The sequence below is a fragment of the Amphiprion ocellaris genome, chromosome 15, assembly GCF_022539595.1.
Source record: "Amphiprion ocellaris isolate individual 3 ecotype Okinawa chromosome 15, ASM2253959v1, whole genome shotgun sequence".
NCBI classification, from domain to species: Eukaryota; Metazoa; Chordata; class Actinopteri; family Pomacentridae; genus Amphiprion; species Amphiprion ocellaris.
Window position 1 is genome coordinate 25,336,416 of NC_072780.1, and position 243,793 is coordinate 25,580,208.

The window sequence follows — 243,793 nt, forward strand, 5'->3', positions numbered from 1 at the left end:
TTTATTTCAGATGTACAGGTATATTAAAAGTTATTTATTAATAAATGTTGTCAAAATGTTTCTGAACCGTATGTATTTGATTTGACGGTCAGTTATTGATTACATGCAGACACTAATAAAACTACCAGGTTACATCAACTTATATCACACTAATTCAAGTTAGACATTAAGATTTTCTGGACCTTTGCTTTAATACATTTTCTCTGGCTAGACCTCTTTGAATTGTAGTTGAATATCCCTGCGCTAAACAGCATGCTGGCCCTCTTTTTGAATACAGGAAACCCCCAAAGACGGAACAGTCCATCAACTTACAGTAATAGGCAGACTCTGCATGGAAGAGTTTTTTTTCACCGAAGCACAGGTGTTTAATAAACATATTAAGTGCATATATATTCCCTTCTTTCTTGAATCTGTTTCCTCATGCAAAATGAAATGCAATTAATATAGATTAAAAACGAGTGATATTTAATCGAGATTAATCGGAATTAACCCACACCAACCCTGTGATTAATCTGATTACAAATTTTAATCGTTTGACAGCACTAATATATATATATATATATATATATATATATATATATATATATATATATATATATATATATATATATATATATATATACATACATACATACATACATACATACATACATACATACATACATACATACATATATATATATATATATATATATATATATATACGGAGCAAAAATATAAATGCAACATTTTTGTTTTTGCACCCATTTTTCATGAGCTGAACTCAAAGATCTAAGACTTTTTCTATGTACACAAAAGATCTTTTTCTCTCAAATGTTGTTGACAAATTTGTCTAAATCTGTGTTAGTGAGCATTTCTTCTTTGCTGAGATAATCCATCCACCTCACAAAAGTGGCATATCAAGATGCTGATTAGACAGCATGATTTCTGCATAGGTGTGCCTTAGGCTGGCCACAGTATGTATGCATGTTTAAATGTGTTTGTGATAAAAAAAAAAAAACTCTTGCTCTTGAATCTAAGTGAAAATTTCTCGTCATAAGAATTCTTGTTTGTAAGTTCTGAAACGATCTGAAAATAATAGACATTCTGAGTTCAATCAATTAGAAATGAAAAAAAGCTTATATATTTAGATGAAGTAAACTAGAAAAAAATATTGATTTGACAAAATTAATTTATGATGTTTTACAGTGTATGAAATTGTATGGCTTGGAAATTCATTATTAATAATATAAAAACACAGGTTTTATAGTTGTTTTAGTGATTTAGCTAACATGTGTAAAAGCACCAAGATGGGACATTTATTAACTGATAAATACTTTTATTTGAATCTATTCTTCTGTGACCTTTAGACAAGATAGCATGCTTGCAGGCAAATGTTTCAGCCGTAATGCAGTGGTGAATATGTAGTAGCCTTCTGTAGCAGTGACAGCAACAGTGGAGCATTAGTATTAATAGCTGTATTATTATCCACGGTATAAGTGGGGAGTTACAGTGTCATTTGGGTCAAATTCTGTTTCAGAGGATTTTCCACTCTGACAGGAATAAAATCAGTACAGTGTGCACAGAGACACAGCTTTGTTAGCTCAGCAGATCAGGGCCACTGTGTCAATGAGCACACACAGCTCATGTAAACCAGTCAATGGATCAGTGAAGGTTACAGTGTCATGTATTTGATAGCTGGCATATCCCAGATTATATGGTTGTACAAAGAGACAGTTTTGTGTAGCTTTTCATTACTTGTACTGTAGTTAAATTTAACACCTTGTGCAAGGTTTTGACACAAAAATGCCCCATTGCTTCTTCTGAACAACCTTGATATGAGAAAACAAAAGTTTATGTTGTATTTCAAAGCAACTGATAGTAACTTATATGTGTTTTAGTGTAGCAGGGGAACAGCTACCTTGAAGACACTTTGAAGTATAATATGGTAGAAATGAAACCTCATTTGTATTTCACTCAGGTGCTGAAAGCACTGCTCTACAATTGTCTCCTGTTTCAGTCAATGTCTGCCAGCATACTGCAGCTGATTCAAAGCAGGGATTGGCTGTTTTATTCCTGGATGGAGGCAAACACAAATGAAATGCAATATGACACTTGGTGTTTATCAGTTAAAACACTCTGGAATCCTTTAATCACAGTGTGTGTTGTGTGGAAATGGAAGTGGGATTATGTGTGGTGTGTTTCATGTATGCAGCATGCATATGCATGCTACTATGTTATGCAAAGATACACAAGCTTAGACTATAATAATGACCCCACCCCCTGCTATATAGTACTGTATGACCTTATAGAGAGGAGTGCTTGAATTTCTATCAAAAAATGCATTCAAACATTTAATTCATCACAAAGCAGCATCTTTATCTGCCTCCTTTATGAACCAAATAATTAGAACCTATGTGGTTTAACGCAAGAGCTCTGGGATAAACCTTCATGAAAATTTAACTGTATTAGTATTATGTTCACTTTTGCGGTTGTATCATAGATGATTCTAAAAGATTATGTTTGTGGTTTAGGGTTAGGGTTAGAACAGAAGTTGAACAGAAGAATGCCATGACATTCCTAACCACTGTCCTAACTAACATCAGTTAAGCAGCCTGAGACGTGAGACTGAGAGCATGTTGCAGATATCTGATATATACATTATCACATGTGAAGTATTAATTCATTTGATTATTTTTTCAGATTCTAAAGTCTACAAAAGTTATTTATTAATAATTGTTGTCAAAATGTTTTTGAACTGTACTAAATACATTTGAGTTGACGGTCAGTTATTGATTACATGCAGACACTAATAAAACTACTAGGTTACATCAACACACATATATATATATATATATATATATATATATATATATATATATATATATATATATATATATATATATATATATATATATATATATATATATATATATATATATACGGAGCAAAAATATAAATGCAACATTTTTGTTTTTGCACCCATTTTTCATGAGCTGAAAAAGATCTAAGACTTTTTCTATGTACACAAAAGGTCTTTCTCTCTCAAATGTTGTTCACAAATTTGTCTAAATCTGTGTTAGTGAGCATTTCTTCTTTGCTGAGATAATCCATCCACCTCACAAAAGTGGCATATCAAGATGCTGATTAGACAGCATGATTTCTGCATAGGTGTGCCACAGTAAAAGGCCATTCTAAAATGTGAAGTTTTACTGTATTGAGGGGGTCTGGGAGGGTGGGTCAGAAAACCAGTCAGTATCTGGTGTGACCACCATTTGCCTCATGCAATGCAACACATCTCCTTTGTATAGAGTTGATTAGGTTGCTGATTGTGGCCTGTGGAATGTTGGTCCACTCCTCTTCAATGGCTGTGCGAAGTCGCTGGATATTGGCAGGAACTGGAATACTTTGTCGTATACTCCGATCCAGAGCATCCCAAACATGCTCAATACATGTGACATGTCCGGTGAGTATGCTCGTCATGCAAGAACTGGGATGTTTTCGGCTTCCAGGAATTATGTACAGATCCTTGGGGCTGTGCATTATCATGCTGCAACATGAGATGATGGTCGTGGATGAATGGTACAACAATGGGCCTCAGGATCTAGTCACGGTATCTCTGTGTATTCAAAATGCCATCAATAAAATGCATCTGTGTTTGTTGTCCATAACATATGCATGCCCATACCACAACACCACCGCCACCATGGGCCACTCGATTCACAACACTGATATCAGCAAACCACTCATTCACACGACACCATACATACTGTCTGCTATTTGCCTTGTACAGTGAAAATCGGGATTCATCAATGAAGAAAACGGCCCTCCAAAGTGCCAGATGCCATCGAATGTGAACATTTGCCCACTCAAGTAGATTACGATGACGAGCTGCAGTCAGGCCAAGACCCCGATTAGCACGACAAACATGCAGATGAGCTTCCCTGAGACGGTTTCTGACAGTTTGTGCAGAAATTCTTTGGTTATGCAAACCGATTGTTGCAGCAGCTGTCCGGGTGGCTGGTCTCAGACAATCTTGGAGGTGAAGGTGCTGGATGTGGAGGTCCTGGGCTGGTGTGGTTACACGTGGTCTGCAGCTGTAAAGCTGGTTGGCTGTACTGCCAAATTCTCTGAACACCTTTGGAAATGGCTTACGGTAGAGAAATGAACATTCAGTTCACAGGCAACAGCTCTGGTGGACATTCCTGTAGTCAGCATGCCAATCGCACGCTCCCACAAAACTTGCGACATCTGTGGCATTGTCCTGTGTGATAAAACTGAATATTTTTCACATGGTCACCATGTGTTACTGTCTTAGGGAGGCGCTGTCACCCCTGGTCTATGTCTGCCAGCCAGCCTGTGGTGCATGTTTTTCAATAGAAGTCTATATGCTGACATGTGGGGGATGGGATTCCAAACACACACACATTCACTCAGTATGAATACATATGCATGTAAATTCAACAGTGCATACATTGTTTTCTGTAAATAACAGCAGACTGTTAGAGCCTCTTGAGTAACCAGGATTGAAGTTTCACTTGCAGAGTTTAATGCCTCATTTAAAGCTGCATTATTTGTTATTTTATATCAAAACATTATAAAATCACATTGCTTAACAGTGATTGATAAAACCATTAAGGTCAAACAACTAAGAGCATCCTACATCCTGCATCCTGTACAGTGGCAAGCATGACTAACTGATGGAAATAGTGCGATTAAAATGTTCTCCTAAATTTTCCATGTAAGCCACTAAATTATAGAGCAGTAGAGCCTATATTTTGAGGGTACAGAATGTATTGAAGAGAATCCCTGAAAAAGAATAACATCAACTTTATACATTGATTTGGAAAACTGTCAGATAATAAAATATAAATAATGAATTCATTTATGTTCCCTACACTTCTGCTTTCCATTGAACTGTTCCATTTAACTGCAACATGTCTTTCTACCTCTTTTTTTACTACAACTAAACAAAAATAGTGGCAACCCAACTCAACAAATACATGACAGTCCCATCTAAAATTCATGAGCATGGATACACTGATACTGGTGAGATATATGAAAGGGAATTTAAAAGCCAATATGAAAGAGAATGGGAAAGGCACTCAGGGAAATAAGCGAGTGACCCCCTGCTTCTGCACCATCTCGTCCTGCTCAGGCTAAACACAGCAGATGGGTTACAGTGGTACCTAAGGGACGACTTTACTGAGGTGAGGATGGAGGGAGTAAAGCAATGGGGGAGTTGATAGATGGTTGTGAAGGTGTTGATTAGCCCACAATAGAGACATTGAAACTCGGCACCTTGCCAATGATATATTTGGCTACATCACATATATTATTGCACAAGATGTTATCTATGTTTAGTTGTTCTTCACCAACCAGCCATCACACACAAAAGCTTTCACAAAGGTTCCCATCTCCACTGCTGTCAGTAAGAACACAGATTTTGATTAAATCTTACACTCTTGATCTTTACAGGCATCGTAAGATCACAGTCATCATTGTGACTTTGTTTGAACAGGATCAGCAGAAGAAATAATACTGTGTCATAGCAGAGATATATGCGATATAACTCTCCATAAGAAGGGATGTGGATTTCCAGAACACTTCAAATGCATTTCCTAGCCAAATATGCTGTCTAATATCAACTCCTGCACCTTGTGAATGTCTTCAGATAAGTCATGGTCACTACTGCATATTAATACATTCAAATTATCACAAGGTTTAATTGAAAAATTGATGTGCACAGCTGTGTATAGCCTAATGAATGTGCAGAATTATCAGGGAAGAGTGCAGAACAGCAGCAATGCAGATGGGTGTGCTATGAAGGGATCAGGAGATGATACTCAACTATGCTAACAGGCACTCTAGCAAAAGGGATAATTAATCTCAAAGTGATTTTTCTTTGTTGAATAAAAGTTCGACACATAAAATATAAAGATGTCAGGTTGAATTTTTGTATCTGAATATTTCCAGTAATGTGTGTACCAACATTTGCTTTACTGATTGACTGAAAAAGACAAAATGGTCCCTAGGGCTTTTCAGATTTTTGCCAGTAGCCTTTTTCATGTTTTTCAGTGATACTATTTTCAAATGGGTTTCCTCATATTTCATTCACAACCTTCTGTTCTTTGAATTATACAACATGAACCAAAGATTTAGTATGAGCCTTTTTATGGGGTCAGCTTCAACAACTTCATCTAAACCACCAACATACTAATATGCTCAGGTGTGTTTGACCTGTAATTAACATTTCTATAACAAACGTGGAAATTGATTGTTTTTAAAACATCTACTTAAAAAGCTTACACTTGGTTCAGGTATTTAAGCAAGCTGCAGAAGTATATCTAACCTCAACTTTAGTAAAGTTATTGAAAAAATTGTTCTCAGTTATTAACCATTCACGCAGAAAGTGTTGCTAACTCTCTAGGTCTCTAAGTCTTGCTTGACTGTGGCTTGACATCCTTTGTCTAGGCCTAAATAATGGTTCCTAATTCTAGTCCTTTCACATCAGCTGTGAAATCCTCTGCCCAGAGATCAGACAGGGAGACTCAGTATCCTCTTTTTAAAACTCACTTTTAATATCTTGTGTTTTTTAAAAACTGATAATAATGTTATAAGTATTTTAATTTTTTTTAATTTGCTACATCAGTGTAGTTTTGACCTGTTGGATATGAAATGTAATTACTTCATAATTTTATTGTATTAGGTACTTGTGTGAAATTGGTGTATGAATTCTTGAGTTATGGTTAAAAAACTGTTTTGTGAGGTCACTGTGAACTTTGACCACTAAAATCTAACAGTTCATCATGAAGTCCAAAGAAACATTTCTGCCAAGTTTGAAGATACAGCATTTGAGAGATGGATGGATGGATGGATGGATGGATGGATGGATGGATGGATGGATGGATGGATGGATGGATGGATGGATGGATGGAAAACCAGAAAAAATATTGCCATCGGCATAAAAAACAGGACACCTTTCCCCAGAGTGCAGGTCTACTTGTGATTCAAAGAGTGTCAAAACGCACAATAGGAGGTAGAGCCTTCAGCTATTGAGCCCCCCTCTCTTGGCATAATGTTACCATCTCTATTGGAGAAGCAGACAAACTTCACATTTTTTTAGTCTAGACTAAAAGCGTTCCTCCTTAGTGCATCCTTTAGTGAGGAATAATGCACCAAACCCTGCACTTATAGCAGTATACTACCCATACAACTCCCCCTTCTCTCTATATGTCAAGAAGGATCTCTTTGTTATAAGATCAATGTTTAGAAAATCAGTGAGTGCATCATTCATTAAAAATGCTTGCGAAATTGTTTACTTGTGTATGACTTGTTCTGTTTACTAACCTGCCTCTGTGCTCTCCCATATGGTAGAACGCTTCCTGCAAATGCTGATGACTTTTCCTGATGAAGCAACTACACTGTATACCCACTAAGCTCCTTAGTAATCTAGTACTCTTTATTTTATTCACTGTCTGTCTTGCATGTATCAGACACTGTTGTATGTAGCAAACAGTCTAGTATGTATGATGTATATATGCTGCATGTAAGCTAATGTGCTTTATCCCAATGTGTGTATCATCTGCTTTCTTCTGATTTCCTCTTCTCTTTTCTTTATTTTTCTTCTTATTGCGGTAGTGCAGGAGAAGTCATTTCAAACGTAACTGCAAAATGTCAGCCAGGATTTCCGTATAAGATCAATATTATTGAAAATAAATCCACATAAAACTCATATTCATTGATTTCTGGTACCTAATTACATAGTGCAATGTCCATTTTTGCTGAGTTAACCTGTGATATTTCACATTCTGCATCACCTGTCAAATGGCTTTTTACAGTTACATTCAGTCATCCTCTCCCATGAACACGAGCCGCAATGATCAGAAGCAGTGTACGAATCTGTTTTCATAAAAATGTAGTGTAAGTGGAAGCTTCAGAGGAGATTTGCTGGTGTACTGATTGTCATTTCCACCCTGACATTTCATCATCTGTCATCTGGAAGCCGTAGCAGAGGTATTTTTCACCTGAGACAAACAACAGACCCTGAGCACACATGTCCTTTAAGGCTCTGCAAACACACTTTGGTATTTTACACATCCATCCAGACTGCCAGTTGTTTACTGAAATGATTCCTCATGGACAGCACCAAGCACTGACTGACCCTGCAGCAGTTTCCCTTCAGGCAACAAGCTCTGCAGAGCCAAATTACAATATATTAAACCCCTCCCACATTCCCCTGTGGTAATATGGCACCAGAAAGAGCGAGCATGTGTTCAGCCACCCAGAGAAAATATGTCTGTATGGGATAAATTCACATCTTAACAACTATGTACAAGAACTATGTTCGCTTTTATTGTAAAAAGAAAAAGAAAGTAAAAAGAAATAAGTGAGAGACTGACGTGGATAGTGTGGAGAAATGTTTAAGGGATTTCCTGAGGGATCTTGAAGTTCCTGTCACAGATCTACTGTACATTGTTTAACTGTAGTCATAAACAAACCTTGGAAACTCTGCAGTTGTCATATGATGTCGATTCTGTAGAATTTTTTTTTTTTTTTAATTTTCAATTACTTTTCAACACTGAAAGGTCAACAATACATTTTATAGATGATATGATGCATTTAAAATAAAAAGAAATGTAAGATATAAAAGATCTTCTATACGATGTTAGATATGTAAAATATGACTTCCTGTTCAATTTAAAAAATATTAGTGAAAAGTATTCGTTCTTTGAATACTAAATGTTATCTTAATCAATATGCATATTGTACTAACTGTTGTTTTAGTTCATTTGTCTTATTAGAATGAAATTGAGATTGATTGAGATTTGAACTGCTTGGGCAGTTGTTTGAATTTGCAGAATTGTTTTACCTTAACTTAAATGGTCAGTTTTGAAACTTCAGTCTTCTGTTTTCTTTGGAAACTTATTTGTAAATCTCTGAATTTAAACATCCATTTAAAATTATGTGGCCAGTTGTCTAGTTTGAGGCATAATTCGTCAAACTTTGATAAGAGATATAGTTCTTTATTTAACATGGAAGACTTGCAGCTGCAGCTGCCTCTGTTGGTGTCACACTATACTACAGTCAAACTAAAACAACAGTTTAACTTTGTTAGATTCCAGATGTAGCAGGGTGTGGATGAATTCACTATTTACTGTTATCATGACTATCATCTTTTACATTATTGTAATTTAAAGTGTTAGGAGGAAAATGATAAGAATGATTGCAGACATATAGCAATGATTGTTTTCTTCAAACTACACAAAAGGAGAACTCACACAAAATACATGATGGGAAGTCTGCCACTATTGTTGCTATTGTTGTTGTTTACCTGAAATCTTTATTTAATAAGCTAAGCCATAACTAAGATTAGATAATCATATCTAACATCCATCCATTATCTATACATTGCTTTATCCTCTGTAGAGTTGTGGGGGACTGGAGTCTATCCCAAGTGACTTACAGTGAAGGCAGGGTACACCAATCTATCACAGAGAGGGCCACCCAGACAGACAGACAACCAAGCACATTCACATTAACAGCTATAGACTATTTAGAACCACTAATTAATCTCAGCATGTCTTTGGAATGTGGGACGAAGCCGGAGGAACACATACGCTGATATATCTGAACCATTTCTGTTCTGCAGACATGAGTTGATAATTTTGATGATTATGATTTTCATGCAATTTACTGTAAACACTGTCTATTCAAATGTATCAACATGTATTTGTCTGTAATGATCAATAACCTAAATGATGGAAATGGACACTATAAAGCAGTCCTGAGCCGTAAGTCATACAGTAGACAGCTCTTGGTGCTGAAGTCAAGTCACACAAACCACATGACTATGTAAATAATAATTTGATCTCTGTTATTTTTAATCATATTTATTACCAAGACACTATCGCATTACATCACACCATTACACATCATTATGGCACCAGATTTTCCTCCTAAAATTCCACCCGTTTAAGTTGGACTTAAACTTGCCCTAGTCTGACCCTAACTCTAATCAAAAAAAGGACTTTTATATTCATTGACAAGTGGATTAATGGAATATTTTTTTCCAAAAATAATTGAAAAGGAGCAGAATTCTATAGGCTCTACATTTCTTAGCAAACAGTAGTGGGGGACAGATTTCCTGAATCATCTTGTTACATCATGATATTGGATGCAATGCCACAGAGGAGATAATTTTAAAAACCAACCAGAGTTCCTATATACAGTCACAGGTTCTCATTTGTATTGTACCAGGCTGTTTAAAAATAACTGGAATTCTGTTTCTGGTTTTGTCCTGAACCCCCAGTGTTTTCATTTCTTATCTGCTGCTGACATACAGAATATAAAAATGACAACTCTGGGCTCCATGAGTACATCAGTCTTATGGAAGGCACCATTGGCAGCCAATAGCTGGCATTAATATTTAATGTTAAAGTATTATTTCATTGCACTGGCTGGGGAGTGATTGCTTTGCCCTGCAGTGATATTCACCTGGCAGGGCTTAATGGGAAGATGGGAACTCCCACAGGTGCTGTGTAAAAGGCAAAGAATGGAGGAGTGCTGTCTTAATCCATACTGAACCTGCTACTCTAAAATCACATACGCTCTGCTTACTAATCAGTGGTTAACACAAAGAAAATGTACACCTACAGCACATATCTGAAGAATTACTCATGGCATGATTCAGTGACTCCTTCAGTGCAATCACATGGATCGCCTGCTAAGTCAATCATTTTTCACAGCAAGAGTTTTGCTGCTCTTTAATTTTTGTGAGATATGTGTTATCAACAATTTTTTCTTCAGCAGAAAGTAAAATGTCTCATTTAAATGCTAATATTATTTTATTTGTTACATCTGTATGTATATGTTTTGTCTGCACAGCTTGAGGGCTGCAAATCCACAACATTATTTGCATGAGGAGGATCTACTGTGTACATTAATATGAATGCATGGGTCACAATGTATTAAAACCTTCAGCACTGTGTGGAGCTTAAGTTGAACATGCATGAAAATAATAAATCATGGTACAACGCAATAGTCGAGTGGTGAGAGTGTACACCACAGGTGTGTAAATACTGTCAGCAGTGAGTTCCTGGTTTGACAGGCTTTGGTCTATTTGCTAATTGCTGTGTTTGAATAAAAAGAAAACTGTTTGTTTTCGGCCTTTTTTGCTTGTTTTTTGAGAGTAAATTGACCAGAAACTCACCAGAAAAGCTAAGTCGCTTCCAGGCAGTCACAATATTGTATGCTACAATAGAACACTGTTGTTAATACTTTATCTAGAAACATTTAAAAGGCAAAACTACTTGAGTCTGTAATCTGATGATTTCATGTAGAGACATAATGATGAGATGATGTCATAATAGAAAAAATAAATAATTGAAAATTCTGCAAATTTGCCCACATTGGATTTTGTTTAGTTGCTTTTTGCTTGTCTTTTTTTATTATTTTATCAGCTGCCCTGAGAGCCCAACGCACTGCTGCTTGAACACAAGCAAATACACAAAGCACAAGCAATTACAAAAACATATTCATCAAAGTGGCAATAAGAGTCGCACATTTAGAAAACCAAATACTGCAAATTGAGTAAGTTTAGGAGAAGCAACCAAATACAGAAACTGAGGTGAATGTTAAAACAAGCAACAACAAAAATTACACAAGTCCCAGACAATAATTTTATATTGTCTCTATAAAGATTTTTTAAAAAACAACTCTGTAATGTCACATTATAGATTTTTCAGTTTTGAAGCTCAGTTTGACAGCTCTGAGCTAATCCAAAAATGAGCAAAGAGAGTGGCTGCTGTGCGAAAAAGTCTACATGCTGTAACAAGAAAAAACCTACGCTGTAATTTCAGTTGGGCCTAAAGATTTGGGGATGGTAAATGAATGCAGTAACTGATTACAACAATTATTCTTGCACAGTCCTCCATTTTGGAAACTGAAATAAAGAACAACTGCTAACTGGCTAGTAATGGTATACATTCCTGAGTGGTTGGGATATAAATGTGACTGGAGGAAATCCAGCATTTAGCTGCTGTAGTCACACAGCAGGTTCTACCCATGATTAGTATTCAGAGTGACTGCACATTCATTTCACCACCACAACTGCTTCTCCATTTTCAGCGCTGAAATTAATTATGTTGGTGGCATAAAATTACGCACAATGCCTATAAGTGCTCCTGGTGGAGTGGGAGCAGAGAGAGAGTCTTGTGACATTCATCAGAACAGGAGATGAAGGAGACACGCTTTACATTAGTCCTGTGGCAAAATATGCACAGTATACAGATGGTGGACAAATGCAGCTCAATATGAGTCACCCTGTGCAGCAGGGAACTAAACTGTGTCTTTCTTCCTTTTAAAAAGTTTAAGTCGTAAGACAGAGCACATCTAACAAAGAATATATTTCATTGTAATAAAACTGAATCACTGATACAGTCACAGTGACATGTATAACATACTTTGGATGAAATAACAGATGCCCATGTCACTTCTTATTTTACTGGAGTAGGTAGTGGCGGAGAGAACCCAAAGAATCCAGTTAAATTAACTCTTTAACTCTTACAATATTTTCTCACAGACGGATGTCAGTCCTGTACTGAAATCCTTTATGCTGCTTTTGTTGATGACAGAAAAGACACACTTACTGTTCTGGTATGTTTCAAAAATGCATTTTTAATGTCTGACATTTCAGATATTTAAGAAAAATAGTAGAAACTAACAGTAAAGAGTGAAGTTAATATTTTTTTTAAACAAGACAATAAAAAAAGAACAGAGAAGAAACAATCACAGTAATCTCTCTAACAGAGAGAGGTTTGTCAGGCAATAATATTATCATTATGGATGGCCTCTGTCCAGTAATAACTGCATCAAAGCAGTGCTTTGGATATCAGCAGTGTTATTCTCTTCTATCAGTGTAATTTAAACACACCACAGTTACCATTAAAATAAGCCAGTATTATGTAAGTGGCTTGTAAGGAAACAACATTCCCAGCTCTGCTGCTGTTTGTGATTTAACTAAATCTAATGCAATATTCATTGGACCTCAAGGCAAAACACAGTCTACCTTCACATGAACAAATTAAACAACTCAAACGAGTTATTTAAGTTAGTTCCCCTTTATAATACCTGATTACTATGTAAAAGCATAAGATAAGTGCAACAAGACTAGCTGATGTGTTTTAATCATTTTAAGAAGCACTTTACTTCGTCTGCTTAAACTCCATTATGGAAACAGTATCTAATGTCTGAGCAGCATGATGTGGCATAGTGTCTCTAGAACTTCTGTTCGTGTTGGACAATTTGGACACACGATTTTCATTCAGTTCACATATCGTAGTTCAACAAATAAAAACTGAAAATGTAGAACCAAAAGTCACCAAAAGTCAGTGACTGAAGAGAAAGTGAATGGAAAATGTTTATTGTGTTAAGCGATTCCCATTCATGTTACATGATAAATATGTAATAAGGCCTCGAAGGGACACATTGTATCCTGGATTAATGTATTTGCAGCTATTATGATAATACTGCCACTAAAAATTGCTAACTAGATTTAACTGATGATGTGCAATTACTGTGCCTTTCCCTACATGTATTTGTATTCTGACACAATATCAACAAAAACTGCGAGACATTAAACAAAAGGAGAAAACAGAACATGTAGAATGCTTTCCCCTGAAGACTCATTGTATAAATGTCCTAGAGGCATTGAGGGATAAGTTAGCCGCAAGCTTTTGGAACAGCAGTGCAGGGAAAACACAAAAAATTTCCAAAGATTTATTTTGAATTGTAGCAAAATCTGATGGTAGGTTTATAGTTCTCAGATGAATGCTTCTTGAAACATTTTGCCAAGTTTCCCAGTAACAGCATTAATTTGTGCATGCAAAGTAATACTGTTACAATGGAAAATGTGAACTTGATTTTGTTTGAGCGGCTTGTCTCAAGCCTGTGTCCTCTGTGCCCTCTCTGACTCCATGCAGTCCTGGAGCTACTCACCTTACAGCTCTTTTCCAAAGTAACTCAAACTCTCTGAATAATGACCTAAGTCCATATGCCAGGGTGAGTCCACAGAAATCAGTCAAAAGGTGGGTCTTGGTACATGTGGGTGGCTCCTTTCAACCCACAGGGAGACTTTATCAACATGGCAAATGGAATCACTGATAAGACCAAGCTGCACAGAGCAGATCTGTGCCAAAGCACCCTGTGTGGTTTAAAGTGCCTGAGGCCAGCTCACTGCAGAGAACAATGAAAGGAAGAGATCAAGGTGTTACCACGACACAACACTGCCTGAAAGGAGTGAAAAGCTAACATCAGAGAGTCTGTTGATGTTGTGAAGGACTGCTCAGTAATTAGGTTGAACTGCCAAATATTTGCAGTGAAATCATGTTCAAGTTAGTTATTTTCTTTCTATGAAGTGGTTATTTAATTGCTTACCACCCAACAACAGAAAATTCTTCGGCTGTATTTACAGTGCATCAATATTCAAACACTGTAAACCATTTTAAGACAACAATAGCACAGCAATGGAAATACTAGCTCAGTAGCAGGAGCAAAATGTCCTTATTTTGTATAATGTACAGTAGAAACAGTATTTTTCTTGTCTGTTGTCTATAGAGATAAATACTTGTTGATGTTATGATCCCTGCTCCTGCCCCTGTTCTTCTCTGTCCTTCTCCCTTCTTTCTCCCTGCTTTTTCCTGTCTGTCGTCTTTCCCTATTCTCACTCTCTCTGGTCTCTGTCCTGGTCTTGTACCTCTGGCTCCCTCTGTCTGCATCTGCTCTCTGTCTTTCTGCCTGTCTCACTCTCACTCTCACTCACCTGCCTGCACTCTGTTACCTGCTGATTACTGCAATGAGTATCAGCTGCAGTAATCAACTCACTCAGGACACCTGCCACTACCACACCTTCAGCTATATAAACCTTGTTCCTTCACTCACTCTCTGCTGGATCATAGATTGTCACATTCCTGCTTTCCTTCTGATTCTGGTCCCCACAGCTGTGCCCTTCTGGATTCCCTGCAATGATCCACACATGGACTCTGTTCTTTTCTCCGGGTTCTCGCCAGCCACATTTTGTCTTCAGCCTGTTGTTCCTGTCTCATCTCCGTCTGCCCTTGGATTCCTTAAGTCTGTCTTCCTCATTCATATCAGTTTCCGATCCCCGTGAGTACCCCTTCTGGTAGTTTAGTTAATTCTAGGTTAGTTTGTAGGTTTTCCCCCTTTTTTATTTGAGAGTTTTTGTCATGAGTTTGGTTTTGATTTTCCCACTTTTTCCAGTTTCCCTTTTTTGTGTTGTAACTCTTGTTCTGTTTAAATAAAGCCCTTCCCAATATTCCGCCTGTCTCCCCGTTTCTGTGTCTGGGTTCTCTGACCTCCCCACGTAACAGTTGAACCATGACGTGATGTTCACTTTTAAAGTCCAGACAAAATGCTTGCAGGCTTTCTATCTTTTTTTTTTTTTTTTTTTTTTTTTTTTAGCAAATGACGAGGGTCAATGTTAGGAGTTTCATCGAACGTTTGGCATTTTTTGTAAATTTCCACCTCAAAGAGCTCCACAACCATAAGGCCCAAATGAAAACCCATTTTGGTTGCTATTAGACCATAAATATCATCAGCTGGTGGCCTTCTCGGCTCTCTAGTAGGTTCAGTAACCGCTTATCACCGCATTTATTGGTGCTGTTATCACCTCATTCAATGGGAATGGTGTCATGTGTTTCCACTAAACAAAAGTCCACATTAAGGTGCTGGTGGCATAAGACCAGGATTATACTCTGTGCACAGACAGCTGCAAACACCATAGATGCTCAGTTGTTGTGATTATCGTCCACTTGAAAAACATCAGATTCCATACATACTCGGTAGGTTGTATCTGTGTATTCCATGTATGCACACTACTGCCAAGCATGCACACTATTGACTTGAGCACACAGGAACACACTTTCTGAGCTGCATATGCAGGTCTGCAGAGGTCCACACAGACTGTCGTGGACTTGGAGAAATGACAATATTTCCATCACATGAACCCTCAAATACTCACAGATGTATCAGTGACGCTGGCTGTACTCACTAGACTTTCACCAAGTGACATGTCTGAGACTTTTTTGTTTGAGTTTAATTTTTACTTTTTTCACTCACCGTTTAGTTGATTATTCACTTGCTGTTTAGTTTATGCACCAAAACCACTTAGGTTTGCTTATATGCCAAAATTACTTGGTTAAATTCAGGGAAAAAAATCTAGGTTGTCCTGTAGTCTTCCACAATATGAATTTGCTGGCCATGGAAGTCAAATTTCCCCCTGCAACGGGCTTCCCGGACGATAAGCTCCTTCGTCTGGTACCGATGCAGGCAGAGAAGGACTGGCCACGGACGCTGCCCTGGACCCGGCTTTGGAGTCAGCGTGCGGTGCGCTCTGTCAATCTCAGGAGGGCTTGAAAAAATGTCATTCCCGAGTACATTCTGGAGCAGCTGAGAGAAAAACTCTGTTGGACTACCGCTTTCAGTGGACTCGGCCAGGCCGATGATGCGCAAGTTTGAACGTCTGCTTCTATTCTCCAAGTCGGTGACTTTAGCCTTGAGCTTGGTGTTTTCCTCACGGAGAGTGGAGCAGACCACTTCGAGATCCAAGACCCGCTGGTTAAGATCATCTGCAGCTAGCTCAAGGGAGGAAATTCGTTGGTCGTGGTCATCTACGAGAAGTTTTGTCTGCTCCAGTTTGGCCTCAATCCCAGCGAGTGATGATTTAAACTCAGCAGACAACTCTTCACGGTGCTTTTGGAGTAGGTCGGATATAGCTTCGATAGTCAAGCTAAGGCTAGCAGTAGCATTAGCAATGGTGTCTTCTTTTTCAGCAACTTTCGTAGGAGGCATTTTGGTAGATGTTTTGTATGTCCCTGGCTTCAGACAAAGATAATAAAACTTTTTATGTAAATGGCAGACAAAAAAAAAAATGTAGTTTATGTGGGTTTTTTGGTAAGAAAAGTCCAAAGTCTGCCAGAGCTTGCTCCACACACAGCTACGCCATTAAGACCCGACCAGAAGTCCCCCAAAATCCCATTGTTTAGGTTTTAGATGGATGGATGACTCCACCAGAGATGTTCCATTCTCATATTCATACAAGCATAAGGTATGCAGATTTTGGAAACTTAATAACAGCTAATTCATCAAGATTGAAGAGGATTTATCATTTTGTTAAAGGAGAAATTATTTGGTTAATTTTGACATAACACTCGAAGCAAGATAGGTTCATTAATTGTTCTGTTCAGCATGTTCCAGCTGCTGTAATGAGTGGATGGAGTTTTCATGTTTGTAGTGGAAATGAGTTCAGTAGCTGTCTGATTTACCAATACATCTCACTCTCAGAGAGAAAGCAAATAATTCTATACAGACTGAATAATGTCTTATTGAAACTTTTTCGGCAGGGCCATTTACAGCTCTTTAAATCCCATTTACGATGAAATGTAATGTCAGTTTGACTGTTCCATGCTCTGTTTTTAAGATGAATCCAGTCTCTGGATTTACAGTACAACAAACATCTTAACACAATTACAGCAAATAAAGAGCAGCCTCTTCGTGTAATTAACTTGCTGCAGCGTGCCATTAGCTAAGACAGTCTCTTCATTTCTTCCTCTGGTTCTCCCACTCCTCTGCTTGACTCAGTCTTGTTAAGAAAAGCTCTGAGCATCAGCAGAAATCCGGTGGTGGAGAGCTGTCAGGGTCAGCCTCTCTGGGACACTCACATCCCTGAATATTCAGCTCTTTTTTTACTGCGGTGAAGGAAGAGGCACTGCAGCATTTATGCTACATCCCCAGTGACTAGAGAAAAAGGGGAAGGAAGAGTGGTTAGGATGGGAGGGCTTTTTTTGGTCAGTGGCTACTTTTGACCTTTCCTCTGCTAATAAAGTTCCAGATTTAAATTCAGAATCCTGCTGATTTACTGACAGTTAAGGCAGAACTGGCAGCAACTGCTCCACATGACTGAAGAGAAGCAATTTGCCAAACACACACACACGCACGCACGCACGCACGCACGCACGCACGCACGCACGCACGCACGCACGCACGCACGCACGCACGCACGCACGCACGCACGCACGCACACACACTTCAGAGTGTCTGAGGAGCCTACAGGGGTAGGTAAACAAAGATTTGATCTCAAATCTAAAAATCTTCAAGAACATGATTAAAGAAAGAGCCTGACCTTTTGGAAGAAATATGCTTGCATGTCAAAGGTGAATATCAACACGTAAAAAAAGAGCAGATATTTGATTTTTGAAGCTGATATTACAGTATTACTTCATTATGGTAATTCTGTCACATTTAGTACTATTTCTATGAATATGTATTAATTAAACCCTAACTGTCAACACAAATGGTATACCTGAAGCACAATTTTCTGTGCTTCTGTATAAACTCTACAGTCTAGATTCAGTGTAGTAGTTCATCTTCCTGCTCTCTTATACTGCGGGTATTTAATAAACTTAAGGGAAAGACTCCTACAAACAGGTGGAAGCCACAGTCTAAGCTTCAGCTCCTGTTAATGTTTTGTCAAAACCCTGATTACATGGGTGAGTCTCATTAATCTGACTTCATAGTCTCTGTCTTAATTGCAGTAAAGTCTCATTTTCAGCTTGTAACAGATGTGAAACAAGAAAAGCACTCAGAGAACGCAGTACTCCGCCAAGTCTGCTCAGTTGTATCATTTCCGACAGCTGAAATTTGAAAAAAATTGTGGCAGATATCACAGCACCATAGAATGTAGCCATTTAATATAGATGTAACCACAAACAAAATGACCTTGTGCTGAGCACAGGCATGTGTTATGCATGTGTACATTATGTACGGATACCAAATTGTGTGATCTGAATATGTAGCGGGCGGCGGGAATTGATGGGACTCGGAAACACTCACACAATTTAATCCTTGTATCATATCTGATGGATAAATCCCGATAAGTCCACAGCAGGTGATTTGTAGTAGGATTGCAATCATGTGATTATCAGCAGGCGGCTGACGGTTCACTGACGGTTCACTTGTAGCCAGTTCACTTGTAGTCATAGTTACAGTAATGCTGTGCCGCTATCTAGCAATGACACAGAAATGTTAAACAAATCTGTGGATCCAGACTATAAGCCTCATCACTGCCAAAACCTAATCAGTTGGTCCTTGTGTCATTTCTGACCTTCCCTGAAAATTTCATCCAAATCCGTTTGTCTGTTTTTGAGTAATGTTGCTAACAGACAAACAGATGGACAAACGTACACCGATGGTCACACAACTCCGCGTTCCTTGGCGGAGTAATTAGAGAGCATGGTCAATGAGAATTTCTTGTGTGTGTGCGATTATCACGGCCACTGCAGGTGATCAGCATGAATGAGATGAGTTGCAGCAGCAGCACACCTGCAGCTCATCTCATCATGATCCACTATAAAGACCGGCGCTGCACTGAAGGCAGCGTCGGATCATACTGCCTCTGTCACTTTAGACGTCAGTGCCACTCTGAGCCACTGGAGCAACCTGCTTCCCCCCCAGCCATCCTCCGGAACGAGAACGTGGACTCCCTACCTTCCTCCAGAGTGAGGAACTGGACCCTTTCACCCCCGGACTGCCCCAATCGACCGGCCCGCTCCCCAAGGAGGACCTGGCATCATTCCTGGCCACTGCAGCCGCACTCCACCAGTTGCAGAGCACTGGCGCACGCCTTCCCCCTGACTGCCACCCCCAGGAGCCTGCCTTCCCCCCTATCTCTCCGGTTGTGAGTTTCTGGCAATAGTTGGCATTATTGTTACTTTGTGTTAGGTGAATAAAAACCTGTTTAATTTTGACCTGCCTGCTCTGCGTGCCTCTCACTTTGGGTTCGCTACTCCCCCCGCACCGTAACCATGATTTTGGACACAAATTGTAAAATATGGAAAAAATCTTACCTATATTGCCTCACACCACACAATATATATATATATACAAATACATATATATATATGTATATATATATATATATATATATATATATATATATATATATATATATAAAAAGTATGTCAGCAGCATACAGTTTATGGTCTCCAGCTGTGAAGAAGATACATAGGAGTGACTTCAGTGCAGTCTATGGTATATTATATTATGGTATATTATATATTATATACGCACAAGGAGGTTTGGTGAACAGTGAAGGAAGACGAGACCACATTGTGCTTGTTGGGAGGAAAGTTTTCTTTTAAAAATCTTCGCAATGTCAGCTTGGATAAAAGCGTGGTTGTTTGCAAATTGTGCAACAAAGAGTTTTCAGATCACTGCATCACTTCAAGCCGACGGTATCACCTCGATGTAAAACATGTTGCCGTTAGCACCAGAGCTAACGTACGCTATGACAGCCCTGCTAATGGCTAACAGCTAATGGTGTAGCCATCCCATAATAGACCACTTTAGAAGACACTGAAAGTGCTTTAGTTTACAAAAAGTCATAAAATGTTGAATATAATGGCTATAATTGCATTTTGAGTTTGCAGTAATCTGTGAATGTAGCAGACAGATGCAGATGCAGAATGCAGATAAATAGAAATGAAGCAAACATTTTTGTGGTTTAAGTTATTACACTGCCAAAGAGGCAGAGCCTCGGTAGAGTAATACGTTAAACCACAAAAATGCCTGTCTTTTAATAACTTAATTATAAACTTTTAGTATATGAAAAAAAATTGTTTATAAATAAAAATTTATATTCATAAAAAAAGAACCATCAAAATGACACCATTTATCAGACCCAGAAACTATGAAAACAGAAAGAATCTCTGGATTTTCAACTTGTTGAATGTCCTTGACCTACTTGTGCTTTTGTTATGTGCCACACAATGGGAAAACCAAACTAAATCCAGGCTTTAAATCATCCAAATCACTTATATATATATATATATATATATATATATATATATATATATATATATATATATATATATATATATATATATGTTCCATTTTAAAATTGTATAAATTTCATAAATTTGAAATTATAAACACATATATGTCTATTCATTGATTCAACTGTGAACCAAAATTTATTTGAATTGAAAATAATTAGTTATTGTGTCAAATTTTGCTATCTGACAACAATGCGATTAATTGTGATTAATTAATTCCAAAGCCTGTAATTAATTAGATTCGGATCGATACCAAATCTTGCAGGATCACACACCACTAGAAGCCAGTTGTTTTTCAAAAGATAATTCTTTCAGTGAAGTTACAATAGTGGCACTCATTCAACTTGTCAGAGCAATGTGGAGGGCTGAGGGAAGCCTAATCTTTTCCTGATGGCCAGGTTTAGTTAAGATCTCGAAGCTACACCATCAGTTCTTCAATGAATCTTTTTTTTTAGTGTAGGGACATTTAATCTGCCTCTATCCTACAGTAGTCCAAACAGTAAACCTCCAGATTGTTCACGTGCAATTAATCTCTCTATTATTTATAGAGTATCCTTTTAAATAGAACTGAAGATAGATAAAAAGGCCAGGGGTTTTTCTCACACTCTAAACTCACAAATGGACTTTGCAGTAAAATAAATTCCACAGTCAGTGCCATTGTTTACATAAAAGAACCCAGTCATTTAGTTATAAGGATAATGAATAACGCTCAACCAAACTAGAGAATGATACATTTTCTTAAGGAAACATAAATGTGATTGCAACACACAAAAAAAAAACTAAAAAAAAGTTGGTGTGCCATTACATGTTAGTAACAGCTTCTGAAGATGAAGCCAAGGACAAGGCAATGTAGTTGAAAATACTGAAAGAAGCAAAAGTGTAGGTTGAAACAGAAAAGAACAAAAAGAAGTATTTGACAGTGTGACAGTCACATTATTAGATGTCAACTTTATGCCAATCTGCTCATTAGATTCTAATATGATGTGTCTAAAGGCAGAAATCCTTGAATGAATGGATAGTAATCACATGAATCATTAGGGACATCTCCAAAAGCATTACAACTCATCTTTTGTGGACCATAAATAGCTACAGCAGATTTGAACACCATCATAAAGACTTTACACAATATCAGGGAAAAGGTCAAGTAGTAACAAGGCTGGAAGTATTCATATCCTTAGGAATATGCATATTTTTACCAAAAACCTATGATGCAAGATATTTGATGCAGGGAGATGTCATTAACAGTAGAATATCTAACGAAAAATATTTCTGTCCATATCTGCATTGTTGGCAGAACAAATTAGAGTTATTTAACTCTATAAATGCCTTTTAGTCTTCCTCCCAATGGAGATGGGTTCTTTAGCTCATTGCTGAGGGCATCAGAATCATCAGTGTGGTGTATTATATTTCTCTTTCACTTTCTGTGTGTCTCTCAGTGGTTGTGTATCTTGTTTGTCTAGTTGCACAGTTCTGACAGAGGTGAGTCTCTGCTTGTGTCAGCTCTTTAGCTATTTATAACACATTACAAAGTGCCTAAAGTAACCCTGTGCACCATATCTGTATGTGTGTGTCATTAGGGTTCTGCCAGCACATCCTTTTTCCGTAGGGATGCTGCTCTGGAGTATCACTGGTCTGCTGGCCCTCTATTGTATGACTCCATCATTAAACCCATTATTTCATGTGACTGAGCCCCATTATCACTAAGGCTCTGTGGATTTCCCTTATTAACCCAGATGTAATTATGATGCTTGACATTCTCCACACGAGAAGCAACACATTTAAGAGTGAAATCTCAAACTGTCTAAGAGAAAAGGTTGGTCAGTGCATCTTCTCCCATTTCCAACCCTTTAGGTGCGTGGCCTCATACACTAGCAGAAACTATCTAACCCTGGAGACCAGGATTGTATCATCTACCAACAGACAACATCTATGATTACCATCATTCTCTGCAGCCATTTAAAAACTGGATGAAAACAGCTGAATTACCTCTTAGACACACTGTAAAATTACTATAAGTATCTTAAGTCTAAACATACTGGAATCAGTCTGTAAAATAACAACCTGTCTACGTGAATGCCCTGTCAAGTTGCTTAAATTATTAAATTACAGAATGAGTGATGTCACTATCATTATACTGTATACAGCATGGGAACACATGGGTCAATATAAACATTAGAATTTAAATTGTTTGTTTCATGTCTGTGTTTTGTAAGCCTTTGAGATCATATATCAAGTGAGGGTCAGCTCAATGTGAATGCTAATAGAAAATACCATGGAGAAGAAGAAGCAGGTTGATGAAAAGCTCTTTATGCTTCTTAGGCCAATCCTGTGGCATGGTTCCCAGTGCTAACTAAGGAACACGAGGAGCAGGAGTTCATCAAAGTGGAATAAGGATTTATCTGAGGGCAAAAACACATCACTGTAATGTTGTTTTATCGACAAAAACCCTAAGATGCCTCATGAAAGCATTAACTGATTTGTTGCTATCAGCAGGGCCTCGGGGTGCTGAAGTTGACTAATCTATCATTCAGTATTTTGGTTCAAAGAAAGATAAACATTATTCAAATTACCAAAAATTCACAAGAGAATGCTTCATCTTTTAAAGATTTCATGGATATTATGATAATTTCTTTACCTCCAGTTTAAGTCAGTACAGACCTTTTCAGGGTATATCAACAATCAATGGCAACATTCTGACTAAATCTGCACTGGATATTCTTGGCTGAAAATAAGAGTATTTTTTGATGTGTTTGATGTCTTTTAGCAAAGAAGCCAAAATTTACACATTCATACTAGAAATATCAAAACACATTACACTCACGTGTCCTAGTGAATGATCTATGTTCAGGATTGATTAAGATCTATGATTAATTCTGCCAGGTAAAGCTCATGACTGACCTTTACAGTAAAGCTCCAAAATATGATTTACTTTTGAGTTTTTTGTTGGTCATGCATAACCCCTTCATATTGTGAATGTGAACAACACTGCTGCTTCAAGGGGCCATCATTCACTCATTAGACAGGTATCCATTGTGAACAAATGGAGAGTCAATCCTTCATATCTGTCTACCCATTTATCAGTCAAACTCATATGTTGTTTTGTCTGGGCTGGCCTTTTGTCATTTAACAGACAAGGTGGTGGTCATGCAGTAGAGTTGTACCTGGATCGAACAAACCCCACTCCTGTGCAATTACTCAGTCTCCATGTGTCTCCTGCCTGTAGGTGGGATACTGACAGCAACACTCCTCCCTCATCGACAGCCCTCTCACTGCGAGTAATGATGTGTGGTACACTCATGCACACACTCAGCACAAAGCCCATCCTTTTGTGTGTGTGTGTGTGTGTGTGTGTGTGTGTGTGTGTGTGTGTGTGTGTGTGTGTGTGTGTGTGTGTGTGTGAGAGAGAGAGAGAGAGCGAGAGAGAGAGAGAGAAATAAAAGAAAAGGCAGAAAACAGCAAGGAGGTGGGTGCAGGACGAATTGCATTGTCGCTTGGTTTTTATGAGGGTGTTAAGATTCTGAACTGCATGATTATAAATTCTTTTTCATTTGTCAAGTAAGAAAAAGGAGAAATGAGAATACGTTAGAGACACAAGACAGCTGAGATAGCGTTAAAGACACAGTGCCAAGTTTGGCATTGTGGTGTGTGTGTGTGTGTGTGCATCTGTGTTTGTGCACACATACACACATCCTTCCTCCACCTGGAGCAGCCTGCCAGACAGGACTACACAGCTGGATGCAGGTGCTTCAAACCCGCACAGAACAATGGCTGCAATTTGGCACTTGATGAAGCCCCGGGGAAAGAGAAATAATTTCACCTGCCTTGAAAGTGCCCTTCCAGTTTTTTTCTGCAAAGACAATCTGCACTCAGGTGTATGTTCAAAACAACAAATGCCTTTTAGTCACTTGTGAACATCCATGTGTTTTCATTGAAATGGGTGTTCAACCTCAGCAGTGCACGAAAAAAGAGAAACGAGTCTGTTCTCCCTGAAGCTGCACTCTGCCACATGCGTTAAGAGTTCCATCAATATAATCAGACATTTTAGAAAAGGACTTGTTTGAATTATTGTGTAATTTCCCCCCAAAAAAGTTTTTTTTCATGAACATTTGTTTACAAGTCTCACAGAAAGAGAAAACAGATTCTAGCCACATGAAATAACATCCTGTATATTCACACATGCACACCAGCTACCCCGAAAATATACAATGTTTTGTTGAAGAGAATTAAGTGTCCATTCTGTAAAAAAGAGTCATGCCTGAAAAGTTAATGTGTACCATTTTTACCCAACAGCCTCATACTGACTGGTAAACCAAACACAGCCACACTGCTATTTCTGCCCAGTCTCCCAAATATTAATTTCCGAAATTACTAAACTCTGTCCTCATTTGCCTTTCAGGGAAACATTTTTTATGCCAGATTATGTTTGTTTATAATGTATTACAAATGTGTTTTAAAAGAAAAATAATTAAAACAAATATCTTAATGAAGAATAATTGTCCCACACAGCACTTATGGGTGAAAATCCTGTTGCTGACTTGTGCCTCTATCCTCTCCTCCTACCTCATTTTGTGGGCTTCGGGGCTCTTTCAAAGAAGTAAGAAAATATATTCGTTTCAAAACATAATTATGTTTCAAAACATAAATAAAAACGCAGTTAAGCTGTATAGGCAGAGGTGGGTAGAGTAGCCAAAAATTGTACTCAAGTAATAGTAACGTTACTTCAAAATAATATCACTCAAGTAGAAGTAAAAAGTAGTCATCCAAAAAATTACTCAAGTAAGAGTAAAAAAGTATTTGGTGAAAAGACTACTCAAGTACTGAGTAACTGTTTGATTGTAATGTCCTTTTTTTTTTTTTTTAAGAAATGATGTGATCAGACAGACAAAAATATAAAATGTGCAAATATTGGTATTTCTAAATAATAAAGCTGAAGATATCCATGCTAATGCTATGCTAATGTTGTTGGACTCCGAAGCAAAATCAAATTTCTCGAAAATGCCCCCGAAACTATTTCTATGTCAGAGTAAATAAAATTATACCACTGGGCTACTGGATGGCAATCTGGATGAAACTGATTATTACTTATAATTATTATCATTATTACTTATTGTTATTATTATTTTGGTAGTAGTAGAAGTATTTGCTGATGTTTGAATAAGGTTGGTCATGGTTCTCTTTCTGCTCCTGACTGAGCAACAACTTTCATATAACTTGAGTCTGGGTTCATGTTGATCAGCAGCTCTAATGAAATACATCCTTGGCATCTTGACATTAAAAAATATGAGTACTGTATCATGTTTAAAGATCTGATTCAGTCGATTTGCACTTCACCTACACCATATTAAAATGGCCAGTGTAAATAGCAGAATTAAACACTTGGCACTTGATCTGGAGAGGCTGCTATATTTCACCCTCCACCCCCACCCCCTTTTTACTGTTGATACTCTCACGAGATCCCTCTCAGCAGCTGAGGTTAAAGGTCACTTTAAGGGAAGGAGAGGGTGGAGGTGGCAGTGTGTGCTAGATGGGATTCAATGGGGACACTGGAGGAAGAACAAAGAGCGGGCCCCATGTGACTCGAGGTGAAGCCTCGTCTGTCTTTGTGTGCCACATGGACACAAGCATCTGCAGCAGAGAGTCTGAACAAGGTCGCACGCTGCATGAGGACAATGCAGAGACACTATGTTGTTTGCTGTGTGTGTGTGTGTGTGTGTGTGTGTGTGTGTGTGTGTGTGTGTGTGTGTGTGTGTGTGTGTGTGTGTGTGTGTGTGTGTGTGTGTGTGTGTGTGTGTGATTTATACAGCCCTAAATAGCCCCCATTCACTGGCTCTTTCTGAAGCTGACTTGGTACGGACAGGGGAACTGCCCCCAAATTACTATCAGTCATTGCTCTAGTTTGTTCAGCTCTACATAGGCCTTATGCAAGACACAATGAAATCAAACATTTTCTAGTCAAATTTACAAAAATAAGATCTAAGTTAAAATAAATCACAATATTCTTTGAATGCTTCATTCAGTTAGTCTTCAGTATAGCTGACATGTAGGTGAAACCCCAGAAAAGAACATGCAAATGCCACTCGGGTAGGAACATGACTGTTACGGTCCCAGCCTGGCCCCCTGTCTGCCACCTTCTTGACCCTCTTCTTCTCTCTCTCTCCCTCTTTTTCTTCTCCTCGCTTCTCTCTTCCTCTCTTTCCCTCCTCTCGCTCATTTCTACCTGCTTGCCTCCTCCTCGGCCTTCGTATTTCCCCCCTCTGCTCTACGCAACTGGTCGCACTGCTGATTCCAGCGCTGCAGATACAGCTGTGCAGGAAGCACAGCTGCACCATATCAACAATCAGCTCCACTTAAAACCTAGCTCATCCCACCAGTCTCTGCCGGGTCATAGCCTAAGCTTCAACAACACAGTCAGTGGTTCTCTTGCAGCATTCTGTTGCTGGTGCTTTTAGGCTCATAATAACTCTCTGTGCTATTCTGCCTGCAGTTCCCGCCGGTCCATCCACTCTCTACATGGGTCTGTCTGCTGAGTCGCCGCTGCTGGCTCCTCGGATCTCTGAGTGAGGTACTCCGCTCCTTGCCTTCTGCGGCTGGCATGGATTCAGCTGTTGCCCTGGACCGCTGTGATTCGCAGACCTATCTGTTCCACACTGGTGAACCGCTCCGCAGTTGGACCCTGGTCACACTCTAAGTCACACTGTAAGTTCGCCGGTTTCGGTTCTGAGTTGTTTTCGATTCGGTTGCTATCCTTTTAGTTATTGTCGGTTCATAGTTTTAAGTTTGTTTAATCCTGTTATATCCTCGGTTATTTACCTGGACTTAGGGTTATCTATTGTCCCTAGTCGGCTTCGGTTTGTTTGTATTTACTTATTCTATGTAAATAAATCTCCTTTGTTGAACCTGACCTGCCTGTGTCTGTACTGTGTGCCTGCACTCTGTGTTCCAACTCCCCCCGGCGTAACAATGACTCTAAAGGTGCGTGTCCACTAGATGCGATTTTCCTGCATGGCAACGCACCGCATCTGAAAATCACACGCATGGCGGGCGGTCACTAGGGGCCACAACATTGTCACATGACAGCGCTCGATCAACAGTGGGCCACTACGTGGTCACATGACCGAGCTTTCAGCTTGACGGTCTGGCAGGCATGTCGGATAAACACAGTGGCATGGCTGCAAACTTTGTCTTTTATTTCGAAAACACTTCAGCGAAGCGTATTTCTGAAAGCATTTGAGGTGAGAAATAACCTTTGCAGCAGCTGAATCTGTCCTCGTTTTAGGTCACCGATGGCTAGTTTAGATGTTTGAGGACAGTTTCACAATGCGTGGAATCTCCGCAAGCCGCATCGAATTTGCATAAAGTAGAAGTCGAGTCTACTTTATGCAAATGAGCTGCGGCCGACTCTGGGTAAACACACCGGATGTGGCATGCTGGTCCGGTTGCGGTGCATTTCCAGCTTACCCGGAGCAGTGACCTAAAACAAGGACAGATTCAGCTGCTGCACAGGTTATTTCTCACCTCAAATGCTTACAGAAATATTTTTCGTTTAAGTGTTTTTGAAATAAAAGAGAAAGTTTGCGGCCGAGCCGCTATGTTTATCCAACTCGCCTGCCAGACTGTCAAACTGAAAGCTCGGTCACGTGACCACGTAGTGGTCAGCTGTTGCTCGAGCGCTGTCATGTGACAATGTTGTGGTCCGCTAGTGACTGCCCGTCGTCCGTACAATTTTCAGATAAGGTGCGTTGCCGTGCAGGAAAATCGCATCTAGTGGACACGCACCTTAATTCCCAACCTTCTGTCTGTGGCTTTTGTATTCCAAACACTGAGACAATACAGTTATCGCCCAAAAAACAATACACTATGCCAGATTACAAATTGTCACAAAAGTCCATACATATGCAGGCAGTGTATAGGACTAGTGTGGACATGCGTGACTCATCTGCTTGTTTCACGGGGTATTATCAGTATTGCTTTGCATCTGCATTGGTCGTGGTCCATGGGGAATGATTAAATTGATTAAACACTAATATTTCCATAGTACATTTAGTCAGATTGTAGTCTGTCCCCCAGCACTTTGGCACATATTGCTGGGAAAAGCAGTCTCCTGAGATCACATCCCCTCCACATTACTCCTTTGGCTAACTTCAGGCACCCATCTGCACCAGTGGTGTCTATGTAACCAATTTGTCACTGCATGAATATTACACACCCTTAAAATCCCTTTTTATTCAAAAATCTCAAAAGACAGCCTTCTGTATTGCTGTGTCAGGCATCTGGGAAATGGTCATGGGCTCCAAATGTCACCTCAAGGTCAAGATTACAACAACTTGCAAAAATGAATCATTTTTATTCTTCTCGACACTGCTGCCACAGTCCTGTCAGTGAGCCAGACTACCATCAGGGAGCCAAGTACTGACACACTTAGGCCAAGAGGAGACACGGACATAAGCATGCCTATATCGTATCTAGGTTAACTTTGTCTGGCCAATCTGCTCTGGTTTCCTACCCTTAATCTCCTCCCCTGCTTAAACACGGTGGGAGGTACTGTGCATAATAGGATTCCCATTCCTTTGCACGTGGTGTGAACAATGAAGCTTGCAAACAACAACAAACGTAAAGAGAGGGTGCAACAACATAGAGTGTGACCTATTTGTGCATGTGTGTATGTGTGCCTGTGTGTGTGTATATATACATACATACATACATATACATATATATTAAGGGTGTAACGGTACACAAAAATCACGGTTTGGTACGTACATCGGTACGGAAGTCATGGTTCGGTACGGTACGGTTCGGTTCTCAGTTAAGGGGAAAAATGAAGAAAAAAAACCTGCTGATATAAGAGCTGGTATGACTTTTTGGCTGAAGTGTGGACGAGAAGAAACCTCATAACGGGGCTCTATCATCTAAAATAGGAAATATATTTTAATGTAATTGCTTTTTTAAAAAACAATACTATTTAGTTAGGCTCTTATTTAGCAGCATAAATATACTAGTAGGTTAAAAAAAACACAATATAGTCATTTATCTATACCAAAGAGCAAAGCAATAATGTAAAGTTAATGTAAGCTTACCTTCATCATAAGTTTAAAACCTTGGTTCTCAACAACAGAGTATGGCCGTAGAACTGCTGCTATGAAAACACCAATGGACTTCGTTATTGCTTTTGCCCATTCTGAATTGCTAGCCAGAGTTTGATGAAATGATGTCGGGAGGGAGCATCGTTTGCACAGTTCACAGTTTTTTCCTAGCAGCGGGGATAGTTACGCTTGGATGGTGCCTTTTCAAATGTGTGTGTAAGTTTGACGTGTTGTCGGATGTGTAGTTGAGGACCGCTTCACAGTGTCAACATACGGCTTTTGTCTTGTCCACTTATTTTTCTCCCTTTTGGTACTTCACTGGGAAACCGAAGTGATCCCAAACGGGTGATTTTATATTCTATATTCTATTCTATTCTATTCTATTCTATTTTTCATGATGCTGGAGCGTCATCCAGCTCTGGCTTCTTTTCGTTGTTGCTAGTATTAGCCATCCCATTCTCGAGCCATACAGACGTTTATAATGAAGGGCTGGCAGGAGAATAAATGATCCGTCACATCCTGTGGTTCACTGGAAACTCTTACTTGGTTTTAGTTCTGAAATACTGCGCGACTGTGAGACAGAGAAGGTCCACCGCAACTGTGGGCACTATGAAGTTTTAGGTTTTGCAATTAAAACAATTCTGTACATTGGCCATTCTTAATAGTCTTAAAATTTTCGTACCACGGTACACCTCTGTATCGAACCGAAAGGCCTTTACAGTACGGTTTGGTACAAATACATGTATTGTTGCACCCCTAATATATATATATATATATATATATATATATATATATATATATATATATATATATATACACACACACACACATACCCACATGTATACATACATATATTGTGCAAAGAAAAGTCACTGATTTTATTTTCTTTAAATTTCATTATATTTCAATATATTTTCAAATCAGCTTCAAACAAATAGAATTTTTGATATTTGACATTTGGACATGGTATTAGTGAAAACAATGCTCAAGCCAAAAGCCCTTGATTGGCTCTGCACTGACCCAGCAGTCATGTCTGCATGCATTCTCTGCAGTCTGTGGCATTATGCTATTGTATAAGGATTTGGACCCTATTAACTTAGCTAACATTCTCAATGATTCCCACATCATATCACTACTGTTCCATGCTATTTAAGTGACACTGGCAGCTAATCACTCTAGCTAGCCTTATCTATGTTTGTTTTATGAAGGATGACGTACTGATGGAAAATGAAGACTGTCAAACAAGCAGTGTGATGACCCCCAGGCTCAATGTGCAACATTCATAGCATTGACCCTCACAGATGAGTCAAGGCAACAGGGAACATCATCAGTCCAGCATAAACTTATACAGCAATCTCTTAAAACTGAATAAAGTAATATAGCATGCTCGTGTGATGATAGTATTCATCCACACCAATATCAAACACGTTATTCATCCACATCAATATCAAATACGTTATGCCACTGAGAGTGATTCACAAGATACTGATAAATTATTTTTCGAAAGAAATATAATTTTTTTGCAAAATATGACCACTGACATCACAACAGAGAAATTTAAAAATAAATTAATAAGTGAATAAACTTCTTTCTGGTAATTCCCATTTTGATTAGTTCAAAACAAACACCTCTGTATGCTACTCATTTTAATTTCCCTTGGATTCCATGAGAATAATTACAATCTTGCAGCATCCCAGGGGTTTGCAGCATCCCAGCAAAACCAGTACATTGATCCAACGAAACACAGAGATGAGACAGTATAGACAGAAAACATTGATCTCCAGCTGCCCCCAAAGGGCACTTCTGTCCCGATGGGTCGAGGGAGCTCCGTCCCCCTACTACTGCTGCCATCACTCCTCCTCTATCATCCTTCTCTCTTTCTCCCTTTCCTTCACTCTGCTCGCTGGACCATGCATCAGTATTGTGTCCTTTGACCACGTGCTGCTCTCTCACAGTGAATGAGCCTCGGCTGGTGAAAGGCACCTCCCAAAACAACAGCAGTAGGAAGCCTAGCATTGTACTGCGCAGCTGCCTCCACTGTAAACCTACTGTTCTCACAGCACCCTGCTTTAACATCACAAATTCACCTCTAGGCTGCTTGTTCACAAACACCTCCATCAGCACTAAAATACTACAGACTGTTTGGGCTGGCTCCTTTGTAGCATGCTTCTATTTCCCCCAATCAGAAAAGAGACACATGCAGCTATAGTGCACACACTATTTCTAATCAATTGCACACATGTCAAACTGGGAAAAATGAGTCCAATGGTAACGTAAGGAGCCAAGGAGTACCAGCCACCTCAGCTCAGACTGGGGAAGCACAGAAGACGGCCAACACTGTCCACACCTCCAACCCCCACCTCAAGCCAAAGAGACATTGACTTCAGGGACTGCAGGAAATATGTTAACACACTATACTGTAGCAAGATGGCTACAGCACATCAACCTCTGCCATATGCAAGAAAAAGGGGCCAAGAAAGAAACTTTTGCTTTGAATAAAGACTCTTAATTTGCAGAATGATATGATGGAATCAGGAAAAATGACTGATACATCAAATGCAAATTAATGTATAAACAAAAAGGACACTTTGAGCAAGCTCACCAGCTTTCCTACACCTTGTTTTGTACATAAACATTAACATATTAATATTTCATCAAGAGTGGAAGTATAGTAGTGGATGGGACATCCAGCAACTCCCCATCCCCAGGACCAAGAGGCAGTGAGAAAGAAGAGCGATGGACCATACCTGTTTGCCAGATGTAGAGGGGTCTAGTTTCCACTGCAGTTTGTGCATCCAATTCCCAGATGGAGAAAAAGAGCAGCGCTAACCTCCATAGAGAAGGGACCGGTGTCCCTTTCAAGATCCCCAGCGTCCCCACAGCTCTGCTGGCCATCCCCATGGCCACCATATGGTAAGTACTGTAGTTCCCAATGAAGTCAAAGAGGAAAATACAAGCCTGGCCACGAGGTAGAGAGCTAGACTGAAGTGTGTTTTATGCTTCTGCTTTGTCCACACCAGTGCGTCCAAGAAGTAATCCCGAGCAAGCAAGGCTGAGGTCCCCTCCTGTCCTCTTCCTTCGTGTTTCTCTTTCCCCCTGGCTTCTTAATGGGGGAGAATGAGCTCTTCAGTAATAAAACAGGGGAACAATAGATCCCCAAGCCCAGCCTGCTGCTGTTGCTGCTGTACACCGGGTTGATGCAGCGCCCCTCTCTCTCTCTCTCTCTCTCTCTCTCTCTCTCTCTCTCTCTCTCTCTCTCTCTCTCTCTCTCTCTCTCTCTCTCTCTCTCTCTCTCTCTCTCTCTCTCTCTCTCTCTCTCTCTCTCTCTCTCTGTCTGTCTGTCTCTCTCTCTCTCTCTGTCTGTCTGTCTCTCTCTCTCTCTGTCTGTCTCTCTCTCTCTCTCTCTCTCTCTCTCTCTCTCTCTCTCTCTCTCTCTCTCTCTCTCTCTTCCTTACACACACATGCACACACCCTCCCTCCCCCTCACTCATCCCTCATCCGTTTTTGAAAGGACTCAGTGAAGCTGTTCGACACTGATCGAAGTAGGCAGCTGGATCAAGCGGGTGGAGATGTGGCTGTTGCTGAGATAAACAATACAATTTAAAAAAATACAAAAACTACTTGAAAATGTAAATCCTACAAAGATAAATATGACATAGGAGAGTGTTTTTGTGTGGTCAAACAGTGATTCAGATCTTTAGTGTGTCCTGGACAACAAAACAGGGATTCATCAAGCTTCCTCTTGTTTATATTGCATAAATTATTTTTGCAGAATTGCATCATGGGGCAGATTTTCATGCATGCAGATGCTATTATATATGCATCTAAAAGAACTATGTATTCATTTCCCTTTTCACTATTACTTACAAACTGTAGAACAGTTCTAAACTCTTAGTAGTAAACATTAAAGCATGATTTTGCCAGAAACTCTGAGCCTAGCTCCACCCACTGTATAATTCTGAAAAGTTGTGTAGAGTAGGGTACAGGTTCAGCCAACTTACCATACTGCAGATTGGTATGATAATGGTGAACTATTTCTAACACTCAAGGGTAGGGCTTAGGAGAGGTGGTCCGCCTACCTCTGATTGGAGAGCATTGATATTCTTTTTTTATAGATATAAGCTGATGCATAATGGAAATAAGTCCTAAACTGTGGATTCGATGTCAGAACCTTGCAAGTTTAAGATGACCAGTCCAAAGAGCATTTCACAAAATCAATTTGGCACTGGTAGTGTACTATAATGCGAAGGAATAAAAGTTCAGTTCAATTCACAACATATGTTATCTCACAGCATTTAATATAATACTGTACAGACCTTAGAGATTTTAAACAGAGAGCAGAGAACCCAACAATCCAAAGTTGCTTTTGGAGTTCTTATGAGCAAGCAGTCAGCGATGGTGGGAAGGAACCAAAAATTTTAGACAGGGGGGGAAAAAAAACTCCAGAAGAACCAGGCTCAGGGAAGGTAGCCATCTGCTTTGACCGGTTGGGGTGAGAGTGGGGATTAAGGCGGTGAGGGATAGCTGGAAGGGTTGAGGTGGGGATAGCAGATGAAGAACAGACAAACAATGCAAACAGAAGAATGAACATTTTGTAGGTTGGTGAGACCAGCAATTGCAGATCAGAGATGTGTTGCTCCAGGTCCAAAGACACCTGCAGAGAGAACAAACTCAGAACTTCAGGAAGACACAAAGTTAGTGCTATGTAATGGTGACATATGATTGTATGGTAAAAAGACTAACTAAAGGCTCTGTCTCACATTCTGCTTTTGGAAACTCTGGAATGTAACATGGTACAATAAGGTCTTTAAGATAAGATGGAGCTTAGTAGTAGTAACTGTAACTGATTAGTAACTGAAATGTGCTACATTGCTGCATTATAGACAAATGTAATATTATTACAGTAATGTTACTTTGCAGTGCATCATCCAAACAAAGGAAATATCAGTCGCATTTCATCACAGTATGGTCATTTCCTTTGAATGGTAATGGTAAGCAAAATGGCTGGAACCGTTTCAAACTGAAGTTGTAAGCAATCAGGCATTCGAGGAGATCAGTTATGTAAAAAATAATAATCCTGTACCTTTTTTTCCAGTAATGTCATATTTTTGTAACTTTGCATTTTGTTTTAATCAAGTTCTCTTGAGTTGGGATAAGTGTTTCAAATTAGCTTATGCTATAAATTCTGTAGCCTGTGATTTCAACGCATGTTATCGACCAACAGCAAAGGCTTTCTAGTGCAAAATGTGTAATTTTTAAGTGTTTGCATCCATGATTATATAACAGCAGTGTTTCCTCTAGGATTTTTTTCAGCAGCAGCGGCAGGTTCTCTGGGGAGCCATGACCCGTAAACAAATGACACTTGACTGCAGATTTTACTTGTACAACCTATTTATTGAATGGTCAGTTGAAAATGTTTTTTAAAGGCTGAAAGTTAAAAAAAAAAGAAAAAAGAAAATAATATTTGAACAAGCTCATCTGAAAACACAGTCAGCAGTTACATCATGGTATATTGATATTAGCTTAATGTTATCAATTAATTTACTCACGTTAGTGACACTGGGTTGGCACCGGATCCAATTAACTGAAGCCACCGATATGTTATGTAACATTAGCTGGCCATCAATATTTTGTGAATGTTTATTTAACTTGGAAAGTCTATTATGAGTTATCTTAAGCTAATAACTTTTCTCCGGTAAGTCGCTGCCCCATCTTCCAAGATGACACTCCTCTGACTCTCTGACCTGGTGTCTCCACCTCGTTGCTTGATGTGATGTCACTTTCAAGGCCGCGCTCTCGCGACATCAACGTCGTATTAACCCAAAGTATCAAAGAGTAGATACTGAGCAAGATAGTTATCTGTAGTTTACCTTACTACTCGCGAGTACCCGACACAGTACAAGACTCTGCTGTGAAGGTGGAGACATGTGGCGGTGGCGTATATGTGACAATAACAAAAAAAAAAAGACAGCAAAGAAATTTGAAGGAGCGGCGGCTAGGATTTAGCAGTGGTGGGCCACCACTGCAAATGTATGTAGAGGAAACACTGAACAGATCTGAATAGAGAAGGTAATAAAAATATTTCTATTATACATCGGTTTGTCAAATTCAAAGTTTTTTATTTTCATTTTCACTGTGCATTTTCATACACAAGAGAATGAAATTTCATTTCTCGATCAGTGACTGCAGTGCAATAGAAACATCAATAAATAGCATACGTTGTATTAAAAAAGTTATCCACTTTATTTACAGAAATACACGTTTTCAGGAGCAGTCTGGTAATTCAATGAACAAGTGAGAAAACAGGATACGTTACTGAATTTCCTCAGTTTGACCTTGCATGATATTCAAACCCAAGACTCACCAGACTTTAATTCATGAGCAGTGACCACTGCACTTAGTGAAAGTAGATCACAAATTTGATCAGCAGCAGGTGGGTCACTAAATTAAATGATGAGTGTCAGTCATGAGGTCTTCACAAGGCAAGGCAAGCTAATTATTCTTACAAGTGCCATAACATACACAGAAATCAAATGTGAGCAATATGCCTTTTTTATGTTTTTATTTTGTGGTGTTTTTAATTAACTGTTGTTGCAATACTACTGTAGTGTGACTTCCATTGAGTGCCACGGGCAATATCTTGTAAACTATCTAGTATGTACATGATATTTAATATGTGGCCATTTTGACCATGGATGAGACTAACCTAGCACTACCCACCTAATTGCAGAGACTGAAGAAACAGACAAAATTGACAGAAAATTCTGAGCAAATAAGCAAAAGTCTTGTTTAACATTGCAGCATGTGAAGCTGTGAGGTGGTAAGTTGCCCTAGAAAGGTACCTCAGTGATAATAATCTATCTTTATATGCTGATAAGTGCAAAAATCTCTATGATGAAGCTTTTGAGGCATTCTGAATTTATACTGAATTTAAATGTACTATATCAAAAAAGGTATCCATTTGCTATACATTCATGATATGGAGTCATAGAGCCCTTGGCTTAGTTTACATTGCCCCACGTCTTTGCATAGACTGCCTAGAACCCTGTGCAGTAACAATCACCTTTATATACCATAAAATGGTTATGACAAATGTGCTTCTATAAAAACTGGTGATCACAGAGGATAGGGGTACACAAATGATGTTCGCCAGCTCAGTCCTCTGTTTGTCAGTGTGCTCTGAATTTCTTCACTTCTAAATGTGTTTTAGTAAGTCTCCAAATTTAAGTTAATAGTCAGTCAATGAAGGCTTGCTTTAACAATCAAGAAGAGCATACTTGGCTGTTCCTACAGACTTTAAAATGTACAGTTAAGGAAGAATTCTGCTTCTGAAAATAAGCCCCCTGCTCTTTGATTGTCTACCTGCTAGCAGAGCCATCTAACTAGCCTCAACCTGGGCTTCCACCTGTTACAGTCTGGACTCCGGCTAGCTCTATCCCAGCCTGACCTACGTCTGCCAAAGCCTTGCATCTGTTAGCTTTAGCCTGGCCTTCCACCTGCTACAGCCTGGACCTGTGCTAGTTTCAGCCTGGCCTGGCCTCCTATCTGCTATAGCATGGACATCTGCTAGTTTTAGCCTGGCCTGATCTTCCACCTGCCACAGCCTAGACCTCTTCAGCCTGGCCTGGCCTTTTTATTTGCTATAGCCTGGCCCTGCTTAGCCTGGTCTGGATTTTCACCTGCCACAGCCTGGGACTCTGCTGGCCTCCAAGCCTGGCCGTCCACCTCCTACAGCCTGGACCTCTGCTAGCTTCAGCCTTGCCTGCCCTGGCATCCCACCTACTACAGATTGGACCTCTGGTAAAGATTGTGCTTCTTCTCATTTGTTACAGGGGGAGCTGGAGAACCCAAGTGCAGACACAGAGAAAACTGGCAGACAAGTGAATAAATGAAAGAGTTTTATTTAACCAGATAACTAACGCAATACATAAATGGAGAACTGAACTAGGGGGACAGAACAAAACCAAACTACTCTAAACTCCACAAACCAACAATATGAATACAAAAACAGAAGTCTACAAAACTAAACTGAACCAACAAAACCAAGCTCAGGAGGGGTATTCACAAGATGAGGGAAACTGAACACAGAGGGGGGAAACAGGCTGAGGGAATCCAGGGGCAGACAGAGATGAGACAGGACAAACAGGCTGGAGACAGAAGTAAAGCAGGCGAGAATCAGGGAGATGATCAGAGTCCATGTGGGGTAATCCAGGGGGGGAAACAAAGTCCAAAAGTGGGGAAGCAGAGTCTCAGTGAAGAATATGAGTCTTTATGATCCGGCAGAGAGTATGTGAATGAACAAGGCTTAAATAGTGAGCAGGTAATATTGTGGGCAGGTGAGCTGATTACTGCAATGCGTGTCACCTGCAGTAATCAGCTGAGTGCAGGCAGGTGAAGCAGGAAGAGCAAGAGGGCAAGTGACAGGGAGCAAGAGACAGGAGGGAGAGATAACAGACAGACAGAGGGAGCCAAAGAGAGACAGATCAAAAGAGACAGACAGATACAGAGAGAACAGGAGGAAGAAGGAGAGACCAGGAGGGAGAATGGAGAGAAACAAGAGCTGGAGCAGGGATCATGACATTACCTTGCTTTTATTTTTATCTGCCTTGAATTCTGGGTCCCTCACTATCTCAAGATCACTCACCTCTCATGATACAAGATCCATGCCTTCTATTTGCTATGGCAATATATTAGACTTTAGTTTGGCACCCAAACCTTATCTTTCTCGATTACAATGACTGTTGGCCTCCCCACTTGTTGTGTATCATGTCCTTCATCCCATTGTTCCCTTACATGCTACTGCAGCAACTCATTGACTCTTTAATTTTGATAAAGCCCTCTGTGAATCATACACAAGTACAATATTTTGTCACTGTTTTCCGACAAATGTTAATAATCCTCATTTATATCTGGCAATGTTCATCCACACCCATCAGTTGCCGCTTGCTATAGACCACCGTCTGCCCCAGTTTGTGCACTAACATCTTCAGTGAATTTCTGGCTCCTCACACGTCTTCTCAATTTGTTTTTATGGGTGGTTTAAAATGGAATATGTCCAACCCACCTGATTTAGTTTCACAGCAATTTGATGCACTAAATCTGTTTCAAATTATATCTGAGCCTACCAGATGTAAACTAAAATCTCCCTCAGCTGCCACATTGATAGACCTTATCCTGACCAACACGCCATCCAAAAACAATCTGGAGTCTTCTATCAAGACCTGAGTGATTATTATGCTACAGCATGCACTCACTGTCGTCTCTCAGTCCAATGGTTTCCTTTGATCATGGAAAAAATGCTCACTGAAGAAGTTTGACAATCAGGCCTTTCTACATGAAGTGGCAGCTGTGAACTGTGCCAGAATTATATTAATTCACTCTACTGATGATGCTTGGTTTTATTTTAAAGATTCATTCAAGATTATCATTAACAAACACGCCCCCATGAAAAGATTCATGACCAAGAATCGCCACAGCCCCTGGTTTTTCCCTGACCTGGCTTATTTGATCCATCATAAAAAGGTCTTATGGAGGAGAGCCACGTCCTACCATTCTCCTGTCAACTGGCTTGCCTTTAGGCAATGCAGGAATAAAACCACGCAGGCAACCAGGTCAGCCAAAATCAACCACTTCAAGGAGAAATTCTCAAGTTGTGTCTCCGACCCCAAGAAATTCTGGAAAACAATCAAATCTCTGGGAAACAAACCTACTGTTACGACAGGTACAGAGGCTCAGGTGCCAGAAATGAGATTACAGACAGGAGAGCGGTTTAAATATGCTTTTATTTACAACACAAGGAAAAATACAAAGAACTACAATTGCATACCGGAAATATGAAAACCGGAAACGGATGTAGAACTAACCGCCAGAGACGGGGCAGAACTAGATACCCTCCAGAGGGTAGGCTGACTGACTACACAAAACTTGAAACACAAAGGTAAGTAAACCCACGTTTGGTACTACCAAGGCAGGAGTACGAATTAAATAACAACCAGAACAGGATATTAACAGAATTCTCGGCTACAGCAATCCTGAAATTGGAAAACCCTAAGACTAGACTAACACTAAGATGAGGCTAGGAATTGTTTAAAACTGAACCCCAAGGGTACAAAATTAAACCAGAAGATATAAGCAGAATACTGCACGAAAATCCAATTGGAATAAACACGTGGACTGGTCTAATAATAAAGTCTGGTATTGCTTGGGGTTGGAGACTTAACTGACTGTGCCAGGGAGAGAAATCCAGATTTTGGGCCAGGTTCTGGTACCAGTCTAGGGAGGACGAGTTGCTCCAAGGTGTTCTGGTAGCCAGTGGTGGTATAGTAGGCATACAGGGTGAACAGACTGGACAGCTGGCGTCCAAGGTGATGTGAATGGCATCCAAGGTGGCGTCGCTCGTGTTCACAATGGCGTGGCTGGCAGCAGGTGTGCTCTTCAGGTGAATGGAGAATATCCAGGGAATCGAAGAACCACAAGAAGTCAAGGGAATCTGGAAGGGTGAGGAATCTTGCCACAGGCAGGTGGTGTGAGCAGAAGAACCAGGTGACACAAGCACCAAGCAGACTTGATGTACCTTTCTCCACCCACCATTGTGACTTTTACAAACTGGTGGGTTGGCCCTCCCTTCACACTAGGTGATTCATGCTGGCTTTTACTCATCTACAAGACCCTATCAGGGAAGACACCTCAATACCTCTCCAACTTCCCACACTCATCCCCAGAACAACTACCACCTGAGATCCAGTGATCTCATAACACTCTCTATCCCCACGGTTTGCACTGTTTTAGGCCAGAAATTATTTCGCTTTGCTGCAGCAATCGAATGGAATTCCCTCCAAAAATCTCTTAAACTCCCAGCTCTTCCATCGCTTTAGATGTTTAAGCAGAAGCTGCAGCAGATCCTAGTTGACCATTGCACATGCTGGCTGTTTCTCACTGAATTGCTAGCATTAATCTCGTTGATTTTTAATCTCTGTTCAAACACTTGGGTGTTCTTCTTGAATATGTATTGTTTGTTTGTTATTTCTTCCTACTGGGGCCTCTTTTGCCAGGTCATAATTGTAAATGAGAATTTGTTTTCAAGGGATACTACCTGGTAAAATAAAGAAGGAAAAATAATAATAAATAGAACACCGGTCTTCTCATCATAACTTCACAGCAAAACATATCATGGCAGATTCATTAGATTTATTTTGCACAAGAAAGAGGAAGTTTTGTTCAAGAGTACCACAAATGTTTTTTCTTTGGGGTTGGCATGAGTTTGGGCCGCCACATAAGAACCATGGTAACCTAGCCAAAACAAAGCAGTTGTGAGCAGAGGAGTCTAAGGGCTCAGGTGGACAGTTCAACAGCAAGGAGAAAAAGGGAACTGAGGATCTCCGGCAAAGGTGGAACCCCGTTGGAGGCTGGGCAGCAGGCCAGCAGTGAAGACAGGCCCTCTGAGGTTGGCAGACTTAACACTGGGGTTCAGGGCTGGGTGCTGGAAAAGCAGAAAGCTGGGAACCCAAGCAGTTGGGCACCTGCTGAAGGTAGACAGATGTTCTTCAACCTGATGGTCAAAGGTGATGACTGTCTTTGAATCCAGCAGCAGAAAACCTTCATTCCTGTGCTCATTTCAGGATTAAGACAACCAGGCAAAATGCGACTAGATGTAGTAGGACATCCTGGTATTTATTATGAATTGGGACACAGTGAAACTTTTTCTAGCATACTATATAGTATGGTAGTATAAGTGTTCAATTGACAGGATATCCTGTACATCACTGACAAGTGGTCCCATATATCATTAAGAAATGTCAAGGAGAATGGAGGTAGAATGAGAAGAGAGGGGGTTTAGAGTAAGAGTGAGTCTGAAGGACAGCTTATCAGGGCTGTAAGGGGCTTGAATCTGACCCCGATTAGTGGGAATCTGCTTGGTGGGATTACAGTCACTGCTGCATTTAAGACAACAGATCCTGGCAATGAGAACGAGTGAGAGAGCAAATACTAGTGGAAGAGCTTGTAATAAAATAATACATGATATTATATTGCTGTATGCCATGGTTAAGTATAGTACAGTATACTTTGGCAGTGTTTAGTATTGTATGTTATAATTTAGCATAGCATAGCATTTTGTAATGTAATATAATCTTACTAGATAAGTTGAGACTAAAATCAATATAGTACACACTCAAAGTATATCATAGCATTTTACAGTATACTCCTGTATAGTATAGTATAGTATAGTATGACACGGTCCAGTATACTGTAGTATAGCATTGTACTGTAGACACAAGTATAGTTTAATATGATAAGTATAATGAGTATAATGCAATATAGTATGTTATGCTACAATAAAGTGTACTATAGTAAAGTATAGTATACTGCATGGTATGGTATAGCCTACGATAGTACAGTCTGCTCTGTTATAGTTTGGCATAGAACAGGTGTGTACTACACTGCTACTCTCTGTAGGTTGCTGATGTTTATTTACAGCTCACCAAATTTATGTTACGTGAAGAAAAATGAGCATTTTTTCTAAGATAAAAATTAAATGTATCCCCTATAGAAAAACAGAGCTGTATGGGTGACAATGTCACTGCTCATGGTGGGGGTGAACCCAAAGTGAGAACACACAGAGCAGGGGGAGGCAGATTACGATTATACAGGCTTTATTTCAACCAAAAAATTAATACCGGTAAGGCTGAGGGGGGAGTGGAACTCAAATCATTCTCGGAGTCTAACTACACTACAACCTCTGGCAAAAATTACGGAATCACCAGTCTTGGAGGATGTTCATTCAGTTGTTTAATGTTGTAGAAAAAAAGCAGATCACAGACATGCCGCAAAACTAAAGTCATTTAAAATGGCAACTTTCTGGATTTAAGAAACACCAAAAGAAATCAAGAAAAAAAATTGTAATGGTCAGTAACAATTGCTTTTTTAGATATTAGCAGAGGGGAAAATTACGGAATCACTCAATTCTGAGGAAAACATTATGGAATCATGAAAAACAAACAAAAAACACTACAATACACCACTAGTTCATTTTGCATCACCTCTGGCTTTTATAACAGCTTGCATTCTCTGAGGTATGGACTTAACGAGTGACAAACAGTTTTCTTCATCAGTCTGGCTCCAACTTTCTCTGATTGCTGTTGCCAGATCAGCTTTGCAGGTTGGAGCCTTGTCATGGACAATTTTCTTCAATTTCCATCACAGATTTTCAATTGTATTGAGATCCAGACTATCTGCAGGCCATTAAATTGACCTTATGTGTCTGTGTTCAAGGAAAGTTTTCACAGTTTTTGCTCTATGGCAAGATGCATTATCGTCTTACGAAATTATGTCATCATTCTCAAACATCCTTTAAATTGATGGAATAAGAAAAGTGTCCAAAATGTCAACATAAACTTGTGCATTTCTTGAAGATGTAATGGCAGCCATCTCCCCAAAGCCTTTACCTGACATGCAGCCCCATATCATCAATGACTGTGGAAATGTTTTCTTCAGGCAGTCGTCATAAATCTCATTGGAATGGCACTGAACAATAGTTCCAGCATTATCACCTTGCACAATGCTGATTCGCGATTCATCACTGAATACGACTTTCATCCAGTCATCCACAGTCCATGATTGCTTTTCTTTTGCCCATTGTAACCATGTTTTTTTCTGTTTAGGTTTTAGTGATGGCTTTTGTTTACCTTTTCTGTATGTAAATCCCATTTCCTTTAGGCGGTTTCTTACAGTTCGGTCACAGATGTTGACTCCAGTTTCCGCCCATTTGTTCCTCATTTTTTTTTGCTGTGCATTTTCTGTTTTCAAGACATATTGCTTTAAGCTTTCTGTCTTGATGCTTTGATGTCTTCCTTGGTCTACCAGTATGCTTGCCTTTTACAACCTTCCCATGTTGTTTGTACTTGGTCCAGATTTTAGACACAGCTGACTGTGAACAACCAAGATCTTTTGCAACATTCCATGATGATTTACCTTCTTTAAGAAGCTTGATAATCCTCTCCTTTGTTTCAATTGACATCTCTCATGTTGGAGCCATGATTCATGTCAATCCAATTGGTGCAAGAGCTCTCCAAGATGTGAGCACTCCTTTTTAACTGCAGACTAATGAGCAGACTTAATCTGATGCAGGTGTTAGTTTAGGAAATGGAAATTTACAGGAATGCAGCCAGGTCCTCCTCAGAGAGTGGGGGTCCAGATACCTGGCTAGTGGCCAGGTTGCACAGCACCGTCAAAGCCATCCAGGGCCTCTTCCAGAGGTGGAACCGTAATTCTAGCAACTGGCTGGATCCAGAAAACGAGGACAGAACTGGTCAGTCCAGCCAGCAGAAAGCAGTCACTGAAGTTCTGGGATCTCACAGTAAGTGGAATATGCAGCCAGGCTTTATAGCGGTGTTGATTGGTGGAGATGTCCTGCAGGTGGGCTGCTCCAGCAGCTGCCCCAGATGAGTGCTGATTCCCAGCTTCTCGGAGCGCAGCGAGAGGGAGGGGCAGTGCCAAACAGGGACCCTGACAGACAACCTGTCAAAAAAGAATATACTATTGGATATATTTTTAATTATTATTATTTCATATTAAAACACAAGATAAGATGAGACCAAAATGAATATAATTTATATTCGTAGATTAGCATATTATAGTGCAGTAACCCTGGTGCTGTGTTAGTTTAGTGTGGTGTAATATACAACAATCAGCCACAACATTAAAACCACCCATCTAATATTGTGCAAGTCCTCCAGAGATTAATTTTCTTATTTGTCTGATTTAAAATTGCATTGCTCCTCCAGTGACTTTCTGTTTCTGTAACCTGATATTATCTGAGCCATCCTCCCAGACCAGGGGCCTCATTTATAAAACATTGCGTAGGATCCACACTAAAAGTTTGACTAAGTTGAAAATCTGAAATAGGTGTATGCCAAAAAATATTCTGATTTATAAAACTGTGCCTATGCACGGCTGCACGCAATTTGCCATTTATGAATCACACTCCAGCTGGAAGATTGCGCAGATGGATACACCTCACATCACGCCCACGACACACCCACATTTTATCATGAATGGTCAATGCAAAGTAACTCATGAATGTATTTGCATATAAATAAGCTGCTGATCCACGGCATTTTACGCTCAATCATGGTAGAAAAAAGAAAACAACATTTTTCTGAGACCAAGAATGAGGTGCTTGTGGATGAGGTGGAGGCCAGGGAGAGTATTTTGTTTGGTGGTCATAGTAGTGGCGTCACTAACAAAAGAAAAGGCACTGAGTGGCAGCATGTTGTCACCTCTGTCAACAGTGTGAGTGCCACAGAGAGAACTGTGGCAGAGGTGAAAAAGAAGTGGTCTGATTTGAAGGTGGAGGCCAAGAAGAGAGTGGCATGCCATCGCCAAAGTGTGTCTGCTACAGGTGGAGGTAGGGGCAAACCCGAGCCCACACCTCTGGACAGCAGGATAGCGTCCATCCTCGAGACGGCCAGCGTGTGTGGAATCGTGTCAGAGAAGGACGGAGAAACTGATTTGGCAGAGCTCACAGAAGAGACCAGTAAAGTACAGTTTTATCTGTTTATTAAGTGTATTAAATATTTAAATGAACTAGTAAAAAGGCAGTGGACTTTTGCTTTTTGTCCTCAGTCACTCTAGAGTTGGAAACGCTGGCTGACGAGGAGGTTCCGACCACAGCGTGTCCTGTCACCGTGGATGAAGGCCTGGCTGTCCCCAATACAAGTACATCCTGAGACCATGGCACACCCAGAAGTGGTCGGATTCTGACAGACAGAGTCCTACAATCACAAAGGGACACCATCGGTGCCATAAATGAAGTGCGGGATGAGCTCCAGCAAATACGCACAGTAATCAACAACATGTGTGAGGTCCTGTCTGACACTGCCGCCTCTATTAAAGATCTCGTTAAAAAATGAAACTTACGTTCGGTCTTATTGTAAACGCTGCATAACACCCTCACGGACCCTTGCTCCGTTTTGGAACTCCTCATGTTGGGTAGGTGGTTGTGGGTTGGGGTCCTCATGGTGTGGGAGAGGGAGGCCAGGTGGGAGGGGAATGGCATTCCTCAGATCGACATGGTGTAGAACTCCACAAGCCCTAAAGATTTTACACACCTTCTTAGGGTGATATAGCAGTCTGCCCCCCGAGGCATCCAAAACCCTCCACCGACCTTTGAGGAGGCCGATGGCTCGCTCCACAATCGAGCACGCACGAGAGTGTGCCACATTAAAACGTTCCTCCTCTGCGCTCTGCGGGTTAGTGAAAGGGGTGAGAAGCCAGTGTCTGAGAGAGCAGCCACTGTCACCTGCAAGGTATAACAAAAGAATAAATAAGAATAAATAAATACTCAGCTTTAATGGGTAGAATCGCTACAATGGTGTTCATGTAGCTACTTACCCAGGAGCCTGCCATCCCGCGCAGCGCCGGCCTGCAATCTTTTCCCTACACTGCTGTGCATCAGGATGAATGAGTCATGTGTTGACCCAGGCCACCGTGCCACTAAATTTGTCATGATCATGTCCGATGTACAAATTATTTGTACATTTAATGTATATTTTTTTCGGTTCACATAGACAAATTCATTTTAACTCGGAGCCCTTATAGCAACATGAGTGCCTTCAATTGCGCCGATTACATATGGGAAACCGGACATTGCTGCATATTGCCGTTTAATGTTGGCTTGTTCACCCACAGTGTAAGTAAACCTGATGTATCGACTGATCATGTTTATAATGCCATCCAAAACAGCTGGCATCATTGTTGCACTGAGGGATGGTTGTGATATCCCAGACCTGAAGGACATCATTTAACTGTATATCAGACCCAAAGGGGATTTAGACAAAAACTGTAACCTTATATATTCCTTATATAAAACACATACCTGTCGGCCAATTCCCGCTGGAAGGAGCCAGTCACCAGAAACCCCGGAGTGGTCAGCACCTGTGTCTGTACCGGGATGGCCTACCATTTATGCGATCTTCCAGCAATGCCAGCGCATCCATTGTGCCACATTACGCACGGCTGTCACCGGCTATTTATCTGCTTGGTCAGCAATTGGACTGATTGTTACATGCCTTGTCCCAATTAGTAATCAATCAGTGCCATCCACCGCTGTATATCATTTGAAGATGGAAGTTTGATATATGAACATAGTTCTGCAAATACAGTTGTAGGCCAAATGGCGCACTATAGGAACATCTATAACAATGGGAGTTTATGATTATCCGGCTCTACAAGTCTAATATGTGATGACAATAAAGGTTTTGAGATCAATCTGGCTTCAATTCACCACCTCACCGTCTGGCACTGCCGTTCCCTCTGTCTCCAAAATGTCCGTAAGCAAGCATCAATGTTGGCGCACTGGTGCACATATTCTCACGCCAAGTTTATTTTAATAAATCACAACCTACCGTTGGAAGTGGTGTACATAACTTTCTAGCCCTGTTTTGTGCGTAAGCAAGCTTTATAAATAAGGCCCCAGATCAATAAAACCGCAAGTCTTCTATCATTCTTTCATTGACTCTCCTCGCTCTCTGACCTCTTGACAGCGGTTCATTCCTCCATATATTCTGCTCCAAGCAGATGCACCAAACTCCTCTCCAAAGGAGTGATGCAATAGATCCCTCATCAGCTATTAGGCACTGCTAAGCGAGTGCTCAGCTGGTGCCCGGGCTACCACACAAAGTCTGGCAGCTAGCTCTATAAGCAGCAAGAGCAACAAATCAAGTTTCTGCTGAGCTGCTGACTCTGTGGGGAGAACAAAAGAATGACTAATTTCCTCTGACCTGTACAATCAAATCACAAAGACTTTATTCAACATTGGAATCACAACTTTTTTCTGACCAGGCTTACCAGCAACAAAACAAACAAAGCAGCACACCAAGTACCCTCTTCCTTTCATGGGTTGTTTAAACTGGGCAGACACAGCCAATAAAGTCACAGTGTATGTGCCTAACCACTAGACTGCTTACGTTTTTATTAATGTGCATGAACCATTTTAATTTAATTTACCAAGCCCTATTGTCACGATATATTATCATGGTTAGGTTAGGTTGTTGGCTTTACCACATCACTAAATCTAGGTAATTATGCTTCATACAGAAACAGAGTCTTGCATGTAAACAACCATTCTCTTTCTAACCTGGCACCATATTTTTGCACAGATCGCATATGCATGATTTAAACTGGCCTGAGATATACACTGCCTGGCCAAAAAAAAAGTTGCCAAGTGGATTTAACTGAGCAAATAGGTAAGAGCCTTCCTTTGGAAAATTACTGCAGTGACAAATACATTTCAGCAGGCAACAACTTATTTAACACTAGCTGATGCCGTGAGGAACTTCTCATTTCTTAAACAACTATGCCGGAAGACATATCCTGTGGTTGTGGAAAAGATGTTAATCTGTCTCAGAAGGGTCAAATTATTGGTCTTGCATCAAGCAAAGAAAACAACTCAGGAGATTTCTGAAACTACTAAAATCAGGTTAAGAATCATCCAACGCATTATGATAACCTGGAAGGATAGCAGTGAACCATCATCTTCAAGGAACAAATGTGGTAAGTCATGTGGTCTGATGAGTCCAGTTTTACCCTGTTCCAAAGGGTGCATCAGGGTAAGAAGAGAGATGGATGAAGTGATGCACTCATCATGCCTCGTGTCTACAAGCCTGTTGTATTTCATAAACAGTTAACGTTTTGAATTTGCTGATGCACCTTTAGGTTCTAGTCATGTTTTAGTGTTATATAACAATAACTACCAGCCCTTCCTTTGGAAAAAGACAAGATGTATGTATGTATGTATCCTTGTTCTTGCAGGTCAGCACTACAAATCAAGTCACCGCAAGTCAGTTGGCTCCAGGTGTCAACATTGAAACGGTAAACTATCCATAATGTTGGCATTGGACTAAAAGCATTTTATTCTCTTATCAGACTTGGTATACATCAGCAAGTGAATATGAAATATTTTGTTTCTTAAACTGACAAGCAAATGTTACACTGATCTGTTGCCAACAGTGTGTACGACATCACCTGGTGTGCACAACAGTATCCTCCTTAGACAAGTACTTGCAGTGTCTGGGACCTGTATCCTCCTTCAAATGGCTTGGCTATAAATGCAAAGGTGAGATATTTAATGAACTGATGGACAGGCACTAAGTAAATGCATATCTTGAGTTTTAATGTACAGTCATAAACAAAAGTTTACATACACAAGGTCGTGTATATCATGGTAGTCTTGGCAGGAGCACTGAGTGGCACCAATTGTCATGCTCTTTTCAAGTTGCCGCTGTTTTATTTATCCTAGATTGCTGCTGTGTTCTGATAGGAGAACAACTTAACACACTGTGATCCATAATGTTGAAATTAAATTCATATTCAAAATCCATTACAGTTTGTTCACAGGTCTGGCATAAATCCTGTATCGGTCAAATTCCAAATGAGCCAAACCTTTCACAAGTGAGTGTCCTCTTAATGTTTCTTGAACCTTTACACTGTCTAGAGTCTCCATCAGTGCATATAATAAATACCTTTCTCATCATTTCAGGAGCAACAGTCTGCTGAATGTTCTGGGGCTCAATTGTCATCAGATCAGTATATCAAGAGACTACGTTTAGAACAGGAGCCACAATCAGATGATGATGAACACTTTTCTGATGAGGATTACATACCAGACACAACAGATGAAGAAGATGAAGATTTAGATGCAAGGATGCCCTTTATGTCTCATCAGTTGAAAGCCCAACAGCCAGCAATATTCAGTGCTACAACATCAAATGTGGGAGACACAAGCATCCCAGTTGTACCTAGTACATCAAAATGTTGGCCACCTCATGAGGATCATATGAGTTCCAGTGCTGTTGAAACGTCAGATTCAGCAAATGGTGTCAAACAGTCATCAAAGGATAAACCAGAGGGTGAAGAAGAGCTTCAGAGACCAGAATCAGCGCTTCTGACTATGAGCTCTAAAAATTATTGTTATGTCTGTGGTAAACCACAAAGCAAAATTTCACGCCACTTGAAAACACATACGACACATGCTGAAATAGTTCATGCATTCTCCCTCCCTGAGCACTCCAAAGAGCGTAAAATATTATTGGAAAAAATGAGAAATAAGGGAAATTTTCAACATAACACTGCAGTTTTACAAGATGGGACAGGGCCACTGAAAGTGAAAAGAAAACCAAAAGTTTCAGATGTGACAGGAAAGTTCATTCACTGTATGTATTGCCAAGGATTGTTTATTCGTAAGGAACTGTGGAGACTTGTCCGCAGATGCTCCTGCAAGCCAGAAACTGAAGACTTGGATAAAGAACCTGGTAGAACCAGAATACTGGGTTTAGCTGCAGCTCAAGAGTGCATCCTGTCAACAGATCTCAAGTGGAGTGTGGAAGCTCCTTAGTGTCATGAAACAGGATGAGGTAGCCTCAGTTGTGCGAAATGACCTCTCTATTATTCAGTTTGCCCAATCACTCTACAACAGACATGGACAAGACCCCACAAAGTATGAATACATGCGACAGAAGCTCCGTGAAGTGGGGCGTCTGATGTTGTCTGCGGACAGAATTTTCAATACATAACCTGGAGGAGGCTGTCAAACCTGCTAACTTCCAGAGAGTTGTGCAAGCAGTGAAGAAAGTTTCAGGTTTTGATGAAGAAAATCTATCTTTCCAAACACCAAGCCTTGCGCTGAAATTGGGACACACACTACGCAAAATTTGTGACATCATCCACTGCCGGGCCCTCATGGCTGAAGATGAAGAATTGATCAAGTCCACTGAAACATTCAAGAAATTGCACACCTCCAAATGGTCAGAGTTAGTGTCTCACAGGGCCCTGAGTACACTGAGTGATGCAAAGTATAACAAACCATCTACATTACCCTTCACTCAAGATGTTCAGATTCTTCACAAGTATCTGGAGAAAACTGCAGAAAGAGCTGTCTGCGACTTGAATGAGGAGACCACCACCCAGAATTATGCTCAGCTTGCAAAAGTTACTCTGGCACAAATTATTGTGTTCAATCGTAGACGAGCTGGGGAGGTTTCAAAAATGCGCCTCAAAAGTTTTCAGGAGGGAGACACCACAAAGCTTCATGAAGATGTTGCCATGGGGTTGTCAAAGATTGAACAAAAGCTCTGCAACTATTTCAGAAGAATTGAAATCATGGGGAAAAGAGGCAGAAAGGTTGCAGTTCTGCTCACACCAAGTGTGGTGGATGCTCTGTTGCTACTGACCAGTAAAAGAACCGAATGTGGCGTTAGTGCCACAAATGTCTTCCTGTTTGCAAGACCCAAGTCAATGACCTACTACAGAGGACAGGACTGTTTGTGTATTCATGCAAACCAATGTGGAGCAAAGCACCCTGAGCACCTCAGGTCCACACAACTCAGGAAACATGTTGCCACACTTTCACAAGTCCTCAATCTAAAAAACAAGGAACTTGATCAAGTTGCAGACTTTCTGGGTCATGACATCCGTGTTCACAGAGATTTCTACCGATTACCAGTTCCCACCACACAGCTGGCCAAAGTTTCCAAACTGCTTCTCTCAATGGAAAAAGGACGTCTTTCTGGTCTGCAAGGGAAATCCCTGGATGAGATTGAACTTGAAGGTTTGTACAGAAATTAGCATTTGTAGATATTAATCTAATATTATTTGAGGGTTTTGTTTCTTTTTCTGTATGCTAAGTCAAGCATTGGGACTTTGATAAATGTTCTCAGCACAGATTACATTTTATGTACAGTATAAGGAGAGGGGTACTGTTCAAAAACATTCAATTTGAAGACCACAGTAGGCCAGGTGATAGACTTTCCGATGGCATGGTTTTGTAACAGTTTTGTATCACTGTGTTGTGTGATCATTTTTCAAAATTATAATGTACCAAGTCCATATTTATAAACAATTTCAAACATGAATGAGCCACTAAAACCAGAATTTTTGCTTTTTGTGCACAAGAAATCCATTGTGCACAATATAATGACGCTGACAGGCTTCCAGTAATCTTCCCATCCAGTAGGCTTCTTGAGTTTATGGCAAACTAAAGAAATTGCAGAATTAAATTATGATACAAGTCAATGCCTAAAATATACTTTCCAAATGAATTTCTGTATTTAATGTTGAGTTACTCATATGAACTTTACTAATACCTGTTCTCAGATGAAATTGCGTTAAGTGATGCTGGGGCCCAGGATAGTGAGAGCGAGTCAGATGACGGCACAGCATTCACATCAGAGTGTGGAAATAGTGAGCCTGTGGACGCTGCATCAGTCTCTGCATTAGCAGAGGAGGCTCATGACACTGAAGGTTTTGGTAAGTTACCTCACCACATAGTTACAGTTGTGAGCATAAGTGTACATGCACTAAAGACCATGTATATCAATGAAGTCTTGAGTTTCCAGTAACTCCCATCACTCTAAATATTCTATGATGAAATCATTGAAACGTGTCATCACAAAAAACTATCATGCACTTTGTTCTTTCATAGATTTATTGTAGATCTTTTGGAATTCAGACAATATCTGCTGGGTCATAAATACACATACAGCAATGCCAATATTTCATTTAAAGTCTCTTGGACATTTTCATCTCAACTAGGAGATTTTTGGTAGCTGTCTACAAACTTCTGGTTGTATCTTTGACTACTCCTCATGACAGAATTGGTACTGTTAAACAAAAATATTTTTCTATTATTTTTTTTCAAATTAATTGATTTGATTTAAGTCAGGACTTTGGGAAGACAGTTCTAAAATCCTAATTGCACCCTGATTGAACCATTTCTTTACTACTTTTGACGTGTTTGGGATCATTGTCTTGTTGAAATATCTAACTGAGTCAAGATCAACATTCTGGCTAATGATTTTAGGTTTTCCTGGAGAATGTGGAGTTCACCCTTTTACATAATTCCATTTACAGTCAAGCACCAGTTCCACTGGCAGCAAAACAGCCCTAGGGCATAATACAACCATCATCATGGTTGACGATAAGTTTGGTGTTCTTAGGTTTAAAGGCTTCACCTTTTTTCCTTATAATATATTTAGGGTCATTGTAGCCAAACAGCACAATTTTTCTTTCATCTGACCACAGAACTTTCTTCCCGAAGGCCTTTTGTTTCTCCATGTGATCAGCAGCAAATTTCAGTCAAGCCTTAAGATTCAGCTTCTCGAGGAAGAGTTTTTCCTTGCATGGCTACCTCTCATCTCATGGCAATTGTAATCACTCACAAGAAATTCAGAGGGGATGCAACTAGAAACATTTTGATTAACACAGCTTTTTACATCATCAAAACTGATAGGTCAAGTTGCTGTATGTATATTTTTGACCCAGCAGATTTTGTCATATTTCGAGAAGACCTTTAATATGTAAGAACCAGAAAGCACAATTGCTTTTTGTCACCAAGATACATGGGTTTCAATCATTTTATTTGAGAAAATTTAGAGTTGTAGGAGTCACTGGAAACTCAAGACTGACATGATATGCATGGACTTTAGAAGTGCTTGAAAACTATAGTTCACGAATGTATGTCTCTTGTACTTTTTTCAACTTCTGTCATATTATGCTTAACAGGACTGGCATCATCGGTGTCATCCACGGTGGATGAGACCACCCTATCCCCTGAAGGTATGGCAAGTATTTAAGCAACATGTTAAGTATGACGCAATGGATAAAAAAATATAGAGCTAGTAAGAGACTGAGCAACAGACATTACCAGATGTAGCCATGAGGCAAGGAAATGACTAAACTAAAACAGTGGGTAATTAACTGCTTTTTAGAATGTCCAGTGTCCACAGATATGAAGTCCATTTTGAGAGAGTTTTGGAGCTAAAACTTTGAAAGTATAGTCTCGTTTTGTCTTGAATCTGGAGCAAGGAAGAACTAACAAAATGTTATTATGCAAGGTATTGATATTTTAGTGTGTCATTTTCCAGGGTTTTGATACTTTTCAACTTTAATTTTCCCTAGTATAGGTTGGAATGTCAGCAGTCATAGTCTTCCTTCCAGCACCCTAGAGCAGTGTGATACCCCTGATAACTGAACATTATTATTCAGTCTGCCTTTTTGAAAATGGGAGCCTAGGCCACTTACCTTCTTCTTCACAGTGGTCCCTCACTATATCGCGGTTCACTTCTCGCGGTCTCACTATATCGCGGATCTTTGTCTTGGGTTTGGTTTCGCAGATATTTCATTATATTGCCGATTTTTGAAGTACAGATATTTTTTCTGTTGTTACTGTTACAAGTTGCATTAGAAAGCTGCACTAGACAACACATACCCACTCTTTAGGCATGTTATAACTGCTAAAGGCTTTTATTTTGACACAGATTATGGTATAAATTGGAAGGAAGTCATCAAACACACTACACTTCACACTCACGGTCCTAACAGCATAACACTTAATCAAACTAACGAGGCTGACTAAACCACAAAAACACAATAAAACATAAATACTAATAACACTGGAACACTAACATAAACCACAATAATGACATTTAAACCCCCAACACCCCAAACTCCCATGGTGCGTAGCAGCACAACAGTTCAGTCACAGCGACCAGTGTACAGCGCTGGGCTCTGATTGGCTCAGCGACCGTAGTCAGTCTCCTCCGTCTCCCCTGAGTATAGTGCATATGGTATAGCGGCATTCAGTATCTGGCCTTGTCCATCTCACACAGACGTCCGATTGCTGCATAGTGTTGCTCTGCGGTGATGTGAGGTGTGTGGGGAGGATTTATAAAGCCTTAAAATATATATCAACAAGAAAAACACTCAGAGAGCGCAATACTCCGCCAAGACTGTTCATTCTCTGACCTTGCGCTGAACACAGACGTGTGTTATGTATGTGTGCATGAATCGTCTGACCTAAATATGTAGTGGGACATATGTGATGGGACTCAGAAACACCCCCACAATTTAATCAATCAATCAATTGTTCCTTGTGTCACTTCTGCCCAGAGTCGACAGAGAAGAAGAGAGTAAGAGATATCAGTTTGATTCATTACATATTAGTTTTGATTCATTGTGCATTTTATATAAAATGTGGTTAGAATAGTATTGCTGGTTGCTATGACATTATTTCTCTGTTACATTAGTAAATGTATTGATTTCCTGTACTGATTGTGTTCACAGCTGCTGGATGCCAGGAAGATGTTCCTTGCTCCAGATGAAGAGGATGGAAGGGCATCGCAATTGACATGATGTCAGAGGAGGATGGCAGCATTGACAGGGTATGTGGATGGATAGTGCAGCCTCCATCCTTCCGCAGCCAGGAGCTTGCCAACTTGTGTGCTGCCCTACAAGCAAGGCTTGAGACTGATATAAGGTACACAGCTGCACATCACAGGCGTTTTCACAGTGGACAGCCGTCTGACAGAATGAAGCCACATAAGTATGACACAGCAGCAGCAGCAAAGAGACATTTTAAGCCAGAGCTGATGCCTGAGACCAGCTCAGAGTGAGAGATCAACTTGCCCACTTTTCAGTTTTGTTTATATATATATATATATATATATATATATATATTTTAGTGGTGGGCAACGATTGAAATATGTAATCACGATTAATCGCATAACTGTTGCTGCGATTAATCGTGATAACACAGTGTTATGCGTACAATTAAATAATCACTTTAAAGTAGTGTATTCTGCACTTTTATTTTTTAAAGTGCTGCTATATAAACAAAAAATAGAGTAACATTTGGTTTGCAAACACTTTAAACAAATAAAGTGCTTTTTAACAGCAGTATTACCTTCACACAGCAGCAGTTAAAACATTTCTTGTAAATCTCAACTTAAACATTAATGTAATCAAATCAGGCGGTCAGTCTAGTAACCCCGCAGCAGTCCTACTGCCTGATTAGAGGAGACCCACATCACTCTGTGGCCAGACGGCAGATGAAACACGCATGAGCAAAGCCGCTGCAGATCCATCCTGGCTTACAAAGCGGGATATAAATTAAAATGTTTCTTCACTCTCATACTAAAATAAATCACTGCATGTAGCCTCTAGTTCAAAAACATATTTTGGGTGTTTTATACTCACTTTTTGTCTCTCCCACAACGTTATTCCTCTCTCTTACAACGTTGATAACAATTTCATGCAAATGTGAAAATATGGAAATTAGGCGATGGCATCATTAAGTGACTTCTAGCGACTTTTAGGACAGCCAATAGCTACTTTCCTTACTGAGGAGTTGGCAACACTGCAGCGCTGCGAAAGACATCAGAAACGAGGTGAACGAGCTGGAACCAGAGCGAGGCTAACCAAGACTCCGCATAAACCAGTGGTTCCAAGCGTCTTTCTCGCATCATCCACTCCCTGGTTAACAGAATGGACGAGATGAAACTCTGAGACATTAACAACCAGATAGACAGCCGTATCGTAGTGATAACAGAGATCTGGATGCACAAAAATATCCCATATCCCAGACCTAGCCGTGGAACTAGCAGGACGAAACAATCTTTCGGGCAGACCGCACATTGGACAAGAGGAGAGGAGGAGGTGTGTGCGTCTATATCAACAACAGTTGGTGCACGGACTCTGCCATTATTGAGAAAGCACTGCTGTCCAGAACTGGAGTTTCTAATATTGAAGTTCAGATCTTTTTATTAGCCTAGGGACATAACCCAAGTGTTTGTAACTGCTGTGTATATTCACTCACAAGCTAATGCTAACGTAGCTATGAGCAGGCTACATGACAGCATCACCAGGCAACAGAATAAACACCCAGAAGGCTTCTTCATCGTGGCTGGAGACTTTAATCACACCAAATTAAAGACTGTTCTCCCCAGATTCTACAAGAATGTTGACATTCAAACAAGGAAGGGCATAACACTAACCAGGTCTACAGCAACATCACTGGAGCCTACAGCTCCACTGCATCTGAAAGGAAAACAACTGCAGTGGGTCATCAAGATGGTTCAGTGGATCATCGTCTCCTCATTTTCATGCCTAGAGGAGATCTATTCCAGCCATCTCCTCCGACGGGCCACAAAGATCCGGAATGACCCTGCCCACCCAGGACACTCTCTATTCACAAGCCTTCCCTCTGGCAGACTCAGAATCATGACAGCCCGCACCAATAGACCCCGCCCCCCCAGAAGCACACACACACCCACCTAGCTGCTACAAGAGATGTTGCCAAACGGAATTTCATTGTACCCTTGCAATACCAATAAAGCTTCTTAGCTTATCTTAGCCATCTACAGCCAGACAGATGCAAACCTGCGCTCACTTAACAAGCAGGGAGTAGGATCCACATTGTACATTTCTAGGTGGATTAGACAGAGGACAGGTGTGAAAAGGGAATAAGGGGTTAGGAGTGTATGCTGTTAAAAAAAAGGAGTGTATGCTGTTGATGGGGGCTGCAGGGCCAAGCACATCCCATTTAAATATGAAAATGTTAAACTGGATTGAGAAACAAGATGGCAATGAGGGAGAACATAGAACTACACAGGTCATAATATAATTTAATGTTCACAGTTGTTTAATTGAATTATCAAGAATCCATTATCCAGTCCCTCCAGGATTTTGCGGGTGTTTTTCGAGATTGTTGCAGCCGAAAATGCCTGAATTCGCAACAGCTTTTCTAAAAAAATTGCGATGTAAGTTGTGATGTTTTAAGCTTATTTGTTGCGATGAAATTGCGGGAGACAGTGATAGTTGCTAAAAAGTCAAATTTTTTTCAGCTTTTAGAACATGTTTCAGCATTGTAATTGACAATATTTATTCCAAAATTAATTCTTTAACACTCCAACCCATTTACACAAGCTGGCATACTATGGTGGGAAATTAGCAGCAGCCAGATAGTGGTTTAACATGAAGTGGTTGGTAGATTTAAGGCACAAAATGATCATTTACTATAGAATGAATAGCATTTGGACATACCTGTCAGTGGCTTCAAAAGTTAATTTCACTTCCTGGCACACACGTATTCACACACAAGCGCTCACGGCTTGTCATGTCAATTAACAAGAAAAGCATTCAGAGAGCAGTCCTCCACCAAGACCGTTCATTAACTTCTCTTCATTTTTTCAGTGCTCCAACAGATCTGGATGTGCAAAAGTTTCCATCATGGTGATCTGTCTCGTCTGTGGTCCACTTGTTTCAGCTGTTCTCCTGATATGTTTTGTGGTAGAAAAGTATTTATCAATCGATGATTTTTTTTTTTTTTGTATTCCACCACAATATTGCACGGGAGTAAAATAGTTTACTTCCACTTTGGTGAAGAACATCAGGGAATTACTTGTTTTTCACGGCCTGTAGCAGCAATTTTTGTTGGTAAATGAGAGACATTAGAATGGGACATGTCTGCATCTCCAAACCAGAAACAAGGAAGTGAATTCGATGACATACGTGCATTACGTTTGCACTGCGGACTGCTATGACTGGTGGAACTCACGGGAGGTGGGCCAAAATTGCGGAAAAGTTGTGGTGATTGGACAAAATTGCAAGGTCACGCAGAATTCGCGGAGATTGGTAGAATTTGCGTGAATTTGCGCGATCGCAACATCGCAAATTCCTGGAGGGACTGTAAACAACATTAGTAACAATGTTTTAAGGGATAAATGACATCAGATATATTATAATGTAAAATATTAGGTGACATTTGTTCTATGAAAAGGTTACTTTGTGACAAATCAAGATAAGAAGCTGTCATCAGCACACAACAAGCATTGTGTAAAACAGAACAGCTCATTTGTGTACTGAGAAGAAATGTACCTTCATAACAGGGACTGTTTTAGTTAAAGAACAGAGCCATCTCAGCTTCTTTTCTGAAGTCAAGCAGAGTAATGAAACACTATGAGCAGCAGCACTGGTGTTGAAATTTGTGTGTGAGAGGGTGTTGCGTCATGAGCTTGTTTCAACCCCTTCCTTATTCAGGAACAAAGACACTCCACAGTAATCCAAGCAGATCATATCAGTGAAAACAAATCATCCCTGAAATGAGTTCAACCAGGGGGAGGCCATGACTGTCACCGGCCTTTAACCTCATCCCCAGCTCTCCATTGTCTTCCGCTTCATTGATCAGAGCCGGTAACCAGACTGGGGGAGCAAAGTGGGGGGAGTGCAATTTTTAGCCCCCAAAAGCCCCACTCCAGGCTGTCTACTGCTGCACCCTTAAAAGAGGATTTAACTGGGTTAGTATAATCAACATAAAAGCAGCCTCTTGGGAATCATGCAACTAAACACTAAGCCACAGTGTTAATAGCCAGGCCTATCCATCTGCCTGTTTTCTTGCCATTACTCATCCAGCTACAGAACAGAGTTTTCTAAAGGATTCACTGATTTGGATTTTTCAAGGAGTGATTAAATATAGTATCTTATTAACATGGCTGTACAGTGGCTTCGTGGTTAGCACTGTAGCCTTACAGCTAGAAGATCCCCAGTTCGCGTAACGGCCTAGAATTTTCTTCATGGAGTTTGCATGTTTTCCCTGTGCATGTGTATGTGTTTACTCCTGGTACTCAGACTTCCTCCCACAGTCCAAAAACATGCTGACATTAATTGGTGACTCTGAATTGTTTGTAGGTGTAAATGTGAGTGTGCTTGTTTGTCTTTCAGTGTGTGATAGACTGGCAACCTGTCCAGGGTGTCCCCTGCCTTTGCCCTAAGACAACTGGGATAGGCTCCAGACTCCTCCTCAACCCTAATAAGTATTAAGCGATGTATAGATAATGGATGGATCTTATTAATATGCAAACAATTACATTTTTAATGGTTAAACCTATGTTTTCTGGGTCAGAGTCACATGATCACCTACAGTCAAGCCCAGAACTATTCATACCCCGAGCAAATTTTGACTTAGTTGCTTTTATTCAGCTAGCAAAGTTTTTTTTATTAGAATTGACACAGGTGTTTCCCCCCACAAGATAATAAGATGATGTACAAGAGGCATCATTGTGGAAAAAAATATTTCTCAGTTACTTAGTTCCTTTTATTTACATTTAAATGTAACCAAGTTAAAACTTGCTAGGGATATGAATAATTTCAGGCTTGACTGTATACCCATCTGGCATGTCCTCTGCTGTGGCCAATTGCTGTGCAGTTTAAACTGCAGCCATTATCAGTGTCGCAGGATACAACTGACGTTTTCCAGCCCCCAAACTGTTGAAAACTTGTCAAAATGTACACACATGCACCAAATGCCAAATCCTCAAATCAGTGATTTACTACAGCATCTTTACAATGATCTACATCCAGCAAAATGCATTGTTGATCAGAAGAGAAACCTGTTGAGGCATCATTTCTCCACTCAAGTGAATCTGGTGAGCCTGGAAAGAATTCCTTACTGAAGTCTTGCACTACAGACTTGATGGACACAACAGAAGCAGGACACAGGGGCTCCAGTTTCCACAGCAAATTCATGTATGCAGGCAGACATTTGTTTGTTAAGACCACATGCTTCTTCTCAGGGTGCAGAGTGGACTGATTGCATCCAAGTTCTGATTGACTGTGATCCCCAAGTTATCATCCACAGGAAAGAACAACACAACTCAGCAACAAAATTAAAACCACTTGCCTAATATTGCATATGCCACACTTGACCAAAACAGCTCTGATCCACTGGGGCATCGACACAGGCGTTCTGGGTGTCCTGTGGTGTCTGAAACTGAGACACCGGAAAAACTATTTGGGTCCTGTAGTTTGCAGGGTGGGGCTTTGGTGTATTGGGCTTGTTCCAGCTCATCTCGCAGATACTGGATCAACACCATGGGTTGATGGCGTGCCTAGATTGTGACAGTGTTTAGTTGGGTGGTACATATCACGATGATATCCACATGAATGGCATGATCCAAATACAAGATGATCAATGATACTCAATTCACCTGTCAGTAGTTTGACATTGTGACAGATCAGAGCATATACTGGAGGAGTTTAAAAGGATTTTAAGACCACTTGCTTGATTATGTCTTACTGTTTCATAGACAAGCCAGATGTGGTTCTGAAAAACTGAAGTATTACGCATGGTATCGTACTGAAAGTCCTTTCTGAGAGTTTTTTATGTTCAATGTAACAGATAATGAAACATTTAATGTATATTACTTATAAATGTATATGCACATCTATACCATAACAAAATAGATCATCAATTAAAGAACAGAGCTGGTTAAGTACGGCTATGGAGCTGGAGGAAAATTTACGAAAAATACTAATTTCTTTTTAGCAACTGTATTAAAACAAAACACTTCATGTGAAATCAGGGAAAACAGAAAAATAACTGAATGAAAAAATTACAAAAGATAAAGCCTTACAAAGTATTTAGATTATAAAAGTGAATAAATTTCAACAATTCAAGTTCACAAACATAATCACATTGTTCAAAATGCAAAGTCTCTTTAAAGTTTCCTCAGTGTCAATGAAAAAAACAATTATTGAGGTAAAAAAAGAAGGTCTATATGGTATATTCCTATCACAGCAGCAGTAATGCAAGCAGGCTTGACGTCTGCACCGAACCAGGCTTGAGAACTGCACACCACCAGGCTTTTCAGGGTTTTCTAGCTCACCATTCGATGATTTCAATCCAACAAAGAAACCCGACCTGTTCAGGTAAAGAAGTGAAGAAAAATAGGTAACTGAAATATAGTTTTAATTTGTAAATCAGGCATTCCCACTTCCAGCGGCAGTGTTTTATTTTGCATGATTCACCATCCATACAGCAGCTTCAACACATAAGCCATGCTGAGTAGCACATCATGAGTGGCAAGCTCGCACTTTTGTTAGGGTCTGTATGTCAGTCCAGATTCCAATCTTTTCCAGGTTGTTCAAAATGATGTAATTGTTTGCTGATGGTTTCAGTTTGTCTGTGTGGTCTGTCAAGGCTTCGCACGACTATATGCATGTATGCCGGCATTCATTCAGCTGCACAGGTGTAGGGTGGGGCCAAGGTGTGCTTCCACTGGCTCATTAGCTTGGACTGACAGCTTAGCTGTCCAAAATGAATAAATAAATAAATAAAAACCCAGCGCAGATTTTGGCCAACAAAAACTCTTGCAGAGTGACCCATTTTACCTGGGTTACATAGCATAAAGACAAAATGAAGGTAATGACTGCTGGTCTTCTCTTTGTACATTTCATTCAGAAGCCTTGCTGTATAGTGGTGTTCAGAGCTTGCTTCCAGACTGAAATGCAAAGTGTGCATCTTCTTCGTCAATGATTCTTTGATTGCAATATGCTTTCAACAACTAGTAGCCGAGACTTAGAAAAAGCAATTTCAATAGATATTCTCTGATGTTACTGTTTCAAAAAGAGATCAGTTGTCACTCTGATGCTTAGAAGAAGGTATAAAGGGTTAAACCAGTTGTACGTCTCCCTGATCAGAAATTCAACACAAGAAAAGCACTCAAAGAGCATAGTATTCTGCCAAGGCTGTTCAGTATCATTTCCGATGGCTGAAATTTTGAAAAAAGCCATGACAGAAATCACAGCACCATAGAATGGTACCATTTAATACAGATGTACCCACAAACAAAATTACCTTGCGCTGAGCACAGGCTTGTGTTATGCATTTGTACGTTACGTACAGACACCAAATTGCGTGACCTAAATGAAACACCACTACAATTTAATCAGTTGTTCCTTGTATCATTTCCGAAGGATAAATCCCAATAAGTCCACAGCGGTGGATTCGTAGTGGGATCACAATCATGTGATCGTCAGCAGGCAGCTAACGTAGTGTTCACTTGTTGTCATAGTTACAGTGATGCCATGCTGCTATCTTGCAATACAGAAATCTTTAACAAATCCATGGATCCAGACGTGTCACTGAAATCTAATCAGTTGGTCCTTGTATCATTTCTGACCTTCCCTGAAAATTTAATCCAAATCTGTTATTCCATTTTCTACTAATGTTGCAAAAATAAAATAAACAGACACAGACAAACAGAGGGACAAAGGAGCGCCAATCATCACATAACTTCACCAGGGTTCCGCTTCCTTGGTGGAGTAATTAATGCTGCATTGTGTTTTGAACTAGAATGTCCAGGGAATGACATAGCTATATGATTAACTGTAAATTAGGCTACTTCTATTTGAGGAGCTTAAACATAGAATGTTTCCCTACCATGATGCTTGCTCCATGTGTTGTCATGCCTGCCACATTTGCTGTAGCCAATACATCAGTGTGTAGAAAGCCAATATAATACGGGATTAACAAAGTATATATATATATATATATATATATATATATATATATATATATATATATATATATATATATATATATATATATATATATATATATATATATATAAAAACATGGACAAAATTGTTGGTACCCCTCGGTTAACAAAAGAAAGACCCACAATGGTCACAGAAATATTTTGAATCTGACAAAAGGAATAATAAATAAAAATTCTATGAAAATTAACCAATTAAAATCAGACATTGCTTTTGAACTGTGGTTCAACAGAATTATTTTAAAAAAATAAACTCATGAAACAGGCCTGGACAAAAATGATGGTACCCTTAACTTAATATTTTGTTGCACAACCTTTTGAGGCAATCACTGCAATCAGTTTCTGTAACTGTCAGTGAGACTTCTGTACCTCTCAGCAGGTATTCTGGTCCACTCATCATGAGCAGACTGCTCCAGTTGTCTCAGGTTTGAAGGTTCCTTCTCCAGACGGCATGTTTCAGCTCCTTCCACAGATGTTCAATAGGATTTAGATCAGGGCTCATAGAAGGCCACTTCAGAATAGTCCAGTGTTTTCCTCTTAGCCATTCTTGGCTGTTTCTAGCTGTGTGTTCTGGGTCATTATCCTGTTGCAAGACCCATGACCTGCGACTGAGACCAAACTTTCTGACACTGGGCAGCACATTTCTCTCTTGAATACCTTGATAGTCATGAGATTTCATTGTACCCTGCACAGATTCAAGACACCCTGTACCAGATGCAGCAAAGCAGCCCCAGAACATAACAGAACCTCCTCCATGTTTCACAGAAGGGACAGTGTTCTTTTCTTGATATGCTTCATTTTTGCGTCTGTGAACATAGAGCTGATGTGCCAGAAAGTTCCAGTTTTCTCTCGTCTGTCCATAGGACATTCTCCCAGAAGCTTTGTGGCTTGTCAACATGCAGTTTGGCAAATTCCAGTCTGGCTTTTTTATGATTTGTTTTCAACAATGGTGTCCTCCTTGGTCGTCTCTCATGAAGTCCACTATGGCTCAAAAGACGACGGATGGTGTGATCTGACACTGATGTAACTTGACCTTGGAGTTCACCTTTAATGTCTTTAGAGGTTGTTCTGGGCTCTTTTGTTTCCATTCGTATTATCCATCTCCTCCATTTGTCATCAATTTTCCTCCTGCGACCACATCCAGGGAGGTTGGCTACAGTCCCATGGATCTTAAATTTCTGAATAATATGTGCAACTGTAGTCACAGGAACATCAAGCTGCTTGGAGATGGTCTTATAGCCTTTACCTTTAACATGCTGGTCTATAATTTTCTTTCTAATCTCCTGAGACAACTCTCTCCTTGGCTTCCTCTGGTCCATGTTTAGTGTGGTACACACCATGTCACCAAACAGCATAGTGACTACTGTAACCCTATAAATAGGCCAACTGACTGATTACAAGTTTGTAGACACATGTGATGCTAATTAGAGGACACACCTTGATTGAACATGTCCCTCTGGTCACATTATTTTCAGTCTTTTCTAGAGGGGCGCAAGGGGTACCATCATTTTTGTCTAGGCCTGTTTCATGAGTTTATTTTTTAAAATAATTCTGTTGAACCACGGTTCAAAAGCAATGTCTGATTTTCATTGGTTAATTTTCATAGAATTTTTGTGTTATTACTTTTGTAAGATTCAAATTATTTCTGTGACCATTGTGGGTTTTTCTTTCTATCTATCTATCTATCTATCTATCTATCTACTCAAGTTACCCATTGGATGAAACGAGACATGGCAACAAAAATAACCCTGCATCATGATTGATTGATAGATCTGTTGCTATTGGTCAACCCATGGGCCATTAAATATGTTTAAAAAAAATGTTTCAAAACAAATAACAAATCCATCTTTTAAAAAAAAAAATAAAAAGGGGGGGGGGGGGGGGGCAAATTGGTCCATCACTCCGAGTTGGCCAGTAACTTAGGCATCAGCTCGAGCTTAAAATGTCTCTTTGCTGCCCCTGGCTCATATTTAATTGGCGGCTCATATTTAATTGGCGTTGTTCAATCTCATGGTTGTCCATTTTGAAAACGCCTGTGATGTGAAGCTGTGAACTTCGCATCAGCCTCAAGCCTTGCCTGTAGGGCAGCACAAAGGTTGGCTCGCTCTTGGCTGCAGAAGGATGGAGGCCACACTATCTCCCCACACACCCCGCCAATGGTGCCATCCTCCTCATCTGACGTCATGTCAGTAATGATGTCCCTCCATAAGCCCATTCCATCGGGAGAAGGTACTGCCTTCCTTGGATCCAGTAGCTGTGAACACAATCAGTACAGGAAATCAATATCACTTAATCTATACATTTCCTAATGTAACAGAAAAATAATGTCATAGCGACCAGCAATAGTATTCTAACCACATCTTATATAAAACACACAATGTAGTGAATCAAATTAATATCTCTTACGCTCTTTTTCTCTTGCGACTCCGGACAGAAGACTTCATGGCTTCCGCCTGATATGCCATACCTTGTTGGCTGTCGGGAAGTTCTCAAATTATGTTTTACGGGTGGCTGAAAAATAGTTAAATGAAGGTGTTATTAGCTTTTATTATTATTATTGTTCCCTGCTATTTTCAGATACTGTTAGCTTTTGTTGCTGTCGACAAAGTCAGAAAATTTAGAACAATTTTAAACAGGATACTTGCATAGAAGGATTTCTGTCTTCACAAATTCCAAATCTGTACTTGCAACCAGACTTTTTACTAAATATGCAGTGACCGCCTCATTACAAGGCGAGCCCAGTCTGTGAAAATAAATCAAAACATTAATTTACTACTTACAGCTGACACAATTTGAATAAACAGTCTCACCCTTGTTCCGGTTCATGATGTTTCCTTTGGAGTTATGAAGTCTACAAACCGCTTCCTAAAAGTACAAAAAGGCAAAAAAGTCACGTGTGAACAAAATTGGAGAAATACATGATATCACTGCTTAATGTTACCAATTCAGAGCATTGTGCTAAAACTCACTAAAAATATCCTACAAATGGGATGTATTATTACCGCAATTTGGGACTGTGCTCTCGTCTTTTCCACTGAATTCCATCCCCGCTGGTGAAGCTGTTTAATTTGGCTTCCATGGCGGCCATCCTCTCCTGCAATTTATGCTCCCTCACCTCCAACACCATTCCCGCTTCTGCTCCAGCTGTGCTGTCTGGCCAGACAGCCCGCTGATTATGCTCAACTATTTCTTCTCAATCTCTGTTGCGGGACTTTCTGGAACCAGTTGGTCATGTCCAGGCTGTCCCAGCTGAGGAGTTTGAGGTGAGTTGGACTGGAGATACTGCACAGCCACTGTAGAAACTCACGTAACAAAGATGGCTTGCTTGTCCGTTTGTGTATCGCGCGGTTCTCGCATGACTTTGCATGTGATTGGATGAGCCTTCTAATGCAATGACATCAGTGACGCAGCATTTCTGAAAGTCACAGGCTGACTTCTCCAGGTCAACAGATTTTCTCTATGCCTACAGATGAACTTCACCGAGCAAAAGAAGAAAATGCTTCACCCCTTACAGTGGTGCCACTGTCTCCATTCCAGCATATTATCTTGTATGAGCTTGATGCACACTACTATCAAAAGTCTGGACAAACCTTCTCATTCAGTTATTTTTTAAAAAATATTTTCTACATTGTAAATAAATATTGAAGACATCAAAACTATGAAAGAATTCATATGGAATTATGTGTAAATATTCAGTATTAATTTACAATACTGAATATAGAAAATAATACAAATAAATAAAAAGCATTGAATGAGAAGGTGTGTCCAAACTTTTGACTGGTAGTGTGTATGCAATGTTGACAATGTATCATCAGATGTAACCTGAAAACTGTGTAACTGCAGTTGATCATTTTGCCATTTCATGCAAACTTGTAACATATTTGAATAACGGATCTAGACCAGAAAGGTCAGCATATGTATTTGCTGCGTGGTGTGTTTTAAGGAATCCATCCTTGAACCTCTGACAGAACCACGTCCAGCCATTTTAAAGCAGTTCATAGCTATTAATGCCATGTCAAAGAGTACTATATTTAGACATGTAATTGCAGGAGCTTCCTGGCTTCATCCCCATCCAGACAGACATTTTTATGGAAAGCCAGTAGAAGTTTGAAACTTGAAGGGAACAGACACCTCATATCCATCATCATTTCTCCTTGTTGAGGGCTTTGCTGTTTGTACTGTAATCACATCCACTGTACAGTAAAGCAACATAAGAGAAAAGGTGACTGTAGTCATGCTGCTCTGCATGGTGTTTGAGATTTAGGGTATTGACAGTGTTGAAAGGGCCTGTGATGTGGAGGGTGGAATACCAGTGGCACAGAGGGCTGCAGGGCTACCAGGGGTGCGAAGAATGCTCCAGGGGTACCAGGGGCATGGAGAATGCTCCAGGGGTACGAATCGTGAGTTTGGATTGCTGGCTCTGCATGGCTGGTGATGAGGGGGTCAGGGTTGGAGTCAAGGTTAGCCCCCGGAGGGTGGGGGGGGGGGCTTAATTGTGGGTGAGCAGGCTGCAAGGGAGAGCCGGGTTGAGCCACGGGCCCGGCTCGGCCCGGCTCAGCCCAGCCCTGCATGCCTCCTGCCATTGCGGGAGCTCCAGCCGTGAGCGCTGTTTTCCGTGCCGCCGAGAGCCGGGCCAGCCCTGGCAAGGGTGACGCTGAAGCGTTGTACCTTTTATTTGTCTGTGCATCAAAGGGTTAAACTGTATTTTAGACATCAAGTCATGGATGACAGCAAACTTCCTACACCTCAACCAGGACAAAACTGAGGTTTTAGTCAGTTACAGGTCCTGAAGGCCAGAGAGAGAAACTTTTATCTAAACTACAAGATTTTAAACCAGCAAAATTTGTAAAAACCCTGGGCGTGATTTTCGACTCTGAGCTGAATTTTATGCCACATATTAAGAATATAACAAAAATAGGTTTTTACCATCTGAAGAACATAGCCAGAGTCCGCCCGTTTCTCTCTCAGGCCAGCACAAAGGTGCTAATGCATGCTTTTATCTCTTTTGACTATTGTAATGCCCTGCTCTCTGGTTTTCCCAAAAAGAGTATTTTAAATCTCCAGTTATTACAAAACTCAGCCGCACACGTGCTGATGAGGACCAGAGGGCGGGAACACATTACACCAGTTTTAAAGTCGCTGCATTGGCTCCCCGTCTGCTTCAGGATCGATTTTAAGGTTCTTTTATTAGTTTTTTTTAAGTTTTTTTTAACTCCAGTGTTTCCTCAGGGGGGTCGTCCACACTGGGTGCTGTATCCGGTCTGCTGCTGGGGGTGCTGTCCATGAGTCCCTTCGGCCTGGCTGGTTGGGGGGCTCCCCACCTCGGTGCGGGGGTCCCCCTGTCTGTCACGGTCGGTGGGTCTGGGTGCCAGCGCCCCCAGTGGTCATGGCCTGCAACTCCTCCCAGTGTGGACTGCCCCAATGGAGGCGTTTTCCACAATCGTGAGTGCCATGCCATGTCTCCCTACAATCAGTGGTGAGTGTGTGTGTGTGTGTGTGTGTGTGCGTGTGCGTGCGTACGTGCTTGTGCAGTTGTGTGCATATATGTATATATGGAGGGAGGGAGGGATGGGTTTTCTTGTTTTTAATGTTTTTAAATGTTGTACAGCACTTTGTGTTGCATTTTTTTGTATGAAAAGTGCTCTATAAATAAAGTTTGATGATTGATGGATTGATTGAATTATTAGAACATGGCATCTTTTCAATGTGGATAATCTAAATGTATTTCTCCTGAACCAAGATAAAATAACAAAATATCCAGCAGGCCTTTGTCCCAATGTAAAACCTCCAGTTAGAAAACATTCATACTTGGCAAAAAAATTAACACAAAATACATCTTTCACAGACAAAGCAGAGTGTCACTTGATTGTTCTCAGTGCTGGTGCACGTATATAATGAGTTAGAGTTTTTCCATTTTGGGAAATAGGCCTCTTTACTTTCTTTCTGAGAGGGGTGAAAGAAGACAGTACAGAGCTGGGCTTAGGACATAATTAACTCTGCTTAACAAAAACTTTTTTTTTTTTTTTTCTGGCTCATGAGCCAACTGTGTGCACAGCCTCTTACAGATGTTCCTGTTCATTTTCTAACTTACTTGAACCTTAATCTGTACCACAGCTGTTTGGATTATGGTTGGTCACTGAATGAAGCTGTGTCAGTGCTGCACAATATGGGGCATTAGCATTACAGGTCTCATTCATTGAACACAGATGGAAGATGTAGTTTGATGCTGAAACAACTTCTACATACAACAGTTATGTGCAACACCCTGAAGTCTTGTAATGTCGGTCAGGTTGTGTTTTTTTTCCCACCAAGACCATAACGTGTGCTCATCGAATATACAAACGCAACATAGGTAACAATATATTTACAAATGTATGTGGAAAATGAAACCCTATTTGCAAATGCTTTAAAGGAACTGTAAGTGTCTAGTAGACACACAGACAACATTGATACCCTTCCTCTCATGCTCAGAAGTATATATACTACAATCTTTACTGTTTAATCTGAGCTTGGTGGCCTCCTGCTATATGCTCTACAGTGAGGTCCAAAAGTCTGAGACCAGTCGTGAAAAATTTTCTGTTTTGCATTTGTCATCTTTCATTACAAATTATATCATCAGTCTAACAATTTCAGTTAAAAGTATTCGATCTGCATGGACTCCACAAGTTCCAACCTGATAAGCTATATTATCACAGCATGATATGACAATGCTGGAGAGAGCTTCTTGGGATGTCAGGAAAATTTGTCTTTCTCAGTCTTCAAGTGCTCTGTAAATGTTCAGTGGGTCTGAGGTCAGGTGACAGTGGAGAAAAGTTCTTGACAGTCAGAACTACTTGGTCTTCTTTGGTCTTTAAGTCAAAGCTCTGAGGTATGTTTGGGCTCATCCTACTGCAATCTGAATCCTTCCTAACAAAGATGCAAACCAAGGGGTGAGAGTGAAGAATCAAGTGCTACTTCTTCTTCGTCAGAGTGGAGTTAATTCATTGCAAGTGTCCAACTCTCTCTTTCAAGAATAAGGTCAAAATAATCTGAGTATTGTGACAGTAAAGCCGTAATTTTCATGAATGTTACTGCAGCCTCAACTGTCTCACTACTTCTTTGTTTTGTATCTACAGGCTCTGTCATCACCATTGATCTGTCTGCTTTTTGGCTCAATTTACCTTAAGAAAACCAAATCCTGCTCTGCTTTAAAACATGTCCACTTATGGAAATGACTGTTTTTATTTCATTTCATCATCCTAAAATCTTTGATTGTAAAGGTCTTACCAAATTCAGTCATTTTTACATTAAAATGTATATAATATTACAAATTTCTTTGTTTTTATGTATTTTTTCCCAAAACATTATGATCTTCTTTTTTGTAAATTACAAACTTTTTTCTTGAAATCAAAATCATAGGCTTTGTCCTAAAACTTCCACTTTGTTTGCCTGCTTTTTTCTTAAATTATGCCAACATAATTCTCACAGTCTTTGTAATCTCCTAAGCCTGACTGTTGGAAGGTAGTCACTGAAACAACAATGTTGTAATTTTTGCATTGTTCACTGTAGCCTGATGGCGAGGCTTTTGACTGTTAGTCTGTTTACTGCTTGGCTTGTGTTGTTAGACAGTTGCTGCCTTGATGCCTACACTCACCCTCTGTATGGCCCACAGAAATGAGAATGGTCTGCTCCCCTGTCTCAGTTGCAAAAGAAAAACATTGCTGACCCACATTCTAGGAATATCACCCTTTAGTACAGAACCTGAATAATAGATACTTTGTCACCAACACAGTGGGACAATGTGTATCCTATACACAACTAGATTAAGAGTCTGTTCCTATAGAAAATAGAATAGCTTCACGATGACACCAGACCAGATCAGAGATGAAACTGAAATTCGTATCAGCGCTTTTATCTTGTATCATCTTTTTAACACTTTTTTCCCTTTCTCTTAACGCCTCTATTCCCATGCCAGCCATCATCCATTATGTTCCTGGATCCTGCTGCTCTGCCTCTGCAGACTGCAGTGGTGATTTGAGCTTTTGTTAGAAGGGTGACATTTCCAATACAACAGCCAAGCAAACTGGGGACATCAATTACCTGTGTTTGCAGCATGCAGAAACAAGTGGCTCCTATTAACCCCGCTGTGTTCTCACAGCTGCCTCAGTGCCCTCCCATTTCCTAACATTTTGACTGATATTGAGTGGTGATTCTACTAAAGCTGCACACCTGACAGGAATCATACAATCTGGAAATAGCTGATTTCACTGTATTACGTGCTTCGTATCCTGATGAAGAAAGAGGCTGGCTGAAACCTGTAGCACAAAATAATATACAGACACAAAAATTAGTCCTATGTGTACATTCCTTCTCAGCAAATGTCCAGACCAGCTATCGTGTTTTGAAAGTTTTGGTGTCAGACTATCAAAATTAAAGTGTGACTGTTTAACTGTGCTTTTTGCAATTTGCAGGTGGCTATGATCTGTGAAACAGAATGCTGGCACAATTTGTGATCTGTAAGTAAGCAGTGCATGCTTTCATGAAACACACCACAGTCAGCTGTAACACACTAAAAATTGCAACATTTGCAAATATCGATATCCAAATAGTGCATAACATTTACAGACATAGTCTGTGCTGCTTTCTTTCTAATGACTGTCATCCAAAATGCATCCAAACTACAGTAAAATCATGAAACAGATCCGCACAGTTTCTCAAAGGGTTTAGATTGTGAGAATGGATTACAGCTCATCAAAATCCTGCAGTGGAAATGAGGCCGTTCATGGGAATGAAGTTCAAAATTACCTTGACTAGAACTTTCAGCCAAAATACTTAATTCTTGTGATTTAGAATTTAGGAAGTGTTGATAGCATGAAATCTCTATGACTCTCTGACAGTACAGAATTCATACAGTGCATATAATGAAACAGTTGTAACTTTTATCCTTCACATGAACAACTGAGAATTTTTTCCCTTTACACATCATCTAAGGCAGATTGTTTGGTTGTTGTTATGGACCTGGGCCTCTGCGCTCCTCCTCCACTACTATGATTTGTATTGTGAACAGCTGCTTATTGTACATATCCATGGTTTCGCCCTTTTTTTTTGTATCTGTTACCGCTGACTTTCTCTCAGTTTTGTTACTACCTTTAAAAATAAATCTTGCCTATCATTCTGGAATTCGGCATTGTTTCGCGTTCTTTTTGTTATGGTCCGGTTTCCCTAGACACCCGGGTCATAACAGTTGTCCCATTTTGGAACTGACCTTCCATTCACTACAAATACCCTCATGCAGTCTCTGGTGTTTTTTTTCTTTTCATGACCTGGATTTTCATGTTACTGTAAAGTGGAGTAGTATTAGGAACTCAGAGATTCCACTGACCCATTTATTTATAGATGAGCCTTTACATTATAGTTAGACATGCAATGAAAGAGCAGTTGTGTTTCCTATATTTATATCAATGTGACTATTTTGTAAAGAAGACATAAAAGTGAATTAACACTGTAAGTGCCCCCTCCATTTTTCGTCAGCAGATTTGCTGTGAGTTTGCACAAACATCATTTGGAGAAATTGGATTGAATGAGGCTAAAAATATAGTGTAATCTCACCTCCCCAAACGGACATATTGTGACACTGATATTGACTCTATGCTGAGCTCATTTCACTTAATCCACCAGAGTAACTTGCACTGCGTATTCATTCCAGCTCCATTCTGACACACAAGCATGCTCCCAGTAGTGAGGCTGGAAATGTGAGACAAGTCAGTGTTGACCGCAGCAGTCCTTGGTTTGACTTTGAATTGGTATCGATTGTTTGAAGATGCACAAAAATATCAATTCCATTGAATGACAAGTAAATATGGTGAACAGTTCTTTTTTCAGTGTGAATGTTTTCACCAGGCAGGCAGCTGTCATGCCCAGGGCTAGAACCCATGAAAACCCATATATTGTGCGCTTTCCCAGTTCAGTAACTCTGTGATGCAGAATCATTCAGCACCAAGCATGTGATTGGTGTTAAGCAGCATGACAGGGAGAGGGAAGGATTGCACCAGACCTAGAGGTTCTTGTCTCTAGGAAGGAATGCCGTTGTAGAGCTCTCATTGGTAGAACCCGGAGATCCTGGGGGGTCGCGGGGAGTGCAGCAGGGGGTTTGGGTGTTGGGGGATGGGGAAAGGAAGGGTAGGAGAAGCATGAGGCAAAGATGAAAAACAACCCTGCATGGTTCCCTCAACCTCGTTCCAGCTAATATCCCATCAGCTGCCACTTCTTTAAAGTTCCGTCACTGAGGTCTCCACAGATTCAGTCTCATTACTACACTACTGCAAAGTACATTAAATCCTCATCTCAAAGCGCGCACTTTGTAAATATTCCCACAGTCAAGAGAGTATTCCTTGCTACAACCACATTTCATCAATTTCCCAGATGAAAATATAAATTTGTGCCTACAACCTCCACTAGACTGTAAAAGCTTGCCCTGATATGGATCTCTGAAGACTGAAAAATTATAACATTTTCAGAGAAAAGCTTTTATTTTTCAATAACATTTATTATAATATTTCATTTGATACATTGGATGCTTCAGATGCATTTGCAGTGTTAAGTGTTCATGTGGAAAGGTACTTAGAAAACCCCCTGTTAAGCCGGTACAGAGACTAAGCGCAGGTCAATAAGAACACGACAGCCAGAGTACAGTTAATGGGTTTTATTATAATTCACAACTAAACCCAAAAATTCCCCCTAAATTCAGAATACTAATTACCATGAAGCAGAACCAAACATGAACCAAAGAACTGCTGAGAGCAGCTGCAGAATACTATAAACCAACTGGGTCACAAAATTAGCAAGACGGGGCTAACTTGAACCTAGTACGACCAGGGCGGGAGAGTTAACAGGGGATAACGGGAATCTAAATGCCAGAATGGCAAAACAACAAAACGGAAAACTCATGACACTAAACTCAACACTAGGCGACTGAACGGGGAACTTAACTGGTAGAGAGTTCTGGTGGTAACAAGGGAAGGCGAGGTGAGCAGAGGTGAAGTGTGGATGGCGTGATGGAGAAGATGAGACGGATGCTGTGGCTGGAGGAAGCATGGTGTGGGTCTTTCGGGTGATCCAGACGATGAACGGGGAAGACAGAGGATTTTCAGGGACAGGTTCTTGCAAACCAGGCAGGGATCCAGAACTGTGACACAAAAACACGATTAGAGCAAGAGTTTTTCCAAGAGCCGGATGCAAACAATAATCACCACTGACTTGACTGTTTAATGGTCCAGCAAAGAGTGGTGACTGCATCTCTCTTTTATGTGGATGAAGCGTAGTTGCTGCAGATCATCCCCACCTGGCAGTAATCAGTCCTGGATTATCAATAGACACCACCTGTCTTGTGCCACCACACACCACGTACACACCCACCTACAGGAAGAGAGAAAGAGAGAGAGAGAGACAGAGCCTGCCATTATTTAGCATCAGAAGTGGAGGGCATAACACCCCCCATCAAAATCAAAGACTTTATGCTTATTAAAGAATCACAATATGACAACAATAATACACATTAATCCAATATAAAACAATGAGATCAAAATAATCAAAACCTGTTTTAAAGCTCTACGTTGGAAGCCATACAGTTCACGTCACACAACATATAGTTTGATTATCGAATTTACAAGACTGAAAAAAATGGAATCAACATATAGAACATTTTTCTTAATGGTGGCTTTACATGCCAGATATTTATCTCATAATATTTTTAGAATATCTACAAATTAGATGTTTGTTACACTAATCTGTATGTAACCTCTAGAGATAGGTTTCACCATGCTGAATGTATCTTCCAACAACTAACTTACTTCCTCTGTATACTGTTTTTGATCCATGCTGCATTTATTTTATTGAGCATGTATGTTTTATTATATTCACAGTCTCTCTTGTCTCCTCTCGACTCTGTGTAAACACATCCTGCAGTTCAGTCAAAAAGTCATAGTTTTTTTTGTCATGTGACTCTTGGTCACAGCTGAGTCAATCGTGGCTTCTCACTTGTGCTAAGGAACAGAAATCTTTGCTTTGCCATGATCATGATTTTAAGGTTAGATCTGATTACATTTTTGAGCAAAATGGCCTGTCAGAAATAATTACCTCAAGGACCAGTGGAGCATGAGAAATCTGATGAGTCTTTTTGTGTTTACAGTTTCTCTTTCTTCTAAATGGTGTTATTTTGATGGAGAGCCCTCACCAACTTCTAACCTCTGAACATAACTAATTAAATTTGATGGAATGGAGGGAGCGGACATTGAAGAGATTTATTTTAATAAATGTTTACTTGTATAGGGACAAGTATGCAGTATCAACTGAAGCTACATACCACAATATTTATGGCCTAAGTTTATTTCCTGGATGGTACTAACACACACGAAATTCAACAACATATTTTGCACATGACAAAACACAGAGCTCACCAAGAAAACCCAAACAGATAAAAACAAGACACAATGTACAAATCATTATCTATGATACAATAAGAACTCAAGTCTGATACATTTTATTTTACGGATGGGGCCTTATAGTTTATGGCAGAAAATGTTTTTACAAACTTGGGAAGGTTATCTTTATCCTTGGTAGGTTATCTTTATCTTTTATTCTAAACAAACTTAAATGGTCTAATGGACTTCCTGATGTGCCCTGGGACAGATCAATGCCTTCACCATTCACTCAGGTGGTAGCATACCCAATTAGTGAGCAGTAATAGTGAACATAGAGAAACAAATGTACCACTATACAGCCATTCACTAAATGTCTGTATGAAGCAAAACTCTGTCGTGTTAGTGCTCAATTCACTTGTACTTCTCTATCTTTGTGAACTGTCCAAAAATACAATCAAATCCTAAAACTGTGAATTCCAGAGAGCTGACGGCTGACTCACAGACCTGCCCAGCTTTGCCTTACCACATCAGCATCTTTCTAAATTCCACAGGGGATCCCAGATTGTATGTAGGCAGTGTGCGTTAAGTTGCAAACCATCATGCTAATGGTACTGGGTAGAACTGAATTAGTGTCCCAGAGGACAGGCGGCATGCACTGGGCCCAGATGAAAGGTCTCTTCACCCACACTGCTGTGACAGGCCTATTTCTGCAGTCACAAATCAATCAATCAAATCCCAGCATGTGGAAGATGAGATAAGGGAAATAAATTGGCATATGCTGCCTCATATGCTTTCAGTGACACTGGAATAAATACTGGCAACAAGCTCCCTTTATTATTAGAGGCTATTTTCACAAGTCAATTTTCAGTGAATGAAGCATTACCATACAGCATTACCTAGGAACCTAACAGAGAAGCATGGCTGCCAGTTTTCATTTCTGACAACTAATCCAAACCCCAACCCTACAGCTCTAACCCTAATGATGTTGTACAAGGAGGCTTATGACCAGCACAGGGTAAAGGAAAACCATTCTCTAAAACTGAAACCTGTGAAGGACTTACTGATGAAGGATGTACAGTGTCTACAAGAAAGTATGCGCCCCTTCTTTGAATTTTCCTCCTTTTATTGCTTTTCAACACTGAATCATGCCACTATATATTACCATTACCGCAATTTACAAAAACAACAGGGTCGCAGGGAGGTGTGTGTGTGTGTGTGTGTGTGTGTGTGTGTGTGTGTGTGGGGGGGGGGGGGGGGGGGGGGGGGGGGGGGGGGGACATTCACCTTGTTATCTTTAAACCATTTCTGTGCATCAGGTTGTTGCCTTCCAGGGCTTACTGAGAGGCATCCTCACGTCATGATGCTGCTGCCACCACCATATAACATCGCTTCGTGGTGGAGATGTTGTGTTTGTGATGATGTGCAGTGTTTGTGGTCTGCCAAAAATTGTGTCTAGTTTTGGTGTTTTTTTTAACCAAAGAACTTTCTTCCTGTTGATGTCAGTCTGCCACATGTTTTCTGGTGAACTGTAGTTAAGTTTTATTATGAACTTTTGTCAACAGTGACTTTCATGCCACTCTCCCATGAAACTTTGACTAGTGAAAAACATGCAACAGTCTCTTCAACCTCATTCACTGAAAATAGTGACTCCTTCAGAGGAGTCATAGGTGTCTTGGTGGCCTCATCCACCAGTTCTTGTCTTGCACTTTACACATGTGCCATATTGCTTAAATTATTGATTGATTTCACTGTACTCCAAGGATATTCAGTTACTTGGAGATTTTGTTGCATCCATTTCTGACTTATAATTTTCAATATCATTTTCAAAGAGTTGCTTGGAGTGTTGTTCTGTCTTCATGGCACAGTTACAGGCATGAGTACTGATTCACCAATGACTGGGCCTTCCAGACACAGGTGGCTTTATTAGGTTAGTTGAGATACATTCGTTGCACTCAGCTGACCTCCATTTCACAAACTTTGTGACTTCTTGCACAAACTGGCTGCATCTATATTGAAATAAGTAAGTCAATTTAAAGGAGGTAAATACTTATACAAGTATTTTACAGCTTTAATTAATCTAAAGCCTCTGGCTGTGATCAGTGACAATCCCTTCCCTCCTCCGGTCCAGGTTTTTTCCTTCTCTTAGGTGTGTTTTGACACAGAGGCTGAGCAGCAGGTGCAGGTGCTTAGCAATCAGCAGAGGCAGAGCGCAGGCAGGTGTCCCTTACCATCATCTCCACTCACATCTCCATAAAACCAGATACCACTGTTCACTTGGAACGGGACAATGAACCTTCACTCGTTAGTACTGCGCACTATTCAGTCCTTGCCCGTTGTTTTGTGACTTTCAGTAATCCTGTGCTTCTTTGTTTAGTTCTTTCACCCACCTGTGCCTCCTGGATCTGCTGTTGCTCAGTTCCATCCGTTGGAGAGAACCTCACCTGTTGGATTCCCTGGGTTTCACGCTTCAGCCAGTCAGCTTTCCATTCTCGTCCTCTAAAGCAAGCACCTGCTGCCAGCCTCCCACACCAGGAGCCCTGTATGCTCCTGGTGTGGGAGGTTGTCTAACCCTCCCAGTATGACGCCTGCCACTCCACCGCAGTCCCACACTCTCCACCTGCTGGGTCGTCTCTTTACTGGGAACAGTGGAGCCTGTCCTCATCACAAACTCTGTTCCTCTACCCAGTCAGCTATTTCCCTAATACCGAGCTCAACCAGAGAATAGTTATTTATGATGAACTAATGTTCCTTCATCATTTATTTTTATTTTCTGTATAGTTGTTAATTCTAGCTGAGGTTAATTTATGGGTTTACATCTATAGCTGTTGCTGTGTGCATTATTGGGTTTTGGGGATTCCGTTAGGATTATTGATAGTCAGGGTTTTGCTTAATTTGGGGTTTTTGTTGTATTCCTCACTTGGTGGTACCAAGCCGGGGTTTACATTCTTTATTTCTTTAGTGTAGTTAGTCTTCCCGTCCTTTAGAAGGATCTCATTCCATCCACCTTTGGCGGTAGAGTAGTTCTGGATTTTGTATAGCTCCGGTTTCCTGTAGTAGTTCTGTACAGTTAATTTGGGGTTTTCATAGAGTTCGGGTTTCCTGTTGTAGTTTGTATAGTTGGTTCCGGGTTTAGTTTAGTTCCGGTTTCCTGTTGTAATTCTGTATTACATTCTGCACTCTGTAAATAACAGCATTCTAAAAATTCTGCACCTGAGCCTCTGACACCCACCGTAACACCTATCATGAAAACCAATAAAATACTTGGCTTTCGCCAGCATTTACCAGCATGCAAATGATCACATCATCAAACTGCATCCTGAAGCATGTAAAAAAAAAAAAAAAAAACATGCTGGATTTATGGCGTGCAGCGCGTTTGGCTCAGAAAGAAAAAAGATATGAGTACATTGCCAGTCGAAGTCGTCTACCAATGGAATGAGGGGAACTCAACTTTTGCCCTCAACCAAAGTCACTGGGAGCAACAGCCACCACTGAGGTGCCGGCGTCAGACTGACTGGGTTTGTGATTTAAAAACACGCGTGTGCATGTTCATTGCAGAACACAGCTTGTCTTTCACCAGATCTCAGCCACTTGTTAATCTGTGCTGGAGATAAAAATGCTTTGTCAAAACTGTCCGTGTTAGATCAGCATGCTGGTTCCATAAATACACATGGCATAGCACCAGCATTTACGAAATGAGCACTTTAATGTTGTTGTTATTTGAACTTAACTATAGTTTGCTGTTATAAACTATATTCATAAATAAATAGTGCAGAATAAATAGTGCACATATTGTTAAAAAGTGAATCAATGTCCTTCTCCATGTCTTTTACTGATTGGTTGTTAACCCCTTTGATGCACAGACAAATAAAAGGTACAACGCTTCAGCGTCACCCGTGCCAGGGCTGGCCCGGCTCTCGGCGGCATGGAAAACACCGCTCACGGCTGGAGCTCCCGCAACGGCAGGAGCCATGTAGGGCCGGTCTGAGCTGGGCCGAGCCGGGCCCGTGGCTCGACCCGGCTCTCCGTTGCAGCCTGCTCACCCTACTACAGTTGGACATATTAATCAGAAACTTAAGATCCATGGGACTGTAGCTAACCTCCCTGGATGTGGTCACAGGAGGAAAACTGATGACAAATCGAAGCGATGGATAATACAAATGGTAACAAAAGAACCCAGAACAACCTCTAAAGACATTAAAGGTGAACTCCAAGGTCAAGGTACATCAGTGTCAGATCGCACCATCCGTCTTTGTTTGAGCCAAAGTGGACTTCATGGGAGACGACCAAGGAGGACACCATTGTTGAAAACAAATCATAAAAAGCCAGACTGGAATTTGCCAAACTGCATGTTGACAAGCCACAAAGCTTCCGGGAGAATGTTCTATGGACAGAGGAGACAAAACTGGAACTTTTTGGTAAGGCACATCAGCTCTGTGTTCACAGACACAAAAATGAAGCATATCAAGAAAAGAACACTGTCCCTACTGTGAAACATGGAGGAGGTTCTGTTATGTTCTGGGGCTGCTTTGCTGCATCTGGCACAGGGTGTCTTGAATCTGTGCAGGGTACAATGAAATCTCATGACTATCAAGTCATTGGTGAGCAGATAGGAGCAATTAGTCATCTGCCGTTTCCTCCTGCATAAAAGCAGACGCTCTCCTCTCAGTCAATGTCGGACCGTTGAACCAGTCACATCAGTATTCGGTAACCTGTTCACGTCTGGCTCTCTTTCCACTACCTCTACTCGTCAAACTTTCTTGTGTTTCAGTTTGGGCTCCCACCTGCTTGTACCAACCTGGATCCACATTCTGCAATCCCACCATCTCCAAATCGTGTGGAACTCTGGCACCTCTGCTCACCAGCAACACCATCAGGTTGGACAGCTTCCCCTCTGGAGCCCCCTTGACCACAGCACCTGCCCGTCCACCGGACCACCTTCCCTTCCATCAGACCATTAACCCTTCCGCCGGACACTGTGTCCCTCCACCAGACCACCAAGCACACGCCATCCCTCCAGCCACCACGACCTCCCTGCCCCGTCTCACTGGTATCCTCTCAGTTGAGTCCCCACTTGATTGTTGAGCCAGTTCTTGTTATAGTTACCAATAATTCTATTCAATTCTAGCAAAGCCGAATTGTTAGTTTTCTTGTTTAAGGTAACTTTGTGTTTTGTATAGCGTTTGCTTCCTGCCTAGGTCTTACCTTACATAGGCTGTTTGTAAATTCAGTCGGTTTTTGAATTGACTTTTGTATTTCTAGTCCGTCCTCCCGCTAGTGGGAGCTCTTGTCTGTTCTGTTACCTTCTTGACCTGTAGTTCCGCCATCCATGTTTGTAGTTCTGTTTTTTGAGAAAACCATAATAAATATTGTTCTTTCTGCCTATGCTTTGTGTTGTGCCTCTTTACCTCGCTTTTGAGCCTCTGACCGGGGGGTTCGTAACAACCAGGGGTCATCCTAATTGCAGCACATCACTGAAGTTAAACAATACTTGGACAGCTTTCATTGTCATTTATAAGTATTCGACATTCTCAGGTCTATTTGTAAGGCCAACCAGACAATGCAGTGTGCACAAAGCATAATTTAAACTGCAATGACAGGTGAGAGACACATCAATGCATAACAGAATATGTCAATAATAATGTTGGACGCTTTCATTTAGAGCCCTATAATTTAAATTTATTTTAGTGTACATTGCACTTATGCTTTCCACTCACCTCAGTAAAACTGTTTATTCAGTTACAAAGAAATCATATACACTGCACTAATGGTGTTAAAGCAGGGGGTGTTAACAGCAACCAGAGCTCATTCTTTCCCCAGGGGTCCTTGAGGGTATCTTGCCTAGCATCTTTGTAAACAATGGATTTTTTTTTTCAAAGAGAAGCTTGGCCACACAATGTGAGTATGTATGAACCAACAGCTGGGTCCAGCAGATTTTGAGAGGTACCGTAAGTTAGAAGCACATCGAAACACATCAAACAGCTGCTGTCACCCAAAAACCATGGACCTCAAACACGAAGGTGTGTTAATGCAGTCACTATGAATACTGTAGTTTAAAAAAAAGACTATTTAATTGTCAGTACATCATTGTCTGGTTGTGTCCTGAGTAAACTGTGTGCTGGATTTGGCATCTCCTCCTTGTGTTTGTTCAGGTTTCTGTCACTTCTGTTAGACCGCACAGTCCAACAACCTTCAACACGGTTAAATATGTCTTTGAGTCACCCAATGCATGCTGCAAGCTTCTATAGCAGGCTAACTGCAGGTTTGGATGGTGCAGTAGAAGCAGGAAGCAGGAAGAGGCACATTGTAGGTGGTTGGTAATATTTCTTCTGTGCTCGGATAATCTATGCAAATTCATGGATAAAAACATCCATGTGCATACACGTTAAACTCATGAGCACACACACACACACACACACACACACACACACACACACACACACAAAGAAATGTATCCTTTGTGCTTGTTAGTGAAGGTGAAGGAATATGTGCTGTCACAGCACTTTATGTACCAATCAGTGTGCAGCAGAGACAACACTTGCAAAGCTGCTGCTTTAGACAGACACAATCACTGCCGATTTGTGTGGAAATGACAAGGACAGCAATTTTTGCATTGGGACTAATCAAAGGCTAATCACAGCAGTGGCTGATTTGGGCCGTGCTCATCAGAGATACTCAGAGAACAAAAATAGTCAGTCTGCAGTGAGGGGGTCATACATGAACCTTCGAAAATTGTAATTATTAATAACCACTTATAACTGCACTGATGACAATGTTTTATTTTTGTCAATGGCAGTTATTTTTTGGTTCCAGCTTTATTGAGAAGATTTGCAGCTTGTTAGTTTACATCACTGTAATCACTGCAACTAATGTGCTTTTTACATTTTTTTTGAAAATTCTAATAGCTAAAAACAATTATAAACAAATTGTCTCATAGTATTCATTATGCAAAAGTCATCCACACTGCTTAAAATTTTAATTCTAATAAAGAGAAAGTTTGATTTTTACCTGAAAACAATGTTGGCTGTAGGTCACTATCTTTTTACCAAATTAAGTGATCCAATGGTGAGCCTATAGCCCCCTAAAGAAAATACTGCAGGATCAGACTGGAAATGAGCAGCTTCTAAGATTGCCAACCATAGAATTAACTGGGGGTTAGCCAATTGGAGACCATCAAGCTGACTGCTAGCAGTTTCAGTAGTGAACTGGCGGCTGGGTGGCTTTAGACCTACGACTAGCACAAAAGAGCAGGCCTGAGGCTAGCTGACTAAATGGCAGTCTATGAGCTAGCTAACTAAGTAAATGAAGCTGCAGGAGACAAGCAGACTGGTAGCTATTAGGGTGGCCTCTGATAGTATTGGGGTATGGATGGGTACAAGCACACGGTAAAACTGGCTGCAGTTGATGTAAGCCCAGCCTAACCATGGTTCTGAGTGGATACTGAGGTTTGGCCTGCTAACTGGGAGTCTAGGGGTGAGGTTTGCACTGATAGATGGGAGCCTGGGGCTGAAGCTAACCTGGGCAGGGCAGAAGCAAATGTAGACGAGAGCCAGGCAGGAAAGGATCTACGAAACCAAGGTAGATCAGTGAGGGGGACGGACAAGGCAGGAGGTCTACGAACTGGAAGTAAATCATCTGTAAAACTGCAGGTACAGGGAAACAGAGATCAATCAAAACAGAGTTACTGACTGAACAGCAAATTAACAGGTAATGGCTGGAGGCATGTCTTACTGCTTGACCACAGTCTACATGCTGGCAGAGTGGAGTTGGTATAGCTAAGCATTTAAGCTTAGGCTTGGCGAAAATCATCAAGCCTGCATCAGGCTGCTTGGTGAAGCTCTTCTGGGGGTCAAGCCTTTTCTGAGGACCCACACAGTGGCCCACATTGCAGCTGAAATTCCATCACTGATAGCAGAGTGGGGTCTAGATTAGATGCATTGTGACTGATTCAGCGGGCAATATGAGTGCTACAGAAAATAACCTGAATTTGAGGCAATCCAAATGCGTTGCACATTGTTTGAACCTGGTTGTAAAGAACTCCATTGAAGCTGCTCCTGGCCTGGATGAAATTAGAGCACTGAGCTGGAGGATAGTCAGTTACTTTAAAACAAGCACAACAGCAAAAGCAAGGCTGAGCCACATGCAGCTGCAACTGGGCCGCAATGTGAAGAAACTCAAACTGGAAGTGCACACACGCTGGAATAGCACCCTCGAAATGCTTCAGCGCCTCTATGAGGAGAGAGATGCAGTGGCATTAGCTCTGTCATCACTCAACACAGACCTGACTCATCTGACCAACCAGCAGCATGAAGTCACAGGGGAATGCATCAAGTATGTAATAGAAAACCAAAGAAAAAATTATGGTAGAATCCAAATTGTCTACTTGGTTTATTGCATAGTCATTGCAGAAGAGTTTACTGACTCAGAGCAACATACTAGACTGAACAATGAAATCAACTTCACCACACAGTCTATGCATTCAGATAATATGGACTTTCCTGTCATTTCAGCTGCTGGCCGCATTCCAGGTGGCGACTGTAGAGCTGTCAGAGGAGACAAGAGTGTCAGGATCAAAAGTCATCCCCCTCTACCGTGTTTTGAGACACACGACTGAACAACTGTATTCCCAACTCACCACCCCCATGGCACAATACCTGGCAGAGAACCTTGTCAGGTGCTTAGCTGACCGACTTCAAGACAGAGAAAAAAACAGTTCACTGGCTGTTGTGACACTCGTGGCTCCGCGGTTCAAAACTTTTGGCTTTACCAATCAGAGAGTGGCAGCCAGTGTGAAAGAACGTTTAATAACCGAATACACAACAATTATTAACATAAAGAATGCCAAGCAGCAGCAGCAGCCATTTACATCGCAAGCCCACCAGCAGCACCTTCCACAGGTATTTATTTTTTCTTCTATTATGAATAAGGGATGACTAATGACATTTGTGGTGATGATGATCTTAAATATTTTTCAGTTCAACTGTGGAGCCTATTGAACAAAGACGCAAATAGAGCCTGGCAAATGCAAAGCACCACAGCCAGTGCAATTGTCGAAGTGAACCGCTACCCGGCTAATCCTCCCGTAGAAAGAGCGGCAGACCCACTGGCTTACTGGGCCACACACAAAAATGCATACCCAAACTTGTATAATGTAGCCAAACATTTCCTGTGTACCCCAGCTTTATTGGTGCCGTGTGAACGGGTTTTTTCTAAGGCTGGGGAGATAGTGAGTAAAAGAAGAAACTGCTTGAGTCCCAAAACGGTTGACAAATTATTATTTCTCAATAAAAACTCATAACTAATTACATAAGCACACCCACTACCCTGTTTCCAAGCCACCCATTGCATTGTTTTCAATCACACCCACTACCCTGTTTTCAATCACACCCACTGCTCTGTTTTCAATCACATCCACTGCTCTGTTTTCAATCACACCCTCTTTACTGACCTCTTTACTAATGAACCCCAAGATGTGCTTTGCCAAAATCAATAATAAAATCCTTATTTGCACAAGCCCTATGTGAAAATGACATCGCTCTGTATTTATAGAGCATATCTCATGAATGTAGCAGCACCACTTAAATGCTTCATAACACAGAATATAAGTGAAGAGTATATAGGGTTACAAACAGACATGGCAAATAAGAAACATGCTCTTCAATAGTTATTGTCATTATTATTACTGTTATTATTATTGTATCCACTAGAACCCATACAATCATCTAGTGTAGTCAAACGAATGTGTGCATGGCGAATCAAATCCAAAACAATCTATGAACCAATTACCACGTCTCGATTGCATTTCATTTTATTGACCACTAGATGTCCTACTCGAGCACTGTGTGTCATTGAAGCCTCGAGTAATGAACCATATTTTGAATGAAGTGTCGAAGCTTCAACAAAGCCTCGATCAGCCATCACTAACTGTATGTAGCAGTCAAGTGGTGAAGAGGCTGCATGAGTGATTATGCTTAACCAGCGGTAGCGTAGATACAAACATTAAGCAACAAAAACAGTGCTGCTCAATTGACCACTTGATAGTAAGGGTGACTCTTCTGGGCGACAGCTGATCTTCAGCAGCTGACAACTGCATGCATTAAAGGTCGCAACTCAGCTTTATTTGATAAGGGATGACTGTCATGTGGCACACAGCAGGATGAAATATGACAGCTTTCCACTGAGGATGAAAACACAATATGTCAACTTCTGCTCTGACTGGACAAATACTGGAAACCAGTATGCACTGAAAAGATGGACTCAAGCAAATACTACACAGATTTATAGAGGATCCATTGACTTTTATACCACCTTCTCAATTTTCATTCAAAGGTATATATTACATTATTTATTAATGACAAATAATGTCCAATTGTTAAAATGATTAAATGTGTTAAATCTGCAGGACAGATTGATCCAGGTTGGCGATAGACGTAAACAGCATAATTTACACTCACAAGCACTCCCCATGCTCGTAAAGGGCCCTCTCAAAACAGCCTCAGCTCTTACACAAGATACTGAAAACCCTTACGATTCTGCAACATTTACACATGACAGCGTCACACAATTTCTGCACAAGTGTTAGCTGCACATTCATGCTGCTACAGCTCAAAGACTGTTCTACTGGATTTAGATCTGGTGACTTGGGAGGTCGCTAAAGTTCACAAAACTCAGTGTCATGTTCATGAGACCGTCAACGTACAGAGGAAATTTTGTTACTGATTGTATCTATAAAGTTGTTCAACACTCACAATAATCTATCTGAAGAATAGTCCTTTTACAGTTGTTGATTTAGTCCCTCTTTCAAATATACAGCTTAGAGGAAGACTAATAAGTCTCCAGCCTTGCTAGTAGCTCCACAAAGCTAAGTCTGTCGTGTTTTAAGCTAAATTCATTTGAGGGGGTGAAGTTTTATGTTGACTTATTCATTAGACGTTAATTTGTTTAGTGGTGCAAATGCTGATAAAATTTTCCAAATTTCGCTATGAGAATGGGCTCACAAAGTGCATGCATTAGCAGCTTTCTCAGTTGAACCCATAGAGAGCGTCTTTTATATATGTTCTGTCTTCATCAGAGACAACATGACTTAAAACCTGCAATAGCTTAAACAGTAATTGCAGATAGGTGTGCTGAGTCTGACTTCAGGCATGAATGTGAGATCAAAACAACAATGTACAAAGTAGAGACTATCTTTAGCTTTTATTTCCCTATTCACTTCTTTGCTTACATGTCTTATTTATTTATTTATTCATTTATTTTATATTTACGAAGACTCATTTTGAGACTAAGTCTCTTTTTTTCAGGTGTGGACAAACAAGACATTGAGTGGCTGACAGGTGCAACTCATTGCCCAGGTTTTTTTTTGCTTGGATTTTAACCAATTAAAGGGCAGTGGGTGTCTGGCTTTCATTCCAATCTTTTCATCTGTTGAGATTGTAAATGAATCCAGAAGGCAAACAAACACAGCTGTTGTAATCTACCTTCAAGCTGGTAAGAGGAACCCCAAAACAACTGTCAGGGACATCATGGCCTGTCTGGGGAGCACAGGTAGGTAAGTATAACAATTCACACTCAACACACAAGACTGCAGACTTGCAGTTGTAAGTAGTGCAAAATGCCTCTTAGCCTCTTATCAGAAGCAAACAAGTGGTTCTAGAGCCAAGATTTCTAGACATATGAGACCAAAAGTGTAACCTTTACCAAAGTGATTGTCAAAGATGTGGAAAAAGACAAGAAGTGGCCATAATCCAAACCAACCATGATCCAGACCTTCATACTGTCAAGCCAATGAGCCCAAACACACTGGCCATTTACCAGATATTACAAATATTTATACATATATTAGTAAAAAACAAAACAAAGCTAGAAGGTCATAGACTGGCTGAGTTAGTCATCAGATCAAAATCTTTTTTTTTTTTAACCAATTGAAAAAGGATGTTCCTAATTAAAATAACTGTTTGTGAAAATTACAAAATGTATTTGCATATAAATAGTGTGAGGTAAAAGTCAAAAGACAGATTCTACTATCATCTCATTGCCCTGTTTTGGTCAAAGTCATAAATTAATAAAGACATATTTCCTCCTAATGCTAACAGGAGGGTACTGTAATTGAATCATGCGAGAACTTGGACAAACACTTCCATCTACTGGATGAATTTTCATACTGCAAGTATGAAGATATAGAGATCAGAGATCTCTGATCATAGTCTCAGCTAATCTAAATAGAATACAATGTAGCCAAAAATATTTAGTGCATGATTTTTGCACAGACTGAAATAGAGACCATAATTGTAACAGCACATTGAATGATTAATTTTTACTGTAAACTTGTTTAATTGTATACATTTGAGTCTTACAGGAAGAAGGCTCTAAAACACACCTAAGTCTGCAATAGCCTGCTATGAGTCATACAGAATAAAACAGGACCACAAGTGATTGTTCTATTAGCTTAACATGTCAGCAGCTTGGCATTTTCCATGCCGTTTGTATGTCTGTCTGTTGTTTGCCAGCAACATCACTACTGAGTTAAATTTCATTGAACTTGATAGAGAGGTGTAGCATAGCCAAAAGAATTTAATGAAGATTCTTTCCTGTAAAATTACAAGATAAAGCATTGGCCTTGGCAGAGGAGTGCTCTCTCTGAGTGGTCTTCTAGCTGAAGCATTGTATCATTTATAGGGAACAGTATCGCCAGTGTTTCAGCTCTGAAAGGTGAAACAATATCAGAGGGTATCTGGAACAAAACCTGAATCTTTCCTTTTCTTCAGTTCTTTATGTACGGTTTCTGTGCTTTTTGTTTGCTTGTTTTTGTTTTATTTTTTGTTTGTTGTTTTGTTCTGTTTTGTGGCATGCCTTCAACCTCAGGGCACAACTGCAGAGTAAATCACAGCTTGCAAAGTACATATAGGAACAATATAAGTCAGCAGGAAACAGAGAGTAAATTTATACTTAATGAGAAAAGGACAGAACCTTAGTATCAAAAATGGCCTGTGAAAGAATATTGAGGCATTTTCAAACCGAAAGCCCAAGAAAGCTTTCGAGGGTTTTATTGAAAATGGTTGTTTCTTTGAAGTATATTGGTGAGAGTCTAAGATACATTGATTCTCCCTGATGGGGTCCTTAATCACTGATCAATTCAGGTGGAGGTTGATAAAGTTTTTTTCTTCTGAAACTGTGGCTTTCGGGTTATGTTTGGGATATCATGAATGACTCCAATGGCAAACAGTGAAAAGAAGTACTAAAGGATAGACTTGACAACATTTCTGTCGCTAAACCAGCCCATTCAAGGGTGCATAGTAAACCGCAACTCCTTGGCCATTTCTCAATATGCATACTTGTCCGTACTTGCGTTCTCGCGTATTTGTGAAACGTCATCAGTCGGAGACCGAGTACTTTTCCAATTCAAAGAACGCATCTGACCGACAACGGAAGTCATACCCGGAAATGTTCTTGCTCCGCCCACATTATCGAGACTGCATCAGACCAGACTTGTGTGGACTTGTGGTGGCCAAATAACCCATAATGCATTTCGCGCCGCCCAGCGGTCAAAGGCCGAGGAGGAAACTTTCAGAGGTAACAGAAGTTTTTGGGGGGAATACTACTGTTATCATGATACAAAATGTAGTTTTCAGATTTCAGGCAAGAAAGTACTTGTGTAAACATCAAATATGTGGTCAATTTATCAAGATAAAACCTGATTAAAAATTTACTCCAACGGTTTCGGAGATGTGAGCGTCCAGGTTAAATAGCTATGACCGGATGATCAGCGCTCACTGTAGCAAGAGTTTTTGAAACCTGCTGTTGGCTCTGACGGTTCTATAGCGGTTAAATGGGGCTATAAGTAGTTTTCCATTTATTTAATGGTCACACTTTGGCCTCATGGTGTATTTTTTTTTTTTTTTTTTTTTATTGTTCAGAGAAAATTGGGCTTGAAAGAAGTTAGTTAATATTCATAACATCACATTTTTAATGCTTTACTCGATCGCAGACTGTGTACTTCTGAATTATTGTTTTGTCTTCATTACCTGTAGTACAACTTTGTTCTATTCTTCTGACTGTTACTTTGCATTAAAAATAACATTTAAGCAACATTTTATTCCAGGAACATCTGAAGAAACCCAGATCCTCACTGACTGCTGGGAGTCTCCACAGACAGAACATCAGCAGCTCCATCTTCAGCATCTGGACCAGCATGATGCTGTTCATGAAAACTGAAGGATAGAAAATGCTGAAATGTTTTTAAGCATTTTGCAATTAATAAATATTATTCAACTGTGTTCAAAACATGAATTGAATTGTTGAAGCCAGAAGTAAATGTTGCTCTTATCAGACCTGTTTGATCAGATGCTGCTGATGTTTGTGAAGGTTTCCGTTTTATTACCAGACAGGCAGAAGAAGAGCTCACCTGTAGGAGCTCACCTATATTTAGGTTCTGAGTACAGTAGTTGACATGAAATATTCTCTCATTCATCAGTGATAATGTTCAGCATACAGAAGTCCTGGTGATCACATTAAAGTGTAGTGATGTTTGTGTATCTGTCAGACTATAAACCTCTGGATGTTGGAGGACAAACAGTAGATATGTATGTAGAATGTAGACTAATGTATTTTATTAATGTCAATAATAAAATTGTAAACCATCCATCCCTGTTTATGAGGTGTCCTCGTGAAAGTTTAATATTTTTTCAGCAGTTTCTGAAAATTTTTTGTAGATCCACCGATAGAACTGAGAATGAGACGGTTCAGTTCATCGCAAACTTCAGCTGTCAATAAATCAGTAGCTCTAAAACATTTTTTTTAAAAAAGATATATGACGATCTTACAAACCTGAATACATATATATACACAGTAACTGTTTTAATATTAAAACGTGAACATGCAAGGCTGTGTTATTATGGCTGTTCCATTTCGTTGTTTTTCACGGTAAAAATAACCGGAGCAGATGAACCCATAGACTGTGTATGGATGAACCGAGGCGGTGACGTCATCAAGTACGCTGGTGTTCCAATTGCACTTTAGCCTGCGTTCTCGCAAGTGTAGACTTGCGAGAACGACTCGCAAGTCCCTTCTCGCCAAGTACGCGACTACGGACTTGCGTACTTAGAATTGAGAAACGGCCCTTGTCTGTGGAGGGCAGCATAACGCTCTACGATGTAGAAAGAAGGAGAAGAAGAAGATTCCCATGGTTACGGTACATTCGCGCATGTCAGTTTCCAGACGATAAACAAAATTGCATGACCAAATAGCTCCAGCATTCTGGTAGTCTTCTTAAAAAGTCACATACAGGTAATTCTGTTTCAACCTTCTTACTGAAATTACTTACTATTGTAGCAGTTTACTGACCGACATTTCATGGAGAAGCTGTGTTTGATATTAACCTAGCTAGGTAAGTTAGCTTACATGGTATTGGCCACGGCTAGCGTTCATTGTGTACATTTTGTTAGCTGTGAGCTAGTGAACAAACAGGGTAACTGGTGGTGTTTTACTTTGGATGGGTTCGGACAGTTTGCGTGTTCACTTCGGTTTACTCTATAATTTATTTCTAATATTGACTGGCTCTGAAGCACTGGCTGTAACTTAACCTTCAACTAAACGTAGCCAGCCGTGTTAACTTATCGGTAAAATGCTATTAACTGCTTTTACAAGCTATGATAATTAATATTAGTGTTATAGCACTTGGCTCACGCGTCAAGACTTGGGAGTCCTATGTAACGCCACACATTTACAAATTTGTGTGGCAGTTAACGCCTGTCATTACAGAAAATAGGCCAACAGTTGTTAGTGGCCTGCCTGTTGTTGTGTTCTCAGTACAGTTACCTTAATGTTTTTTATTTTACTGTACACGTCCGAAAGTATTACTTTGCATGTAATTCAGCTAATTCTTATCCAACTGCTCTGTCAGCTTTAACTTAATTCAAGACAAAGCCTTCTTGGGAATAGATTAAGCATTTGGTATAATTTTTGTTTGTTTGTTTTACATTAGAGATATTAAATCCAATGTCCAACAAGGCCTTAAAGGATTACAAAGTGGTGCAGGGTGAATTGTCTCTTCTCTTTGTCTTTACCTCTTTTAAAGAAGCCATCACCCAACCAAATTTTTTTTAGGCACCCAACCTTATTTTTTATTTCTGTGTTGTTGTAAGTTAACATAATTCCTCAATGAAAAAATGACTGTCCGATGTAGGGAGACCATCCGCAGAATCTTTGTTTCTAATGAGGCTGAAATCCACCATGGAAAAAAAAATACAGTGGGAGACAAAAAACTGTAAGAATTACGGTGTCGTAAAATCCCGAAGGAGTAATGTCAAATTGAGGCATCAAGGCAAGTTCAGAAGGAAAAACTGAGGTTAAATTACACATTGAATAAGGTGCTCTGAACTACAAATTCGTCATTTTTCAACAAATTTGTATGGAAGAAACGGGATATTTCTGAGTTACAGCATTAGTTATGGTTGACAACTTTCCTGTTAGTTTCCCCTCTTTTAAAAGAGTACACTTGTGTACAAATAAATACTTGTGTAATGGATTGCTGTCCTTCTATAGTTTTGTCCTTGTTACTATGAAGAATGCATGAACTTGCTGAACCCATATATATATATATATATATATATATATATATATATATATATATATATATATATATATATATATATATATATATATATATATGGGTCATTCCATATGAAATCAACAGATTTTAAGAAAATTTCCCACCTGACCCTCTCAGATTTTTCTAAATTTTTTACATACTTATAGAACATTATATATGATGGAAAAATCCAAAATTACAAGGCTTGGTTGTAAAGAGTTCCAAAGTTATGACCATTTGAAGTAGGTAGGGGGTACCCTAAAATTGCTACCAAAATTAAGACTTTAAATGTTCGGCTATTTTCAGGCTTCTATAACTTCTGAACAAAAAGAGCTAGAGGTCTGAAATTTTCATGATCATTTCATAGGAATCCATAATCCGAAGAAAATATTTACTTAAAATTTATAATTGCATGTTACAGAGAATGACAAGTTTGAGATTTTATCCATAGCGAACTTCTAAAATGCTACTTTTTGCCACCTTTTACACAAAAACTAATCGTCCTATTCATTAGAAATTTTATGTGCTGTATCTTGGCTACTTAGGGAATGGATCTCTGTAAAATAAAGGTCCTATGTTATGTTATGTATGATATATGAAGAGCTACAAATCAAAAATATCTGTCCGACCTTTGGTTTCAAAGGTCAATATCAGCATGTGGGATAGGTAGTATCACAAAATAAAAGACACCATGTGAAAGTACAGGAATTGCCCTAAATTTTGACACCAAGCACAACTTACTTCTATAAATTCTTCTGTGTTAAATGTTCAAATTAAATATGCACGTTTTCACCCCATATTTTAGCCATATAAGTGAATGACCTTGTGTCTGAAGAAACTGTTGCAGATTTGTTGCAGCATGATCTGCACCCTGGCCAGTATGTTGCAGCGGTTTATGATAATTACTGGTACTTACTTACAAATTTTCAAGAATAGTTTGCAAAGTTGGTTCAGTTATGTCTTTTCAGAATTTTTTAAACAGTTTAGAAACGTTCTTTTCTGCATCCTGGCTAAGTTTATACTGACGACCCATTGCTGTCGTCAAGTCCGCAATTTGAGTAAGGATATGGTCTGTTGGCACCCAACACTGGTCCTTCCTTTTGGGCCAAGAAAATGATCTGGCAGGGCCTTTTGGTTTCATGAAGTCTAGGAACACATCTGCCTGCTCAGTTGACGCTTCCACAACATTTCCCAAGTACCAGCAATTATCATAAACAGCTGCAACATACTGGCCAGGATGCAGATCATGCTGCAACAAATCTGCCACAGTTTCTTCAGACACAAGGTCATTCACTCTAACAACAGTTGATGTATAAATTTGTAAGTACTTAATAATATCTTCTTTACTCTGCAATACATACATTTGAACACTTGAAAATCACTAAATTTTCTGTTATATATGGCTAAAATATGGGATGAAACGTGCATATTTAATTTGAACATTTAACATAGAAGGGTTTATAGAAGCAAGTTGTGCTTGGTGTCAAAATTTCGGGCAATTCCTGTACTTTCACATGGTGTCTTTTATTTTGTGATACTACCTATCCCACATGCTGATATTGACCTTTGAAACCAAAGGTCGGACAGATATTTTTGATTTGTAGCTGTTTATATATCATACATAACATAACATAGGACCTTTATTTTACAGAGATCCATTCCCTAGGTAGCCAAGATACAGCACATAAAATTTCTAATAAATAGGATGATTAGTTTTTGTGTAAAAGGTGGACAAAAGTAGCATTTTAGAAGTTTGCTATGGATAAAATCTCAACTTTATCATTCTCTGTAACATGCAATTATAAATTTTAAGTAAATATTTTCACATTTCTTCGGATTATGGATTCCTATGAAATGATCCTGAAAATTTCAGACCTCTAGCTCTTTTTGTTCAGAAGTTATAGAAGCCTGAAAATAGCCGAACATTTCAAGTCTTAATTTTGGTCGCAATTCTAGGGTATCCCCTACCTACTTCAAATGGTCATAACTTTGGAACTCTTTACAATTAAGCCTTGCAATTTTGGATTTTTCCATCATATATAATGTTCTATGAGTATGTAAAAATTTAGAAAAATCTGAGGGGGTCAGGCGGGGACCACTTGATGAAATGATATGTATGTATATATATATAATAAACAGTACAAAATTAATGTGAATGAAAATGAAGTTAAATCTTGGTGTAGGATTTGCCTATAGATAGATCTTGAATATAAATAAGTTTGTTGACAATGTGACATACACTACCAGTCAAAAGTTTGGACACACTTTCTCATTTAAATGAATGAGAAAGTGTGTCTAAACCTTCGACTGGTCGTGTATTTCAGATTAAATCACTGACACTTCTGACTCTTTGCAGTGTCAGAAGCAAATATCACTGTTATGGATGAAAAGTTGACATAGATGCAGTTGAGTCATTTATGATTTATTTTGTCTTTAAGTAATTAAAAATAACAGAGTTATTGAAAGGAAATAAATACGTACATACAGAGATGGATAACAAATTAAAGCACACACAGAGGGAAAAGAAAAGGAACACTCACATTGTAGGAAAGTATTGAAAAACTATGGCTACCCACCTGGGTTTTCATTAACTCAACAAAAAGATCTGGAAATTACAGCACCACAGCAAACAGAGAAGAAAAGAAGAACAGGTGAAACAACATCACCATTTCATATGATGTTGATGTGTCTGAGAAATTCTGGATTTTCTCCAAACACAACATAGCATTGTACTACACCCATCAACACTCTGTGACATAAACTGACTCAAGACAGGAGAGCCAACTCCTCAGGACAAGACTCAGTTCACCTGCATCTCAAGGATAAGGACACTCCTTTGAGGACGACAATGTTCACGAGCTGGTCAGAGATGACAGATGGTTTGAGAGAGGAGTGAAGGAAACCACAAGCCATCTGTCAAACTGAAACAGCCATCTCTAAACAGAAGAGAGGGTTACACCTCACTTATCAAGCACCTGTAATGCTGTGCCAAAATAACTCCCCAGAAAGTTTCACCATCATTGAGTCACTTCTGACATGGCAGATACATATCCTTTATTGTGTAAACTGGCAGCTCTAGGATCATTATTGCTGTCATCCCTGTTGGACCACCTGATTTCACAGCCATTTACCCCTGCAGGCACGTGAGTCCTGGGTGGTGAATGGACCATTTGCCATGTGAGCTGGAGTGACTATAAATTCTGTAACTCCCCATTAGTCAGTTAGAACGGAAGAAACCTCTTGGCTGAGGTGAGATGTCTTCAAAAACCTAAAAGCGAGGTCCAGTTGCTTTTGCTGAAGCTCTTAGGATTATCATGACACGGATAACTGAAAATCTACAGATATTTCAAGTCAAGATGGCAAGAGGAAAAGATCTGGGTGACTTTGAATGAAGACTAAGTGTTCAAATGTGAATGGGTGGAGCTTCAGTCACAAAGACATTTTAATCCTAAAGGTATTTTAATCCTAACAGTGATGAAAGCGGCATCTGTATTAAGAGCTATAGGAAGGACATGAGTAAAACGATTGCAGATGGTCATTGACAGTTTACATTTGATGACTGTGATGCTTGTATATTAGTGTGACATGTACATGTCACATGTCAGATCCATAAATATTTGTTCATTGATACAATTTTCAGAATTTAAGCTCTGTATACCACCACAACGGATTTGAAATGAAACAATCACGATGTGCTTTAAGTGCAGACTTTCAGCTTTATGGTATTTACATCCAAATCAGGTAAACAGTGTAGGAATTACAACACATTTTGTATGTGCCCTCTACCTTTTTAAGGGACCAAAAATAATTGGACTAACATAATCATAAATCAAATTTTCACTTTTAGTATTTGGTTACAAATCTTTTGCAGTTAATGATGGCTAGAAGTCTCGAACATCACCAGATACTGGGTTTCATCCCTGGTGATGTTCTGCCAGACATCTACTGCTGCCGTCTTCAGTTACTAGTTGTTTTGGGGGCATTTTCCCTTCAGTTTTGTCTTCAGCAAGTGAAATACATGTTCAGTTTCATTCAGGTCGGGTGGTTGACATGGCCATTGCAAACCATTCCACTTTTTGCCTTAAAAAACTCCTTGGTTGCTTTCACAGTATGCTATGGGTCATTATCCATCTACACCATGAAGCACTGTCCAAGGAATTCTGAAGCATTTGGCTGAATATAAGCTAACTGTCACATCATCAATAAACATAAGAGAACCAGTTCCATTGGCAGGGATACATGTCCACGCCATTACACTACTACCACCATGCTTCAGTGATCAGCTGGCATGCTTTGGATCTTGAGCAGTTCCTTACCTTCTCCATGCTCTTCTCTTTCTTTCATACTCTGTCTCATCAGTCCATATGATATCATTCCGGAACTGCACAGGCTCTTTTAGATGTTTTTTTGGCAAACTCTAATATGGCCTTCCTGTTTTTGAGTCTCACCAATGCTTACACTTTGTGCGGAACCCTCTGTATTCACTCTGGGAGAGTCTTCTCTTAATTATTAACTTTGACACAGATACGCCTACCTTCTGGAGAGCGTTCTTGATTTGCCCAAATACTTTCGGTCCCTTAAAAAGGTGGAGGGCACATATAAATGTGTCGGAATTCCTACACTGTTCAAGCCATCTACCATCTTGTTCTTTTTTCCTAAGGTAGTCAGGCATACCTTGGACGCATGTTTTGGGTAATTTTCTTGCTGTAGGATGAACCCCTGACCAACTAGGCACATACCAGAGATTACTGCATGGTGCTGCAGAGTCCTGTGCTAGTCATTTTGGTTCAGGGTACCTCTCACTCTGTACAAGTCACCGACCCTGGATCGAGCAAAGACAGCCCCAAACCATCATGCTTCCTTCTCCATGTTTGACAGTTGATGTCACACACTGAGGAACCATCCTTTCACCTACTCGACGACATCCAAACATCCTGCATGATGAACCAAAGATTTAAAATTTTGATTCATCAGTCCATTTTACTTTCTCCCGGTCTTCAGTAGTCCACTGGTGGTGTTTCATGGCCCAGGCAAGCCTCTTTTTCTTATTCTGACACTTTAGCAGGGGCTTTCTTGCTGCAACTCGACCTGTCAAACCTGCAACTCCAAGTCTTCGCTTCACAGTTGAAACTGAGACTTGCTTACTATGACCACCATTAAGCCATGCTTGAAGCTGTCGTCCTATGAGTCACCTGTCACGCAAGCTTTTGACTCTCAGAAACTTGTCTTCTGATTCTCTTGTGGCTGTAGGTCTTTCAGACCTCTTCCTGTCAGGGTTTCCTCCAGTTTCTGAGTGCATTTTGATGGTAAAGAAAACCGTAATCACTGACACCTTGACTTTCTTTGCCATTTCTCTGTAGGAAAGACCTAAATTTGTGTTATTATAATCCGTCTCTCTTCTATTGTTAATTGTCTTTTCCTCACCATTTTTATAGCAACACAGTACCTTCTGTAGTACAATACTGTTCAAACAAGAAAAGCACTCAGAGAGCGCAGTACTTCGCCAAGGCTGTTCATTGGCTTTTCATGTTTCAGTATGTATCTGGGCCAGAGTTGCTTGTATTTAATCCAGTCAAAGGCAGAGAAGAGCTTGCTCAGCTGCTTTCTGGCTTGGAGATGAAGCTCCAGGTCAGCATTCCAGGTTGCAATGACAAGCAAGATTGCTTCTATTCGATGTGGGTAGCTCATCATTGCCTTGAACATTGCATTCTTGGATCTCTGTTTCTCCCATTCTTGGAAAACTGTGATGACATCAGCAGTGGTCAAGGCCTCAAGTAGGGTGTTGTTTGCTTGTTTCACAGACTCAGCTTTTGTGTGCTTGCTCTTCTCAGGACAGGCAGCTTCAACTCCCTCTGTTGCCTTCAGACAGACCTCTTTCAGTTGTGAGCTGTCCTTGAAAAACTCCTCCAGTGCCAATTCATAGAGAGCTACATATGAATAGGTGTGGACACAAAGAGCATGCTTGTAATGGGTACATTTCAGGATTTGCCTTGTTGTTGCAGACTATAGACATCAGCTTCTATCCAAGCATCAGTACTGGAGATCTCTATGGAGGCACCAAGAGCATGGAGGGCAGCAACGTGTAGCTCTCCCAGTGTGTGTTTCAGGGCAGATCTGGCATCTAGCAGTTGGACCACCGTCTCATGAAAAATACAATCACATCTCTGCATAATATAGGTCTAATACAATAATCAGACCACTACATAAACATGTCCTTGCAGTTGGTGTTTAATATGGTCTAATGACCAATTTGTCTAATGAAATTAGTAAGTGTTTGCAAGAACTGCTGCAGCAAATGCCTCAACACATCTGCAACTAGGATATTGCATTCACTGGCCTTGGGAATGGTAGTTTAGCTGTCAAAATAAAAGCTCTATGTTATTTCGAGACTGAAATATTGACAAAAACCTTTTTTACAGCAGCCATTTTGTAAAATCCAAGATGGCGACCATACAGGATTTAGGGCAAATGGAAGCATTGCTTTTATGATTGCTTATAATATATGTCACGGCGCGGGTGAGAACCCAAAGGAGAAAGTGCACAGCACAACTGAGACCGGTACGAAAAATACAGGATTTATTCAACAAAATGAAATAGAACAATGTAGGGGTGTGAAAACTAACTCGAACTAAGGGAATGATGAATCGCTAGTAGTAACTAAAGAGGGAGAGGGAGAAACCGAACTAAAGTCACTACGGGCTGGAATGAGGGTGGGGAGGCAGCTGGCTCCCGGGAACTGGCGATCCAGAGGTGCAGCCACTGGACGGAGGGAGTTGGTGGCGGAGAGTGGCTTGGGGCTGGGCCAGATGGGAGCTGGTCCGTTCTTGGAAGGAGAGTGGGGCGAAACCGGGAGTAGGACACGGCTGGACTCTCCAGAGGTTTGGCTGGGTGTTTTCCCGGAGGCTAGGCAGGAGTTTTTCAGAGGTTTGGCGGTGCTGATCAGCAGGACCCACAGGCAGCATAAGCAGAAGCTACAATCTGGCAGGGAGTAGAGAGTGAAGCCGGTTTTTATTGCAGAGATGATGAGACCTGGGCGCAGGACCACAGCTGCCTAGAGTTACTGGTTATGGAGGGATAATTGGTTGCAGCCACTGGAGGGAGTAGAGAGAGAGAGAGAGATGGAACGGGGAGAATAAAGGGAGGTCAGGTGGGGGCTGATGCAGGAACCGGGGAGGGAGCCCTGACACTATAAGGCTTTCAAAAATGTATAGTTTTCATAGACTCCACAAAAATCCAACAAAAGTTAAAATCCGAACATAGTGAACCTGACTTGTAGGAGCAGACACACAATCACTCTGGAGAAACAAATCAGTGAAAAGGAATGACATACAGGGAAAGAAATGCACAGTCACTAAATGGTTTAATGAGTATGAAAATGTCACCACCGTGACCACCATAATCACCAGATCTCAACCCAAATAAACACCTATGGGAGATTTTGAACCGATGTTTGACAGCACTAGCCACCCCCAATATCAAAACACTAAATGAGGAAATATCTTTTGGAAGAATGTTGTTCATCCCTCCAGTAGCTTGACTTGGAGAATGAATGTCACAGTGTTCTGAAAGTCTTCTGATGGCACATGGTGGCCCAACACCTTTCAAATATAGAAATACAGAAAAAACTTGCTGAAGCAGTAACTGTGACTTGAACTGAAGCAAGAAAAGTCCGAGGCACTCTGTACTTACTCAATTAAAAGTCCTTTATTAGCTACATGGACACCACCAACATGTTTCGACACCAAGTCTTCGTCAGGGCAACATTTGTAAATGAACTGAACAGCAGGAAGTCTACTTTTAAAAAACACTTAACAGGAAGTCACATGATCGTGTGTGGTCATGTGACTCCACCCAAGTATTCATTCATAAAAGACAAATAAAATATATACACTTTGGAATATTTTCACAGAGCAATAGGCAAGCATATCATCCATAATGCATAAATAAAGCTCATTATGTAACACTATATTTCAATAATAAACCATGATGCATCATGTTAACATATAGAAGAAAATAAATAATGAAAAAATGAAAAAATTACTGACTGCAAGGCACTGTGTGTAGAATAGGAAACAGTGGCATGAAACAGTGAGTAAACCCTCATCATCAAAGACAATCATTCAGAACACATTAATATATTTACAGAAACGGAGAAAAGTCTATTTCTTCATTTAGTCCAGGGAACACAGTTGCTTTCAAAGAGTGGATCCAGAAGGTTTCCCTCTGCAATAATCTTTTCAACCTGTCACCCCCTCGGGGAGTGTTCTCAATAACTTCAATTGCCATGATTGTGAGTTCATTAATGTTTGTGTGGGTCATGTTCTTGAAATGTTTTGCAATCGGATATTCCATGTTTCCTTTACGGATAGCATATTTGTGTTCTGCAAAACGCTCTTTCAGTTTTCTTTTTGTGCGACCAATGTAAAAACACCCACAAACACAGTCCAGTCGGTATACCACATGTGTTGTATTACAGTTTGCAAAAGAACGACATTTAAAAGTGTAGGTGCATGTAGAGTCCATAAAATGTGTAGAACGATTGATCTGTGTGCAATGGACACATGCCCCACATCTGAAGGTGCCAATGGGTTTTTTGAAAAAAGTCTCAAGTTTTGATGCTGGCAAATAGTTTTTGACGATTTTGTCCTTGAGGGTGGGGGCTTTTTTAAAGGCAAACCTGGGGGGCTCAGAGAACAAGGGGCCCAGTGAAGGGTCACAAGCCAGTATGGACCAGTTTTTTGTAATGGCGTTTTTGATTTTGTATGCCATGTTGCTGTACTGTAAAGTACAGAAAATTCTGTTTTTTGTTTGTGATGGAGCTCGCTGTCTCCTTATGAGAAGATTTCTTCTGTCCAAAGTTTTTGCTCGTGTTAGAGCCCCACTCAGTGTCTTTGCTTTGTAGCCCCTTTGAACGAACCGCTGTTGCATTTCCGTAGCTTGGGTATTAAAGTCCGTTTGAGAGTTGCAGATGCGCTTGAGACGTTGAAATTGCCCAAATGGAATGTTTTCAATGAGACTCTTAGGATGGAAGGATTCAGCATGTAAAACAGTATTTCGATCTGTACTTTTTCTGAACAGAGATGTGTGTATTGAGCCTTGTTCATCCAGTGATATTAGAAGGTCCAAGAAGTTTATTTCTTTGTTGCTGAATTCCAAACTGAGTTTGATGTTAGGATTAGTGCTGTTTAAATATTGATGAAATTCTTGAAGTTGTTCTGTTGTACCAGTAAAAATGAAGAAAAGGTCATCAATGTAACGACCATAGTATTTGATGAGCTGTTCAAACAGCTCATCAAATACTATGGTCGTTACATTGATGACCTTTTCTTCATTTTTACTGGTACAACAGAACAACTTCAAGAATTTCATCAATATTTAAACAGCACTAATCCTAACATCAAACTCAGTTTGGAATTCAGCAACAAAGAAATAAACTTCTTGGACCTTCTAATATCACTGGATGAACAAGGCTCAATACACACATCTCTGTTCAGAAAAAGTACAGATCGAAATACTGTTTTACATGCTGAATCCTTCCATCCTAAGAGTCTCATTGAAAACATTCCATTTGGGCAATTTCAACGTCTCAAGCGCATCTGCAACTCTCAAACGGACTTTAATACCCAAGCTACGGAAATGCAACAGCGGTTCGTTCAAAGGGGCTACAAAGCAAAGACACTGAGTGGGGCTCTAACACGAGCAAAAACTTTGGACAGAAGAAATCTTCTCATAAGGAGACAGCGAGCTCCATCACAAACAAAAAACAGAATTTTCTGTACTTTACAGTACAGCAACATGGCATACAAAATCAAAAACGCCATTACAAAAAACTGGTCCATACTGGCTTGTGACCCTTCACTGGGCCCCTTGTTCTCTGAGCCCCCCAGGTTTGCCTTTAAAAAAGCCCCCACCCTCAAGGACAAAATCGTCAAAAACTATTTGCCAGCATCAAAACTTGAGACTTTTTTCAAAAAACCCATTGGCACCTTCAGATGTGGGGCATGTGTCCATTGCACACAGATCAATCGTTCTACACATTTTATGGACTCTACATGCACCTACACTTTTAAATGTCGTTCTTTTGCAAACTGTAATACAACACATGTGGTATACCGACTGGACTGTGTTTGTGGGTGTTTTTACATTGGTCGCACAAAAAGAAAACTGAAAGAGCGTTTTGCAGAACACAAATATGCTATCCGTAAAGGAAACATGGAATATCCGATTGCAAAACATTTCAAGAACATGACCCACACAAACATTAATGAACTCACAATCATGGCAATTGAAGTTATTGAGAACACTCCCCGAGGGGGTGACAGGTTGAAAAGATTATTGCAGAGGGAAACCTTCTGGATCCACTCTTTGAAAGCAACTGTGTTCCCTGGACTAAATGAAGAAATAGACTTTTCTCCGTTTCTGTAAATATATTAATGTGTTCTGAATGATTGTCTTTGATGATGAGGGTTTACTCACTGTTTCATGCCACTGTTTCCTATTCTACACACAGTGCCTTGCAGTCAGTAATTTTTTCATTTTTTCATTATTTATTTTCTTCTATATGTTAACATGATGCATCATGGTTTATTATTGAAATATAGTGTTACATAATGAGCTTTATTTATGCATTATGGATGATATGCTTGCCTATTGCTCTGTGAAAATATTCCAAAGTGTATATATTTTATTTGTCTTTTATGAATGAATACTTGGGTGGAGTCACATGACCACACACGATCATGTGACTTCCTGTTAAGTGTTTTTTAAAAGTAGACTTCCTGCTGTTCAGTTCATTTACAAATGTTGCCCTGACGAAGACTTGGTGTCGAAACATGTTGGTGGTGTCCATGTAGCTAATAAAGGACTTTTAATTGAGTAAGTACAGAGTGCCTCGGACTTTTCTTGCTTCAGTTCAAGTCACAGTTACTGCTTCAGCAAGTTTTTTCTGTATTTCTATTCATCCGCGGGCCTGGTCCTTGTAGAGCACCTGCTTTTTACCCATTGTTCACACCTGTTTTGGAGCCATAAGCAGCACTCAACAATCCTCCCTTTTTTTGCAAAGTTCTACCTTTCAAATATACTTCAATTAATGCTAATTGCTTGTTTTATTACAAGCAAAATCTTCTCTTACTCGAATTTGCGCACTAACAACAGTCTAGAAACTTCTGTGCATAAGCCAAGCTCATAACGCAATACACCAGTCTATGCTGGATCAGAATTGCAATATTCTGGCAAATATGCATGTATTAACAGACATATATACTGCCAGTCAAAAGTTTGGACACACCTTCTCATTTAATGTTTTTCTTTATTTTTATGACTTTCTACATTGTAGATTCTCACTGAAGGCATCAAAACTATGAACACACATCGAATTATGTAGTAAACAAAGAAGTGTGAAATAAGTCAAAACATGTTTTATATTTTAGCTTCTTCAAAATGACCACCCTTAGCTTTGATTACTGCTTTGCACACTCTTTGCATTCTCTTGATGGGCTTCATGAAGTAGTCACCTGAAATGGTTTTCACTTCAGAGGTGTGCCTTGTCAAGGTTAATTTGTGGAATTTCTTGCCTTCTTAATGGGGTTGGGACAGTTAGTTGTGTTGTGCAGAAGTTAGGCTGGTACACAGTTGACAACCCCATAGCAAGAACCAATCAGCTAAGTAAAGAGAAATGACAGTCCATCATCACTTTAAGAACTGAAGGTCAGTCAGTCTGGAAAATTGCAAAAACTGTGAATGTATCCCAAGTGCAGTCGCAAAAAGCACCAAGCGCTGTGACGACACTGGCTCACATGAGGACCACTCTATGAAAGGAAGACCAAGAGTCACCTCTGCGGCTGAGGATAAGTTTATCCGAGTCGCCAGCCTCAGAAATCACAAGTTAACAGCACCTTAGATTAGAGTCCACATAAATGCCACACAGAGTTCTAGTAGCAGACACATCTCGACATCAACTGTTCAGAGGAGACTGGCCTTTATGGTCAAATAGCTGCTAAAAAACACTACTAAGGAAAAGCAGCACACAGAACTGATTTGTCTGGGCCAAGAAACACAAGGAAATGGACATTAGACCAGTGGAAATCTGTGCTCAAGTCCAAATTTGAGATCTTTGGTTCCATCCACCATGTCTTTGTGCGACGCAGAAAAGGTAAACAGATGGTCTCTATGTGCGTGGTTCCCCCCATGAAGCATGGAGGAGGAGGTGTGATGGCGTGGGGGTGCTTTGCTGGTGACACTGTTGGGGATTTATTCAAACAACATGCCATCCCATCCGGCTTGTGTTTATTTGGATCATCATTTATTTGTCAACCCGACAATGACCCCAAACATACCTCCAGACTGTGCAAGGGCTATTTGACCAAGAAGGAGAGTGATAGAGTGCTGTGTCAGATGACCTGGCCTCCACAGTCACCTGACCTAGACCCAATCCAGATGGTTTGGCATGAGATGGACTGCAGAGTGAAGGCAAAAGGGCCAACAAGTGCTCAGCATCTCTGGGAACTCCTTCAAGACTGTTGGAAAACCATTTCAGATGACTACCTCTGAAGCTCATCAAGAGAATGCCAAGAGTGTGCAAAGCAGTAATCAAAGCAAAGGGTGGCTGTTTTGAAGAATTTGAAATATAAAACATGTTTTGACTTATTTCACATATTTTGTTTACTACATAATTCCATGTGTGTTCGTTCATAGTTTTGATGCCTTCAGTGATAATATACAATGTAAATAGTCATGAAAATAAAGAAAAAACATTAAATGAGAAGGTGTGTCCAAACTTTTGACTGGTCGTGTATAACACACCAGAAACCTTTAGAATAGCTACCTCTTCCTGTTTCTAACTTGCTTTTCACTGGTCCCTGGCTCGGCCAGTCATTGAACCCAGGATGTGACAGTGTTGTTATACTGAGCTTATATTGTGAGTCACAGATGGCATTTTGTTTTCCAGGTGTGACTATGGGGAAGTCTTTTTCCCACCTCATGAAGCAGTCAGGCCATGATGAAGGTCAGGACAACCTGACATCTCCTCTGGAGGACAACCAGTCTGAGAATGGCAAGGGTGGTGATGTCTCTCAGTTTCCTTATGTGGAGTTCACGGGGCGGGACAGTGTGACATGTCCTACGTGTCAGGGCACTGGGAGAATCCCCAGAGGTAACACCATTGTGTACAATAATCATCCTGATGACAACCAGGAGGATCATGCAAAATAGGTTTTAGGCTGACCACTCTTCAGTAAGAGCTAACAGTGACTCATCACTGTTTGTTTCCTGTATTTTAGGACAGGAAAATCAACTAGTGGCATTGATTCCCTACAGTGACCAAAGGCTGCGGCCCAGAAGGACGTGAGTAAATTTGTCTTTTTTTCATGTGACCTTTGTTAGGTCTACACTAATGAAGTTTTAAGTAATTACTTCTGTACACCGCTCTGCTAAATTTAACACTCAATACTAACACACACACAAATTTGGTTGTCTTAATCATTCATATTTTTTTTAAATTCAGACATTGCACAAAACAGCTGAAAAAAGTATTTATTTTAGTTTGTTGCTCCAAAATATAAAAAATTAGTTATGTTTGAATATTTGAGTAGAGATTATGGTATTAGTTGGACAATTACCAAAGAGATATTTCTTTAACAAAAACTGCAGAGCATCAAGTAGCGTTCACGTTGATCATTATTTTTTCACAACATAGCTAACTCTGAAATTCACCTGTACTGTGCATATAGTGCTGTATATCAATCAATCAATCAATCTTTATTTGTCATTGCACACTTTCATATACAACGAAATTTCATTTGAGCTGCCCTGCCAATTACAGCTCCGGCTGCTGCGCAGTGCTGCGCACACCTTTCTTGAGGAAAAAAGAAAAAGGACATGTTGGAATCTGGGTAGGGATTGCAGAGGGTAAATGAAAAAAAAGGCTCATTGCACCAAATGAAACCTCCAATGTTGGGAAATTCAATTTGAGAAGGAACCTAAAAAAAACAGGGGGGGTGGGGGGGGGGGGTGGGGGGGGGTGTTAGGAGAGCTATCTCTTGGCCATGAAACTTCCAGAGAAGTTTGTTATTGTTCCAGGGGCGCCAGAATGTAATCAGTTTCCTTCTTGTTTGGGCGGGAGAGGAGTAATTTCACCTTTCCCCTACTGCTCTCAACAGTTTTAGACCCCAACTGTAGCGATTCGCACCCTGATGGCTTCCAATCTGCGACTCAAATCAACAGTCACACCAAGCAAATTGTTCATCTTACGACTGAGTTCGTCATACCGAGCACCGGCAGCCTTGATCCGATCGTTTGCATAGACCAGCAGTGTTTGGACGTCGTTTCTATCTGCGGTCTTCCTGATTTTCCAGAAGCTCAGGCCAGTGAACAAGCCAATTATCAGTAGGCCTGTCATCATAAATCCGAATATATAAACATCTTCCACGTCCTCCACGGATAGAGGTGCCAGGCACATGACCCCCTTCCACTTCCCCCAGGCGTCGATCACGTAACCAGAGGCGAAACTCCCATCCGGGCAGGTAGGCTCCCCTAGGCCTGTGCTCTTTGTGGCGACAATCTTGTCAATTGCGTTGAGAGACCAGTTAATAAATTCCATGATCGGTGTTTCGAAGGTCCAGTGCCAAGCGATCGCTCCAAGTCAGACAGACGAGACGAAAATGCAGCAAGCAGAAGACATGAGGGTGTGGGGAGAACAGAGATAGAAACGGAGCGAAGAAAAGTGCAACCGCCTCCTTCGAGAGCTGAGAGCTCTATTCGTCTATTTGCTATTTGTCATTTTTAAAAACTTTACTATCAATAATGTACTGTGAATTAATGGCTCAGCAATATGGCTGAACTTCATAATACAATTTTAAAGTCCTTCTCCATTTGTTGATTAAACCCCAAAAACCTCATCTCACTCTGTTGAGGTTACGTTTAGAAGTTTTTTTCCATGAATATAGTCCCTTCATGTCCTAAAATGGCTTAGATGTAACTCTACTCCCCAACTCTCTCTCCACCCACCCGTCCCAACTCACTTACCAGCTCTAACCTGAACTCTGTAAAATTACACTACACAATTGCGATATTGATGTAGTTCAGCAACTGAATCAAACCAGTTTAATTTTTTATATCTGTTTAGGAAGTGAATCACATGGTTGCCACTGTCTTTCACAGAAAGTTGTATGTCACAGCATCAGTGGTGGTTTGCCTGTTACTGTCCAGTCTGGCTGTGTTCTTCCTCTTCCCTCGTTCCATTGATGTGTCCTATGTTGGGGTGAAGTCTGTTTTCGTCAGCTATGACCAAGAAAAGCGCAGTGTGTATCTCAACATCACGGTGAGCTTCCACTCCTCGACTTGTAACTACTCCTCGGGTTACAACACACATAGAGGGAGTGTGACTTCATTCTCTGCTAAGGACACAATCACTCTACTATATCTTTACATAGCATGTAGTTTGTTGCTATATTTCTGTTATATTAATGTTCATACTTGTGTATGTCGATCCATTAAACAACATCACAAGGAAAACGTGTTTTTAAGGTAATTTATTAAACAAACAAATAGCCATATTCTTTTGAGTACAAAGTAAACCCTTGGCCTAAGAAGCTGATAAGATGAACTTTATTGAGCCCTCATCAGGGGTGAGGATACAGATAAGCAGATAAGGCATGAAAGAAGCAGGACAAGAACTGCAAAAGTACAATAATGCAAAAAAAATTAAGATAAGCATTAGGCATATTGTCCACCTGTCTCTGACATCAGCTTGCAGAAAAAATGTGAAAGTGACATGAAATGGAACTGTATACTGGCCACAGAAATGACCTGCCAATCATCAATCAGTGTTTAGATTAACATTTGTGTGATTGGTTTGTGACAGATTGCAAAGCAAATCAAACATTAGATATTTCTCTGTACTGTCAATTCTGGATTATGATAATTGGCACAGTAGGAGGATCTTTAACTCATCTAATGCAGATTGTCCTTCCAGAACACTCTCAACATCACCAACAACAACTACTACTCGGTGGAGGTTGCCAACATCACGGCTCAGGTACAGTTTGCCAAGACGGTGATTGGTAAATCTCGCATCAGTAACATCACTGCCATCAGTCCTCTGGACATGAAACAGGTAAGCTCTTCCTACATGTCTTTCCACCAGTTAAGCATTCCGATTTGGGTGTCCACGTAGACTCTTTATTGTTGTCCATCTCTGTTTCCAGATTGATTATATGGTCCCTACCACCATCGCAGATGAGATGAGCTACATGTAGTAAGTGCTGCATGATATGACAAATAGTCTGTAAAACTGGGTGTTTACACACATGATTTGGTCCAGCGTTACATATAATTTGTTAATCACCAGGCTGATTTAGTGCCTCTCTGGCTGGCATGTGTAGCTACTGCAACAGTCATTGCGGGTAAAAGTCGTCCTTTTTTTTTTTATTCACTGGTGCAGTCATGCTCTCCCTGCCTTCACTCTCTCTGCCTGACGTGTAAAACAATCCATTTAGCTGCTGCATTGTTCCATGGATGAAGAGATCTATAGATGATTATTTTGAGACACAAAATGAGGAGAGAGAGAGAAGAAGGCTGGTGGAGAGGTCCCAACTCTCACATTTCTGATGAACATGATGATAGTGCAGAAGCAGACATAGAGGTACCAACTGAGCCAGTGAAGAACAAGTCCCACATTCGATCTCAATGTAGCAATGCTACACCCTATGGGGCTCTGTTATTCATTAAACTTTAGAATACCAGTGGTTTGAGAATCTAGGGAACCATGATGACCGTTCTGATCCCAACTTGGCAATGTCAAACAATACATTGGAGGGAGTGTTTGTCTGTGGGTGTGGGTATGGATGAATGTGTTCTGGAAAAAGAACATCTGAACATTAGTGGCTGGAATAGTTCCCTGCTTTTGTCCCTTTTGAGAGTTCCATATCCCATATAATTGGAAAGGTCATTGACATGTTTGGTCATTATCAAGCAAGTTCTTTTTCTGCAACAGCCAAGGTCAGTGATGTTGCTTAAATAATATTTTGATATTTTTGGACAATATTTGTGTCAAAAATTAATTTGATTTCATTAGGATATGTGTGAAGTCTGCAAAGATATGTAGCGCCACAGTAAAATATGTATTAGATGGATTGCCAAGAAATTTGGTGCAGAGGATAAGTCCTTGTGATTTTGGGGCCCCTTTTACTTTCTCCTTTAACACCAATGTGAAGGTGATATATGTGCTTTTGTGTAAAAAAAGTTGAGAACTATTTGGTGGATTGCCATTTAATGTACAGACCTCCTTTTCAGAGTGAGTTGTTACAGCTTTGGAAATCCTCTGACTTTCAAGCTCATCATCATGTCACATCTTCAGTTTCCTGCACTCCTTTGGTTAATAACCAAATACTTGCATAGCTAATGCAACTCCCATTAGCTTAATCTTTGCTTTGTTTTAAGTACTAACTAGCAACTACTTGCTTGCTCACATACTAAACTATGATTGTAACTAAAGTAAATATTAAGCAAACATTAGCAAACTAGCAGGTGGTCATGTACGTACATACACGGCTGTTTTGCAGTTAATATCATGATGTGACTATTTTTTCAGGGTTACCATAAGGCACACCTCCCTGTTAAAGAGTACCATGTTAGACATGTTGTCTGTTGTTGTACTCTTAACTGCCTGCCCCTCAAAGAATCAGTCAAGAATCATAAAGAACTAGTATTGATCAGAGGAATCATAATCATTTAAATAAAACCATGCTGAACCCTGCTCATTAGGCTTTAAAAAGCACTGTATTATTTTTGATTGGCCAACAAACAAGTTAGCTAACATTAGTTTTGCTTTTCAGCGATTACTGCACTCTGCAAACCATCAAGGTCCACAACATTGTCGTCATGATGCAGTAAGTTGATCCCCTGTCCTTTATTCTATATCAGTTATTATGTGTAATGTGTGTGGCCTCACCTCATGCGCCTCCATCCTGTGCAGAGTGACTGTCACCACAGCATACTTTGGTCATGTGGAGCAGGTGTCTCAGGAGATGTACCAGTATGTGGACTGTGGAGGAAACACTACATCCATTAGAAGCATGAGCCAGCCGTTCAGCATCCCACGTCTTGCCGTGTGACCACACCACTGTCCTCTGCACTGGATCCCTCTCGGGCCCTGAAAGCTAGCCTTGATAGTTCACTGTGTTTTCCTCCAGCTGCAGTATCTAACAAATTATTGTTGTCACGATGCCATGGTGTTAACTTTAATACTTAAACAAGAAAAAATCCAAACTAAGATAGGATAATGATGTTTCTCATGCAGCAAAGGAAAAACAAATGGAAGTGTTTTCTTGCAGTTCTGACTTTTCATGTCACTATTTTAAGATGTCATTTAAACTCTGCGTCATTACAATACATCTCCTAATTAATAGAGCCTTACCTCATAATTTCAAGAGAACTAATTATTTTGACATGTGGATTTTATACATAATGTTTTTCTTTTTTCTGCCTGGCGAGTGTTATGTGCACCTGTACATACTCGCCAAACTACTCAGGTGTCCCAAGGTGTTGAGTTTTAACATCTAGCCCTACCTTCAGTATAAGAAAGAGTGATCCTAACTTTAATATTCCACTTACGTTCTCTTGCCACTTCAGCTCCCCTCTTCGACGGCGTCCCTCTTTCTCAGTTCCATAATAAAACTTTCTTGGACAGTCCTGAGATAGTAACACATTTTGTTCCTGATAATTAATAATTAATTAATTAATCAGAATAGGCCTCTAACTTGATAGTTATTCTCTAGTAATGGTCTTTAAAAAGCAAATTAGTAGCATGATATCTCAAGATTTAAGCCAAGTTGTCATGATTGGCACAATCACTTCCTTTTTCAAATGATAAAATGATCATTTCTGTCATTTAGTACTGGACTGGGTTTTTATGCAACAGCGGTCAAGTACTATGACATCAGATATCATGACATCACTGACATTGTTAGACTGCACTCTTGTAGTTCATTCTGTTTAAATACACCATCTATGATATCTGATTGACCAGTTGTACAATGTAAGTTAGAAGAATGAGCAAAAATAACCCTAATAACTGTAGATTTGAAAAACTTGATTATTCTTTAACCCACAATGCAAATTGTCTATTTATCTGTTTATTTATAGTTCCAGATTCTCTAGAGAGAAATTCTATTCCTGCACCAGTGTGTTGCGCTGTATGAAGGAGAAAGTAGTGTTATATGATTAGAACATTCCCTGTGTGCTATATATGATTCTGAGATAAGTTCACATTGTTAGGCTCACTTATCTAGTATTTGGTTGTTGGATGCTGAGTATATTTTTATTCCATTATTTCATTGCTGTCATTTATCCCTGTCACTTTGTAATTAACTGTAATTAACTTCCCTTTTCATTCAAGTTATGAAAATTATAAGGTGCGTCACTGCGCTATTTACTGTGTATTCATTGTCTCAGTTTCTAAGACACATTAGGGAAATCCACTTTTTTATCTTTTTACCCAGATCCAACATTGATGATTTATCTGCTGTTTGCTATTTATAGAGTTATGACTCAGACACAACAGCATTTCATACTTCAATAGTGTGAAGCAGAATCATCTTTTGCATTGAAGTCAACTTTGATGAACTGTGGTGAACTTATTTTGACTGTCATTAGACACTAGCAAATTACTTTAAGAAGGCTGTGAAATGCGGAACCAGGGAGTCCAAATCAGACGAACCAGAGAAATATTTCAGTGTTTTGCTGGGAAATCTTAGGTCTTGTCACGGATGTGGATGTCATTTTGGCACGACCCACCCCCTGTATGTTGTTGTATACCCTTCATGACCCAGACAGCTGAGCTGTCCATCAGTACAACATTGCACCCTTAACATATTGCAAGAATTGCTCAGGAACTGTTCAAGGAACATGAAGTGCCAAGATATTGACCTAGCCTCCAAACTCCCCTGATCTCAATCTGATCAAACATCCAAGGAGTGTGCTGGAACGACAACGGTCTATAATGGTTCGACCCACAGAAATGTATGCTACTAACATCACTGTGGCAGACATCACAGGACACCCTTAGAGGTCTGGTGTTCATGGTTTGACAGGTCACAGCTGTTTGTGTGGCACAAGAGGAATCCACACAATATTAGGCTAGATTTCTCAATATTGTGGCTGAGGTGTAAATGCTGCATAGGGTGTAGAAATTCAATATGAAGGCACAACTAGCAGACAGCAAATGCAGTATAGTGAGACAGGGAGCAAGGAGTTTAACACTTGAGAGGGGAGGGAGGCTAACAGTTTCCATATACTTCCAGTATTTGTACAAACACAGAGCATCTCTGTGCTGGCCTCAGAGATTATACTGATACTAAGATCCTCATGTATTTCTGAAACAAAATGGAAAATGAGCATATTTAATTCCATGCTGGACAGAAGCGAGGCTGTAACTAAGAAAGTCTATCCTGCTGATACATCCTATGATTTTACGAATACTATCGAGTTTATTACATGTCAGGTTGATAATTGTGTACCTTAATCACTACCACATTCTTACCTATGTTAGTTTCCTCCAAGAAATGGTGTTCCTATTTTTCTACTGTATATAAAATAATGACTACTATGAAGTAATACTATGTGCAACCTTTGTCCTAATTTATTTCTTAGATGATATTCTAAAGAGGTGTCTATTTTTTCATCTTCAAAAGTAATTTTGAATTTGAAAAACATCTCATGTATTTCCAGTTTGGCATGATTTCTGTTAACATAGAACTAAAATATATTTTTCCATCATATAAATACCTTAGAATTGTGTGTATGAGGTCTTGAGCAAGCCTCGATAGAATGGGAAGATAGATTGGAACTGTAACATCTGTACTAAGTGAGATCTAAGGAAAAGCACAATTGTTACTTCCGTTTATAGCTCTCCCAACTGGCAGTTATTGTGTGTTGGTTAGCAGTCAGACATTTAACTTTTCAATGCTATTTTAGAGTCCTGCTTGTGTCTTTCCCCTCATCTTACCTCTTTTGTCACTTTAAGCATTTTGTTGGTCTTTATTTCTACTGGCATAGTGACTGTTGTGGGAGCATGAATAAAGTTTTAAAACCTGAACATCTAATTGGTATAGCTTGTAGCTTTTCTTTTCTCTTTGCACTTTATTTATTGAGAGGTAGGCAGTCTGCCAATAAGCCTACTGCTGAGTTCAAGACCAACTTTCCGTGTCGAGAGGGGAGGGACCGTTTTGGAGAGCTCATTTCTGGCCTGCTACATTTTAATAGACTGCTCACTCTGGAAGCTTTCTTTGTCTTTCATCAGTCACATTGTTACTATCGTTGTTCTTTATTACTCTGCCAAGGGACGCAGCGGAATTACATGACAATCTGCGTACATTTGTCGGTCTGTTTATCTGTCTATCTGTGCGCAACATTATTCAAAAACAGACTTATGGATTTGGATGAAATTTTCAGAGAAGGTCAGAAATGACACAAGAACCACCTGATTAGATATTGGCAGTGATGCAGTTTATAGTCTGGATCCATGGATTTGTTAAAGATTTCTATATCATTGCGAGATAGTGGTCTGGCGCCGCTGTAACTATGACAAGTGAACGCTACATCAGCTGCCTGTTGTTGATTGCGATCCTACTACAAACACTGTGGACTTATCAGGACTTATTCGTCAGACTTCGCAGAGTTCTTTCCAAGTTTTCCCTTAACTGCTCATTTGCACAAAGTTGAGCTCTTTCTTCTATACAGTTATACTCCACGATTATATGTCACGAACTTTGTGAACTCCCCAAAGATCAGTGTCGTCTCTGCAAGGTGCAGTGGCTGGTCTCACCAACCTACCACCCTCCTCGTCCCCACTCTCACCCCAACAGGTCAAAGGCAGATGGCTGCTTTCCCTGAACCTGTTTCTGTCAGAGTTTTTTTGTTTTTTGTATTTTTTTTTGGTTTCTTCCCTCTGTCGCTGACTGCTTTGTTTATAGGGAATCCAAAGGCAACTTTGTATTGTTGGGTTCTCTGTTCCTTGTCTAAAATTCATAAGTTACTTACCTTACTATGTTAGGAGCTATGAGGTGACATATGTTGTGAACTGGCGCTATTGAAATAAATTGAACTTGAAATTGCAATTTCTGCTGGAATTGTCCTGTCTAGTTATTATTTAACTTTTTTGTCTTGGCTCAAATTGCCATGAGCTGAAATAAGACAGAAGCATGAAACTTGACCCTAGTAACTGTAAATGCCAAATTGGTCACATGGTGGTTCCATAATTAAGACCTAAAACTGCACTTTTGGAAAATCTGTGCCTCTCACATCACAAGGCTGATTGACTTGAAATTTAGTATAGCTTAATGTGCTCTACCATAAGTCTCCTGAACCATAAACATCTGCCTTTATGTATTTTTTGCTAATTCTCAAAAACTATTAACTTTGACTATTTAGAATGCACAGTGTATTTACAGTTATAAATTCTCTAAAGCCATATTCCTGCATCCCAATGTGTCAGATGCTAAGCATTAAAGAAGTGATGGCATTACATGATTAGAGTGATCACATAGTATTGTGTGCAAGTTTGAGATTAGTTCATGTTTATCTGCTCACTTACCTGATGTAGTACAGTAGCATGTAGGTGTGTAGTGCAAGTTTTCAATGATCAGCAACATTTACTGTTACTGAATAGTACCAAAGAAATTTCATTTTATTCCCACTACCTATTACTGCCACATGAGGTCACTGTCAGAAACACATTTCAGGTGTCAGATGAGGAGACTTGAGCATTTTTGTGACATAGATATACCTGTAGTGCAGATGTGAAAACTTGATTATTTGTTGTAAAGCGAACATTAGATGTATTTTGTTTTGGTCCTTAACACATTAAGCCCTAGACAGTATTTGTAAAATTTCCACATGAAATTCAGTCAATGACAGCTCCACAGCTGTAAGACCAAAATTACAAACAAGCAAACCTCATCACATTTTTCTTTTGGAAAAAAAAAACAAACCAGCTGTAGTCATTAAGTTCACAGACCCGATAAAACACCCAGAAATTAGCATTTGTCTTTAAGAGACAGATGTAAAATACTAATATTCTGTGTCTTACAATGTATAACTTTTATTAAATGTTTCACTAAAACGTCATTTTTTACGTAATTTTCATGCAACAGTAATTTTACATGATTATTAGCCGGTCAGCGGCAGATGGGTCCCCCCATATGAGCCGGGTTCTGCGCAAGGTTTCTTCCCGTTAAAAGAGAGTTTTTTCTTGCCACTATCGCCTTAGGGCTTGCTCTGGGAGTTCAGGCATACGGGTTCTGTAAAGTGTCTTGAGACAATCTGAATTGTAATAGGGCTATATAAATAAAATTGAATTGAAGACCAGGAAAGACCAGATGAGCCTAAATAAAATAAAATACATTTAGTTAACAAGTTTGCCTTTAAAACAACAATGCTCTGCTGGAAGGCTGTTACAGAAAAGTGAACCTGCTGCCTCACTGTGGGTATTTGATCTGACTTTTGGTTTGATTAAAAGGCCACTGCCAAAAGACCTGAGGGTTCTCAAAGGTAAAGATAAAAGCATAAAGTAAAAGTCAATCTGATAACTACGAAAGACCCAAGAACATTGAGAACATTGTAAACCAATAAAGGGATCTCAAAATCAATTTTAAAAGAGACAGGTAACCCATGCAGAAACTTTAAAATCTGTGTAATGTGGGCTGTCCATCTGGTCTAAGTTAGACCTTAGATCTTAGAGTTGTAAGTGTTGACCAGGTGAGGAGACAGCTTTCACATTCTTTGATTTCTCCAGTGCATTCAACACCAACCAGCCATTTCTGCTCACCATCTCCTGGACAGACGGACTGCAGTTTTGCCCATCTGAGCAGTGTTCTGTCTGATGTGGTGATTAGTGGTACAGGAGCTCCACAGGGAACTTTTTTGTCTCCTTTTGTGTTTACCTTACATACCTCTGACTTTCAGTACAACACCAGGTCATGCCACTTGCGTATGTTTTCTGATGACTCAGCAGATGTTGGGTGTATGAGAGAGGAATAGAAGGCTCTGGTGGGTGATTTTGTAGAGTGGTAGGAATCATCTGCAGCTCAATGTGGCCAAGACCTGGGAGATGGTGGTCAACTTCCGGAAGAAGAGGACAGCTACACAACCGCTCCACATCCTGGGTGAGGACCTCTCCATGGTGGAGTAGATACTGTTGGACCACTTCAGTGTCCAACAGGAAAATTTGTTGCTGTAGTGTTCAAATTTGACTGTACGCTACTTCATTACATCCAGTAAGTGCTCATCTCTCACTGTGTAGAGCAAATAAACTATTGTTTGGTTTGACCAGAGTTTGAATCCCTTTTCTTCCATATTTTTTTAATATTGTCAGCGGTTAACGTGGCCTGAAGGCTGCTGAGGGTCTGACTGTGTTTCTGTGAACATACCCAGGTTAAGCTTGAAATTCTGCTCAGGATCTGTTCCACTGAACGCACAGACTAACACAACACAACGGTGGACGTGCTTCTATGTTGTGGGTTTTATTAATCAGACAGCCCGTGTTAAGTTGTGAGTATCCCCATTTGACATGGGTGTGTTTCCTGAACAATCACCAGGTGTTAAACGCCTGACAGAATGACAAAGATCTATGTGGCTGAAGCGAGATGCTTGTTGGACTCATTGGTGGCATAATGAGCAAGGCTGTAGTCTTGTAATTTTATAGCTGGATTACATCATTTCGAATCCTCTCTCCGTACTTGAAAAACACGTGTTTTTTATTTCGGCCAGCACATTTCTTTTTACTGTCTGTAGATGATATTTACATGGATATAGACTTTATTAACTAGTGATGCCGACGTTTTTCGGCGAGGTCTTCTTTATCTAGTATCTTTATCTTCACACAGCCAGGTCTGGTCGTAATGAATTTGCGGACAAAACATCTGGAGACGGCAACTATCACCAGTTTCCCTGATTGCCAGTTGAACTGGAACACCAGCTCTTATTTGGGAGCCATGTCAAAAGAACCGACTCTTTGAGAAGAGCCGAACTTCCCATGACTTCTCGCTGGGGCATTTTAGCTTGTCTTTTTTTTTTTTTTTTTTTTATCTCTATTTCTCCCACAAGCTACATCCTATCAGTCTGCCAAAGCCTCCCTCTACAGTTAGTTTGGGTGAGATATGATGACGCCCATCCCAAGGACTGATCAACATCTAGCACTCCTATGACCCATGCTTTGTCTATCTGTGTCTTCAGAGCCAGTGAGCAACAGACTGTCACAATAATAATGCAGTGACCCTCTGTGATGAATGTGTGAGACTTTATCTCGTTCTCTAGTCGTTTATTGAACCATCACACAGGCTACTGTGGGCCGTCCATCTTTATTATACAGTGTATAACTACTGAGGTACAGAGCAGCAAAGCGTACGCAGCCAGCTTGAACGAGCCTGTGAGCCTGAGCTCAGGGAACAGAAACCCTGACTTTTCAAATACGAGTCTCTCTCACGCAGAAGTTGTGCAAAAACACAGCCAGTTGTGAAGTCGCCTGACTCGTAACTGGTGATTTGTCTGTATTTCCAGCACTTATGTAGCCAAACACGTAGACTTTTCAACTATGAATATCTTTTCACGCATAGACAAATCTTCTTACATGTACACATTTAATACAGATTAACAGATTTTTTTTTACATGTTTGAAAACCTAATTACAGACAGACAAATTTTGAGACGACTTTTGCAGATTCCGGTTCGCACTGACAAATTCTCTTACGCATTGACAAATCTCGCTTCGGACACACGGACTGATACAGACAGACAACTCTCCATACGCATTGACAAATAGTTTTGCTACATTAGTCCCCCCACATTTGTTCGCTGCCATTCAGAGCGCAAAATGGAACCTCGTCAAGTCGGGCAACGTTAGCCTGCCTATACCGGAAAACTGCTCATCATGACTTCATAAGTGCCAAATAAGTTTGGAAACGATGGGGGTTCCTCCATAACTAGAATGCTCAATCCTGTATATGGAGCATTGAAACACTAAGTGGAACATCATGAAATACTGTACTATTATTGTATATACATGAACAATCAATTACTATAAAATCAGTAATGTATACATGTGTAAGGATCTGTGGTACATCAATGTTTTTTTTCTAAATATAGAAAAACTTTGTGCAATGTCAACATTTCCCTGTGCAACGTGTTCCCTTACCACTGTTATATTGTTGTTATCATATTGAATACTTACGGATATTTCTTGTTTAGTTAAATTTTTTACAGATGTCCCTGCGTTTTTGCACGACAAATTCACCTGCTGTGGGATTAATTAAAGGCTGTTTATCTTGGAAAGATGAAGAACAGCCAAAAATCTGTTCATGGAAACCTTGTTTGTTCCTTACTAAGATCCCTCTACATAGTTCTCATCTGCCAGCAATATTCAAAGTAGACAGAAGCGCGGTGGAAAGATTGCAATCATCCTCCCGACCAGTGACATTTAGTGAGCTCTTGTCCTGTGCAGTATTTAGGGACATAATCGGTAAAGTTGGAAAGATATTCACAGATTCGGACTTCCGGCATCAATAACTCATGAGATATACGTTGTCAAATCATAAACGATGCCTCTTTCAAATCATTGTAAGCTAAACAATGTACTACAAGCCCATTTTTATCAAAAGTAGCTGTCTTTCAAGCTGCAGAAATAACATAGGTGTCTATGAGCAGCCGGTTGTGCGACGAGTGAACAGGGACCGTCTGCAAATTGCAAAACCGCTGCAACAGCGAAGAGAGACACGAAACAAATATTCAAAAACTGCACTCTTAGGCATTGTAGTGTCACCAAAATCACTGGAGTCATCAATTGGCTCATGCTGGTCATACTACAACACGTTGTCTGGTGCTAAATTAAAAATAAGAATTTTAAGGATTTTTTATTAGTAATGAAATTCGCTAACTTCATTCTTATATACTGTAGCATCACCAAAATCACTGGAGCCATCAATTGTCTCCTGCTGATCATACTACAACTCGTGGTTTGATGTTAAATAAAAAAGTCAGAATTTTAAGGAATTTTTAGTATTTTATTATTTTATTAGTAATAAAATTCAGTAACTTCACGCTTATGTACTGTAGTGTCACCAAAATCACTGGAGCCATCAATTGGCTCCTGCTGGTCATACTACAACTCTTGGTTTTATACTAAATGAAAAATCTGAATTTTTAGGAATTTTTATATTTAAAAAAGTACAATAACTTCACTCTTATTTGCTGTAGTGTCACCAGAATCATTGGAGCTATCAGTTGGCTGCTGCTGATCATTGTGCAACTCTTGGTTTGGTGCTAAATTAAAAATCTGAATTTTAAGTAATTTTTTATTAGCAATAAAATTCAATAACTTCACTCTTATACACTGTAGAATAGCCAGAATCATTGGAGCCAACAGTTGGCTGCTGCTGATCATACTGCAAGTTGTGGTTTGATATTAAATTTGTTTTTTCATAATTTAGGGATTTTTGATTATTTAATTATTTTTATCATTATTTCATTAATGATAAAATTCAGTAACTTCACTCTTATGTACTGTAGTATCGCCAAAATCATTGGAGCCATCAGTTGTCTGCTGCTGATCATACTGCATCTCGTGGTTTGATATTAAATGTTTTTCATAATTTTAAGTATTTTTGATTATTTAATTATTTTTACTATTATTTTATTAACAATAAAATTCAATAGCTTCACTCTTATGTACTGTAGAAAGATGACACTGTCTAACCATCAGTTGGCTCTTGTTTATCATACTACAACTCTTGATTTGATATTTAACTATTTTTCATGATTTTAAAGATTTTTTATTTGTATTGAAATTGTTGTTACATATCGCAAATATTTTTTGTTGTAACAGATAGAAGTGCCCATCCATTTTTTTGGTACATTGTGGAACATTAATAACTGAAAGTAACTGAATTTTATTATACTTGGGTTGTTTATTGCCATGTGAGTAGTGCACACTATTTAGTGTGCGTGCCTGTGTGTGAAGTTTAAGGATTAATGAGTAAATTAACTTTGATGGCACTTTTATTGATGTATGTGGTGCTATATTTTTAGATCCATAGGGCACCTGTTTGTCCAAATAGTAATACTGAATAGTAATGGAACCTGGAATCTTCACCAAAGAGAGTATCAGATAACACCAATATACCAAACTAAACTGTTTAGACTGTCTCCTCAAGTACTGACGATTGGGAAGAAAGACAATAAGATGCCTTCTTACAAGGCTGCAGCATTAATTGATTCATTTAAACCATAATGTTAAACCGCTAATAATATTTTCCAAGTTAAGGACTGTACAGACAATATTTGGAAGAAAAAACCTGAAGGTATGATCAGTTGGACCCCTTTGATGGTTGGATGGAGTTTATTTTTTCTGCAGTGTATAAGAGTGAAGTGATTTAATGTTTTTTACTGTAAAAACTGCTTAATATGTAGTTTTTTTTATTTAGTATCAAACCAAGAGTTGTACTATGATCAGCAGGAGCCAGTTGATGGCTCCAGGGTTTTTGGTGACACTACAGTACGTAAGAGTGAAGTTATTGAATTTTATTACTAATAAAAATTCCTTAAAATTCAGATTTTGTATTTAATATCAAACCAAGAGTTGTAGTATCACCAAAAGGAGACAATTGATGGTTAGACAGTGTTTAATTATTTCTACAGTACATAAGAGTGAAATTATTGAATTTTAGTACAATAAAAATTCTTTAAATTATTAAAAAATGTTTTTACATCAAACCAAGATTTGTAGTATGACCAGCAGGAGCCAATTGATGTCTCTAGTGATTTTGGTGACACTATAGTGTATAAGAGTGACGTTATTGAATTTTATTACTAATAAAAATTCCTTAAAATTCAGATTTTTTTATTTAACATCAAACCACGAGTTGTAGTATGATCAGCAGGAGACAATTGATGGCTCCAGTGATTTTGGTGACACTACAGTATATAAGAATGAAGTTAGCGAATTTCATTACTAATAAAAAAATCCTTAAAATTCATATTTTTAATTTAGCACCAAACAACGTGTTGTAGTATGACCAGCATGAGCCAATTGATGGCTCCAGTGATTTTGGTGACACTACAGTGCATAAGAGCGCAGTTTTTGAATATTTGTGTAGTGTCTCTCTTCGCTGTTGCAGCGGTTTTGCAATTTGCAGACGGTCCCTGTTCACTCGTCGCACAGCCGGCTGCTCGTAGACACCTTTGATATTTCTGCAGCTTGAAAGACAGCTACTTTTGATAAAAATGGGCTTGGAGTACATTGTTTAGGTTACAACGATTTGAAAGACGCATCGTTTATGATTTGACAACGTATATCTCATGAGTTATTGATGCCGGAAGTCCGAATCTGTGAATATCTTTCCAACTTTACCGAAGTATCATCAGCTCCTTTAATGTGTTCATTGTAATGTGGATATTTTAGAACTGTCCAGTAGGCCTACTGTGTGAATCAAGGATGAAAAATGATCGCTTTCGGGAATTTTTGAAAGACTTGGTTGCTTGGAGGCTCTGAGGGGTTTTGTTTTGAAAGGCGGCACCGGCTTTGTGGACTTGAAGCTGCAGCGGAATGAGAGCAGCCTGTTCAGTTTGTATCTAGAGATTGTGATGTGGAGCTGAGCGTCAGAACGCAACCTGTGGACATACTGACAATATGAAATGGATTAACACTGAGTGAGAAGGTAAGTCTACCGTTCTGCTACTGTGGATGGATCTGTTCGGTGTTTAAAAAAAATCATGATTACTGCTAGAAATGTGACATTTACGTTATTGAAAGCCAACATTAACGTAATAATGTAATAATAATTAACCTTTCATGAAATAAATCCCACTAGCCGTACCTCTGCGTTGTCATGTAACGTTAGCGTTTGGGTTATTTCAATGGAAATGTGCAGGCCCTGCTGTCAGCTCCACTAGGCCCACTTCAGCTCTGAACTTTGATTTAACAACACTTGTTGGTATGTTAGCCTGCTGGAGTCCTCTGTTCTGACAGCACCCACGCTACCACACAACACTTGAACATCCAGCGGGAGTGATATGAGGAGACGTTTGCTGATCGTTGTCGAGCGGTATTTAGCAGCACTAAATCTCAATGAAGTGACAGATCACCTGTCAGTCGTCCTCCACCACCACATAGTGAACACGGCGGAAACCAGCTGCAAAAGACGCAATTTTATACTCAGATGTTGTCACTCAGAGAACATCTGAGTGAGACAACGTGTGTTCCGAATAGATCAGCTCACCTCTGCGATGGGACAGTGTTTAATAATGGTTTGCGATTTGTGTTTATTTGCTGCAGCACAGAGATGTATTAAAATTAGTATATATAATCCTTTCAGCACGTTAGAAGTCAGTCCATGTTGCCGAGCAACACCTTTTTTTTAAAGCTGGATGTCCATGTCAGTGTGCTGAGCTGGTGAAACAGAACTGCTTTAAACTGGCACTGACACTGGAGCTGGATGATCAGATGAATATTCGCTTTCGGTGATGTTTGAACCCTCATTCCTGTTCTTCACTCATTCACACGCTGAATTAAAATTAGCATATGAAATCCCCATTGGCTGCCTTGGTGCTTCATGTGCAAACAGGCTGCTATCCACCCTGTTGTGTTATTTCTGATTCACCTCTCAGCCACAGTAATGTAAGGATGTGTCCTCTAAAGAGAGAAGGAGGATATATTCACTGGTTTGGTGTTCGGGCTTTGGCAGTGAGGGCTGAGTGTTAGTGTGCTTTGACTCATTATGCATTCTGTGTTTACCCAGCTCCTGCTGCAGTCCTCTGAGATAAAATCACAAAAATCTAGTGACAACTTCTCCTGTGCCAAGATGGGGAATGGATTATCAGATCATCACTCCCTCCTCCCCTGCCTCCCATCCTTCCAGGCCCTCCACATTGTTATTCTCGGACTGGACTGTGCGGGCAAGACCACCGTGCTGTACCGCCTGCGGTTCAATGAGTTTGTGAACACTGTCCCGACTAAAGGTTTTAACACAGAGAAGATCAAAGTGTCACTTGGAGGAAGCCGACGAACAGCGTCCTTCCACTTTTGGGATGTAGGAGGTCAGGAGAAGCTGCGGCCTCTGTGGCGCTCCTACACACGTTGTGCAGACGGCATTGTGTTTGTGGTGGACTCAGTGGATGCCGAGCGCATCGAAGAGGCCAAGATAGAGCTGCACAAGATTACACGACTGGCAGAGAACCAGGGAGTGCCGGTTCTGGTGGTGGCTAACAAACAAGACTTAAGGAATTCGCTGAGTCTGGCTGAGATGGAGAGCATGTTAGCTCTTGGTGAGCTCAGCAGCGCCACCCCCTGGCACCTTCAGCCTGCTTGTGCTATCATTGGTGAGGGGCTGCAGGAAGGACTGGAGAAGCTCCACGTCATGATCATGAAAAGGAGAAAGATGCTGCGACAGCAGAAGAGGAAGAGATGATATGCCAACAATGGGAATTCTAAAATCTGAGCTGGATCTAAAGCTACATGAGAACTACTGTGAGCTTCGTGCAGTCTGCTGGTTCATTGTGTTTGCTGTGAAAGAGACACAATGATCCCCATCCGGTCGGCTGCCCCTTCGAAGTCTGATTGCTTGGGTTTGCTCCTTCCAGTGAAACTGTTTGTTCAGGTCAGCCAGTGTTTGGCCCAGCAGGAGACAGTGGCATGGATTTTTTCCAGCTGGCAAGAATCAGCAACAAGTCCTTCTGATGAAAGTACAGTATTTTGCTACACAGCAGCAACCTATGAAGTTTACGCTGAATTCTCAGAGATGAGAAATTAGCTCTTATTTGTCTGTTATTTGGTAAAATATGTGCTGCATCTGTTAAAAATCAGTGAGCCTTTATATTTTTATTCTACCAAAGTTCTGGATGTTTACATAAAGGTTAGTAATGATTCATCTAGTGTAGGATGAATAGAGACCCAAAAACACAATCACCTTAGATAGAACCAAGTTTTTAGAAGGTTCCTGGCCTTCTTGTGGCCAAATGTGTATGAATGACAAGCTAAGAGCACAGTCACACTGCTAGCAGCAAATGTCTGGGTACCATGCATCACAATAACAAAAAAAGAGAGAGAACCATTTTTTCCCCTGACAGTAGCCCCAAAAGGCCAGAATTGCATTGTGTTGCAGTGTTATAGTCTGAGTCTGATTATTTGGCTAGTAGTTCCTCAAACTCAATCAGGACCTGTGTTGCAAGTAGTTCATTTGACTGGACCAAAAGAGGCTATGTGGCTATATATATATGGTCCAAAATTAGCTTATATTGCTGTCAGTGTTACTCAGTAAATGACAAGCAACATCAGTGCACAAATGCTAAAAGCCAACAAAGTTAACCATTAAGCAAACATTGGTTTATGAACATACATTTCAGTAGATGGCAAAAAAAAGTATGGAGGATGATATCCAACTGTTATCGCTGGATTGGTGGAAGGGAAATAAAAACTGGAACCAAGTTAACCTTTCTTAGCCAACAATAGTTGGTTTATTACTGATCATAGCATACATTAATTTTCACTCTCCTTTAACTTGATCATTTATATTTGTAAGAAATAGATTGAATTTGATCAGTTTATCTTCAGATGTACCCTAACTTTTAGTTATGATTTAGTCATTTTTATGTCTAATGCATTATTAATTTTATAAAAGGTTCTGCAGTTGGCTGCTTGACATTCATGGGAAAAATTCAGGGAAAGTAGATACACCAAAATGCAAAGAACTGTTGATTACTGAACTGGTTATTTTGACAGCAGTTCATGCCATCTCCACGTGGCTGTAAAAGGTGAAAATTGTTGGCTAGGGAAAGTTGTGACTTCATCATTAACATGACTCCCTGTAGAAGTGTCTGCTGTAATCCTGCTTGCTTGACAAGCCCAGTTGGCTTAGCAGGAATGTTACCGGCTGCCTGGTTCTCGGTGTCAGAGGCAGCATCACCATGACCTAAAGACATGTTGACATACTGAGCAAAGCCAGAGTCTGAATGCACTTTAATGGTCCTTTTCCTGACCTTGACTGCTAAAATTCTGATTCTGAAACTAAGAGAAGTGAAATATTGATTTAAAAGAATAATTTTGCACATACACACACATATTGTAATTGTTTGATCTGCAAGATAATTTTTTAAAGTCAAGCTACAGTTTAATCCTCTGAACCTCAAAACCCACTTGCAAGTTTGAAAGGCCAGTTATCTTTTAAAAATCACCAAAATGAAACAATTTATCAGCCAGAAACTTTAAAAATAAAAAGAATCATCCTATTTGCAATGTTCTGATGGTCAATAGTTCTGTTTTGTCAGGAAAATTGTGACATTTAATCAAAATCACTTTAATTTGCACATCTTATTTTAAAAGCCACCAAAAGATACACCATTTGTACCAGATTCTGTAAAAAGAAAAGAAAAAACATTACACTTCTTGACACAACAGAGAAATCATGACTGACTTAATTGTATGTCACATGACACAAATTCAGGGACTTTTTGTTTGAACTGCAGGCTGTGTTTGCATAGAGCAGAACAGAGATGAGTATGGAACCCAACTATATAAGGTTGTAAAATATTCTTAGTAGGACTATGTAGAGTTATCATCCATTGACTCTTGGAAAAGCAGTGGGTATGTTCATTCTGTTATTTTTTTATTATTGTGAATTTAAACAAGAAATTATACTTTGGCATTTCTTTTTTAATGATTTATAGCATTCTAACTTTGTTATACTGCACAGAAGACATGTCTGTGTTCTCTCTCTCCTTCTGGCTGTGATTAGAGTGTTTCTGAAGAGGTCAGGACTTTTTATTGTGGTGAAAAATGAGGCCACAGTAAGCAAAAATGTGACATTAGCAGAAGATATTTTTAAACCGCTTGGGGTTCAGAGGGTTATTGATCACTGTGCAATAGATTTAAAATGTGATTGAGCATTACCACATGAGATACCGTCAAATGCATGACTGTCACACAGGGAGGATTTCTCGGTTAGGTGTTCAACTCTACCACAGTTAAAATCCCTCCCCCACTATGATTGTCAGGGTGTTCACATCGATGTGTTTGATCCACTGTGTTCACTTGGAATAAAGCAACAAAAGAACAGACAACACTGTTTTCCTGGCAAATTCAATTCAACTGTATTTATATATTCACAGCATATGTCATTACATAGCATGTATTCATATTTTAAGGTGAAGACCCAGTTCCTGTGTGACAGCAAACAGCACATTTAGATAAAAGGATGGGGTCCCGAGGAAAATGCAGTTCTTGCACTATTAAGCTGTGCTTGAAGCTGTTGTCCTGTGAGCTGCCTATCACCAAGCTGTTGACTCTCAGAAGCTTGTCGTCTGATTCTGTTGTGGCTTTAGGTCTTCCAGACCTCTTCCTGTCAGGGTTTCCCCCAGTTTCTGAGTGCATTTTGATGGTGAAGAAAACTGTACTCACTGACACCTTGACTTTCTTTGCCATTTCTCTGTAGGGAAGACTTACATTTTTAAGTGTTATGATGGTCTGTCTCTCTTCTATTGTTAATTGCCCTTTCCTCACCATTTTATAGCAACACATTACTTTCTGTAGTACAATACTGTTCAAATAATGCTCTCGAGGGTATGGTGCCACGGTGTGTTCCAACACTACTTTTATGAAGACAGAGGGGGTTGTAAGTAATCAAGAAAAGTTGGGACACCTGTAGAATTTGGCATCACCAACTTTCAAGGTTTGATCAACCTCCATTGCTGCAGAAGAGCTTTAAGTTGTTAACCCATTTCTTGTTCCCTGAAAAAAGGCCTTTCTGTATAATTCTGAAATGTACATAATTTTTCAGTTTTGAGTAACCTTACCTTTTTTTTAACCTCTGGCAGTTCACCACTTACCTTTGTAAGTTTTCAAGCTATTCATTGGACTTGAACTACTTGAATTTCAATGAAAAATTGGAAAAATTGGGGCATTCCAAAACTTTTGACCAGTCGTGTATATACAGTCAAATGTGACGGGAATCACGTTGGTAAATGTAACTTTTGATCTAAACTAGGATCTCAAATTACCAGCCATTACCAGACGCAAGGCCCTCCACATGTTAAGAGACACCAAAGACAACGATGGCCAACATGTATACTAGTATGCCTATTTCGTTCACATCCAGTCTTCTTTACACTTAAGGAAATGGCTTTTGATAGCACAAACATCCATTTGAAAAAGATGGGAGAGTGCACATTCAGCAAGAAGAGGTGGTGAGTATTGTGAGTTGTGTTCAAGCAGACTGATGACTGTGTGAAGTGCTAATCGGATGCCAAGACAGCTCCAACTGTGATGGGTGTAAACGGTGTCTTAGAGTCTTAGAGCTGAAGACAGGATATGGTGATAAGGGAAGAGGAACCACTCCCTGCCGGCCTCATTTTCCTGAGAAGAGCCTGGCTGTCTGCCACTATGACCCCACCCACAACCCCAAACTATCAGACTGAGGAGATTGCAGGACAACAATATTTTTTTCCAGCTGCTGCCATTGAAAGGAAAGCTGGTCAGTCTGTACATCCAATATTTAAAATATGTATTTTTCAGCTTGTCATTACACTTACTTGCACATGTATTTTTTTTTTTTTTTAAGGTTTTTTTTTTCTTTTTTTGAGTTTGTTTTATTTTTTGCCTTTTTGGATAGCATTAGTAGAGATGCACACATCTTTCTTTTAGAAAGAGACACAGAAATATCAAGGAACCTAACCTGTCAAAATTTAAGTTTGTACGAGTCTCAAAAACACAGATTCAGACCTCTAGGGTTTCATAAGTAGCTAACCTAAGGAACCAATCCTATCAATTTGCATGGTGGAACTTTTAATTATGAATTATTCAACTACAGAATCAGTTTCTGATTTGAATATGTGTAACTGAATATTCCAATATTAAAACTTTCCCTTGTGTACATTAGACAGTTTTACAGCATTTGGGCAAAGTCAGAGAGGAACCACTAGAGACAGGAGCATGATAGATCTACACAAGCTAGAGTAAGCAATGGTGTCGAGTTACATCTAAGCCATTTTAAGGCAGTGAAAGATTAATTTCATCCAATATTTTCATTATCTAAAAAATATGTAGTGTGGTTCTTCATCTGTTTATTTCTGTACCGCCATCTTTTGTAGTGTTACAATTACTAAACAATACAACAGTTACAATAACTGCCTTTAAATAAAGGCAGTTATTTACAGTCTAATTAGCAGTTTTGGGTCGGCAAAAGTAAAAATGTTAATTTTTGCTGAAGCTTTCAATATAACACTCCTGGTTATTAATGCACAGATACTTGTATTAAGTGTCACTTATCCAAAAACCCCAAGGTTATTGTAGCTGTACTTATAAACACATTTAAGATTTAAGCATGACTTTTTACAAATATGTTTACAGCTTCATATGCTGACATATGCTATCTGGATCATCGAGTGATAAGTGCAAACACACTGTGAGAGCAGGAAACAGCCTGTACTTGGGCTCGTTATGTAATCCTGACCTTTGTGAGCCTCTGCTACTGCTACCTTTTATCTCTGTATAAACAGAACCAGCCATCATCTCTTTTCAGCTTGAATCAAAGGTACTTTGAAATTTTTGAAGAAAACTGTGTTGCTGAGGCCCCCGAAAGTCCCTCAGTAGGGTGAGCGGTAAGGTGCCACATTGTTGAGGATGTACATTTTGGTTCATGAAATGTACAGCCATGAGAGTAGGATTGTGACAGTCAGGAAGCTAGGCTACACACACTCCATCTTGTGTACTGCAATAAGGTCACTAGTCATCTGTGTGCCAACAAGAAAACAGTCTCACCATATATTGCCCCATTGTCAGAACTCATGTGTCACATTTAAATGTACTTTTAGCATCATTTTTGCAGTGAGCAGGGTAATCAGACAAACCTATAAAATGAAAAATGTTCCAATTAGACACCCTGAGATTGTAGCCAAATGTTCTCAGCCAAGGCCATCACCTTTGCTCTTTTTCAAAGTTTATTGTTATAGCCCTTTACAACAGCCCAAAGGGTGACCAAAGTGCTTCACAGTAAAAAACAAGAAAATAACTTAATATAGGACAAACAATCACAGGCAAATTTAGAATAATCAATTAACTTCAGCATATTTTTGGACTGTGGGAGGAAACCCACGCATGCACAGGGAGAACATGCAAACTCCATGGAGAAAGACCCCGGGAAAGCCGGGACGTGAACCAGGGATCTTCTAGCTGCAAGGTGAAAGTGCTAACCACCACGCCACTGTGCAGTCCATAAAACATACAATAAAACAAATAAACAGCAATAAAACAGCACTAAAATATAACATCTAAAAGAAATGTCATAAAATGTATAAGAATCAGGTGAGTGATCAGTGTAGTGTAGTGAAGGAGGGTCAGGCTGAAGCTCTTGCTCTGCTCTGCTGCTGAATCTGCCATCATCCACTGCAGCTGAGTGACTCCTGTCTTGCTGTGTGTTTGGTGAGCTGTATTTTGTATATTAAAACTAGTAAAAACTGGAGCTCTGGAACAAAACTACTTGCTCTTCCGCTGCTTTCTATTGTGCCATCATGCTTTGCCCTTTAATGCCGTTTGGTCCATCAAATTTGTAGAGGTTTATCACCACCAAAACCCTAAAAGTGTTATACTCCAAGATATGTGATCTGCTCCATCAGTGCCAAGACCACTTGGATAGACTGCGGGCCTGTCTAACTGCTGCACAGCTACCTCCTGTTGGAGCTGCTTCAACCATTTAGTCCAACTTCACACACTGTAGGTAATCTGTTTGCTGCAGACACACACAAACACATGTGCCCCCTGTATGTCCAGCACATATGATTATTAGTATCTGAGACTGAGGTTTCATGCTTTGTCTGTTAGGGTCAGTTCTGGCTTCAGTCCTCATAGACCTATTTTTTTGTTGTTGTTTTTTATTAATATTAAATTATGTGGCTGGACATTGGGGTCAGGTAAGTTTTCCATGGGTCCATTTTGGATTGGGTCCACTATGTGTGAAGACTTTAAACATGAAGTATTAAAAATATAGCAATAATCACACCAAACTGAAGTGTGTGTTTTAACGCAACAAAAGCTTAAGCATCACTCTCTCGGAGTGTCTGCAGTGGCTGTACAAGATGTATAAGTATTAGTGGAGTTGTTGTACAACATCAGATTAGATTGGATTTTTCCATACTGATGGTACATTGTACAAAGGGCAAATGTATTGTACAAATATGTTACACTGTTAGTCACTGTGAATCCCCAGCCTCCAGAGCATCAACTGATCCCTCCAATTGTTACTGTTCCTTCCTGTGGACCCACCACCGTGATGCTAATGACGCCACTGTGAGGGGAACAATGGCTGGGTGGGATGCGTCTTCCTTTGGAAAAAGGGAGCAGGGCACAAAAGGTTACCTCAAGTTTCAGTCAGCAAAAATTACAATACAACTTTAAATTTCTCTCTTGAACAAGTCTCACACTATCTGTGAAGTCAGAGGTCAAGTTTTGGCTTTTCCTGTCAGATTTGTTCATATGAAACTGCACATGAACTAAAAAAAAGTGCCTCTACTTTGTCACAAATCACTCTAATCATAATTTTACTGCCTTCCTTTCTGATCTCCACTTCTTATTTCCTGAAAGATAAACAGAGGCACAGGACAGTTGTATGAGAAAACCTTTCATTACAGCTGATTCTGTACAGTATGTAGTCATAGCCACAAGGAGACAAGCTGGTGAACATAGTGCACCATTTCGCACTTCAAGAATGAGAATTGGGAGGAGAAAGATGTAAATGAGAGAGAAAATGGATTAACATCAGGTGAACACAAACAACTCCCACTGTTGCTGCCACATTTTATTTGGTTCATCACTGTGAGATGAACCACATTACATACTGCATACACAGCACTACTCAAAGTTTAGATACCTACTTAATAAAGGGGTTTTCTTCATTTTTACCTTTTCTATATTGTAGAACTGAACTGTAGGCATCAAAACAATGAACTAACACATATAGATTTGTGTAGGTAACAAAAACTGAGGTGGTGTTATTGTAAAACTAAATAAGTTTTAAATGCTAGATTTTTCAAAGTAGCCTCCATTTGCTTTGAGGCAGCTTTGTACACTCTTCATTCTCCAACTAGATTCATGAGGTAATCTCGTGCAGCTTTTCCAACAGACTTGAAGAACTTCCCGCATATGCTAAACAGTGAGGGGGCTGCTTTTCCTTCAGTCTGCACTCCAAAATCATCCCATTGGTCCAAGCTCAGCTGAGTGATTGTGGAGGTCAGGTCACCTGACATAGCACTCCATCACTCTGATTCTCTACAGAAATCTTCTATTTTTGCATATTTCTCGCACTTAAATGTTTCAGATCATCAAACAAATTTTGACGTAAGACAAAGATAACCCAAGAAAACACCAAATTTATTGAAAGAAAAATTATGTCCAGCCCATCTCCCCCATGTGAAAAAGTAATGACCCTGCCAAGTGACCAACCATTTGTTAGCCTTTTTTTTGGGGGGGGGATTAATTTTTCAAAGGGGCAATATAGGTTCCCAATAGATTGTTGTTTAAAAACTGCATTTTGTGTTTAGTGGGTTATCTCTGTCCAATATTAAATAAATACAAATATTAGTCTGATGCTCTGGAACATTTAACTATTCTATTCTGTTCTATTCTATTCTATTTGCTGCCATCACCTTATCTGCAACACGGTGGCTGGAACCAAAGATCTTAAGTGTCTATTCCTTGTGCTTTCTGCCCCAAGCAGTTCTCATCTGCTTCTTGGTCTTCATCGATGTTTTTTTGGCAGCAGTTTCATCATGAAGGTCTGATTCACACAGTGTCCTCCCAGCAGTTGATGCTGACATTTTTCTGCTCCTCAAGTTTTGGGAGACACTGACGTGGGCTGTATTTTTAACTGCTGTTAATAGTTTATTTCTGAGGCTGATAGCTGATGAACTTATCCTCTGCAGCAGAGGGAACTCTTGGTATTCCTTTCCTGTGATGGTCTTAATGAGAGCCAGTTTCATCACAGTGTTTGACTGTTTTTGAGACTGACTGACTGACTGACCTTTGTGTCTTGGTGGACTGTTGTTTCTCTTTACTCAGTTGTACATAATATGGATTACAGCAGTACAAGGATAAGACAGCGCCCAAAATGGGGAATCTAACATCACTTCCTGCCTTGATAACATCTTATTACCTATAGTCACAGAACAGGATCGTACCAACTTAAATGCAGAATTTACACCAGAGGAGGTTTGGACTGCTATTCAGGCCATGCCTAATGGGAAGTGTCCAGACCCAGATGGGTTCTCAATAGAATTTTTCAAGAAATTTTGGCCTGAGATTCACCCGATCCTGCTCCCTGCTATTAACAACATCTGGAGGGAAGATATCCCACCATCTTGGAGATATGTGTCTATTAGCCAGCTTTTGAAGAAGAATAAAAACCCCTTAGAGTGCTCTTCCTACCAACCTATTAGCTTATTGAATGTGGACTACAAAATAGTCACAAAAGTATTGACTCACAGACTTGAGAAAATTCTCCCAAAAATTAACAACCCAGATCAGGCAGGTTTTGTCAAATCCAGGTAGGGTGTAGACAATGTACGGCATGTACTTAACATCATACATCATTTCAATACTATAAAAGCTCATGCATTCATTGTTTCTTTAGATGCTGAAAAGGTTTTCGATCGTGTAGAATGGCCTTTTTTATTCTCAGTATTGGAAAAATTTACTCTGGGAAGTAGTTTCATTAAGATAATTAGAACTCTTTATTCAGACCCAATAGCCAATGTCAATACAAATGGCTTGTCATCCGAAGGTTTTCCAGTGTGCAGGGGCTGTAGACAGGGGTTCCCTTGATCACCTTTGTTGTATACAAGTTTTTATTGAACCTCTGGCCGAAGTTATTATATCTAACCCTGACATTACTGGTATTAATTTGGATGGGACAAACCATGTGATTTCCCCTTTCGCTGATGACATTTTATTTATTAAACCCTGAAAAATCCACCTCTGCTGCCTTGAACTCTATAGTCTTGTTTGGGGCCCTGTCAGGTTATAAAATAAATTTGGGTAAATCAGTTGCTCTGCCTTTTAATATCTGCCAGGACAAGCCTATACAGTCTCCCTTCCAGATATCGGTGAAAGGTCTTCTCACCCCTGATTTAACTGACCTATTTGCAAATAATTGCTGCCCTTTAACTCTGAAAATTAAGAACGATTTAAAGAAGTGGTCATCTTTGCCTACTTCCCTCCTTGGGAGAGTAAACATTATAAAAATGAATGTCTTCCCTCAATTAAATAATTTATTTCAAAATCTTTCGTGCTACTTGACCCCTGTATTCTTTAAATCTCTGAACACTAGCATCTACCAATGTATCTGGAATAATAAGCACCAGAGGGCTAAACTTTCAAAACTCACTAAACAAAAGGAACTAGGGGGTCTCTCTTTGCCTAATTTCCAATTCTACTACTGGTCGGCCCAACTCAGAATGATGACTAACTGGTTCATGAATAGACAAGATGCATTATGGATCAGTCTGGAGTCCCTAACATGTTATCCTGTTAAGCTGGTATCTCTCCCATTTATTCATAATTTTGAGAATGTACAGTTCCTTGTCAATAATATAGTTATTTACAATACTTGTGTGGAGGGATGTGAGAAAATACTTAAGTATTCCCTCCGTTATCTCTGCTCGATCTCCCTTGGCATTGAATCCTGACTTTCCACCCCGGGTTAGGAGTATTGGTTTGAGGGAGTGGATTCCTAAGGACATTTTAGATTTTACAGGACTGCTCATCTCCAACTCTTTAAAGTCATTTGAACAAATTGGGACATTCCCTCTAAGGATTTTTATAAATATCTTCAAATTTGTCACTTTTTCGAATCCCTCTTGCGGGACAACAAATTTTGTCAGAATTTGACACATCTGGAAAATACCCTGGTTGCAGCTAAATCTCTTAAAGGGATACTTTCAGAGTTCTATGCTATACTAGTACACTCTGACACTTGTTCCTGTGATTCTTTGAAGCCGCTGTGGGAGCGTGACCTGGGGGTAACATTTATTTCCAAAGGGTGGTCCAAGATCTGTATTCCCAAAATGTACTTCAATTTGAATACATGAACAAAATTTCAAATGTTTTCATAGGACTTACTTTACAGCTGCTCGCCTCCAGAGAATGTTCCCCGGTGGCTCTAACCTTTGTTACAAATGTCAAGCCTACAAGGAGACATTTATTCATTTGTTTTGGTCATGTCACCATATTCAATCATTTTGGAAAGATGTACACTCTGTCATCCAGGAAGTCACTGGCAAACATTTACATTGTCTGCCTCATTTTATTTGTTAACTCAGCTACGGGGCAATCTTTTTGATTCAGATATTAGGTCCTTGTTAACAGTTCTTTTATATCTTGCTAAGAAATGCATAGTATTGTGGTGGTCTGCTCCCCAAGTCCCTACAGTTGATATGTGGTTATCACAGATTTCAGCTTTCCTCCCTCTGGAAAAACTGACTTACGATCTGAATCATAAGTCTGAAGACTTTTGGAGAGTCTGGCAACCGTTGCACATTTTCCTACAAAATTCTAACTTCACCTTTACTGACTTGTAATTACTTCCCTTTAACTGTTTCATCTTAAGGGGTACTGTTTATTCAATTTTGGAGTTCTGTCAGAGATGGTATTATATGTTTATATAATTACTATGTGTAACATACTGCAGAGCTTGGTGTTAATGTTGTGTTATTTTTTAGGGTGGGATTTTTCTATTACTTTTTGTGATTTGTATGTGTTTGTACTGTGAATAAAATAAACAAAAAACAAAAAAAATCTATATAAAAAGTTATTGTTTATAAGTCATTTCTTAATAACTTATAATTTAGGATTATTTAGTGTACATAATGAAACGTAAAGTAGGTAAAGTAAGGTAAAGTAGGTAATTATTAACTCAGTGGCACAACAGCCATTCATTACCGATTAGTTTACCTTTGTTACTCTGTGTGCAGCCTATTACCTACTGTTCAAGACTGCTCACTTAGGTATCTTACTGAACAGTTACTCAGTAGTTCCTCATTACGTAATAAGATAAGTGTGTGATTTTGTGTGAGGCTGAATTCTAATCTGATATATGCCATTATAGCAACAGTATTTAAAGAAAGGCTCAATGCGCTTCATACAAGTAATTTGTTTTCTGTCATTGTCCTTACACACCATCCTGTGGTCAAAAAAATGAGTGAAGGTTGATACAAACTCTGCTGTTCATATCTCTACAGTTACAGAAAATGCATGCATTTATGTGAATACAAATATATGAATATGATGACGACTGAGTGTTAAGGAAACCATTGTGAAGACAATGAGAAACATAAGCCAGGGTTACCAGCTGAAAGGGCACAACAGAGAGGGAAAATATGTTTACTTTATTCCCTGTAATTAATAAATTAATGTACATTCACTCATATCCAGTAATTCAATAAATGCATTATAATGACCACTGCTCAGACTGCCTGATTATTAAGTAGATTTTTATTGTTCATGATGAGAATGCATGCATGCATGCATGAATGAATGAATGAATAAAATGAGGATCTTTTATGAAGAACCTGGTTTGCAATATGATCTTGTGTTTTGTATGTGTGTGTGTGTGTGTGTGTGTGTGTGTGTGTGTGTGTGTGTGTGTGTGTGTGTGTGTGTGTGTGTGTGCGCGCGCATGCGTGCACATGCGTGTGCGTGTCATTGTGATTGTGTGTGTATAAGGTTGTCCCTGCTGAAGGTTTGGCCCAGTACTAGTTAAAAATTAATTTGCGTATTTTCAAGAGCCTCAGTCAAAGTCCCAGTCAAACATTTAGCAGTTGGTGGCTTATTATAACAGAATGAGTGTGATGGCAGGGATTAGGGCTTAGCACATGGAGTTCTGAGCTAAAGGAGTAAAAGAGTTCTCCTTCTAAACAACTCCAGAGTTAGAGCTGTAAAGAGAAGTCTTCCTATCATATGATCACCTGTGCATGCTAAAATCAACTACACTCTTTGCCACCAACTGCATAATGACTAATGTCTAGCTGCAGCATTAAAACTTATCTGTTTTGTCTGATTTGTGTTTTTTGATAACATGTCTCTCCTGACTGGTTGATGTTTCTGAGGTGATGCTTGTTGAAACAGCAACAGACATTCCTCTGCACAGAAAAGAATTACAGCCTGCCTTACGTAAGACAAGGTGTTTACTTTGTATTACATAAAGAAGAGAGGATAGAAAATCCTCTTGCAAAGGATTCAAAGAATGCATGCAAAAGCCCTGAAATAATCCATTGAAAACACTGCCCAAACACATGTTCACATATGCAAACGCTGAGTTATTTATACTCCCTGGTCCCCAGGACTCTGTCCTGAGTGCTGAGTGTAGCAAGTGTGAGTGACTAACTCCAGCTAAAATGAGATCCAGTATGGCAGTCTAAGCCTCCAGCCAGTGGCAGACATCTCTTCAGGTATGTGGGCTCACATCTGCCCTCTGATGTTCCTTCCCGAGACACATTCAGTCCCAACTTCATGCTTCTTTATATAACCGTCCCAGCTATATTTGTCAGACCCTCCAGGATTTTGCGGGCGTTTTTCGAGATTGTTGTAGCCGAAAATGCCTGAATTCGCGGCAGCTTTTCTAAAAAAAATGTGATGTAAGTTGCGATGTTTTGAGTGTATTTGTTGCCCTGAAATTGCGGGAGACAGTGACAAGTGCTAAAAAGTGGCATTTTTTGCAGCTTTTAGAACATGTTTCAACATTGTAATTGACAATATTTATTCCGAAATTAATTATTTAACAGTCCAACCCGTTTACTGTAATTTCTGGACTATTGAGCGCACCTGAATATAAGCCGCACCCACTAAATTTAAAAAGAAAAACATTTTTGTACATATATAAGCCGCGCCTGTCTATAAGCCGCAGGTGTCCACTTTGTAACATGAGATATTTACACAGATTTTTTTAAACTTTTAAATAAATGCTTTTTTCTGAACAGTGCCTATAACACGGCAGTAAAACGCACTGAGTCAGTACTTCACGCTGCCGACTCCAACGTCTCGACATCGATTCATTGATGCCAAGCTTACGTGCAGCAGCTCTATTTCCTTTTTCGACAGGCAGATTGATTGCCTTTAACGTAGAAGCTGCATCATACGCGTGTAGCTAGACAGTTAGCTAACATTCTCAAGTCTTTAAATAATCACACAGGGCCTGCTTTTTCTGTGCTTTAGCTTGACTTGGACCAATAGTGTAAAAAGACAAATAATCTCCAAGGCAGAAGTGTAGTGAAACATTAGCAACAAAGGTGAATTAGCTCTGTCCGTTGCGGCTGTCGGCACTCCACATGAGAGACGTAGCTAACAGGAAAAACGAAGCACCTTCCAAGATAGGTCAGAGCGCACTGTCGTCATTTCTGAGACCAAACTAGAACGAAAGCACTCACTCTGACGCTGTTTTAAAAACCCAACTGAAAATCAACTTTTAAGTTACACACTTAACTTTAAAGACAGCACATACGCATTTCTTCGTGTGTTTTCCATGATGAGGGTGTGTGCATGAAGCCAAAATGACTGATCTGAAGAATTTAGTGTGAGTGCGTTTGATTTAATTCTAACAGTTTCATTGGTCCACTGTGACCTGTTCGGTAATTTCATTGGTCTTATGTGACGAGGCTAAACATATTGACGGCATGAAGCTCGCCCGTAAAAATCTATACATTAGCTGCATCGTTGTATAAGCCGCAGGGTTCAAAGCGTGAGAAAAAAGTAGCGGCTTATAGTCCGGAAAGTACGGTGCATAAAAGCTGGCACACCATGGTGGGAAATTAGCAGCAGCCAGATACTGGTTAAACATGAAGTTAAGGCACTAAATGATCATTTACTATTGAATGAATCCAAAAATTTATTTCATTTCCTGGCACACGTATTCACACACACACTCATGGCTTGTCACATCAATTGACAAGAAAAGCACTTGGTGGAGCACAGTACTCCACCAAGACTCTTCATTCCCTGACCTTGCGCTGAACACAGGCATGTGTTATGCATGTGTACATACTGAATCGTGTGACGTAAATATGTGGCGGGTGGTGGGAATTGATGGGACTCAGAAACACCCCCACAATTTAATCAATTGTTCCTTGAATCATTTCCGATAAGGCCACAGTGGTGAATTTGTAGTAGGATCGTAAAATGATGTGATCGTCAGCAGGCCGCTAGGGTAGCTTTCACTTGTTGCCATGGGTACTGTGCTGCTATCAGACGCCGTGCTGCTATCTCAATGGAAAATCCTTAGCAAATCCGTGGATCCAAGCTATAAGCCAAATCTAATCATAATCAAAATCTAATCACTTGGTCCTTGTGTCATTTCTGACCTTCCCTGAAAATTTCATCCAAATCCCTTAGTCCGTTTTGGAGTAATGTTGCTAACAGAGGAATGATTCACATATGCCGCTCATCATATAACTCCGCCGTGTTTCTTGGCAGAGTACTTACTCTAACTTCCCTTCATTCTTTCAGTGCTCCAACCGATCTGGATGCAACAGTTTCCATCGCGATGATTTGTCTGGTCTGTGGTCCTCTCATTTCAGTCATTCTCCCAATATGTTTCGTGGTAGAAAAGTGTTTATCAATTGATGTTTTTTTTTTTTGTATTCCACCACAATATTGCACGGTTGTAAAACAGTTTACTTCCACTTTGGTGAAGAGCATCAGGGAATTAATTGTTTTGCACAGTCTTCAACAGTAATTTTTGTTGGTAAATGAGAGACATTAGAATGGGACATGTCTGTTGTGCAGTGTGTTGGGAAATGTGTGCTATTTTTCAGGAACAGTGTCTTGTCAATTGAGAAAAACTGTAAGATCACAGTTTACAGGAAACCTACACATACAGACCAGTACCTCCTCTGGACATCAGAACACCCCACAGCACACAAACTATCAGTAGTCAGAACACTATACGAACCGACCAGCATCATAACTGACAATAAAGACAGACAGGAGGAGGAAAAACACATCAAGAACACACTCACATGCTGTCAATATCCTATATGGGCCATAAACAAAGGAAAAAAACAAGCTAATAAATTGAAAAAACAAAAGAAAAAAAACAAAACACATAAAAATCGGACAATAAAAATAAAGACATAATCACCATTCCATATATCCGTGGGATAACAGAACCCATACATTGCATAATGAAGAAACACAACATCAACACAGCAGTAAAACCACATACAAAACTCTGGCAGATATTAGTCCATCCAAAAGACAAAATAGAACCGGACAATAAATGCAATATCATTTATGAAATTCCGTGCAAATCATGCGAAAAAACATTCATTGGAGAAACAGGCAGATCATTCAACACAAGAAGAAGGGAACACCAGACAGAATGCGAAAAGGGAACAACTGGACGACTCACAAGATCACAAAAAGAAAAAGCCGATCAAGAAAACAAAAAATCAGCCATCACGGATTATCGCAAAAGACATAACCACATTATGGACTGAGACGGGGAGGATTGTAACATCGGAGACCAATAAACACCAACGATGGATTAAGGAAGCCATCGAGATCAGAAAGCGGGCGAGCTGCTCCATGAACCGGGACAAGGGGGCCTACGCCCTCTCGCATACCTGGGATTCCATCCTCCAGAGACCACCGGACGGCGGGGGGCGTGGCCTGTCTGACAGATTCTGACGGATCTGTCAGACTGGCCACGTGATAAAAAGGACACGTCATCACATGTCAGATGACGCTCTGATGAAGACGGCAGATGCCATCGAAACATGTCGGCAAGGTAAAACATCTTTTCCTTACTGAATTGTCGGTTCAAACGTAACGCTATCCTATAGCAACCTGAACTGCTGACACAAAGCAGGTTTATTCAATGAACTAATGCTAACACTATTGTTAGTTACTGTGTTAGGCTGCTTGTCTTCTCAGTATAGATAATGAGTAGTGGGTAGTAATGGTAATATAGGGTGTATAGATAATGGATGGATGGATGTTGCCTAAAAATCTAGGTCTACAAAATGTACAAAGGTATGAGACAATACAATGCAGATGAATAGAGAACTATGTTTTTGAATTCATGCTTGGGCTTCATGTCAAAGTTTTCATTTTAAAGGACACACACAGAGACTAATTTATCATTTCTGTTTTATCAGTGACAAGCAGCCACACCTTATGATTTCAGCTTTAAGGATGGTGGAAAGGTAATGAATATATTCCAGAAAGGAGCAGTTTTGCTAACTCAGTGGTACTTCTGTGAATGTATCCACAAAACACTATGTCAATGACAATAAGCCACACACCATTATCTGGCTTTAAGTCTTAAAACTGCACCTCTTTTTCTTTGATGGTTTACGTACACATTTCTACACAGGACCCACTAAAAAAGATATTTGACAGGCTTCTGGGTAACACCCTTTCACAAACACTGACACGTTGACACTAGTTTTTCCTGAAACACAATTTCCTACAGTGTGGATCTTTAACATCTATTATTAAATGAGCAGATTCCTTTAAAGATGATTTGTTTTTTCCAGTGATAAGACTCCCAAGTTTGACGGTATGACTCCAGTCTGTATGGAGTTTCCTTTATAAAGATTTTGTATCAGTACATCACACTCACATCTCTGTATTTCATGCTTTAATCTGTATCCTATGGTAATAATTTGTAAGCAGACAAAGCTTTGGTTGCTCCTGGAATTTGAAAACATTTTTGATAAGCTGTTTTTGATTAAATGTTAGCATAGTAACCCTCTAATGTGGGACAGTAGTAATGGTTACTTGCTTGAATACTGATGCTTGTTTAGCTTAAGTTGTAGCCCAAAATGTATACAGTCTGAAAGGGCCTTCTGACCAATGACTGTTGAGCCTGTTTTGTTATCTTTCTGCAGATTTGTTTCAGTGGCCATGAAGTGACATAACTGATTTAAAAAGTTGACAGAATACATAAAATTTTCTAAACTGTGGCGGCTGCAGTTACTTGTTTTGAATTCACTGAGTTTCATTACTGTAGATAATATGTGTTTGCATGAGCGTGAATAGCAGGTCTGACAGAAGCTGACCGGATGGACATTGGAACATAATGGCCTGGCTGAGCACCAAAAAGAGTTTGAATGAAAGGAAGCAAGCTGTAGCAAAACCAGGAAACCAATCAGTCTGGCGGAAACATGGTGCATTACACTCAGCTGTGTTGATGCTGCTGAATAAATACAGTTGAAACTGAGTACACCCATGACTTACATCACTGAAATTGTATTAATTTGAGGTGGAATTGTAAGCTATTTGATCTCATGTACAGTAAACAACAGACTTGAGTACACTCGTGCAAAATCACTTAAATGCAGAGGTGGGTAGTACTGAGTTACATTTACTCCGTTACATTTACTTGAGTAACTTTTTGAAACTAATTGTACTTCTGAGAATAGTTTTACTCTGCCATACTTTTTGCTTTTACTTGCGTAGATTTTTGAAGAAGAAACGCTACTCTTACTCCGTTACACTGGGCTACACTCGACTTGTTACTTTTTTATTTACCACATTAGATATGCTTTATCTTGCCAGAGAGAAATTTGATCTTGTTTCGGAGTCCGACAACATTAGCATAGCATTAGCATGGATATCGTTGGCTTTTGTCTTCTGTTTACTAACACTGGCGAAGTGAAGCGTGACGTCAGGCTTGATAGGTCCGCGTGATACGGGGTCGGGGGGGATACAGTATCCAGTGTATCTTGTCACTGGAAGTAGTTTGCACTGTTGAAACATAAAAACGCTACCTTAAGGTCCTCGTCCTGCAGGTCATCTCGTCCATGCAGATCACCTGCAGCGGCCGTGACAGATCAGACTGCAGGCAGGAAGATACTGAACCAGAGACAATTACGAAGATGTAACATCAGCAGATGGAACAGAATAAAAAAGAGAGCAGCACACAATGCACACAGTGCATAGATATAAATATTTTCTCCTTCTAGAAGAAAAGAATACAATATTTACAGCAACATTCCTATGAAATTGCACAGCATCATAATTTACATTTTTATTGCACAGTTTGTAGGTGGGTGAACTGAGCTACTGGGAGCTTGATTGTAAAGTCTGACTGCAGCAGGAAGGAAGGACCTGCAGTATCTCTCCTTTAGACACTGCAGGTGAAGCAGTCTGTCACTGAAGGAGCTGCCCAGTGATGATACTGTTTCCTGCAGGGGGTGGGAGGTGTCCTCCATGATAGACAAGAGCTTTGTCATCATCCTCCTGTCTCCCACCACCTCCAAAGGATCCAGGGGGCAGCCCAGGACAGAACTGGCTTTCTTTACCAGTTTGTTTAGTCTCTTCCTGTCTGCAGCCGTGATGCTGCTGCTCCAGCAGACCACTCCATACATGATAGCTGATGCTACCACAGAATCATAAAAGGTCCTCAGAAGTGCTCCCTGCACCCCGAAGGACCTCAGTTTTCTGAGCAGGTGAAGTCTGCTCTGATCTTCTGCTGCTGTTACATTGTAAATTTACCCGCTGTCGGATCAATAAAGGTTTAATCTATCTATCTATCTATCTATCTATCTATCTATCTATCTATCTATCTATCTATCTATCTATCTATCTATCTATCTAAGTGCTGTACAAAATTAAATAATCATTCATCACAATCATGATTTTTAGCTTCTAACCACTGTAAGAAAACAATTGACTGCAGCCTTTAAAATTTAAAAATGCGCTGCGCTCTTAAAAGACGTAGCGCACTTACGTGCACTGTTTTCTCCGCTCACACAAAACAAAACATGGATAAAATCAATCGCTTTCATCTTGGACTAATCTGAAATGAGGACACTTTATCTCACTCTTTTCAAAGTAAATTTTGCTCTCACACCTGTCTGATCACCCAGCCACTGAGCAGCTTCTACCGTAGTCTGCACTGTGAGGCGTTCAGGGATCATTGGTAAATGTCCCTCGATAAGCAAATGTTCAGCACATGAGGTGTTTCACCTGTAACCAGGTGGGACCAGGTGGGTGCGACAAACTTAAAATGTCTGTCACATTTTATTATGAAACACAATAACTGGGGGGGGATTAAAAGATCATATTTGACATTACTAAAGTAACTGTGCAAAAAAATTATCTTAAAAAGTCTACTACTGCAAAAGTTAGTCTGGAGTATCGGTATCGGAGATACCAGCCATGTATTTACTTGGTATCGGATCGGTACCAAATCTTGCAGTATCACCCAACACTAATGATAACTGAAATCCCTATATCTGAAGAACTAATATCTACCCACCCCACAACTATAAATGAACAATTCAAACAGTTCTACACCAACTCTTTACATCTCACAGGCTTCTCTCAACCACTCCAAGATTCAGACTTTCTTTGAACGACTCGAAATCCCAAAGATCAGTTTGGAAGACCTTTATATCGTGGTACAAAACAGGGTTGCTGCCTGTCACTGTTTCTTTTTGATCTGGCCATAGAACCCTTAGCGATTTCCTTAAGAATGGATAACAGGATCAGTGGAGGGACTTAGATAAGATACAACACACCAGGTGTTGCTCTACGCAGATGACCTTCTAATATATTTATCATAACCTTTGCAATCCCTACCAGTGCTCACTGATATACTCAACTCATATGGCAAAATATCAGACTACAAAGTAAACTTTTCCCAGAGTGCTCTTTTTCCTGTCAATCACCTGGCAACAACAGTTTTTCATTCTTTCCCATTTAGTCCTTGGAATTCACTTGCCTAGGTGTAAATATCACTAAGACCTATATAGCCTTAACTTTAAAACTTTACTAGAACATACAAAATAAGATTTGTCTTGGTGGTCCTTACAACCAATCTTGTTGGCTAGAAGAGTGAATACAATTAAAATTACAATTTTACCATGCTGCCTGTACTTCTTTCAAATGATTCCTTATTTTTGCCTAAATCTGTGGTCAAAGCAATAGATAACTTGATTCCTGCTTTCATTTGAAACAAATCTGTGCCATGAATAAGGAAACAGTTTTTGGAGGAGCCCAGCTCAGCAGGAGGTCTAGGTCTGCCTAGTTTTGTTAACTACTACTGGGCAGCAAACATACGTAAGTTAACATACTGGATTTCCACATGGGAAAATAACCAGGGCCCAGTCTGGCTAAATATGGAATTGAACAACAGCCTGGCAGCTTTTCCCATCTCACTATTGAGCTCAACAAACCTGTAGGGACACATCCTCAAATCCCTAATCCCGTTGTTAAGTACTCTTTAAAGATTTGGTTCTAGTTTAGGAAACACTTTCGCATGACCCAGTTGAGCTTGTTTTCTCCCCTGGTGAACAATCATGTTTTTCCATCATCTCAAACTGATCCAACCTTCAAAATGTGGTATAGAAATGGACAGGTCTTTTTAAAAACTCATTTTTTTTTAGGTTCCTACGAATTAGAGGTTTTGCTATTAAGTATTGTAGGCTCCAAAGGGCTCCTAGTAAAAATGTTGTTGATGACATCCTGGCCTTTAACCCTTATACAAAAGGTAACATCTCTAAGATAGACACCATGATACAAAACATCAGCCTACTCTCATGGAGAAAAACGCATGGGAGCAGGACTTAAATATGGAACTCTCTGAGGAGTCCTGGCAACTCAGTCTAGAAAATATCCACACTTCCTCCATTTGTATTAGACAACGCCTGATTCAGTTGAAGGTATAGCATCATCTACACTACTCAAATGACAAGCTTGAACCTTGAATTTCCCTTGGGATTAATATTAGTATCTATCTATCTATCTATCTTGCAAAAATATATGTTAATGTCAGTCCAACCTGCACAAAATGTCATCAGAGTCAAGCTACTACAGGTCACGTTTTGGAATTGCCAGTCTTTGAATAGTTTCTGGAAAACATCTCTGAGGTCCTTTTGTACATGTGTAGGAAATCAAAAACACCCTCTCCACTCATTTCGATCTTTGGGATTCCTCCTCTAGAGATCACTGTCCCTGCAATAGCCTTCACCTCATTAATGGCCCGCAGACCTATCCTTCTCCAGCGGAAATCTGATAAACCTCACTCTTTTCATGGCTGGATTAGGGAAATGCTTTCTATGCTGCAGCTAGAAAAACTGAGATCCAGTCGAGCCAATTGCCAGGAAAACTTTAGTGACCTAGTCTCTTTTCTTTGAATATGTAAAAAAAAACTGTATCCATCTTAAAATGTTCATCAAACTTTGTGTCAGTGCAATTTATGATGCTATGCAGTCAAGTGAAGGAAAACTTGTTTTATTTATTTATTTCCATGCTGACTTAATGCATTTACTTAAATGTTTATAGAGCCCATTCATCTTAATTTCATGGTCATGATTAGCATGATTATTGTATCCCTTTCTTTGTTCTTTATGTAAACCAGGGGTGGGTGGGAGAAGGGAATTTGTTCTTTGTATTCTATAAACATAAATGTAATGTAAGGAAACAAAAAAAATATAGAAATAAAGTGTTCAAAAAAAATCCTAGTCACCTCCATTTTCAAAATTTTTTTGGTGGAGAATATTTTTGTCATTCTTGTCTTTATTGGATATTCAGATGAATAGGCAGAAGGGAAGCACAAAATCACATTCCACAAGCCGCCAGCTGAAATATAACAAAGGATGGTAGGTAACATGTGCTGTAGCTACTTGCCATAGACTGTATATAAAGATGGACGTAGCACCCGTGACGTCACTCGTTGGCTTCCGCACTGAGAAAATGAAGCCCGGATTTTGCTACTTCCTGGTTGACATCTTGGACTTTTGGAACCAGTGACGACAACAAGGGCGGAGCCGAGAGCAGTGATTGGTGAGAGGACTCTCTGTCCCGCCCACATTTACCAGCTTCCATTGTTTACCGACGCTGCGGTTAACAACGTTAGCCTCCAAAAGTGAAGATAAACTGTACAGATAAGTGTTAAAGTCATCTTTGTTACTAGTTGTACTCTTCTCCACAACTGGAGAATATCACATATAAAGCAATGACCTACGTTACTGTAGCTGAAGATAACTGTAAGATAACATCAGATTGTAACCTCTGATATAAACATGTTCTAACATCATGTTTTAAAGTTGTTCTGTAAATCTCAAGTTACGTTTCCTAACTTTGTGTTCACACTGATGCTAAATCAGGTTGTCAGCATCGTAAATTAGTTAACTGTTAGCTATAGATAAATATCCTGCAGGTCACAGCTGATCAATCATAATGGTTCAATCATAACAGATCGATAACTGCTGTCTCGAGGTGCAGTTCGTTAATTATCAGCAGATAGAAATGAATCTATGTTAATGTTCCTCCACAGAACTCTGTTACTGATGAATGTTGATCTCTCTGTTCAGTGAATGAAGAACAGTTCAGTTCTGAGTTAATATCTCTGTTCTTTGGTTCAGACAGTATTTTTCTCCACAACAGTGTATGTTCAGATAACTGTGTGGAGCTCATGTTAATGCTAATGATACATTAGAATAAAACAGAATAAACTTTATTGTCCATCTGAGGCAGTAAAATGTTATTTGGCCTCAACCAGGAAAACAAATTTCCATAACATTAAAAAATAGGACATACAACACTCTATTGTGTTCCATTCATATTCTGCAATCTTCACTCTGATAGTTAATATGTTCCAGCAGTTGGAATGAAAGAACCTTGGAGATCTTTTCCTCACTGTTAGTGTCTTTTCCTTCCCGCCTTGGTCTGAATCATTGGGGACATCTGGTCTGATGTGGACTGAGAGCTACAGAGAACATGAACATCCAGCTGTGGTTGTCTGATGAGTCTTTTCTCCTTCATCACTGTGAGGAAGAGCAGCACTGATGTCCTCCTCATCCTTCCAGTCATAAAAATAATGCTGCAGATTCAGCTCCTTTCTTCCTAATACAACTTGCTTTGTGACTGGTCAGTGTTTACACTCACTGTCAGCAACACATTGTTTATTTCATCCATTTATTACATGTGTTTACACATCTTTACAGTTCAGAATTGTTAAATAATGTAGTTTTTAAATGTGCAATAAATGAAATAATGAAGCTCTTGACCTGAATGTGTTGATGTTTTAATGCAGCATATCTGCTATAAATAACATGGACTTTTTATGCTGTATTTATGCTACAACAGCAGAGATGAAGTTAAAGGTGATTAATGGAACCTGTGAAGATTAAGAACAAAGAATAATAAACTACTGAAACAGTTGGTCTGTCCCTCTGTAAGTGAAAGGTAAACAGGAAGTGGTTCACTGAGGATGTCGTCCATTCAGTCTGCTTCTTCACAACCAGATGAGGTTTTCTTTCTGTTGGCTTCACTCAGAAGATCCTCACAGTGAACATGAGACACCTGAGATGAAGACAGACGTCACAGTATCAGCATCAACAGCAGAGGTTCATTTTAAAGTATCCCTGAAAAGATTTCCTCTGTCATATAGTTTTCCAAGCACTGAAAGACAGAAAGGCCTGTAGTCACTTTAGCTTTAGGGGAGAGGATTTTATTTTTCAGCTTATCTGTGCCGCAATTTAAATATAAATCTACACTGCAGGAATAAGTACTACAACATGTGAATCAGTCATTAAACAATGTTAACAACTAGAGAGCAGATTTACTGTTTTCTCCAGTTTAAATTCAGAGACTCAGCAGATATTCAGGACTACTGACAACATAGAACCTTAATGTTACTGTTTTAATCACATTTAGGTTTTCTAAACATTACTTTAATGTGAACCAGCATCTCCACTGACAGTTTTAGTAACTAAATATACCACATTACACGAACACAACACACTTCAGCTGCTAACATGAAACACAAACATCGTTAGCTCAATGCTACATTAGCTTTAATCAGGCTGTGACTGAGCAGCTAGCTCGGTTAGCATCGCTAAATCACCATCCATCCATCCATTATCTATACACCGCTTAATCCTCATTAGGGTCGCGGGGGGGCTGGAGCCTATCCCAGCTGTCTCAGGTGAAGGCAGGGGACACCCTAGACAGGTCGCCAGTCTGTCGCAGGGCCACATACAGAGACAAACAATCACTCACACATTCACACCTACGGGCAATTTAGAATGACCAATTAACCTCAGCATATTTTTGGACTGTGGGAGGAAGCCGGAGTACCCGGAGAAAACCCACGCATGCACAGGGAGAACATGCAAACTCCATGCAGAAAGATCCCGGGAAAGCCAGGACGCGAACCAGGGATCTTCTCGCTGCAAGGCGAAAGTGCTAACCACTGCACCACTGTGCAGTCCTCGCTAAATCACATTAAAGCTAATATTTAATGGATGCTAACGCTCTTTTCTGGTCAACACACACACGTAAACTCCAACAACATTTTGAGTGCATAGCAGACATTATATCTGACACTAAAGTTGCATATAAAGTGCATTAAAACCAGCACTGAAAATAAACACGAAACTATCAGAGTCCTTTCAGTGTCTGCTGGTAGAATCAGTCGAAGGTAGAAAACTGGTTAAAACAAGCCAACGGGCAGGAAAACTGTCTGTGGAAAATGTTCTGCTGCTCCACCGATAAATAAATCAACAGTGATCATATCAGAGTTAATCCATACGAGAGCAGAATTTACGGTGAATGAGCGTCTCTGCTACCTCCTCCACAGGACCTATCAATCATTCCAGACCAGACTGTCAATCAAGTAGCTCCACCCTCTGGCTTTGCAAAACTTTAACACTCTATATAAAATTCAGTATTGGTTTATTTTAAGATTGGCCACCTGATCTCTCATTTTGACCATAACAGCTAACGAAAAAAAATCCTGAGCCGTAGAAAAGCAGTCTATCAAATTTTAGTTTTTCCCTCGATGAATTGGGGTCTATGGAGCCAGAGCTTTTTGGAGCCAGCCCCTGGCGGATGGTGTGATATTGCAAGTGTTTGACACTTCCAGGTAGGCTTCGGTTTTGGACCCAGATGCTACGTCCATCTTTATCATACAGTCTATGCTACTTACCTACTGACGTACAGTCTAAACCCCAGAGTGGGACTGTTTCTTTTATCCATTTCTCCCTGGATGTGTGACCATCATACATTTCTCAGTAGTATCTTGCCTGCTATGTGCAGAAGTGCTTTATCTTTGCATGAGACTTTACTTTGATGTGGGAGAACACATCAGCTGTCTCCCCAGGCCAGAAGTGCCAGGTTTGTGCCCATCGTGTACCAACACTATGCACATCTGTTCAAGTCTAGTTCTTTTCAACTTTTGTTACTCGAAACTTGGAAACGTTATCCACGTTAGACTTGAATTGCTTTGCTTTTCTGTTGCAAAACCCCACTTTACTCTTCTTCTCAACTTCATTTGCTGACTCCATTCTTCTTGTTGTGGTAAATCCTGGGACTTTGCATTGGGACCTGCAAGATCTGTTGGATCCCAATCCAATGCACTCTTCTACAGCAGTCTGTATTCCATTTTTGATTTTTGCCAGTTTTGATAAGCACATCCGGAAGGCACCCTGTGCACTGGGTGATGTGTTCCATCTTTATCATGAACAGACACTGTAGTAGTCTGTTTTGACCCAATCCCACATACACTGCATTGGGGTCAGAAATACACATTTATGTTTTGGTATTGCTGAAAGTTTCTGCATTGCGTATTGTAACTGGGACTATTTCGTTGCACATATAGAAACAGCTCTTTCTTTCAAGTAATGCCACTCGTTTCTATCTGCCTGTCATAGCTCAGCTGTCTGTGTTAAATTAGTTATCTGTGAGCAGAACTGAAGGAAGATGTGTGGGCTGAAGTCAGCAATGGGACTAAGGACACATGATGAGGCTGCATAATGGCATGTCATCGTCTGTCATTGGGGAATAGAAACCAAGCTGTTTCTGTGTTTTCTGGAATAATTAAATTAACCATGTTTGCAGTGTCTCTTCTTACAGATTTTCCATTTTCTATACACCGTTTTGTCCTCTGTAGGGACCCCAGGCCAAGATTTGAACCCAGGACCATCTAGCTGTTAGACGTTGGTGCTACCCACCACATTACCTTGGTGCCCCTATACAGATTTTGAATTTGTCAATAGCAATACAGCGAGATAAACTTTGTCAATAGCAATACAGCAACATAAGCTCTATTCACTAACTTGTAACTGTCAAACTATGATGACGTTGGATTTAACTGAATAATAGAACTTCCTTACTTAACTGAGTCATAAACACACTCTGTCCTCCCCATAAAACCCTGGTACAACACCATCCACTCACTAAACACTGACTTGTGACACGTCCACAGATTGATGGGCATCCTGACTGCTGGCCTGGCACAGGTTTTATACACAGAGGCTGAACTGCCCCTGTTCAGGACACATCAGTATGCCATCCACACAGGCTTTCCTCCCTGTGCTATGGCTTAAGGAGAAACAATTTCAGGTACCACATATTACGATGACTCAAATGCTCTAAATCAATTAATCATGCTGTGTTGGTGTGTAGTGGGTAGTGCACCAACAATGAATATAAAACTCCCAGACTATGTCCTAAAAAGAGCTCAGATAGTTGAAATGTATCATCTAAGAGAGAGATGAAGCATGAAGACAGAGGGATGCTGCAAATAAGAGTATCTGGGCGCTAGTGCAGTGAAAGGAGACGATAGTGCAGGCAAGGCTGTGGCTGGCCTCAGCTGGGCAGTTTTTTTCGGGCAACTGTAAAAAAAAAAATCTGTAAAGAAACAACTATTATGTAACTAATTGCACTTTATGTTATGTCAAATTACACTAAATTGATCATGTAGTGTGACATTAGAAGGTTAAATATTATTTTACTAAAGCATGAAGGTAATAGTTTGAGAAAATGTAACGCTTTTGCAGCACATTCTATCTTAACAACGAAGCAATCTTTAAGGAGACACTAAATCAGTGCCCTTTGTCCATATTTGTTTCATTTCGAGACCAGAACTGTGATGCTGAGGACGTGACTGGCTACCCTACATAGAGATTGAAGGCAGTTCAACAAGACCCATGAGAGCTCCTGCAGGAGCCTAATGCCTAATCCTCATGTGAAAAGCACTGTAACCCAGTTCTAGACCATGATGGTATAAGGCTAATCTATCAATTTTCTTGTTGGTGAGCATTTGGAGTCAAAATTCCAATTTTCACCTAAATTATAAAGGAGGTTTAGAGGCTTCATAAAGTTAGGTAAGCCCTCATATATAAGACTACTGTTTTATCAGTCTGTTAACGTGACAGTTGTGTCATGTGTAAGTAGGTCACTTTGACAGTTACGTTCCCCACAGCAACATTCAAACATCACAGTGATGGAGAGGCATGGAACCCTACAGATATTTGCCAAACACACGAGACAGGACAGTACATCAAGTGATGTACATAATACAATTCATAATAATGGACTAACAAACAAAATATTAAATCTAAAATAGCAAGATCACTAAGTAGCTAACAGCCTACTTTATATATGATCTCTGCAGGTGATGGCAATCTGTACCAACAAGAAAACTGAAAATGTTCACAGCTCTGATGAAGCTGTTACGTAACAAATGACTTAACTGCAGCTGATAAACTTTGTGTGACAGCTCACCTGTCTGAAGTTAAGAAAAATAGTGTCACTTACTTTTATCCTGTTCAAGTACTGGAAATAATTTATAATTGATCAACTTCCAGTCAGCAAGGGTCAGTCACTCTGTTAGTGGAAATACACTGCTCCTCAGTGGAGGGATTTTGCTATTACAGTACACCAGCACCTTCCCATGAGTCAGAGGCACTTGAGGCTGATGGGTCATTCCAGGGAAATCAGAACCTCCCACCTGAAGCAGTTATTTTTTTAAACAATAACTTCAGCATATCTAATGAAGTCATGCAAATTTTTAACTTGATATTGTGAATATTTTCAGTTACAGGCCCTTAAAGTACATATAAGTGGCTTCAAATTTTTCAATTAAATCTGGCATGATAGGAACAGATGTGGTTGATTTTATATGGAATGACCTACTTCATAAAATGACTTGAAGTGCATCAAGGTAAATATCATTTAAGCCCACGACATACCATTTTACATGTACAAATTCCTGATTTGAGTGACAGTGAGTGCTAATTGAGCCCGTTGACATTTGGACTCAGACATGCTAGTTTCCCTGGATCTCAGTTAAAATAAGGTAACAACTTCAGTGAGCTTTGAGAGCAATTTCAGGCTTCTCCAGACAGACGTAAGGGCTCAGATTCTCTTTTGAGAAACTGCAAAACTGTGCTTACACATTCCTTCTATGTGTCATTAAGACCATTGCTATACTGTAATACGTACAAACTGGGAGAGATTAGCAGACCAGTACTGACATTTATTTATTTTACAGACAAGGCGAAATCAGAGTTATCATCAACAGTCTGATTTGCAGTAGTACAGTTGATTTTGGAATCAAAATCAAAGTCAGTCAGCGACACGACAGTCAGGACCCCTCTTAGCAGCTGGTCAGTGATCTGTATCAAGCTGCTGCATCTGAAAGTAAAGGACATTGCACTCAAAAAGTTCTAATGCATCACTTTGACAATTGTACAGATGATGTGATGAAATGTGGTTATAGATGGCATCATGTTCCCAGCAAGTCTTCTAAGCAGGCTGCTACAGAAGCCTGCTGGGATGGTTTTTGTTTTCTGGTCAAGTCCACAGCAAGTCAAGAACAATGAATCCTGAAAGCCTTGGTATGTGACCAAACCGAAACAACACTGTGAGCACTTTACTTACAGTGAAAGGTTACCGACGTTCCTCATCAGTGCTTCCAGGTATCTGAAACAAACAGGTTTACGAAATTATTCAAGAATAACCCAGTGGCCTATTTATCCATTATTTTATTTTGTCTTTGTTGGCTTTTTGTAAAAAAAAAAAAAAAAAAAAAGCTGAGGTGCAGTAGCCAGGCTCCAGTTCTCATCCTCCCTAAGCTACTGGATATTGTAACTGCATTTGGCTTCTTGATAAAGGTTTCTGCTCTGATCTGTCTGTAGATAGCTCACCTTCCAAGCCAGCTGATTGTGTTACTAAAGCAAGATCAAATACAAATATTCTGAGCCTTTTTCACATAAGGAATATGCAACACTTGGTTTCATTAATCTGTTTAGTGATTGTATTCAATCATTTAGACATAAGTCATCATTACAATAATGTTCCTCACAGTCTCTTCAGACATACCCACCTCAGTCACAGTTTGAGAAAGCAATCTATGCATGTAATACACAGGATTGGACAGTATATCAAGATTCAGGGAGTTACTAATAAAACATTAACTTAAGCTTCTCAAATTGCCCATATAAATAAATCATTTACGATTTGTTCAAAAATGTAAATGGTAAATTATATCCATGTGGAATTATAGTTTAACTTCAACAACAATAAAATAATTTTTTTATTGTGGCTATGGTACATGTTGCCATATTTTGGAAGCTACTTTACAGTAACTTAAATGAGTGTAATGTACAGTCACATTCTAGTTATGGTCTAGTCATGGGAAACACCCTATATACACAATAATGCCAGTAGTTTTAATTTTTTCTAAGAATGTAAAACTAAAAGCATTAAGGTTTTAAGAAACTGACAGTAAAATAATATCCTAACAGCTGAGGTTGAGCTCAGGATTCGACTATGTATTGGCACTAATTTAAATACATGAATACTGCTAAATACAAAATCGCCACTACTCCCATACACTAAAGGCCTGAAACACATTGATTTTTGGGGATATGGTCAAGTCAATTCTCACTGCTACAACTCTTAAATGATAAAGTCAGTTGCAATCAGTTTCCTCTGTATGCATCTTTGCATACAGTTTGTAGTAGGCTGCCTCACTCTGCGTCTTTGGCTTCATTTTGTGATGTCTTGTTAGCTTTTAGCAACCACACTCCGTGTCCCTTTATTCAATACAATACCGGCACACGCAATTGTGTGTTCACCAAAATATAAAGATAACTATCGCTTACAATCTCGCCTATTCAGTATCCATTCTCTCCAGGGTGGTTGAGAACTCTAATGGCAGAGAAACCATGTCTTTCCATTATTTATGGAATAAATAATGGAAGAACCCTGCCAGCCCCCCCAACCACCTCATTAGCTATTGTATACATTAAAATAAATCATGTTTTCATCAGACATTAGTGTTCTGCAGTAATATCCCACAATGCTCATAGCAGTGAACATGTGGGTAAAGCGAAACTACAGATTTACTCTCTGAGGCATTTCCAACGACATGGCCCTACAGTGAAAGGTCTGTCGGGATAGACCTCAGGTTCCACTAGTTGACACCATTTAGCCAGCTCATTTCTATGACTCTTAGTTCAATGTTCACCTTTGTTGTGGAATCCTTACTGATGTCTGGGATCAGGAAATCATCCTTTGCTGCAACACAAACCTATACGAACAATATTCAGGACATAAGAGAAGGGATGTGTTGACAAGAAATGCATATTGTTTATTACAACACCATTTTTCACTGTTAAAAGCCACTTGGATCACATTCAACCACTAAGACAAAGCCTATGATGGATTTACTATGGTGCGAAATACATAGTATCCACTGTGCTGGTTTTATATTGTGGTTGGGTAAGAACTATTTCTAGGACCACATATTTCATGATCCATTATAGGAAAAAAAAAAACCTGATGAGTCGCATTAGCATGAAATATAAAACGTTAAAATTGAGATGCTCCTAAGATGCCTTGTTTCAACACATATACCAGGACTCCAAACACAGGCAGCATGGAGACCAACGATGCCAGATGTTGACTTGATCTAGCACTGGCTTTTGAACAAACCAGCTGATGACCCAACTGGCTGCAGATACCACAGTGCTCACATTGTGTTCATACCATTACTGGAAAAAAAACATTTACAAAAGAAAACCTCACTTACCAAAGTATGACTTCACAAGACTCATGTTTCTGCCATGACCTAAAGGCAAATGACAACTTTGAGTAAAACACCATTAAATTATGAATTTCTCACACTGCCAAAAACTATTTGTTAAAGATTATACAACATGAAAATGTGTTTTAAGTGTTTTGAATGTTTTATACACTTCAATCCATCCATTCATTAACTATATCCACTTTATTCTATAGAAGGTTGCAAAGGGCTGCAATCTATCTCGGCCAGATTCCCAATAAAGCAGTTCTCATTTACATATTGGTTTCTGTTGTCAGAAAACGAACAAAAAAAAAAAAAAAAAAAAGTATTACTGTAGTTTCTGGACTATAAGCTGCTACTTTTTTTTCACACTTTGAACCCTGCGGCTTATACAACAATGCGGCTAATGTATAGATTTCTACAGGTGAGCTTCATGCCGCCAATACGTTTAGCCTCGTCACATCAGACCAATAAAATTACCAAACAGGTCACAGTGGACCAATGAAACTCTTCACATGAAATCAAACGCACTCACACTAAATTCTTCAGATTGGTGATTTTGCGCTTCATGCACACACCTTCATCATGGAAAACACAAGAAGAAATGCATATGATGCAGCTTTTAAGTTAAAGGCAATCGATCTGCCTGTCGAAGAAGGAAATAGAACTGCTGCATGTTAGCCTGGCATCAATGAATCGATAATTAGACGTTGGAGTCAGCCACGTGAAGAACTGACTCAATAGTTTTACTGCCGTGTTACAGGCACTGTTCGGAAAAAAACATTCATTTAATTAAAGGTTAAAAAAAAATTCTGTGTAAATATCTCATGTCATAATGTGGACACCTGCGGCTTATAGATGGTGCGGCTTATATATGTACAAAATTGTTTTTGTTTTTAGATTTAGATTTAGAATATTTAGTGGGTGCGCTCAATAGTCTGGAAATTACGGTAAATAGTTATGAAACTACATGTTGACCAGCAGTCACTTCTTAACAATCTCCAAGCTGCTGCTTGAACAGAGCGGAGAGAGTTACTGTGGACAGCAGCAGCTCAGCGGCATTTAAAGCTTACAGGCACAACAGCCCAATTACAACTAGGTTTACTTTTCAGCAAGTTCAGTAAGTAAATATTACAAAAGACAACTTAACTTTTAATATTACATTTCTGTGCGCTGACGAGTTACTTACACCTACCAAATTTCATAGCTGTAGGTCACACGTACTGGCAGTAGCTCCTGGTTTAAATTTTCCAGGTGGTGCTATTGAGCTATTTTGGCTCACACCTATGCAATTGATGAGGGCCCGACTCTGATCAAACATGTAAAGTTTGAGGCAGACTGGAGCATGTACAGTCTAGTTAGACAGCACTTCCTGTTTCGTGGCGAAACATATAAAATGTCCAGCAGCTGGCGCTATGACTGTGACTCTATATTGCCATTGACCTGTGAACATCATCAGGAGAGGAGTCTGATCACACATGTAAAGTTTGAGACCAACTGGAGCACGTACAGGATAGTTCTGGCTAAATTTGAGCTCTGTTGGAGTTACTCACTTTGAGTTTACAGCTGTACCAAATGTGCAAAAATTGGTCCTAAATCACCCAAAATATGACAAAGTTCAAAATGGCCGATATCTTGTTGGGGTTTAGGTATGGCTGCCAATTCCATTTCCGTGCGTCTTGAAGAGTTACTTATCCATATCAAATTTCAAAGCTGTAAGTGACATGTACTGGTAGTAGTTCCTGTTTAAAATTTCCCAGCTGGAACTAATGAGCCATTTTGCCACACAGTGTGCAGTTCCTCTAAAATATAACATTTTTCACTAGTCCAGATGTGTGTGCAAAGTTTTGCGCGTTTCAGTATTTTTAGGCCTTCAAAAGTCCAAATGGAAAGTCTGCCAAAGAATAAAAACCAAAATTAATTCCTCGCATTTCAAGAGGGTTCTCGCACCACTCTATGGTGCTCGGATCCTAATGACATGTATGGTACCACAGCCACAGCCTGCTACTAAAGTGTATCAAACAAAACTGCAGATTTAATCTGAGGCACTTCCAGCCGCATGACTCCACAGTGAAAGGTCTGTCGGGATAGACCTCAGCTTTCACTAGCTGACACCATATAACCAGCTCACTCTTAATAACTCTCTGCCAATACTCAGCTTTGTTGTGGAATCCCAGCTAATGTCTGGGATCAGGTCATCCTGCAGCATAACTGCTTCTATTTAAACACTGGGATTGTCTCTGTCCACATCACTCATAGTTGAGTTACACTAAATAAAGCTGCAACACCTTGTCCATTCTGTCATCCATGACTCCCCCAAAAAGTGCACTGAACCCAGCATAGCACATGCTGCATTGTGCCTGAAAACCCTGAGACATACAAATTGTAGAAAGGAAGAAAAAAACAACAACAATAAAGCCCCAACTTTCATGCTAATCAGCGTAGATGCATGTTTCAACACACATACCAGGACCCCAAACACAGGTGGCATGGAGACCAACGATGCCAGATGTTGACTTTTTCTAGCACTGAAGTTTGAACAAACCAGCTGATGAACGAACTGGCTGCAGATACCACACAGTGCTGTCATTGTGTACTACAGTAGCACTAGTTTTCTCTTGTATTACAATTGACTGGTAACTTTTACTTTAAATTTTCTTCCTTTCACATCTCTAGTCATAGCAATCACCTGTTGGTTGTTTTATTACTATGGTGTACAGCTGTATTATGACAGAAAGTGATCTCAATACACACCCTCTTTACTTACATTATATTACTGCATCTGTGCAGAAGGCCAAGACGCTGATGAAACCTGCAAAGGGCCGAGGCCAGTGAGAATGTTGGTGAAAATGGACAATCAACATATACAGTTCTCAGAGCAGCACGTTGTTCAGAAAGGCAGCTGTCACTCACACTTCAGAGCAGTTGAACATATGAAGCCAATCATCATAACTGTTATTTAACAGCATACAGTTTCTGAAACACAACTTACCGAGCAGGACTACAGCCATCTCCAAAACCTAGTGGATAGTGACACAGAACAGTTAAAATTTATCGACATTAAAACCATCAACTACTTGCAACATCTAACAACTGTCAGTTCCCATTAGTAACACTGCTGCATAGAATAAGCAGCAGTGGGTTGCAAGAGGATTCTTTGCTCTGTGCACTGTATGAGCTCTACAGTCCACTTGACAGGACCAGAGCTCCTACTGTGCCAAAAAAAAGATACCATGACAGCTTGTTTCCATTTAATGAAAAATAATATGTATCCACTGCCAGGCTTCTGCTTTGTATACATTGTTCTCTGAGGCCTGTCCTTACTATCCAGGAGCATATCTATGCCTTATTAACAACTCAAATATTCTAAATGTGTATTTTGAAGATATATTTTATGGACAAGTGCATTAAAATGTTACAGTCAACAAAGAACACAGAAACTCACCTCAACCACAACAGTGGCAGCACAAACTGTGGGACACCAGCGCCTCACCACAATCAACAATTAGGTCATATCCTGCAAAAGAAAGGTTCCTTTACAGCTGGAAAAGCTGATCAGAAAGTCTGCAATTGTGTTATACCAGTTAGGAACTAAAACTTGGTGTACGCCTGAAAAAGATAAAAACTAAATAACTTATTGAGTGTGCCAGGTCTCATTGTCACCGTTCAACAACTAACAATGCAGAGGTGAAAGCAAAACCTGATATTCTATAGCCACTGCTGGCCTGGAATCAGCCCACCGCACAGGAAAATTCCACTGCTCTAATCAGCACTGTGGCACAGGATGCAGTGATTGATATATAGAGATCAGACTAATGAGACTTTAGATCCAACAATTATATCTCACTGATATATCATTTTACTCAAAATCCAATGTGTTTATAGCCATTTGGAACAACAACATTGGAAGTTGTTGCCATCACATTTTGAAATGTTCAAAATCTCTGAATTTCCCTCAGTATTAAAGTTTCCAGAGTTCTCGCCTGTTGGCTAAATATAGTATAATATTTAATGTCTTTTGCTTGTAACTGAGGTTTGGTGCGGTAATTAATCAGTGCAGTTAATAATTAAAGCAATTTAAGAACATATTTATCAATATGTCATTAGACCTACATGTCAGAATGCACTGTAAATTAGCTGTAGTATCTGGTCGCAGTTCACCTGATTTTTAAAAGGTTAGCTTTTGTTATTGATAACTCAGCTGTGTTTTAATTTTGACTGCAGTAAGTGGGTGCGTTGTCCTGTTAAATGTTTAACGGAGCCCTTTGAACACACGGAGCATCACGCGGCGTGGCAGCTAGGTTGCTATGCTAAATGAAGGACGACAACGTGTTGCCCCAAAATATGAGAATATCCTGTTTGAGCTGCCAGATAAATTCAGCAATAGTTAACCATGACTATCGTCTGTCTCGCTCTGTACCATGAGCAGTTTGAAGCGGTTCACTAACGTAGTTGTTCCTACTTACCCATCGTGCACATTTCGCTACTGCACTTCAGCAGAAAGCAGACGAAGAGAGGAGCCTCTCTCGAGTAGCACACTAATTTATAGGATTGTTTACGACAGTTCAAGCAGCTTTTCGATAGATACACGTTCAAGGCAACTGGGAAATCCAGGAACTTCATGAACTGAAAGTCAATAAAGCTGATTCTGATAGAACACAAAGATGTAGCCGTGACAGTAGCCAGTGTTTTAAAATATAGATATTGCGGTACTGAAGCTACAAATTCTGAAACATGGATGCTTCACACACAGCATTAACCAAGTAGCATGGAAGATCACCATAAACACCTAAAAATCGAGCAAATGTGAAACATGGTCACAACACCCTCCTCTGTAACTGTTGGCCCCTCAACTGTTGTTGCAAAACATTAAGCTAACCTTTCAAATCCGAAATGTTATCACTTCATAGTTTTATCCTGTTACATATATCTGTGAAATTTTACAAATAGAATGTTCAATTTATGACAAAGTATCAGAATAAACACCTTCTTAAGTCAGACTATAAAGTATGCTGCACTAAGTGTTAATGCATCCATGCTTTTTAAAAAAAAACAAAACACTACAATTCAAAGAATATATTGTTCATTTACAACAAACTTATCAAAGCCATTGGCTTTGGGAATGAACGGAAAACTCCATTTTGTCCTTTCTAGTTGACTTGGCATTATGGTTGTGGATATTCTTTTAAACACACTACCAGTCAAAAGTTAGGACACACCTTCTCATTCAATGTTTTTTCTTTATTTTGACTATGTTCAGCATTGTAGATACATACCGAAGACATCAAAACAATGAAGCCAGATATATGGAATTATGTAGCAAACAAACAATTGTGAAATAATTCCAAATATGTTTTATATTTTAGGTTCCTCAAAGTAGTCACTGTTTGCTTCAATGACACCTTTTGCTAACCTTTTTCTGGTCGCCAGCTTGTGAACAGTCTGTCTATGGTGTGAATGTGTGTGGGTCTATCAAAAGAACTTAGAGTAAGAAAAATGATGCCAGATGAAGTATTTCATTTATTGTTTCAGTGTGGTTATCCAAAGCATGAGTTATTCATTTTACAGAAATGAGTTGCATGTTTTTAAACACTCAGCTTACCTGTGTTCAACAATTTTCTTTATTTTTTGCTAATAAATGTGAATCATTTTAGGATAGATAGATAGATAGATAGATAGATAGATAGATAGATAGATAGATAGATAGATAGACAGACAGACAGACAGACAGACAGACAGACAGACAGACAGACAGACAGACAGACAGACAGACAGACAGATAGATAGATAGATACTTTATTAATCCTGAGGGAAATTCAAGTGTTCAGCAGCTTACATACAACATAAAATAACAAAAAGGCACGTTAGTAACATTCATATTAAAGGTTAGTATATACTCTGAAAATCTTGCTGTACAATACCATACTATAAAAAAACACTTGTGATTTCAAAATCTATAGAATACTAAATGAAATTAAAATATTCAATATGCGGTAGTTACACATTTCAAGGCATGGTGAATTTGAGTGATTTAAAGTGACTTTGACAGGTAGTAGGAAAACAGTTATATCGAATTACCAAAGGTGCATGGGCATTCTATAATAATAATGACATTGGTCCTAATGTGATTATGACTGTGACCCCCCTGACCACTCAGTGATGAGTTGTACAGTCTGATGGCCAGGGGGATAAAAGAGTTTGAGTCTGTTGGTGGAGCAGGTCAGAGACAGCAGCCTGGAGCTGAACACACTCTTCTGACTGTTCCCAGTCCTGTGCGAAGGATGCTGTTTTCCAGGATGGAGAGAACCTTCTCCAGGGTCCTTCTCTCTGCTAATGAAACCAGAGAGTCCAGCTCTGTGCCCCCACTGAGCCAGCTCTCCTCACCAGTCTGTCCAGCCATGCAGCATCCCTCTTTTTAATGCTCCCTCCCCAACAAACTATCACATAAAAGAGAACACTGGTCATGACAGACTGGTAAAACATCCGCAGCAGTTTCTTGCAGATGTTAAAGGACCCCAGTCTCCTCAGGAAGTACAGGCAGCTCTGTCCTTTCCTTTAAACGCCGTCTCTGTTGTCTGACCAGTCCAGTTTGTTGACCAACTGCAGACCCAGGTACTAGTATGTCGTGACCACCTCCACGTCCGTGATGGAAATGGGTTGGAGAAGGGGTCTATTCCTCCTGAAATCTACCACCATCTCCTTGGTCTTGGAGGTGTTCAGCTGCAAGTGGTTTGAGCTGCACTATCCCAAGAAGTCCTCCACTACGCCCCTGTACTCCCCCTCCTGTCCACCCTCCACACATCCAACAATCACAGTATTGTCCGAGTAGTTCTGCACGTGGCAGAGCTCAGACACTGCCAGATACAGCTTCATTGTGATTTCTGTTCTGTTAAGGGTAAAGTGAACCATATTGGCTTAACGGAGGAAATCTTAGAATGCTGAATAGCCTTGTTGGCGCTAAAATTGAAAAAGGTTCTAAATAAATACATCTAGGAATTAAATATACAAACTCAGGGCGCAGCTGATAGGGCAAGGCATAAAAAAGCACTACATTTCAACAGTCATACCAGCTGTGCAATATAACCAAATTGCAAAATAATTCCCGATTGAATCATTTTTCAGTAACTGCATTATTTTAAAGTTGACAAGTACTTACTCTTGCAAACAAGAACTAAAGTTTAGAAAAACTACAAGTGAACTATAGTAAATACACCTATATTTGCTGACACATGAGTTAGAAAACCTGTGATCAGAGACAAAACTGAGTACAGTATGTCTGATGTACAATTAGCCCAACTGCATTAACACGGTTATAAAAAGGGCTGTGAACACCATGGCTCGGTGATTAGCACTGTTGCCTTGCAGCAACCCAGCCTGGATGGACGGATGGATGGATGGATGTGCTTTGGGGAATACAAATGCTCTAGTCTTCAGAGTACTACATCTTTTAAGTACATAACAAAAAAAAAAAAACTCAGAAAAATGGATACTTGGCTTAAAATCTCTGCTTACATTCGTCTAACATGTAATGTAGAAAAGCTTGTTTTCTTTCTTTTTTTTTTTTAAGATAAGTCAATAAAACAATGGCCAAGGGTTGAGCACATAAATTCTACAATTAAATCAACAGTCTGTTTTTCAAAAAAGGTGTAATTGAAAATTTGCATAACTGAGTGTTAGCATAACATCAACTGCATCACTGACTAGTTTCACAATACAGATGTTTAATCAATTTATTTAAAATAAGAAGTGTTTTTTCTGGTCTTAAACAACAATAACAAAAAAATCATCAAAAAGCAGGGAAAGTTATAGACAGCAGAGTTTGCTAATGCTTAAAAGGGTCCTTTCACACAGGTATTCCAGAATTAAAAGGGGTTCTGCAGATTGATGCATTAGTGGTTGTAGCACATTTTGGTGACACTTTGATTTGCTGCTCTTTCAAACTTAGTAGTCCTGAAGTGCCACCACATCTCTAAATTGGTAACAATCATTTCTCAGTACATCAAAACTACGCTGTATGTGTGAATTCAGCTATACAGTTCTGCAGTGACTCTACATGTTGCTCAGCTCCAATCTTTCACTCCATACTGTCTGGGTCTGCCTGGGCCATGTAGGCATCCAGTTCGGCATCCAAGTGACCCTTGGTCTTTGACATGTAGGCGTCCAATTGGTTGTCCAGTTGTTCACGTGTAACAGTTGGCCGGCCTACACCTCGGCCCCGCCCACGTCCACGTCCACCTCGACCAGCGAAACCACCACGCCCGCGTAGTCCACCACGGCCTGTCAATCAAAACATAAAGCAATGGTGACTACCTGGCAGAGAACAAGAGCCAGCCACTCAACTCAGTGGCTTAGAGTTCTGTCTATATATTCTAATTCAGTTCAAATGAAGTACAATGATTTTCTCCTGTTTTCATAACAGAGAAACCAGGGCATAATGGAGGAAGTAAAAAAACTATCAGACCTTGACCTCTGGCAACTCCTCCTCGAGCTACTCCTCGGGACATAGCTCCTCCCCTTCCAGCAGGTCCTCCACGATGGCGGCCTCCTCTACGCATTGGCACACGGCCAGCAGAGCCACGGCCTCGCATTGGGCCACCTGTAGACACCCGCTTCCCTGCATAATGCAATGTCATATTATCACTCAAAGCAAGACAAAAATATCTCCAAATTAAGAATACAGTTGGAATCAGAACCATACATAAAGGTGAGATACAGTACAACTAGTTTGTGGCTACACACCTCTCAGAGACAAAGCTCCCCTCATTACTCCTCCTCTGGCTCGTCCTCGGAGGCCTCCCCTGGTCATTCCCCTCATTCCTCCTCTGCCTCCAGCAGGTCCTCCACGCATCAGAGGCCCAATAGGCCGGCCCAGCCTGGCTTGGATGTTACTCTTCCCCAGGCGCTGCTTCAAACTCTGACACAAGTTAACCACAAATGCAACTATGAAAAAAAGAAATCTGCCAAACAATTGGGCACTTCTGAAAAAAGTAGCAGTCACAGGAACTTTATGATGACCCAAGGTTTTGCTCAGACAAACCAGAATTTGCATGAAAACAAAAAATGCAGCCCTTGTATTCATTTGAATTATGTCAGCCCAGCAAAACCATCAAAAGATGCTACTGCAGAGGCATTGAGCTTGTTAGACCTTTTTCCACTGGCAACTGCTGACTACAGATGATTTTTGAGAGCCAGTAATAACACATAAACATGTGGCATACAGACACACACACACTATTATGACCACCTGACAAAATTGTGTTGGTCCTCCTTTTGCTGCCAAAGGCATGGACTCCACTAGGCTTCTGAAGGTGTGCTGTGGTTGTCCAGCACATACCACAGATGCTAAATTGGATTGAGATCTGGGGAATTTGGAGGCCAAGTCAACACCTCAAATTTGTTGTTGTGCTCCTCAAACCACTCCTGAACCATTTTTGACTTGTGGCACAGTGCATTACCCTGCAGAAAGATGCTCCGACCTAGCTGTCTAGCCATCATGAAGAGACAACCAGTGCTATTCACTTCACCTGTCAATGGTCATGTTATGCCTGACGAGTGTGTGTGTGTGTGTGTGTATATATACACAAACACACACATACACATATATATACATGTACAAATCTATATAGCTATACACATGTACATATCTATATATCTAGTGGCTCAGGTGCTAGAGTGGGTCGTCCAATGATCGAAGGGTCGGCGGTTCGATTCCCGCTCTGTCCTAGTCATGTGCTGTTGTGTCCTTGGGTAAGACACTTTACCCACCTTGCCTCCAGTGCTGCTACTCACACTGGAGTATGAATGTGTGTGAATGTTGGTGGTGGTGGTCGGAGGAGCCGTAGGCGCAGATTGGCAGCCACACTTCCGTCAGTCTGCCCCAGGGCAGCTGTGGCTACAAATGTAGTTTACCACCACCGAGTGAGAATGTGTGAGTGAATAACTAATGGATTCATTGTGAAGTGCTTTGAGTGCCTTGAAAAGCGCTATATAAATCTAATCCATGATATATACATACTATACATATAAATATATATATATATATAAATATAAATATATATATAAATATAAATATATATATATATATATAAAAAAATATATAAATATATATATATATATATATATATATATATATATATATATATATATTTATATTTATATATATATATATATATATATATATATATATATATATATATATATATATATATATATATATATATATATATATATATATATACACACATAAAATGCATGCATACATACAAACCTGGTTGGATTTTCATACAATATAAATCCATCCCTATTCTAATCATTATTGTCAAGTCTTGACAAATGTCAGTGTTACAGACACCCCTCTTTCATTAGCGCTACACAAATGCAGTAGTGGTGCATGTCAGTCTACAGTTTGCATGGTTCACAGGTCCACTGACACTTAGTCTGTTTGATCTTTTCCCTCACCTGCTTGTGATTCAAAGCAGCTTGCACTGAGGGCCGGTTCTCCATCTGCTGGGCCAGTCGGCGATTGCGGGCACTGGCTAAATGCTGCTGTTGCATGGTGGCTCGAATGCTTACCGCAGTTGGCTGCTTGTTCTTCAGCATGTTAGTGAAGCTTCAGAGGTGGGAGGGAAAAAGAGGGAGGAAGTAAAAGAAGGGGACAGGGGATATACAGAGGAGGAGGAGGAAGCAGGGTTCCACATCAAGTCATTTCTCATATTATGGATGCTGCCACATAAACTGCGGTGGCTCATAAGATTCATGTTCCACCTCTTGGCACTTATTTTCTCTCTCAATTATTTGACAATCCAAAATTACTTGTACTTGAATTGAGCATGTGCATAAGAAGAAAGGCAAACTAAGACAAAGATAGAAAACAGAGAGCAAAAACAGACTTAGGACAGAAGGCAGAAGAGCCACAATTTGCCACTTACAGGCCTCTTGTTGATTGGCTGGGATGTCTTCATCATGTTGCAGCAACAGAGGCCCTGGACATGAGGTGTGCTTGGCCACCCAGCCACTTACAGTATGGACCGTGACTTGCATCTAAACCACCAAATGACTGGTGAAGGAGCAGGGAAGGAGGAAAGGGTAGGGGGGGTGGTTGCTTTTCGTCACGTCCAAGCTAGGACTGAGTACTCTGTCTTTTATAGATTTGAGCACAGAGAAAGAATATGATAGAACATGAAGATAAAGGAGCGTGTGCTTCACTTCCATTGGTTTGAGAGAGAAAATTCTGAGAGGCAGAAAAGTGCTCCATCTCCCTGGTTTATCTCAAGCCTTTCTGTTCCCCTTAATGGTGTATACTTGATGTATACATTGCTGCGTAAATAGGGAACATGCGTGCCAAAGCATTTGTAGGACAGTGGTCTGGTTCAGCATACGCTTATCAGGGCCTTACCAAGCATGACCACTACCCTCTCCCCTTCTCTACATGTGTGCACTGCTCACACAAGATATTCGGTCCAGACATGGCCCCTCTGCCCCATATTGCAATTACATTTAACTTTTCTGACATCTCAACAAATGTTGATGAGGCCAACAAAGTTGAGTGAGCAGTGCACACACAGGGAACAGTCAGGACAGCATCCATGTTGGGTCTGGTCCCCAACAGTAGCCTTCCGTAGAGAGTACTAGAACCTTCACAAGCCAAGGCTGGCCTTGCATCGGGTGACAAATTGCTGACAGGGTGCGTAGCGCCTCACCGCTCATTTAGGGACACTTTGGTGGTGCTTTTCAGGACAACTTTTTGCGAGGAGGCTGCACTCATTTTGGCAGACTTTGATTGTAGGTTCCTGGAAACAGGGACAGGACAGAAATAAACCAAGGTAATCAGGTAGGCAGAACAGTGCAAAATCTAGAGTGCAATAACATATGGTTGTCTGTAGGGATCAACCAATTTTCAGTCTGGACCAATTATTGAGGCCGATATGTGACATTTGTACAATGATTTGTATTGTTATCTTCAATGACAGATTACCACAAATTAAGGAAAATGCATTACTTTGGCTCTGATGAAGCCAGCTCTCTGCAGTCTCTCTGTGATCTTATTTACTGCTATGTGTCACGAGTAACGATCAATCACTGACAGCCAATGTTTACAGACCGAGACTGATTAGCACATTTGTTGAGTGGAAAAGTTCCGGTGAACTAACTCTAACCCTGAACTGAGCCCCAATTATTAACTTCTAGGTGTCAACAAGTGGTCCAGCAGGAACTTCTTTTGCTGGACAGCATAATTGGAAGCATAACCACTGGCCCAAATTGGGAAACTAGCATCTCTCACAGTGGCTAAGGTTGAGCTAACAGCTAATGGATAAGTTAGAAGGCTGCCACAGAAAAACTGTGTCTGGAAAACAATAATAGATGATACTTTAAGATCTTGGCTTAAATGGGGGGAGCTGCAGTTGACAAACTTTTAATGATCTGTCTATCTCACAGTAAACTGGAAAGCGATGTAGTATCACGCAGTGCTCAAACGTCTTTAGTCATATTTCTGTTGTACATATTTAGTTGCAGTAATAATTACTAATGAAGAAATCTAGTAATAAATGACAAAAACCATGACATTCATAAGTAGTAAATAGTCTGTACATTAATAAGGATTACTATTACTTAATTTTTACATAGATAAGTAGGAAATTTTAACTTTCCAAATGTCTTTGAACTTGCTTGTGATTTTTAGTTGTACTACAAAAAAATGACAAAAGCTAAGCTTAAAATTACATTTCATTAAAATCACCTATTCTACATGTCTAAATTAAAAATTTGGCTTAAAAAAATACTGCTTTGCTTTTGCTGTTCTCCAAATGATTTATGGCATTATAATTTTAGTTTCCTGCACAGATGACATTTTAGAGTTCTCACTGCTTGGAAACACTTTCACAGTCACATCTGGTTGGAAATTTGCATCAGCCTGCTAGAACAGGCACCCCGAAATACTAACGCTCCTAAATGACAGACAAAACACAGTATTACAGCAGAGTAAAGCCCCTACTTTAGTGTCTTATATATCAGCCACCGGTTCACACACTCCTGTCAGTTGTTGATTCACTCAATCATTTTCTCTGATAGGTAGTATTTTTCCAGACTCCCCTGTTGAGCTTGGTATCTTTGATGACCATTATTTTTAGGATATTCAATGATGTTCTCTCTATTTTTCTGCAGTAAAGGTATTATTTCTGTTGAGACAGAAAAACATGTTACAGTAGCCTTGAGGAACAAGTGTAGAAAACTAAACTTTTAGAGTTGACTTAAAGACTCACTATAAACGAACTGAAAGCTGAGCACCTCAGCTCTACTCTCCCCTCTCCATACGTTTGTGTGCCAACATTACATGTTATTAACTTTGTGTCTTCTATCCTGCACTGTATGTTTAGTCTTCTCTGCAGGTATCTCTTGGTGCTGAGCTACATGTGCATGAGCTGTAGTTACTGACCTCACTAACTTCCCCAGTGTTTATTGTTCTCTTGAGCATTGTTTTTTGCAAAAAAGTAAATGAAACAAAATTATAATATAGATAAAACAACAGTTCCTAAATGTATAATATAAATAATGCAAAACATATGTTTGTCTTCTTGATGTGAGGGTGTGTATCCACTGCATACTAGTCAGCATATACCCTCTAGGGGACTCACAGACCACACCAGTCGCCAAGTTGATTGACTCGCTGAGTCTAATTCACCAAACTAAACTTCTAAATTTCTTAAACTCCCTCAACCATTTTTTGTGGGGGATTTCTAACAGCATCTTGGATCTAGGTACATTATGTTGTTTGTATTTATGTAGGGCCATAACTTTAGTTCCAAATCAGTCAGGGTAATCTCCATTATTAATAATACTGTCGGGAATTGGCGTTAGTATTTAACCTAATTAGAATACTCTCCATAATTTGTGTTTTAGATCAGCTTTATAGGATTTCAATCTTGCACATTCAAATAACTGTGAATTCACGTCATATATAACACAGTAGGCGCTTATCCTCAATATTTAAACTTCTAAGGTTAATTCGTAACGCCAATGTTATTTTTCAACTGAAAAGCACAGTGGCAAAACGGCTGTTGCTTTAAATGTGCTGTCTAAATAAATATGACTTGACTGTATAAAACGCCCAACCAATACCAAACACGTAATTTGAAACTGACGGTGACGCCTGTGCAGGAAGGGTGAAATGTTGGACACCTGTCTGGCCAGATATCACAGACAGACAGACACACGCAGTGCAAGTCAAGTCAATTTGACTTGACTTTATTTCTCATGTAACAAGAGTTCTAATTCTAAATCAACGAGTTGATGTCGCTTGTAGTTTTCATTTTCATCGCCTTAGCAGTCTGGATGTATACTTAAACGGGAGTTACATTCACGACTCAGTTTATCCAACTGATCATTTAATCTATTTAGTTCAAGTACAGTTCGAATGTCTACTAATATTCAGTAGTTCTTACTTACGGTGGATGTTGCGTCGGTCGTGAAAGCCTTAAAGCCACCTCGGGTTAGCTTTAGCAGCTTGCTAGTTCCAGCACGGTATGTCCGTGTGGATGCCTTTCTATTATTGTGTTCAAATAGACCCTATCATGTGCTAGTTTCCTTTATGCTGTAAAAAAATCTCTCAGACAAACTCTAGCTAAATTCGAGTCTAGTTTGCCAAATGATTCTGAAACGGAAGAGACAAGGTCCCCTGCTATTCTGACTAAAATGGAGCTGCTGCTGTGGAAGAAAATGGAGAGGTTATGACTCCAGCGTCATTGCACGTCACATCCTGTCTCCCTGTGTTGACGCTTTTCTAAAATGGCTGCTGCGGCTGTAGTCGAACCCCCTTCAGGTAAAGATGCTGTTGCGGAAGGGCTGCTGGATCTCCTGAAACCAGCAATTCAGCAGCTCGACTTGCATGTACATTCAGTCAGGTAAGTTAGTTTTCTTGAATTTACTTTATTTAACGTATAATCCGTGCCTGCCCCTTTTTTCTGGGAATCTCTTCACTGTCTCGTGACTTATTCAGTGAGACTTGCTGCTATTAATGAACCGCACATAAACTCGTATACTGTATCCCCTGTCCTTGCTCTGGATTAATCTGATTCTTGTGTTCTTTGCAGAGAAAGCCAGGTTGAATTAAGAGAACATATAGACAATTTGGCTACGGGTAAATATCTGTATAATGTTTGTTAAATCCCTGACACGCGTTCAGTCTTTATCAGAGTGTCACGCATAACATCAGTTTTTAAACGTGCATGTGATAAGCTTAATAACATGTGCTTGCTAATCGTTGGTTTGTTTGGTGTGCGTTCCTTCCAGAATTATGCAGGATAAATGAACATCAGAAGGTGGCTCTAGATCTGGACCCTTACGTAAAGAAGCTGCTGAACGCAAGGCGGAGAGTAGTGCTAGTAAACAACATATTGCAGAATGCTCAGGTCAGTGGCCAGACTTGTTTTCTAATTTTGTAAAGCCGCACTAATCAGTATCTTTAACAATAACAGTGGAATGTCAAAGGAGTTGCTCAATGCGACAAATCCATTTAGATGTATTACCAACTGTGCAATGCCCTTCAGCTCTTCTAATCTTTTTAGCAATTCAGCTTGTTTAAATATTTTTAAGTGTCCAAACATCAGAGGTGGGTAGTAACGAGTTACATTTACTCCGTTACATTTACTTGAGTAACTTTCTGAAAAAAATGGACTTCTGAAAGTAGTTTTACTCTGCCATACTTTTTACTTTTACTTGAGTAGATTTGTGACGAAGAAACGCTACCCTTATTCCGCTACACTGGGCTACACTCGACTCGTAACTTTTTTATTTACCACATTAGAGCTGCTTTATTTTGCCAGAGAGATGCCCCCAGTGGATCTACCACATGACTGTGTTTCACCAATCAGATGAAGTAACAACAATCACGTGACTCCGTTTCACCAGACGTCACCCTACAGTCACATGACCACATGCGAACTGTGGCGGCATAGCAGCACAAACTTCAGACGTAGCAGACAGGAAATGAAAAAAACGGGGGCATTTTCGAGAAGTTTGATCTTGCTTCGGAGTGCGATAACATTAGCATAGTATTAGCATGGATATCTTCGGCTTTTGTCTTCTGTTTACTAACACGGGCGAAGTGAAGCGTGATGGGTCTGCGTGATACAGTGGTCCATACAGTTACTCAGTACTTGAGTCGTCTTTTCACCAAATACTTTTTTACTCTTACTTGAGTAATTTTTTGGATGACTACTTTTTACTTCTACTTGAGTGATATTATTTTGAAGTAACGTCACTCTTACTTGAGTACAATTTTTGGCTACTCTACCCACCTCTGTTAAACATTGCTATCATCACCCTGGTTCCCAGAAGTAAACCCACTGTACGCTATATAGCAAGAAGATGCAATTACAGAGTAGCAGGTCATATATATCACCTAAAATTCTCATATTGGAAGGAGGAGGGAGGTATGGGTGCACCAAACTTGAAAGACTATTTCTATTCAGCCCAAATTAAGCCACTAGTAAACCTGTATGATAAAGACTACCAAGCCAGGTGTAAGGATATTGAGCTCTCATTGATTAAACACCCCCCAATTTATACAATACTAGGCAATAGTGACATTGGAAAACCCATAAACAAAGTCCAAAATCCATGGGTAAAATCTCAACTTAAAATCTGGATCTCAGCCAAAGAAGAATATGATTTACATGACAAATTAAAAATAATAAGGTGGTGCGCATACAAACCTGATTTCAAACCTAACCAAATGGACACAAGATTTTAAAATTGGATAAGCAAAGGGATAACATTTTACTCAATTACAGATAAGGGACAAATAGAAGATTTTCAAACCGTGAAAAGACAATATACCCTAGAGAAAGACGACTTTTACAGATACCTACAGATACAGCATTACTATGACCAAGTTATAAAAAGTCTTCCACCCAACTTTGAAGATCCGCTATTGAAATAATTTCTGGGGGCCTACTCTTCAAGTCAAGAATTAAATAGAGGTATCATATCTAGACTGTATAAGGGCTTTATGTCTAAAAAGACTCGCACCACGGAATATGTTAAAAATAACTGGGAGCAAGAGGGTAACTTTGAAATTTCAAAGAAGGAATGATATAGGTATTCCAACTTTCAATGGAAGTGTACCAACTCGCATACATGGAGAGAATTTGGAATGAAGTGCTTGATTAGATTCTTCATCACCCCAAAGCAGAAAGCATACTTTTCGGGAGGGGACCCTAAATGTTGGAGTCTGTGTGAGAGTCAGAGTGCAAACCAGTGGCATGTTTTTGGGAATGTCCAGCTATAAAAAAATTCTGGACAGAGATACACAAAACAATAGAAGAAATATTCAACACTGAAATACCATTTCAATTTAAAACTTTCATCTTAGGAAAGGCTGATCTTCAATCAGGAAACTCCAATAAATTTTTTTTTGTTGTTGTAATATCTGCTGGTAAAAAGTGTAAAAAAAAAGTGTATGCACCTGATTCCCCCACAAAAAAGGGATGGATAGAAGTTGTTAATGAAATTAACATAATGAAAGAATTACTTTCTCAGTCCATTTACAAATGAACAAATTTATGATCAAAATGGGTTTCATACGTGCAGCTGTCATAATCACACTCTACATAGCTGACAAATTTGTGCATCCTGTGTGGACAAAACTGGATGGATGGAATACTGCCTGGCCTTTAAAATAAAAAGGGACACTTTTGGTTCTCGATTATTTATTAATTTATTATTTTTTTCTTTCTCTTAATGGATAAAGCAATGCAAGCACCCTGTTTCTAAGCACTTTTGGCACGCACTCTGAACTACGGGAGCCCAGCGGGAAGGCGTTGGTGGCGGATGTTGATGAGAAAATTGATTTTCATTAAAACAAATCGACATTAAGTACAAAGTCAAACTAATCGATAAAATCGATTTATCGCCCAGCCCTAGTATATGTATACACAGAGGGTAGGATAGAAGCAAAAGATGTAAAGAGCCACCACAAGCTGAGTTTAGGTTGCACTGAAGCACAACAGTCAACATGTGTCTATCTGTGTCTGCATCACCATCTCTACATGAAAGAGAATTAGCAGGGAAACTGAAAAATCTGATTGCAAGGCTGTACAAAAGATAAAAAAGGATACAGGTAGATTGATGACCAACTAACAATCCATTGAAACACAGTTAAAATAACCTGGAGGTATAGCATGAGTCTTAGAATAGAATAGAATGCTTTAAATTGTCACTATTCACACACAATGTACAACGAAATTAAAGACAGCTCTTGTGGTGCAAAGTACAAATAAGACCAAATAGATAAAAGTATAAATATATATACAAAAGGACTCAGTAAGACAGCGAGAAGAATAATTAACTGAAAACAGCTATTATGTGTTCAGTTCCTGAAGGGGGAGGGGGGGTCCTCGTAATTCCTCCTAATTTGTCCTGAAGTCCAGCACCAATTCCTTTGTTTTTGAGGAGTTGAGTGCCAGGTTATTGAGGGAGCACCAGTTGGTGAGGCTCAGGACCTCCTCTCTGTAGGCCATCTCATCATTGTTGTGAATCAGCCTCACCACAGTAGTGTCATCTGCAAATTTGACAAAGCTGTTGCTGCTGTGGATTGGTGCACAGTCATGGGTGTACAGGGTGTACAGCGTGGGACTGAGCACACAGACCTGAGGTGCCCCAGTGCTCATTGTCAGAACTGCTGACCTCCACTGTGCTCACAGTGAGGGCAAGGTTGTCAGCAGGTAGCAACATAGGGGCATCCTCCTCCTTACTTACTTCAAACCTAGCAAATAATTGGTTTAGCTCCTTCACTAGGTTTGTGCTGGTGGTGGGAACATTTGAGCTGTTTATGTTAACAAGGTCACGGATGCCCTGCCAAACACGTCAGAGGTTCCCCTCCATGAAGTGCCCCTTGATCCTCCTTGCATATGCTACCTTTGCCCACTTAATGCCCTTTTTCAAGCTGATTCTGACTGAGCTGTATAGTTCCATATTTCCAGACCTGAAAGCAGAGTCCCGATCCCTCAGCAGCTGTTTCACTCAACTGTTCATCCACAATTTTTTATATTGATAATGTTTGACCTTTTTCTCCACTGTGACATTATCCAAGCACGTCTTAATATAAAACAGAACAGTGGATGTATAATCTATTAAATCCTCTTGTGCGAAGATGTCCCAGTTTGCTGTGTGGAAGCAGTCCTGGAGCTGTGGGATGGCATTTTCAGACCAAAACCATGTGAGTCTCATCTCAGGCAGTGTTCTTTGTATGAGAGGTCTGTACTAGGATGAGAAACAGGGACAGATGATCTGATTATCGGAGGTGGGGGGAAAGGAGATTTTATATGCTTCCTTGATGTTGCTGTAACCCTTATCCAGCACATTATGACTTCTTGTTGCACATGTAACATGCTGGTAAAACTTAAGGAGCACAGTTCTTAAGTCAGCATGATTAAAGTCTCCGGCCACAATCAAAGTGCCATCCGGGTGGGCAGACTGTTGTTTGCTAACAGCTGCTAGCAAGGTCTTTAATGCTACATTAGCATAATCACTTGGTGGTGTATACACAGCTGTTACCATGACAACCGTGTGCTCTCGGGGTCAAATAAAATGCACGACATCCGAGTGTTATAAACTCCACATCAGGGGGAACAGTCTTTTCCAGTCACTGTGGCGTTGGCACACTACCTATTGCTAGAGTAGATGACCAGTCCCCCTCCTCTGCTTTTCCCCAGAGTCACTCGTCCGGTCGGCTCGGTGTGTGTAGCCTGCTAGCATGATAGCTTCATCTTCTGCCCCGAGTGAAGCCATGTCTCTGTCACGGTTTTCTGTGCCTCGATGGTGGCCGATAGCTCATCAAACTTGTTGTTAAGTGACCTGGCATTCGTGAGGAAGATGGTGGGTGGCGCTGGTCTGTGCAGGTTCTTCTGTAGCCGGGCATGGACATCGGCTCAGCAGCCACGCTTCCTGTGCTTTGCCCCAGGTATAGTGAACCAATGGTTGCTTGCTGGTCATCTACAGTGGAATGTTGTGGTTAAAACTCCGGTTGGAGCCCGACTCACTATAACGCATTCCAATCCGGAGTAATCCCTCTCTACTGAGAGGAATTGCTCATGGCTAAAAAAAAAACAGCAAAAACACGTAAAAACCACTGGGAGAGTTGTCTGACTACTGCACTACTGAGCGCCGTCATACGCCCTCACAGCTAATCAGAGACCACTAATCAGAGTTGTAGTGGTCCTTCTCCAAAAGTGACACCGCAGGCTATTTACAAAATTTAGCTCTGTAAAACATTGGGCATGTACTTTAGACTTGGCACAGGGGTTATCAATAGAAATCAGAGTTGCTCTGACAGATCAGACAGTATCTAGCATAACATCAATTATGGATGGTGTCCTTGAATAACTCTTTGGCACAAAACTGCAAGATGAAAAAGATTATGAAAAGAAGCCTGATGAATATTGGGATCACATTCTTTGTTCAGGTCTGACAAAGATCGATTTGTGTAGTTCAGATGGAGTTCATCTTGTTGTGTGGGAAGAACCTGACTGGGACTGCAGTAAAAGCATTATACCAGCAATGAATGCAGAATGCTAGCAGTGAAGCACACAGGAGTGAATGTAATGATATGAAACTGTATGGGTACTAAAGTTGTCAGGGAGCAGATAGTTATCGACACCATGAATGCCTGTCGATATACTGAAATATTGGCTAAAAAGATCAAAAACTCAGAATCAGGATTTATTGCCAAGTACTTTTTCCCATATGAGAAATTTTTACTTGACTTTTAGTGCATACCAATTAAACAGTAACATGACTTAGAAGATGGCTCCCAGTCTTCAAAAGCTTGGCAGAAGAGAAATATTCCAGCAATATAACAATCCAAAGAAATATGCCAAAATCACAGAGGAGTTTCTGAAGAAGAAAAAAGTGAAAACTATGACCTGGCCAAGTATGTCACCTGATTTTAATTGAATAGAAATACCAGAACCCCATTGGGTTGCTTAAAGAGAAAGGTAGACCATCACAGCAGAGTGGGAAAAATTGCTCTTTGAAGAATGACAGAACATCTTTTTAGAAATTTGTGAAATGCTGGTATCTTTGTATGCTGAGGAGAATTGAGTCTGTCATCAAAAATATAGGTGGACACATGAATTACTGAAAAAGCAAAAGATTTAAATCTCCGGAATGAATAGTGTACTGACTTTTGTTGCATTAAATTCCTCCTGTGTGACCTGTAATTTCAATATAGTAAACCTAAACTGTTACTTTTTTATTTTTAGAAGAACAGATACCCTATTTTTAAACTTCGTAATAATGCAATTATTGAGAGGTGATACAGTTTAGAATCATTTGACACGTGATATTGCACAGTAGTGTAGTTTCTTCTGTTGTGTATTATAGTGAAGCATTTAGCAGGTTGTTGGTCAAATATTTTCCTCAGACGAATAGAGCAGAGCTAAAAGAAGGGTGAATTTTGGACTTAAAGGTAGACTCAAGCACCACTCTGGATGTCTTCTTTGTCTGTCATGCTGCCCACTTGTGCCTAAAAATTCAGTTGATACAGTTTTACATATTCTATCCAGCTAACAGCTAACGCTGCCATTACTGTTATATCAATGCTATCACTAGTATTAAAGTCACCTATACTATCAGTAGTACTTTAACCTCTACTTCAGTAAAATTAGTTGGTTAGCATTAGTTACTACTACATTACTACAACTACTACTGTTGGAATTTCTGATTATTACCAATTTTACTGCTTTTAATGTTATTACTACCACTAACGTTACCACCACTACAAAAACATAAGTAATACTATTACAATTATTTTGCTACTGTATTGCCATTATAAAAACTATCACCCCTAATACTACTGTATTGCTAAACTGCTGCTATAACTACTGGTATTACAGTCAGAGTTACCAATGGGTCGAGTTGCCACAAAATGCAAACTGTAAAACAATATATAAGCAAAAGCATAACATAAAAATTTGCTGTCCCCAGGAACGTCTGAGGCGACTCAATCACAATGTGGCCAAAGAAACAGCACGAAGAAAGACCATGCTGGAGGCGTCAGGGGTGTTCACCTCTCGCTCCCCGAGCAAACCTTGAGCCTCCACCTCCTGCTCAGCACAGCGAATACTGTGAGCCTCTCTGACCTGGAGGGACATGTGACTACAGGAAACTGCAACACCAGGAGGACCAGTCTTTGATATTCACTTATGTGTTTGTGTAATAACTTGCTCTGCTTTTGTCGTAATACAAATCTCGGCTGCTGTGTGCTTACAATTAGGCAGATTATACATATGATCCCAAAAACACGATTAGCTGTTGTGTTTTTTTAGTTTCTGTCTTCAGATGAAGAAGCTAAGTGTTCTTTGGCTGGGGAACATTTATGTAGTAAAGTCACAAGCACTGATTCTACAGATAAGATAAATACTTCTGTTTATAAAGAAGTTGTCAGAAAATTTTATAGAAAAGACTGACCTTAACTCTAACCCTGTGCCATGCAGGATAGATTATTAACACAACCTGAGCATCCCGATGCATTGTCTTAAAAATGTCTTGAAGCGTTCTGCTCTCTGGCCTGAGAGAGCAAATGTAAACTGTAAATTCTTTACGAAGTAACCTTTGAAAATTCAAGACATTAGCTTGTTCTTATTTTCCCTGCAAAAAGAAGTACAGACATGTTCAACTCTACTTGTACATGCTTGTTATTTTCTGTTTTTGAATGATATTCACTGCTTTATTTATTTATCTTTACCCAGTGTATCAGTTTTTTTCATTGCTCATATCAACATGCTGATGAGAGTAATGCAAAGGCAGAGGTTTTTGCTGTCCACATTTTTTGGTTGCCAGAAGATGAATGCTGGTGATTTCCGTGTTTTTTGTTCATCATAAGAAACATTGTACAGAGAGGAAATAAGATCACAAAATACAAAGTGATTGTCCTAATGGTGCTGCGGATGTGCTCAGCAATTACCATATATCCATGGATATCTAGTCAGAATAGCTTTATTTTAAGTGTTCCCCCTTCTAGCAGATGTTGACCTCCAGGAAGGACTTAAAATGACTGTTTTATTTAAACTAGAATTTTTTTTTTTTTTAAAGAAGGTAATTTAATTTTGGAAAATATGTTATCTTTACAAGTTGAATTTAATGCTCGCATGGAGGCAAACTCCACATTTCTCAAAGGTTCATCTCAGTTGCTCCACTTTAGTAATTCTTTGAAATTATGGAAGTGAACCAATGGAACATACTCTGTTGTGCTGTGATTATAACCGGATTGCAGAATAATCTCCAGTTTGCACTGAATACATTGTTATTGGGAATCAACAGATCAATAAAATAGAGGTAACGTATTATTGTGCAAGGTAACTTATCTGAACAGTTTTGGCATTCTGGAAATAGTAATTGCTTTTCTCTTATAATGGAAATTGTGAGTCTTTCTAAATCTTACTTTAAGGGAGTACATATTGGCATTATACCCATCTACCGCACTTTTTGTGGACTTATGGCAGGGACCCTGCATGCATTCATTTGATAAAAGTAGGTGCGGCCCTGGTTGATTTCTAAAACACATTGATTTTTATTAACAGTATACCAACATTGTAGTATTTCTGCTAAAGTGGAGCTCCCATATTCTCCCAGATATAATTCGCATCGGGATTACAATACCGTTCTTATAAATGATAAACATCCAGTTTAGTTGAGGACGACGGTCACAACCAAGCAACGGGTTAACTGAAAGGCGAGAATCACACCCGCGCGCGCGCGCGTGTGTGTTTGGGGGCGGGAGCTAATCTCAGCGGCGCCACTTTAAAAAAACAGTCTCGCGGACCTGTCAATCTAGACGAACCAGACGGACCCTGGTTAGAGGTCCTGTTCAGCGCCTGTGAGAACCGCCGCGTGATTGGCCGAGAGTGGTGGTACCTGTGAGACCTGAGCGCCTATTGGATGCAGTATGTCGAGACACTGACGCGCACGACGTCTCCCCCCTATTGTTATTGTGGTGTGCGCGAAATGCACGAGGAGACAGTGGGACTGATAGATGGATAAAACAACCGAGACACCGAGCTAGCGCAATACAGAATTCGAGAAATATGCATTAGCTCCTTCCAAATCAGGAAATCACATTCCCTCTGAGAACACAGAGACACAGAGAGCAACACAGGTCTAATACAAAGGGCTATAAACACAAATAACAGCTCTGGCCAGCACACACAACACGTAGAGATATCTCACTGCAGCACTGAGGCAGTTGTCGGATAGCTTAGCGGTCTTTCTATCCAAGTTCTTCTCTCCGTTCCGGCAGATGTGTAAGTAGAAAGATTTTTTTTTTTTTTAAATATCCAAATTCGTGTTCCTTCTTGGCCTGAATTCCAACCAGACCAAAACCGCGGAGAATATGGGGGGGAGCGGGGGGTAGTCAGTCAGGTTAGCTTCCTAAATTGTTGCTCACTGTAGCCTGTTTTTATCCACAACTGCAATTCCACTGTCTCGGGATTTCAGTGCTTCTACCCGTACCGACCGATGTTGTATTACTTACTGTTTTACGATCGTTATAGCTACTTTATATGTCTTATTTCTCTTTAGTGGTTAAACTTGAGGTAGAAATGAATGTTGTGTTTCGTATGTATTTGTGTATTGTATCAGCTGCTTCTTGGACATGTTGAGACAGCGTACTTGGTGACGCATGTTAAACGATATTTGATGTCATTGAGGTAAATGTCTGGCCTGGGAGCTGGTCATGTTTTAAACAGGCAAATGGGTGACAGTCAGTCTGGCTTGACTTAGCTGACACATTGATGGAAGTTGTCATTAAGTGTGTTGCCCTCTAGATATCAGTAGGTATCAGACTTTTTAGAGGCTGGGGCCTACATAATGAACATCATATTTTAGAGGAGACATGAAAAGAAGGTGTAGGTGTTTGTAAATGTGTTTGAGGTTAGGGTGGGATGTATACAATATATAGGTGACTGTCAACATGCTTTTCGTTATTATGTTATAGTAAAAAGCCATCTTGTAGGGCATCTTATGTGTGGGTTCTGCATGATTCAGAATTAGCTCTTGCTGATCTCACTGTATATCAAATTTGGCTGTTTATCCAGATTTCAGAAACTTCTAAAATAAAGCTCAAAACTTTAAATATGGAAGTAGGGACATCCGTGTATGTTAGGTATGAAAGGGTAATAGTGCATTCAATTGCATATTGTACCTCACAGTCATGAAGTATGTGACTTGATTTATTTTATGCAACATTGCACCTGTCTATTTTGTTGTTGTTCTTTGTTCTTGTTGCCAAGTGTTGCTCAAAGGGAATCAAAAGAAACTTTGAATTTGTTTGGTGTGTCATTTTGTACGTCTTCATCTTACTGATTGAAGTGCCCTTTAGATGGTATGGTATTAAGTGGTGCTATATAATTGAATTGAATTAAATCTCTTTTGCTACTTTTCAGTTTGTAATATTGTACTAGTGACTGTATTCCTTTCGTTAGTCTGAGACACTAAAAAGCTATTTTCTGGCAATTCAACACTTAAACTGCCAGTTTTTTCATCATCATTTATTTCATAATTTGACTAATCAGTTAATTCTAGTTACTTTTCATTTTAAGATTTTGAATACAAAAGAGATGATTAGCTGATTCAATCTGTTGTTTTACTGTTTATTTATGTATTTATATGTATAGCTTACACCTTCCATCTGTATAATTAAAAGCAACTTCACCTCTAGCAGCTACAACATTTAAGGAAAAGTCTGGCACATTTCCAACATCCACAGATTTAGATCTCAGTGCAGTTAGCCATATTGGCAAGTATTTTCTGTGGTTACTTACTAGACCAGCTTCTTCTGGAAAACTTTGATTCCTGTCTGCTTATCGTAATAGTGTTATTTGTGCAAGTACTTGTTTCACCAAATCTTTACAATGGAGGTGGTGAGCAGAGGTCAAAGAGTCACAGTAGTCTTACTTATGTGGAATACAGTTGACTAAAGTAAACCCAAAGTTTCTTTTAATATACTGCTGAAATGTATATACATCAAATAGTACTAATGACGTAAAAACTTTAAAGTTGCCATTCAGCAGAAGGTGTGCTTTAGCTACATGTAGCTGACCACACTAATTTCCATTCATCCATTCCTTTGTAGGGTCTTGTGTGGGGGAAGGGGGAATTGTCCGTATTTGCAATACTCAACGTAAAAGACTTTTACATCCAGTGGAGTATTAATGCAGTGTTACAACTTTGGCTGTTTGGATCTAAATACATTGACTACCTCTGCTAATGTTTTTAAACTGCTGGATTGCACACTTTACTGGCATCCACTAATTCCTGGTCTTCTCGCTGTACCTACAGGGAACGATTCAGAGCTTGGCCATCATGATGTCAGTAAACTTTCTGGTCACTCATTGGCTGATCAACTTAATACTAGGTAAGCAAGAGAGGGAGCTTGTATGACAGCAATACATTTTTTGGACTCTCATTGATTGTAATACTTTCAAAGACTAATAGTAAGATGACAGATATGTCCTTTACAGCAAGACAGAGAGCACTGATCTGAATCAATGTATAATAGTTAAGTTGTCCTGGCTCCTCATTCCTGCTCCAGTGTTGAAAAGTGTTGGCAGTTTCCGGCTGTGGTTTGAAAGTGTGAAAGGTTTCTGTAACAACTACTAGTATATTGTAACTACAGAATTATCATATAACTGATATCGGTGTGGTCTTGTTGGCCCCTGTGTCAGTCAAAGACTGACTGTTTAACAAAACCCTTTTTAGACATTCCCAAAACTATATAGAACGTGACCTCTCTAATTAATAAAGTAACTACCAAAACCACATTTGTATTCAAATCTGCATGCCTTGTATACTACTTGGACTGCATGAAGTTCAGATACTGCTGTGTTGAAAGTGATCTGTAAATATTACTACGTCATATTACCAGTCAGATTGTTGTTGTGACTTTTTAGGAAAAGAAACCAGGGTTTCTTCAGATGTGAAGTCAACATGTTCAGATTCCCTCAGATTAATGTTACTTTTTTGGTATACGTTTTGCAAAACCTACATTTTTAGAACAAGGTCCTTTGCTGTCTTTGAGGGAATCAACTCTTCAGCACTTAAAATGAGCACATAAATATGCAAATTGAAGAACAATGATAAGTCAGATAAATTAAAATGCCATTTTAGTTTGAGAAAAGACCTAAAATGGCATTGTATTTGTTTATTAAATTTTTACCCTATTTGACAGTACACGGTAGAATATGGGCAGAAGCATAGGGAGAGAAAGCGGGAAGGAAATGCAGAAAAGGTCCAGTCAGCCAGGATTCAGACTGGGGACTGTGTTGTTAAGGTCACTGTAACCCATCCGGCATGCGTCATCAGATCACCCAAACTTTTCTTATATATGCCTCAGACTAACAGTGCATGAATCTTTTCATTCTGTGGTAGACAGATTTATAGATTTAATAGATAGGTAGATTTTTTCCATCTATAATTCTGGAATGCAGTATCACTGGTCCAACATGTAGAGAGCTGACAGGCCTTAGAACAACAGTTTATGTCTTCTTATTTGTACAAAAGGGAATTTTTCAAGGGCAACTTAAAATCATAGCAAAAGTTATTCTGAACTTATTGTCCCCCTTAATTAATTAATTAATTTATTGATAATGTCTACCTGCACTCAGACTAGGCACATTTCATTCTTCCTCCACCACCATACACCAGTCAGCCACAAATTAAAGCCACCTGCTTAACAATGTGTAGGTTCCCCTCATGCTGCCAAAACAGCTCACTCCCATTAGGGAACTTTTAAGGTGTGTCCTGTGGTGTCTGGCACAAGACGCCTGCAGCTTCTTCTTTGCGTCCACCAGGTTGTGGGATGTGAACTCCATGGATCAGACTTGTTCTGGTGCATCCCGTGGATGCTTGATCAGACTAAGATGTGGGGAGTTTGGAGGCCTGGTCAGTGACTTTTTTGAGCAGTTTTTGTGGCAGAGGGCATTGTCCTGCTGGACGAAACTGCTGGTTTTGGGATAGTACTGTTGTCATGGACAGTGTGCTGGGTTTGCAACAATGTTTAAGTAGATGGTATGGGTCAAAGTATTGTCAACATGTATGCTAAGACCAAAGACCCAGCAGAATATTTCCTTGTAATGGGATGATCAGTGCCATTTACTTCATCTGCCAGCAACTTCAATGTTGTGGCTGATCAGTGTATTTCCTATTTACATAGAAATCCAATTGTCTGTTGCTTACAATCTGTCCCTTATTCCAGAATATTTATCAAAGTTGTATGATTTGGCCAGAGTGGATAATCCATGTTCAGTAGGTAGGTTAAATCTTTTTTCTTGTGTTCTGTGACAGCAGCATCATGTCAGTGAACCCACCAAGCAGCAACGATGCTTGCCTAAGCATTGTCCACAGCCTCATGTGCCACCGGCAAGGTGGAGAGAACGAGGGATTTGCCAAGCGTGCCATTGAGAGTCTAGTGAAGAAGCTGAAAGAGAAGAAGGACGAGCTGGACTCACTTATCACTGCCATCACCACCAATGGTGTTCATCCCAGCAAGTGTGTCACCATTCAGAGGACGCTGGATGGACGGTTGCAGGTCAGTTCACCCTGCAGATGTGGCGCCACTTTCAATATTCAAACTAATACACATTTTATTTTAACGCTACTTACACTACTTTGTAAGTTTTTTTGCATGGGGGAGGGGGGGGTGATATGTGGAAAAGAAGCAGTGGGAGTGACAGAGATGAGAAACCTGGCATATGCTCACATTTTAAATATGCTTACTAACAAGAAATAAACAATCTTTCTCCAGAATTGCAGACTACAAGTTCAACAAGAAAAGCACAGTACTCCACCAACGCAGTTCAGTCGTTGTATCATTTCTGACGGCTGAAATCTTGAAAAAATTTGTGGCAGAATTCACGGCACCATGGAATGTGGCCATTTAATAAAAATGTATCCACAAACAAAATGACCATTTACTCAGCACAGTCGTGTGTTATGCATAAGGATAAGGATAAAGTTTATTGATCCCACAGTGGGGAAAGTTCACCGTTACAGCAGCTCCAAAGAAAAAGTATAAAAGTATAAAGGCAGTACAAGAATAAATAAGAAAAAAAACACAGTTTGGCCAGAGCCCTCCTCTCTCCCACCACCTCAATGGAGTCCAGGGGCAGCCACAGACTGAGCTGCTCTTTTTATCAGTCTGTTGAGTCTGTTTTTATCACGCTCAGAGCATCCCCCTCCCCAGCACACCACTGCATAGAAGACCACTGATGCCACCACAGTGTCGTAAGAGGTCCTCAGCAGAGGCCTGCTCACACCAAATGATGCGAGTCTCCTCAGCAGGTATAAGCGACACTGACCCTTCTTATACAGAGAGTCTGTTATCTGTCCAGTCCAGTTTGTTATTTAGGTGAACACCCAGGTACTTGTAGGTCCTCACTCTCTCAATGTCAAGTCCCTGGATGTTCAGCTTTGGAGTGTATGAGGGTTTCCTGTGGAAATCGATCACCATCTCCTTTGTCTTGCTGGCATTCATTTGGAGGTGGTTCTGCTCACACCAGTAGACAAAGTCCATGATGACCTTCCTTTACTCACAGTCGTTCCCCTCTGACACACATCCTATGATGGCAGTGTCATCAGAGAACTTCTGGAGATGATAACTTTCTGTGGAGTAGCGGAAGTCTGATGTGTAGAGGGTGAAGAGGAAAGGTGAGAGTACTGTACCCTGAGGGGCTCCTGTGCTGCAGACCACCACATCAGACACACAGTCCTGTAGCCTCACATACTCTGTCTGTGAGGTAGTCCATGATCCATGTGGCCAGCTGGTCACTGACCCCCACTCTCTCCAGCTTCACCCTAAGCAGTGAGGGTTGGATTGTATTGAAGACACTGGAGAAGTCGAAGAACGTGATCCTCACGGTGTTTCTAGTGTCCTCCAGGTGAGACAGGGATCTCTGCAGCAGGTAGAAGACGGCGTCATCCGTCCCAATGCCAGGCTGGTACGCAAACTGCAGGGGATTCATGTTTGGGCTCACCAGGGGGCGAAGACGGTTCAGGACGATCCTCTCCAGTGCCTTCATCAGGTGAGAAGTTAAGGCCACGGGTCTGAAGTGGTTGGGCTCCTTAGGGCACGAGGTCTTTGGGACCGGGACCACACAAGAAGTCTTCCACATGGCAGGAACTCTTTCCAGTCTCAGGCTTAGGTTGAAGATGTAGCAGACCACATGACAGAGCTGGTCTGCACAATCCCTGAGGAGTTTAGAGCTGATGCCATCAGGACCCGTGGCTTTCCTGGCTCTGGTCTTCCTAAACTGCATTCTCACCTGATCCACTGTTGGTGTGAAGAGAGGAGGAGAAGGAGGAGGAGGTGGGGGGGAGAGAGGAGAGCCCCAGAGATGGTGGTGGTGAAAGAGATGAGGGGGAGGGAGCTAGCAGGCAGGAGGAGCTGGAGGCCGGCTGGACAGGGCTCAGGCTGGAGGGGGAGGGGATGAGACCAGTATCAAACCTGTTGAAAATCAGGTTTAACTTGTTGGTCCAGTCTCTGTCCCCAGGTTCAGGCTCCCCCTTCTTGACCTTGCCCTGCCCTGATATGGTCATGTATACATTATGTACAGAAAACGAATCACGTGACCTAAATGTGTAGCAGGCGGCGGGTATTGATGGGACTCGGAAACACCCCCACAATTTAATCAATTGTTCCTTGTATCATTTCCGATAGATAAGTCCTGATAAGTCGGCAACGGTCGAGTTGTATTAGGACCACAATCATGTGATCGTCAGCAGGCTGACGTAGTGTTCACTTGTCGTCATAGTTGCAGTGACACCGTGCCACTATCTGGCAATGATACAGAAATCTTTAACAAATCTGTGGATCCAGACTATAAGCCGCATCACTGTCAAAATCTAATAGGTTTGTCCTTGTGTCACTTCTGACCTTCCCTGAAAATTTCATCCAAATCTGTTAATCCGTTTTTGAGTAATGTTGCTAACAAAAAGACAGACAAACCGATGCCAATCGTCACATAACTCTGCTGAGGCTTCGCCTCCTTGGCAGAGTAATTATTCTGCTATCAGGTTTATCTATGTAGAAGTCCTGCTTAGAAACGCTGACCTTAATACTATTTTGCAGGATTCATATACTGATCAACCACAACATTAAAACTATCTGTCTAATATTGTGTAAATATTGTTCTAAGGTTTGCACAAGGAATACTGTGTGACCATATTACAGCGAATTATACTGCTTGTTAAGAACAGTAGTAGGGCTAGCATATAGTAGTATATAAAGATGTGATTGAGGTAGATTCAGAGAGCATGAAAGAAGGTATAGGAATTTTTATAATGATACTGTACTTACCCTCAGGTGGCAGGGAGGAAAGGCTTTCCTCATGTGATTTATGCACGGCTGTGGCGCTGGCCTGACCTCCACAAGAATGAACTCAAGCATGTCAAGTTCTGCCAGTACGCCTTTGACCTGAAGTATGACAATGTGTGTGTTAACCCCTACCATTATGAGAGGGTGGTGTCACCAGGCATTGGTAAGTCAGCTTCATATTTATGCGTCTTTTATTAGGATTCCACAGGTCTCACATTCACCCTTACTTAAAAGCTCTTTTCAGCTGTGCATTCAGGTCCGTTAATCTGACAACAATTTACAGTGTCAGCTGCATGTCCCAATCCACATCATGGTCACGTTTCTATAAAAGTCGCACTGGTAATCTTAGTTGGTCAGTCCTAGTAACATTTCCGAATCCACAAACATGACTGAGGGCGCTTGATACACAGTTTGTGTGCCAAAATCACAACAGAACTTTGTTAATCACTTTGCTATACAGTTTGAAATCTGTTAGGCTACAAAATGAAATGTTGATAAGAAACAAAACTTTACTGCAATGAAAACACACAGAATGGCAATTTAGTTTCCAGCTGATGAGGACTATTTTAATTTATTGCATACCTGCAGCATCAGACAGCTTTAGGATCCATGCATTTGTGTGTGGAGCAACAGCAGTAACACTAACTTTAAGAATTCATTTTATTACACATTTTCCCGGCATGGAGAAAGGACAGAGCAGAATCTTACAGCAGGTCACACTGTGTACATTGTGTAAATCTCAAACAGGTGATCTGTCACAGAATCATTTTTTATCAGCTGCAGTTAAAACCTTTATTTAATCTCGGCCTTCCTTAGATTCAGGCTTGACCTTACAGTTTCACTATTTAAGAAATCAGAAGTAAACTGGGCTGTTACTTATTTTGACAGTTTGAATAGCTGCTCTTTAGATTTTGTCTGTTATTAGACTGTTATGTATTATACAGCCCTCGTTGTATTGTCTAATGTCATTTGAATGACAAATATGACATGTGCACTGCTGCTCTCTCTGGCACTGTGTGGGGTACCTCTGCATGAGGCTGTAAGGAACAATAACCAACAACTGACCTATGCCTGAATGACTAGAATACCGCTACTTTAATGGATTCATGTCCCATGTCCCATGTCTGAAAAGGCCTGCAGTCTGTAATTTTACTATTCACAAATACTAGTAAACATAGTTCAACAACCTCACACCCTGTTGAGAGCATGATACTGATCTTTTGTTTTTGGTATGTTGTCTCTCCAGTCAAGGTTTCATTTTTATTCTTTCTGTCTTCTCTGACAGTGGGTCTCAGCCTTCAAAATACAGGTGAGTTACATTCTACAGCAACACACTGTGATTTTATTTAGAGCACTGCAAACAGAATGATACTGCTTCCATTTCTTGGCACAAGTGTGTTCAAACTGTCAGACATGTTGACTCTCCTGTGAAACAGTTGAAGTTTTGCTTTTGTTTTAGATCTTGTCATTGTTGTAAGGACAGCATGCATTGGGGAGCATTACATTCTACACAAAAGTACAGTTTGACAATAAGTTCTAAACTACAGTATATAAGCTAGCTTAAGGCAGTCATTATTAGTCATGCTGTTAAAAAGTTGAGATAAAAATCACTTTTCATGTAAACAGGCAGCATAATTGTATAGCAGTATTATAATTTGTACATTTTTATAGGAACCTGTTTTAATCTTGTTGTTTTCTGAGTTTTAGTCAGTCTTTAGCACAGTTTTTTTAATTTTGTAAAACTGACAAAATGATAAGTAGGACTTATTGCTGAGTTTATACTGAAAAAGATACCGTGTATGGGTAAGGACAATTTAACCCTCATCAGCACACCTGGGGTCCATTTCACAAAGCAGGTTCAACAAACTCTGAGTGTAACCATGAACTCTGAGTTGATCTACTCTGAGATAGGAAACTCTGAGTTTCCGGTTCCAGAACAGCTGATCTGAGTTGATTTAATCAAGTCGGGAGTTGTTTCACCCGGAGTTAAGCCATCCAAGCCTTCCATTTGCAAAGAACCGCAGCGCAACACACAATATCTGCTGGGATGTGAGAGCATGACTGCGGCAGGTATTGTTGCTAATGTAAGGACGGATTAGGTTGTGTATGTAGATTATGGACTGTGACGTGAAACGGTACCGCTCAAAAAGATAATTGTCTGGAAATGCAAAAACATGTATGCGCGGTCTGATAACAATCTCCCAACGAATATTTAATTCTCTGCACAGTAATGCTGCTCCTTCATCCACTGGATCGTTAATGAAAGGACATGACATTTTGACACACGGCAGAACTAGGCTTCGCCAAAACTCGTCAGCTGACTGAATGAGTGAGTGAGGAAATCAAATAGCATGTATGGCTGAAAGAGGGCAGAGACAGAGAGAAACTCGAGGTTTACTGAGGAAAAACCTGGTCCCGACCAGGTTAGAGTCATAGAGTCTGTTACTACGGTAACTGACCGAGAGCTTAAATTACCTCTCTCTATGAAACAGGCTAGAGTTACCCCTCTTTCTATGGTTTGAGTTACCTCCCTTTTTGAAACAGAAAACTCTGACTTTCACTCATTTCAGTGTCAACAGACTCAGAGTTTTCACTAAACCTGCTTTGTGAAACAGACCCCTGGGGTCCATGCAGATCCCAGGGGTATATAACTTGTCATATTTTTGTATTTGCAAGTTGGATTTTGCAGTCCTTTTAGGTAGTTGTCACCAACCTAGTTGCCATCACATACACCAAAGCTTATTTGACTCCAACCAGGTTTGCGGTGTATATATATTAAAAAAAAAATGTTTTGGGGTCCATGCGGACCTCAGCCGGACCGTGCATCCATCTATTATCTATACACTGCTTAATCCTCATTAGGGTCATGGTGGGGCTGGATCTATCCCAGCTGACTCGGGACGAAGGCAGGGGACACCCTGGACAGGTCACCAGTCTATCACAGGGCTACATATGCAGACAAACAATCACACTCACAGGCAATTTAGATTGATCAAATAACCTCATCATATTTTTGGATTGTGGGAGGAAGCCGGATTACCAGGAGAAAACCCACTCATGCACAGGGAAAACATGCAAACGCCATGCAGAAAGATCTCGCAAAAGCCGGGATGCGAACTGGGGAGCTTCTAGCTGCAAGGTGAAAGTGCTAACCACTACCCCACTGTCCAGCCCTCAGCCAGTTGCTCTTGTGATGACTGCTTCAGTTGCATTGCAGTACATTCATCTCATCGTCATCAGTATTGCACAGCTAATTCATCATCATCTTGTTACCGGCCCAGTTTCGTCGGCTTCCGAACCGTAGTTGGGTAGCCTCGGGTAAACACTAGCTCACTTAGCTTAGCAGGGCTCGTTGTTGGTAACAAGTTGTATTAAGAGTCTGGACCAACTCTGCAGTGGAGAACGTGGCACTTTATTAGAACTCTGCAGCACTGTGCACATATACAACTTCTCCAGGATACACTTGCTCCTACATCTCTGTTCTCTATGACTGCTGCTGCACCGTACACGTCATCCTGCTTCAGCTTCAGCGTTCTCTCACACTACCGCTACAAGCCCTTTCTCCTAGATCACACACACATACACACACTGCAACCTACCTACTTAAACGAGCAGGCTTGGCCTGCAACGATCTTCATCATTTAAGTTGTATATTCACTGATGAGTACCCATATAGAATTTTATATGTTGTTAAAGAGTGAAGAAAGTGTTTAAGAGCATAGGAGGTGTTTATAAGAGTGTGGGGAGGGTTTAGAAAGCCTTTAAATATATATATAAATAATAAAATAAGGTAGCTGCTTTGCGGATTTTCGCCTATCGCGGGGGGTCTGGAACGTAACCCCCACGATAGACAAGGGAATACTGTATACTAAACCTAGACTCCTGAAGGCTAGATTGGAATGCACAATGTTGGAATGCAACAATAAACAACCAAAAGTCTGTCAGGCTGTGTTTACTCTCAGGTGTACATTACTTTGGATAAAAGCGTCTGCTAAATGAAAGTGTACTTGAAATCACCTGAAGATGCATTACACTGATAGTGATCCTATCTAGCTGTCTCCTGCTTCCCGTAGCAGCACCAGGCAGGCTGATCAAAGAGGAGTATATCCATGACTGTATACAGATGGACCTTCCCCCTGGCATGCCTATGTCTGACCACCAAGCTGTCCTGAAGCTGCCTCCTCCAGACCACTATGGCCCACCTCTGCCTCCCCCACAGCTATCTTCTGAGTCTCATGGACCCCCACCTGTTACCAGATACGCTAACCTGCCTGTCTCACCTGAAGGTCAGCACTTAATTATTGATCAGTAAATGGTTAAGTTTAGTAGTGCAAGTCAGGCTTGATGTGCTCTTCTGTTGTCCTTCCAGTGCCCGGCTCTGGCTCCATGCTGCCTTTGCAGGGCAGTCATGGTGATGGCCGTCTCCAGACTCCATCTCCACAGGCTCAAGTTATTCAGCCACGGCCTCCAACCCCAACCCAGTCCCCTCCTCTGCAGCCAGTCGCCCAGCAGCCCTCACAGCCCCCGCAGCCCCCACAGCAAAACCCCCTACCACTTTCTCACTCACATAGACAGAACGGATACAGCAGTAATAAACACTCTCAGAGTCAGCCAGCCTTCCACAGTGAGTTCACATGTTTGTACTAACAATACATACATATATGGATATTGCTCAGTATCAATATGTCATTTCACATTCTAGGAAATTTGGTATAATATCTAATCATTCCTAATGAACAACAATTATAGATACCATACAAAACAGCAAAAAGGACAGGGGGTTTTTAAAACCTGTTGTTCAGTTCATTTGACCCAAATTAAAAGGAATTTTTTAAAAAGATATTGTTGTATGTTAGCACACACTAACTGTGTGACTTGTGTCAGAACAGGGCCTAATGAAGCTTGAAATTTTTCGTTTACTATGATAAACTGAATACTTGTGTTTACTAAGGCTATTGTATAAAGACTGCAAATGCTTACTTTTTAATTTTGAGAAAACCTGCCAGAAGTTAGCTTTACGTTATGAATAAAAAATTGGAGGAAACACAATTCCAATGAGATACACTTTCTTTAAAAGGCAGTGTAAACAATGCAAATGTCTTGTGAAAGTCTTTAGTGAGGTCTCATTTTGTTAATGAGGAGCAAAGGAAAGGAATTGAGGATGGGCAAACTAAGAAATAAGACGAGGGAAATGAAACGCATCCACTGTAACTACTGTTTACATTTTATTTTCCTGTAATTCAGCAGTTTGGACAGGCAGCAGCACAGCTTCCTATGCTCCCATTGGACCCCAGCAGAATGGACGTAGTCACCAACAACCTCCCTTCCATCATCCAAACCATCACTGTAAGATATGCTTCATAACCTGTGCATGTTTAATTTTGGGAAAACTGACTCGTGCCAGTATACAGTGGTGGAAAAGATTTCAGACACCCCATGCATTTGTGAAAATATTGCATTAAGAATCACTCTTAGGTCTTCAAGTGCAATTTCTTTTAGTACAGTCACAGCCAAAATACTAAACAAATCTTCAACAAAAGCCATTAAAAATTCTATTGATTGGTTCCATTAAAATCCATAAGAAATTTTTAGTATTGGTCATTTTGGTACTAGTGATCCACTAATTAAAGGTTGTGCTTTTTATTAAAAGACGGTTTTGTTGCCGTACTTCGTGTCTATGTAAAGCCGGCACATTTGGAAGTTCTTCTGTTACAGTGTCAAACAGAGACTCACACGCAGACAACGGAGACACGATAGACAGAATTACAGAATTGTGTTTACAATGATTTGCCAGAATAACAGTATACTGAGTCAGGCACAGAGCTGTACAAGACTAGAGGGCCCCCTACGGGAGAGGTGGAGTGACAAGGGTCTGCCAGACTACAGTCAAACACAGGTGAATAAACACATTAACCCGAACCAAGTAACACTAGGAACAGGAAAGCTAACCAGAATTACACTAAAGCTATGGGACAAACTAGAATCCAAAATGGCTTTACAGGAATGAGCAAAAATGTACAAGAACTACTTACAGAATACAGAAAGTCAGAGGCTACAAATGCCAACTACGGCGCTAACGCTAAACAGGATGCTAATGCCACAAACGGCTGGCATTAAACCTAGAAAACATGATACTGAACAACTGAACTGGGTGCGGAGATCGAGCAGGGAACTTAGCTGAAGCTTGACTGGGAAAGTTTGAGCAGAGGAGGTAGGTGGAGGTGGTTTGTGGCAGGAATGGAGACAGGTGCAGCCGTGGGTGTGTGCTTATCCAGGTGGCACAGATGGCAGAAGGTAGATGGAGGATCCAGGGGGTTAGTTGTAAGCAGGTGGAGGTCCAGGACTAAAGGGGTAGAAGAGACAGCTGTTAGTGAGAGCAGTGTTATAGGGAGCTGGATGGAACAATGATAAGAATACTGACGAGGGTTGTACGACAGTCCGGCAAAGTGTAGTGAGCAGCGTTTGGCTTAAATGCAGAGGGAAGTAGTGGCAGCTGATCATCTCCACCTGATAGTAATCCGCATTGCCACATACCACGTTCATGCCTACCTGAGAGTGGGACAGGGAGAGAGATAGAGGGAGGAAAACAAAACTGCCACTAACTGGCATTAGATGTGGAGGGCGTTACATCTTCAGAGACAAAAATGGCTAAAACAAGGAACTTAACCAGGAAACACACCTGAAGATACAGATTCTCAGGAAGGGTGCAGCTGCTGCCGGACAGCCAGGAAGTGCAGATGCAGTCCTTCAGCAGTTGGATACACTCTGCAGAGATACAGACAAACTAACAGCATGGAAGACAAACCAAGATCTAGGTGTCCAAGGGTTTCTTCAGCAAGAAATGACCACATCCTGATCTGCATGTACATAGAAAACCACCAAATGACATCACAGGAGCTTCAGCAGTAGTGATCAAACCAAACTGCTGTCCAGTGCTCCACCCGCACTGTACATGGCCGACTTTTAGATCATGGTTTAAAATCCTACAAAAAGCCCTGGATCAATGAGAGACAGAGGTTAGCCTGGTGTCGTTGGACCCAAACACACAAGAACTGGATGGCCAGGAGTTGGAAGAAGATTCTGTGGTCAGATGAGTCCAGTTTCCAGCTTTGTCTTCCTCCTGCTAATGTGAGGCTATGCAGAAGGCCAAGCGAAGCATCATCTCCAGCATGTACAGTACCTACTGTAAACCACGGTGGAGGCAATGTCATGGTTTGGGGATGCATGAGTGCTGCTGGTGTTGGTCATCTCACTCACGCGATGGCACATTGAACTCTGCCAAGCATTGTGCCATTCTCAAAACCCACATACTCCCATCTGCATGTGCATTGTCCCGTTGAGGTCAAAACTGGATGTTTAAACAAGATAATGCCCCTTGCCACACATCCAGGGCCACCAGAGCATGGCTGCAAGAGCACAGAATCCAGGTCTTAAAGTGGCCAGCTCAATCCCCAGACATGAGCCCCATTGAAAATCTGTGGTGGATTATCAAAATGATAAGCGTAAAGCAAAGAATTTAGAAGAATTATTTGCATTACCCCTCAACAGTGTGAAAGGCTCATGGGGAACATGCCAGCCAGGATTAGAACTCTACTGCATGCTAATGGCAGGACTGCTAAAAATTCATTTGATGATGTGATGGTTTATTTTTTGTTCAGTGTTGAACACATTCTGTGTTATTTGTTGACAATGTTGAGAACTGACATACTGAAAATGTCAAGAATTTAGTTTTGTTAGCTTTTCAGGTAAAAATTAAACTTTAAAAAAAAATATTTGTATTTGTTTGTGTGTTTCATGCAGCCACACCTTTTGAAACACAAAAAAGATTTTTCCACAAATATTTCATGATAATATTTGAGACCGTGTAAAATTTTAAGGGTGTTCGAAAACTTTTTTTCACCACTGTATGTACACTGTAACACTGTAGAGTGAATGAAACATATTGGGGCTGCTGTAGTCTTAATATGTAGGATAGGCAGTCTCATTTGGAATGCTTGTTTGCTTGAAAACAATACACAAAATGTATTATCATGTACAGATAAATAGTGAAGATAATTATTGCATTATTAGGGATTGCTTCAATAGATTACTTGTCTTAGTATGCATAACTTGGTAAATACTTTGAGAAGATGAGAAGGTTGAGCATCAGCAAGATTTTGGTCAGGTGTCAACAAATTGAGATTTTATCTCAACAGAAAACAACTTTTTGAAGGGGACAACAGGCAATTTGAACTACAACTTAATTTCTTGGCAATGAAGAAATGACACATGGAAGAGATAAAACAGTAAAAGGAAAAGTCCATTTTGGCTTGTGCACTTTAACTGGATGAGTGAAAAGAGTGAAAGAGGATTAACTGAAGAAAGTCTTTCGACATGTGGTTAAACTTGGAAAAAAATCATTGAATTTGGAGTTAGCTACAGCCCTACAGATACTGCTTTGTTTTTGTTTGTTTGTTTGTTGTTTGTTTGTTTGTTTGCTTTAGGTTAATCCCTGTTCCTCTGCTTTTCAGGGTCTCAACATCATGGATCAAACTCTTTCCCTCCTTCTGTATCCAACCATCCAGGTTAGAGACAATTACAATTAATCTTGAACTGACGTGCTTATACAAAGATATTGATTAATAATGCTGCCACAGGTTTTATACAGATATATTTATGATTCATAGTGTCTTAGTGTCTTTGGAGTTCCTGATTTGGCAGTAAGTGACCGCTGTCCAAATGCTTGTGTTTGAACTTCTAAACAAAAAATGCTGATCCTGCTTTGTCACAAGGGGAGATCTTAAAGCCTACAGTTTATAGGCTTTCTGTTCACTTTCTAGGACCAGAGTTTTGGTGCTCTGTCTCCTACTTTGAAATGGACGTTCAGGTTGGTGAGATGTTCAAGGTGCCCTCCAGCTGCCCTGTAGTGACTGTGGATGGTTATGTTGACCCATCAGGAGGCGATCGCTTCTGCCTTGGCCAGTTGAGTAACGTCCATCGCACAGATGCCAGTGAGAGAGCCAGGTGTGTGAATGAAGTTGAACGTGTCAATAAATTTAGTAGTGTCTGTCTTTATTATGTAAAACAACTCACAAAATCCAGTTACTTAACCAATTTATTTATTGACTGCCCACTGTGCCAAGATATAATTTGTTCCTTGTGGCTATATGAGCTTGTGTATCCCACCTATAAATACACACAGGCAAAATAGCAGAAATGGAATTTTTAATGTAATTTAATGAAATAGAGTAACACTACAAAATCCATAACAACTGTGAGTCTCTCAGTAAACATTTGTGTGGACTGAGTCTGACACATTTGACATATGAGCAATTTAATATGTAATACATGTTAAGAGCAACACAGCGTCTGTAGCCGAAGCAGGAAGGAAAGCTGCAAAAAAGGCAGGCATTTGAACATGAGTTAACAGGCTTATTAATATTACTGCCTCGTATAAGGAATGATCTGACTAATGTTACAATTGTATATAAGTTGCTTAGAAGTAAGTTTCTTATTCAAGATTCAATTTAATTATTAATATGCAACTTAAGATTGTATAATAAAATTACAGGTGCAGTCCCTTTAGCTTCTATCTTTAACAAATAAATAATCAAGTAGCCTAATAAATTTAAAAAAAAAAAAAAACACTTTTATTGTGATGCGATGAACAAATTTATTAATATCATTTAAACTCCTTATAGTGTGCAAGACAATTTTATTCTTATTCTTTCAGCTGCAACCTTGCCATTATTGGTTAGAGGGACCACTTTACAGTACTTGTGAATGTGTAGGCCCCAGCTCTCGCCTAGTGTCAAATGAGATAGACTCAAGCCCCTTTGGTCTATTTCCCTACTTAAAATTCCCACAGTTTATTGAAACAAGATGACTGTGTGGTCAAGTGGAAGAAGAGAATTTGAGTTTATGTAATTATAAAGCTAAAATCGCATTGTTGACGTTGATGTTTAAATTCAGTTAATTATGAATCTGCCGGTCTTTTATAAATGTGCATTTTAAAAATTTATTTATCATTTAGACTATGCAGGCCAGAGTCCTACCATTGGAGCATTGTTAACATTTGTGGCATACCATATCCTGTGTTACAGTATTAGGGTCCGAGCACCAAATGGTACGAAGATCCTATTGGAATGCAAGGAAATATTTTTCGTCTTTTTATTTCTTTGGTGGACTTTTCATTTGGACTTTTGAATGCCTAAAAATGTTCCAAAACGCGTGGAATTTTGCACACACATCAGGACCGGTGAAAAATTTGATATTTTGGGGAATTCGCAGAGGTGTGACCGAAAATGGCTTTATAGCGCCACCTGGAAAATTTCAGACAGGAACAACAGCCACTATGTGTCACCTACAGCTATGAAATCTGTCTCTAACTTTACATGTTTGATCAGAGTCCCACCCTGATGACATTCACAGGCCAATCAGTAACAGTCAGTGCCACTTGGTGGATGGACAGGAAATGCTCTCTAAATAGCCTGTACATGCTCCAATCTGTCTAAAACTTTACATATGTGATCAGAGTCCGGCCTTCACCAGATACATAGGCTGAAATACACTCTCAATTGCAGCGCCATCTGGTGGACATGCTTGGATTCAAGGATGCAAGGACCCGTTCAACGCTGCTTGCAGCTTTAATTAGGGTCTGCGCTCCAAAGGTGCCAAGACCCTTATTGAGACCCATTGGTTATATATATGTATTAGTGGCGGGACGCGATCAAAAATTTTTTATTAATTACAGGCTTTATAATTAATCACAATTAATTGCAGTTTTGTCAAATAGCAATATTTGACACAATAAGTGAAGCTTTTCAATTCAAATAAAATTGTGGTTGACAGCTGAATCAATGAATAGATATATACGTGTTTATAATTTAAAATTTATGTCATAAAAAGGAAAATGGGACATATAGAAAAAAGTGATTTTGATGACTTAAAGCCTGAATTTAGTTGTTTTTTCCACTGTATGGCACATAAAATCAGCATAAGTAGTTCAAGGAGCTTCAGAAAGTTGAAAATCCAGAGATTCATTCTGTTTTCATCTTTTCTGGGTCTGATAAATGGTGGAATTTTGATGGTTCTTTTTAGAGGAATAACAATTTTTATGTAATTTTTTATAAACAAAAAGTTTATAATGAAGTTATAAAAAGAGATATTTTTGTTGTTTAGGTTATTCCTCCTCCAAGGAGGCAGAGCCTCGACGGAGTAAAAACTTAAACCAAAGAAATGTTTCATTTCTATTTATCTGCATTTTTCATCTGTCTGCTACATTCAAAGATTACTGCAAATCTAAGTACAATTATAGCGATTTTATTCAACATTTTAAGACTTTCTGTAAACTCAAGCACTGTCTAGAAAAGTGGTCTATTATGGGATGGCTACACCGTTAACCGTTAGCATGATTCGTAGCTAACGTTAGCTCTGGTGCTAACAGCAACATGTTTTACATTGAGGTGATACCGTCGGCTTGAAGTGCTGCAGTGATCAGAAAACTCTGTTGTACAATTTGCTCACAACCAGGCTTTTATCGAAGCTGCCATCGGGAAGATTTTTAAAAGGAAACTTTCTGCCCAACAAGCTCAATCTCATCTTCCTTCACTGTTCACCAGTGCCTGACTTCACTCAGTGCTTCCTGTGCTTCTTCTTCAAGGCTACAAACAGACTTTAGGTTCATTACTGCCACCTACTGGGTTGGAGTGTGCATCAGTGTTACCGGTGTGCCAGAAATGAGGGAACTGAGGATGGTGCAATTAATTGCGTTATTAGTTTAACGCGTTATTTCCCACTGTAATTAATTAATCGAAATTAACGCGTTAAAGTCCCTGCCCTAATATATATGTATATAAATATATATACAGTCATAGCTCCACCTTGGTGATGGACAGGAAGTGCTGCATAACCAGCCTGTACATGCTCCAATCTGTGTGATCAGAGTCCGGTCTTCAACACATCCATAGGCCGAAATACAGCCATGGTCAAAAGTTTTGAGAATTACACTAGTATTGGTTTTTACAAAGTTTGCTGCTTCAGTGTTTTTAGATCTTTTTGTCAGATGTTACTATAATATACTGAAGTATAATTACAAGCATTTCATTTTCATGGCAAAGAGGGACTTTGCAATTGATTGCAATTCATCTGATCACTCTTCATAACACTCTGGAGTACATGCAAATTGCCATCATAAAAAATGAGGCAGTAGACTTTATGAAAATTAATATTTGTGTGATTCTCAAAACTTTTGGCCATGGCTGTACATTCTCAGTCGCAGCGCCACCTGGTGGACATGCTTGGATTCGCTGACCAGCAAAGATGCGAGGACCCATTCAGCGCTGCTTGCAGCTTAAACTTTTATTGCTTATTGTCCACCCATCCATTTTCTATACACCGTTTAATCCTTAGGCTGTGGTCTATCCCAGCTGACTTAGGGTGAAGACTGGGTACATCCTAGTGAAGTCACCAGTCTATCGCGAGACCACACAAACAGACAGACAAACAAGCACAATCACATTCACACTATTTAGAATTAAAAGTTAACCTCAGCATGTGTTTGGACTGTGGAATGAACCAAGAGAACCCAGTGAAACCCACACTGCACAGGGAGAACATGCAAACTCCACACAGAGTGCTTGGGCCCAACGACACTGGCGAACCTCTGTCTCTCATTGATCAGGGGCTTCTTGACAACCTTGTAGGACCTTCTAAAAGTTGGTCATATACAGTGCGGGTGGAACACTGGACAGCAGTTTGGTGATCTCATTTGGCGGTTTTCTATGTACATGCGGATCAGGATGCGGTAATTTCTTGCTGAAGAAACCTCTGGACACCCAGATCTCGGTTTGTCTTCCAAGCTGTTGGTTCGTCTGTATTTCTGCAGAGCGTATCCAACTGCTGAAGGACTGCATCTACACTTCCTGGCTATCTGGCGGCAGCTCTACCCTTCCTGGCTGAGAATCTGTATCTTCAGGACTGTTTCCTGGTTAGGTTTATTGTTTTAGCCATTTTTGTCTCTGAAGAACTTTCAAATGTGCTGGCTTTATATAGACACAAAGCATGGCAACAAAAATTGTGTCTTTTAATAAAAAGCACGACATTCTTTAGTAGATCACTGGTAGCAAAATGACAGAATACTCGAAATTTCGTATGTATTTTTATGGAACCAATCAATATTTCACAAATGCTTGAGGTGTCCGAAAACTTTTTTCCACTACTGTAGAAGAACAGTACAGTTTTTTTTGTAAATGATAGTGACATTGGTACAACGTGTTTTTTTGCTTGTGTTCCAGGTTACACATAGGTAAAGGTGTGCAGCTGGAATGTCGTGGTGAGGGGGATGTGTGGATGCGCTGCATGAGTGACCACGCTGTGTTTGTACAAAGCTACTACCTCGACAGGGAAGCAGGCCGAGCACCAGGAGATGCTGTGCACAAAATCTATCCTGGAGCCTACATTAAGGTCTGAATCCACATTAGATACATCAGTCACGCTTTTTATTTTAGACTGTGTTTAATTAACCAACTTTGAGCTTATACTGTAGGTTACAATATATGCCAGCCTTTACAAAAAAATGGACACTTGAAAGGAACCATTGTTAGCTGCAGACAGGCAGCTGAATAGATGTAAGGAACTGCAGCTAAACGTTATTAGAAAATGAGTGACACCATGCTTCTTGGTCAGATTGTCTGTCTAGCTGTTGTACTGTACTGCTTTTGTCATATAGACTGTTTGTGTCTTGGTCAGGTGTTTGATCTGCGACAGTGCCACAGACAGATGCAGCAGCAGGCAGCGACAGCTCAGGCTGCAGCTGCTGCACAAGCAGCTGCTGTGGCAGGAAATATTCCTGGTCCCGGTAGCGTCGGAGGCATTGCACCTGCAGTTAGTAAGTGCTGAGACTTAATTTCTTGTCATTCATGTCTACATGGTAGACACCATTTTAAATGGAAACTCGAAGATAAAATTCACGGTAGATTTTCATGAAAAGACCTAAAAAATTCATGTTTTCCCCTTATGTGTCTGCGACTACAAGGGCATGTGTATTGTAAAGTCCACAAGGGTCTGTGCAGACTGTCCATGTGCAGGCCAAAATTTGCGGCTGCCCAAACTATCCGCATTACAAGTGTGCCTGCATGTGCCTGGAAAACAAGTGGTGTTGAAAACAAATGTTTGGTGTGAGGAGAGACTGTACAAGGAGATTTTATGTCATCAACATCTTTATAATTGGTCATTAACAGAGCTGTAATTGTTGCTGCTGGACCTTGGAGGAGCTTTGCTTGTACATGCAGACAGAGTCCGGTAGACAGTAGGAAGTCGCCATTTCTCCAGAATACCGGTGCTATGTTCAGACGTTGTGCCCCACACTTCTAGGAATAATTGCTGATACAGCGCCACAGTGTATTCTGAAAGCAGTTGCTGTTTTCCCTGTGTGTTTTTCTATGTTTGATGCAAGGGGTGATGCAACAGGCCACGTAGCAGACTGGAGCTAGTAGTATCACCAGAACTTGTGAGGAAGCCAGCAGGAACCAGCTGAAACATTCCCCAAATCCACTACATTTAGTATATAGTATAGTACAATATAGTACTGTAATTTGGATGTTTTTTGAATAGGAATTCCCCATAAAAACACCAGAGCTAATCATCCCTCAAAGATAATGCATTTTGTTCATGCACCTCTCTGAGCACACCGCAGCCTGCAATATGGGACGTTGAGGGAACATTAATAAACTGCAGTGTCTGTCTTTAAGAAAATGTACAGCAAGTGATATGTTATGTCTGTGACAAGATGGGAGGTACGACTAATTGAGAAAATTGGTCACAACTGTACTACCAGTGAAAAAGTTAGTCTGGAGAACTATTACTGTAGTCTCATTTGACAAGGAACATTTGGTAAAAAAACAGAATTGTGTACTGTTTATATGAAAATGATGTAGTACTATCAGTAATTGATAGCCACCTACAATTTCAGTGACAACAAAAAGCAGCAAAAAGGTTCATCAGAAATTTGATATTACACATAGCAGTGCTGTTTTTTCAGGTCTGAGGCCGATGTGTCAATTGAACAGATGTGAAATGTATGTTCTTTCATGGAACTAAATGCTGTTCCACATAGTAACATGAATTTGCAATGCGTATATATGTCTTTAGCAAGGTATGACGAGCTCAGCATTATTGTTTGTAGAAATTACAGCTCAATCTGTGTAAATCACATATTTTGGCTTCCATTTTTTCTACACCGACAGGTCTGTCTGCAGCAGCGGGTATCGGTGTAGATGACTTGAGGCGGCTCTGTATCCTGCGGCTCAGCTTTGTAAAGGGCTGGGGGCCTGACTATCCCCGTCAGAGCATCAAACACACCCCCTGCTGGGTGGAGGTCCACCTGCACCGCGCTCTGCAGCTTCTAGATGAGGTGTTGCACACTATGCCATTGACTGATCCACGGCCCGCTAACTGAGGACAAAGACCATGTTCAAATTCCAATCTGGATTATTCAAATGTGTGCAGGCAGACACCTTTTTGAATATTTTTGCTTTTGATATGCTATCTAAATCAGAAACATACAGAAAACAGAAGTTATAAACAACAAATTATGCTTGTAACAATCAGCGCGCTCATCGCTTATGCTTTTTCACAGATGTGCACACACACCTACTGTAATCCAAAGGTCTGTCCAACCATATAAATACTGATGTCTTTGGGATTATTGTAATGCTTTTCTCTCTAAAATCTACAGTCAAACGCAAGCAAGGTGAAAGTCTGAAGGTTAAGATTTTCAGTTTGTGTTCTGACCAATGTGTCTCTGTCTGGAAGACTTTTGAATGCACTGTAGAAATCCAGGGATGTGTTTCAGAAATCCAATTTTCTTATATGCAAGTAGGATTTCTTCTAATTGTAGGAGTGTTCTGCACATTCATTCATGGAATACACAAGTGAATATAAAAATCCTGTTAGGAGTCCAAAACACTCCTGACAGATGAATGCATACCTCCGAAAAATGCTGTTAGTAAATTCACACTGAATACAATCAGCATTACACTTCTCTTTATGTCTTATCAATAACAGAACTGATGAATTAAGCAAGCCAGTGTTTTGTCATCTCTGCTTATATTGCGCTCATCACTGTATGTTGATTTAACTAAAACTGTTCGCAATGATAGCAGGTTAGCTCTCCTATTACACTAACTATATTATTTTTTTAACCAAAAGACTAAAAAGCCAAAAACATTTAGCTTTAAAGTAGTGTTGTTGTTTGTAATGAAACAGTGCTACCGTGTATGTAACCAAATGGCTGGTGTAAATCACCAACGCAGGAATACCTCATAAGTACAGCACAAAGTCACAGTTTAGTTTTCTGTGGAACCAGCACAGACTTTCTTCATCAGTGACATTAGTCTGTGACTGGGTAACAAAAGTAACAGACAGCCCTCCCATAGGATCGTGACTGCAACATTTAGTAAGCTTTGTATTTCTATAGGTTTACAATCTATGTGCTCTTCTGTGTTGTGGCAGTACTGGAAAGCTGACTGCTGTTTGTTACGCTGGAATATTTGTTATACTCTACGGTTTTACAGCAAAATGTACTCATGAAAGAGAGTAACACTAACTTCTAATGTGCAGAGACAGAAACCTGAGTGCTTGTATGGTCAGACCAAAAATCAGGCTTCAGCCTGTATATGTAACACCAGTGCCTTTCTGGTCTCTGCTCTGATTGTTGTAATATGACTTCAGACATGTACGCAGGAGTTTACTTGAACTCTGGGTGGTTGTCTGTCTTACGTTTGACCATTAGAAAAGAGCAGGGTCCGTGTGGCAGGAAAAATGAAAAAGAGCTTTCTTTCTGCTCATTTTTATCCTGCCGTCACTCAGTGTAAAGCTGTCACAGCTGTTGTCATTGAACTAAATTGCTGATTTTGAAAATAGTGATTTGGAGCTGCATTTAAAAAGCCTTATCTTACTTAGGTGTCCTCCTAAATGGTGCTAAAACTTTCAAGCAAAGAGTTTTCTCTTAGGTCGGGCCCACACTACAGGAGTGTTAAAATCCTTGATGGTCTTCTTAATCAGGAAAAACTTCACAGAGATTCTTCTCTCTAATCTCAGACATGTACACACTACAAGATTGAAACAAAATGACACATCATACAGTACATATGAAAACAAAATGGAGACCGCAATGCAACAATTTGCTGTAATGCTAATGATACTGTACAGGGAGAAGAAACAAACACAGAAGGATAAATTAGTCTAAATAGGAAAATGGTTGGGAAGGTGCAGTCAGCACTATTCTTCCGTGAGAACTGGATGTGAGATTTTAGCAGTCAGTTATAATATACGTAACTAGAATGGCTAAAATGTTTAGTGTTGCGTGGCAACAGCATCCAGTGTTCCTGGTTAGAGTTAGAGTGATAATTGATACTTTAATATAACAGTTGTTTGAGTCTGCGAACATTTCAGAAGGTTTCAGGCTGGATCTGTAAACTCCTCACAGTAACAAATAAGCTTTGCCCTACATCAGTTCAGACTACGATCTCAGACAAGGTTTCTTCTCCAATTGTCAGGAGGGATGAAGCAGCATGGAAGTCGCCTGAAATTCCTGTAGTGAGTGCAGTCTGTAAAGATCTCTTCTCAAATTAGATTATGTTTCAATAGATTAGATTAATTTTAAATAAATAGAATAAACATCTAACCTAATTAATTTAAAATCTTATTTTTTTAAATCAAGCAAACTTTAAATATATTTCATTTGGACTTTTTTTAAAATTTACATTTAATGAACTGTCAAACAAATGTGATTGAAAAGGGCACATCTGGACTTCTGAATAACCTTTTCCTTATTCTTAGTTTCTCCTAGCTGAACTGCTTTGTCACTCAAACTGGTGAAGCTTCATATCATCTTCAGCTCAACTGAAATGTAGTTTTGCACACAACAGACAGGACTTGTGGCTGGTTAAGATGCACTGAGACATCCACAGTTTGATTCCTGCCCGAGGGACACTGTTGCATCGCTCACACATCCAAAAACCCACCTTTTGTCTTTTGTTTTTTGTCTCTTTCAAAACTGTTGACGATTAAATCAAAGTAAAATGCAAAATAATCATTTTAAAAAAACGTATAAAGACAGGCTTGAACTGCTTCATACATACCATGTAGACAGAATTTTGCTTCCCTGTGGTAGACACCAGTATAATTAGTATTAGAAGGTCAGATCTTTGGACAGACCCAGTCTGTGTTATATAGGAATATTGTTAGTTTATCTCAATTCAAATGTAAATAAATGTAACAACTAGTTTATCTGTAGAGCTAAGATACTTTGACATGGGATAATCTGAGAAACATTTGTTGTCTCATTCAGCTGCTTTACGAAGGTCAGCCATTAACATAAGCATATTTGTGATATGTGCCTTTTGTTGTCAACAGTAGATGCACCAATACTTGATTGTCAGTCACAAATCTGACAATCCAGTCAGTGTACACAATCGTCCTGCACATGACAATTAATGTTGCACATTGTGAATTGTTTTTCAGCTGTTAAAATCCTGTGATGACATTCAGTGGTTCCCTCAGATACAGAAATGAACAAAAGTATTGGCACCCCCGGAATTTTTCCAGAAAATACATCATTTCTCCCAGAAACTGTTGCAATTACAAATGTTTTTGGTATACATGTGTTTTTTTCCTTCATGTGCATTGGAAAAACACAAAAAAGCAGAAAAAATGCCAAAATTGACATAATTTTACACAATATTCAAAAAATGGGATGGATAAAATTGTTGGCACCCTCAACTCAATATTTGGTAGCACACCCTTTGGAAGAAATAACTGAAACCAATCACTTCCTATAACCATCAACAGGCTTCTTACACCTGTTAAATGGAATTTTGGACCACTCTTGTTTTGCAAACTGCTCCAGGTCTCTCAGATTTAAAGGGTGCCTTCTTGCAACAGCAATTCTGAGATCTCTCCATAGGTGTTGAATGGGATTTAGAACTAGACTCATTGCTGGCCACTTCAGAATTCTCCAGCACTTTGTCTCCAACCATTTCTTGGTGCTATTTGAGGTATGTTTGGGGTCAATGTCCTGCTGGAACACCCATGACCTCTGACGCAGACCCAGCTTTCTGACATTAGGCCCTACATTGCAGCCCAAAATATTTTGATAGTCTCCAGATTTCATGATTCCTTGCACACCGTCAAGGCACCCAGTGCCAGAGGCAGCAAAACAACCTCAAAACATCTTTGAACCTTCAAAATGTTTGATTGTAGGTACTGTGTTCTTTTGTTTGTAGCCTCATTCTGTTTTCTGTAAACAGTAGAATGACGTGCTTTTCCAAGAAGCTCTACCTTAGTCTCATCTGTCCACAAAACATTCTCCCAGAAGGACTGAGGCTTACTCAGGTACATATTTGCAAACTCCAGTCTGGCTTTTTTATGTCTCTTTGTCAGCAGTGAGGTTCTCCTCAGTCTCCTGCCACAGCGCTTCTTCTCATTCAGATGATGATGTCTGGTCCGAGCCGACTTCTGTACCCTGACTCTGCAGGACAGCCTGAATTTGTGTGGAAGTTGACTGAGGGCAATCCACCATTCGAACTATCCTATGTGTTGCATTCTTTCGTCAATTTTTCTCTTCCGTCCCCGTCCAGGGAGATTAGCCACAGTTCCATGGGTTATAAACTTCTTGATTATATTACACACAGTGGACAAAGGAACTTCAAAGACATTTGTAACTGCAACAATTTCTGGGAGAAATGGTGTATTTTCTGAAAAAATTCCAAGGGTGTCAATACTTTCGTCCATGGCTGTATCTGTGTAGCTCATGGACGATATCACACAGTGTCAGAGAAATCAGAAACATGATTGTCCTCTGATAATCAGTGTTACCTGAGTAGTGTTATTTATTGCCTTAGTCTTTTGTGATTATAAAATATTAAAAAGTATGCTTGGCACTACTTTGTAGTAGAAACAATTAATACAAATGTCATGTTCTGTTTTCTTCCGGCCATATTCCAGGATGTACACATATTGAAGTAGACCTATTCAGATAATTAGGAACCTATCATCATCATTAGATTATTGTGATTCATCAAAACACTAGCACTGTCTATTTGTGCGTCACTAATATTGTAAACATGCACATCCCTAGACACCTAAAGCCAAGCTTCAATTTCATTATATGCTCTTTTGTCTCTTGTACTTTTCCATGTTAGTAATCAGAATTTCTTTGAAATAAAAGCTTTATTTCACTCCCAATAAACATTCATTATTCACTCATTTTTGGACACTTTATTTTCCATATAGGCTAAACTGCCTGCTCAGCTGTTAAAATAACATAATTGCTTGTGCTCCTAATGCCCCACCTGAGCATTGTCTGTATTTCCACCTAATGTGCTCTAATTTACATTTCCAGTAACCATCTTGGCAATTAGCACGAAATTGCAGACTTATTAAAAGCAGTTTGTATTTATTATTATTTTTCATTCCATTTTCTTCAAACTTTTCAAACATTGGATGAAGCTGCTGTCAAACACTCCCAAAATTTTCTGATTCACATCAAATCTTTGGTCTGATGTCTGCATCTGTTGAGCCCTCACAAATTGTAAAACCCACTTACTCCATGCAATGATTGATAAATATAACTTGTTGTCACTGTAGTGCCATCTGTAGTTTGACAGTATGAAGTGTGTAAAGTATAAACAGACATTCTAATAAAAATACTTCGAAATGATTATAAAAAAAACATGACTAGTGGTGCAGATGTGTGTACTCAGAACACATGGTGGAATTTTTGTCAATCACGCCTGACATGAATGTGCTGCATTAAGACATGTCTCTCTCCCAAACAGGACTGCTTTCATGTCTTTTTGCATGTAACAAAGTGAATGCACTAAATAATGAGAACTGTCTTGTTTGTAAACATCTCTGTGAGCCTTAGAACAAACATGTATGAGATCAAACAGTGTTCACAGAATGTTGCTGATGATGATGTGTAATTATGTGTCATTACAGAAAAAAAAACAGGTCAACTTTTGGACAGTGTCTCCAAATGCTCTGGAAAATGGGAGAAAGGAAGTTTAGTCCAAGGTCCGCTTGCATTTTAGCTTTTAGCTACAGTGTGGTCACAGCTCAGGTGGTAGAGTAGGTGTTCCACTGAGTGTGTGTGTGTGTGTGTGTGTGTGTGTGTGTGTGTGTGTGTGTGTGTGTGTGTGCGTGTCTGTGTGTGTGTGTGTGTGTGCGTGTCTGTGTGTGTGAAACACTGTGAAGCACTTTCAGTACTGCTGAGGTAGAAGTAGGACATAAGTGCAGGTTATCCTTCATCAGTGGATGGAGTTTGCTCAATGGAGACATAATTAAGAAATAGAAACAATCAGAAATAATAGGATCCCCTCCATCCACTAATAAAGACTGTGAGAGATGCTCAAAATCTCAGAAAAAAAGCTACTACGCAGACCTTCTGTAGAGATTATTGTTGTTTCACTGCCAAAGTCCAGAAATGTTGTTTTCCGCTCTAAAGGAAGTTGTTGATCAATAGAATTCTTTGACTGATTGATCAACGGTATATTTCAAAAGTATTTCTTGATAGAACAAAATCAGGAACAGAAGGCATATTCAACATGATAGGAATTTGGTTGACATTGACTAACATTTAAAGCTGCACTGAACATCTTGCTGTAGGTTATAGCTGCATTGTCAATACTATGACATCTCTGTTGCAGCTGGTGTTGCATTCTGGGTAGGGTATAGGCAGCTCTGTTTCTCTGGGTGTCCTCCCAACTGCTTTATTCTAAAAATGAACCAGAAAACTAAATTTTTACCATGCAGGTCTTCCTCACAGTCCTGTATTTTTCTCCTGACTTAACCCATGTGTTACTCTCTCGAATGATGTGAGTGTATATAAATGCACCATTATGCATTTACATATAAATGGCATTTTAAAAGTATTGTGTATTACACAGTTTCATTTAAAGTTATGGAGACAACAAAACAACTTCATTGTGTTTCCTACTTCAGAGACCTGCCATGAATGCACAAATACTTTATGTTTGTTAGTATGACTGCAGAGAAGTAAAACACTTTGCTGACATCTTTCACTTATAAAGAAAAAAATGACTACAAATATTGACAATGTACGTGGATACACATACAGTACAGGTGTTTTGCTGTAAATGCTGTTAAAAGTAATCATTTGTTATACAAGTGTTTCAAGGGTGCACTGGATTACAAGCAGTGCTTCAATGCATTCTGTAATTTGTCGTCAATAAAATCTTTTCTAAAGAAATAAGGACTTGATCAGTGTGTTAGGCGAGAAAAGCTGAGCAGAGTTTATACAGTTAAAGTAGAGAGAAGCAGGAGTAGTCTGAAGGGGTGGACATGCACAATCTAATCACAGCACACGTCTGTAAACCTGTTTTATTGTAAATCCACTTAATGTAGAGCAATCCGTGATTTGCTGAATATGATGTTTGGAAAATTTGAATAGTAATGACACATTTTAATTTTAGCTCCTAAGAGAAGGGGGAAACGTACATTACTGAAATACTGAGTGCTGGGGCTAGACTCTATCCCAGCTGACTTAGGGCAATGGCAGGGGACACCCTGGATAGGCCACCAGTCTATCACAGGGCTACATGTAGAGACAAACAATCACACTCACACCTATGGACAATTTACAATCATCAATTAACCTGTGGGAGGAAGTCAGAGTGACAGGAGAAAACCCACGCTGCACGATGGGAACATGCAAACTCCAACAAATAAACAAATGAAGTTTAAAAAAAAAAATAAAAATCAATTTAGAAACCAAAATGTATTCTGGACTTTTGACTCATCAAAGTAGCCACCTTTGGCAGATATAACAGAACACTCTTGTAGTATTCTTTCCACAATGGAAATCAAATATTCTTTAGAAAGTTCTTCCCAAGTCTGAGAGATAAACATTAACCAGTAACAGAGTTCTGTGGAGGAACGTTAACATAGATTAATTTATATCTGCTGATCATTATAATTGATCAGCTGTAATCTGCAGAACACTTAGCTACAGCTAACAGTTAAGTAATTTATGACGCTGACAAACCTGATTTAGCATCAGTGTTAACACTAAGTCAGAAAACGTAACTTGAGATTTACAGAACAACTTTAAAACATAATGTTAGAACATGTTTTACCATCAGAGGTTCCAGTCTGAGGTTAACTTACAGTAACTTCAGCTACAGTAATGTAGGTCAGTGCTTTCTATATGGCACTGTCCAGATGTGGAGAAGAGTACAGCAAGTTACATAGATGACTTTAACATTTACCTGTAGAGTTTATCTTAACTTTTGGAGGCTAACATTGTTAGCAGCAGCGTAGGTAAACAACAGAAGCTGGTAAATGTGGGAGGGACAGAGAGTCCTCGTTTTAACCATTGAGGTAAAGGGCAGCAGAGCGGAACGCAGCCAGCATGAACGAGCCTGTGAGCCTGAGCTCAGGGAACAAAAGCCCGACGTTTCAGTACAATCTCTTTCACGGCAGAAGTGCAGCAAAACTCATATGTAAAAAAAAAACAAAAAAAAAACAGCCAATTACGAAGCCGCTCGATTCATAGCGGGTGATTTGTCTGTATTTCCAGCAGTTGTGTAGTCGAATATGTAAACTTTTCAACTATGAATGTCTTTGTACGCATTGACAACTTTGTAGGCATTGACGACTCTTTGTACGCAACTCTTTGTACGCATGGACAAATCTTATTACATGTACAAATTTTAATACAGATTAGCAGATTTTTTACTCATTTGAAAACCTAATTACAGACAGCTAAATTTTGAGACGACTGTTGCATATTACAGTTCGCATTGACATATCTCGGTTTGCATAGACAAACTCTTTTACACATTGACAAATCTCACTTCGGACACACAGGTTGAGATACAGACAGACAACTCTGCGTACGCACTGACAAATAGTTTTGCTACAATAACGCCCCGATATTCTTCCATCTGGCCTTTTCTCAATATCGAGTTCGCAAGTCCCTACTTGCGTACTTGATATTATTGAGAAACGCCCGTGGTTCGTGGGTAAGATCTAACTGCATTTCATACTCCGTAGCAGAAGGTGGTAGTAATGTGCTACATCTATAAGCTGCCTACCAACTGCTATTAAAACCCAGAAGAAGAAATAGTACAGGAAGAAAAAGTTGGGCAGAGTCGCGCTACATTTTCTTTGCTATACCAACTACCGTCAGGTTTAATACATGACTGAACTCTTGTGACATTGAAACTCTGCTCAAAATACAACTTCCGCAAACAAAACACTTCGCTGCTCAGTAACAGCTCAACAGTTACTGAGAGAAAGAGTCGGCAGATTGACAGCTAGTTAACTAGCAGCTGTTACAGGCCGAGAGTCGTGGGCCACTATGGATTCCTGGGTTCGCTTTAACGCCCAGAGCCAAGCCAAGGAGAAAGTTATTAGGTAATGTTACAGATTTTCTTAACAGTAAGAAGGACGTTTTTACCAGAGATTCAGATGTTAAGTTCAGTCTGGTAGTTAGTTTGCTAACAAACCACTCAGAAATAAATGGGTTTAACGTTAGTTTGGTGTTGTAATAGCAGATGAGGGGTGAGCTGCGTTGGTTTCTGTTTTCAGTGTTGAGGCTGTAGCAGTGGCATTGTTAATCCTTCAATATACTCCAATGGACACCTAATGACGCTCGGTAACTGCGGCCTAATACTTCTCCAGGCCGCTTGCAGGACTCTGGTAGCTCCTCTCTACATGTTCTGCAATGCTCACTACTTTAAACTCGCTACGCGAACCGTCGCGGGTGCAGAAACTATAAAGCCTTTTTCACCCAGACCACAACTGAGACCTTGCTGCTCTAAAACTCTTTATTTCTAATGGCTTGGTGCTGCATTGGGCAAAACGCCGCACACAGCTTCAAGGTTCAAACTGGCTGCAGTTGTTAGTGGTTCTAACAGTTGGTTACCCTCTAGGTAGGAAATCTGTGTGAACAGTACTTAGGTGTTTGTGTTACCTCAATAGCTCTGCAGACCTGTTAGAGTTTCATAATTGAATTGTTGTATAATTTTCAAATAGAATAGTTTATTGACTTAGCGACCTAGTCTTGCTAGAAGTTTCGACAACTTGCCCTGTTTTGCTCTGTCCTCTGCAGCGGTGAGATGTTGTATTTGCAAGGCCCATAAACCAACTCATATTTTAAACATTCACATGTATACAAGGATTTGCGTGACGTAAATTTGCACCACTCCGTCTGAAGCCCAAAGCTTTTGTCTACATGGCAACTTGGCTGTAGTGAGCTGAGCTTATGCTTATAGATGCAAACTACTGTATGCAATAGAAGCCTTCAAGTGGACTAGAAATATAGTATATCAACAATTTATTTATGTCCATTTATATTACAGTATATTTAAGGTTTGAATGCATGCTTTCCCAGGGCCTGGAAGGGTACTCCTGATGCAACCTTTACAATCCACAGGGGTTGGGGTGCAGTCCAAAATTTGTGACTGCCAGGAAAACAAATAATGTTCCAAGCAAATGCTTGTTATGGAGACAGATTGTTCAGGGTGACTGTCCATTACAACTTAATAATCCATGATTAGAATTATTAAGTTATTATAATATTAGTCTTTGGAAGAGCTTTTAATTTGTATATGCCTTGCATTGACAGTGCCCAAACAAAGTTGGAATTTCTAAATTCTCTAGAAATCCTCTGCTATGTCAGCCCACTGTGCTTGGCACACCTTAGGAGTAATGAAATGACCTGACATTGCTACAACCTCATCAGCCAGCTAATTATGTCCTGTAAGAAGAAATGATAAGATGTATGTTATGTGGACCTTGAGTACTCATGGACATTGAAAAAATATACTCCAAATGATACAGCAAGAGTAGGTGTCGCTGTTGCTTTCTCTGTCTTATAAACCAGCAAGTTATCTGTGCTGTTTAATCTCACTTTAAGTCCAACATCAGTCACTTCCAGAAATTATCCCTCCGACTAGCTGAATCCTGGTCTGGTTAGTTTTCTGGCTTTGCTTTACTTTAGGCTTAAACAGTCATTGTGCACTTCCAGCCTGAGCTCATGTCTTTTTGTCTAGTCTACACATTATTATAGTCACATTTCAACTTTAAAATTGTAGCTAAATTAAAATAATACGCTAACAGATGTGGCATATTGCTGTAGCCTCAAAAGATGAAGCATTTTCAGCATTCATTGTTTTTAAATATCATTTAAAAAACACATAGAATCCCTTAAAATGCAGTCGGCACTGACAGCCAGTGTAAAGGTATTTAAATTGTGTTTTCACCTGCCGTCATTTGGGCAAACCCAGGGACAAATTTTAAAATGTAGAAAAGTCACATTTGTCATACAGACATTGAACCCATGACAATATAATTACTATCAAATGCTGCAAAAGACTAAGCAAACACAATCCAAGGTGTTCTACTTCTTGTCTTCTTTTGTTAAAGTCCAAGCTAAGTGTTGACCTACAGCTTGCTGCCAGAAGTTCCCTTTTGCAATGATCTGAAGGTTTTAAATATGTGATAAAATGTAATATTGTAGTCTTGATGTTATGTGTGTAATAGTTGCTGCTTTGTGACTGTAAACATTACAGTGCTTTTGCCTATGAATTTTCTTTGTGGAATGATGAATCTGGTTGAGGTTTCAAAGCCAGTTCGTGTTGGGCTTGGCTCAGTCTGATCACTGCACAGCTGAAGTTGACTTTAGCAAACAGTTCAATCACTGTTCAATCTGTTAGGCCGATTGAACTTTCAACTTTCATGAAACAGGCCTCTGGTCGGCTTAATAAGTGGGTGTGTTGTGCGTCCACAGGGCTGCTCAGTATGCCTGCACGCTGCTGGGCTATACTCTGCACAAGGGCGGGGCAGCAGCTGAAGTGCGCAAAACCGTCAGTCAGCTGGAAGCACACATGAGCCTGACAAGAAAATGTGAGTAAAGCAGTCCGAGTTCTTTTCCAAGCACCCAAACTGTAGTGTGACTGATGTGTGTCGTTCCATAGTGTTGCGTCTGGGAAATTCTGTGGAGGCACTGGAAGCTGCTAAGAGGAGCATCCACCTTTCTGACAGCGTGCTGAGGCTCTGCCTGACCATCAGCCATCTCAACAGAGCCATGTACTTTGCCTGTGACAATGTGTTGTGGACAGGAAAAACAAACCTCATCTCCAAACTGGACCAGCACAAATGGAGTGAGAGATCTTTCCGGTGAGTGAGGTTCTTTTTTTACGTTTTCAATGTGTATGTTTCAGTGACACACACACACACATCTGTTACACTGTTTTGCACGATCATTAACCCTATTTGTAAAGTCAAATATAAGCTGAGGCTGATGTGACTTGTTTTCAGTGGAATCACACAGCTCCTGTGCAATATCATTTAATTTTTAAATTATTCAAAATTGCATCGCCTTACAGTAGTGTTTCATTTAATTCCTTCAGAGTTGAACAACAGTATTTGCTCCAATGTAAAACTTAAAACTAACTGTATATCCTTGCTATATTAAGAACACAGGCCCCATACATTTCTGGAGAGACGGTCTGTCATTCTCCAGAGACTATTATTCCCAGCTGCTATTGCCGAAGGGTTGTGCTGCGCTACCATAGTCTTTAAAATACCCCCAATTATTTTTTTTTTATTTAACCTTTATTTAACCAGGAGAGATCCCATTGAGATTAAGAACCTCTTTTTCAAGGGAGTCCTGGCCAAGATAGGCAGCAGCAAATACAAAACACAGTTATGAAATTACACAGTTAAGACATGATTAAAATACGAAAAAAAAAAAAACAATAATAAGTTTACAATCAAGTTATAAAAAACACGTGCAAGTTGTGGAAATGACCTCAAGAACTTGCAGTTTTGATTTAAAGGCACTGAAAGAGATTAACTCAGTTAATTTGAAGTCTTTCTGCAACCTATTCCAGGCAAAAGGTGCAGAATAAACAGAAGCCTTTTTACCCAGCTAAGTACGAACATGTACCCAAAGGTGCTCTTTTGGATTCAAATCAGGTGACACACTTGTCCAGGTCATCGTTTTGTGATTTTTGTGTGATTGTGGCAGTGTGTTTTGGATGGTTGTCATGTTTGAATACTTCACTACCTTGCCTTCACTGCTGCCAAGCTGTCTATAATTATCATCTTGCTGACACCTTTTGCACAGCCAGCCCACTATCATAACTTTTTCACATTGGTGCTTCACAGTCAGTACTAGGCACACTGATCGTCTTGGCCAGGGTGACACCATTTGAGCTGAGCAAAATTTATCTTGGTCTCATTTGATCAAATAAATTGCTCTTAACATTCATCAGGCTTACTTTCATGTTCTTGAGCAAAAATAATTCTAGCAGTTTTGTGACGACAAGCCAGCAAGGCTGTTTTTGCTTGTAGCACCGTTGAGGTTGACTTTATGCAATGTCCCTCACACTGTCAGAATGGTCACAGAAACTCTGATTTCATACCAAGTCTGAAGCACTTTACTGTCTGTTTTTCAGAGCTAGAAAAACACGCTCTGGCTTGTTTGTATTTCTTTAAACCAGTCATAGTCATCATTGATGAAGGCTGCAGCTTCAGTGTTCCCTCAAAATAGTGACAGTGGAATTGTTGTGGTGGAACATTTGCATACAGGGCAATAAGCCTGTGATTAAAAGGGATAATCCACAATGTTTAAATTTTAATGTAGGAGATTGCTTCGTAGAGGTTGTCGTTGCTTCCCTTCATGAAGAAAACAGTAACACACAGATATTGGTAAAAGCAAACTTAAAAATGAGTGGTGGCTTATACCTGCATCCTACATCCAGTGAGTCAGACTAGTGCCTACAGAACTCTGGATATTTAAATGCTAGATGAACTGTTAAAGCATTGATTTGGACTGAATGATTGAATGGAGTCATTATTTCATGTCAGTGAATCTTTGCATCACTGTAACTTAGACCCATTACAAACACGTTCATCAGAATTTTTGGGTGATTCTTTGTTGCTAAGGGGCATCTGTGTGGTTTTCCTTTACAGGTATTACCTCTTTTCTCTGATCCTCAACCTGACTCGAGATGTGTATGAGCTCTGCCTTCTCATGGAGAGTGAAGCACGTTACAGAACTGCCAAATCCTCATCCTCACTCCATCCCAGCAGTACTTCACCTGCTGACCAGCTGTCATCCCCTTCCTCACCTGCCAGTCCAGCCATTGTGGCTCTGCCTGTCATGGGGGCTTGGCTCCGCAGACAACTCCATCTGGTTGTGACAGTACTGTATAGCAACCCACCACTGCTGTTGGACCTGCTCAAGAACAGCTGCGATATCTTTATCCCGATGGATCGGCTGGGGATTTACTCTACGGGACCAGGTTTTGTCGGGGCCTGCGGCCTGATCTCCTCTGTCCTCTCTATCCTCACCGTGGTCTACCCCTGGCTCAAACTCAAGCCATAAACCCAGATGTATAATGGAGGGGTCCATCTGAGGGAGTCACATGGAGGACTGAGGTGGAAATCTAACAGAGTGAACACACTAATGGTTCTGTGATGACAGGAGCTGCTATACTGTCATCATGCTTTGGAAAAATGTTTGAGCATTCAGATTCTTTACATTTTCTCTGCTGGCAGGTCGTGAGGACTGCTGAACCCCTGAGGGGTTTATTTACACATCACAGCTCATTACTGACTTGCACGTCTGAACTGTCTTAGATCAGTCCACAGAGTATGTAATGCTTCAGACCCCACTGTTCTCTCTCCAGTGTTCTCATTATATCATGCTCGCATAAAGTTCATTCAAGTGAATTTTCTTTTCATCATCTAAGAACCATTTCATAACGTATGTTATATCTAGGCATTTCATATAGTAAGATGAAGACCAACGTTATGCAGAGAAACCTAGCATATTTAAAATTTCCTTTGGATTCTTTTTAAACAAGCACTGCAGTGGGATTATGACAGCCTTCTACACATATGCATTCATATATCCCATTGGTCTGTAGTGCAGGAAGATTATTGAAAGTACAAAAACAAATGGTTGTGGGCAGTTCTGTACAACAGGAAAAACACAACAGCTCATTACAAAATTATTTTAAAACCCTTGATTTCCCTTGACATAGAATGGTTGGGCCACTGAAGTCTGTACAGTGCTGCTACTGAGGAAGGATCCTGCATCATCTTTAACTCGGCATTGTGTAGCAGCACAGGTAGCCCTGGTAAAGTGATTTGTTGCTAGATACTGCTAAGACTTGTGGCTCTATCAGCAATTCACAGCCCACAGCAGTCAGTGAACAGCTCGATTTCTAACAGTAAGAAGGAGGCAGGGCTTAGCTGAACTGCTCAGAGCTCCAGCAGCTGTTTGCTGTCACTCCCTCGGACATTAACCACTAACGGCACGGTGTCGAGCATCATAGTGCCAACTGTGTACTGAGCTCGTTTTGGTTTTAGGTTAACAAAATAATGTAGACAGTTATTTATCATCTATCATAGCCTTGACAAAGACCAGTCACTGGGCATACGCAAGTATCAGTAAGTGACATGTGATTGTATGTCTACAATCTACTTCCGATGTCAGAGGTCTGTGCTACAAAGCTGGATTTGAGGTTGTCAGGGTAACTTCAGGTTTAAACCTGGGTTTTTAGGACTAAAATGGTGGTTTACCGCTTCCTGAGGTATATCGCAGTGATAACTTATGCTGCACAATTTATGTTCAAGTTAACAGATGATGTATGAACACACCATGTAAAGACCAATCGGGTCTTGGAAAATGGCATCACCCATTCCTGGTAGAACCTGTGGGGCTCAGTGCATAAGATAGTGATCTTATGGGAGTTTCTAGAATCCGTCTTAATGCTTTTCTTTCCCTGACTAGCATAGATAGGAGAGATTTAGATTCTCAGTGGAAGGAAATCCTAAAACACAGCAAAACGTGTGTTTTAGGATTCCCTTCCACTGACATTGAAGCAGCACAACAGTTTAAAGGAATACTCGTGTATCTAGTTACATCTACTTGTGGGCCAGTGATACTGATATGATTATTAAATTAGGTATTTACAAAGCCAATATTTTTTGCCAGCTTTCTTTTCTGACTTTGGCTGCAGCAGCTGTGTTGTTTTTAGCCTGTATTATAATTTTAAAATCCTCTTAAAGATTTAAGACTATAGTTTATTCTTGAGAAATACATGTGAACCTTTTGTGAGAACTTGCTTTGTAGTACAGGCCCTTGGCCTCCACACGCTCATACACACTCAATAACAAACGTTGTCTTGATGTTTGATCACCATGGAATTCAGTCCTCAATGGAAGAAACCTTTCCTGGTCCAAAAGAAACATGCTTTTTACACCTACCTGCTATTACCTAGTGAGTCAATGTTACCAACATTTCTCCTGAATGCCACTTCTTGAATTCTGAAGTGAACTGTCACTAAATCTTGCACTGATCTTTGAGGGTTGTGGCGTTCAGGTCTGTTGTCCCTGACACCAACTTGCTGTGATGTAGTGTTGTGCAATCTGTGAAGAATTGTGGAGTTATGTTTATTTTAGGAGTGTAATCATAATACATGATAAGCTTGCTTGTTCTTAAACTACAGTACTACTGAAATGACGCCACTTCAAAATCGCTGTTGCTGACAGGATGCACCATTGCTGAGGAGACATCTTTCTGATTTTGTTACTATTTTCATGTGGAACTACACTGTCTGTTATTGATCACATCCACTGTAATCGATTTAATTTTTTTCAAGGAATGTTTTTCTTCCTGACATCACAGCTCTCCACCACTGGAGCCACATGTTGTTTGCCCAATTAATGGTCAGTGCTTTATGTGAAGAAGGGCCTCAGAACATTCTGACTCTACAGCACATTGAAGTGGGAGTGAGCATCAAACATACATACCCTGATTTTTCCAGCTCACTGCTAATGTGAGGTGGAAGGAGATTTAGGAATGCTGCCTGATGATCACAATGTGAATCTTTACAAGGGTCATTCCAGAATTGGAGGACATTTGGGCTTCAAAATTTTTGAAAAATATACTTTCCCTTTTACAATTTTCTGCTACTTATTCATCAATAATAGTTAATAAACTATCAAAGGCTTGATTAGCTCAGCTTACACATATTGTTACAATTTTTATTATTTGTTGTTTGCTAATCCTACTCTAATCACAGTAATAGGGTTGCATTTTAATTGTATTATTTGAGATTCAATTTGGACATCGGGGGGTGGGACAAGAGAAAGTGGCATTTAAGGGGGAATTTTGGACTTATTTGGCATTTTAAAAAATACTTTTTTTTTTAAAGATTTCGTCTCAGGACAAGTACATTTACACAACAACTGCATGTTTTAGTATTTTGTACAGGGATTATTTAAAATTTGATGGGTGGGATGTAAAATGTCCTCCAGTTCTGGAATGACCATAACTTTTACTAGCAGCCCTTTGATAATAATGAATGGATAATAAATGTTGGTTGGAGTATGTTAATTTTGTCGTTTCTTACTATAGAATAGTGTTTCTTTTAAACCGACAACTAAATAAGGAGAGTTTTATTTTGCTGACGTGTTTCGACTGCATCTGCAGTCTTCCTCAGAGCGTCATCCGACGTGTGATGACGTCCTTTTTTTATCATGTGACCGGTCTGACAGATGTGTCAGAATCTGTCAGACCGGCCATGTTCCCTGCTGTCTAGTGGTCTCTGGAGGATGGAATCCCAGATATTCAAGAGGGTGTAGGCCCCCTCGTCCTGGTTCATGGAACTGCTTGGCCGCTTCCTGATCTCTATGGCCTCCTTTGTATTTGTTGGCCTCCGAGTTAAAATTGTCCCCGTCCCAGTCCATGATGTGATTATTTCTTTTGCAGTGGTGTGTGATGGCTGATTTTTTGTTTTCTAGATCGGCTTTTTCGTGTTCTTGTGAGTCATCCAATTGTTTCCTTTTCACATTCTGTCTGGTGTTCCTTTTTTCTTGTGTTATATGATCTACCTGTTTCGCCAATGTATGTTTTCTTGCATGACTTGCACAGAATTTCATATATGATGTTGCATTTATTGTCTGGTTCTATTGTATCTTTTGGATGAACCAATAGCTGCCGGAGCTTTGTATGTGGTTTTACTGCTGTGTTGATGTGTTTTTCCATTATGCGTTGTATGGGTTCTGTTATGGAATGGTGATTATATCTTTATTTTTACTGCCCGGTTTTTGTGTGTGTAAACACAGCAGTAAAACCACTGGTCTGACAGATTCTGACAGAGCTGTCAGACCGGTCACATGATAAAAAAGGACACGTCATCATCACACGTCGGATGACGCTCTAAGGAAGACTGCAGATGCAGTCGAAACATGTCAGCAAGGTAAAACCACTTTCCTTATTTAGTTGTCGGTTTAAAAGTAACTCTATTCGATAATAAATGTAAAACTGATTGTGTTTGAGTGACGGTGGTGGGAAGGGTTCTCAAGTGACCAGTCCAACAGCAGCATGACCCAGCCAAAGACAGCACAACAACGTTTTTGGTAATGTTATGCTGCCCGGTGGTACCAGTTTCAAGGAGTATTATGTAGGATTAAGTGGTCTTTCACCATAAAATTGCAGGTTGCAGTGAAAGGAATACTCTTCATCTCTCCAAGCAGCAAGAACAACATATAGTGGCTGCTGCATACATTAAAGACACATTTGGTTTGTCCATTCTGGGTAACTGTAGAAAGATGGCAGTCTGCAGAAGAGGGTCTACACTGTCTTTAGATACAACAGGCTTTTACTAAGGTAAGAAAATCACAGTGACTGTTATTTTCTTAAAAAAAAAAAAAAAAAAATCTATTTTTACTTATATAGATCATCCTAAATCTTACACACTGAACCTTTAGGAAGGCAGTAACTGTGAGTTAAATAGAGTGAAGGGAAGTGACCAAGCAAGACATTCAGCTGCTCAGACTGACTGGCTGGTTCAGTACTGGAATAAGAAGCCCAAATAGACTATACTTAGGAGAAAACTATCAACCTCAGGATTCATGTAGTCCTTTGAATAAAATGATCAGAAATATTTAATTGATGCCCGAGGGGAAATTGTATCTGCAGTCCTTGTGTCTGTCTTGACATCAAGAATGGGACTTATCTAAATTCAGGTAATTTGAACTTTCATTTGCCACTAACTCTCCAAACCTTATCAAAGTAATTTATAGGACTTAAAGTAGACTGACTGTATTCGATCAGCCTGCTTACTTTTTGCCATTTTAGGGCAGCAGCCCCTTTCAAACATGGAATATGCAACATTGACACTTTAGTCTGTTGAAGTGACAGCATTTGGGTATTCAGACTTAGGTCACTCTCCATCACAGCTTCATATACACCCACCACAGTGATGAAGAGACCACAGTTCTAGGTGTAGATGATGGATTTTTTTTTTCAGTTTCAGACTCCCAGCAAGATATTTGTAGTTGAAGCCTAATTACTGTGTGCATAGATGCATTTCCATAACTGAATAGAATGTAACCTCTCCAATTAAAGTAACTATGCAAACCACATTGCTCATCAGATTAATGCCAATTAATGTTCATGCCTGAAAATGATGGAGAAGTGTTGTTGGACTGACCTGGTGGGACTGATACTCAGTTGCTGCTAGATTAACAAAAGGAGTGGTTGTCTAAAAAAAAAGAAACACCATGTGTAAAACATGTTTTTTTTTTCTTTTTGTAGGTACAGACCTACTGAAATGTCCCCTTTTAATCGATTTTTTTTAACCTCTACCTCTCTACCTCTTCTGTCCCTCTCAACCCGCCCGGCCAGCAGGCAGATGGGTCCCCCCACATTAGAGCCGGGTTCTGCTCGAGGTTATTTCCCTGTTAAAAGGGTGTTTTCCTTGCCACTGTCGCCTTTTGGCTTGCTCTGGGGGTCAGGCATATGGGTTCTGTAAAGCGTCTCAAGACAATTTGACTGTAATTGGCACCATATAAATAAAATTGAATTGATGTGAACTTAAAAATGTTAAAGCAAAAATAAATCAGTTGAATATTTATAATTAAAGCAGATCCTTACTTTCTAACCAGCAATGTAATTACTACCACTGCCTGCATTTTGTTACAATTCTAATTGGATATAATGAGCTCATCATTAAATAAAACATACATCCAGGGCCCAAACAGATTTTAACCATTAGTAAATCCAGTCCTGACAAAGATGCAGTTCCTCAGTAAACATTTCTAGTGTTGGAATTTGGGGATTTTGACTGTTATCAGCCATAATATACACCTGTGTACATACATGTATGCTGTAATCTAATTTGTTCATTGTTCACAAGTCTGGTTGAGTTACATTGCTGCCCTGAATAAAGCACGTGTGGTTGGGTCATATTGCTCCAAATTGATATACTCTCGGCTTTGACTTAGCAATATCCTGTTTAAAACTGGCACAGATGAGTCTCAGGCTGAACTCAAAACAGCTTTATATCACTGTTACAAAGTACAAAGAAAACCAAAAGGCTGTAAAAACATCACAATTAAAAACAACAACAAAAAAGACAATAAATGAGGCCAGTTCTTTCTGTGAACACGTCAGAGGACCAGTGGCCCTCCAGTAAACCTGCTGGTGATTCATCAGAGTACACACCATGGTGGAGCTGCAAGGACTTCAATACATTTATGGGCAGTCACTGTGGGAAGAGAGCAGAACAAGTGTGGTGTCAAACAACCCTACGTGTTAGAATGAGTATATGAATGTTTACACAAAACACTTGTGAGTTCAGCTTATGTCTGTGAAATTAAACTACATTGATGTTCAGATGCTTTATATAATAGTTTGGTCAAATCACATCGATAAAACCAGTTGGATGCATTCAGTGCTTGTTTGAGAGTCTATTAAATTCTCCTCCGATAGTGTTCAGTATTTGTTCTGTTTCCACCATCTGATTGGGAACAATAATTATGTGTAATCTTGGTGTCCAACACTTGTCTTAATGTGGGGCAGGAAAATGATGATGCAGGAATTATCATGGTTTTAATTCCTTCTGTAAATAGAATCTCAAACGTGACAATGTTAAAATATGGCTATATTAGTAAATGATTTTAAAAAATCGTGCTGATCAAAATTGAGATTATGGCTTTAGATTGCAACACCTGGAGTGGATGATTGATTTTGTTGCTGATTTTAAATGGGGCTTAAATTTGTTTCTTAGCCCTGTACATTTCATATGGTTATGAAGTGCTCAAATGATGCTGGAAAATTTTACTTTGATTAAAAACCACTAATTTCAGGCCTACCTTATGTACTTCAAGGACCTTTAAGTCTGAAAATATTCATAGTGTGAATGTATTATTGTGCTGGGCTTCATTAAATATACTTCTATTGTACATAACAGAATCCTCCTCATGGGATCAACTTTTTCAAATTTAATGTGGGGTGACCAATGGCAGCAGACCAGTAATGGAGCTTGTGAGAGACAAAAACAAGGCCATATATCCTGTTCATTGAAAATGATTGTCAGAACACATAAATTACTCAGGACAGAACTAATGTGGACATACAATCTACAATTTAAGCTTTGAAAAAACTTGATGTAATGGAACATATGTATTGTTATTAGTGGTGGTACAATGGGAGTTGCTTCAACCTCTTCATTATTCCTGGGTCTCCATGCTCTCATCTTCTCCATCTCCTCCCTCGTCCAGAGCTTCATCTTCCTCCTCTTTCCTCTCTGGAGGTTTCTCATAGGCCTTTTCTGACGGAGTGACAATCACACCGTCCCAGGTAGACATCTCTGTAGCCAAGTCTGCAACGACAGATTATTTAATTTATTGCACAGCACAATTCAGCACAAACTGGACGGCCCACATATGAAATAGCTGCTGAGGGAACTGCATTACTAGATATCGAACCCTAAAACCATCATGCTTTGATTATAAATTGTCTGAATGTCAAAAACTACTGGCTGGTTTGAAAAACATATCTTTTAACAGATCACTGCTGTAAACCAGAATCTAATCTTTACTTCTAACAGAGAAGTGTGAGATTTGCTTACAGCTGGCATCTCCCTCCAAGCCAAGGATCTTTCTGTAGCCTCCATGAGAGAGGACCCTTACCAGTGTCTGAGCTGTGAAACAAACCATGTCCTGCAATACAAAAAGGAAAAACAGTCATCAGGCCGATGCACTTTCAGAGCTTTCACTTACGTTCAGTCTACATCAGCTAATGAGATCCATGCCATGTTTTTTGGGAACACAGTTGTTCAGATGTGTTCAGATGTCAAGTCCAAAAATATTTGGACATTTAAAGTGTTCAAAATTAATTGGACAAACTAACAATCATAAATCAAATAGTCACTTATAGTATTTGGTTGCAAATCCTTTGCAGCCAATGACAGCCTGAAGTCTCAGATCCATAGACCGCACCAGATGCCAGGTTTGGTTTCTTGTGATGCTCTGCCAGGCCTCTACTGCTGCTGTCTTCACTTCCTGCTTGTTCTTGGGGCATTTTCCCTACAGTTTTGTCTTCAGCAAGTGAAATGCATGCTCAGTTGGATTCAGGGCAGGTGACTGACTTTGCATAACAATACGCTTTTTTGCATTAAAAAACTCTTTGGTTCCGTTTGCAGTATGCTTCGCGTTCTGAGGCGTTTGGCTGAATATGAGCAGATGATGCCTGAAACACTTCAGAATTAATCCTGCTGCTTTTGTCAGCTGTCACATCATCAATAAATACAGTGGTGGAAAAAAGTTTTCGGACACTCCATGCATTTGTGAAATATTGCATTAAGAATCACTCTTAGGTCTTCAAGTGCAATTTCTTTTAGTACAGTCGCAGCCAAAATACTAAACAAATCTTTAAAAAGCCATTAAAAACTTAAAATTGATTGGTTCCATAAAAATACAGGAGACATTTTGAGTAATGGGTCATTTTGGTACCAGTGATCCACTAATGAAGGTTGTGCTTTTTATTAAAAGACACAATTTTTGTTGTTGTTTTTGCTGCACTTCATGTCTATATGAAGCCAGCACATTTGAAAGTTCTTCAGGGACAAAAATGGCTAAAACAAGGAACCTAACACGGGCAACATGCCTGAAGATACAGATTGTCAGCCAGGAAGGGTACAGCTGCTGCCAGAAAGTCAGGAATTGCAGATGCAGTCCTTCAGTTGGATACACTCTGCAGAAATACAGACGAACCAACAGATTGCAAGACAAACCAAGATCTGGGTGTCCAAGGGTTTCTTCAGCAAGAAATGACTGCATCCTGATCCGCATATGCATGAAAACCACCGAATGACATCACAGGAGCTTCAACAGCAGTGGTCAAACCAAACTGATGTCCTGCATTCCAACTGCACTGTACATGGCCGACTTTTAGATCAAGCTTCAGGGGCAGCAATTGATCAGAGGCTTCTTGACAAGGCTGTCAAGAAGCCTCTGATCAATGAAAGACAGAGGGTAGCATGGCGTCGTTGGGCCCAAGCACACAAGAACTGGACAGCCAAGAATTGGAAGATTTGGTGGTCAGAGAAGTCCAATTTCCAGATTTATCTTCCTCCTGCTAATGTGAGGGAACGCAAAAGGTCAGGCGAAGCATTATCTCCAGCATGTACAGTACCTACTGTCAAGCATGGTGGAGGCAGTATCATGGTTTGGGATGCATGAGTGCTGCTGGTGTTGGTCATCTCACGGTCTGTGATGGCACAATGAACTCTGTCTTGTATTGTGCCATTCTTGAAACCCATATGCTCCCTTCTGCATGTGCACTGTTCCGTCAAGGTCAAAACCGGATGTTTAAACAAGATAATGCCCTTTGCCACACATCCAGGGCCAGTAGAACTTAGTTGCAGGAGCACAGCATGCAGGTGGCCAGCTCAATCCCCGGAGATGAGCCCCATTGAATATCTGTGGTGGACAATCAAAATGGCAGTTTCAAAGCGTAAATTCCAGACTCCTTAATGACTGTGCAGACCAGCTCTGTCAGGTGCTCCTGCACATCTTTACCCTGAGCCTGAGTCTAGAGAGGGTTCCTGTGATATGGAAGACCTCCTGCGTGGTTCCTGTCTTGAAGAACCCCAGGGAGCCCAACCACTTCAGACCTGTGGCATTCACGTCTCATCTGATGAAGACCATGGACAGGATCATCCTCAAAAACCTCCATCTCCAGATGAACCTATGTCTGGATCCACTGCAGTTTGCTTACCAACTGAACACTGGAGTGGATGATACAGTCATTTACCTGCTGCACAGATTGCTGACTCACCTGGAGAACACTGGCGGCACTGTGAGGGTCATGTTCTTTGATTTCTCCAGTACTTTCAACACAATTCAGCCTTCTCTGCTCGGGGTGAAACTTGAAAGAGTGGGGAGTAGAATGTCACCTGGCTGCATGAACCATCGACTACCTCACTAACAGAGCGCAGTACGCTCTGTTAGTGAGCAATAAAGGATTATCTTATCTTGATGACTGTGTGTCTGATGTGGTAGTCTGCAGCATGGGGGCCCCACAGGGGCCAGTGCTCTCCCCCTTTCTCTTCATCCTGTACACGCCAGACTTCCACTACAACTCTGGGAGCTGTCACCTCCAGAAGTTCTCCGATGATACAGCCATTGTGTCTGAGGAGAATGAGCGGGAATACAGGACGATCATCTCTGACTTCATTGACTGGTGTGAGCTTCTAGGCTTGACTACTGTAATTCCTTATTATCAGGTTGTCCCAATAGCTCTCTGAAACATCTACAGCTGATCCAAAACGCTGCAGCCAGAGTACTGACGGGAGTTAGCAAGAGAGATCATATTTCTCCTATATTGGTTTCTCTTCATTGGCTCCCTGTTAAATCTAGAATAGAATTCAAAATCCTTCTTCTGACATATAAAGCTCTTAACAACCAATCTCCATCATATCTTAAAGATCTGATAGTACCATATTACCCTAGCAGAACTCTTCGCTCTCAGACTGCAGGCTTACTTGTTGTTCCTAGAATCTCTAAAAGTAGAATGGGAGGCAGAGCCTTCAGTTATCAGCTCCTCTCCTGTGGAACCAGCTCCCAGTTTGGGTTCGGGAGGCGGACACCCTCTCTACTTTTAAGACCAGGCTTAAAACCTTCCTTTTCGACAAAGCTTATAGTTAGGGCTGACTGGGGGACCCTGACGGGGTGAGCTGGTGTTTTCCTTTGCACAACTGACTTCCCCTCTTGACGTCCCTTTAGTTTGCCCCTAGTTATGCTGCTATAGGCCTAGGCTGCTGGGGAACCTCTCTGGATGCACTGAGCCCTTCTCTAACTACCTATGTATTTACTATATATACCATTATTGCATTACATTCACTCTGTTTCTTTCTGTGTCCTTTCTCCGAGTGTCCCTGGTCCCAGAGCTGGATGCTGGATGCTTCAGATGTGTGGCTGTGTTTTATGGTCCTTGTGTCCCACCCCCCCACCTCTCTATCTCTACCCCTCTATCTGTATCCCTCTGTCTCTACCTCTACCTCTCTATCTCTTCTGTCCCTCTCAACCCGCCCGGCCAGCAGGCAGATGGGTCCCCCCACATTAGAGCCGGGTTCTGCTCGAGGTTTGTTTCCCTGTTAAAAGGGTGTTTTCCTTGCCACTGTCGCCTTTTGGCTTGCTCTGGGGGTCAGGCATATGGGTTCTGTAAAGCGTCTCGAGACAATTTGACTGTAATTGGCGCTATATAAATAAAATTGAATTGAATTGAATTGAATTGAATTGAATTAAACCATCTTCATCTCAACGCCAGTAAGACGAAGGAGTTGATCATCGACTTCCGCAGGAGGACACCTCAGACTGCACTGGTGAACATCCAGGGTTTGGACATTGAGATGGTGGACACATACAAATATCTGGGTGTTCACCTCAACAACAAACTGGACTGGACACATAATACAGAGGTCTTTTACAAGAAAAGCCAAAGTCCTCTCCACCTGCTGAGGAGACTGAGGTCCTTTGGAGTGTGCAGGACATTTTATGACACTGTAGTAGCGACCGCTCTTTTCTATGCAGTGGTCTGTTGGGGAGCGGGGAGCACTGAAAGGGACAGAAAGAGACTAAACAGAAGGTCAGGAGGAGGTTCTGTCCTGGACTGTTCCCTGGACTCCATAGAGGAGGTGGGTGAGAGGAGGATGTTGGCAAAGCTCACATCCATCATGGACAATCCCTCTCACTCAATGCATGTGACTGTGGGGACTTTAAGCAGCTCCTTCAATAGCAGACTTTGAAATCCACCCTGCAAGAAGGAGTGCTATCACAGGTCCTTCATTCCATCTGCTGTAAGACTTTATGACATCAGCGTCACTGGCTGATGTTAACATAAACTGGACTTGTATCATATCATCATCTCAAACTTGGTAAAATCTGCACAACAATTTTTTTGCAGTGCTGGCATCTTGCACTTTTACGGTTACATTTATTCAACAAGCCACTTTATGATGATGTTGTTTATAGTTTAGTAATGTATTTATTCATTTTCATTCTTGTATATGTTGCTGTTGTTTATAGTTTAGTAATGTATTTATTCATTTTCATTCTTGTATATGTTGCTGTTGTTTATAGTTTAGTAATGTATTTATTCATTTTCATTCTTGTATATGTTGCTGTTGTTTATAGATTAGTAATAATTATTTATTCATTTTCGTTGTTGCTGTTGCGATATATACATTTAGTGCTGCTGTGAAAGATGTTGCTGCTGTAACAATGGATATTTCCCTAATCTTCGCTCTCAGACTGCAGGCTTACTTGTTGTTCCTAGAATCTCTAAAAGTAGAATGGGAGGCAGAGCCTTCAGTTATCAGCTCCTCTCCTGTGGAATCAGCTCCCAGTTTGGGTTCGGGAGACGGACACCCTCTCTACTTTTAAGACCAGGCTTAAAACCTTCCTTTTTGACAAAGCTTATAGTTAGGGCTGACTGGGGGACCCTGACGGGGTGAGCTGGTGTTTTCCTTTGCACAACTGACTTCCCCTCTTGACGTCCCTTTAGTTTGCCCCTAGTTATGCTGCTATAGGCCTAGACTGCTGGGGAACCTCTCTTGATGCACTGAGCCCTTCTCTATCTACCTATGTATTTACTATATATACCATTATTGCATTACACTCACTCTGTTTCTTTCTGTGTCCTTTCTCCGAGTGTCCCTGGTCCCAGAGCTGGATGCTTCAGATGTGTGGTTGTTCTCCCACCTCCAGCTGCCCATTTCCACCGATCTACTCTGCATTGCCCTTACTATACTTGATTTGTTCATCTACATAGTTTGGAATTTACCACCAGCTATATATGTAGTGTATTTAATGCCAGAGCCGTACACCATTGCAGTAAACTATAATTAGTTTCCATGTTAGTTGTACTTTGCATGTATCATCTGTCTTATCATGCATGTATTATACTGTGTGTTTTATGGTCCTTGTGTCCCCCCTAACATTACCTAACATTAATGTTTTATGTAATCATATAAGACAAGTAACATTAGACAGGGAGGAGCAGTGGAATAAAGTGAAGGAGAGCAGAGTACAACAGGAGGAGAGCAAAGTGATGGTGCAGGAGACAGAAATGAGAGTAGAGGAGAAAAACCTAAAGAGAAGCACAGGCTATCAGGCTAGGAGCCTAAATGGGTTGAAAAAAAATAGCTGGTTCCACTCCTGGCTCTACCACACTGGTAATGGTGTGTCAAATCTTTTTTTCCTTTCTTTGCATAATATGCATGTCAATATTTCTTTTAATTAAAAAAAATAATAAGTTCAGTGTATTTCCACTGTAAGAGCAATGATCAATATTGGCACTTAACTCTGTACCTATAGGACAACAGATCCTTAGAGCTCTTCTGCAGAAAACCCAGAGAAATTAATTGTTCTGAGCCTGGGTGTAAAATTTGCCACTGATTCTACAGCCCCATCAAGAAATTATTATTTATTGTTTTTATTTTTACTTATTTAATTTCATTATTTGTTTTTTTATTTTTAAAAATTTTTTAAAAATTTTAAAAAGCCATTTCAACTGGCCATTCAGTATATAGGTTGTAAAAGTAACATCTGCAGGCAAGTGTCATTTGTTTACGCCGCCACAGTTCCCGGAGAGCCTTCCCCCGCTGCTGAAAAAAAACCACTGCAAAGGATTCTTGTGTCATCCACCACATTTGTTTTCAGTGGCCTTCCAGGTCTTTTGGCGTTGCTGAGCTCACCAGATCATTCTTTCTTTTTAAGAATGTACCAAACAGCTGATTTGGCCACACGTAATGTCTTTGCTATCTATCTGATGGGTTTGTTTGGATTTTTCAGCCTAATGATGGCTTGCTTCACTGGTAGTGACAGCTCTTTGGATTTCATATTGAGAGTTGATCTCATCAGATTCTGAATGCAAATACCACACTTGAAATGAACTCTAGCCCTTTTATTTGCTCCTTGTAAATGAAATAATGAGGGAATAACACACACCTGACCATGGAACAGCTGAGCAGTTAACTGTCCAATTACTTTTGGTCCCTTATTAAGATGTATGGCACATAAAATGTGTTGTAATTCTTCCACCGTTTACCTGATTTGGATGTAAAAACTCAAATTAAATCTGAAAACCTGCACTTACAACACATCTTGATTGTTTCATTTCAAATCCACTGTGGTAGAGTACAGGACCGAAATGCTGAAAATTGTGTCAATGTCCAAATATTTATGGGTCTGACTGTAGGTGTTTCAGAATTCCATCAAACAGCAAAAAATTTTTGCAGACAGACATCATACGCAACAAGACAGGACTACACCTACCTGCTGTTCAAGAGTCATGACTGTGTGCACTCGGAAGTTTCCACTTTCACAGGGGTCAGTGATGCCCACAGAGCCCGGTAGAAAGAGCCCAGCAGCCAACATCTGCAGGCAACGCCTTCAGAAGTCCAACACAAAGTTGACAGAAAATATTTCACTGAAAGTGACTACACAGAAATACAACCTGAGGAGAGTGAGAACTGACCTGTAGGCCATGTTGAGGGACAGGGGCTGTCTGGATGGGTTGTTCATCACTGCAGAGTGCCCCTGGAACAGGATGGACAGCAGCCTCAACACTATGACCTTGTCACTGATGGTCTACATGTACCAATATACAATACACAATGCTAGAGATTTATTGTACATGCAACTACGTAGTTTTCTTTGGTACTCATGAGTGCATTATCTGGTCAAACGCCAGGACTCTGGGACTCACCAGCAGGTCCAAGATCCAGGGAGTGAGGGGCTCAAAACCAGGAAAGCGCAGCCTCAGGTCTTTCAGCAGGCGGATCAGCACTTTGACCCTGAAGATAATGAATACTAAATCAGTCAAAAAGTCAAGCATCAATCAACACTGCAATAAAAAAAAAATACAGCAGGCCTAATGCAAGTTTACAGAAATTTCCTCACGTTGACTGGGAGGCATTCTCCTCAAACCAGCGGGCGTGACGTATGGCAGCAAGAGCACTCTGCAGCACCTTGATGTCCACTGTAGAAAAAAATAACAAAATTAACTCTGTATGTAATATATAATCACTGCACAACTGTCCTTCATGTGGGCCATATTTGAACCGGGGGAAGCTTACTACATTTCATTTAGAGAATGAATGCTATCTTTTGGAGCTATGTCGTCTTGTAAATATTGAAAATGAGGGTGATAAACTAATACTTGCACATCAGTCACACACATGGTGTTTTAAATAAAAACTTCACAAACTGTCATAAATCACAACCAAATTTCAGGTGCTTTCTGGGACATGACTCAAATTCATGACTACGAACAACATGCTTTATTCAGGGCCATAACCACTATCGATTACTGGTAAATACAGAGACTGATAACAAATATATGGAACCAGCATTTGTTAAACAATGTGAGAACAAGCATCTGCTATCACATTGCTATTACAACTTCAGCAATATCTGCCTTATATATAACCTCTGAAACACAGCTCTGCTTATTCACTGGAACTGCTCCACTCTGTAAATGTGCTGTGCTCATCTGTACCACATTGGCTTTCATTGTTGACTAGCTGTTACTCGTGATGTGTAACCAATCAGCGTGCTGTGGGTAGGACATTGCTTGAGACCACAGAGTGACTACAGCATAAGTGTCAAACTCTGGCCCGCGGGCCAAATTTGGCCCACAGTGTAATTATATTTGGCCCGCGAGGCAATACCAAATGACTACTATAACTGGCCCGCCGGCATCACACAGCGCATGTATCGCTAATACTACATACCCCAGAATGCTCTACCGGTGTTTTCGCGCGTCAATCAGGACAGGACCCATAAACCCCCTCTCCTCTGTTGACAGTAGCAATAGCGACCTCGTGTGACTACTGGCGCCGTGCTACTCTTCCCAAAAATGATGAAAAGAAAGGCAGAAAACAGGAGCTTTCTGGACAGGTGGGAGGCAGAATAACTGTTTACAAATGTAAAAGACAGATCTGTTTGTCTCGTATGTGGAGCCAATGTGGCTATAATCAAGGAGTACAACATTAGACGAAACTACGAAACGAAACACAAGTACAAGGACCTGGACATGACTCAAAGGCGCCAGAAAGTAGAGGAGATGAAAAGAAGTTTGGTTTCACAACAATGTTAAAAAAAAAAAAAAAAAAAAAAAAAAACACATCACAAAGTGAGGCTGCTGTAAAGGCTAGTTTTCTGGTGGTAGCAGAGATCGCAAAATCAGCCTGGCCCTTCAATGAGGGAGAGTTTGTGAAAAAGTGCATGATGAAAGTTTGTGATGCCATGTGCCCGGAGAAAAAAAACAAGCATTTTCAAACGTGAGCATTAGCAGAAACACAGTAGCTGATCGTACATGTGATTTAGCCACCAATCTAGCTGATGGAAAAGGAAAAAGATTTTGTTGCGTTCTCCCTTGCTGTGGATGAGAGCAGCGACGGATCTGATACGGCGCAGCTGTCAGTCTTCATCTGTGGAGTGGACTCAAATATGTGTGTTACAGAGGAACTTTTGGGATTAAAATCAATGCATGGCACAACCACAGGAAAGGAAATCTTTGAAGAGGTTTCCAAATGTGTAACTGGAATGAAGCTGCCATGGGATAAACTCGTGGGACGACAGATGGTGCGCCAGCGATGTGTGGTCAAAAGAGTGGGCTGGTGGGCAGGGTTCTAGAGAAGATGCGGGAGGAGAACTGTGCAGGTGAGCTAACTGTTTATCACTGCATCATACATCAAGAATCACTGTGTGGCAAAGCCCTAAAGATGGAACATGTTATGAACACAGTAACAGGAGTAGTTAAATTTATAAGAGCCAAAGGTCTGAATCACCGCCAGTTCAAGTCTTTTCTGGAGGAGTGTGGTTCGGAATATGCAGATGTGTTGTATCACGCAGAGGTCAGATGGTTAAGCCAAAGAAAAGTACTCAACAGATACTTCGAGCTACATGAGGAAATCGTTCAGTTTCTGGAAAGCGAAGGGAAAGACACAGCAGGGCTCTGGGAGCAAAAGTTTCTGTGTGAGCTGGCCTTTATGTGTAACGTCACGAACCATCTCACTGCGCTGAACCTGCAGCTTCAGGGGCGAGGGCAAATCATCACAGACATGTAGTGCAGTGAGGGCTTTTAAAACTAAAATGTGCCTGTGGGAGAATCAGATGCTGCAAGGAAACCTGGGCCATTTCCCCTGCTGCCAAATGTTGAAAACGCAGATCTCTACTGCCGTGTTCCCATGTGTGCAGTTTGCTGAAAAACTCAGCATACTCGGCGCTGAGTTTAGCCGGCGATTTGCCAACTTTGATGTCCAGAAACGTAGGTTTGAACTGCTCAGTAATCCATTTGCAGCTGACGTGGGAAACGCACCAACCAACCTCCAAATGGAGCTGATTGAACTGCAGTGTAGTGACATGCTGAAGTCAAAGTTTGATGCTGTGGGCGCTGCACAATTTCCACATTTCATCCCTCACACAGTGCCTCAGCTCTGCACCCAGATGCTCTCCATGTTCGGCAGCACTTATCTATTTGAGCAACTATTCTCCTCGATGAAGATGACCAAAACATCTCACAGGAGACGTCTGACTGATGAACACCTTCACTCGATCTTAAGGATTTCATCAGCTCAGAGCCTGAGCCCAGACATTGATGAACTAGCATCCAAGAAGAGATGCCAGGTATCTGGCTTTGGCATATCAGAGTAGATCAGTGTGTACCAAACTGAGCAATAATAAATGTTGTCTTTATGCACTTTTTATTGCTACTGCAAGGCATGGGCTTGAATGGTTGCATTAGAATAGCGCTACTTTTTGACCAACAACTAAATAAGGAAAGGATGGTTTTATCTTGCCGACATGTCTCGACTATGTCTGCAGTCTTCCTCGGAGCGTCATCCGACGTGTGATGACATTTTGACGTTTTTGTCAGGTGGTCGGTCTGACAGATCTGTCAGAATCTGTCAAATCAGCCACGCCCCCCGCCACCTGATGGTCTCTGGAGGATGGAATCCCAGGTATGCGAGAGGATGTAGGCCCCCTCGTCCCGGTTCATGGAACTGCTCACCCGCTTCCTGATCTCTGTGGCCTCCTTAATCCATCATGTCCATCCACAGAGAAAACCATCCTTTCCTTACTTTCATGACTTTTCATACTTTCGTGACTATTTGACGGTCAAAAAGTAATGCTATTCTAATGTAAGAATTAACAAAACGAACATAATCTAACTATTGAATGGTTGCACGTTCATTGACGGATATTACTACTAGTTACATGATTTATCACTGTTACTTTATTTTAAAATGTATTATTAGCTTGTGGAATAAGTTTACAGTTGAAATTTAAATAAGAAGGCTGCAAATAAAAAGAGGCATATGATTTTTATTTAAATTTTATTTAAGAAATAAATGGCATTGATATGTTTTTAATCTGAAATTCGATTTTGCATGTGTTTTATTAAGTTATATTTTGTATAGTATTACGCTTTGCTTGTTCGGTATTCAGTGTTTAAACAAAATTTGTTTGGATCCATATGAAAAGGTTCATTGTTATATCTAGAGGAAGATTTTTTCAATGAATATCAATGTTGGACCGCGACTTTTACCAAATTTTTAATTTTGGCCCACTGTGTATTTGAGTTTGACACCTCTGGACTAAAGAAAGAGAGAGGCCACTGTATCAGTGTCAAAGCAGTGCATGGAATTTATTTTATCAGAAACTGGTTAATAGTGATGATGATATCGATAATCAGAAAAATTCTAAATATCAGAGTTGACAATCAGGCAGGGCTGCACAGTGAATCGGTGGTTAGCACCGTCGCCTTGCAGCTAAAAGATTTCCAGTTCACATCCCGGCCTGGGCCAGGGATCTTTCTGCATGGAGTTTGCATGTTCTCCATGTGCATTTGTGGGTTTTCACTGGGTACTCCAGCTTCCTCTCACAGTCCAGGTGGCTAACTAGTCAATCCCTAATGTCCAGTGTTGTGGTTCAATGTTGATGTGTTAATCCTGAGCTAAAAAGGTGCCCCCTAGTGACATTTCTAGGACATGCCAAGTGCACCTCTGTGTTTGTGTGTTGTGAACATGTATGAGCTCATACAGTGCAGCTCTGGGTCCAGCTTGCGCAGGTTGGGAGGGACAGTGGTGATGAGAATCTTGACGGTAGCATCAGCTGAACTGATCTCAAAGCCTGTCTCGTTGGTCAGCATGGAGAGCACTGAAATCAGTGACACATACTCTTAGACACACTTGACATTAGCAATGTTACTTTACAAATTAATTTAAAGCTTGACAAATACAAAATTACTGAACGTGTTTTAAACAACTGTCTTGGGATATTATTACACCCCACAACAACCTAAATAACTAAATGAAATTAAATAAACAAGTGCAATCCTGAATTCAATGAAATGCACTAATGTCACAAAAATTTGCCAGACCGATTAAACATTCAACTTTTCTTATACCTTGCCCTCAGTGTGTTACCTTCAGTAGGGTCCTGTGTGCGAAGAGTCTCCACCACTTTGTTGCCAAGAGCAGCAACTGCCTCCACTGTAAAAGACCAGAAAATCATTATCTTCCAGCATTATGGTTAATAAATTACAAAGAGCTATGAATACATCCTTACTTTTTTAACATAGAGACTGATACACACAGCAGTTAGACTTTGATCACCATAGTCCCCCTCCACACTTTACTGGCTCCAAACATCATGATGCGATCTAAGTGACTTTATAGTAATTAGCACTTCAGCAGAAGCCTTTTTTCAGACAGTGGCAGCTTTCCAATACCAATACTGTCATTCTATATAGTATGCCAGAAAAAGATTTAGTATGTCCCAATATGTAGTATGTTAAATGTAGTGAGCCAAAAATACCAAGATGTCCCAGTACATCTAGTCAGATTTTGAAGTATGCAATCCAGCATGCTTTTCTGGCCATTCTGACCCACAATCCTCTGTACAGTTACATCACAGACTTTGTGGTGTTGCGCACAAGAATAAGCAAGCTTGAACCCCACAGTGCACAAACATAGAACAGCTCACTTCGCAATAGAGTTTAGGGCGCATTTCATGTGTGTATGTTCCACTTGTATGCATACTGTATTAAACAGCATGTACTTCTTGAGGGCAGCTGTGTATTTTTACACAATGTAAAAAGAAAAGTATGCCACTCAAATTCCAGCCAGTGTTACAGATTTGACTATGATCCTGATAGCCTATTCTCATTTTTCAGCAGATAGCATTACTTGACACTGATCACTCACATGTAGGGAGGATCTTGAGGATTACAACCAGATCAGCAACATTGTGTCCCGTTGTCATGGTGCCCTTCTTGTATGATCCCACCTGTCGCACCTCTTCAATTTGCTATCAAGAGACGCAGATACAACATTAACGTGTAATGTATTAATATTATTTACTAGATCATAGCATTCACAGGCTCTGCAACCATTAATTGATTTTGGAAAAAAAAAAACTTATGCACTATGGTTGTTACTAGATACCCAGTGTGCTGCTTACACACATAAAGCTGTATAGTTTATTTTCTAAAATACTTAAACATGTCTGACATTTCACTGCATATAATAAAATGTTAAACTGGAACACTGAGATGCTCTGGCAGAACCACTGGCACGACTTGACTTTCACAGAGTCATTCAGAATGTTAGATGTATGACTCACCACTTCAAAGTTCCCAGGTGCAACAATCAGGTTGTCAATGACATTATTGATCTTTGTGACCAGGGACAAGATGGAGGACTAAATGCAGAAGAACCAATAAACAAGGTTTCTATTAGTGAACTGAAACACCTCATAAATTAAACAAAAAATGCAAATGGTGAGACAGACTTGTCTAGTCAGTGCAGGTGTGTGGACTGACCTGCTCTGCAGGTGTGGGGCTCAAGTCCTGGTTTCTCTTCAGAAGACACTCACTGAAAGCTGTCTCATCGGGTGCAGGCTTCACTCTAGGGAAGGCCATCTCACACTGGTGATAAACAACAGTTTGCTTCAGTTCTCACGCTGCTACTCAGAATGGCATCCACTGTACTACCAGCCTCATCCTATGGTAGACTATCATCATAGTTAGACAAACCTGGTCTCCTGAACATATCCCACAACATTGCCTCCCCAGAAAAACTGTTTATCTTGTTGCGGTTTACTCCAGGATCCGGTGACATCACTGCTGGATGCGTTTACATGTGCAACAGAACATAGTTCTAACTTCAACCAACCACACCCAAAAGTTTGCTACTTCTGGTATCATATGTTAGTTTTTAAAGCATTCACAGACATGATATCGCCAACTTTCACATCTGGAATCTCTTGGCTAATTGTAAATCACAGCCGCAAGGCAGCTCTTTACTCACCACATAAAAATCAAAAGGGATGTGTGGGACAAATGGCCGATACCTAAACAGTAATAAAGAAAAGATCAGCAGTTTGTAGTAATAACATCAGCAGTGAATAACTATCATTAATGAGTATCTGCTATATACAGATATTTTGTACGTCTTCCGCCTCAAACAGACTTTGATGTTGGTTAACAACTATGGCGAAGGTCAGTAGGGAATGACTGTGGGTTAACTGTAAACATTTGGCAATAACTCTATTGCACCCATCTTCTCTGGCAAACATACAGGACAGATGCACTGACAATGCACGGAGATCCTTGGCTCTCTTGGCAGAGGCAGGCGCCAGAATGATTGCCGAATAAAGACAAGCAGGAAAACACTATTACTCTAGTGATGTAGTTGGGCAGTGAAGTGGTTGCTGAAGTAACGTAGTGGCCTCTGAGGGTTCAGCTTAGTGCAATCCACTGCCTCTTTCGCCGACATCCAGCTGGTGTCAAGTGTGTAGGTGAACGGTTGAACAGATAAATTTTTAGATGTTGTAGATCTGTCTGAGCGAGTGATTGCTCACCCCTATTTCTGCAGACGGTGCAAAGACTTGTCCTAGGAAGCCAACACACTGCCTCAGCAGGGTGAACCAATAACAAAGACTGTTAGAGGGCAGAACACATACAAAATAGAACTGAGTTAACATCTAAAAACGTAATATAAATGCAGATAGATCTGATCTTTCAAGTGCTGATGGCTGAAAAGTGCTGTGTTGCTGATGCATAAAGAGCTCTGCTGAGATGGGTACAAGGACATACTCCACCACCCGGCAATACCAAATCCATCTATTAACAGGGATTAATGCAAGCTGAAAATAGAACGTGTCAAAATTTACAGTATTTTGCATCTTACAGCAAAAAAGATGGCTCTGAATCTGGCAGTACACTGGAAAACAGCTAGGCTTTTTAAATCCTGATTATCTAATGCATCGTGAGTCATGGAGACATAATGATTGTAAGAGACAAGCAGCTCTTCTGAGCTCACCCCTGGACCAGTCCTCCCCGGGACCCGAAGCGGCCTCCTCGGCCCCTGCCGCGGTCCCCTCTGCAGACAAACACAGTGACAGAACATACATTTACTACTCAGATCTAACGTTACGGTTTGGAGTAATGATGCGTGGCGACTCAGCTTACACGTTATTTAATTACAAAGCGAACATTATATGTCATCTGACCAATTACCATAGTCAGCTGCTGCTCAAACCACAGTGCAGACCGTTTAAGTCATCCATTCATTCATTCATTCTGCTACCCGACAAAGTGACTACTAGAAGACGTTAGCCTACTAGGTGATTACTAAATTGCACATGTGAGAGTAATATCCCTCCACAGTACTCACTAAAATAATGTCATTCACATAATTACCACAATTAGACTGCTCAAAAAATTCTACCCGGCTAACATTTTTGCTAGTCCCCAGCTTTCACATCATGCACGCCACTAGCTTCAAGCTATGCTAACATTACTGGTTCAACCGGCTACTCTGAGCTAGCTTACTAGACATAGACTAACGATTACATTCCGCAGCTTGCTAGTATAAACCTTAAACTACAATTCGAAACCAAGTGAAATACTATTACCTCATTGCGTACGACGTTTTGATGACTGAATGTAAAAAAAAATCAGGAGAAGCTGTGAGCGTCCCTATGTGGTCCGGTTTTTCTTGTTAATGTTGCTCACTATTAGTCTTTGTCTTCTTCTTGTTTTTCCTCTTTGAGGTTTATTGGCTGTTGGTAAATATCGAATTGGTGCATTGGCGCCACCAACTGGTTGGAGTGTGGATCGCAGTGCCTAGGCAAGTCAAGTCAGTGCTTGTCAAATAGCGGGGCGCACCTCCTCAAACACCCTGCTGTTAGCCTACTACGAACACGACAGCTACAACAGACCCACATCAATATTATGAACATTTCGCCAGCTAAGGTGGTACGGCGCAGGATCAGTGATCAGAGTTTGGCGTTGAACTTTTGTTTGCTATTCAGTTAGCCGCTGGTAAGCTAACAAACAGTGAAACAACGCCTTATGAAACCTGAGAAAAGCAGCAGCAATATTTCATTAGAAGACCTGCATTCAAAGCCCCCCATGTTGTTACGCAATGGCCCATTTAATCATGTTTCTGAACTATATGGTAAACACTGAAATTTCTATTGAAGAACCAATAAATTGTTTGCTAACATTATCATTAATACAAGTCTAAAACATTTATTCAAATGATCAAATTAACACAGTGAAGTAAAGAGTACTGGTAATGTGCAACTATTTTTAGAATTTCAAGGAAAATGCTGATTGTTCTTGAGGTTTCAGCTTTGCAGATGTGGAAATTCAATGCATTGATATCTTGTACTCAGATATTTTGGTGTTTTTTTTAGTTGTGCCTCAAAACAAGGCATTTATCACTGTTGGAAATTATTACAGGTATTTTTTGTAACACTTTCTGACATTGTATGGACAAAGCAATAATTAATCAGTTACTGGAGACAATGATTTGTAATACAGATACTATCAACAACAACATTTCTTGTTCATCATTTTATTTAATTGTTGGCCTTGGATGATGAGGTTCAGTTGCCAGGACTTCTACTCTGCAGCTCACCAGTCCTGTCCTGCAGCTCCTCCTCTCAACAGACCAAATCAAGTAAGATCTGATTAGACTGTGCAGACATCTACATGATCAACATGTTAACTTTTGGCCCATCCTAAAATTGCAAAAGAGAACATTTACTTTAAGTTAACTGTGTTTATGTTTATAGAAAGTAATTACTAACAATTAATACCTTTTTGGGTGCTTTTATGCAGGAAAAAGGAAGTGGGATGCCACTGTGAGTCTGCTGCAGTACCCGGTCAGGTCAGAGGAATGGTTCTTGAAACAGATCAGAAGAGACTAAGACCTGGCCACTGCCATGCTCCAGAACATCCAGAGGACAGATGAAAATTTAAACACCTTGGTTGGACTGATGGGATACATGGTGTCTGTGCTGGAGTGACTGTCTCAGAAATAAACTGCATTGTCCACTACTTTTGCCCTTTTCTAGAAAAAAATCTTATTTTTTGTAATTTTTTTTACTTTTTAGTTATTTAACTTCACCTGCTTTGTATTTTTACTCATGCACTTTGGGTAAATAAAAAGAAATTTGTGATGAGCGATGCATGTTTTGTCTATAATCTACAGAGACTTTATTCAGTGTTCAGTGCACACTTCTATGTACACATTTTGACAGATAATCAGTTGTGCTTTTCAGCCAGAGGCTTAGTCTTAAACATATCAGCAGCATATGTTGTTTTTTTTTACTGTCACACTAAGCTAGATAGATAAACTGCACTACTGCAGCAGATACATTACTGAAGTGTGCTTAAACGATGTGTCTACATACACTGCTCACAAAAAGTTATTCATTTTAGGTGACATTTATGGAAAATGTAAAAAGTTCATGCTATAGAGATATTATATCATAAAAGTAGGGCATTTAAATAGAAGTGTGCAATAGTGATTTCCTCATTCCAAACAATTTGTTGAAACAAAAACTAACAACAGTGGTGGGTATATCACAATAAAAATGTCAATGTCTCATGACAGTTTGGACAGAACAGCAGCCTTCAGCTGAAATCCAGTATTCATCTCTCTGGATTTGTTTTGTGTGTATTTGTGGTCATTTTGTGTCTCTGTTGTCATTTGCAACCTTCTATGCCTTCTTTGTGATCATTTTGAGTCTTTTTACTGCAATTTTGCATGTCTTTGGCATAATTTTGGATCTCTTTGTGGTCGTCATTTTAGTCAAGTTTTCAAGTCTTTAACTCGTTTTTTCCTATCATTTTGGGTCTCCATATAATCATTTGATAATTTTGCATCTCGTTGTGTTCATTTTGTAATTCTTTGCAGTTATTTTGTCATCATTTTTAATCTTTAAGTCAGTTTTCCGCTCTGTGTTGACAATTAGCATGTCTTTGTGGTCACTTTTTGCATCTCAAAGGTAGTTTTATGTGTCTTTAAGGTACTTTTGAATATTTAAGTTGCTTTTTGTCTCTTAGTAGTTGGTTTGTGAGTCTTTGTGTTTGTCTGATTGACATCACCTTTACAGTTATTTCAGGGCCTCGTAAACCTTTTCACTAATACAGAGGACATTTCCTTGTTTATTTGTTCAATAGTGTGTTTTGAATTTTATTGTTGACAGTTTGTTCTGAAGATATAAAAGACATTTCATTTTCATTTTCCTCATTTTTGAACTGCTCTGTAATGTCCAGAAATATAAAAACATTCTGATCCTGGATGGAATCGATCCAACGATGAACATCATTAAGCCATTACACTATTCAACTTTAACAAAACGTTCAAGGTTTTGTGAGAATCTTCGTCTGATATGAAACATTTTAAGACACAAACACTGTACTTTATTTTGGTGTCAGAAGTCACATCTCCGTGGTTGATCTCAGACGTCGGTGGAAGAAGAACAGAAATGAGCCACATTGTGAACAGGAATCAGTCTAATAGACAAATGAAGTGCAGATCACATGGTGACCTGTCTGCCAGGGAAACTCATCAATAAGCTAGTTACTGATGTCATGTCCTCGTTTCTGTTTCTGTGTGTGCTGGATGAAGTCATGGTATGTACTTCACTGTTTGGTTTCCTCCTCAGAGACTCGGCAGCTTTTAAATCTGCATCCATGATGACAGACGCTGCAGAGAAACAACACAATCTCTCATTCTTCTCTTGATTTTTCATTCAAACTCATGAAAGCAAAAACCTTATAGGAGCAACACATTATGATACTGTTTTAAAATGTATTTTAGGGTTAGATAGTGTATCAAAGTCAGCTTTATTGTCAATTCTTCAATATGTACATGACATACCAAGAATCAAAATTACGTTACTCTCTCTTCATGCAACAGTAGACATTAAATAAACACTTAGAAAATAAGATATAAATAAGATATATTATCCATCAGACAGATTTGTTTCCACCCGTTTCTATGCACTTTTTCAGTTGACATGTAAAAATGTGTCTCTTGGTGGCCTTTTTTGTCGCTCTTTGTGGTCATTTTGCTTCTCCTGCAGTCATTTTGTGTCTCTTTGCAGTCATTTTGTGTCTCTTTGTGGTCATTTTGCTTTTCCTGCAGTTATTTTGTGTCTCTTTGTGGTCATTTTGCTTCTCCTGCAGTCATTTTGTGTCTCTTTGCAGTCATTTTGTGTCGCTTTATTTTTATTTTCATTTTGTGTGTCTTGTCATTTTGTGTGTCTTTGTGGTCATTTTGTGTCTCTTTGCAGTAATTCTGTGTCTCTTTGTGGTCATTCTGTGTCTCTTTGTGGCCATTTTGTGTCCCTCTGTGGTCATTTTGTGTCTCCAGTCATTTTGTGTGTCTTTGCAGTCAGTTTGTCTTGTGGCCAACTTGCGTCTCTTTGTGGCTATTTCGTGTCTCGTTGTGGCTATTTTGTGTCTCGTTGTGGCTATTTTGTGCCTCCTGCAGTCATTTTGTGTCTCATTGTGGTCATTTTGTGTTTCTTTAATGTTATTTTGTGTCTATTTTTATTTTTGTTTTGTGTGTCCTGTCATTTTGTGTCTCTTTGTGGTAATTTTGTGTTTCTTTATGTCATTTTGTGTCTCTTTATCTTTATTTTCATTTTGTCTGTCTTTACTTTCATTTTGTGTCTCTTTGTGGTCATTTTGTCTCTCTTTGTGGCCAGTTTGCATCCCTTTGTGGTCATTTTGTGTTTCTTTGCAGTCATTTTGTCTCGTTGTGGTCTATTTGTATCTCTCTGTGACCATTTTGTGTCTCTTTGTGGCCATTTTGTGTCTCCTGCAATCATTTTGTGTCTCTTTGTGGTCATTTTGTGTCTCTTTGCAGTCATTTTTTTTCTCACTGTAGTCAATTTGTATCTCTTTGTGCTGGTTTTGTGTCTGTTTGTGGTCATTTTGTGTCTCTTTGTAGTAATTTTGTGTCGCTTTGTGGTTGATTTTCAGCCGTTTCAGTCTTCAAATCAGGTTTTTTCTTTTACATTTTGCCTCTGTTGTCATTTTGTGTCTCTGTAGGTCACTTTGAACAAAAAAATGTAAAATGAAGCTAAAAATCAGTCAAACTGTGACATAAAATTTAAATTATGCATTTAACAAGTGAAAAACTCAATCATGATTCAAATATTACTCAAATATGATTGAAAGATTATGAGAAAAAAAACAAAATTCTACGATTAAAGCCTGAAGAAAATCAACTAAATAGTTAAAAAAAGTTTCCTTCTGAATGAATTACAACATTCCGATCTTGCAAAACTACACAGATTTTAAACTGTATTTTGAATTTGCTGCTTATCAGCAAATACTGTCATGCAAAATACATAGAAGTCAGTTTCTGTCAGTTAAAGACAAAATAGAAAAACAAACTTCGATGCAATTTAAACACTGAAATACTCATCATGTTGTCATCTTCATGTAAAACCTCAGTGTGAGTCCAGATTTCACTGCTGGCTCTCCGTCAACTCCTTTATTTGCTTGTTTACTGAAACTCCATCAGTGTTTAGAATGGAAAAAGGCTTCCTATGTACATACAGTGGATATATACATGTATATAGCCTCTGTGTCGTGAGATAATCAGAGAAAGTTGCTGCCGTCTGTTGAAACCTTCTTAAAGACTTTTCCCATGCTGCAGTTTGTAAACAGATAATGGACATAATGAGCCATAAATAGCAATTAAAGGAGAGTTTATGGCCTCTGTGTAAAGAAAAGACTCTTTCTTTGTGTTCTTAACATGCAGGCAGTCAGTGAGAA

General features: G+C 40.0%; 8 protein-coding genes, 1 long non-coding RNA gene and 3 other non-coding genes across 25 annotated transcripts in view; 5 read left to right on the top strand and 7 right to left on the bottom strand.

Moving 5' to 3' along the window:
• thsd7aa (thrombospondin, type I, domain containing 7Aa) overlaps window positions 1-33,190 on the bottom strand; it is a 201,930-nt gene extending 168,740 nt beyond the window's left edge. The window contains exon 1 of the mRNA XM_055018016.1: window positions 32,716-33,190. Within this exon, the coding sequence (XP_054873991.1) occupies window positions 32,716-32,878 (163 nt within the window). The 5' untranslated portion in view covers window positions 32,879-33,190. The remainder of the gene's footprint in view (window positions 1-32,715) is intronic.
• Window positions 33,191-87,049: 53,859 nt separating this feature from the next.
• Window positions 87,050-113,207, top strand: LOC111580949 (transmembrane protein 106B-like). 3 transcript variants are annotated; one of them, XM_023288909.3, is made up of 8 exons: window positions 87,050-87,072; window positions 105,056-105,259; window positions 105,387-105,450; window positions 107,266-107,425; window positions 108,080-108,220; window positions 108,312-108,361; window positions 109,941-109,994; window positions 110,081-113,207. In XM_023288909.3, the coding sequence occupies exons 2-8, from the start codon at window positions 105,064-105,066 to the stop codon at window positions 110,217-110,219; spliced, it is 804 nt and encodes a 267-aa protein (XP_023144677.1). In that variant the 5' UTR covers window positions 87,050-87,072; window positions 105,056-105,063; the 3' UTR covers window positions 110,220-113,207. The 3 variants fall into 3 exon arrangements, with proteins under 3 accessions (XP_023144677.1, XP_023144676.1, XP_023144678.1); XM_023288908.3 differs by lacking the exon at window positions 87,050-87,072 and adding an exon at window positions 90,662-90,806; XM_023288910.3 differs by lacking the exon at window positions 87,050-87,072 and adding an exon at window positions 90,777-90,906.
• An 8,109-nt stretch (window positions 113,208-121,316) lies between these two features.
• LOC111580945 (ADP-ribosylation factor-like protein 4A) lies at window positions 121,317-126,207 on the top strand. Its single transcript, XM_023288903.3, has 2 exons — window positions 121,317-121,811; window positions 122,892-126,207. Exon 2 carries the CDS (start codon window positions 122,955-122,957, stop codon window positions 123,558-123,560), a length of 606 nt encoding a protein of 201 aa, XP_023144671.2. The 5' UTR covers window positions 121,317-121,811; window positions 122,892-122,954; the 3' UTR covers window positions 123,561-126,207.
• Window positions 126,208-152,378: 26,171 nt separating this feature from the next.
• Window positions 152,379-159,480, bottom strand: LOC111580950 (uncharacterized). Its single transcript, XR_002747205.3, has 8 exons — window positions 159,419-159,480; window positions 158,398-158,469; window positions 157,945-157,972; window positions 157,720-157,764; window positions 154,959-154,997; window positions 154,395-154,457; window positions 152,804-152,845; window positions 152,379-152,557 (listed from the first exon to the last, which is right to left on the bottom strand). It is a non-coding gene; the product is annotated as an uncharacterized LOC111580950 (long non-coding RNA).
• LOC111580957 (small nucleolar RNA SNORA18) lies at window positions 154,202-154,335 on the bottom strand. Its single transcript, XR_002747211.1, has one exon. It is a non-coding gene; the product is annotated as a small nucleolar RNA SNORA18 (small nucleolar RNA).
• Window positions 154,764-154,899, bottom strand: LOC111580955 (small nucleolar RNA SNORA8). Its single transcript, XR_002747210.2, has one exon. It is a non-coding gene; the product is annotated as a small nucleolar RNA SNORA8 (small nucleolar RNA).
• Window positions 157,400-157,537, bottom strand: LOC111580954 (small nucleolar RNA SNORA8). The gene has a single exon (XR_002747209.2). It is a non-coding gene; the product is annotated as a small nucleolar RNA SNORA8 (small nucleolar RNA).
• A 3,188-nt stretch (window positions 159,481-162,668) lies between the features above and the next one.
• Window positions 162,669-169,535, bottom strand: chtopa (chromatin target of PRMT1a). Of its 2 annotated transcripts, none has more exons than XM_023288901.3 (6): window positions 169,395-169,535; window positions 166,652-166,741; window positions 165,411-165,561; window positions 163,692-163,866; window positions 163,414-163,566; window positions 162,669-163,229 (listed from the first exon to the last, which is right to left on the bottom strand). In XM_023288901.3, exons 2-6 carry the CDS (start codon window positions 166,714-166,716, stop codon window positions 163,027-163,029), a joined length of 747 nt encoding a protein of 248 aa, XP_023144669.1. In that variant the 5' UTR covers window positions 166,717-166,741; window positions 169,395-169,535; the 3' UTR covers window positions 162,669-163,026. The 2 variants fall into 2 exon arrangements, with proteins under 2 accessions (XP_023144669.1, XP_054873891.1); XM_055017916.1 differs by having other exon boundaries at window positions 165,881-166,741; window positions 169,395-169,454.
• A 171-nt stretch (window positions 169,536-169,706) lies between these two features.
• snapin (SNAP associated protein) lies at window positions 169,707-177,884 on the top strand. The gene is made up of 4 exons (XM_023288902.3): window positions 169,707-169,849; window positions 170,039-170,085; window positions 170,238-170,356; window positions 176,934-177,884. Exons 1-4 carry the CDS (start codon window positions 169,734-169,736, stop codon window positions 177,039-177,041), a joined length of 390 nt encoding a protein of 129 aa, XP_023144670.1. The 5' UTR covers window positions 169,707-169,733; the 3' UTR covers window positions 177,042-177,884.
• A 152-nt stretch (window positions 177,885-178,036) lies between these two features.
• Window positions 178,037-207,028, top strand: smad10a (SMAD family member 10a). 11 transcript variants are annotated; one of them, XM_035956623.2, is made up of 13 exons: window positions 178,037-178,891; window positions 181,284-181,359; window positions 183,288-183,531; window positions 186,304-186,478; window positions 187,562-187,624; window positions 190,389-190,601; window positions 190,685-190,939; window positions 191,560-191,661; window positions 194,826-194,879; window positions 195,135-195,318; window positions 199,590-199,758; window positions 200,044-200,182; window positions 201,540-207,028. In XM_035956623.2, the coding sequence occupies exons 3-13, from the start codon at window positions 183,295-183,297 to the stop codon at window positions 201,749-201,751; spliced, it is 1,803 nt and encodes a 600-aa protein (XP_035812516.1). In that variant the 5' UTR covers window positions 178,037-178,891; window positions 181,284-181,359; window positions 183,288-183,294; the 3' UTR covers window positions 201,752-207,028. The 11 variants fall into 11 exon arrangements, with proteins under 11 accessions (XP_035812516.1, XP_054873890.1, XP_054873887.1 ...); XM_055017915.1 differs by lacking the exon at window positions 178,037-178,891 and adding an exon at window positions 178,907-179,248 and having other exon boundaries at window positions 195,135-195,276; XM_055017912.1 differs by lacking the exon at window positions 178,037-178,891 and adding an exon at window positions 178,908-179,248 and having other exon boundaries at window positions 191,563-191,661.
• A 3,405-nt stretch (window positions 207,029-210,433) lies between these two features.
• Window positions 210,434-218,737, top strand: pex11b (peroxisomal biogenesis factor 11 beta). Its single transcript, XM_023288911.3, has 4 exons — window positions 210,434-210,735; window positions 213,113-213,228; window positions 213,300-213,501; window positions 215,302-218,737. Exons 1-4 carry the CDS (start codon window positions 210,680-210,682, stop codon window positions 215,714-215,716), a joined length of 789 nt encoding a protein of 262 aa, XP_023144679.2. The 5' UTR covers window positions 210,434-210,679; the 3' UTR covers window positions 215,717-218,737.
• A 2,933-nt stretch (window positions 218,738-221,670) lies between these two features.
• ilf2 (interleukin enhancer binding factor 2) lies at window positions 221,671-238,768 on the bottom strand. The gene is made up of 15 exons (XM_023288900.3): window positions 238,621-238,768; window positions 238,026-238,085; window positions 237,012-237,054; window positions 236,525-236,629; window positions 236,326-236,403; window positions 235,908-236,010; window positions 235,128-235,193; window positions 234,742-234,858; window positions 230,596-230,674; window positions 230,402-230,489; window positions 230,171-230,232; window positions 229,969-230,083; window positions 223,260-223,350; window positions 222,852-223,010; window positions 221,671-221,894 (listed from the first exon to the last, which is right to left on the bottom strand). Exons 1-14 carry the CDS (start codon window positions 238,623-238,625, stop codon window positions 222,859-222,861), a joined length of 1,164 nt encoding a protein of 387 aa, XP_023144668.1. The 5' UTR covers window positions 238,626-238,768; the 3' UTR covers window positions 221,671-221,894; window positions 222,852-222,858.
• Window positions 238,769-243,793: the final 5,025 nt, after the last annotated feature.

What these genes read in the sequence shown, in the direction of transcription:
- pex11b (XM_023288911.3), top strand. Translation starts at nt 210,680, where the DNA reads ATGGATTCCTGGGTTCGCTTTAACGCCCAGAGCCAAGCCAAGGAGAAA. An exon ending in GCCAAGGAGAAAGTTATTAG is followed by an intron (nt 210,736 to 213,112) that starts GTAATGTTACAG and finishes GTGCGTCCACAG; the next exon opens with GGCTGCTCAGTATGCCTGCA. An exon ending in TGGAGTGAGAGATCTTTCCG is followed by an intron (nt 213,502 to 215,301) that starts GTGAGTGAGGTT and finishes TTTCCTTTACAG; the next exon opens with GTATTACCTCTTTTCTCTGA.
- smad10a (XM_035956621.2), top strand. An exon ending in GGTGGTGTCACCAGGCATTG is followed by an intron (nt 186,479 to 187,561) that starts GTAAGTCAGCTT and finishes TTGTCTCTCCAG; the next exon opens with TCAAGGTTTCATTTTTATTC. An exon ending in GAGTCAGCCAGCCTTCCACA is followed by an intron (nt 190,940 to 191,559) that starts GTGAGTTCACAT and finishes CCTGTAATTCAG; the next exon opens with CAGTTTGGACAGGCAGCAGC.
- LOC111580949 (XM_023288909.3), top strand. Translation starts at nt 105,064, where the DNA reads ATGGGGAAGTCTTTTTCCCACCTCATGAAGCAGTCAGGCCATGATGAA. An exon ending in GTCCTCTGGACATGAAACAG is followed by an intron (nt 108,221 to 108,311) that starts GTAAGCTCTTCC and finishes CTCTGTTTCCAG; the next exon opens with ATTGATTATATGGTCCCTAC. An exon ending in GATGAGATGAGCTACATGTA is followed by an intron (nt 108,362 to 109,940) that starts GTAAGTGCTGCA and finishes TTTGCTTTTCAG; the next exon opens with CGATTACTGCACTCTGCAAA.
- snapin (XM_023288902.3), top strand. Translation starts at nt 169,734, where the DNA reads ATGGCTGCTGCGGCTGTAGTCGAACCCCCTTCAGGTAAAGATGCTGTT. An exon ending in TATAGACAATTTGGCTACGG is followed by an intron (nt 170,086 to 170,237) that starts GTAAATATCTGT and finishes CGTTCCTTCCAG; the next exon opens with AATTATGCAGGATAAATGAA. An exon ending in ACATATTGCAGAATGCTCAG is followed by an intron (nt 170,357 to 176,933) that starts GTCAGTGGCCAG and finishes TGCTGTCCCCAG; the next exon opens with GAACGTCTGAGGCGACTCAA.
- chtopa (XM_023288901.3), bottom strand. Translation starts at nt 166,716, where the DNA reads ATGAGTGCAGCCTCCTCGCAAAAAGTTGTCCTGAAAAGCACCACCAAA. An exon ending in AAAGTGTCCCTAAATGAGCG is followed by an intron (nt 165,562 to 166,651) that starts GTGAGGCGCTAC and finishes CCACCTCTGAAG; the next exon opens with CTTCACTAACATGCTGAAGA. An exon ending in GGGAGCTTTGTCTCTGAGAG is followed by an intron (nt 163,567 to 163,691) that starts GTGTGTAGCCAC and finishes TGCATTATGCAG; the next exon opens with GGAAGCGGGTGTCTACAGGT.
- LOC111580945 (XM_023288903.3), top strand. Translation starts at nt 122,955, where the DNA reads ATGGGGAATGGATTATCAGATCATCACTCCCTCCTCCCCTGCCTCCCA.
- ilf2 (XM_023288900.3), bottom strand. An exon ending in CCTCAAGATCCTCCCTACAT is followed by an intron (nt 235,194 to 235,907) that starts GTGAGTGATCAG and finishes GGTCTTTTACAG; the next exon opens with TGGAGGCAGTTGCTGCTCTT. An exon ending in CCTGGATCTTGGACCTGCTG is followed by an intron (nt 230,233 to 230,401) that starts GTGAGTCCCAGA and finishes ATCCTGTTCCAG; the next exon opens with GGGCACTCTGCAGTGATGAA.